Genomic DNA, 248,635 nt, shown 5'->3' on the forward strand with positions numbered 1-248,635 from the left:
CAAAAGGCCTGGCAGTTGCGTGGGAAGGATGGGCGGCTGGAGGCTGCTGGAACAGAGGCCGCGAGTCGGGAAAAACCGGACACGCACCGTGCTCTCCTGGGAGGGCCAGAGGGTGGGTGCGGATTGGCTCAGATGTTCCTGCTTGAACGTGCCTCAGTGCACCCAGCCTGTCTCCTATGAGCCACTGGCCTGTGAACGCAGCTGGGGATGCTCAGCCCACGACCGCCAGCCCGACACCCTGATGTGGGGAGACTCAGATCAATATCGGGGCCTGTGCGTGGGACCAGCTGGGCTCCCGGAAAGTCGTCTCAGCTCTCATTCTGAGCAGCCTGAGGGCCCCAGCAAGCCTAAGGATGGGGACTCACGGGGCCAGGAACAAAGGGACTTTTCTCACTTCCAAAAAAAAAGCACCCGAATCTTCTGAAGAAAGAGCAGCATTGGCCCCCCCCCAAAAAAAGAAAGAAACAAAAAACACCCAAAAAACTAGTGGTAAATTATGCAGCTTAGAACAAAATTTTATTTAGGTAAGTCTAATAAAAAATACCACAAAGTAAAACACATTAAAAACTTTATTATAAGTATTACACTTGTCCAAATTTGCATCAATTTGATACATTTCTGCTTCTTTCACAGAACACGAGAGTCATAATTGCCTTTGATCTCAACGGTCCCCCTGCTGTAGTCTCCTGCGTGCTCGCCGTGGCCCACCCCTGCCTCACTCCTTCCTGCGGCTCCTTCCCGCGCCTCCCACTGCCAGCGGAGCGCGGGGCCCTGCCCTGCTCCAGGGAACCCCCCTGCGCTCTCCGTCCTGTTACCACCCCCAGCCTGAGAGGCTAACTGTACATATTCTGAGGGTGAGGAACCCCAGTTAAGTTTCACAGAGTATTCTAGAACCTTACATTGGGACCTGATCATCATTACTTTCTGTAAGAGCAGTGAGGAGGAGGAGTTAGAAAGATTCCCTGGACTGAAATGGGCTGGAACGGTGTGGGACAGGGTTTGCTTCTCTTGCTTCTCCCTCCTCACTCAGGCCTGACCCAGACCGAGTGCAGCAGATCCGTACTGCTCACCCCCCAGGGAAAGGGGGACACCAAATGGCCACTGGGGTTGGAAAGCAAATTTGAGGAAAAAGAAACAGTGATGAGAAAAGTCTGTAGGGAGTATTTTGCCATCTTCTTCCTGAATAACATTCTCCTTCCCCTTTATGATCAGCTCTAATGTAGGCCGACACAGTACAGTGAAAATAATAATATGGCAATAGCAAGGACTTCCCACTGGGGTGCTATTCAGTTGCTTACAGAAATCTGCAGTTCTAATGCAGCTTAAACACATCAGGAATGGGTGACGGTTGGCCAAACTCAGGAAAATGCCCCATAAAAAAATAAAGATAGAAAATACATGCTGACTTAATGGCAAACTTATTTTTGAGACTTTTTAAAAACGGTAATGGCCTTGGAATTACGGGAGGAGCGACAGGGACCACCGCAGGCCCACGGGAGCACGGGAGGTCAGCCAGGGAGGGCGCGGGGGGCCCGGGCTGCCTTGGTGGCGGGGCTGAGCCCGCTGGGGGTGGGCAGCCGCTCGGCCAGTGTCTGTGCAGCTGTCCAGGACCCTCAGTGCTGCAGCAGGAAGTTGGTGGCCACATTCAGGTCATTGTTCGAAGCTCTCAGGGCTTCTAGAGCATCGCCCCGGGAAAATCCCATCTCCATGAGCCGGGCAACCTGGAAACAGAAACACAACCGGAAACCCAATGAGGCCGGTGACTCGACTACTAACCCACCAGCCCCTGAAATGTTCCTTACGAGGGTTTTGTTTTCAAAACAAAACAAGAACCCTAATTTTCATTGTAGTGTGAAATCTGATTTTTAAAAAAAAATGTTAAACAGGCATGACATTTCAAAGTGCTTACCATATAGCTAACAGGTACAATTATCTCATTTAATCCTTATCTTAGAGATGAGGAAGGAGCACCCCAGGGTCCGGTGACCTGCCAGGATGAGCAGTGGGTAGATGAGTCTCCGGGATGCCGCCGGGAAAGCCGGTCTGTTCCTGCAGCCCAATGCTCACACGGCTTTGCACTCTCCTTCGGTATCAAATCTGATTCCTGTGAACTCCTCAAGTCATGTTTCCTTGCATACGAGCACAGTCGCTTAACAGAAGATTATCCCTGATGCTGGGAGACACCGGTGACAAAAGTGCGTGCAGGTTCCTGGAACCACCGGGCCAGAGAGGGTCCCCTGGGTGCCCACACCTCGTTTGTTAACCTTCCACGTGAGTTGCGGCATTTGCTAAGTTTCTGGCTGGGGGGCAGGGCGGGGGGCTCCCTGGGCAGCAGCAGAGAACCACGCACAAAGGGGGTGAGGCCTGGGGCAGAAGCCGGGGGAAGGAGGTGGCTAGGGTCATCGAGCGCAGGGAGGATGAAGCTTGCGTTTTCTGGACCACAAATCCCGCATCTGTGACTAGAGGTTTCCTGTGCTCGCGCATACGGTTTTCAGTGAAGCGGGCAGTGCCACTCGAGTTTGCTGGTAACCTACTTTCCCATTTAAAAATGTGCCATAAAGATATTTATGACCCCAGACGAGCCAAAGGAAGCTCTTCTTTGTACTTTTGTTGAGATATACATTTGCAATAATATGTAATGAAAAGTGACACAAACTGTTGAGATTTTCACCACATGTGGGTGAAAGAGGCCTCTGTGGACTGAGAACTTGGTCACCGTTTCTAACCTCTCCTGTGGAAAACAACGCGCTTGGTACAAAGCGGAAAGAAAGTACCTGATACTCGGGGAGTCGGGTGTGCGTGAGCAGGGCAGGGGAGAGCAGGGCGTTGAGGGGCCAAAGTGAGGGGGAGGGGGGGAGAGGGCAGGGGAGGAGGCTGGGGTCACTTCTCCGCACTGCCTGAATGGCCCGAGCCCTCGTCCCTCGCGGAGCCTTGGGAAAGAGGTTCATCCTGGGGAGACGGAGCGCACAGGCAGGGGCACTTCTCAAAGATGCTGTCTTTCAAACCCAGGCTGTGATCTCTCATTGGTGCGTCATGAACGCTTAGTGGGTTAAAGTTAGCATTAAAAAATGCACGTAGTGAGGGTCTTTCTTCCATAGAACTCATTTCAGTTCTCCATAGGCACACACATGTGTGCCGTGTGCCGTGTTTCCTACTGTGGGCTGTGGTCAGAGACATTTGACAGCTGTTCTCTACGGGAACAGCCGGGGCCTGGGAAAAGGACCGTCCTCGAGCGCAGCCCTCACACGCGGGAGACCCAAGGTCCCACAGGCGATGACCAGCTCCACGTCCCAGGCTGATGGACAGTGCGGACAGACTGGGAGGAATCTTCTGCTTTCATTTCCTGCCCAAGGAAAGAACCACCTTCCCCAGAATGTCACACACACTACCCACTAACCGGCTGGGATGGAAAGTTCTTCCAAGAAGACTCTGCCTCTCACTAGTTGCCCTCCGTGGGACATCAAAGGTCCTAATCTTGCCCTTTGAAATAACAGATGACAACCCTATTATTCCCTTTTCTGCGTGAAGCACTTCGAGTGTCTGAAGGCTGCCCCCCCAGTCTCCCCTATTTCTCTAGGCCAGGACCCCAACTCCTGGTCTGGCCCAGGCCCTGTGGAGCCCGGCCCTGCCTTCACTGCTGGTGCTTCCTCCTCTGGCCTGGCTCGCTCCTCTTCACCCGCAGGCTCCGGAGGCGCCCGGCCCTTTCCCATTCTCCCAGACTGGAAGGAACCCCAGAGAATTCTGTGGCTCCACTGACCTCTGTCCTGTGTTCACCACGGTTGTGACTTTTTCCTGTAACTGCAGGGAGGGCCGCTCGCTGCCACTGTGCTGTAAGCCTTCTAGAACAAGGGAATAAAGGCCGCGGCTGCTTTACTCATTCCTGCATCTCTGGACCTGACATGTCCAAGTGCAGTGCTCCCGTCGAGGCCCGCCGCCGGCCTGGCATTGTGGCCCTCAGTGCAGCGGGGAGCGCGTTTGCAGCGGGCCCGTGTGCGCGTGCGCGTGTGCCTGTGCTCCCGTGTGCGTGTGCCCGTGCTCCCGTGTGCGTGTGCCCGTGCTACCGCGCGTGCAGCCACATCATACGGGTGTAGCCAGTTACGCTGACGCCTGCTAAAAACACTCAGGTATTTTCACCTGAAAGGCTCTCAAGCCAGGCTTCACTCCTACCCCGGAAGCTGTACTTGCTCTCCTGGAGTCAGGACCGCAGGCATCTCCGTTAAATGGCCTCTGGTCATTTTCTAGATAACCAAAATGGATTTCAGTTTAAATTGTTGTTTCCTAGGTTACTCAGCTCCTTCAACACTGTGTCATCCCCGAGTCGGATTAGCGAACTTCTACAAGGTCCCTCAAGTTATTATTGATGAAAATGCTAAGCAGGCAAAGTCGGAGACGGGCCCAGAACGCATTTGAGACCTCCCTTTGTCCTCGAGTCGTTAGCTGACAATTTTTTTAGAGATTTTTAACCATTTAAAAACCCACTTCATATTGTCTCTGTCCATTCCACATGTCACCACTGTATCCCTCAGTGGCAAGATGTAGTCAGATGTCTTGATGACATCCTGTGTTAGCAGGAGCAGAGGCCGGGCCTACAGACCACAACACTCTTAACACTCAAGGCATCTGCCTGATCATCTGTTTCAGGCTCTGCAGGCATGAAGCATCAGTTTTGCCATTTGATCGCCAGAATCCACACTTGCCTCTTTCCCTGGGGACTTCAGACTGAGCGTGGCTCGCCTTGCTTGCTCCAGCCCCGGCCAGCACGCTCAGGGACACGCGCTCTAGGACTTGGGCTGGACGCACGTCCAATCCAGGCAATCCTTCCCACGTTGTTCCCTGGACTGAAATAAGCTTTAACCATGTTTATTCCCGTGACTTCCAGTTAAGAACCACCCTCTTTAGTGGCGTTAACGCTGCCCGGAGAGCAGGTGGGCAGGTCCTCTGCTTTCTCTCTGTTACCCACGAGCTCACGGCCGCCCAGCCCCGTGGCCGTTCTCGCCCATGTCCGCACGCCGCTCCCGACGTACCAGCACTCCAGCACCTTCCGCACGCCACGCAGCGCTGAAGAGGCGGCTTCGTCGCACCTGCCAGCGGGAATTGTCTGACGGATCCCGAGTCACCATCTGGAGCTGACAGCGTGTGAGCCAGACGTACGCTGGGAGCAGGGGGAGCTGCTGGCCGCAACTTCCCGCTGGTCCTGGAGTCTTCCGTGCATCGACTCGGAATGTGGTTTGGAGTCTGGAGGGCGCTGATGACAGGTGGCCACCTGGGCCACCAAGACGGAGCAGCAGCGACCACCCTGCAGGCTGGTCCAGCGCTGGCCACCCCAGAGGGCACCGCTCAGGTCTGCGCTGGCCCAGCTGTGTCCTCGGGTATGCGAGCAACGTCGGTGTGAAGGAAAAGCTTTCTCTGCCTGTGAGGCTTCCTGGGGAGCCCGTCTGTGTTCTCAGAAATGAACGACCCCACCAACACACCGGCGCTGGTTTTGACAACTGGCCGTTCACTGAAGAGCCTGCTGGCTCTGACGGCGGGCAACAGGGCCCCTTTCACCAAGGCTGGCTGAGAGCTTCCTGCGTCTTCTCGGGGTGAGAAGACAAGTGTGACTGGAGGATTTCCCCCGCTGAATGACCTTGAACTCTAACCAGGTGAAGAAACTTACGAAGTAGAAATAATGTTAACAGTTCTTCTTTTTGAAAACGGAACCATTCATTACACTAAAAAAGTGTATCTGTAAGCTTCTCCTAGTGTCCCGAACAGTAAACACCCCAAATCAAACTGCATGCCTGGGCTTAGGAACGTGGTTAATAACCAGGCAAAAAGGACGCGAAGCAGCGAGACAGGGAACGAAGACGGCAGGCTCGCGCTGTTGCCCGACCTGGGGACGGGACACTCGTGGGAAGGGCCGAGCCTGCTACCTGGTGCCCGACAGGTGCCCAGGAAGCGCTGCCTGCTGTGACGAGTCTCTTCCCACCCAAGAGGGGCTGGGCCGGGGCGCGGCTGCTCCCCGCTGACCTTCTGGGCCTCAGTGCAGAGGTTCCCACCACCTGACAAAACCACCCTCGGGTTTTGTTTTCAGCGCTCACTGCAACTGCTTTCACTGTACTCGTTTTATATCCTCTGCTGGCCAAAGAACTGATGTGTCTGTCACAACAATCAAACACATGCTTGTTTGCTGGGAGCCCCGGCTGGCAGCGAGCAGCTGGGGGAGAGTGTCGGGGCCGCAGTCAGCCCCTCTGGTCACTGCCATCAAGGGAGAAGGCTGTGCTATTGCCCCGAGGCCAGGGACCCGGTTAAACGCTGGCTTGGGGCGAAGTTCACCCTCACATACATCTCCTGTCATAGACAAATACAGCCACGTTTTAAACACAGGCCAAGAATGATTTCTGTTACATATTTCTAGTGGTTAAACATCCCACAGAAGAACTGGCCTATGAAACTAATGTGGTGAGCCCAAGCTAAGTAAAAAAAGATAGAAAAAAATCTTTTTAAAAAGGTAAGCATAAAATTCTAACAAAAGCCCTTATTATTTGTGATGCTAAGAAAAACTTACATTTGTATAAATTCTAGGAAATGCTAAATTCTGATGATTATAAAATCACAGTATTTACACACACTCAGTCTACCTCCTTCCCTATCCCCAGCATATGTATTAGCCACAAAACACATTAAATCTCACTGAAAACCCACTTTGTTTCCTCTACGGGCTGCTTCCTGTCTTTTTAGTTCAGCTATTAGAACATCCAAGGGAAGAGAAAATGTCAGTGTAACATTTGTAGGTCTTGATTAGATAAAAATCCGAAAATACACCCTGATCAGTTTAAATCAAGTTGCACCCGCACGGAAGTGTCATTAATTCAGCAATGATCCCCAGACTCTCTCAGCGGCTGCGAGGCTCTATGCAAGGTGCCTGCAGTGGGCTGGGCTGGGTGACTCGGGTGTTGCCCATCTTTCCTGGCAGACGGCAAGCTCTGGGGGGGGCCGGGACCAGGCCTGCTGTGTGTCCCCTCCCCCACAACACAGAACCACAGAGCCTGGCACAAGGAAGTGCCCAGTAGTGGTAACAGAAGGGGTCAGTTTAGTGAAATGAGTTCTTTAATGAACCAACAACGAACAGGGCCCGAAACGCTAAAGTAGATAAAGCACTGGGGCCACGGCGGGGAGAGCATGGGGCCACACAGGCCAGCACACACCCTGCGTCTCGGTCAGCCTGGGCCCGGCTGGGTTCGCGGCAGTCAGTCTGCTCGGGAAACTTAGAAAATGCCCCACAGAATTTTCTGGAAAGCATTTCTTTCAACATTCCTTCTCCATTTTGGAGCACAGTAAGTACCGTCCTTCTGCTTGTGCATGGCCGGGAAGCTTCTGCTTAAAACTTCTCACCACAGAACATCAGAACACAGTTCTCCTGGGTTTCTAGCCCAAACAACTAAATAATCCTTTTCTCTAATTTCTTTTAAAAAAAGAAACAGGTGTAGCTGGGTTAACATCTCGAGAATGTGTTATGCTTTCCTGTCTTCCACAGCGCTCATTTGTAAAACCTAACAGTACCGGCACGGAACGCCACCAGTGTGGTTTTCTGTAGCTGAAGGCCTGGCTTTCTAGAGGCAAGGTTCAGAGGTGGTTTTACACAGGGGGCAGCAAGGAGAAGCTGGCACTGGAATTCTAGCCTCACTGCATGGAAGGTGCCCCCAGTGCCCTTGGACTCTGTCAGTGGCTTCCGGTCAAGTTCTGAGGCCCTCAGTGAGCCAGCGGGTTGCAGGTTGTGGGAACGTGCCCACGGGTAGGCAGAGCAGGAGAGCACTCACCAGGCAAAGAGGCCAAATGTGTTTTTCCTGCAATATGTTTTCTAAAAAGAGACCCTGCTAAACCAGAAAAGAAACCTACAGAGTTGGAGATAAACCCATATTGGTTTTCCTTTCCTTTAAAAAAAAAAAAAAAAAAAGGTCCTAGGGGCGCCTGGGTGGCTCAGTGGGTTAAAGCCTCTGCCTTCGGCTCAGGTCATGATCCCAGGGTCCTGGGATCGAGTCCTACATCAGGTTCTCTGCTCAGTGGGGAGCCTGCTTCCCCCTCTCTCTCTTCCTGCCTCTCTGCCTACTTGTGATCTCTGTCTGTCAAATAAATAAGTGAAATCTTAAAAAAAAAAAACAAAAAAAGATGACTCTTACTCAAGGTTTAATAAATGAAACCCTACCTTGGCCTTCTACCTGCAATTCAGACTAGTGAAATAGGACATTCATTCCAATGAAATGCATGGCAATTCTTCCCAGTGAACTGCTCCTCTGCTGTTTTGTTCAAGTAGGACTGTGGTTTTCTTTAACTTCCCTTTAACTAAGGGTGTCAAAAACAAATGGTTTTGGGGGTTTTTAGTTCCCAAATCCTGACACTTGCAGGAAGTGATGCCCACCCGGAGGAGTCCGACCCAATCCCACGCTGGCTGGCTCGTCCGTGTGGGCCACTGCCCAGGGCCCCATGCACACCCCGACGGAGCAAGTCCTGGGAGACTCGGCTCGCCTTCGCCTCCCCGGTGCTGTGAGGATCATGTGACCTCTGGGGCATGGTTAGATCCCTTGGGAATCAGTGCACCCCTTTCCCACGGTCACCTGACCACGCCCCTCCTCCTCAGAAGGGCCGAATCCCTCTGATCACAGCCGCTGGCTGACTGAACGGTCACTGGTTATCGTAGGCTCCCGCAGGCTACAGACCCGCTCAGAGGCCCCTTATTTTTGCATTTCTGCTTAGCTCCGACTTTGGTACCGAGGAGGCCCTCGTGACAGACTGGATGAGCTCCACTGTTTGTACCTTTTAGGATACCCAGCAGAATGAGGCCCCCCCCAAAAGCTGGTTAACTATTCGAGTGCCAAGCAATATTTCATCCCAACACCTTTAGCTTTGGTATTCCCTTAGAAAACCTAGGCATTCAGATGGAAAAGTCTGACATCCTACCACTCTCTAATGCACCTGTGAGGGGAAAACAAATGTTTTTTGACCACACCTTCCCATTCGGCCCCGCTCTAACCACTGCTGCGAACCCTCTGTGTGTCGGGCGCTGTGCCGCGGGGGAAATGGGGAGAAATGGTGCTCGCCCTCACGGGGCTCACCTCCCCCAGGGAACACAGACAAGACTTGAGTCACGCTGGGCCAATTCCCAACTCACTGTAATTGTAAGTGCACGGAGCAGACATGCAAAGGGTACCCCAAATAAATGTCAGCGAGGGGGTGGTCTGCGTAAGTCTGAGTACGTGGAGTTGAGGTGGGTTTTTCCGGGGACTCCGGCGAAGACTCCGGAGATGGGGAGAGAGGAGAGAACCTCACTAAGACTAAGATGCTCTCAGACTCAATGTGCTTTGCTGTTTCCAGCTGAGACTGAAGGGTTTCGGTGCCGAAAGCCATTCTCTCTCTGCTTGGGTCAATGAACATTTCAGAGGACGGGAACGGGATTCCCAAGACAGGCCTCGGGTGTTACAAACATACTAGCGGTTACAGACCTCATCGAGGCAGGAGTCTCACGAGCACCTGAAAGCACAGTTCCTGGGCAGCAGGGGAAGAAGTCACACACGTCACTACAGTTCTAACAGGCTCCTCCCTCCACTGCAGTCTACCCTCCAGGGAAACCCAGTGACGTTAACGCCCTGTGTAAGATCCTCCCACGGTTCCTGATGTCCGAAAGGCAGAAGTGGGAGTTCCCACGGCACGGCGGACGCTGGGGAGCCTGCCCGGCCGCTCAGGTTATCCTCCGCTCCAACCTCACACCCCTGTGCTTCCCCAAATGTAAGGCACTTTCCACCCCAGGCTGACACATGCCGCTGGCAGTCCTTGCTTTAGTTTCCGTGGCCCCAGGACACTTGGGCAGAGCCGACTAGCCCTGTCTCCAGGCCGGGCTCCCCACCCTGGGCTCTGCAGCACAGGAGGGCAGCTCTGACAGGGGCAGACAGGTGGGGATTCTTGGCTGATGAGGAGGAAAAGAGGCGTGACTGGAAAGGGGGACATGGAGATCCGCAGCAGTTTCTCTGCCCTCTGTTGAGTCCTAGCTCTGGTTTAGTCCCGTTTAACTTCCTGGTCCAATTTTACCCATGTATCCCGCTAAGAAAACACTGACGGACCGTTTTCTAAGATGGGGAGGGTTTGAGAAAGACAAACTTAGTGAGTTTTTTCCTCCTTTGATTTAAAAAAAATAAGATGCTAATAGGACAAAAATTTCCTTGTTATGTGAGGTGTAAAATGAGAATCTCTGGCTAAAAAGAAAAAAAGAGGGGCGCCTGGGTGGCTTGGTAGATTGAGCCACTGTCTTTGGCTCGGGTCATGATCTCGGGGTCCTGGGATCGAGCCCCGCATGGGGCTCTCTGCTTGGTGGGGAGCCTGCTTCCCCCGACTCTCTGCCTACTTGTGATCTCTCTCTCTGTCAGATAAATAAGTAAAATCTTAAGAAAAAAAAAAAAGAAAAAAAAAGAAAGAAAGAGAAATGGAATAATGTCTACACTCATTTTTAAGATAGTAGACATTTGAGCGCATTGTACTATTAAAAAGAGTTGTGAAAGGGTGGCGCTTGGTTTTGACACATTCCTAAGAGGGGCTGGGATGGCATCTTCAAAGGACGATGAACTGGCAAATGTGTGGGTCCACTTGTTGAAAAACAGTAAAAGTAGGTTGGGAAGAACTAAGAAGCCAGAAACTTAACAACAGCAAAAGCAGAAAAAGTGGCAAAATTTTTCTATGGCTGTATGTCTGACTATTACTAGATTTGATAAGAGATGCACATTCTTTCTTACCATAGTCCTTGCTTTCCTATCTTAAAGGACTCATTAAAGTTCCGGAATATATATATTTTTTACATCAGAAAAACCTCAATCATTTTTATTGTTCTTGGTTTAAAAAATTATTGTTTTTTATTTTTTTAAAGATTTTACTTATTTATTTGACAGAGAAATCACAAGTAGGCAGAGAGGCAGGCAGAGAGAGAGAGAAAGAGAGAGAGAGGAGGCAGCAGGCTCCCTGCTGAGCAGAGAACCCAATGTAGGACTCGATCCCAGGACCCCGAGATCATGACCTGAGCCGAAGGCAGAGGCCTAACCCACTGAACCACCCAGGCGTCCCCAAAATTATTCTTAATGCAATAAACAGCATGACTCTGATATTTAAATAAAGAAGATACAGCACATTTAACTGAAGGAGTATAAAGAAGTCTTGTTCATTCAAGCTATTTGATTACATTACTAACAAATATTATTTTAGATAGTGTCTAGCCTCAACAAACTAACCAAGAGATTATATATATTAAATACACATTTCTAAATGTTACTGTAAACATCCTGAAGGCAAGAACATTTTTTTTTTTTTTCTCTTTTACAGTTTGGCTAACACCTATCACAAGAACTGCCAGGAGTCTACCTAACAAACAACTCCCGGAGAAGAAACTGTTCTAACGAAATGACAGACTGTAACGGCCATGTTCAGGATAACCGAGAAACACAAGAAACAAGGTTTAGAAAATTACTGAATAAGGAAGCATATGTAACAACAGCCTCTGATGTATTTACATCTCCTCACACCAGAGCAAGGAAGTAAATGCTGCTGAAACGGATCCTGACAACGTGTTAACCTGCTGTCCTTCTGGAAGGATCAAGGAGAATGATTCATCAGAACACCCTGAAGACTTCGGTCACACACATTCTCCTGATTGCCGCGTTTTGACATTTTTGTTTCAAAGTACAACACGAAGAACGGTCTCACCTTTAAATACCTCATACCCTCAACGGCTGCTCTGTGAGGAATGTGACTTGTGGTTCTGGCAAGTAAACAGTAAGAGAACAGAATTCTACTTTTTACCTGAACTGAAGAGTAGCAGCTTATTTTTTAATCTGTTACCATCAATATCTTATAAAAGGCTGAATTATTGGGTTGTTTTCCTATCCATGGGAATACCATTTTTCTAGAAATTCTCTAATGGAGGCGGAAGAGAATGGACTCCTTCCTCCACCTCTCAGGCCCGAGGAGCTACTAAAATGATCAGCCTGAGTGAGAAGCTGTGAGGTTTTGGAAAAGCTGGATCGATTCATCAGGCACAGTCAGCTCGTTTCTTTCCAAGGCGTTTATGGGGGCCTAATCCAGGGTGGCAGTGGAAGCCCCGCCCTGAGCAGGTGCCCTGGGTCCAAGGGACCTTGGCATAGTCTGGGGACAGAGGAGGTGACAGCCTGGACGTTGTGACCAGCTACAAAATGCTGCCCTTTATTTGTCTGATAAGAAAGCAACCTGCGGGGGTGCCTGGGTGGCTCAGTGGGTTAAAGCCTCTGCCTTCGGCTCAGGTCATGATTCCAGGGTCCTGGGATTGAGCCCCACATCGGGCTCTCTGCTCAGCAGGGAGCCTGCTTCCTCCTCCTCTCTCTCTCTCTCTCTCTGCCTGCCTCTCTGCTACTTGTGATCTCTGTCAAATAAATAAATAAAATCTTTAAAAAAAAAAAAAAAGCAACATGTGCAGAAGGAAATTTAGAAGTGTTGTTCCTGCAATACCCTGAACTACTTTCACAGATGTTTTTAACTTTCTAGTTTGAAATAATTCAAACTTACAGAGAAATTTCAAGAACAATAGAAAGAGCCCAATTACTCTTCATGCAGATCACCATTACTCTGCCGCAGCCGCGTTCCATCTCTACACGCGCTCTCCTACTCCTCCCGCAACAGGTGGGAGGAAGCCGCACACACCATGCCCCTTTACCTCTTGGTACCCGTAGGTGTACTTTCCAGTAAGAATATTCTCTTTCCCAACCTCAGTCCGCAGAGATGTCATGTCCCGACACTTAACGTTGATACACGTGTATGAGCTAATCCATGGTGCGGCTGCACGGACGGTCTCTCACATGTCCATTCACCAAGAACATTTCCCGGTACAGAGCTCAGCTCGGAATCATGCCTGACGTGTCGTTAATGGGCCCCTTAGGCTCTAATCTGGAACAGCTATGACCTTAGTACTGTTGAAGAACACGGGTCAGGTATTTTACATAATAGCCTTCAAATCAGGTTTATCTGCTCTTTCTTTATGATCGAAGTTTTGGGATTTTCTCTTGTAACACATAACTGATGTGTCCCTTCAGGGCATGCCCACAATGTGTCTTGGGTCCATTACTGGTCTCTTGATTCTGATAACTTCGCTAAGCTGGTGTCTGATTTCTCCACTGTACAGTTAACTGTTCTCCTCTGGTAAGTAATAAGCAACTTGTGGGGAGATACTCTGAGATTATATAAACAGCCTGCTCTTCTTCGTGTACTGATGATTCGTACTGATTTTTTGCTTTGATAGTTGCAAAACTATGATTTTCTACTACTGTCCATCATCCCTTATTACATTCCTTTTCCTGTGTGTGTGTGTATGTGTGTGTGTATGCATATATTTCCTCATATCAGGATGAACTCATAGATTTCCCCCATCCAGTAGATTATATTAAGTACCATCTTTATTTATTTTTAAAGGATTTATTTATTTTTTAGAGAGAGAGAAAGACAGCGTGTGGGGGGGAAGTGGACAGGCAGAGGGAGAGGGAGAGACAGTCTCTCTTCTTTTTTTAAGATTGTATTTATTTATTTGACAGAGAGAGACAGCAAGAGAGGGAACAGAAGCAGGGGGAGTGGGAGAGAGAGAAAAAGGCTTCCTGCTGAGCAGGGAGCCCAATGCAGGGTATAATCCCAGGACCCTCGGATCATGACCTGAGACAGAGGCAGACACTTAATGACTGAGCCACCCAGGCACCATAGGGAGAGACAGTCTTAAACAGACTCTGTGCTTAGCGGAAAGCCTGATGTGGGGCTCGATCTCACAACCCTAGGATCATGACCTGAGCCAAAACCAAAAGTTGCTTAACCGACTGTACCAGCTAGGCTCCCCTGTCCTTATGTATTTTGATACCCAAATCTTATGTGCCCAATTTGGCCAGTGGGACCCCCTCAAGCTGGCCCTGGTGTCCTGGGGGCCTGTTCCCTTGGTTCTGGAGCACGTCCTTAATTCCTTGCACGGTGGTCCAGGTCCTCTATTTCCTTCACAACCCTGGGCCTGCAACCCACCATTTCATTTCTCTAGAGGCTCACTTCTGTCCGTGGGCCAACATATTTAGAAACTAGATCTGGGCACTAGGTGTGGTCAGTGCTAATGGGATGGCATTGCTTCTGATCGCTTTAGGTTGACAGACTAAGACACATGTATGCCCACACACACATACACACACACAGACTTAGTAAATCACGAGTTTATGCTGGTACCTCTAATTCCAACCCAACCTCATGGTTCTTCCTTGCTCTCTGCTGTTCTGAATTTGTATTTTCCTTCTACAGTAAGATCAACCTATTTCCTCACTTGCTCAAATCTACAATAAATACAACATAATTTCAGAATTGCTGTACTCACACTACTGTGAACATAACCCTAGAAAGAGCTTTAGATGTCTCTGCAATTCTTTTTTTACTTTAGACTGAGGGTATCATATGTTCAAAAGTCACTAAAATTAATTTTTCCCTCTCTCCTATGATTATGTTATTTATTTAAAATACAGTTGGGTTATTTATTTGTTTCTTTTTAGTTTATGGTTGTCCCTATTGTTGATTTGCTTTTTGAATATGTATAACATTAACCTGATTCCTAAGTCAAAATCATATAAAATCCATACCCAGAGAAGCACCACTCCTTCCCTGTCCTGTCTTGTTCTCTCCTAGCCCTTAGAGAGAACAAACGTTGGTAGTTTCCGGTATGTATAAAGTATTATAGATTTCAAAATAAGTGATCACAATTTTTTTTTTTTTTCAAATCACACCTTCCTCAAACTTGTAATTCCCACAGTAGCCAATAAAGGCCCAAGTGTCTATCATTGTTAGCAGCTTAACTGTCATCTTTATATGCTCATATTTATATGTATTTATATGCTTGATTTCTTTCAAGTCTCGTTCAGCAAAATGGCTTCAAGTGGGAAACAGAGGTTTCGGGGAAGGACCAGTGTTACTGATTACCTGTTCCTCAGAAACCTCGAGAGGAGGAGATGCTTGCTGCTCAGACCGCCGACCATCCTGATAGTTTATATTCCGTCGCTGACGTAAAGGAGGGAAGAGACGATTCCAGTTGATTATTCCTCCCTAAAAACAGACCAGTACATGGTGATGAGACACAGAAGGAGAAACGGCTGAATGCCTGGCAGGGCTTTCTCTTGCAATGAAGTCATACCCATAGATTGGGACAATATCATACTGCTCTGCTGACCACAAGCGATCCAAAGGCTGAAGCGTCACGCGGCCCTCCGGCCGACAGGGGGACACTGGCAGCCTGCGGGAGGAGCCCGCAGAGAGAGAAGGTAATGGCACTGCCAGAGGTATCTGTGCAACTTGGCTCTGGAAGACAACGGAGGACACACACAGATGTTCTAACCTCAGCCCCACGGACCCCGTCCCACCTCCTCTGGCCCCTAGGAGCTCGGGGCTCTGCCCGATGGGACAGGGAAGACGACACAGAGAGAAGGCGGAGTCCCTGCCGGCCACCAGGAACCAGGCGCGTCCACAGCGGCTCTTGAAACGCTCCTCCTCTTCTCCTCCTCCTCCCACCCCTCCCTCTCCCTTTCTTCCTTCTTCTTACAGTTAAGTAAGTTCTGAGCATGCTTACAAAGCCACACACAGGGACAAAAGGTTTGGGAGCAGGGAGGGATCAGAACCAGCCTCCTGAGTAGCCCTAGGGGTGACTCAGATGGATGCCAAAGTCATTTCTTGTTTATTCTATGTCATCAATGAAGAAAAAAGCCACTATGTGAAGAAAAGTGCACACTGCACAAAGCTTTTAGAAAATTCATGTTTCTAGCTATCTGCCAGTATTTTAGTTTATCATTTTAAATCTCTATTTCTAGATTTAGGAAAATTACAGACCAAGACAACATGAAATTTTTCCTATTAGGAATATCTAAAAATAGTAAACAAAATAAGAAAAATATTTCACTTGCATAGCTGAGCACAAAAGGAAGAAAGGGAGAACCCAAGGCGCCAGAAACAAGCTCTGGAAAACCAGAACAGTGAGCAAGGGTTGGGGTAAAGGGTGAGCACACCCTGCTAACATACGGCCATCTGTTCGGGTTCATGAAAGAGGTCTGACTCTCAGCTCACTACCTACATAAAGGCATAAGCCTCAAATGGCAACACCCTCAGTGAGAGCGAAGATGAGAAAAAAATCCAAAAGGCGCGCTGAGGGAGCATGGCCTGCCCGAGAATTCAGAAATGAGAAATCTGAGGTTGGAGTTACATAAATACGTGTTGCCAGTTTACGAAGTTACCAGTTATGAATTACCAGTTATGAAATTACCAGTTCATTACCAGTTATGAATTGATGAAGTTACATAAATATGTGTTTTCAGAGCCCATCAAAAGTTACGTAAGAACTGGTTCTGGGCTAGGGCTGCGCACCCCCGAGGAGCCAAGCAGGAGCAGATGTAAGACTACACTTGAGGCCCACTCTCTCACCGTGGGTTTACACGGGATTTACAGATAAAACTCCGACTGGGAGTCACTTAGAATCCAAAATTCAAAACCTACGAGGAAAAAACCCATCACAACTGAGATTCCGTATGTGCAATAAATAGGAGGATTAGATCCCCAAGAACCCACTTACTTATTTGAGAGAGAGCACTCGCGCAAGTGCAAGCATGAATGGGGGAGAACAGAGGGAGAAGCGGGCTCTCTGCCGCTCGCAGAGCCCGACATGGGGCTCTGTCCCAGGGCCCTGCGACTGGGACCTCAGCCGAGGCAGATGTTTAATTGACTGAGTCACCCAGGCATCCCCCGAACCTAAATTTATAACAATCTGAAAACAACTATAATTTCAGAAGTTTTAAAATGACTAAGATAGGGGCGCCTGGGTGGCTCAGTGGGTTAAGCTGCTGCCTTCGGCTCAGGTCCTGGGATCGAGTCCTGCATTGGGCTCTCTGCTCAGCAGGGAGCCTGCTTCCTCCTCTCTCTCTGCCTGCCTCTCTGCCTACTTGTGATCTCTCTCTGTCAAATAAATAAATAAAATCTTTAAAAAAAAATTAATAAAATGACTAAGATATAGAAGAAAGACATTAAAAAAAAGTAAGATATTACTAAAAAAAGATTTGAAAAAAATTAGGGAAATTAAAAAGAGAGACATTATACAAAGTTGTTTTACACACTGGTACAAAGAAATTCAAATACGCTAGTGATAATAATACACATACATGGACAACTTCTCTATTTTGAAATGTCTCCTACCCACCCCCAACAAGACTAAAACATCAGTAAAAACACAGACAACTTGATGGAAAAAGATGAAAAAAGAAGTATCAGAGAAGTACTAACAGAAGAAAGCTGACGTCATGTCACTATATCCCTGTCAAATAAATTAGGCCTCAAGGGCAAAACAGGCATTCCTGGAGATAAAGTCACCGTGATGTGTCAGTATTATTATTACTTTTTAAAAATATTTAATGTATAGGGGTGCGTGGGTGGTTCAGTGGGTTAAAGCCTCTGCCTTCAGCTCGGGTCATGATCTCCTCAGGGTCCTGGGATCGAGCCCCGCGTCGGGCTCTCTGCTCGGCGGGAAGCCTGCTTCCTCCTCTCTCTCTGCCTGCCTCTCTGCCTGCTTGTGATCTCTGTCTGTCAAATGAATAAATAAAATCTTTAAAAAATATATTTTATTTATTGATTTGAGAGAGAGAGAGAGGCAAAGAGAGCAAGTGAGCGGGGTGGGGAGGAGCAGAGGGAGAGGGACAACAGACTCCATGCTGACCATGCAGAGCCCAGCTTGGGGCTCAATCCCACCGCCCCGAGACCACAACTGAGCCAAAACCAAGAGCCAGATGCCTAACCAACTGAGCCGCTTGAGCACCCCATGTAAGTATTATGTTTATAAACACAGTGGTGCCAAACTACACAACACAAAAATTAAAAGAACTAATAGAGGAGAGAAACCACCCAGACATGTATTTAATTTTTAGCATCTACTGATAGATCCAGGAGACAAAAATTAATAATACAGAACATAAAAAGTTATATAAGTGGGTGTATACGGGTGGTACTCAGTATTTAGAGAACACTTTATTATATATAAAATATTTATAAAAGTGACTGCATACTTATTATATATAAAATATTTATTAAAAGTGACTGCATACTAAGTGCTATATGAAATGTCCACAAACAGCAAAATATAAATACTTCACAGACTGTATTTTCTGACCGCAATGGAATTAAATTTGAAATAATTAAAAGTAATGTAAAACAAACAAAAAATTCACATACTGGAAATCAAAAATGGAAAATACCATAATGAATGTTAGAATATAGCTAAAAGTGGATAAAAATGAGGGGCTCCTGGGTGGCGCAGTTGGTTAAGCATCCGACCATCCTCCTCAGGTCATAGTTTTGGGGCTGTGAGAGGGAGCCCACATCAGGCTCCCCACTTAGCACGGACTCTGCCTGAGATTCTCTGTCTCCCTTTCTCCCTCTGCCCCACTCTCCACTCGTGTTTTCATGTACGCGCACGTGCTCTCTCTCCCTCTCTAATAAATAAATAAAATCTTTTTAAAAAAGTGAATAAAATTGAGACTACTACTTATCAAAGGTGGTGAGATATAACTAAACAGTTGATATAATTTTAAAATATTGAGCTTAAAAAAAGACTGAAAAAGAGTTAAATATATTCAATTAAGTTAAAGAAAGTAATAATAATCTAAAGAAATTAGAAAGAATGAGAGCAGATGCTAACCTAGAAAGCCGGGAGCAGATGTTAGTAAAGTGGAAAATAAAGACACAACAGAAGGAATCAATAAAATCCAATGTTGTTTTTCTTTAAAAAGATTTTTAGTTTAGAGAAAGAGAGAGAGAGCACGAGTGATGGGGCGGAGCAGAGGGAGAGGGAGAGACTGTGCTGAGCACAGAGGCCAACGTGGGGCTCGATCCCACGACCCCAAGATTGTGACCTTAGTGGACATCAAGAGTCAGACCCTCAACCAACTGAGCCATCCAGGTGCCCCCAAAGTTGGTTGTTTGAAAAGTCAAGTAAAATGGAAAGCCTGGCAACTGTGATGAGAAGACGAAGAAAGGAACATAAATAGTATTAGGAATAATACAAGACGTATCATGGCGGACAGTAAAAAAACACAATACTTTATTCATACTAATAGCTTTGATGAAACAGATTATTTTCTGGGAAAATATATTTACTACAACTGATTCAAGAAGAAACAAAAATTGGTAATCATTTTTGAAAACTGTTCAGGAGCGTCTACTAAAGCTGCACATGTGTGTCTACCTCTGCCACTCTGCTCCCAGACAACAGAATGCAAATGCACGTCCACCGAAAGGCATGACTAGAATGTTCTCAGTGGCACCATTTGTAATAGGCAAAAACCGTACTCCCCAAAGGTGCATGAAGTGAGATGGATAAATTATGGTGGAATCACATAATAAAATATTAAAAAATAAAATTAAAATTTTAATTTAAAATTTAAAAAATAAAATTAAAATTTTAATTTTAATTTAAAAATTAAAAATAAAATAAAAAAATAAAAAAAGCAGTTAAAATGAACAAACTACAATTGTATGTAGCAAAATAAATGAACCTCTCAAATATAATGTTAAATAAAACACAAGAAAGTACATTCATATAATTACTTTTATAAATGTTTACTTCTATGTATACTTCCAAAAAAAGCTACTTCCAAAAAAAAGCTTCTAAAAAAAGAAATAGAAAACTGGACTAATTTTACCCATTAATGTAACTGAAATAATAGTGAAGAAAATCTACCCACCAAAAGTCTATAGGAGAAGTCTACATAACTTTTAAGGACATACTATCTTACAGACATTGTTCTCAAGAAGAGAAAAAAGAGGAATAGCTCCCACCTCACTTTCTGAGGCTATATAACACTGCTTCCCAAACCACACAAGGCCATTACCAGAAAGAAAAATTATGAGACAATTTGTTTTTCCTTTACGGACAGATAAAATAATCCTAAATAAAATATTAAACTCAACCCAACAATGTTTAAAAAATAATCATCTAATCTGAAATAATGTACTACATTAGGACTTATCTCCGAAATCTCAGAAAATATAGTACTGTAATTCAAACACATTAATGGACTGAATGCCTGTTCCACCTCTAACATTCAATACACGTCACAGGAGAAGGAGGCTCACACTAACCAACTATGAAAGAAAATGCAGAAGGATGAGAAGAAAAACAAAACTGCCATTATTTACACGTAACTCTCTTCTTAGAAAAAGAGAATAAGAGAGTAAAAGACACAGAAGTATCAGTTAACAATCTTCCACTTGTGATCACTTAGAAAATTCAAGTGTAAAAAATAACTATTTAAAATAGAAATAAAAACTACTAAGTACTTGGGAATTAAATCTAACAAAAGATCTGCGATTACTCTATGGAGAAAAGAGTAAATGATGTGGGGAGCAAAGGTAAAAGATATTTTAATTAAACTTCCTCACTACTTATGGACCACGGACAGGTGCCTGCGACAGGCCAAACGACCTTCCTGCAGGAACTCAAATGCCTCAATGTCAGTACTTTGCTAAGCAAAAGCCAACCTTAGCTTGACCTTAGCATCCTGTTAGTCTTCTTAGGCAAATAAAAGTCCCTTTGGAAATTTCCTTTATCTCTACCTGACCCCCAAGATAGGCATTAGCAACCATCCTCCAAACAGAAGGCACACTGATATCCACTGGAACGGGTCTCACCGCAAGGCTTTGCAAGACAATAGAAAATGACCCTCAGGGTTCTGGCAACCTTGTTTCCACATTCCTCAGACACTTCCCCATCCCTAAGCCCCTCCCAACTTGTAAGCATATAACCAAGTCCCTCCTCACAACCCTAGTGCTGTTCTTTCTTCCCAGGGATCCTATCCCCCAGGACCCAACATTTCACATCAATAAACTTGAATGAAGGGGGCTCCTGGGTGGCTCAGTTGGTTGGGGGCCTGCCTTTGGCTCAGGTCATGATCCTGGAGTCCCGGGACGGAGTCCTGTATTGGGCTCCTTGCTCGGCGGGGAGTCTGCTGCTCCCACTGTCTCTCTCTCCTCTCATGCTGTCTCTCTCTCATTCTCTCTCTCTCAAATAAATAAAGTCTTTAAAAAAAAAAAACCAAAAACACTCGACTGAAGAATACTGGAAGACCTAAGTGAAAAGACTCCGCACGGTCCTGTCTGCAAAGACTCAACACCGTGGTCTGCTCATATGCTGTCGACTTCAGTCTGCAGCAAAGACCACTGGTTGGGTCTGAATATCCATATTCCCTTTTCTCTAAAAGTAGGGTTTTGTGTGTGTGTGTGACAGGTGGTTCCTACAGTTTGTAGCCCAGCCGTGTGGACTCGGTTCTGCCAACAGTACTATGTAAAGAGAGGGGCAAACGGGACTTCTGGAAGAAGATGTCAGTGGCGCCCTTCCTCTCGGGTCCTACTTCATGGGGTCCTACTTCTTCCTGGAGCTCAAGCAGCCTTCAGGCGCTGGGCAGCGGAAGCCCTGTACCCAGGACAGAACAGCAGCCAGAGAGGAGTGTGGCCCCGCCACGTCACGCCCCTGCCTCACCAGGCCAGGCCTGTCCACGTCAGCACTTCTTCCACATGAGAAAAAAACTTCTGCCTTTACAAACTTTGTTATTTTGTGTTTTCCATCATATGGAGCTAAATCTAATCCTAACTGCTATAGACTCAAAATTCAAAAGTGTGTGGTTGTCTTTTTGGTGGAACTAGACAACATGAAGTTGAATTAAGGGCCCAACTAGACATGGATATTTTGAAGAAGAACAATAAGGGAGGATTTCCTACTCCCAGCACCAGTCCTAATGGACTATTAGATGGTAGTAATTAGAGTGGCATTAGTATGTGACACACTATGCAAAGAAACAGGAGAGAGTGTCTGGGAATCAGAAGTGGACATTAGCGCTTGGTCTATGATAAAGCAGACATTACAGGTCAGCAGGAAGAGGACATACCATTTAATGAACAGCAGTGGGATAACTGGCTTATGGAAAAAGAAATTAAAACCTTTACTTCATACTATATGCAAAAAATATGTATTTATTTTAAAAATAAACTTAAAGATTTAGATGACACAAAGAAATGGAAAGATATTCCATGCCCATGGACTGGAAGAACAGATATTGTTAACATGTCTATAATACCCAAAGCAGTCTACAGATTTAATGCAATCTCCATCAAGCGACCAACAGCATTTTTCACAGCCAACCCTAAAATTTGTATGGAACCACAAAAGGCCCTGAATAGCCAAAACAATCTTGAAACAAACAAACAAACAAACAGTGTGGTATCATAATTCCAGACTTTAAGGTATACTACAATGTTGTAGTAAGCAAAGCAGTATGGTACTGGCACAAAGACAGAAACATAGATCAATGGAACAGAATAGAAAGCCCAGAAATGAATCAAAAATTACATGGTCAATTAATCTTCACAAAGGAAGAAAGAACATACAATGGAAAAAAGACAATCTCTTCAACAATGCCGACAACTACATGCAAAAGAATGAAACTGGGCCACTTGCATATGCCAAACACAGAAATAAACTCAAAATGGATTAAAGACCCAAATGTGTGACCTGAAACAATAAAAATCCCAGAAGAGAGCATAGGTAGTAAGTTCCCTGACATTGGCTGTAGCAAGTTTTTTTCTAGATATGTCTCCTGAGGCAACGGAAATAAAATAAAAAAATTAACTACTGGGACTACTAAAAAAAAAAATCTTCTGCGTGTAAGGAAAATAATCAAAACTAAAAGATAACCTTCTGAACGGGAGAAAATATTTGCAAATGACATTTCTGATAAAGGGTTAGTATACAAAATATATAAAGAACTTACACAACTCAACACCAAAAAACAATCCAATTAAAAAAAAGGGTCAAAGACATGAACAGACATTTCTCCAAAGAAGACATACACATGACCAACAGACACATGAAGAGATGTTCAACATCACTGATCATCAGGGAGATGCAAATCAAAACGATAATGAGGTATCACCTCATACCTGTCAGAATGGCTAGAATCAAAAACACAAGAAACAAGTGTTGGCAAGAATGTGTAGAGAAAGGAAGCTTTGTGTACCGCTGGTAGGAAAGCAAATTGGTGCAGCCGTTGTGGAAAATAGTACGGAGGTTCCTCAAAAAGTTAAGAATAGAATTACCCTATGATCCAGTAATCATACAACTGGGTATTTACCCCAAAATACAAAAACCACTAATTCAAAGGGATAGATGAACCCCTATGTTTATAGCAGCATTATTTATAACAGCCAAATTTGCAGTCAGCCCGTGTCCACTCACAGATGAATGGACAGAGATGTGGGGTGGGTGTTTGAATAAAGGGACTATCTGTATCTCTCTCTCTATAAATGGAGCATCAGTCAGCCGTAAAACAGAATGAAATCTTGCCATTTGCAACAAGGATGGAGCTAGAGTATGTTCTTTTTAAAAAGATTTTATTAATTTTATTTATTTGACAGAGAGAGTGAGAGCGAGTGTGTGAGCACAAGCAGGGGAAGTGGCAGGCGGAGGAAGAGGGAGACGCAGGCTCCCCACAGAGAAGGGGCCCAACAAGGGGCTCTGGGATCATGACCTGAGCCGAAGGCAGACGCTTAACATGGCCTTGAACTGCGCAGATCCACTTATACACAACATTCAGATGAACACAGTACAGTTTAGGGTACTGGTGGGCTTCCAGTCAGCAACAGCCTATTAGTAATTAAGCTTTGGGGGAGTCAAAAGCGATACATGGGTTTTTCACTCTGCTGGCGGTCAGCGCCCCTAATCCCCACGTGTTCCCGGTCAAGTGCATAGGAACAGGTAATTCACACAAGAGGGAAGCCTGAGTCAATACAGGTAAGGAAAGATGTTCTACTCACTGGGATTAGGAAATGCAAATTAAAACAGCAGCGGGTTATTTCTCACCCACAAGACTGGCAGAAATAAAATGCCTAACAACACCAAGTAAGGGGAAGCCGTGAAGGAAACGGAGACTCGGATTGTCAGTGAGAGTGTAGCTTGGCACAGTGTGGACAGCAACGAGTCCGGACTGAGTAAAACTGAGGCTGGTCTATGACCCAGCAATTTCACTTCCAGGCAGCTACCGGTGCCTAAGGCGGCAGTTAGGAGGGTGTTCTATGAAGCACTGATTAGGATATCAAGCAAGAAAATGTAAAAAAAAGTAACTGCCCAGAAGTAGGGACATAAATTAATAAATGGTTCTGTCCTATAAAGGACTATTATATGAGCATGTGGAATAAAGGAACTAGATCTACTGAATAAATCTTCAAAATACAAAGCTGAACGAACACAGAAAGTCACAGGAGAATATGAATGTATAACGTCATTTACATAAATTTTAAAAATACTCAGAACAACAGGATACTATTGAAACGATTTTATGGCTGTATACTGGTGGTGGTTTTGCCCCCTGGGGGGTATTCAAAAATGTCTAGAGGCACTTTGGGCAGGGTGTGGGGGGCGGGATGGTGGAGCTGCTGTGTGGAGTGGGCAGGGAAGCCGCTAGGCACCCAGCAAGGTGCAGGACAGAACCGGTCCGGCCCAAAATAACCACAGCATCTAGGCTGAGAAATTCTAACACAAAAACAGGTGCTAAACATACAAACAGGCATAGGGTTAGGCCCCCACCCACCAGCTGCAGGCCAGTGGGAAAGGCAATGAACCTTTGGTAGAAACTGTAACATTTTATTTCTTTAAAGGGAGTGAGAGGGGGAAGAGCAGGCAAAGCAAAACCAAACCCCTATCCCTCTGCTCCTGTGATGGCAAAAAAGTGCTTAAAAAGCAGAAAGTTACAGGAGCTCTAGACTCTAGGATGTTTTGACACTAACTTGCTCTGATGCAGGTTAACTACGAGCCTCTACAAACAGGAAACGCTTCCTTTACTTTGTCTTCTTCAAAAGCAATAACCACATATTTAAAAGAGGAAAAAGGAAACAGCTTGCATTTTGATCAACCGTTTTTATAAAATATCTGTCATTAGTGGTAAAGAGATTCTTCAAATGAAATAAAATTTATTATGAAAATTTAAAAAATAACTGATTTTCTAGTTCAGAACTGTAAACATTCGCAACACTTTATCAAGCGGAGGCCCCATGGACTAAACCCTACCTCTAAAGGCTTTGATGGGTTTCAGGGCAGGCTGATGAGGCAGCGTGTACGCTGAGAAGTGTCTACACGGGGAAGCTGGGTCACAGCAGCGCCCTAGTGGCTCTCTGTGGGCCACTCCCAAGGGAGGGTAGAAGCAATGTTCACGTGGAGCCCACTGTCTCCGGGGAAGGCAAGACATCTGAAATGGAAAAAATCAGGAGGCAAGGTGGACTAGAATTCAGATGGGCGCCGAGCAGCATCAGCTAAAGGGCCCGGCAGGTGCAGAGTGGGCACCGAGCAGCCGAAGCACAGGGGAAAGCTTCAGAGAGGACGGGGGCTTCACTGAATTTCAAAGGACGAGGAGATGGAGAGGAGAACCAGACACTTGTCAACCTGTTCAAAGAGTAGGTTTATACCTGCTTCAAGGGACAAGGCAGGGAGCACTAAGAAGTCCGGAGACAGGAGCAGTCAGGCGGAGGCAGCTGAGGGACCAAGAATAGTCTCTAGAGCCAGGTGACCTGGGTTCCCAGCCCAGCCCTGCCACTTCCGGTGCGACCTCAGACCTTAGTCTGAGAGAAATTTCTCTGAGCCTGTTTTCTCTTCTATGAGAGTAACACCACACTTAGCTCATAAAGACATTATGGGAAATAAATGAGTTAATACAGGGAAAGCATTTAAAAAATAACCTGAAAAAAAATTTTTTTTAAAGACTTTTTATTTATTTATTTGACAGACAGAGATCACAAGCAGGCAGAGAGGCAGGCAGAGGGAGAGGGGGAAGCAGGCTCCCCAATGAGCAGAGAGCCCGATGTGGGGCTCGATCCCAGGACCCTGAGATCATGACCTGAGCTGAAGGCAGAGGCTTTAACCCACTGAGCCACCACAGGTGCCCCAGAGCCTGAAAACTTGTAAAAGCTTATTATATATATTAGCTATTGTCCCCACCTAATGTCTGCATTATGCCTTCCAGCGTTATTTCTTGTCTTGCGAACTCAACTGTGGGGCCCGTAGGGCTGTGACGGGGCGAGAACGGCGCTCTCCGCAGCCTCCCAGGGAGGCCAGCAAGGCTCGAGGCTCAGGGCAGCCCGCACTCGTTCCCCAGTCACAGAGCGAGATGCAGGACAATTACGGAGTGCACACGGTGAAGGTGATGGTTGAGAACACGTAGAAGTCTCTGGAAGCACTGCCCTCATCTGAGAAGGGCCGGTCGCTGGAGGTGAGGCACGCTGGATCCCCAGCTGCGGCGGCTGCAAGGCCTCATCCATGCGCGAGGCCGGAGCGTCACGCAGGCAGCTGGGTCCTCCGCTCTCCGCGGTCTGTGGCTGCCCCTGCCCGGGGACCCCGGCCGGGAGAGTCCAAGGGAGGCTGTGGGTTCAGTAGGGAGATGGTAAGACCGCATGATGTCTGCCTGAGGAGCAGAGGAAATGAGGCGGCACCCATGCTAGGAATTACTAACCCTCCACAGACCAGGACTTTCCAGTATTCTCCACGTCACGGCACATACAGGAGAAGACGTATCTGCATGGCACTCTCGGAACAGACCACCAAAGCTGCCTGCAGCCGGCGGCCCCGTGGGCTGAGGGGACCCGTATCGCAGCCCATCTGTGACCATGACACGGTGGCTGGGATGTTCTACCACAGAAAAGACCGCCCTGTTTTGGTAGCACTAGTTAAGGTTAAAGCAGCATAATTATCTGGTGTCTACTAATGTAGCTGTTAGGACCTCAGGCAGTGAAGCTAGAAAGAGAAGTTAGGTGGCGGCCTGCCTTCTAGAAGCTCAATTTGGTCTTCGAACCATTCGTTTTTCCCTTTTGCTTCTAGGGTACCAATAATACCCTTTACTTGATCCAGAGGAACGACCTCAGCTCTCTGCTCGGAACCCCGGGGGCTCTGGGCCTACGAACCCTCCCGGCTCTGCTCTCAGGGCCCCCGCAGCTGTCTTCTCCTACTCCTATCCTTGAAATGCCAGGGCCCCTTAGGTTCTGTGTGGGGTTATTCCTCTACTTTTCCATGTCCCGTCCCCAGGTGCTCCGGCTTTCCTAGGGCTTTAGTCACCATGCATGTGATGGAAACTCCGAAACCCCTACCTCCCAGGGCTGCACCCCAGAGCTACACACCTGCCTCCTGGACACTCCCACTTGGATGTTCCAGAGACATCTAAGATGGAACACGTCTCAAACAACGTTCATCTTCAGTCCCATGTCTCTGTGTCCCCAATCCTGGGGACTGATGTCAATACCCACCCACTCACATAAGCCAGACCACTAGGCTCTGCCGACAGTAACTCCTCCATGTCTGGGAATCGCTACCCACCTCTCTCCACCGCACTCTCACTGCGCTGTTTCAGGCCTGCGTCAGAGTGTGCGGGCTCCACAGTGAGTTTCCCAAGATACAAATCTCACCAGGTCGCTCTTCTACTTCCCACCCTTCAGTGCCTCCCCACTGTCTTCCTATTAATCTTAAAAGATTTATTCATTAATAATAATCACAAACTCATCACTTGCTAAGATAATATATTTTTACAAGAAAATAACAATGCTTTCAAAATATATTTTCTGTGAGGGCTGATACATTCCGTAAGGACACGAAAAGAATCTGTTCATGAGAAGAATCCGTTCAGGTGAAGATCTGCTGCAAATCTGTTAACAGTCTGACTTAACAGAAGACGGCTGGATTCTCGTATTGGCTTTTGTATTCAATTCTGTTGTATGTTACTTTGGCCTCTAAAGTATATTAAAAAAAAAATCTGGCCTCAAATAGAATACAGTTAGGAAGAAAAAAGGCGAGTACATGAAGAGTCTTCTCAAATAACTGTAGACACACTTCTCTGATACCACTCAGCAAGTCCCCACAGCTCTTGGGGCAAGGTTGGCATTTCTTGCCATGGTTGGCCAGCGTCTGTTCACCAGTCCAATGGTCTTTCTTCACCTTCACATTCTAGAGTCTTGCCCAGGAGCCTGCCCTAATCCCCCAAACGCTCCTCTCCTACACTCGCTCTCACGTCCTCTCCGAGGACGGCATTGCACTGCGGGTCTGTGCTGACTGGCGGGACTCCCACGGTGGCCGCAAGCCCCACGAGGGCTGAGACCAGCCTCATCTGTGTTTGTGCATCGGTCTCACATCTGCGCACTTAACGAATACTGGCGGAATGAATCAACGAACGGAGCATGTTGCGGAGTTCAGTTCTACAGGATTTTCATGAGCAAAGGCCTTATGGTTAGCTTTGACAGGGGAGCCCAGCAGGCTAGTAAGGGAGGTTTGGATGGAAGGGATGGGAGGGGCTAAAGCAAGGCACCTCAGAGAGCACAGCTCGCACGGATCCACTCTTAAAGGACAAGAGGCACGCTCTCGCCCGGACACAGGGGCCAGGAGGTACAGAGAACCACTTCTGGGAGACTGGGGCGTGCCGGGGAAGCCACACGTCAGCAGGTACCTGCAATTCCCCACATGGCTTCCAAGTGTGGAAGCTGCAGCTCGCGGTGTAAGTAGGAACGAGCTTTGTTCCTTCGTCTATCTTCTGTGGGCCACACACGACACGGGGCCAGGCAAGGGGGGCCGCGACACACACGGGAGCGACTCCTTCCCATACCCCCGAAAGGGCTTGGCGGGGATGACAAGCCAAAGCATCATGTGAAACCAAGCGAGAGGCCGTGAAGACAAAGTCTGTGACTTCGGCTCAGGGAGGCCACCTTGGCAGACTCACAGCTGGTGCCACGCGCTACTCGTGCAGAAGGAGGTGGACCACAGGCCACAGCCGTCGGGGAAAGCTTCCTGGCAAAACTCGGAAAGAAGAAAAACCACCTCCCACCCCCCAACGCAGGCAAACTAGCAGTCCACTCATCCCCTGGAGGAAAGAGGGGCGGGTCAACAGCGAGAGTCAAGGAGCAGGGAAGCGGCCGGAGCCCACAGGTGCTACACCCCTGCACCCGTCGCCTGCTACCATGTCCTTCTGGGCCCCAGGCAGCAAGCGCCTTAGCAGGTGTTGGGAGAAAATCATCAGTTAGAGGGAGACTCGGTGAGCCCTTGAACAAACTCCCAGGCTACTTTCGCAGCTCTCGGTTTCACTTTTTCTTTGTGGTTTACGCTACTGGCCAGTTTTAGGGACTCAGACACTTCATTTCATACCCTTCTTCTCGGCAAAACTGAGAACACTTTCCACAGCAGTAAGATCAGGAACAAAACACATGGTTTTGCTCAGTTTGGAGAGTCTCTGGCTTGGAAGGCCGGAGTTCCCGCCAGTCCCGCAGCTCTCGGCCATGTCTCTTCTTCCCTTGTTGCTCTGGCGAGCAGAGCTCCGGAGGCCACAGCCTCACTCCATTCCAGTCTCGGGCTGGCAGGGCCAGGTCCAGGGGTGCTGCCTACGGACTGAGCTGGGGTGTCAGTGAGGGGAGGGGCACAGAGGGACCCGAAGAGGCTACCGTCAGGAGGCTTTGTGACAGCCTAGGACACAGCCCAGCGGCTGGGCTACTGTGGCAAGGAGCACCGTGACTGGGGTGCGAGCCAACGGGCATGCTCCCTGAGTCTCATGTGTTCCATGTGATGACATTTCTCTCAGGAGGCCCCAGGCTCCTACCATACCTCTCTTACTTCTCCTGAGACATGGGTACAATTCTAACAAGTTAGTTTCTGCTTTAGCTGCAAATGTAAGAGATGGATTCTTCTTTTGAGGCAACAAAGCACGGTCCCTGGTAAATTCTGGCTGGGGAGCCACAGCGCGGCAGGGGAAACTCTGGAGGAGCAGCAGGGCTCAGCCTCAGCTTCGCCGTTTGCCCTGGTGACAGGCTCTGCTGCCTGCCCTTCGGGGCACGAGGACGAAGTGTGGTACTGGGAGTGCGTGCTGAGCCACACAGAGCATTTGTGTCTGTCACTGTTTTGCAAAGGCCGGCTGACCGACCCCTCTCTCTGAATGGGGAAGTCAGCATCAAAGATGTCCTCAGCTTTCTGGGGTGGGGTGGTTTGGCTTCTGGTAGAGCAGGGGAACCCTCCGTCTCTTCTGTGAGGAGGAGCTGGTGGTGAGGGGTGGTGTGAGGGAGACAACACGTGTCCCCAGACCCAGCCTCGGGCTGGGGACATTTGGTGGAGGAAGAGGACACCTATCTCTTGTTGGAAAGCTTTCTTCCTTAGTTTTATTTACTCGTGACCACGTATCCAAGTTATGGTAGGGACGGCACAGGCTAAGGACCTCAGCGCACCTTCCTTGAAAACAGGAATAAAAGCACTTTCGGTATGGAAATGACTGACTTCTGCATCCCAGCTTTCGTTTTCCCCCTTCTTGGCCTGCTGAAGTTCTGGCCATTTTTTGCCTCCTTAACTTGAGCTCTCCACAAAAATTATTAAAAGCCAACATTAAAATTAGTTCTGGTGCTTGTTACCATAAGCATTTTGATAGAAGAAGAGAAACTCATCATTAAAAATGAGATTGGGGGGGCCTGCTGGCTTAGTTTAGCATCGGACCCTTGATTTGGGCTCAGGTCATGATCTTGGGGTTGTAAGATCGAGCTCCGCGTCAGGGTTCGTGGTGGGTGTGGAGCCTGCTTAGGATTCTGTCTCCCTCTCCCTCCTCCCTCTCTAAACATAAAAATAAAAAATGAGATTGGGTATTACTCAAGATTTCCCCTCTCCCCCCACAGGGAGGCCAACATTTTCAGGTCTTCAGTGATCACATCTCGCTCCCTTACTGTCCTTCAAGCAGCTGAGTGTGCTTGGGTGGGCGCGCCCTTCCCTTCGGATGTCTGGTTGGCATCCAGAGAGCCTGGTGACTCCCGGACTCAGTCTCTCCTTTGTACGTCAAACCCAGCCAAGTCTCAAGTACACTGAGCTTCCCTCCAAAGGGGGTGTGCCACTTTCTAAATCCTTGTTGTTCTACTCTGAGATTAAGCCAACAGCCTCTTGGATGACATCAGTGCCACCAACACCATCCCTATCCAATACGTGCAGCCTTGCAGGTGAGTGACATCACTGCCACCAATGCCGTCCCTGTCCAAAAGGCGAAGCCCTGCGGGCAACTGAGGATTGGTGCCACCAATGCCGCCCCTGTCCAATATGCGCAGCCCTGTGGGTGTGACATCACTGCCACCGATGCCGTCCCTGTCCAATACGTGAAGCCCTGCGAGTGACTTTGGTGCCACCAACATCATCCCTGTTCAATATGCACACCTATGCAAGCGAGGGACATCAGTGCCACCAATATTGTCCCTGTCCAATATGCACAGCCCAGCAGGCAAGTGACATTGCTGCCACCAACACCATCCCCATTCAATACGCACAGCCCTGCAGGTGAGTGACATCAGTGCCACCAATGCCGTCCCTGTCCAGTATGCGGAGCCTTGTGGGTAAGTGACATCGGTGCCACCAACGCCGTCCCTGTCCAATATGTGCAGCCCTGTGGGCGAGTGACATCACTGCCACCAACACTGCCCCTCTCCGATCCATATATCAGGTGAAACTTCCTCATAAGTCCTTTCACGACGCCCCTGCCCCCACGGAGAATTTATTGTCCCGTTACCAGACCCATTCTGTTATTTCTTCCTCTCCCGTGCATGTTCCATCCACTCACTGTGTCCGCCCGAAGTGTGCCTGTCCCTAAAATGCCTTCCCCTGTTCCCTCCGACTGTCCTCACTGTCTGCACGGGACCCAGCTCTTGTTTTGGACCTGTAATTGGTTTCCTTTTGACAATCCATCCTTACTGTGCTCTCTCTCTCTCTGCTGAACTTCTGGAGACCCGGTCAAGCTGCTGACATCAGAGCACATGGACCGCGAGCCCAGGCTTCCCAGGTGTCAGCGCGAAGCTGGGCTAGATGACCCCGAAACACCGGCTGTCAGCTGCCTCGTCCTAGTTGATACACTGAAGAGTATCTTGACCCAAGCAGTTCTCTCTCAAAATGAGCCCAGCAGCCACCTGCCAGAGTCGCCGCGGGAGGCACGCTAGGGGATCTCCACTTCATCCTGTCCTGACTGCTCCTCGGCGCCGCTGCACTGGGCAGGGAGCTCTGTGAGCGTCTCGGGCAAGCAGGCCTCCTGGAACTGCAGAGTGGATGGTCTCCCAGTGGGGAAGGCAGATGCAGACAAGGGAAGGGCCGTGCAGTGGCCACTCTCAGCCCCAAGCCCAAGCTCAGAGCCACGAACTGTGCCTGCCTCTCGCACTGCCTCCCCAACCCCCACCCTGGAATCCAGGCTCAGCTGCATGCATCGGTCTCTATCACTTTAAAAAGTACGGTCTTTTAAAAAATCACAGTATCACTAATCTGTATTATCATCTCGGACAAGAGTCATTACTCACCGCTCTGGAAATTCCAGGGCTCCCTCTGCGTTATTCACAAAACCACATCTGTCAACCACAGCACCAGGCTGCAGGGTCTGAGCCCGGAGTGGGTTCCATGAAATTCAAGCCTTCACAAGATGATCAGAAGGATTTTTCCTGAGAAACTCCTGAGTACTCCAATGATCCTTCCTGAGCTAGAATCATTTTCTGGTTTTGAAAACCCACAGGAATGGCTTTTTAGGGGGGCAGGAAAAATTTGTAAAATGATTATCAGGATGATTTTTCTAAAATACCCCTGTTTAGCATTACGTCTATTTTGGGGGCACATCTCTAAATTCACTTGTGGTTTTAAAAAGTGATTAGTAGTGGCGCCTGGGTGGCTCAGTGGGTTAAGCCTTTGCCTTCGGCTCAGGTCATGGTCCCAGGATCCTGGGATCGAGCCCCACATAGGGCTCTCTGCTCGGCGTGGAGCCTGGTTCCTCCTCTCTCTGTCTGCCTCTCTCTTACTTGTGATCTCTGTCTGTCAAATAAATAAATAAAATCTTTTTAAAAAAAAAGTGATTAGTAAGTGATAAGTTATGAAAAGGACTAAGACTGCTTATAACTTCTATCTCTCCAAAATGCTGACTGTGCCCTCATGAGACTGTCCCACACTCTTCTTTCTCAGAAGGCACCGAAGCAGAATGGAAAACAGAAATGATTTTCTCGAGGTCACTTAATGAGTCAGTCTTGGAGATGGATTAGAATTTAGATTGATCCTATCTTTCTCTTCTGAATTTTTGTCAAAAAGGTCAGTATGATCAACTAGCAAAGCACCAAAACCGTAAGAGCTTCTGCAAGGAGGTACAGATCGAGATAAACAGCTTGGCTTTAATTTCACTTGAAAATAGAGCTCTTGCACCTAATTTTCATTTAATTTGCAGATTTTTATCAACTAAGCACTAGTAACTTATTCCGTACCTGAGACTATACTCTTCACACTCATAAAAGAAAAAAGTCATAAAAGAACCAGCGCTAACTGGTTAGAGATTGCTTTGTTGACAAGGCAGCACAGCAACTTGGCGAGAATGATTTTTAAATCAAATTGCGCCAAAAAGTGAAAGAGCAAAACTAAAAAGGAAAAGTGCTGAGACGCGTGCCACGTGCCACGTGCCACCAAGGCTGCCCGGGCTCGTCCAGGCTGAGCACCTGCCCCTCTGCATTCAAGGTGGACCACTTTGCTACACACACGCACGTGCACACAACGTGAAGGTACAGGGACACCGCTTGCAGGGCCCCCCTCGGAATGCACTTCCTGCACGAAGTACTCCTTAGCCCCCAGTGGACAGGCCGGGCGCCTCTCCTGGAAGAGCGCGCCTGACGTTCTGCTCTAATTGTCCTGTTCTCCTCTCAGCTCGGGGAGAGCACGGCTCCTGCTGTGCTGTCTTGTTCACTGTGCTGCTCCCCAGAGCCTGGCGGGACCCGAAATCCACCTTGTGGGAAGTAACTGTTAGTGGAAGTTGTAGTGCTGGTGAGGCCAAGAGGTGACTAAGAAGCCCATCAGAGGCCTAGCCAGGGGAAGGGGCAATGCCAGAAAGTCACTCGGTGGGACAGCACCGAGCAGGCAGAGCAAGCAAATCGAGAAAGAACACATTAGTGACTGCCTAGGGCTAGAGGTCTGGGGAGACTGAGCAGTGAGTGCCACTGGGCACGGTTTCTTTTTGGGGTAATAAATTGAGCGTGCTGATGGTTACACAACTCTGTCCATATATTAAAAAAATCACTGAGTTGTACACTTACCACACACATTGAAACCTGTGAGCATTTTTTCTTTTTTAAAGATTTTATCTATTTATTTGACAGAGATCACAAGTAGGCAGAGAGGCAGGCAGAGAGAGAGAAGAGGAAGCAGGCTCCCTGCTGAGCAGAAAGCCCGGTGTGGGACTTGATCCGAGGATCCTGAGATCATGACCTGAGCCGAAGGCAGAGGCTTAACCGACTGAGCCACCCAGGCGCCCCCCTGTGAGCATTTTTAATACACGAAAAGTATTTTATTGAATTTTTAGAATACTTGATTAATGATAGAACACTCATGATTTGCAGGGCAGATATGACTCATAATAATGTATATGTTAGGTGTTACCTAACAACGGTCGCCGGGGTGGATAAGAGAAACAATTTTCACAGCCACAAAATGTAACTAAGAGAGCGTGAGAGGATCCAGCCCAGCTCGGTTCAACTGAACACTGCAAAAATAACTGAACTGCATCTGTAAGTAACAGTGAGCGGACGTAGGCAGCAACATCTTCTTTCCTTGTGGGTCGAACAGACCGCTTACTACTGAACACAGAGCTGACTGTCATCTAGGAAACACTGGGAAGCCCAAAGAAGTGAAGAGGCAATGAAGAAATCAGCACCAACAGACTCCATCGCTTTCGAGACAAAACCCCCACTTGGCTCACACCACGCATGGTGCACCCACAGAGGGCTTCACCGGACCTCTGCTTCCAAGGGAAATGGAGAAGCACCTTCTAGAAAGTTCAAACACCAAGTTTTCATTGTGGTGTTGAAGATGAAACAACAGAGAAAATGGTGGGCACACAACTAACAGATGATCAGAACCCAGAGAGAATTAAGACTTCTTGGTAAAACTTCGCTTTGAAAGTTGCTGGCTACAGAATCTTCTAGAGCAACAGGCCGGCAAAGTTCTTTTTTACCAAAGATCAGGTAGTGAGTGTTTTAGGCTTTGGAGACCAAGAGGCAAAACTGAAGATCCTCTGCAGGTACTCAGAGAACCACGGACAACGCACAACCCAGTCTTAGCTTTGCGGCCACAGCCTACTGACCCTTGTTCTAGGGGTTACAAGTTTTTAAGAGGAGTGACTATCAGGTTAGCTCCTAAATCAGAACTCTTCTCAAACACCCTGAGGGCCAGAAACAGACATCCAGTGAGATTATAACAATATTTATAGATCTTTCTGGAATATAAAGTAATTACATGTAAATTCTTTTATCCTCATGACAATGCTTAGGTAGACTGTGTACCGATCTCACGGTCAAGACAGGGTTGATCCCTTCACTGCAAATTCCTTGCTCCTTCACTTCCATTCTGCTGCTTTTCTACAGTGAAGCGCCGGGGCAAGGTCTTCCCTCACGACCGGCAGAGAGGGCCCCACGAGCCGAGAAGCCGTGGAGACGTGCAGCAAGTCAACGTTCAAATGCTCACGCCTGTGGGGGTTTCAGGGCTGCCCCGGGTGTGCGACCACGCAGACGCCCTGCGAGGCCTGACTGTGGCCCTTAGCTCTCACTCCGTCAGATGCCCCGCCTCGCCACACACCCTGAGAACACGCAGCCCTCGTCACCTCCCCACTGGCCTTCTTACCCCGGGTCACCTTTTCCACTCATCACTCAGTGATGGCTAAAATAATCCTTCTGAAAAACAAACCTAACCTGCTCCCCTCCTCGTAAGACCTCAGTGACTCATGACTTCTTGCAGAACAAAAGGAAAAACAACTCTTCCTGCAGCCTAAGAGCTGCTCTGTCTGGGCCTCTGCGCTCTCCCCGGCCTCTTCCTTCGGGAAACCTGCACCCCGGCGAAGGCAGTTACTGGTCACTCCCACAGCTGTGTCGAGGCCCTCTGCTTCTTCTCCCTGGGTTCCCTGGGCCTGAAACACCTACCTGAATGCTGGCGTATCCAAGGTTGCTCTTAGGCCCGGAGGGGGACCGGGACTCTGGTTCTGCTGCACATAAGCTCCAGCCGGGCCCGGCGCCTGCCCTGCCCGTGTATCCTCCTCGAGCAGGTGCTGATCTCTCGAGGGCCCGAGCAGTGTCCTTCATGCGCCCAGCGCTACACACTCCAGCAGGACCAAGAGAGACAAAAACAAGCAAAATGCATAGCTCCTGGCTTGCAAGAGCTCACCTGCCCCTCGAAGAGCAGCACAGACCTGTGAGAGGTTACGTAACAGCCAAAGTGGAAAAATGACCCGCAGCTGCCAAGTACCACAGTGACTCCGAGCCGGGCCCAGCCGCGCAGCCAGCGGCTGCCAGGGAGAGGACAGCAGCCACGGCCCGACACTCTGCCCCAGGATGCACAGAGGAGTGGGAGGACCTCGGGTGTGGATGGCGAGGAGAACCAGAAGGAAGGACTGGGGCCCTACCCGTGGCCCTACGCAGTGACCATCACTACGAGTCCTCGAGACAACTGTTCAGGGGCCTGTCGGCAGTACGTACCACGAGCAGGTCCAGAAAGATCACATCACTGGGCCTCATGAACTTAATTAAGGACACTACACTCCGACCCTACTGGTGCTCTGGCCTCAAGCTCTAGGGGAAGCATGGGGACAGAGTCATCCCGGCGCTCCCCATCCTTTAAGCCGTGGAAGGTGTACACACCGGGGAGCGTTCTAAGAACGTCTGCGGTCGTACAACATCACAACTAACTTGAAAGACCACAGGTGGCCCCGGAATGAGGCCCAATGGCCTCACTGGAAGCGACGAACGTCCCTAAGCTTCCAGTCCGCGGGCGGCCTCTCCGAGCGGCACTCCCCCAACGCGAACCGGTTCTTGCTGAGCGCAGCAATCTTCTCCTCCCTACCATCTCCGCTTCACTCTCACTTGGGGGCGCCGGCACCGGAGTCCGAACACGCACCCTCCTACTCCCCCTCAAACATTCTGTTCTCGCCGGCTGTGGAGCTGCGCGGGTTTCTGCTTCCCTCCCTGGCACCGCCTCCTTCCTCCTCTGGGCTCTGGAAACGTGGGCTCCAGGGGGTCTTTAATGGTCTGTTCCCACGTGTCCTCTCACAGAGGGTATCTGGACACTTCCCAGGCCCCACTATTCCCCTGGACTCAGCTGGCCTCTATCCACTGAGTCGTTCTGTAAATATTGCACACGTATTTGTCATGAATTTCCCCAACACATGAGTTTCTGGCATGTGCCGAGCATCATCACACACTGGCGTTCCGGAGGAAAAAGTCTCCACGCACCGCAAGACACACTACGGGCAGATAGAGGGAAGTCAGTCAGAGTAAGGCGCCTGATCATGGGGAGGGCCATGAACGAGACCCCAGGGGCTGGTGGGCTAGAGAGAGGATCAGAGCCGACCGGGAGGCTGCAGCAGGCTTCCCAGAGGAGGTGATGTTTGAATGGAGCCCTGAATGAGCAGGAGTTGGGCAAGCAGACCCTGTGCATGTGCTGGGCGAGGGGGGAGTAGATTGTCTCAGGCAGAGCACAGGGCAGAAGCAAGGGCACGTGGCGAGAGACACCAGGGCTCTGACCCACCCCTGAGCTGAGCGGGGTTAGCCGAAGGCTGCGCGGGGGGGCCGGGCGAGCACCCGTGGCTAAAACGCAGGAAGGGCTCTGGGTAATGAGTGTTAACTACCTTGAAAGCCACGAAGGGCTTCTGAAGGAGTTTGGTGGAGTGGAACAGTCAGATTTGTGCGTCAGAGATCACCCTAGGGGATGACTCGTGGGGCCGAGACAGGAGAGGGAGCTCTGGCCAGACTCAGAGGCAAGCTAAGTGCTGACGAGCTACGGCAGTGGGAGGGAGACGGGAGACGGGGGGTGGGTGGTGATGAAAGCTTTCTACCGCAGGCGAAACCAGGACCTTCTGGCTTGGGTCTCCGCGCAGGTGATGGTGGTTTTCATTCGGGGAGGGAGTGAGGAGAAGCCATTTTAGCCAAGAAATGGAAGACTTCACGTGCCCATGGAGTGCGAGGGTGGAGATGTCCAGTGGGCGGGGGATGTTTGGGGCTGGAGCCCAGGAGAGAGGGAGTCCGGTCCGTAACCCAGATCTGGTTGCTGGAGCTGACAGCGGGGGAACGGGAGGGACTGGGGGTCACCTGCTGGGATGACAGAGCCTTGAGAAACGACAGGGAGCGAGCCGAGAGGTGCTCCATGAGGAGAATGCCCTGATTTTGGCCACGGCACTCACACAGCTGGATTTAAAGATCGTCTTCTGTCTCCTCCTCCTTGCTCTCTTTCTCCCGTCCACAGCACACACTGCAATAAGACAGATTTTTCTAGAACACTGTCTTGCCTTTACTACCAGCTAAACCACATTTCATAGCCTCCTGTGTCGAAACCCAAATCTGTCGTCAGGTTAAAGCACCCTCTATTACAGGTGCACAATGATTTCTGGTCTCTCACTTGTACCTGGCCCTGCTTCGGCCGGGGGGCCTCCTTTGGGTCCTCCTTTCCAGGACCTCTAATCACCTCCATGCCTGCCCCGCTCCTGCTGGTCCTTGGCTTAGTATCAGCTGCCTCATCTCAGCCCACCCAATCCTGTCTGTCCTCCCACTGAAACCACATGGCAGCGGGCAGCAGGGACGGCGCTCTTCTCGGCTACCTTACGCTCTGGGTGCTCAGGCCAATGATTCCTTGTTCCCGGATGTTCTCTAATTCAAGTATATCTGCCGAGGCTCCCTGAGCTTGATCACAGAGTCGCTGGGGAAACGACATGTTTTGCACTTCTCTCCTGCCCACGGAGTACCCACCAGCCTTGCTCAGAGAGTCGAAGTAATGACCGACCGACCGTGACCCCGGAGCCCAGTGAGGGGCACAGGTGGGTGATGGAGGGCACGGAGCAACCGCCAGGTGGAGAGATGAACTACGCCAGCACAAGGCGAACGATCTGTGAAGGCACACACTGAGACAACGCTTGAGCATGATACCAGCATGCTTATCTACCAGAAACATCTCCTGCCGAAGAGACAGAATGACTCAGCCCCTGTCACCAGCCGCCCCGTGCTGGCACAGGAGGAGTGGACAGGACGGCAGGGATGGCCCCACTCTCGGGCTGGACTGGCTAGCAACAGCAACAGAGACCAGTGCTGAGCCCTCGCATACCACCCCTGCTCAAGGAGAAGCAGCAGCCAGTGCAAGACAGGCTATGCTGGGCCCTTTTCATTCTGGAAGGGACAGTGTTATGAACCGAAAGCTGCCCACCCCCAAATTCCCAGGTTGAAGTTCCTAACCCTCCTTGTGACCAGAGCTGGGGACAGGGCCTTTCAGGAGGTAATTAAGGTTAAATGAGATCATAGGGTGGGACCTGAATCCAAGAGGACTGCTGTCCTCCCAAGAAGAGACACAAGACATGCGCATTCTGGGAAGGGGCCATGTGAGGCCGGAGCGGGGAAGGCGGTCATCGGCAGGCCCAGGAGAGTCCTCTCCAAAACCGACCCTGCCCGCACGCTGATCTTGGACTTCTGGCCCCCACAACAGGAAGGAAAGAATGTTCTGCTGGTCGGACCTGCTGCTGTGGTCTTCTGCTGTGGCAGCCTGAGAGACGCTAACAAGGGCAGCGATGTGGCGTCACCGGAGCGGACACGCGCTCTGGCTCTAGGTCCGCTGCCTCTTCTGTCAGCCAGAGCCCCCACCTGGGGGTTACAGAAGCTCACTCCACCCACCAGACTTCCAGCTAACGTCGTGTCACATCGCAAGGTCACTTACAAGGGGCGCACAGGTGGCACGGACCCCCTCACCCATCACACGGCTCCCCAGTCTGGAGAGGGAGCTCTGCAAGGCTCTGGGGTTCCGCACGCGGCACAAACCCTACATCAGCAACCAGCATCCAGGCGCTGCGTGCCCAGCAGGGAGAACACGTGGGTTCTGCGAAGAAGACGGAGGAGGGGCAGTGGCCCTAAGTACCCTCTCAACCAGTGACCTGGCCCTAAGTACCCTCTCAACCAGTGACCTGGCCCTAAGTACCCTCTCAACCAGTGACCTGCTTGGGAATCTGGGCTTCCTGTCCCTGAAACTAGATTCCATGGGCTCAGAGAGCTCGCCGCCCAGGAGGGTAACGCTTCCACTGGGGACAAGATAAGGCCATTACATGTGAAGTGACAGCTGCTGCCCAGTCATTTTGGGCTCTTGTGCCGACAGCAGCAGGCCAGGAAAGAAGTCATTTTCATGGCAGGATTAAGTAACTGTAATCCTCCAGAAAAGGCACAACTAGGGGGACAAAAGTAGGAGGGAAAAACATGTGTGGCATGAGGGTGTCTCCTGGGATGCCCATGCCCTGGTTTTTACGGTAAAAGGACAAGGGCAGCAGATGCAGCCTGAGAGAGGCAAGGTGACCCGGGACTGAGACCTCATAGGGATGACGTTCTGTGTCACCTCACCAGACTGTCTTCCTGCCAATGGTCAAATGGAAAGTAGAAGAGGGACGGGGTGGCCAGGGTGGCCTGAAGAGCAACTTCCCCAGAAGGGGATGAAGTGTGTCCTAATCTTCCTCTTGAAGGTTTCTCCAGGGGCAAGAGCATCACTGGAGTCCTGCAGGAGCTGCTCCAAGAACTTCTGTCAACCAGGAAGATGCCAGCAGCACAAGGGGTGGGTGCTTTGGCCCACCGCCCGGATCCCCTGCCTCCCTAGGACAGAAGTGCTCCACTTTCCTGCCGAGGGGGACTGTTGGCAGCGGAAAGCTCTCCAGGGACACCCCCTGCGGACAGCATGCAACACAGGACAGCCAGTCAGCCCCAGACCTGCAGTTTGTACCCAGTGACTGGCTGGTGGAGGTTTCAAGTGTCAGCTCTTTGGCCAAATCCAGTGCAGTCTGGAAGGGCTCTCCATGGCTCTCTGTGAGGCTGGCTCAGACCCTCTTCGTAATTCTTGGTTCAGTCTCCCCGTGTCCTTCACCACCACTCCCCCCAAAAGATGCGGATTCCGACAGTGTTCCCTAAGAAACTTGAAGCATGAAGATGTCCCTGGGGATGCCAAGCTAAGCAATACGACCTCTCTGGTTTGCTCACAAGCATGGGCTCCACGAGCTATCTAATGGGGAGTCCTAGGCATCCCGAAGGTACCTCAGTCAATGTATTTCCCCCAGATCTGCTTTTGGCATTGGAGAAATGGTGCTGTCATCAATCCATCCCACTATCTAAGCCAGAAACCTCAGAATCATACCCTGTCTTTCTCTCCCTCACAGCTCTGCCCATTCTACCTGGAAAATATTTATATTCACCATGACTTCAGTTTTTGGACCTGGTCTTTCTGAGTTCTCATACTTTTCATTCTTCCTTCTCTTTCCTTGTAGGATCCAGCTCCCCCTCTTGCTACACACAAGGCTCCTTCCATGGCTTATGTTCATCTTGGATATAATTCTCTCAAAGGACTCACTTAGCACCTAGTCAACCCTCTGAAGCTAACTCCATGATCTACACCTCCAGCTCTGAGGGGAGAGATCTGTCCTCCACATTTAAATACATCATAGGTGTCTTTGTTGTATGTTCCAGAGTCATCTCAAGGTCAAATACCTCTGTAGGGAACAACCTCGGTTTTCTTTTTCACCTATAGGCTCAGCCCATTAATAAGGTATATAAACTCTAGGACACCCATCTCCAATGGGACACCTGGGATGCCACACTTGATCTCAGTTTTCCAGACCACCGTGAGGCCTGCAGACCTAGTTCTCACACCCGGTGAAGGCAGGAAGGAAACAGGGAGATGGCGTGAGAGAACAGTATCCTCTCTCATACCCCAGAGGGTAAAGGAGACGGACACAGAGATAAAGAGCTCGGTGTGCTGGATGGCAAAGTGCCAGAGCAAGATCAGTAGGAGGGTCAGTAACCCTTGAAAGACAGGGGTGCCATTAGAGTGTTTGCATACAGCAGTTTTTGTAGATACATGTGCAGTATTTCCTGATACTGATGACGAGGCTAAGAAAACACAGCCTTTGATTCACTGGTTATTCCCTTGAAACTTTCTCATCTTCATAGTCTCTCCCTTTCAACCAAGGAAAATAGAGAAGCTTCACATCTGCCCTTCACTGCAGCGCACATGATAACCAGCATTTTTAACAGGAACACACTGTGGCTTTTACAAGATTATAAGGACAGATAAATATCATGTCTTGTTAACTAGGTTGGTGTTTCTCTAAGAAATTATGTTTATCTAATAGGAGTGGAGTAAGAATGCCCAGTTTGACCAGTCTTTTCAGCTGCAAATTTTTTTTTACTTAAAAAACCAAAAAACCCAAAGTGCTAAGAAAACCACTAACAGAGACCTACATCCTATGTGGAAACGTCAAGTTCTCCAGGCTGCCATGCGCAGGAGTGACGCGTCCTCTCGGCCGCACGGTAAGCCGCAGAGGTGAAGTGTGCCGAGCACTTGGGCCTTTCCAGTCTGTCTGTCACTGCTTACCTGCTGTCTCTGTCGTCTCACTTGTGCAAACTGAGAGAGCGTCAGCTGCCGGTCAAGCCGCTCCATCCTCTGCTGTCTCTGGATGTCGACGGTGGCCCCCATCCCAATCCGGGCTTCGGTGGCGGGTTCTGGAGATGAGAAGATGGGCTCCAGCGTCCAAGAAAAGAACTTTGCCATCCATATGGGAATGCAGAGCGCCTGGTGGAGCCGGAATACTTTGCTGTGGTAGCAGAGGCCCGATGCCTGAAAGAAGGAGGTCCAATGGGATGGTTTCACCGTAACCGCGTTCGAGAACATACTAACACAGAGATCAGGAAGACCACAAAATACTTCCCAGGCTATGCTTCCTTCATTCTAGCAGTGCTGGGTGGTAAACACCACTCCTATCAGGTGCACAGCAGTAAGCAGGACAAGTAAACAAGAACTTAATTTACTCACTAAACAAATTTGTTTTTATAAAGCTGGAAGAGACAGCAAAATCCTAACTACTTCGCACTCAAAGAACTGGCCAAGTATTTAAAAAACAATGTTTTCTTTAACAAAAAAAGCCATACAAGATCTGATTACTGAAACACTTTCACACTGTACTACCTCTGTGGTTACTCTTACTGGCAGATGGCCATCAGAGAGATACTGGCAGAAAACAACTTTAGGGATGCCTGAGTGGCTCAGAGGGTTGAGCGTCTGCCTGTGGCTCAGGTCATGATCCCAGGGTCCTGGGATCGAGTCCTACATTGGGCTCCCTGCTTCTCCCTCTGCCTGTCAATCCCCCTGCTTGTGCTCTCTCTTTTTCTTGCTGACAAATAAATAAAATCTTAAAAAAAAAAAAAAAACTTTAATGGCCAATGATGCAATCCAGACAAATAATAAATTTATCAGAAAATAAAGACAGTTTACAACATAGTGTTCTGATACATTTTTCAAGTAATGATTTTTCTAGTTTTAAAATCCTTGCCAATAGTAATTCATAATTCTATTTACAAACAAGCCTATTTTTTTTTTCATCTTTAAGGTAATTTATATGGTATGAGACATCTAAAGACTGGTTTTCTATGTTAAAGGGAGTTTGGCTATTCTTTTGTAAAAAAAATCTTTACTTTTGTGAATCTGATTCTTAGGATAAATTATTCATAGCAAATTAGAACATATTTGACAATGTGCTAATAGGAGGAAAGTACACTTTAATGTTTTAATAAAATTTAAATCAATTAAGGAGGCAAGACTTTGTTGAGCACTGTTCCGGGCACTCGGCGGACAGTGGAGGACTAGACCGACAAGGCCCTGTTCTTGTACGGGGAACAGCGGTCAGTATGGCGAATACAGAGTGAGACAGCAAACATGTAAAACAATTCCAGATAAGTTCTGTGAAGGAAACAAAATAAAGTGGCCTGGAGCAGGGACTGTCTGTAGGTCAGTGCCAGGGAAGCTTTGGAGGAAGTGACATCTGAGCAAAGCTCTTCAGGATAATGGGGTGCCAGCGACCTGAAGACGTGGGAAGAACATCTCGGGCAGCGCAAACAGAAATGCGACGCAGCAGTGGGCCCGGGAGCATCTAGGAGAGATCCGGGCGGGGACCTGGACCTCCGGGGAAAGCTCAGCAGAGGTAAGGATCTGGGGGTCTGGGGCGCTGACAGCAGTTCAAGCAATGGGAATAGGTAAGAGCTAGGGTGCGGACAAACAACAGAAGGGAGAACTTCGGATTCAACCCAGCAATTTTCTGTGTGTGGACAGGGTTGGAGAAGCCAGTGGAGCCATCTGGCAGCCCACCAGGGGACAGGCAGAAAAGGCTTAGAGTCAGCAAGCACAGAGAACATCTCAGACTGGGGACAGCCACTATGAACCACACAGCTCCATGGTCAACCAGGTCAGGGAGTAAAATGACCCCCGGATCTGGGAAAAACGGAACCTTTGATGACCTGATAAGTACAGTTTTGGTGCTGTGGTAGGAGTGAGACACAGACTAGTGCAGAGGGAAGAGTGAGGCAGAGGAGTTTTGGTTTCAAATAATTTCTATGTCACTTCTCTCAAAACCGGTACAGAAGAACAAAGAAAATGAAAACAGAAACAAATTCCACATTCAACGAAACTAGAAAGCATCTGTAATCCTGAACCACACTAACAAAATGGGGAAATACTGAGTATTTAGAAACCACTTGGCACAGGGTAAGAAAGGTAAATCCAAGTGCTGGCAAGGTCCCTGAGAGCTTAGACAGGCTCAGGGATTAGAGGCACCAAAAACGCAGAAGGAGAGCGATGTGAGGGCCTGTCTCCAGAGGAAGCAACCCCAATTCCTGCCCAACCCAGCATCGCCCATACCCACCCTCTCTCCTCCAGGGAGAAGGTAAAAGTTCTGCAGGGCATGAACCAACGAGGTTCCTGAAGTGGGCAGAGCCGGCTCCGAAGGGAGGCCTGGGGCTCTGCCCCCAAGATTCCGCCCAGACCAAGGTCTCACAGAATGAGGTCTCATACAGCTTCCAGAAGAAGACAGCGGAGGGAGCACGGACAGAGCGGGACTGTGCTTCAAGAGATAACAGTTAAGATTTCTTCACAATTAATAAAGAATATAAATCCCAGATCAATAATGCAAGAGTCCCAAGAAGGATAACAAAACGGAATTTATATCTAGATGCACTGTTGTGAAACAAAGAAGCCCTTAAAAGTTACCAGAGATAAAACAGACAGCCTAGAAAGGAAAAAGCATTAACTATCTGCAGAATAGCAAACTGTTAAAAAGAAAGTTTTGAAACTATAAAAAAAAGGGCACACTAAAGAAAATCCTAGTAATAAATAAAGGCATCACATCCATGAATGGGAAGATGTAAAACTATCAATATACAAATTTCCACCAAATCAAGATACAAAGTCAATGTAATTCAAAATAAAATCTTAACAGCTTTTTGTTGTTGGAACTTAAATGCCAACTCTAAAATGCACTGCATTTGGAATATTTAAAGTTTAAGTTTTAAAAACATAATGTTGGGAGAAAGCCACCAGACAGAAAATATATTATATGATTCCATTTTTATAAGTGGATCGATCTGAATGATCTATCTCCAGTGGGAAAACCATGGAGCGAAGCATGAGGGTGACCGACCGTCCATCCTGCGAGACCCGGGAGGTAGGGGCGCTCCGAAGCTGGCAGCACTCTGCCCTGTGTGGCGTTTTATGGGTGTGTCCACTTTCCAGTGTTTGGTTTCATGACATTTCTAGTTTACAAACACCTGGGTGTGTTATATATACACAATAAGAAGACTTAAAAAAAAAAATAAAGGAGGGCACCTGAGCGGCTCAGTGGGTTAAAGCCTCTGCCTTCAGCTCGGGTCCTGATCCCACGGTCCTGGGATCGAGCCTCACATCGGGCTCTCTGCTCAGCAGGGAGCCTGCTTCCTCCTCTCTCTCCCTGCCTCTCTGCCTACTTGCGATCTCTGTCTGTCAAATGAATAAAATCTAAAAAAAAAAAAAAAAAAAAAAAAGGATCCATAATGGCCAATGTAATGATAATAAGGCTTATCAGGTTTCAGGATATGATATAAAGTTTGAGTAAAACAGTGTGGTTTCTATGTAGAGCTACTCGAAGTGACCTAAAGACCAAGCGTGTAGAAAGAGGCTGCGGGGGACAAGGGCACGTGGTAAGTCAGAGGGAAATCTACAGAAGGCTGCAGAACAGACCCTCCTTCCCATCATGTGTAAACTCCCAACGGATTAAGGAAATAACTCACCGAACTTTAATTCTTTCTGCACAAAATACAGAAGGCACATCTTTTTGACACTGGGATGGGAAGGATTTTTTTTTTTAAGATTTTATTTATTTGATAGAGAGAGAGATCATAAGCAGGCAGAGAGGCAGACAGAGAAAGAGGCGGCAGCAGGCTCCACACCGAACAGAGAGCCCCATGCGGGGCTCGATCCCAGGACCCTGAGATCATGACCTGAGCTGAAGGCAGCGGCCTAATCCACTGAGCCACCCAGATGCTCCAGGATTTTTAAACCAGACCAGAAAGTACAAACTATAAAAGAAAATATACATTTACTTACTTTACAATTTAAAATCTACAAGTATGCCACAAATTACCCTAAGTGAAGTCAAAGGACAAGTAAGAGCCTAGAGAAGGTCCTTAGAATCCTTGCAGGCAACAAGGGCAATGTTCAAGATACATAAGGAAACTATACATTTATCAGAGCGAGACAATCAAGCCAACCTAAAAAGCAGGTGAAAAGGCCATTTCAGAAGAGGAAATTCAAAAGGCCAACAAACACATGAAAAGATTTTTATTCTCATTTGTTTTTAGGGAAATGCAATGTTAAATATAGGAATAGAAAAAAATGGGAAAATCTGCGATCCAGTTTGGGTGAGGACGAGAACAGAGAACCCTCCCAGTCCTGAGGGAAAAGTCCAAGTGTAAAGTGGTCGGAGCTCCACGGAGAGCCATCCAACCATCCGACAACGCCGGTGCAGGGCTAAAGCCCCGCTTTTGGGTATCTTCAACTGCACAGAGCTGACTGTAACAGCTAGGAAACGGAAACAAAGTGTCCCCAGACAGGAATGGCTGACGGCTGGCTCATTCATCCAAGGGAACACTAAGCCGCATTTCAAATAAATTCAGTGTACATGTGTTAAGGTATTTTAAAATTTATCATATACCATGTCCATCTTTTTACAAGATTAACAAACACAAGATAATAGTATATACTATTTATGGGCACAAACTTATGTAGTAAGTACAGAACCATGGAGGTTTTTTTTCCCCCTACAGCAGGATGAAGGAAACAAGAGGTGCCGGGGGTAGCAATATCCGAGTGTTTGTGCGTGTGTGTGTATAATCTTCTTTAAACAAAGAAAGAGGGAATAATTATGGCAAAAACATATAACAGATTGGAAGCAAGGAATTGGAAATTCCTTTTCTGAAGATCTGAGTAGGAAGGAAAACAGAAAATTGTACTGGTTTTGCTTAAGACAGCAGAATGTTATCAACTGATGAAAACAACTGATCAAAACAGAACTGCGAGATCTGAATTAAGTATAAAAATTAAAATTTTTGGTCTTTAATTTCAAAGCCTCAACCATGATTGTGAATTTGTCCACTTCTCCCTTTAGTTCCCTTTTAACTTCTTGTACTTGGTCAAAAACTATTAGTAGGCATGCATATACTTATAACTGACCCTTTTATCATAACAAAGTATCCCTCTTTGTTTTAGGATTACTCATATAGAAATCTGTTTTGTCTGATATTCAGCTTTCTGTTTCCATGGTGTATTTCTTTATCTTTTGACTTTCAACTTTGTGTGTCTGCGTTTAAAGTGTGTCTTATAGATTGCATACAGCAGTTTCTGGCTTTTAATTCCAGACTGATGATCTCCACCTTTTGTTTGTTTAGCTCTTCAGACTTAATGGGCTTACTTTGGTATAGATGGATTTGGCTCTTTGGTTTCTATTGGTCTCATCTGGGTTTTTTGTTCTTTGTTCCTCCTTTCCTATTTTCTTTTGCGTTAAGCCAATAGTTTTAGTACTTCAATTTGTTTATTGGGTTTTGTTTTGTTTTTAGCAATACCTCACAGAATATTTTTCTTGTGTTTGCTCTAGGGATTACAATATCTATCTTTAACTCACCACATATGCTTAGAGTTAATACTGAATCATTTCAAGTAAAATATAGGAAACTTGCAAGAATACAGTCCCATTTAACCACCACTGCAAACCAATGCTACTTTATATATTATACCTATATACTTATAAACCTAACACTTTGGTGCTATTTTTGTTTTACATAATCATATGCCTTTTAAAGAAATGAGGAAAATATAATGAAAATGCATAGCTGTTGCCTCTACTTAGCGAGTTCATAGGTTCTTTCAAGAATTGACGAAAGCTAAAGATTTTCGGTCTCCTGCCACGTTTACTCCTGTCCCCCACCATCATGTATACACTCAGCAAAATCATGCATTCAGTGAACAATTAGGATAATTTATAACTCTGGCAATAAACAAATATAATACTGCAATTTCTGGCAGGGGTAAAATAGGGCTTTTATGCTCATCTGCTTGAATGTCATCCCAGGGGTTTGCCTCCTATTTGAATGTGTGCTTTGGACAAGGAAGAACTGTGGTTGGTTTGATCTGGTTTGGCTTCTGCATCTACAACAGCGTCTGGCACACAGTAAACAGAGCTCAGTAAGTGTTTCCTGCGAAAATGGAAAATCAATAAATGTTCTAAAAAATACATTATTTTAGATTCTTTCAAGGGAAACTGGGAAGTTACCAACAGACACATTTTTGGTGCTAAGTTTATACTTTCCCATATGACACAAAGGTAGAGTTCATCTGTGTATGCCTCCAGTGCACCAGCATGACCTCAAGTTGTCAACTAATTAAAGTGCTCTTCATAAATGTTAGGTACTCATAATGGATTGAAATATGAAGAGCTTAGACAGTTTAGTTTCCTATAAATATTTGATAATCATCACCGTATCCTATGACAAGAGGGGATAACAATGACTGCATTAAATTCTCCCTGAATTATACACCTCATTACCACCAAGAGTTTTGAGAAAGTATTACTTATTATTATGCTACCTTAATTTACACATTACTTTTAACTTTAATTTTCATAATCTCAGAAATGTACTGGGACTTCTGAATGAGCGTTTTCTTGAAATCTCCAGTTTGTGAAAAAACAGGCATTAAAAATAAATCATATGTTCAGATTTGCCTGTCAAGAGGCTGGGGGAAACACTAGGGGAGGGGTTCCTGTGGCCTTCAGAGTGGGAAGCCCAAGGTCAAGCTGATAGGCCCAATGACAGGGGACAAAGCAGCAGCAGTGGTCTTGGGAAGACCAGACATGAGATCCAGGATGACCAGATACACATGCCACTGTGTGTGGGAAGGCCAGCTAGAGCCAGAATGAGAGCATTCAAGCAGCAGGAATCAGGAACCCTGGCCCAGGAAAGGAAACCCAAAGATCAAGAGAGCAGAGAGCACTCTAGGCCACCTGCAGTGGCAAGCCCACCCCAAAGAGCCGGGCCACAGCCCTGGGTAAGTGCTAGGAGCTCCCCCTAAGCCAAAGAAGCTGTTACCTCATAAATGTGAGAATGTAAAACAACAGGAAATTGTTTCTTTAGGCCATTAACAAACATGGATGTCAATTACACACTTATTATGATTTTTCAGATTATTAGTCCTTTTAGAAAGGGAATCAAGAAGTAACACTCAGAGGGCAAATAAAGAATTTAACTGGCTACTTATAAAAGAGGCGAAACCCTCTTGCTTACAGAGAGTAAACCTCAAGCGGCCTCTGGTCCTGCTTAGTATAAGCATGTAACCACAGCAAGGTTCACATCTTCAGGAAGATGAGAAACCATGACCGGGCAATGACACCCAGGTGTTTGACGATCTCTTTCTGCAGGCAAGTGTGGCTGAACAAAAACCCCCACAGCACACTGCACTGCCAGGGTCCTGGAAACCACGGTCTCTGACATCCCGAAACCTATTACCTGACAGGACAGCAGGGTAAACAAAAAGGAGTTGCTCTCTTGGGAAGAAAGTGCGGCCTCTGCAAAATGGGAATGAGCCGAGGGAGCAAACATCCGTTCGCACCCAGACCCCATTAGACAGACTCTGTATGTACTTAAGTCCTGACGAAACCAGACTGAGGCTTTTCATCCAACCTTTATTCTTCCAATACATACTGCTTAACATTTATTATGTGCCAGACTGTGTTGTAAATGCTGGGATACAGCAGGGAGCAAAACAAAACTGTTGCTCTAAACGGACCTTACATTTATATATTCCTTTTCTTCACTAAAGTTGCTAAAGAAAGAAAGAAGAAACTTTGGAATTATTTTTCTTTTTTCACCCAGAGAATATGTATGCAAATTAGAGATGCCTAAAGTTATTTCTGCCATTGGTGATTAATTACAAAATGATTATTCTTCCCATAACAGACAGAATCATGTGGCTTTAGCACTCATCAAAAGAGTCTTACAATCTTGTTCTTTGTCAAGTACAAAAATGATTCAGATGAACTTCCTATAGCTCTCATCTTTTACTATCATTTTGAAGTATCTAATTAAAGCACTGGATATCTAGATTCTTGGGAGGTTACACTGGAATAAGGACAGAATTAATTAGACTGATCACAGACTATTTGTTAGGAGGATGCTCTAAATTCTTCCTTTTGGAAAATCATGTATCAGGATTATCAGGTTAAATGTTCAAAGCAGAAAACCACAAATAACAATGGCTTAAGTACAACAGAAGTTTATTCTCCCTCATGTTATAAAAGCTCTAACCATCTTAGCTGCATTCCAGGCAGCAAAGGGAAGAAAATGCGAAAGGACAGAAGGACAAAAAGGCTACTTTAAGGAGGCTTCCCAGAAGTCCCACCAATATGTGGGTTTACAGCTCACTGGACAGGATGCCAGGATTTAGTGTGATGGCTATACCCAGATGCAAAGGAAGTGTGATCTTCCAGCTGGAGGTACTCCTGCCCCAAATAAGATGAAAGTTCTGCTACTAAGGAAAAGATACATGAGGAGACAGCTAGAGTCTTTAGCACATGGAAAAAACCTCAATCAGGTCTGTAAATCTAAATACTTTTTAGTGTTCCTTTTAACGAGGAGACCATCCTCCTTTAAAATGATACTCATTTTCATAAACTGATTCAAGAAACCAAAATTAAAGAGAAAACAGGCTTATGTTGAAACTAGTTTCTTACATTGATATAAAAATAATAAACTACAAATGAATATGAAAATGTAGAATGATTAATGCATTTATAGACTCAAAGGTGAAAAACTCTGCTTTCTAAGGTGAGAACAAGACAAGGATATCCAGTTGTATTTAACACTGTAGTTAGAGGTCTTAGCTAGTGCCATAAGGAAAAAAAATAGGCACAGAATAAAAGAATACAACATATAAACAAAACATATTCCCTGAGAACATGATCATGCATGTAGAAAATCCTAAGAAATCCACAAAAGAAGCTACCAAGAATTATAAACAAAGATAGCAAGACTTCAGGACACAGAAACAATATACATAAAATTAACTGCGTTTCTATACACCAGCAACAAGCAACTGGAATAAAAATTATAAAAACAACTCCATTTAAAATACTATCAAAACCCACAAATATTGAGGAATATATTTAATAAAAGAAATGCAAGGCCTATACACTGAAAACTTAAAACCTATAAAGGGGAATTAAAGATTTGCTAAATAAATGTGAAAATATACCATGTTCATGGATTGGAAGACTCAATATTATTAAAATGCTTATATTAGTTATCTATTACTGAATAACAAACTACTCAAAACTCAGTGGCTTAAAACAATAAGCACTAGTTATACACACAGTTTATAAAAAAGGTCAGAAATTTGAGGGCAGCTTCACTGGGTGGCTGTGGTTCAAGGTCTTCCATCAGGCTATAGTCAAGATGTCAGCCTACTTTCACTCATCTGAAGTTTGGAGTCACACACCATCATTTCTGCCATAGCAAAATGCTATGTATAGCCTACACTCCAGGAAGGGAAATTAAACTCCCATTTCCTAAATTATAAAAGGATTTGTGGGCATATTTTAAAGTCATCACAATGGCAATTCTTCCCAATTGGTCTATAGTTTCAATGCAATCCCAAATAAAATCTTAACTGCTTTTTTTTTTTTTTTGTAAAAGAAATTATAAGCTGATTTAAAAATGCAAATGGAAAGTCAATGTGCAAAAAATAGTTAAGCCTGTTTTGGGGGAAAAAAAACCAAAACTGTAAAACTTACATTACCTGATTTCAACTTAACATAAAGCAAAAGTACTCAAGATAGTGATATTTGCGTAAGGACAGACATATAAATCACTGGGATATAATCTTTTTTTTTTTTTTTTAAGATTTTTATTTATTTATTTGATAGAGATCACAATTAGGCAGAGAGGCAGGCACAGAGAGAGAGAGGAGGAAGCAGGCTCCCCGCTGAGCAGAGAGCCCGATACAGGGCTCGATCCCAGGACCCTGGGATCATGACCTTAGCTGAAGGCAGAGGCTTTAACTCACTGAGCCACCCAGGCGCCCAAATCACTGGGATATAAAAGAAAGTCATAAAACAGACTCATACCTAGTCAGCTGATTTTCAACAAAGGTGCTAAGGTAATGAAAGGAGCAATGAATCTCTTCAACAAATAAATGATGACAGAATGATGTTAGGTATCTACCTGTATGAACGAAAATAAATCTCAACCCTTACCTCCTAAGAATTATTCAGATGGGATCTAAGACTTAAATGTAATAGCATAAGCTATTACATTCTAGAAGAAAATACGGAATATAATCTTTGTGGCACTGGATTAGCAAAGATTTCTTAAATAAGACATCAAAAGCAGAAACTATTTTAAATACTGAAAACTGAATTGGGGTGCCTGGGTGGCTCAGTGGGTTAAAGCCTCTGCTTTCAGCTCAGGTCATGATCCCAGGGTCCTGGGATCGAGCCCTGCATAGGGCTCTCTGCTCAGCAGGGAGCCTGCTTTCCTTCCTCTCTCTCTGCCTGCCTCTGCCTACTTGTGATCTCTGTCTGTCAAATAAATTAAAAAAAAAAAAAAAAAGAAAGAAAACTGAATTAATCAAGATTAAAAACTTTTGTTCACTGAAAGACATAGTTAAGGAAAGAAGGAGGCAAGCCACAGACTGAGCTAAAATTTTTAAAAAATACATCCAACAAAGGGCTTATGTCCAGAATATAAAAAGAATTCTTTTACTTCAATTATAAGACAATGAAAATGTAAAATATCTGAACAAATACCTCACAAAGGAAGCTATACAAATGGCCAGCTGGTAAAAGAAAAGATGTTCGAACCACTAGGCATTAGAAAAATGCAAATTAAAGCCACAAGGTATCATTACGTGCCAACTAGAATGACTAAGGTTAAAACAACTGACAAGGCCAAGTGTAAGAAGGATGTGGACCAAGGGGAACTCATGTATTGGTGGTGGGAATGGAAAATGATACAGCCACTTGGTAGAATCATACTGTACTACTTTATAATGTTAAACATACATATCACCCAGCAATTCTCCTCCTAGGTATTCACTAGAGAAAAATAGAAACATATGGCCACTATGTTCACTGTTGAATTTTATTGTCTATAAATAACACTGTACTAAATAAAAGGAAAAAAAATTTTCCTAAGAAAGTGAACATGAAGATCTAGAAAGATCTAGACATCTCTAGACACAGAAATCTTTTCTATTTTATAAAAGTGGTGGGATAACAATCTTCAGCAACAAAAACTTCTAATATCTTGAAAATGTTCCCGGCTAACATGAGAGCTTTTTGATAATAAGCTGTGCCATTGTTTATAATTAATAACTTCAAAATCACAGGCATTGATTTACCATAGTCCTTTCCCAAAAGGTTATCATCGAGATAGAAGAGAGATATCAACACCATCAGTCCCAAAGAAGAAGGAACACTGGATGCTTCTATTTAAAAAAAAAAAACACCAAAAAACCCCAAAAAACAGTTTACAGAGATAACCAAACTGATTGAAGACCCCGTGGGAAAATGCTCTGTGCTGCAACGGTCATGATAATCTTTCAGTGATCATCTAAAATTTGAAACTATGTGTGTTTTCTTGGTAACCCTTGTCCTTATCTTTCTTTCTTTGACCAGCAGCACTACTGAACCAGATTAATAGATTTTAAATTATCCTTTGAACTTTTTCAAGGCCATTTTATATTTCATTTTTTGGTAGATGGATAATGCCAGAAACACAAGGCAGTGAACTGTTTGGTTGAAAGGTGGGGACTGAGCTGCATTTTTAATCCCTTCATGGAGGACCAGTGAAATATCTTGTTCCTAGAAGAGCAAGCGTAGCCATCTGCTGGATTCTTCACGTCAGGAGGGCCGGAGAGGCTGTCAATGGGTTAACGGCTTCTTGGATATTAGCCCACACAATTCATAAGAAAGGCTACAGAAAGTTGAGACGTGTTTTTCGGCACCCCTGGGTACTTTAAAAATTTCTTCACGTCCACAATCTCCCTCCAGAATCCTGCCTACACTGATGATGAACAGGGCCTCATCTAAGTGTGGCAGCTGAAGGAAGATCTAAGAAGAGCTTTTTATGTGTCTTGTGGTTGAAATAGACATGGGTGAGCACCTTGAAAGGTCCCATGGAAGGCACCGGACCCATGGGCTGGGACGAGAACTTGTTCTCAATTGAAAGGCAGGGCTGACTCAGAGAAAGCTTCAGAGTTAGAACTTAAGTAAGTGTAAGATTTCGCTAGGAAAACAAGAGAACTAACGATGAAAGAAGGGATATAGTTGGAAGACACTGCATGTGGTTACTCAAATCCACCTCTTAAGAACATAAACACTATGTGTTTATGCTAGAAGACCTGCATTTGAATGGTCTTCACTACTTATTAGCTTGTTCTTAGCAAATTACTTAATTCTCTGTGCCTTAGTTTCATCTGTAAAATGGGGATATTAGTCCCTACTTCATCAGGCTTTTGTAAGTGCTACTTAAGATCGTATGTATAAAGGGCTTAGAAAAGAGCTACGTGTCTTCCTCCAGGCTATTCTGCGGTAACAAATGATCCCAACTATCAGCAGCTTACAGCAAACGCTGACTTCTCACTCATCTTACGTGGTGGCCGCAGCCACGCTCCATGTGCCTCCTTCATTCTGAGGTCTGGGCTGAAGGAGCAGCTTCTATCTGGCATGTGCTTTTCTCAGAGCAAGGGTAACAGAGCAAAGGTGGGATGGGGCAGCAGCTCCTAGAACTTCTGCCTGAGAAGCATTCATCGCTTCTGCTCATGTTTTAGTGGCTACTGTAAGTCATAGAGTAAAGCCTGATGACAACAGATCACATAGAAGCCCTTACAGGGTGGTCCCCAATAGAGAGAGGCAGCAAATACTCTGAACAAACAAAAATATCTGAACAGGTAACAGCATCTACCGCAAGTGCCACGTGTTTGTTGAAGAAAGATTAGTGATGGGACAATGGCACAGAGTCCTGAGACAGGACAAGATGTTCAGGAAGAGTCAAACTCAGTCGATGTCTCTGAAGTATATGGTACAAAGGGGTTAGATCGGTACATGAGGAGGCCAAATTTTGAAAGGCTCTGAAAAGAGGCTGGGTGGGGAGGCACCTGGGTGGCTCAGTCTGTTAAGCGTCTGCCTTCGGCATTCAGGGATCAAGCCCATGTCAGGCTCCCTGTTCAGTAGGAGTCTGCTTCTCCCTCTGCCTCGGCCCTTCCCCCTGCTTGTTTCTCTCTCTCTCTCACTCTCACAAATAAATAAATAAAATCTTGGGAAAAAGGCAAAAAGGCTAGGTTTTTATTTATAGGTAAAAGATGAAGAGCAGCAATAAAAATTTTACATCTGCATCTTTAAGGCACGTCTCTGACAGCTTTATCAAGACACTGGCAGGGCGCCTGGGTGGCTCAGTGGGTTAAAGCCTCTGCCTTCAGCTCAGGTCATGATCCCAGGGTCCTGGGATGGAGTCCCACACTGGCTCTCTGCTCAGCGGGGAGCCTGCTTGCTCCCTCTCTCTCTCTGCCTGCCTCTCTGCCTACTTGTGATCTCTGCCTGTCAAATAAATAAATAAAATATTTTTAAAAAAGGACACTGGCAATAATGACTTCATTTTTTCTGCATGGAACATGTAAAAATCAGTCTACTGGTCACTTCTTCCCTGTGGATACCTGTCGAACAGAACATTCGTACTGTCAGCCCTGGACTGAGTTACAGCTGTCGTGCCACGGCAGAGAACAGGTTTCCTTCCGTAGGTACTGGCTACCTGTGGTCGAGATGGGGGCAGAGAGAGGGCGAGAAGGAAAGGGGGCTGAGAGAGAAGGAGCAAATGGGTCCATACGAGAGAGAAAGTGTGTGTGTGTGTGTGTGTGTGTGTGTGTGTGATGTGTGATGGGCCAATCAGCACTCCGTTGGGTGTCAGAATGATCGATGCCAAGTTGACTTTCACCAAGAAGGTGAAAGCATCCTCCACACGAGGTTTCCTGGGAGTCCCTGTTGTCTTCTCACCACTGCAAGTGGCCTTCCACAAGCCCAGCCAACCTCACAGCTCCAACCAGCCTGGACTTCCTTCTATGACATCTGTCATTTCCATCAACTAATCTTAGTTCCTCAAGTTCAGTTGAAAACTTCAGGCATCAGATGAGTTGTCTGACCCACTCTACTGCACCGTTCTTTGGTCAATCCAGAGAAGAAATATAAGGGAAGAAAGAGAAAGGAAGAGGAAGCATAGAGAGAAGAAAAAGACAAGAAAACAGAGGAAGGACAAGGACCCAACCCACCATTCTCACGCACCACGGAGCAGTCTGCGCTCTAGCACCTGCTCACAGAAGCCCGGATTTCCACAGATTATGCCAGTTCCACAGGCTTTCCGCTTAATGTTACATCATGACTTGGAAAGCCAACCAGCATAAGGTTCTGTCTGATGCTTCTTCTTTTACAGATACCATAAGATGGTTACAGTAAGTTTTTTTTCCTTAAAACTACTGTGGATGGGACGCCTGGGTGGCTCAGTTGGTTAAGCAGCTGCCTTCGGCTCAGATCATGATCCCAGCGTCCTGGGATCGAGTTCCCCATCAGGCTCCTTGCTCAGCAGGGAGCCTGCTTCTCCCTCTGCCTCTGCCTGCCACTCTGTCTGCCTGCTCACTCTCTCTGACAAATTAAAAACAAAAAACAAAAAACCTACTGTGGATGGAAGAGGAAAAAGCAATTACAGCCCACAAATGAGGCATCTGGACGCCTACAAGACTGCTCACTCTTCCCTTCCTCTTTTTTCATGATTTACAAACCCTAATAAAACTTCTATAATCTCCCACCGTCGGGAAGTTTTTTGTTTGAAAAGCTTTAAAGATCCCCACTGCCTACAGAAAAAAATATAAACTCAAACCACAGTCAGAGTGCAAAATAATCTGGTGTCAATCTATGTTTCTGATCTTGTTATTAGATAGGACAGATTTTTTTTTTTCATATTAAGGTTGCTTGATCATGAGATAATCAAAGTCTGATACACTGTACAGAACAGGGAATGAATGCAGGAAACAGGTAGGCTGTGAAGGGGAGTTCAAAGGGAGAAAGCATTCTGGAGTTTGACAAGTGCAGGCCTGTTAACTTGCCCCCAAGCAGCTTGAAAGAAGGCCGACTGATGATAAATATGTGAATTGTAAAGAGAAAACTGGCAAAAGCAGGCTTTTTCTGTTTTAATCATTCCACAATCAACTCAGGCTCGAGACTTCAACTTTCGAGAATTAGGGTACATCCCAGCGGTAATGATTCACTACTGTGATTCATAAAATGGCAGAAAATGAAGAAGTGCAGGGATATGCCCAGCCCGAGGGCTCTCTGCGGAACCACAACAAGAACTTAAATGAAGTTCAGTAAGCAAGCAACATATTCTTAACAGAAAAGAAGTATTAATGCGTAACAAGACGAGAGAACTTGTGACTATGCGAAGAGTGCCCCCAATTTTCGCAGGTCTCTTACCAAAGACACTGAGAAGAACGGTCAACAATCGTGAGAGGACAGCAGAAGCAGGTAGACAGGAACGTTTCCCAAGTTCATGCTTAAATTGAGACATTTCCCTCGGCTGCTGTTGCCAAGCTTTCCAATTACAAGTTTGCGATCTTTCCCGGAACCAGTGGTATTTTAAATATTAAATGGTGGTATTAAAAACCAGAATTGCCAAAGGAGGAATGACACAAAACACATATTGGTGATACATGGGAATAATCTCAAAGGAATGTTTAAGTGAACTTGAACGCCCTTTACCTTTACTGGAATCTCTCGCGATCACAAAACGGAACTGAAGAGGGACAGCGGGCCTAGGCAGCTAACGCAGCATCGCCCCTGCTAAGCTAAACACCTTCCCCCTCTCAATCCAGGAAAAAAGTTTAGTCCTCCTTCTTCCCGACATCACTAAACACAGAAAGTGGGCTCCTATCTAGTAAGTGCTGTCCTGACTATAATCTCTCAACCTCTCTCCTTTCAGTCGGTGAGGTATGTTATTATTTTTAAAAGAATTTGTTTATTTGAGAGAGTGAGAGAGTGTAAGTGGGGGGAGGGGCGCGGGGAGCAGAGGGACAAGCAGGATCCTGGCTGAGCAGGGAACCAGATGCAGGGCTCCATCCCCGGACCCTGAGATCATGACCAGAGCTGAAGGCAGACGCTTCACCAAGACTGAGCCACGGCGGTTCCCTAATCAGTGAGGTATTTTGAAGTTATATATTCAGAAATATTTATAATCATGAAAGAACAAGGAACAGGTGACACAAGGAGAGATTAAAAACTAGCTTAACCAAAATAAATGCACCAATAACTAAATGAAATAAACCCAAAGTTGGCAGCTTTTCAGAAAAGCATGAGTCAAGTTTGTGGTTTCTATGACAGCAGATACACATGATTTATGTTTTACACAAATGTCTTTTTTTTTTTTTTTTAAAAAAAAGCTCTTTCTCTTAAAAAAAATGTAATTGCCAGATTGAAATAAAATCACTTCCTTAACACACACAGTATGTCAGGAGAACTACTGGTTTCAATGCTGGAAGGTGAACTTTCCTTAGCACGTTTCCTAACATTCTCCAAGAACTCTGCATACCATCTGTGCACTTCTTTTTGATAATAAGAATTCTTATTTCTTTTTAGTATTTTATTTAGCATTGGAAAAAAAAAAGGGAAGTCACTTGATATATATAGGGAGAGGAGAAGTCACGTTGAGCAACAGACATCTGGGACAAGTTGTGGCTTTGTGAATCTCAGACTCTGATTCCATATGTGTAAACTGAACATTCACAAATAATTTTAATATCTTCCTTTATAATTATCCTCATCTAAAGTGTACTATATTAAATATTTCATTTAAAAAAACATGGTTTTCTGGAAAAAGTCAGAAAGAAAATATTCATTAAATTCAAAATAAGCACCACCATTATTGTATAACCTAAAGGAAAACTGGCCATGAGTATCACGGATACTAATCATCGTAAGCAAATATACTATCATCTAATTATGGTAGAATAATAAGGAATAACCAAATTGATAAGAAGATTTATCAGATTTGTGTCCATGATAGGTCAACACTGGCTGAATTACTCACTGTAAAAATGAAATTTCAATTGGCTCAGAGGAATTCATTAATGGGATTATTTAAATGCTAAACTCTGGGAATTATATTCCAAATACTGTGCAGTTCTACTTACTCTTCTCAAACAAGAGATTTTTAGGTTAAAAATTTGTGATTGGGGGGGCGCCTGAGTGGCTTAGTCGTTAAGCGTCTGCCTCCGGCTCAGGTCATGATCCCAGAGTCCTGGGATTGAGCCCCGCGTCGGGCTCCCTGCTCAGCGGGGAGCCTGCTTCTCCCTCTCCCTCTCCCCTTGCTTGTGTTCTCTCTCTTCCTGTGTCTCTCTCTGTCAAATAAATAAATAAAATCTTTTTTAAAAAAAAATTTGTGATTGGGGTCCTTGGGTGGCTCAGTCAGTTGAGCATCTGACTCTTGATTTCTTCTTAGGTTATGATCTCAGGGTTGTGAGATTAGGTCCTCTGTGGGCTCCATGCTGGGCATGGAGCCTGCTTAAGATCTCTTTCCCTCCCTCTCCCCTACCTCCACTCCATCTAAAAAAAAAAAAAAATTGTTACACTTCTAATTCTTAAAAAAAAAAAGTGCTCATCACAAGACACCTGAAACTAATATAACACTGTATGTTAACTATATTGTAATTAAAATAAAAGCTTAATTAAAAAAAAAAGGAAAAATAACCCCAAGCACCTACCTGTTAAGCATGTGTACTGGACAATAACTGGGACCATGACACACATATTTTAGATTTTAAAAAGACTACAGAGAGATGAAAAAAATGCAACTTCCAACTCTACACCACTGAATGCCACAAAATGAAACTTTCTAAGGTGATAGCAATTACTTTATTTACAACCAGGAGTCCGAAAACAATAGAGAAATAAAATGAAATCTCTTTTTTTAAGATTTTATTTATTTGTCAGAGAGAGAGAACGAGCACAAGCAGGATAACCGTAAGGCAGAGCAAGCAGAGGGAGAAGCAGACTTCCCACTGAGCAGGAAAACCTGATGCAGGACTCGATCCCAGGACCCTGGGGTCATGACCTGAGCCGAAGGCGGCGGCTTAACCCACTGAGCCACGCAGGCGTTCCTAAAATGAAACGACTTAAAACAGATGTCACATAATGAATTATTAAAGATAGGTTTGCTCAAATTTTTAAAAAATTTTTATTTATTTGACAGAGAGTGAGAGAGCACAAGCAGGGGGAGCAGCAGAAGGGGAGGGAGAAAGAGACTCCCCGCTGAGCAGGGAGACCGAAGTGGGGCTTGATCCCAGGACCGTGAGATCATGACCTGGGCCCAAGGCAGACGCCCAATTGTCGGAGTCTCTCAGATGTCCCACTTCTCAAATGCTTTAGGAAAATGCTTTAGGAAATTGAATGCTTTAGGAATGAATGCTTTAGGAACATACCCAAAACTTGAATGCTTTAGGAAAATACCCAAAAAGGGGCTTAAGACCATTCATTGCTAAGGGAAACAAAATGCATCACAAAAGAAATAGTAGACTGTCACGCTGATCTCACTATGAAAGCAATGGGCTATCTATTTATTATCTGCAGGCTGGGGAAGTAGCCGTTTATCAAGGTGGTGCCCAAGTGGAAGAAGATTAGGCGGGGAGAGCCTGGACAGTGCCCCACAGCCTCGGTCTGACCCCCCACTGTCACCAAGTCACTGTGAGTCTTAGGAACACCAAGTGGCTTGGATGGTTTGAAGAGCACATAACGGGGGACACCTCTGTGGTCCTGAAGGCCAATCAGATATCTGGTCAGAATGGGGGCTGGCAGCTTGGGGAATGGACTAAGTTGTACTTGAAAGAATGAACACAGAAAAGAAATTATACAGAGAACGTAAAGGAAGGAGAGAAGTGAGCAGGCCCGAACTACCGACACGGGGCCCCAGTCCCTCTCACCAGGAAACAAGAGTAAGTTGTGGTTACTCACTCAATGTCTGCAGGGGAGGGCAGGGTTATTTCCAAATCCTTCCCCTGCGACGTTATACACACCACCATGAATCCCTTCTGCAGTTTTCTTAGTCTTTCCCAAGGAAGAAATTAAAACGATATTCCATACACACGAATTATAAACTTATTTTTATATAAGTTTGGGAGTGCAAATTTAAGTCATAAATGCAAAATAATGCTCAACTTCATGTCTTAGATTTCTTTTTAAATATCTCATACACTCATCAGAGCTTAACACAAATGCTTAATAAAATACTATAGTGTAATTTAAAAGAGCGGCGTGGGGGATGGGTGGAAGACATTCTAGCGCACGGGTGAGGCTGCCGCCCAGCCCGTCTGCTCAGCCCCTGCGTCCCTGGCCACACACCCGACAATTCTGCCATTTCCAGGCCATCTGACTTTCCATTTCGTCTTATTTTCCCCCTTGCATGACAGTGTCTCTTTACAAAACAAGGAGAATATCTCCCGTTATTTTTAGTAAGTCCAACTTCATTTTTTTGGTCGTTTTTTTCCTACTATCAGTTCGACTATTAAGGTGATTTTTTAAAATGCTAACAAGAAACTCAGCTACAACTTTCACCAAAATTACCTTGAAAACGGAGACAAACTGGCCCCTTTGAATTAATAAGGGAGCAGCACGAGACAGAACTGACATAGTTAAATGAAATTTGGAGACAACTGAATGTGATCCAAATCCAAACATGACCTTTTTCCTAAAAAGTTGTTTCAGAAAAGTGAGAGCAGTAGGGGGAGGGGAAATAACACTTACAAGTCCACTTATGGCTACAATCCAGATGTAGGAACCAGAGGTGAAAAGCTATAAAAGAAAAAAAAAAGGCAACTAAAAATGAAATTCAACCGCCAGTCACAGCATATTTTTGTTTTATAGAACTACAGTGATAACCATTGACATATGAATCATGTATCTCTTAATATAAACAAGAAAATTAATAAATATCAATTTTTTTCACCCAAAATAAAAATAATACATTATTTTTTTCTTCTTTTAACCAAGCTCTCAGCCTTCCCATAGCCAAAAATAGACTGGCTGAATCTGGTCCACTCCCATGCAAAGAAAAATAAGTGAAATTCAAGCAAATTCTTCTTTACAAATGGACATTAATTGACTTAGAGTAAAACAGCACATACAAAGAAATTATTACAATCAACAACGTACAAAATATGCAGTCAAGCGTCCCATGCTTGGTGTTGAGTCATGACAAGTAATTGTAGTTTACATCATTCTCTCATGTTAATTTCTCATCCCTGTGACCCTAAAGTGAGCCGAGCAGACTTCTGCACGGAGGCAGGGCCATGCCCAGTGGTGCTCTGCTGACGCTCTCACTCTAGCTCACTCAGAGAGGTTCACCAACTGTTACTTAGCAAACTAAATAATGGTATCAAAGTTAACTAATGCAGAAGTAATTAGAATTGGGTTTCATAAAATCTATCGCTTTGTTTTCTAAATCATTTACACATGAGAGTTGTGCTTGGGGTAAAGAAAAAAAAAATCATAAGACATTCAAAGTGTTCCTGAAAGAAAAAGATCTGGAGCCTACTGCTTGCTCATATTTAGATCTTTAGTCGGGAGTATAAGGACTTCTGCTCCTAGAGAAAGAAGCAGGCCCAGAAGTTAACTGCAGATACTGCACTAGACAAAAACCTCGAAGTTCTGCACATTTATCAAGGATATGTATAAAAAGAACCATAAAAAGAAGGCAGATACAAAGGTAAGAGATGACAAAGCACGAGAAGAAAGAAGCTAACAGATTTTGTTCTTAGTGCTACCTCATGTAGAAAGGAGCACTGGCTGCAAATACAAATTTAATCCTTGATCTAAAATTTAATCATTTTTAAAGAACAGGTGGTGTATAGATACACAATGGAATATTACTCAGCTGTCAAAAATGAAATCTTTTATTATTATCATTAACATATAATATATTATTTGTTTCTGGGGAACAGGTCTGTGATTCACCAGTCTTACACAATTCACAGTGCTCCCAGCAGCACATGCCCTCCCAGGGTCCACCACCCAGCCACACCGTCCCTCCCATCTCCCTCCCCTCCAGCAATCCTCAGCTTGTTTCCTGAAATTAAGAGTCTCTTATAGCTTGTCTCCATCTCTGGTTTCCACTTGTTTCATTTTTTCCTTTCTTCCCCTGTGATCCTCTGCCTTGTTTCTCAAATTCTACATATCAGTAAGACCATAACTGTCCCTCTCATTGACTTATTTCACTCAGCATAATACCCTCTAGTTCCATCCACGTTGTTGCAAATAACAAGATTTCATTTTGATGATGGCTGTGTAATAGTCCATTGTATAGTATATACCTCACCTTCCTTATCCATTCATCTGTTGATGCACATCTGGGCTCTTTCCATAGTTTGACTATTGCGGACATTGCTATTATAAACATTCGGGTGCACGTGCCCCTTCGGATCACTACATTTGTATCTTTCCAGCAGTGTAATTGCTGGGTCGTAGGGTAGCTCTATTTTCAGCTTTCTGAGGAAAGTTAACTTCCAGAGTGGCTGTACCAGCTTGCATTCCCACCAACAGTGTAGGAGGGTTCCCCTTTCTCTGCATCTTCGCCAGCATCTGTCATTTCCTGACTTGTTAATTTTAGCCATTCTGACTGGTGTGAGGTGATATCTCATTGTGGTTTTGATCTGTATTTCCCTGATGCTAAGTGATGTGGAGCACTTTTTCATGTGTCTGTTGGTCATGTGGATGTCTTCTTTGCAGAAATATCTGTTCATGTCTTCTGTCCATTTCTTGACTGGATTATTTGTTTCTTGGGTGTTGAGTTTGATAAATTATCTCTCTATTTTTAGATACTAGCCCTTTCTTTATCTGATATGTCATTTGCAGAAAAAATGAAATCTTGCTATCTGCAATGACGTGAATGCAACTAGAGGATATTATACTAAGCAAAATAAATCAAATCGTGGAAAGAAAATTATATGATTTCATTCATATGTGGAATTTAAGAAACAAAACAGAGGAACATAAAGGAAAGGAGGGGAAAAAAAACCAAGACATAATTGGAGAAGACAAACTATAAAAGACTATTAACCACAGGAAACAAACTGAGGGTTGCTGGAGGGGAGGGGGCTGGTAACTGGGTGACGGGCATTAAGGGGGCACATGATGTAATGAGCATGGGGTGTTATATACAACTGATGAGCCAGTGAACTCTACCTTTAAAACTAATAATACACTCTATGTTAATTTAATTTAAATTTTAAAAAATCAACCCTTTTACCTAACATGGATGCTTGCTGAGTATATACGACTCTGAAAATAACAAGGATGAGAATAATGTGGACAGTTTTCTGTAGTCTTATTCGAAAAGTACAAGGAATAATAAAATAGCTAACACTTTCTTTTTGCTGTTTTGTTTCATTTTTGTTTGTTTTCAGCTAACACTTCCATGACACCTATTATGTGCCAAGCAGTGATCTTAACGCTTTTCATATATTGAACTTTACAGAATCCTCCTAAACCCCTTACAAAGTAAGCTCTATTATGAACTCTATTTTAATCACGCAAACTGAAAGGTTAAGCGATTTGCTCCAGATCAGATCGCTGGTGGCTGATGGCACTGGGACTGTACCCACGCGGTCGGCCTCGGCAGCCCAGCGCTCGTGACCTCCATGTTTCCTACACAAGCAGGAAGAGCGCATCATTAATTTCATCCATAAGAAGTTATTTCCATTGGACTCTTAAGTTACTCATCTTATTGCATGTTTGGCCCCAGTTGTGTCTGCTCGTGTTTTTAACAGTGTGTATGTCTTTTTCTCGTTGCCAGGTTCCTTGAGGTCAGGTGCTACAACTCATTTCATGCTCCACAGCCCCTGGTTTCTCAAGCCATTAGATACCTTCCCAAACATTTCTGTTCTTCTGGTAATAATTAAAATCACTCAATCATTCCCTCATTCCCTCCTGCATTCATCCAATGTCCCTGGCATCAAAAAGTTGTTATGCAGGAGACGGAAAGGCATAGGAACATGTGTGAAGATCCAGGGAGGACAGAGGTAGGGAAAGAATAGAGACTTTGAGAATATGGGGTTCACATTCATTTCAAGGTGGGGAGGGGGTGCGAGTAGGTACTAGACAGGCAGAAAGAACCCTGGAGACCACTCATGCTAAGGACGTCAGATGTTATCAAGACGCCAAAGAGGCATCTCCACCCCTACTTTCTGATACCAGCTTATACCTCACCAATAAATAAATAAATAAATAAATAAAATTCACCATCTCAGAAAAACCAACAGTGGCAGCTAGAGAGACATGAATTAGTTAATTACAGGAACCGACTGACTTAGTTCTTACTATCTGTTTGGATTACCCTAACTATCTCTAATCCTTCCAGTGTAAGACACACAGGGTTATTAGCCCTTTACAGATGGGCACATAGGAGCGCAGAAAAGGAATCAAGCAAACCACTACCAGAGCGAGCAATCAGACCAAAATGCACTTGGCACCAAAGACTTTCCACAGTACCACTCAATTCCTACGTCATAACAAATAAAACAACATTTTTCATTCTCTAAAGCTCTGTAACTTCAGAGTTGGCGGGAACTAGAGGATCAACATGAGGCTCAACTTGACCTAAGGCCCAGGCTAGTGGGTGCCATGCTAGAACTAGAACTTCGGTGTCCTGCCCCTCGTCCAGAGGACTCTGCTACTGCTGCCTTCTGCCTTCTGCTGTAACATCTTCTCAGAAAGTAACCAAGCCACAGCAAATCCTAGTAAGAAGAATGAACTGCAGAAAGAGGCTATTAGGTGCTATGAGCACTCGCAAGGATAAGGGAGAGTTGACGGCATGCAGGTTGAGAGATAAAGAATAAACATTTCAGGAGAAACAGTTGTAAAAGTGGCGAGGAAACACCCACCCCAGATGAGCCATTGATAACACCTGACAGCGCACTACACGAGTTGGAGGAAATACCAAAGGTTAAAAGGGGAGGGAGGAGGGCATTTGACAGAGACATTAGTATCCGGTCTGATACGTGTGGGATAAGGAATGTTATGAGTATTCACAGTGGATCAAAAGGCCAAGCTACACATGGTACCACAGGAAACAGCAGAATAAAAGTTCACATCAAAAGCTCTGAGAGTGAAAGGAAAGTGACAAGTATCACAGGTAGAAAATGAAAATCACGTATCTTCTGTCACTTGGCCTGGAACCCGGCAGGGATAGGTCGATGGCACTGGCTATTGGTGAACAGAACCTTTTTCCATTTAAATCAAACAGTAAGAACTCTTCATGGTCTTCGTATCAAACCACCTAGCGGACGGGCAGAGCGCCATCGTATCCGTGCGGCGCGGGAGCCATAAAGCGGGGGGGGGGGGGCACACCTGGCTGCTTCTTCAGAGCTTTCTTTGTGACGCTGTACTCAATAAAGTAATTTTGACAGTGATTTTCCACTTTCTACCTTTCAACTGTTCTCATTTGTTTCCACTTCATACTGTGATTTTGAAAAGTACTTACACGGAATTACACAATGCCATTAAAATATTTTCCACTGATACAAATTACAGTGAAAGCTCTTATCAGATTTCTAAAGACTGTGAAAGTATTCTAGTACTTTATATACCTTGATGTTCTTGTTCTGTAACACTTCCTTTGAACATCTGATATAGATCATAAAGACAAACTTATGGGAAAAAAAAAACCACTGTTTTTAAGGACATCAAATGAGAAACAGATCTGGTTAAAGAGATGTGAACATAAAAATGCATACTGTACCTGTAGTCCCAATATGTAAATCAATGTCTTGTTTGTGATGGACAACGGGCCCAAAATTTGTGCCACTTGGATTCTTGGTATGGAGCAATAAAACGGTACAAACAGAGCAAAGACAGGTGCCAGGCTACGCAAAAAAAAAAAAAATCACTTTAGTCATATTCAATTTAAAATACCAAGAGCAAATAGATACTTGAAGTAATACTGGTTTTAATTTTATTTCTGTCTGAAAGCATGGTCTCAGATATAGAAGGTTTCACCATGTGCATCACATTGAAAATAATTTGTACTTAAAGATAACATTTTTATGAAAACTCTAATTATCTAATACTTATTGATTCTCCCAAAACTACTGCAAATTGGTTCAGCATCTACTAATTAACTGTCAGGCATTGTGAGAAAATTTAAAGTTGCTGCTATGTTTTCTTTCCACGAATGACTTAAATCTAACGAAAGAGTCTGTAACAAAAGCAACAAACATCATTCACCACAGTCACATCCCAAGGCTCATCCCACGCTGTCCACCTTGATCACCGCAGCATCCGACACGCTTACCACCCTTGCCTTCCCTTCCTCAAACCCCTTCTTCCCCCTGCCTTAAAACCTGTTCCTGGGCGCCTGGGCGGCTCAGTTGGTTAAGCGACTGCCTTCAGCTCAGGTCGTAATCCCGGAGTCCTGGGAGAGTCCTGAATCGGGCTCCCAGCTCCGCAGTGAGTCTGCTTCTCCCTGACCCCCACGCCCCATTCATGCTCTCTCTTACTCGCTCTCTCTCAAACAAATAAAATCTTTAGAAAGAAAGAAAAAAAAAAAAAAAAATATATATATATATATATATTTTCTTGCTGGTCCCCTAGACTTCTCCTGCCACTCTTCTTCTACCTTCTCCAGGGCCCCACTAGGGCTCTCCTTGCTCCAGTGTCTCCCTGCCTCGCCCCAAGCCCTTCTCGGCATGGACTGTGAGATGGAAGTGAGTTCCCAAACTGTCTGCCTGTCTCTCCCCTCATTATGAAACTCAATTTGATACCTTCAACTTGACAGAGCCAAAAGTCACAAGTGTCTAATTAGAGTCTCATTTCTTTTTAATCCATCTCTAAACCCCGCAGACACACAAAACACTACTCTGATCATGTCACATGCCTGTTTAAAACCCATCCTTCCACAGGCTCCCAGGATCCAAAGAGGAAATGTAAATATAAGCATGAAATAGCAAAGCCCTCCAGTCCTTTCTTATTAGTGTAGTCTCCCACACCTGTCCTCTGCTCCCGTCTCCCCCCCCATTTGGCCCCTCCCCCCACATTTACTGCCTAAGCCTCTCCCTGGGCACATTAGGCTCTTTTAACTATTCACGGACACAAGTTATTCTTCCAACCTAAATGTCCTTCCCACTTTTCTGCCTAGGAAATACCTATGGTGTATGACAGCTCAATTCTGTCCCACAGGCATCACACCAACTCCTCTGGGTGGCCAGATGCTCCCTTCTTTGCCCTAAAGCCACCACAGTGTCACTGTCAGAGCAAATCACTGAGTCCCTGGTCACTGTGTGCAAGATGGCAGCCCAAGTTCAGGAGTTCATCTACGTCCATGCATCAGGAGCAGTCTCTGATCTCAAGAAACCAGCTCCAGGACCACACACTCACGCTCCTGCCACGACCAGGCAGGCAGCAGGAATGAGACCGGTCTGGACACACACTTGCACCAACTCTTCATTCGACACTCGGCTTCATGACTCAATCTATCTTTCGTTTTCCCTTGTTTGTTTATTTATTTATTTATTGGGGGGGGTGGTAAGGAGCACCAGTACATCTTCACCATAAGAAAAATGCAAGAAAGGTTATTACTCCCATTTTTGTGGAAACACAAGACCCTCTTGTGCAGAGTGTTCCCTCCTTTGGTAACGAACGTGTTATTAAAAAATCACTCCCTGTCCTCTCAATTCTGCTTCTAAAAACAAAACGAGAGCAAACATACGCGACAAAGGTGAAAAATGGCAGCAGTGTCAGTAGCATCTGTAAGAATGCAGCAAATACCAGAATAGGGAAAACCCCAACCGGCAAACACCCAAGTGCCAGACACTGGGTAAGGACTGGAGACCCAGAGGTGTGAGATGCAATCTTTCTCAGTTTTGCAAGAGAGATGACAGGGACAGGGCAGCCAAGGTATGTACCCAGCACGCCAGTTCGGCCTCACATGCCTCACTCGGCTGGCCCTCCTCTGACGCCGAGTACCGAGCAGAGCAGGGAAGGAAATGCATTCTCTTGGGCCCTCCAGCAAGGGGGTGCTCATTTAATGTGGGGCAATATAATAATCCTTATTCTTGAAGAGGTGAATGGTCAGATTATTCCCCCCCAAAAATGGGATAGTACTTATGAGCAGAGCCTAGTGGCTTAAGTCTAATCTTTTTGGTTATTTATTTTTAATTGAAGCAAAATTAACATACAGTATTATGTTAGTTTTAGGTGTACAATATAGGGACTCAACGCTCCTGTACATTACTCTGTGCTTGTCACAATAAATGTACTATTGTTCTTCCTAGGGTTAGGGTTAGAGTTAGTCTTAGGGGTAGGGTTAGGGACAGGGGTTAGGGGTTAGGGTATGCGCCTTGTGTCCTGCAGTTCAGAGACCTCTCCACAGAATAAAGTCCCAGACTTCTGCTGAGGTGAGAGCAGTCTGTGGCATCCATCCACCCAGCTGAGAAAAGGAGGGTTAAATAGATACTCAATTGGTCCTTCTGTTTTCATGTCTACCTTCACACCCATTTTTCAGATATACTACCAATTCTTAACTGTTTCAGTGCTTCTCCAGGATAACTAGGTTGCTTCTCAGTTTTTCTTATGGTTTGTTCCAGAAGTCACTTTCTCAGCTCTTAGAGGAGGGGCGGGGGGTGGTTTGGGGTTAGGGTTAGTGGTTAGGGTGTGTGCCTGGTATCCTGCATTTTGGAGACCTCTCCAGAGGCTTATGGATAGTTCAGTATTATTAGCCCTAGGGTCAGGTGTTAGACGTCAAGATTGTGCCTAGTATCCTACAGTTCAGAGACCTCTCCAGAGATTAAAACCCCAGACTTTTACTGGGGTAGGAACAGACATGGCAACCATCTACTGATCTGAGGCAAGGAGGCAATTTGGTACTCTAAATACTCTTTGAATGGCTATTTGATTGGTCCTTCCGTTTTTATCTCTACCTTCACACCCAATAAAGGTACTCTTAATCTGTTTCACCCAACCCCATACCCACCGTCCCTACAGCAACCACCTGCCTGTTCTCTGAATTTAAGAGGCTCTTTTTCCAACATCTGTCCATCAGTCATCTGAAAATCATTTTTCCCACTTAAAATATCTTTATTTAATCTTCATTTTTGAATGATGATTTTGGTAATTTAATTTTTAAGTTTTTTATTATGTTCAGTTAGATGTTGGAAAATATCATGTACAGGTTGCAAGCATTATCTATGTCATAATAGTAGTTGATTAATTTTGCTTTTAGAAGTAAAAAAAATTAAGAATCTCTTTTTTCATTAGTCTTTGTTTTCTTTGTTCATTTTGTTTAATTCTACATATGAGTAAAATCATATGGTATTTGTCTTCCTCTAACTTATTTCACTTAGCATTTTACTCTATAGGTCTATCCATGACATTGCAAAGGGTAAGAGCTCGTTCTTTTTTCATGGCTAATATTCCTGTGTGTGTGTGTGTGTGTGTACGTGTGCACATGCACGCATGCAACATCTTTATCCATTCATCTATCAATGGACGCTTATGTTACTTCCATATCTTGGCTATTACAAATACTGTTGCAATAAACATATGGGGTGCATTTATCTTTTTGAATTAGTGTTTTCATTTTCTCTGGGTAAGTACCCAGCAGTGGAATTAATGGATCACAGTAATTCTATTTTTAGTTTTTTAGGGAACCTCCATACTGTTTTCCACAGTAGCTGCACCAATTTGCATTCCCGCCAACAGTGCACAGGGATTCTTTTTTTTTCCACCCACTTGCCAACTCTTGTTATTTCTTATCTTTTCGATTGTAGTTATTCTGACAGATGTAAGATGATATCTCACTGAGGTTTTGATTTGCATGTTCCTAACGACTGAGCCCTTTTTCATGTGTCTATTGGCTGTCTGTATGTCTTCTTTGGAAAAATGTCTGTTCAGATTCTCTGTCCATTTTTTAATCAAATTATTTGTGGGTATTTTGGTGTTGTGATATAGATGTTCTTTGTATTTTCTGGATGTTAACCCCTTATCAGATAAGTCATTTGCAATATCTTTTCCCATTCAGTAGGGTGCCTTGTTGCTTTGTTGATGGTTTCCTTCACTGTGCAAAAACTCTTCATTTTGATGTAGTCCCAATAGTTTATTTTTGCTTTTGTTTCCCTTGCCTGCGGAGACATCTAAAAAAATCTTTCTATAGCCGATGTCAAAGAGATTACTGCTTATGTCTTCTTCGAGGAGGCTGATAGTTTCAGGTCTTACATATAGGTCTAATCCATTTTGAGCTTATTTTTATGATCACATTTTAACCAACTATAAGGTTTTAAAAAGTCTCTCATGAGAGGGGCATCTGTGTGGCTTAGTAAGTTTACCCTCCAACTTGTGATTTTGGCTTGGTTGTGATCTCATGGGTCATGCTCTCACGGGTTGTGAGATTGAGGAGCCCTACACAAGGCTCCATGCTCAGCGGGGAGTCTGCCTGAGATTCTTTCCCTGTGCCCCTCCCCCCACCTCTTTTTCAAATAAATAAATCTTTATTTTTTTAAGGTTTTATTTATTTATTTGATAGACACAGAGAGAGAGAGAGAACATAAGCAGGGGGAGCAGCAGAGGGAGAGGGAGCAGCAGAGGGAGAGGGAGAAGCAGGCTCTCTGCTGAGCAGGGAGCCTGATGTGGGGCTGGATCCCAGGACTCTGGGATCATGACCTTGAGCCAAAGATATAGATACTTAAATCAACTGAGCCACCCAGGTGCCCCATAAATAAATCTTTTAAAAATAAGGTCTCCCAACAGATTACTCTATCAGAAAGCACAATATTTTACTCAGCATTGCATCCTCTGATAGCTCTATAAATCCTTACACATAATTTACTTTCAATATTTGATTGTGAAAACTAACAAAGCAATTTTCATAAACAGAGTTATTTAAACTGCCATTCTATGGATAGAGAAGATGTGGTATGCATACACACACACACACAAACACACACACACGAGTATTACTCAGCCATCAAAAGTGAAATCTTGCCATTTGCAACAACGTGGATGGTACTAGAGGGTATTATGCTAAACAAAATGTCAATCACAGAAAGATTCATGTGATTTAATTCATAGGTAGGATTTGAGAAACAAAACAGAGGAGCATAGGGGAAGGGAGGGAAAAATAAAACAAGATGAAATCAGAGGGAGACAAAGCTAAGACTCTTAATCACCGGAAACAAACTGAGGGTTGCTGGAGGGGAGGGGGGGGGGCGGGGTAACTGGGTGACGGGCATTAAGGAGGGCACGGGAGGTTAATGAGCACGGGGGTGTTACATACAACTGATGAGCCACTGAACTCTACCTCTGAAACTAATAATACACTCTGCGTTAATTAATTGAATTTAAATTAAAAAATAAACTGCCATTCTAAATACTACAAAAAGAACTGTTTAGTTCCATTTCAACTTGTCAAAACTCTTAAGTTAATCAACTTAAGTTGATTAAGCAGCTGTGTATTCTTTCCATTAAAAAATACAAGTTGGTCACTCCTCGGCTTAAAATCCTCCATTGAGTCCCCACACTAGAGTAAAACCCAGTCTATTTTTTTTTTTTTAAGGTTTTATTTCTTTATTTGACAGAGAAAGACTCTGTGAGAGAGGGAACACAAGCAGGGGGAGTGGGAGAGGGAGCAGCAGGCTCCCCAGAGCAGGGAGCCTGACAAGGGACACAATCCAAGGACCCTGGGCTCATGACCTGAGCCGAAGGCAGATGCTTAACGACTGAGCCACCCAGGCTCTCCAAAAGCCAAACTCTTTACAAAGACCTAAAAGGCCCTGCATCCGGGACCTTGAACTTGGTATTCTACTACGTGGCCTCCCTGCCGCTCCCTCTGGCTGCTCCCTCCACCCTGGCCCAGCCTGAGTCTCATTCACTGACAGGTATGCCCTAGGGCACGTGCATCTCCCAACGGTGTCTTCTCAGAGGCACCATGCACTCCCTCACACCCTTCTGGTCTTTACCCACACAGCTCCTTCTCAGACAAGACAGTTCTCTAGGTCCTCTCCCCAGCACCTAGAACCTCCTAATCTCCTACGTGACTGACTTATCATCTGTTTGTCTGACTGGAGGGAAACTCCATGGTGCCCGGGATTTCTCCCGGTTTTGTCTGCTGCTCTATCGCTGCTCTCTAAAACTGTACCTGGCACGAAGAGTTGCTCAAAAAATATTTGCTGAATAAATGAATCTCTCTGTAAAATGGCAAACTACACAGAGTTTGTCTTTTGTTTTACAAATGCATCTTGCTTTATTATCTTTAATGGGATGAAAACATATAGTTTCATATACATACTCAAAATATGGCCTGCTGAGCTCTTGGTAATAATAAGAAAGCTCTATTTTAGTTGCATTTGAGGGATCTGACCACAGAACATGTTCTTTGAGGTACTTAATTTATAGAAGTTCTTCTGTTTACACAGTGTGAAGGGTGACATTACAATGGAGAATCTGAGGCCACCATCCCGTCCGAGGCTCTGCTTCAATGTAAACTAACCAAGAAAATACTGATAGGAATTTTAATGACCACAGTTCATGTCTTATACACCAATAAGAGAAGTTTAAAAATTCCTTAGAAGTTATTAATCACTATATAGTTTTCAACGATGACTAAGTACTAGACCACATGTACCCCTAACACAAAAGCACACATTTCAGACCGTGAACATACAGGTTGTTTTGTAGAAATTTCCACTGCTATTTCTATACACACAGACTTCATAAAACATCATGTTATTAGTCACTGACCAGTTTTTCTCTTTTCCTTATTTTGTGATACAACATCTGTTCTGTACACTGTCAACAGTAATTCATACCGCGACTAGCTAACCCTTGGACGCCCTATCTGGCTTAAGCATATGAAGGTGAAGTACAGAAAAGAGGAGAACAGGTTGTAATTCACTCTTTCCTTCCTTCCTTCAACTAACGTCACTAGTATTTCTGGAGTTTCTCCTACATACTCACAACTTGATAGGATAAAATACTAGAAAACACTCAGTTCAGGTCACCAATGCCCATCTTGTGTTGTCTACAGCAAAGGACGCAGACTGCACTTCCACAGTCCAACAACAGAAACCCCAGTAACTTTCAAAGACAAGACAAACAAGGTTTGTGGGCTCAGGCCATGCTCGCACACTATGTCCCACGGCATCTCACAGGACAACCACCCCACGGCCTTTCCTTTACACACTTGACCACTCTGATAACGCAGCGAAGGGTGGATCCAGTTTGCTACAACATGTAACTAGGTGAGTTCTTCATTACACAACAACGTTTAACTTAATAAAATCTATTTCAAAAATTAAAAACCAAAACACCCCACGAGGATGTCATTTCCACAAACTGAGAAGCTTCTCAACAATGTCTTCTTCATGTTTTCTTCAATCTAAGTTTTAAATAAACTAGTTCTAGAATATTTTATCATATTCATCCAGCAAATCATAAAATCTCTTTATTTCCCCCTCAGAAGTTTTGCACTAGGAAGTAGCTTGGCGATCATTTACTTCAATGCCTTTATTTTACAGACAGTGAGATGGAGGCCCAAAGAATTGGACGTCGCTGCTCTTCTGACAGTGCTCCCTTATAGATCTTCAGCCTTTTAGAGCTTAGAAGAACCGAGTCCACTTCTAGATGGACTGACACCACTGATGGGCTGAAGCCCCTCGGCCATTCTGACAGATCCTGAAGTGGAAGGTCTGAAGTCAGAGTTACAAATTCCTACCAATGATTTAATTCTCTCTCTATCATCCCTCAAAATAGTCAACCAGTTTATGTAAGTACTTAAATAAGAAACAGCCTATTCCTTTTTTTTATGCTTCTAATTTTTGGGAACTACCTTCATATTTTGATTTGAAAGCTGTCTCTGGTTAACTTCCTCATCCTGGTCTTCCTTCTGTTCTCTGGAAGGTCTACATTTGCAACCTAATGCCTTTTCTGTGAGACAGCTTTCAAAAGCATGAGGGTGATGATCACCTACCTCCCTGCCAAGCCCAAACATTCTCAGTTTATTCAACCATTTGTCCTAAGGCCCGGGGTCCAGACCCCTTACCAGCCTGGTCACACGGGTCCTCTATCTCCTTCGTGAAAGGCAGCCCCCAGAGCTGACTGGGAACGGCCACATGAGTCCTAGGCAAGTGTCAATATCCCCCCTCTCGCTCTGACTGGTATATTTCTACTCACTCGGCCTGCATGTGCATTTTGATAGCCGTGTTACACAGCTGGTCTAAACTGAGCCAACCAAAACTGTAAGGTGAAGAGCCCCGGTCTCCATCCTATGCACAGACTCTGGGGTTTCGGCAGTGAGATGTCCCCTCCAACTCTTCCCCCGTCATTAGCGTCCCTGCAGTCACAGAGCCTGTCAGCTGGCCTCCTGCCTACGTCGACTAGTCCCCATACAATGTGAAAGAACATCATTCTCCCACTCACCCCAGAAACCTCTGCTTCTTGCTCATAAGTTGGTAAGACACAGAATGAGTAAACTACTCTCTTCATCAAGTTTCCAGGTAGACAGAATCACCACAGTTGACTTTTTTTTCTTTAAAACATTTAGAAACTCATATTCTTACATAGAATATGGATACTAAATCATTAGTAATTGTCATTCTTTTTTTTTTTTTTCTGGGTAAGGTTTATTGCTTTAGTCTTCCTCTCAAAGAATTTTTTAAATACTTAAAGCTTTATTAAAAAACTCATGAAGTTCCAGAGATATTACCAAGGGGTTTTTGGATAATTATTTAAAAAAAAATCACTAACAGAAAAATTTCACTTCCCACTTAAAAAAAAAAAAAAGTGCACACGCATACAGGAGGTTAACCGATGACTACTAGGCTCAGTCACAGGGTGACAGAAAAAAAAAAAAAAAGCCAGCCCATAAAAGGACGGTGCACAAACTCTCAACACGCCAAAGTAATCTACTTCAGTTGGGCAAATACTGACTGCTACTGCCCGGAGGCCCCAGCAAGTCCCTGGGAGGTAAGCACCACATGTTTTATTCTTCTAACAAAGTCTTTTGTAAAACTTTAGAAGCCTAATTAAGGTATAAGGTAAAGGAACAGAACTTATTCAACAGCAACTATAAATATTTGTAACAAGAATTGTATCATTAACATAGTTTAGATTCTGATGACTGGCAGTTCTAATTAGCTAATGTTGAAGTAGGTGAAAACAATGGATTGTGCCAGAAATCTATGCCAAAAAGTAGGGTTTACTTTGTACTTCTGTGTGAACTCACTATTGCAAAAAAGAGCATCCAGTAAAAATCAGTAAACAATGCCAATATTTCAGGATACTTTGGAACGAAGGGAAAGGAACAAAGTTATTTTAAAATGGAGTATTCCTACACTTAAATGCATGGATATACAAATTATTCAGCACAATTTAAAATAAAAGGGTCATTACAGTCTACTATTTGACTACGTGTCTATGTAACATAAAGGTCTTTTCTGTACTGCCATTACTTCTATACTTTCTGGTATTTCTCCAGATAGAATCCTAGTACTAGAATTCCTTGGACAAAGGGTATAAATGTTTTTAAAGCTTTATATATATGTTGATGTTTTTTGGTCTACTAAAACATTTTAGCAATTAGCCCTCCTACTGATGATACTCTGGGCTTCACTGCTTCTCAGCCAATCTGAGTATTTTAATTGTCAATATAAACTGTTAATTTGATAAGTGAAAAATGAATCTGTTTCTTCCTTTATATTTATTTAATGGTCACTAAAGCTAAACATATCTGTTTTTTCTAGAATTTCCACATGCCTAAAAAAATGTCACAAAACAATGAAGTACATAGTACATATAGTGATTTGCATTGCAATATTTATGTCGAGGTTGGAAATGGAAGTAATAGAAATTCTTGGTAAGACATAAGCTGTGAGCTGACTTCCTCTGAAGGAAGGTGTGTCTGGGGGTTCTGGGGCTACCGCTCCAAGTACAGTACAGTGCAACGGTTCAGAGTCAGGCTTGAACCCTGGCTCTATTATTTCTAAGCTGTATGGCCTTGGGCAGTCTCTGACTTGAGCTGCTTCATTTGTAAAAGGGGGAGTAATAATCCAGCCAAGTCCTGCCATGTTGGCCGTCATGTAGTAAGTGCTAGAAATTCTCCCCTCTCTCTACCCATTAAACTACCAAAGGAAGAGTCCAGTAGGCAAAGTTTCCTTGCCCTATCATCTTGTGAGAATTACTTTTCTTAAACTTATTTGCAGATCCTTACCAAATATTTTATACAAAGACTGAGTCTATGGAGGGCAAACATCTCATGGGCTTATCGTCTGGGCTCTGCATCTGCTAATACTTCAGGGCATGCTTTCTCTCTGGGACACGACACTGTGAAAGTCTGTTCTGCACAAAGCCTCCTTACCCCTGGCTCACCAGCTACCATGTGGGGGGTTGGGGGTAGCAGTGGTAGTAATGCCTCTCATAAATTACTTTCAACTGGCTTCGAAGTGCTTGTTGGTAAGATGGCCAGTCATTTACTGGAATAAATACTACCTCGGATAACTCTATGACTTCCCTTTGCTTCAGTGATCCATACGCATTTCTTAGACATCTCCTGTAGGACGGCTGGGAAACACTCCATGGGATAAGAGAAGGCCAGCACCCTTAGAAAGTGTGCATTTAAAAGAAAGAGCTTTTACAAATGTTACTTCTCCCCAGCCATGGGTGACGGCCTGCTGCAGTACCCAAGGCCACAGAGTATGGAGTGTGCTGAGGGGCCGGAAGTCCCTCCAGCCTACAGAACTCCTCAGCTTTCCAAGAACTCTGTAAAGCCCAGGGCTTCAATGTCAGAGGAGATAATGCAAGTGAAAACCATCTGAAAATGGTAGAGTTAACAAAGATCCTTGTGGTGTTTTGAAAGTTCAAAAGGAAAAATAAAAATATTTTGTTAAATGTCTACAAATACAGGCACTTGGGTGGCTCAGTTCGCTAAGCATCTGCCTTCGGCTCAGGTCATGATCCCGGCTTCCTGGGATGGAGCCGAGCCTTATGTTGTCAAACCCTTATGTTGTCAAACCTTGCTGGGCTCCGGGCTCAGCGGGGAGCCTGTTCCTCCCTCTGTCTTGTGTGCACTTACAGTCTTTCTCGGTCTCTCTCTTTCTCAAATAATAAAATCTTTAAAAAAAAAAAAAGTCCACAAATACCTAAAAAGCAGTATAGAAATAAATTAGTAGCATAAAAGCTATCCTAGGGGGCGCCTGGGTGGCTCAGTCAGTTAAGAGTCTGCCTTCGGCTCGGTCGTCCTCCTGGGTCCTGGGATTGGGCTGCATCAGGCTCTCCGCTCAGAGGGGGAGTTTGCTTCTTCCTCTGCCCTTCCCCCGGCTCATGCTTGCTCTCTCTCTTTAAATAAAGAATTCAAACATTTTTTAAAAAGATAAAAAAATTAAAGCTATTCTAGGTATTCACCATTTTCTTTCAGTCCAAATTGTGTCATGGAAATATTGTTAAAAGTAGTAAAATCTAAATTCACTTGTAAAATCTTTATTTGCCTTAAAAATGTCACAAGTAAATTAATGAATGCCTTCATTTAACCCAACGTATTTCCCTCCCCGCCGGCCTTCCTTCCGTCTCCCCGGCTCTCTTCTCTCTAGTTCAAACAGGGTGAATTGGTACATGTTAAAGTCTTCCTACGGTTACTGTTTTCTACCAGCAACATCAGATCATGTTGGAAACAGGAGCTAGGGATAAAACACATGGCACTGGTTGTGATTTCTGGAGCCAGACCGCCAGGGCTTGAATCCTGACACTTAACAGCTGCGGCTCCAGGCACATCGTGTAAGCGCTCTGGGCAGTTTACCGCTGGCTACGGGTTTGTGAAAGTTCTGTGATGACTCAGGGAGTGAATATAGGTAGAGTGCCCTGAACGGTGTCTGGAAGACAGTCTGTGCTTAATGAGACCGGCTACTATTACTAATCAAGAACTCTGATAAAGAAACTCTGACTAAGGGTCAAGGAAGCTGGGACTCTGCTGTCCCTTAAGGGGTAGCTATGGTGCCTCAGTCATGGGTCAGCTGGAGAGATACAAGTTAACACAGTTTCCACTCACGGGACTTCACCAGTAGCAGGAAACAGAAAAAGAAACTCAATAGTACGACGCTAGTACCGAGCACAGGGCCCTCACCACTCCACGTTGTCTTAGAGGTGGTGGCAAAAGCAGGAGAGGATAAAATCAGGGAAGCTTCCAGAACAGCGGAGTCTAAATGAAGTCCTGAAGGAAGGTAGGAGCTGAGGACCTAGCACAGAGAAGGAAGAGTGCCAGAAAGGCACAGAGCTGTGGAAGAACACAGGGCATCGAAAACCTGCAAATAATTCAGGAAGGCTAGAGCCAGGGCATCAGGGAGAAAATGCAAGGGAGCCAGCCGAAGAGGGAGGCACAGGCCAGTCCAAAGGAGATCCTGGGTCCTGATGGAGAGCTCTCCCTGGGTTCAACAGGCCGCACTTGAAAGGCACCGTGAAAGCTGAAAGTGTGGCTCCAGGGGGCAGCAAGTGTGGCCTGAAGGCTGGCAGGGCTAGCGGGGGGTGGTAGGACGGGCAGATGGACAGACAGACACACGGTGCAGAGGGGATATCAAGTGCAGGAGAGTCAGGAGGCAGAAGGCACAGGATCCGCTGATGGGAGGTGGCGGGTGAGGGAGGCCACAGAGTTCCGGACATCTCTGCGACTCCTAACTTAGTGGCCAGACCGACGGAGGACCCTGAGCAAATGACCTAATGTTTGGAATTCTGCTTATCCATGAAATAACGATATTTAATGTTTCTGACTAATTTCCATGAGATAAGAGACAAACAACAAAACCTCAAACTCCCTTGAACTTTAAGGAGAAAAGGCACATATGACTTCTAGAAACATTTTGAACTCAGAGGATGAAGGTTCTAGAGACTCAGATCTTCACTATAAAATCTTTTTGTATCACCCACCCATCCTGCTTAGAGGTCAAGTGAAGTCACACAGAAGCACCGTATTTGTCTTCCTCAACACCGAAATGAGTATCACAGTGGGATTCTTTTTTCTTACAGTTTCCAAACATTACGTCCTGTAACCCTAGTCCTTTGTATGACCCACCCCCCCGCCCGTCTTCCCTTTTGAGAACCTTCACACCATCCTAGTCAGTACTGAAGCTGCCGAAAGCCACACAAAGAAAATCAGTGAAAGCTGAAAGAAAAAAGCTGGGATGAGTGAAACCCCAAACGGGCCAGTGGGTGTTGAATCCAGTAATTTCAAACATCAGGCCCCTTTCCCATCGATGCCAACAGACACACTGCCGGCCGGTGAAGCGGTCTTCTTCAGTGCCCATCAGGTCCGACACTGGACATGCACAAAAAAGCCAACTCCAGACTGGCAAACACTGTTGCTATTTCCTGTCTTCAAGAAGCTCTCTGTGCCCTGTCCTGTACATGACCCTATGCAGACCTCCTGAGACGTGGTCAGAACCAACCCAGGCTGTGGGGTCAGCAGCAGGGTCACACTTCCACAAGCCAGAACAAGCGAGCTCCCCAAGAGGCAGGCCAGAGAGGTCTCCTCATACAGACTGACCACGGACAACTCGACTATGAACACAGACACTCAGGATGGGTGAGGCTTTATCCTGAGAAAGGGCCAGTGGCTGCTGGTGCGTCACCTTCTGCGAAAATGTTCCCTAGAGCCTTCTGAAAACAGATGCTGCCCATAGTCACAGCTATCAAAATAGGACTCGAAGTGGGCTGGAAAAAAAGCATCACCTGATAGCACAGAAAGACTTATTTCACTAAGCTAACTGGGGCGCGGACCGACTGTAAGAGGAGTCAAGCAGCAGCTCACTGGAACACACCGTCTGACCTTGCCAGTGAAGGGAAAAGAGGCTGATTGCAGCTTGTCTGTGCCTTGCGTTTCTGCCCCACAAGCGGGAATTAATGTTTCCCACCTGCCTACCTGACAGGCAGATGGCCCACACAACCGCTCAGGTGATGGTTGTTTAGTCAACAAAATAAGAAAGTGGGAAAAAAAAAAATCACTGGTTGACTGCGAGGCCACGAGGTGTGTGACACGGGACCAAACTCAGATGTCCCCGTTTGCTCAGTCAAGAGCAAGGAGGCTTTTGCAAGTAACTGACAAGTGCTCATCAAACTTTTGGTAACCAGAGGAAGAAGCAAAGATTTCTTTCTTCTGTGGAGTCTGTTTATTCTCAAGCGAACTGCTAAACAGCTCGACCTGCGACCCTGGTCCATCTGTGCTTGTCCGGTTGCTTGGCGGACCGAGTCCTTGCTGTTCCACGGAACCCGAGCTTTCCCCTGTATTCTCCTTTCTCAAAGATTTCATTTCTCCCTGCTCCCAAAACCTTCCCTTAACCTTACCGCTCCTCAACAAAATAGCCCAAGGATGGTGTATCCAGAGAAATCAGAAATCAGATCAATCAACACTCATCATTTAACAATATACAAATAAAATTCCTATCTATGGGTCCACATCATTGAGCCTTTCCTGGTCCTTTTGAAAGCACGGGCCGGGAACCTCCTCTCGGGTGCAGGCCACTGTGGGCACCGAGTCCCATCATCTCGATGTGTCGACATGGTCTTGAGCAGACTCGGCCTTACAGGGAGGTCACCTCCTGTTGCTTATCATTTCACATGACCTGAGCCAATTCATGGCTGAGGTCTGAATTTAAACAAAAATTACTAAAAAATCAGCTCTTTTTCATTTAAGACTATTGATGGGTCATTAAGTGAACATTATTAGGGGTAAAGGTGACATTTCAGGAATCTTAAAGCAAAAACTAAAAGCTGGTACTCTAGTTCATAGTAAATCTCTGAAAACAGTGGTTTGATTCTGTTCCTGCCACAAAAAAAAAGCTAAGAAAATAATTATCCAGGCAAGTTGGTACCAGGGTAAATATTTCGAGAGGACAAATTGCATTAGAGCTCAGACAATTTTCTTAAATACCAGTAGATGAATATTTGGGGGAGCCTGTTATTTTCTTCCTTTCTGCAGCTGGAGAGATCTTGTCAGTTCATGTCAACATGTCCGGTTATGCAAAAATGAGATGATAATGTCTTTAAAAAACGTTAGCTACTCTAGCAGCAGTGAAATCAACTCTAGACACACACAGACCCACTTCCGAAAACAAGTACAAATCCAGGGGAGGCGATGTTGCTGCGGGAGAGCTGGCTGTTTTACATATGCGAGAACAGCAGCAGAGTCATCAAAACGGCGTGACAGAGACAGAAGTGGGACAGACCCCGCTGCTTCACCATGAGCACCGCCCCAGAACGGGCACAGATGGCTCTCAGGGGGGGCTGCGGTGACATCCCTTTCAGGAGGGAAGGGGGTTCCTCACTGGGAACCTGATCACAGCCCCAGACTTCACGAAGCCCAGTGTGAACCTGTGTCCTTGGGGCAAAGGTTTCAATCCTCATTTACACCCAAGTGTGGGGCATTAAGGACCGTTTAGCCGCCACACATACCTTTCCACTAGAGAGGGTTATGAGGAAATTATAATTATTACAGATACAAGTATTTGAAGGAAAAAGATTCACAACCAACACTCCTTTGTGCTTTTCTCTAGGCAGTAAACTGACGAGACATAGTACTTCCAGGTACGGCGCAGTGTATCTACACCAGTAACATGTAAGAAGCTGTGGTCTAATGACAATGACAATAAAAATGTAAGGCACTTCAGGGGACACCTGGCTGGCTCAGGCAGTGGAGCACGTGACTCTTGATTTCAGGGTCATGAGTTTAGGCTCCACCATGGGTGTAGAGTTTACTTAAAAAAAGATGAACTCATTTTTTTTTTTTAAATAAACTACTTGAAATGTATTCAAAAGTAAATAGATAAAGGAAGAAAAGGAGGAAGGGAAGGTGGAAGGAAGTTAGTTATACCTGAAAAAAAATGATTAAAAGAGGAATTTGCAGTCCAAAGGTTGAAAAGGAGTACTATAATCCAAAAAGCATAACCAGAAGCCTGGCATGTGTGAGAAGGAGCCCTCTGAAGAGCCGTGAGATGATGCCTCATCACACGACAGCGGATTCCCAACATCACAGGCATCCTTCAGCTTCAGGCCCTCCCAAACAGAAAGATACCATCTCGGTATTTCCAGGACCCAGCACATAAAAACACTAAAAACAATTTCTGCTGAATAAAAGAATGGAGTATAAGTCAAGGTTCAGGAATCTTGAAACATCAAATGATTAAAGAAAGGTATAAAATAATATCTCCAAGGGAAGATATTATTTTAAATATTACTTAGATATTTAGATAATAAGAAACAGGGACTGATTCATATACGAATGGGATAAGAATGGTCAAGTACATGAAAGGGTTTTTCTCTCAATTTAGAAGAGATAAGACTAAAACTATGGCACTGATAGCATAGGATGTCAACTTTAGTGACATCAACTTTCAAGATCCCAATGACCAGACGTCAGGACAGCTTTGATTTGCCTTTATCAAAGATCATTTCTGAGCCATCCCATTTACATGTCCACATCCCGCAGGTGCCTTTTCTCTGACTGATGCAGGACCCTCAAAAGTCCTCTCCTTGGGGCTCGATGCTGTCCCGGAAGTGGGAACTCCACTGTCTTTAGGAAGAAGCATTCCGCTGCTCCGGCGTGCTGGGCCACACTGTTCCGGGCTGTTTACCGGTAAGGATGGTTCTTAAAGCTTAGACCACTTCAAAACCTCAAACTCTCAGTACTTCAAGGGCAGTATGAGCTGTCCCTGCCAAGGACTGGACAGAGTAGGAGACCTGAACCCAGACCATAAGAGAAGCCTCCAGACTGACCTTTTAACCTCTATGACACTCAGTTTCCTCACATGGCAAGTAGGTAGGTGACAGCAGTACTTAGCCTTAGTACGCAGTACTTAGCCTCACAGGGTGGCTGTGAGTGTTCTTCCAGAAAGGACTTAAAGGTAGGCACCTAATAAACATGAACGCCTCAATCTGAGTAAAGAGCACTGAAGGACTACTTTTGAAATGTGTAGAAGATAGGTTTTTGCAAGACAAACTTAACTGAAGAATATTTTTCTCAGATAAATTTATTAACCAGCTTCCTCATTTCATAGTTAATTCACATTCAGTATGAAAAATTTTAAAGTATATGGAAAAAACTAAAAAATGATTTGTACAAAACTATGCTTTGGCACACACATCCTTTCAAAATGTGTGGATGTATAATCGCTTCTCCTACCCCCGAAAGTGGCATGTTGCATAATCTGCTTTCCTTATTTAAGATTATTCCCTGTCAAGAAACAGGCTTCCACGCTGCCATTTCCACGGACTGCAGAGAATTCCCCTGTATGGCTATATCGGGAGATACGTAACCAATCCCCTGATGAGGGACATTTGGTTTGTTTGCAAATTTTCACCTTCATAATTAACACTATGACAGATTTTTTTTTGAAGATTTTATTTATTTATTTGACAGACAGAGATCACAAGTAGGCAGAGAGGCAGGCGGACAAAGGGGGGGAAGCACGTTCCTCGCTGAGCAGGGAGCCCGATGTGCGGCTCGATCCCAGGACCCTGGGATCATGACCTGAGCAGAAGGCAGAGGCTTTAACCACTGAGTCACCCAGGTGTCCCCACGTGCCAAATATTCTTAAACACCAAACGTTCTGCAACCCCTGCCATGTCTGGCTCTCCTGGAATGCGTACTGCATTCAGGAAGAAGCTGGACGCGTGTTTACAACAGGACAAGCAATGGCACATTCTCTCTGAGTCCTACATTAATGTAACTTTCTCTGATCTCTACAACAATATTTACTTATATGGAAAATTTCTACCCCAGTATGTATTTTAAAAGCATTTCCCAAATCTGTGGAGAAACGCTCCTCTAAATAAAATAAACTTGCTGAGATTTTCAGGAAAAAAAAGAAAAGAAAAGAAAAAAATATTTCCACAGAAAGTACAAAAATAAAAGTTCTTGCTACCTGTTCCTAAGTTATAACCCCTGTCTGGGATTTTCACCTCTCCGTGTCTAGTCTCAGTTCTTGAAAAGTTACTTCTCACATGGAGCCTTACTCAACTAAGAGGATAAAGGTTTTTCTACTTTCATTCCACAACCGCAATTCCCATGATTTCAAGAATCGCTCTGGTTTGGTTTTTTTTCCTGCACAAAGAGAAAGTCAGTATTTGTTGCTTTGATTTCAATCTTACTAATTTCTGTGATTATCTTTATCATTTTCTTCTACTTTCCTTGGGTAAACAATTCTCTTCTAGCTTCCTGAACTGTATTTTTATCGATTTTCGATCTTTAAAAAAAATAAATGCTTTCACAAGCATATAGAGTTGTTGAGTCACTATGCTGGGCACTTGAAACTTGTAACATGTGCTAACTATCCTCAAACAAAAATGTGAGAAGACAATAAACATATTCAAGGCTCTGCTTCTGAGATTAATACTTCAGCTGCATCCCATCGCTTGGCATAGAGTGGTTTGTTTGTTTTTTTTTTAAAGATTTTATTTATTTATTTGAGAGAGAGAGAGATCACAAGTAGGCAGAGAGAGAGGAGGAAGCAGGCTCCCTGCTGAGCAGAGAGCCTGAATCGGGGCTCGATCCCAGGACCATGAGATCATGACCTGAGCTGAAGGCAGCGGCTTAACCCACTGAGCCACCCAGGCGCCCCAAAGCATAGAGTTTTTTTGTCATTTGGTTCTAAATACTTCAAAATTCCCACTGTGGATTTCTTAAATGAGTCTCTTAGAAGCATATTTTTTAAGATTCCCAAATGTATCTGTTATCTATTTATTGCTGATTTCTAAGTTAGTTGCCCTATAGGCACTGGCATGTTGGCTGATAGGTTAACAGTTTTCTGAAAGTTCTGGGGCCCTCTGATGACCTCGCACACAGTTAAATTCGCAAAAATGATTGTGGGCCTTCAGCACAAATTCTGCAAAGTCACACTGCGTAATCTTCTAAGTCTCTAATCTCTTTTTTATCCAGCTTATTCTAATAAAGATGTGCTAAAATCTCCCATTATGGCGGTGATTTGCCAATTTTTCCTTTAAATATGCATAATTCAAGATTTTTATGTTCTTTGATTGCTACTCTGGCTTTCCACTGGTTGGGATTTGATTGCTATTTGTTCTCCCATGCCTTTATTTTCAACCTTTCTGAGTCACTTTTTTAAGCTGTCTTCTAAGCCCTGTGCAGCTGGACATTTTTTTTTTTTTTAAACAAATCCAAACTGATGTCTCCTTTAATAGGTGAGTTCAATCCATTTAAATTTCTTTCTCATAATCTTCTTTCCTATCTTTTCTTATTTAACAGAAAGTACCACTTCCATTTTTGTTCCCTTTTGCTTTAGGTCATATTTCCGCACATTAACAACTAGCCTAACAACACTGGAAGTACTGTACACCTAGAACATTACAACATCACCCCCTGATCACCCCCACTGTCTGCTGGGTTCACCGTTTTAAGACTGTCAGAACTAAGTTAGCAGTCAGAGGAGTAGTCGGTGCTTTGAGATGGCTAGGGATAGAGTCTTTTCCTTTTAATGTAAACCATCATCACTAGATACATTGAAATCTTCCCTTAATTTTGGTGACTTTCAGATGAGATGGTCCTATTGGAGTATCATTTTTCTTCTAAAAATAATTTCGCAGAAGTTACTGTTCTGCTCTTGCTAAGTTTTATCAAAGCTCAGCCCCACATAAGGCATTTCATTGTAGTTTTCCACTTTTCAACAGGACCTGAAATTTCTTTCATCTTAACATTATTTACCCCAAGAAAAGAACTGGAAATAATCCAAAGAGTCGTCAGGGGAGTAGCTTAGCAAATCATGCATGAACACCCTGGGGTGCTACAGAAGTGTCCAGTGTCTACAAGGTCCACGTGTGACAAACACAGATGACCCCCATCCATGAGCAGGTTCAGTGGACAGAGCAGAGCACAAGACACTACATGTGTTATGCTTGCTGGCACGTGGGGTGCAGGAACGTACACTGCACCTATCAGCAGAGTATCTGGGGAATGATCTAGTTCAGAATTAATCTTAACCTTCCCCCCTGCACCCCGAAACACCTTAAGTTTTTTTTCTTTTTTGTCGTTTTTGCCGTGGTTGTCGTGGTTACCATCTTCTTCTTTTTTAAAAAGAAAACCTAACTTTCAGTTCCTAACAAGGCCTTAGCTTGTTTCTCATACTTTTTAGGTTAACACAAATCAGATCACTGTGGTAAATTCGTATTTCACTAAATAAATGTGTGACTGATTTCATTTCCTGGCAGTGATACGCATTTGGCAAAAAAAAAAAAAAAAAAAAAAAAGTCCAAATGAAATGCAATTTAAAAGCAAAGCTTTACTCCTGTCTGAAATGTGGGGTGCTGCACATGATTCTGTCCTTACCCAGACAATGATTCAGAAAAAAAGGGGGGAAATTTCTTCAAAAAATGATGGCATCCCCTCTTGTCACAAAAATACATTTGCTCTACTTAGATGGTTTCGTTTCTTTTGCCAGGGCTTTGCCAAAATCACCAACTTGAGAGTAAAAACATAAATCTGATTCTTTGTTCTTGTTACTATAAATGTAAACATATCACACATCGCAGACTTTTCTTCTCTTTTGGACGGGTACTTCTTAATAATCCTCCCCATGTACTTCTTCTCTGGTAGCTACCAGTTTGTTCTCTGTATTTATGGTTCTGTTCCTGATTTTTTTGTTTCTCTTGCTTCTCATACTCCACATATAAGAGAAAGCATATGGTATTTCTCTTTCTCCAACTTCCTTCACTTAGCATAATGCCCTCTAGATCCACCAATGTTATTGCGAATGGCGAGATCTCCTTCTCTTTTATGGCTAATATTCGTGTGTGTGTGTGTGTGTGTGTGTGTGTGTGTGTGTGTACCTAAAGTACACTTGGGCTGCTTCCATATCTTGGCTGTTGTAAATAATGCTAAAACAAACACAGGGGGACTCATATCTTTCCGAATTCACGTTGTCATTTTCTCTGGGTAGATACCCATTAGCGGAATTACTGGATCATATGGTAATTCTATTTTTGACTTTTTGAGGAACCGCCGTACTATTTTCCACAGCGGCCGCACCAGTCTGCATTCCTACCAACAGTGCGCAAGGGCTCCCTTTCCTCTGCATCCTCATATCAACACTTGTTATTTCTTGTCCTTCTGACACCAGCCCTTCCAACCAGTGCGAGCTGACACCTCACGGTGGTCTTGATTTGCATTTCCCCGATGATTAGTGAGGCTGAGCATCTCTTCATGTGTATGAAGAGATTTGTATGTCTTTTCTATGTCTTTTCCATTTGTATGTCTTCTTTGGAAAAAATGGTTTGTTTTTTTTTTTCAGGTCCTCTGCTCATTTTTAATCAGATTATTTTTGTTTTGAGTCATGTAAGTTCCTTATATATTTGGGATACTAATTCCTTATCGGATATGTCATGTGCAAATATCTCCTCCCATTCACTAGGGAGCCTTTCTGAGGCTTTGTGGATGGTTTCCTTTACTGTGCAACACATCATAGATTCTTAAAAATTATACAAATCTTTAAAACTTAGATCTATAAAAGGCAGTTACTATTGCTTTTAGTTGAATATGCTTCTAATTGAAAGAACTTTCCTTGGTTCTTCCTAGAGACTGTGAACACCACTGACGGATACAAAAATGGACAATTTCACAACAGCCTCCGCAGCTCCGCAGGGCAACGACTGTGACCTCTACGCACACCACCGCACCGCCGCGATACTCATGCCACTGCATTATGGCTCTGTCTTTGTCATAGGGCTGGTGGGAAACGTGCTAGCCTTGGTTGTCATCATTCAAAATAGGAAAAAAATCAACTCTACCACCCTGTATTCAACAAATTTGGTGATTTCTGATATACTTTTTACCACTGCTCTGCCTACACGGATAGCCTACTACGCACTGGGCTTTGACTGGAGGGTCGGTGAGGCCTTGTGCAGGATAACTGCCCTGGTGTTTTACATCAACACCTACGCAGGTGTGAACTTCATGACATGCTTGAGCGTGGACCGGTTCTTTGCCGTGGTGCATCCTCTGAGGTACAACAAGATGAAGAGAATTGAGCACGCGAAATGCGTCTGCATTTGTGTCTGGATTCTAGTATTTGCTCAAACGCTCCCACTACTCATAAAACCTATGTCAAAGCAGGAGGAGGAAAGGACTACGTGCATGGAATATCCAAACTTTGAAGAAACACAGTCTCTTCCCTGGATTCTGCTTGGCGCGTGTTTCATAGGATATGTGCTTCCTCTCCTGATCATTCTCTTCTGCTACTCTCAAATTTGTTGCAAACTCTTTAAAACTGCCAAACAAAACCCACTAACCGAGAAATCTGGCGTCAACAAAAAGGCTCTCAACACAATTATCTTAATAATTGTTGTGTTTGTTCTTTGTTTCACACCTTACCATGTTGCGATTATTCAACACATGATTAAGAAGCTTCGTGTCCCTGATCTCCTGGAATGCAGCCAAAGACATTCATTCCAGATCTCGCTGCACTTTACAGTATGTCTGATGAACTTTAATTGCTGCATGGACCCTTTTATATACTTCTTTGCGTGTAAAGGGTATAAGAGGAAGGTCATGAAGATGCTGAAGCGTCAGGTCAGTGTATCAATTTCCAGCGCCGTGAGGTCAGCCCCGGAAGAGAACTCACGGGAGATGACAGAAACGCAAACCATGATACATTCCAAGTCTTTGAACGGAAAGTAAAAAGGAATTAAATCTTGGGTTTACAGCAAAGGAGACTGCATGACAAACTTTGCTGGACTTTTCTTATAAAGCAAAATGATTGTTCAACTTCCAACTAGGATGTCTGTAAATTCCTTTCATTGGGCACGAGCTCCCACCTCCAACTTGGAAGAATATTATTTTTATATTATTATTTTTTGCACTGAAGAAAATAACATGATGCAAAGTTCTAGTCTGTAAATGAAATACTAAACCAAAAGGGAGGCTATTTTAATAACTCTCAGTGTAAAAAGTTTTATAAAAAACTTTTAAAATTTTTTATAAAAAATTAAAAATTACAGCATCAGTATTTCCTGCCAATAATTTGGCAAAAGAAAAGGCTCTAAGATTGTACATTGCCCGTGTAAAAATGTCGATATGGTAACATGTTATTTTTCTTTTTGGTAACATATTTCTTTAATCCCTACCTCTTTCAATCTTAGACTTTTATCTTCTCGATACCATCAAGCGTTTTGTTTTGTTCTGTTCCGAGTCACAATATTTTGTTTCAAGGAAGTCTTTTGGAATAAAAAGCAGGATGCTACAATATTAAGAGTATGTCTTTCAGTGTCTACTTACAGGGAGAAGAGAATTAGCAATAGCTAGATTTGGATGATAAGGTTATAAGCAATGATGGTGACCGAGGCAATGAAAACACAGCTCTTTCCCAAGCAGCCAGCAGAGCAGTGCAGGGCCCATCAGCCCGGCATAGGAAAAGGACTTTATGTGGGGGTAACCACTGGGAGGAGGGTCCACTTGCTGAATTCTGCTTGGGAATAAAAAAAAAACTTTGCAAACATGCTTGGCTTTTCTTGGGTGTCTGGGGGATTTCTTTTTTATTCATAGGTTGGTAGTACCCTGATCTGCACTTCAGTGGTCTAGGTTACCAGAAAGAGCAAAGAGGATAAGCGGCAGGAGGCACGGTTGCTGCTTGCCTAAATAAGATAGTGGGAAAAATGTTAAATTATAAACTTAAAGGAGTTCCCAAGATTCCCTGCAACATTATAACTTTGCTCACATAAATACCTTAGCATGAATAGTATGATCTTTGCAAATACAGTCACGCTGTCAGCTCAAATTTGTTTTACTAAATCCCCAAACTATCTCAATACAGTATCTACGTTAGCAATAATACCAATTTTTATAATGGAACAGAAAGAGATGAAACACTATATCATGAGGCATACTTTAAATTTTTATTAGGTTTTATAACCTGGAAATCTTTTCTTTCAAATTCCTACCCTACTCATTTCCAACTAGTACCCTGTAAGAAAATTAATCTTTATGGTTGAGTCAGCACCATTTACTGAGAACTTTCAGGTTTGTCTTATGTGAATTTCACAAAGAGCTACCTGACCTTGAAGCCAATGACCAAAAAAAGGCACCGATCTCTTTAACAGATCTTTGCTGAGACAGGTGAGACCACCTGGATGGAAGTCAGGATCTTAGGGCCTTTCCATTCACTCCACACACAAACCCTCCACGTGAAGGAGAAGAAAGGGCAAAAGACTACATGTCATGGCGGGTGCCACTTACAGAGTCATTTGAATTAGATCCCAAAAGAAAAACTGTGATGAAAGCTACTGAAGGAAAATCAGAAACAGAGGCCACTGTAATGTCAGAGCACGTCTATGGTGCCTGAGTTTGCCGACGACACTGGAGCACAGACCAGCTTATGTATGAGCCAACGGGCTGCTGCACAGCAGGTGAGAAAGTCCTCTCTGTGCTAAGGAACTTAAGATCATTCAAACAAGAGAGTATCTGTGTCACTTGGCAAAGGAATAACACATTCTTTTATCTGTTTAGTTTCCTGCCTCCTCCCTCCACTGTACCACATAATTTATCTACATAATTTGCCCCAATCAGTAGTTGTATTGCCAAAAAGGTAAACATCAATCCTATCTCCAATGAATCCAGAAAGAAAGAAAGAAAAGTCAGTCTGTACTCCCATCGAACTCAGCCATTCACTCTCCTTCAAAAGGCCCTTACTACCTACTTCATTCATGAAACCAGGTTTTACGTGTGGCCTTCATGCCCACTTACAGTGTCTTGGACTATTAGTTGGCTTTATGTTTCTCTCTCTCACCGAATAGGTAAACTTGGAGCACAGGGACAGTGTCGTATCATCTTTGTATTCTGTTACGGAACAAAGGAGTGGCCTTATATACAACACCCTGTTTGAAAATCACAACCCTCTAAGTATTTTCCATATGAACAAGGTGACACATTATTAACAATTTTAAATAATAATCATGAGCTAGATACTACACTTGATCTTAGCCATGAGCTAGAAAAACTTATCTAGGAAAGCTGACGGTTATATAACAGCGAAATGTATCCAGCTCTCAATAATTTTATTTTTTTCTAAAAGGATATTTGGTTAATTTAAAAAAAAAACCTCAAAGCTATTTAGTCTGAATCAGTATAAATGCACCAATTCTTCAATGATCGTACAGAACAGCCCAGAGAGTATAGAACAGTAAATGTCAGATGTCAGAAACGATGTTAGTGTACGTGACAAACTGAATTTACGCAACAGTCCATACTTTAGGTAATGTCTTCCTCTTTTGTCCTGTGAAACAGGATGAGCACACAGCATCGCCCACGTTTTATCAAGACACTGGAGTTCCAAGGCACCTGGGTGGCTCAGTGGGTTAAAGCCTCTGCCTTCAGATCAGGTCATGATCTCAGGGTCCTGGGATGGAGACCCTCATGGGGTTCTCTGCTCAGCAAGGAGCCTGCTTTCTCCTTTTCTCTCTGCCTGCCTCTCTGCCTACTTGTGATCTCTAATAAATAAATCAAATCTTAAAAAAAAAAAAAAAAAGACACCAGAGTTCTGAAGAGAGCCCTGGTAAGTCAGAGGCAACATCAGGAATGTAAACCTCACTCTGTCCTGGCCGTAAGCAGACAGAACTGCATCACACAGGCCCTGAAAAGGTATTAGAAGGTTTAGCCTGGTCCATTATATGCTGGCAGACCATCTAATCCTTAAACAGGACCAAAAGCCAGCAGCAGACAGACTATAAACTTGGCCAGACTGTGAGTTCCGTGAAGACACTGTTGTCATCTGCTCTGCGCAGCCGCTGGTACAGAGCCCGGCACACAAGACCTTCTCAAGTATCCACCTAATACCTGTTCTGGACTATAACTAACAAAATTCCAAAAGCCGTGTTGAAGTATTTCCCAGTGGAAAGAGACACCTTAAACGCTTTGTTACCTAAACTAAAGCATATATGTTAGAGCATGTGTGCAACTGAAGACCATGACCCTCTGGGATCCTGCAATTCAGGTGCATTAAAAACAGAGCTCATTACCCAACAGGTCAGTTTAAATCTAGATACAGAGTTCTGCTTCAAAATAACTTGATATTTCAAGAGGCAAGGGCAGGGACTCCTACCAATCAGTAAAAAAATACCGGGCAATTTTAAAAGGGGAAGCATTGACCTTAAATTAGCCCTCGAAATAGTCTATTTTGGTATCTCCTTAGCCCATTGTAATTTGCTATTCTTTGCAAAGCTAAAAACATGCTCTTATTCACTACTCGGGTCAGAATGAAAAATGAAAAGCTGACTGCTGACAACATGGCTTATTCTTCTGAATCCAGGACAGACTAAAGGCACTCATGAGAACTGCTGCCAAGGCAAGTCTGTTTCACATCAAACTCTGAAAAGCAATAATCACTTAAAAGATAATCCTTGAATTTCTTTTAAAATAAAAGGTCAATTAGCTCAGAAGAACATTCACTGATTGCTTCCTACATGCTGTTCCCAAGCACTTGGCAGGCATTATTTCACTTATTCCTCCTTCCCTTAAGAGACGGGGACAATCATTATGTCAGTTTTGCTGATGAGGGACCTCGAGTACCGGGTCACATGCAAAGGTAGAAGTAGGCACGAAATCCACACCCTCGGACCCCAGTGCCTGGAAACTGACCCGGAGTGCAAGGATGTCTTTCCCCCAGTCCCTCAACTACTGTCAGAAACATCCTTCCAGATGTTACACTGGAAGCCAAAAGAGTAACAACAATGACAATGACACAAACAAATACTTGCTAACAGTAACATGGCATGGTGCTTGGAGCAATATACACGCCCACATAGACACAACATCTCCACAGAAGCTGCGTGTGTATAAAATCTCATTCAAGCCTCATAATACTTCTGTGAGGCTCAACCTACTAGTATCCCTGTTTTACAGACAAGGAAATGATATCCCAGACAAACTGAGTAAACTGCCCAAGGTCACACAGCTCTAAGTGGGAGAGCCATGCCCTAAATACTGACAGTCCAATTCCAGGGTCTGCACACTAATCTTAATCACTATTCTACTTGTCTTAAACAAGCAGAATTATGGTCCAGGTCCTCAACTGTTCACCAAATCCCCTCCAATCCCTTAGGGGCATATATGACTGCTTCTGGCCAATGGGTTGGAGCCAAAAGTCACATGTCCCTTGTGGGCTGAAGTGTTAGCAGTGAGAGATACTCCATCCCCCTCTTGTCTCCTGTCACAGAGGCCAGAGATGTTCTAGATGGTGGGAACTTTTGTCAGCCTGGATCCTCGAATGAGTAAGTGGAGAACTCCCCACCTCTCACCCCAACCATGCATGCTGGTCAAATAGCACCAACATGAAATACAATTTTATACTTAGCCACTGAGATTTCAGGGTTAAATTGTGGCTACAACATAGGCCAGCCTTCTGACTAATACAGTAATCAATCTAGTTAGAAGGAAACAGACCAGTAAACAGAACATAAGAAAAGAAAAATGCACATACTATCCAGTTCTCCTGGCAAACAAACATAATCTTCCTTAATCCCACTTGCACTGTGTCATTTCATACTCCAGGACTGAGAACAGTTCCCCATGATCTACCACACAAAGTCCAAGTTCCTCTCCCACACTTTCAAGCCCCTGCAACCTAATTTCCCTCTATTGCCCAACATGTACCTTTCAAGTTGGTCTAGATGGTTTTGTTTCTGCACCACGAATATAACCAATATTTGGTTCCCAATAATTGGATCATTCTGCTTCCTCATTTGTTCTTTACACACACATCCCAATCATACCTCCTCCTTAAAGTCTTCTTTGACTACTCACAGCCACCCATCCTCCTTTCCTCAACTTATTTGAATCTTATATACTCAATGCCACATAGTTTTAACTTTAGATGTATATTAGAATTAAAGAAAAGAGAAAACACACTGGCCTGGGAGCCTGTGGCCCTGTTCTGGTCCGCCTACTAATCAGCTACGCCACCTCTGCCCAGTCTTTTAGCCCTTCTAGATTTGTTCTCTTGTCAAGGAAACAAGAGCATGAAATAACGTGCAAACTCTCTGCCAACATCGCACAGCCCATGGTCAATTACTTCACGTGCATTCGCTCTTCCATCCCTCATCCGAAACACAAGCTCCTCTGGGGAGGAGCCTGACTTTTACTTCTTTCTATTCTGAGTAACTCCAAGCACAGCACCTTGTACATCAGAAACATTCGTAAGATATATCCCGACCACAGGGCATCAAATACTAGCTGTGGTTACTGTAGGATTTGCACTATTAAAGCACAATGGGGAAGGAGTTTTATCATTGCCGGTCCTAACTTGTTAGGCAGCAACAGATAATCTGTGCTTTGTACTGGAATATTAATCATGAAAAATATACTAAATTGGAACCTGGAATGACAATGAAATCAAGTCAAGATTTCTTAAAAACAAAACAAAAACAGCTTTCTGCTGTGAGTATAAGGAGTGCCCCAGCTTTTCCTCTTCCTTCTGCATACAACGAAGAAACACAAGGTAGATACAGTCATTTAATGTCTCCCTGATAATGCACACCCAGACCGCTCTGCCTTACAGAAACCTTCGCCATTGTGCAGCCGTTAGAAGGAAGGGACCTACGGGAGGGGGGCACACGTGGGAAAATACATGACCTTATTTTTCAAAAGTTTATCTTCCTCCAAAGTTTTAAAGAACTTTTCTCTCTTTATTTGCATACCTACTATGTGGCTTCTCAGTCCCAACAATGTTTTTTAGATGTCTTGCCTACTCAACTGAACAGCAAGCAACTCTGGGCCCATGACTCTTTGGTCCCACACGGTACCTACCACAAGTGATCCAAACCAAGAATTCAAATAGCATTTGACTGGCTTTTATCAGTGTTCTCAGAGTGTGAGAACATTTATTTCTGATTTCTATACTTGTAAGAATGACTTTTCTCATGCAGGTTTTGAGAAGAAAAGTGTGTGTCAGAATGAAACTACAAGGAGGCTACAAAAGGCTTTAATAGTGCTCTAAAAATGGTAACATCGCCATGTGCTCTTCCTGCCAGAGGGTGGCAGCTCTACAAGTTTCCCCACATGTCCTTTATCGAAACATGGGCTTTTCATTTTAATATATACAGTGAAAATATATGGGGTTGTTGCTCATATACTGCCTGCAGTTAGGTTTAAAAAATAAATGCCAAGGGCACCTGGGTGGCTCAGTGGGTTAAAGCCTCTACCTTCGGCTCCGGTCATGATCCCAGGGTCCTGGGATCGAGCCCCACATTGGGCTCTCTGCTCAGCAGAGAGCCTGCTTCCTCCTCTCTCTCTCTCTGCCTGCCTCTCAGCCTACTTGTGATTTCTATCTGTCAAATAAATAAATAAAATCTTTTTTAAAATAAATAAATAAATAAATGCCAAGGGGCGCCTGGGTGGTTCAGTGGGTTAAAGCCTCTGCCTTTCGCTCAAGTCGTGGTCCCAGGAGCCCCACATCAGGCTCTCTGCTCAGCAGGGAGCCTCCTTCCTCCTCTTTCTCTCTCTGCCTGCCTCTCGGCCTATGTGATCTCTCTCTCTGTCAAATAAATAAATAAAATCTTTAAAAAATAAATAAATGCCAACTGGATTACGCACTGGTTTACCACATACATACTGCAGTTCAGGAGAGTAATGAAAGGACCATAAGTGCCATCCTGTGTAGTACTGACTCTGCCCTATTAAGGGATCAAGAGCAAGGAAAGGTCATGAACTTGAGTGTTGTTAGCTTTACCTGAAGAATAGCCATTAAGAAGAAGGCATCACCAAAAAGGACCCTTAGACACACCACTCCCACAACAAGAAATCACAGCATGACAGTTTTTAGTCCCATGACCTGCTAAGTGCTCAACCTGGGACACGGCCTGACTGTGCCTGTCCCTACACACTCGGGTGTCTGGAGAGACCAAGGGAGAAACCAGTCAATTGGAGGCAGGGGCAGGGTTGAAAGATGCTGTAGGTCTTGGCCATGCAGGACTGAGGAAGCCAATAGAAAAGTGGTGGATGGAAAGTAAAAAAAGTATCCCATTAGGGATCCAGTTGTCAAATTATTTGAGTTTGTGCGTCAGATAAAATGCTGATAAGGTGATGAGTACATGGTAGTCATTGTAGTATTCTCCCTGCATTTGTGTTATGCTTGAAATATTTCTGTAACACATTTTAAAAATGGTTAAGTGTACTCTCCAACACATTCCCGTACTTCTGTTACATGAGGAGTGGAAGCAGAAATTCAGGGCCAGACTCACAGAGGACTGAGAGAGACGGCAGTGGCTATCACATGGCTCCAAGTCCGCCTCTCATTAGTTCGCTGCACGACCCAGACCACATGAGGACAGGAATGAGACACGTGGCCACACCCATATTTCAAGATCACATCGGAGAAAGGTCTCCACCGACCTTCAAGAAGTCCTAGTAAAAGACGGCTTTTGGTGACAAAGTCACCAGCAAAGAACAGGTTATACAGAAATCCACATGAAAAGATCGTCAGGGTTTCATAAACACACACACATGCACAAACGTGATGCTCCACTGATCTCCCAACACAAAGAGCTACTTTCTTTTCCTTCCACCACGTTCCAGTTCAAACGTAAGTATTTCAGATTCAGGTATACTGCTCTGTATAAACACACTCGAAGTCCGATGTGAAGAAGTCAAATTCTCTGGATTACCAGTCCTGTCAGCAAAGATTCACTTATAGATAACAGAATAGCTCTCAAGCTATCTTGGGCAGAAAAAGACTTAATACACAGAATTAGGTACTTACAAAACAGCTGAAAAGGCTACAAGGGCAGATTCAGGCTATGCCTCCAGGAGCAACACAGAACTGGTCTCCCTGCAAGACTGCTTTCTCTGCCATTTTCAGGATGCTGGGAAATCAGGAAGTCCTCACATCAATATAATCTGGGAATCAGGAAGTTATGTGAACTATCACCTCCAGAACCCTGTTGGGTCTGTGGAACTAGACCACAAAGCTGCTATTTCATATGCGACTACTGCCTTGGCTCACACTGAACTCGGCACCGTGCAAGTTCTTCTGACCGGAGGAGCCTACATCCTATCCGGAACGCCTGGATAGGATGGGGCTTCAGAAATAAAGTATTCAGCTTTCCACCCTCTGCTTTATGAGAGGCACACTGAGAGGACCATGGGAAAGTCAGTGAGCAAGCCAATCGAAGCGTATCTATCCATCATGCCACAGAAAACACCAAAATACTCTACCAAAAGGGAGGAAGGAGCATTTAACTTAAAAAAGAAAAAACAAGAGGGGCACCTGAGTGGCTCAGCTGACTAAGCAGCAGACTCTTGATTTTTGGCTCAGGCCATAATCTCAGGGTCATGATCTCAGGGTCCTGAGATTGAGTCCCGTAGCAGACTCCACACTCAGGGGGAGTCTGCTTGAGATTCTCTCCCTCTTATTCTGCCCTTCCTCCCACTCATGCATGCCCACACGGGCATGCTCTCTCTTTCTCTAAAATAAATCATCCTCTGGGTCACCTGGGTGGCTCAGTCAGTTAAGCGTCTGCCTTCGGCTCAGGTCATGATCCCAGGGCTTGGGATCGAGTCCCACATTGGGTCCCTGCTCAGAGGGGAGCCTGCTTCTTTCTCTGCCCCTCACCCCACTTCTGCTCTCTTACTCTCTCTCAAATAAAAAAAAAAAAAAGAAGAATATTAAAAAAAAATGTCAAGTTCATAAAAGATAAGGACAGAATGAGAACTATTCCAGATTAAAGAGTTAAGGGACATAACAACCAAATGCATGATATAATAATGGATTGGACCACAGACCAAACTTTTTTCCCCTTTTTGCTATAAAACAGGACATTATTGGGATAATTGCCAAATATATATAAACTAATATGTTCTGATGTATTTAGGGGTAAAGGGGCATTATACCTACACTTGCTCTCAAATTATTTGGAAAAAATACTGTACGTATATAGAGAGGAAACGACAAGGCAAATGTGAAAAATTTTTGCACTTGGGTTTAGAATCTATGGAAGTTTCTTTGTCCTTTTCCTATAACTTTTCTGTAAGCCTGAATTACTTCATAAAAAATTCTTAATGTCTAAAACATAGTGGAAGCATTTGGGAGCTCTGAAGAGGAAAAGCACAGTTTTTTCCATTAAGTTAAAATAAAAATGAATAGCCAAGTAACTAGAGTGGCATATGGTTGGTGCTTTTTCAGAGACTGCCTCATGGGGCATTTTTCTTCCTGCAGCCTATGCTTATTTGTACTTCTCATTTTAGCAGCAAAATTTGAATACAATCGAAAAGTCATCTTTAGACACTAACATCTACTTTTATAAACATCTGCAACACTGCCGTAGAAAATGTAAATAGGAAGCCCCAGTTCGATGAGTTTATACACTCATATTACTTTTTGTACAATAAACAGAGGACCATTCACTACATTTTTTGCCTTAAAAAAAAAAAGCAGCATTAAGTCTGTGTTACACAGAAGGAATGATCTGAGCTAAGACTCAGAGAGGCATGAATGTCAATCTACGCTCTGACTGTTAAATACGCAGACATGACCCTAGTGACTCGATCAGTTCTAAGATCCTCCGCTTTCACGGTCGGAGTAAGGCTGACCGCTGTGGATATTCATCTAAACCAGGAACATACCTAAAACAGGGCTCTTTGGTATAAAACAGTTACTCAGTATGTGTTTACAAAGATTCCTTAGCAGAAAGAGTAAATTCAGTTATGGAAAAAATCTCCAAATAGAATGTGTAACACTAATAATACATTTTACGATGTTACTCTGTATTTTTTCTCCATGTTGTTGCTAATATTAACAAACATATCCTCAATGTAGTAATTTAATTACACAACAAATATTTATTAAGGGCTTACTATGAAGGAAGCACTGTTCCAGGCACCAGAACAAGGGTTGAAAATAATAGAGACCAAGCTGTTCTCACCAGCCCGAGGTTCTATGAGCCAACAACACACGTTAAGGAAACAAACAGTATCAGTTTAGGGGAGGGATAACTTTGTTATTCTGACTTCATTGCATCCTTGAGTGGTTTTCTGCCACTCAAATAGTCTAGCAACTGCTTTAGTAAACTCCCTCTCCGCTTTTGGTTCTATTGCTTCAGCGAACAGGCATGCCTGTGTTCTTATTACTGAGAAAGGCTTAGCCCTCTGCCTCAGGTAACAAAAGCACATTAGATACTTCAGAACTCAACATAGATCATACCTCCAAAAATCCAACCCTAAGATAGGTATGAGATTATTTTTGTGTGCTATATATTTTGCTATGGTTACCAAGACGTGGTTAGCATTTTGAACTTTTTTTCTTAGAATAATGCAATGATCTGAATCTCAAATCTTTCATAAGGTGCAACTTTCCAATGACAAACAAGAACAGGAAGTGAATCGTGAATATACTAGACTTCTAGTTCCCGTCACTATTATCCCCACTGCTCTCCTCTCAGCCTCGCTGAACATCAGTAAACTTTCCACTGTCCTATCTTGAGTTAAAGTTATTAATGGTTTTATTTCTGCTCAAATAAAACATAGATCCCATTAAACTAAAAATTTCAACACATACTCAAATGTTTTAAGCTCTAAGAGGAAACATCTAAAATAAAGGAATTGAGTAGCATAGCAACTTACAAAAGCAGAAATGAAAACAGATGTTAAACTTCTTTGAAACAAATTTTTACTAATAGCCTCGACCAAAGCTATTTCAGTCCACTACTAGAAACATTGCACCTAGCGAAATATCTCAACAAACTTCATAGGCCAACAGCAACTCAAGGGCGTGGGCTCCTTTCAAGGTGCTACTTAACAACCGAGCACCATGCACATTATGGGATCTCAAAATAGAGGTGATCAGTACTATAAAAGCTCGGTTTAGGTTAGTGGCCCTCTATCGGGGGCAATTTTGCCCCCTCCCCCCATGTGTCATCAGGCAACAGCTGTTGTGACTGGGGGTGGGGTCACCACTGTCATCTTGTGGGTGGAGATCAGGGATGTTGCCTAACACCTTGCAGTGCACGCCAGAGCACCCCTCCCCCACCCGCAGCAAAGAAGTGTGCTGCTGAAAGTGCTGACCAAGGCTGAGGAAAGTGGGTTAGGTTAACTATACCACTGTCCTCATGTTCACACAGAAAATCACTGATCACTAAGGTTTCCATAACCCTCTGATGATAGTCCACAGACCCTTTCAAACAGGATCCATTCAATGCTTCCCCTGGAAAGATGCTCTGCCCACTGAAACGGCCAGTGTTATCCCTGCAGTGTGAAAAGCTGAGTCTTCCTTTCACACTAACCTGCAGCCTCCAAGGTAAGAAACTCTGCATCCCATTTTATTTGATTCCAAACACACTGAGCTTCAAACATTACTAATGTCTTCATTACGGTGAGTAGTGTTTTCATTTCCTAATCGCTCCTGGGACAGTATCAAACACATAAGTGAGGAAAGAGAAGCCACTTCCTCTTCGCACTTATCTTCTAACATCAAGATTTTTCTTTCATCACGTTACAGAAAATGGTGCTCAAGGTTTCTGAGCCTGTGTCCTCCACGGAGAGGACAGTTCCCACTGTACAGGATTCTTCTGAGGATTAAGGGGAGATCGAGGCGGCATGCCGTGCCTGGGATGCGAACGGTGTGTGCTCACGGACTCCTAGCAGATGCTGTTGCACACATGGCCTTACACGCCCAACACTGGACTGATGGGAGGACTGAGACCTTGGCTGGGAAAAGAGATATTCTGAGAAAGTAAGAATGAATGAATTATACATTTCTCTCTAGGAAAGATGTTGGAAATGATTTTATAAGTCCACATTTCAATCCTTTAAAACTACTACTGAAACCAAATTTGAAATTCGACGTTTATATTTTTCTGAGTAACAGACTTGAGGTGACTTACTGAGAGAGAGAGAAAGAAGGAAAAGAAAGAGCAGAAGTACAAAAGAATAATTAAAGTAACTCAGCATGTGGTAGGCCAAAATTTCAATCACAGCCAGATCTCTCTGGAATTAAGGAACACCCTTTTCACGACTCCATGCTGTCTCCTAGATGCTGCATACTGAAGGGGCCATAAAAGAGAAGACCCTACTCTTAAGTTGAGCGAGTAGCCAATCAGGTAGTTACAAAACCAAGTAGTAAGTGTTCTGTGTAACTTGTAAGCATAAACTCGTCCATGAACACAAAGGAAGGAGGGATCCGTTCGGGCTGGGGTGGGTTTCACAGACTCGATATCCCAGGCGAGTCCTGAGGCTAAGCAGAAGTCTGCCAGGCGCGGGAGAAAGGATGCTGCAAGGAGAAGCCTCTGCCCACGTAAATTCAGAGACATGTGAGATGACCCCGGAGCAACAAGTACTGGTGAATAATGCACTGTAGCTGGTGTGTGCAGTACAAGGGGGAATGAGAGAAAATGAGCCTAGAAAGGTGGGCTGAACTCAACTCTGAGGCGCCTCACTAACAAACAGCAGTGGGAAGCCACAGGTTTCTGAAGGTGTAAAGGAGTAAGATCAGATCTCCTTTGGAGATAAACTTGGGGGGGGGGGGGGGAGGACAGTGCAGACGACAGCTTTGAGACGGTGACAGGGAGGAGGCTCCTGCAATGTCCAAACAGAAGCAGAAGAAAAGCAGTCAAAAGATGAGTGCCCTTTTCAATCATTTGTTCACGCTGTCCGCCCTCCGTTCACCCATCCATCCGACACCGGTGCCCACTAGGTGGAACCATGAAGCTCACCAAGGCTCCCTCAGAGGGCCAGACCGACGATCGGTTAGGTGGAGGAGACCCATACTAAATCACTCCTCATACAATGGATTATTCAGTTTTTATGGTGATGAGCGCTATGAGAAATGTCCTCGGGGCGCCTGGCGGGCTCAGTGGCTTACACGACTGCCTTCCGCTCAGGTCATGATCTCAGGGTCCTGGGATCGAGCCCTGCATCAGGCGGGGAGCCTGCTTCCCCCTACCCCCGGCCTGCCTCTCTGCCTACTTGTGATCTCTGTCTCTCTGTCAAATAAATAAATAAAATCTTTTAAAAGAAAGAAAGAAAGAAATGTCCTCAGAAAGCATCTCTCAAAAGACTGACCTCGTCCGAGGACAAGGATATTCAAAGAAAGCTGCAAGAAGTCACCTTTAAGCTTTTCCCGCAGCCCATGAGCTGAGGCTCCTTATTATCTCATATCTCTCACTTTAAATAAGCTTTGAGAAGCTTCTCTTTCATTTAGTCAACTTTGCTTGGTGCAATCACATTTAAGTACCCGCTTACTCTGCTAAGTCTAGCCAGCCAAACTAGTAGGTACTGCTGCAAGCGGGGAGGAGGAAGAGGGCTGAGCGGAAGGGCGGGAAGAAGTTAAAGGGGAGGGAAGGGGAACAGAAGGGCATGAGAGAATGGAGAGAAACAGGACTGAATTCCAAAGGCTTTAGCTACACAACAGTAGAGTTTATAAAGAGAAACTCATTAGGAGAGAACGCCTAAGTATTTCTTGTCATCTATACTCAGAAACATGATCCTCTGCAAACGGATACATGGGATGAACCACCAACCTGTCAACTTCTCCTAATTTATCTTCACCAGGAGGCACTCTGTGTTTTAGATCTAGGAGAGATGTAGGTCAGAATTCCAGCTCTGTCACTGAGTTACATACTCCTGGACAGATTTCTTAGTCTGAGAATCTGTTTTCCTACCAGTAAAATAAATAAAACCATACCAATTTCACAAGGCATTTTTGAACAGGAATCAAAGGAGAGAAGGGATTTAAAGTACCTACTCATCCAATTCAGTTAAGCTAGCATTCATTCTAAACAGATTAATGCAATGACTTCAAATTTGGAGGCCCCAGTAGCTCTATCTTTATCTTGAGAAATATCTTTCTTCTAAAATAAAGGCACTGTTCATCATTCAAGCTGTGGTGATTATTTATATGTTAAATATTTAGCCGAAGTTCACGCCAGAGGGACAAATAATTCAGAAAGCTAACTGTCACTTGTTAACTCTGCCCACAATACCCACTTCCCTTAAAATATCCCAACGGCTGATATTCAAGATGACCACAGATGATTATAGGTGCGCTGCTAACTCTCCAATTGGTTCTTGGCTATAGAGAACCCAATCCCTTAGCACTTTCAAGATTTAAAGTTAACACTACCTCTTGGTGCCAACTCTTTAACCACAGTAACACCATGGCTCAACTGAAAGTCTAACATAAGACTACAAAATGAAGAATCACATTTAAACATCTATGACTGATCATTTTAAACAGGTCCAAATAACCAAATTAGTCTATCAAATAATACATTGGCCTGATAAGATTTATTTCTTAGCCTTCTGAATCATCTGGGCCCATTCCTGGAAAGTTTTATCCTTTGAAATGCCAAGAAGCATAATTAGAAAATCTGGATAAAACAAGATCTATGACAAACATATAATCTAAACATCAAAGACAGGAAAGGTCCTTCTGCGATGAGATTTGTAGGAAATTTATCCTGCTAGAAATACGGCATATACAGAAATTAGCAGAACGTCAAACTCCTGTAGACAGACCCCGAGACGAAGCATGTTCCCCTTGCTTCCTTCACCACCACCGCTTCAGTGAGTCACAGTACGGCGAGTCGGTGACTGAAACATAATTTGTGAGGAAACAAAGAATGAGCCTCGAAGACATACTAGTGGTTGCTACGACTGGGTGAGAATTGGGATGAGACAAAACTGACCAAAATACGCAATAGGACAAAGGCTCATGGAACAATACAGCAGTTGGTTACAAGTCTATTTTGTTTTTAGTAGAAGAATACTGTTTGAGGATAACATAAGGTAAAATGACTTTAAGTAAAATTTCTGAATGCTTGTAGAGGTAACCTGATATAATCAATGGAGAAAAAATTTGAATCCACAATTTTAAGTGTTCTTAAAACGCACACACTTTTAAACAGTATTGCCAGTCAAGGATGGTAGCTGGAGCACGTGTACTTAGCTTCTCTGTTCTCACCTTGTAAAACCTTCTAAGAATGGCATTAAGTAACTTTTTCAAAGGCATAAACCCACAACAATAAGGAAGACCTGATGACTGTAAAAGTCTCTGAGGTGGAAAACAGGAATCAAGTGCTAACTAAACTTGGCATATCGGAGAAAACAAAAGACGAAACCAGCAATGATGAAAGCTGAGAAGCAAACCCATGACCATTCCACTCGCCAAGGGTCTATAGGATTAGCAGTGCCAGACCTTTCTGGAGCTGCTAAGAGACAGTCTGAACACTGATCGTCTCCCAATAGTCTGCCCACGCACTGACTACTCCTACCCGTCCCAGTGGTGGACTGGGCTGTATTATCTAGAAATGGTAACAAGGAGTGTCTTGTGACTTATGGCAGGGGGGCTCCCATTCAAACATATTTGAGAGTGCAGATATAATACTAAAAATCAAAGTTTATATACTAAATGCTGAGACTCCTAGACTTATACCCTATAGGCAGAAGACAAGAGAGTATGCTCTGGGCAATGTGATAATTCATGAGGGGGAAAAACAGACATAAATGTACAGATCCTGATACTGAGAGTTCATAGGGAAACATCCCAACCAGGAGGCCCTACAATGAAGTGTATGGTCATTCAGCACCTTGCACACAAGCTCATTTCTTCAATCAGCCCCTTTTTAGAAGCTGGCTCTTAAATATGAACAGATAGCCCAAGGCTCAGAGAAATCTAAGGAAAACCCCTAACATCAAAAGCAGACAACAAGGAGAAAAAGAAGGAACTTAGAAGAAACAGAAACTGTGCAGGGAAATGAAAAACCCTGGCAGTGGGGGAGGGATTATGCTTAATACCATTAGAGATGTAAGAAAAAAAATATTACGTCCATGGGGGATGGGGGAAACCAGGATGCCAAAAGAAATGAGTATTCTGAAAATAAAAAGGGAATACCGGAAATTAAAACTAGGCGAGCAAAAATATTTAAAAGCTACTCAATATATGAAAAGGTACTTCATCTCATCAGTCTCTAAGGAAATGCAAACTAAAACCACAATAATAATATCATTATATATCCACCAGAATGACTAAAATAAAAACAACTGCTAATTCTCCTGGATCACTTGCTCTGGGGGGGCCATGTCTGCCATGTGATGTAGCTCTCTAGGCAGGTTCATGATGAGGAACTGAGGCTTCCTGCCAACAGCCATGTGAGGGAGTCATCTTGGAAGAGGGCCTTCGGATGACTGTGCTCCCTGATGGCATTCTTACCACTACCCAGGATCACTCAGCAGAGCTGCTCCCAAAGTCCTGACCCGCCGGAGAACTGGCAACCCATTCTAAAGGTAAACAGAGGCATGCCCTGATTCGGCTTCCAACTCCCAGAAATATACCCAACAGAGGTGTGTACACGCACATCTCCGATGACACGTTCAAGGATGTTCACAGCAAAAGAATTCATGATGGTCCCCAATCAGAGCCAACCCCCAAGTCCCTCAACAGCAGAACGGATATACAGCAGGGACTCGCGTGCCAGAACACTAGATGGTAATGGTAAAGCGGGAACTACTAGAGGTGCGGCAGCGTGGATGAAACCGAACAGGGTACTAAGAGAAAGACACCAGACATGGAGTCTACACTTCCATTTACACCAAGTTCAAAAACAGACAAAATTAAATGAGGTGCTAAAAGTCAGTACAGACTCTGGGGAGGAAGCCGTGATTGTGAAGCAGCAAAGGTGCAGACAATGCTCTACTTCTCCATCTGGATGGTGTTTAAAGGGACGTCACTGGGGCGCTCAAGTGGCTCAGTCTGTTCCATGTATGTCTTCGGCTGAGGTCATGATCTCAGGATCTTGGGATGGAGTCCATGTCAGGCTCCCTGCTCAGTGGGGAGCCTGCTTCTCCCTCTGCCCCTTCTACTCCCCCGCTCATGCTTGTTTGTGTTCTCTCTCTCTCTCTCTCTCTCTCTCTGAAGTAAATAAATAACATTTGTAATAAATAAATAAATAAATAAATAAAGGAATGTCACTTTGTAAAAATTCAGCAGGCTCTGAAATACATATACTTTCCATGCACATGCTGTCCTTTAATAAAAGTTTTTTTTAAGATTTTATTTATTTATTTGACACAAAGAGAGAGATCACAAGCAGGCAGGCAGAGAGAGAGGGGGAAGCAGGCTCCCCAATGAGCAGAGAGCCCGATGTAGGGCTCAATCCCAGGACCCTGAGATCATGATCTAAGCCAAAGGCAGAGGCTTAACCCACTGAGCCACCCAGGCACCCAATAAAAGTTTATTTTTAAATATTAATTAGAAAAGTTAGAAGACAAAACTCAAGTAGTTTCCCAGCAAGGGCAGCAAAAATACAAAAAGGAAGAGGAAAAAAAAAAAAAGGATTAAAATTAGACCTGTTCAACCAGATAACAGGATCTCTGTTAAGAGAGAATCAAGAAAATGGAAGAGGAGATGATCAAAATAACTTGGGAAAAAATTCAAGAGAAAGGCACGAGTTCCCTGGTTGACAGCACCCACCAAGTGTACAATCAAAAGAGATGAAAACCAGAACGAGCCCAAAGCACCTCAACAGTAAGAACTCCAGTACATCTGTCAACAACCACACTGAAAGGCTGGTATTAGGCACAGCATTCCCTGACCAACTTCTTCCTCTATGCCCTGCCTCCCCACCCCCACCCCAGGAAAATCACCATATGAAGAAAAATGTTTCTTCTCAATATTGTTTACTTCCAAGAGTCTGAAGGTGAATCACATGCAGCCCACATGCCCGAGAGAGTATCAGCCAATGAGAGTGGGCAACAGACGGGGTGCTGTGGTGACTACGGGGTCTCTACCCTGGGAGGCTCATTCCCCCCTCATCTGATCTGACATCGCCGAAATAGCTTAATATGCCTCGAGGGAACATAAGCTGTAAGGCGCAAATAGCTACACGTTCTTAGAATATAATCACAACAGAAGAGAAATAACAAACTGCATGGTATTACCAATGAAACAGAATTTTTGGAAGAACCCCAAGTTATCATCTGTATTAATATCTATACCAATATAAGAAAAAAAAGAACATATTAAAAATATGGAATCAAATTATGTGGACACATTAAGTATGAAAAACATAACAGATAAGACAGACACACAACTGATGAATGAATTACTATACCCGGAAAAAAAAAATTAAGGAACTCTCCAAGAAGTCAGCATAAAAGGCCGAGAGGAAGGGGTGGGGTTGGAGAAAATATATTTAAAGAACACAAAAATATTTCAATTACAGGTTAGCCATACAATTTAAGAATAATCTGTACATATACAGATTACCAATTAAGTGATATTTAAGAAAGCCAAGGGTAAATTCAATAACTTTCAAAGGCAAAGACAAAACAAATGACAAAAGAACAAGATCAACCTCAGCTTTCTCAAGACACAAGAGATTCAATAAGACTGAGGAGAAATATCATGAAAATAATGAAAAAAAGAACATCAAACTAAAATTTTCATCCATACAAATCATCATTATTTAAAAGTGACAGCAAATGAAAAAATATCTTCATTTATACAAGGACTCAACAGCTTTGCCATGCACAAAGACTAACTTTGAAAATACTTGGGAAGGAAGTACCCCATTAAGAACTAAGGAGGTACAGAAAGCTGAAATTAAGGGTGATTAAAAAGGAGAAGTAGATAAATCCACAATTGGACTTCAAATATTCAAGAGTCTTTGCTCTGTAACTAAGAGAACAAGTGGACAGAAAACGAATAGGGATGCAGAAGACATAAACCCACATCAACCAACTTGACCCAACTGACATTCGTGGGACACACCACCCAGCCATGTAAGAATACATACCATCCTTAAGTGGATATGGAGTAGTTACCAAGAGAGACCAAAAAACAAATGTTAAAAAACTGAAATGGGGCGCCTGGGTGGCTCAGTGGGTTAAGCCGCTGCCTTTGGCTCAGGTCATGATCTCAGGGTCCTGGGATGGAGTCCCGCATCGCGCTCTCTGCTCACCAGGGAGCCTGCTTCCCTTCCTCTCTCTCTGCCTGCCTCTCTGCCTACTTGTGATCTCTGTCAAATAAATAAATAAAATCTTAAAAAAAAAAACAACAGGGCGCCTGGGTGGCTCAGTGGGTTAAGCCGCTGCCTTCGGCTCAGGTCATGATCTCAGGGTCCTGGGATCGAGTCCCGCATCGGGCTCTCTGCTCAGCAGGGAGCCTGCTTCCTCCTCTCTCTCTGCCTGCCTCTCTGCCTACTTGTGTTCTCTGTCAAATAAATAAATAAAAAATCTTTAAAAAAAAAAAAAAACTGAAATGAACTGGAATCATACAAATCAGTTTCTCTGAACACACAGAATTAGCAACCAGTAACAGAAATGTATTTCGGAAACCCTGGAAATTAAATAATCCACTTTCAACTAATTCATGAATCAAAGAGAACATCACAAGGGATGCCAGAAAAATATTTTTAACTGAATGAAAATAAAACACACCACAAAACTCATGGGCTGCAGCTAAAGCAGTGCTTGACGAAAAATGGAGAGCAATGAATACTGCTTTTAGAATAGAAAGGTTTCAAGTCGATGGTCTAGGCTTCTATCCTAAGGAAGAAAAATAAAGATGATCAAATTAATGCCAAAGTAACCAGAAGGAAAGAAATAACAATGGATGGCAGGGGCAAAAATCAACGACACTGAGCGTAGAGAACAGAAAAAAATCATTTAGACTTTGTTCATTTAAAGACTTTATTCTTTCTAGAGCAATTTAGGTTCATAGCAAAACGAAAAGAAAAGTACAGAGATGTCACCCACACAGGCATTGTCTCCGCCACTACCAAATCCCCCACTTGCCACATTTGTTACAACTGATGGACTTACACTGACATATTATCATCCAGTCTGTAGTTCACAGCATGGGTCACTCCTGTTGTACTGTCAATGAACTTGGACCAACATATGATGACAGATACCCACCATTATGGCACCATAATCGTTTCACCAACTCAAAAACACTCAGCGGTCTACCTATTCCTCACAGCCTCCCCCTTGGTGACCACTGATCTCTTCACTGTTTCCAGTTTCCAGAATGTTATATAGTTGGAAATCATACAGTAGGAAGCCTTTTCAAATTGCCCTCCTTTACTTTGGAATATGCTTGTAAGGTTCCTCCATGTCTTTTCATGGCTTGATAATCTCATTTTTAAATTACTTTTTTAAAGTAGGCTCCACATCCTGCATTGAGCCCTATCCAGGGCTCAAACTCATGACCCTGAAATAGAACTGAGCTGAGATCAAAAGTCAGATGTTTAATTGACTGAGCTAGCCAGGCATCCCTATAATCTTATTTCTTTTTAGCACTGAGTAATATTTCATGGTCTGGATGTGCAAGTTTGTTTATCCATTCACCTACAGAAGGACATCTCGGATGCTTCCAAACTGGGGCAATTATAAGCAAATATCCATGTGTGTATAAACATTCACAGGCATATAACCATCTGAGTAATTTCTTATAGTTGTTACTATGTAAAAGAAACTAAGTCATGGAGGAAAAAAATAAAAACACCTACCCAAAAAAAGAAAGCTCTAGGTCCAGATAGTTTGACCGGCCAAAACTGCCAAATAGTTAAGGAAGAAATGATACTAATTCTACAGAAATACTCTAAAAAGTAGAAGAGAAGGTAACGTGTCCCAGCTAATTTTATCAGACCACCATTACCTTAATACCTAAAGCACACAAAAATATTACAAGAAAACTATGGACCAATATCACATATAAATACAGACATAAAAATTCTCAACAAAATATCACCAAATCAAATCTAGAAATACATAGAAGGGAGAATACATCGAGTAGAGTTTATCACAGGAATGACAGGGATGTTTGTCACTCAGTTATCAACGTAATGCACCATATAAAAGCAGTCTAAGTAGATCACACCGGTAGAGGAAAAACTGACAGAATTCAGTTTATTCATGATAAAAATTCTAGGCAAACTATAAATTAAGAGATTCCTCGATCTGACAAAGGGAATCTAATAAATACGAATGCTAACATACTTAATGAAGAAAGAGTGAATGTCTCCCCCCAAAGATCTGGAATAATGTTATGTCAACTCTCTCCACCTATGTGGCGTCACACCGGCTGTCCTTGCCAGTGCAACCAACAAGAAAATGAATAAAACGCACAATAACTGGCAAGGCACAAAATGTCTCTCTTCTCAGACAACATGAATATATAAACAGAAAATCTAAAAGAACCAATAACAGCAACCAAAAGCTAGTAGAGCAGCTCTGTGAGAAAGTAGAATAGTGGGTACAAAGCGCTAGGAAGAATGGGAAATGGGGAGTTACTGTTGTGGTTTTTTGTTTTTTGTTTTTAAGCAGGCTCCATGCTCAATGTGGGGCTTGAACTCACAACCTTGAGATCGAGTCACATGCTCTACTAACTGAGCCAGCCAGGTGCTCCTGGGAATTACTGTTTAATGTACAGTGTCAGTTTTGCAAGATGAAAAAGTTCTGGAGAGCTGCTGCACAACAGTGTGAATATAGTTAACATTACTTAACTGCACCCCTGAAAACGGTTAAGATGATAATATTACGTGGGATTTTTTTTTTTACCACACTTAAAAAAAAAAATACAACTAAAAAGCAATAGAAAGCGAGGCACCTGGGTGGCCCAGTCAGCGAAATGTCTGCCTTCAGCTCAGGTCACAGTCCTGGGGTCCCTGGGATAGAGTGTCCCAGGTTGGGCTCCCTGCTCAGCGGGGAGCCTGTTTGTCCCTCTCCTTCTGCACGGTACCCCACCCCATTCATGCTTTCTAAATCAATTAATTAATTAATTATTATTATTTTTTTTTAAAGTAATCGAAAGCTTTGGTTTTAAGTATGGCCATGACTTGATTATATCTGAACTGTCAAATGACCACTTTTGCTGCCTTTGGCCTACTAAATACATGATACATGCTAATAGTTCTCTTTATATTAAATTATATCAGCATTCCTGGAATAAACCCCACTGGGAAAAAATCAACTGTATTTCTATATACTAGCAAATCGCTAAAATTTTTTCAAAATGCAAATGCCTGTTGCCATAATGCCAAACAACATGAAAGACTCAGATATGGATCTAGCAAAATATGTGCAAAATTTTAAACTGAAAACTATAATTCCTGAAGAGAAATTTTTAAAAAAAGACCTAAATATATGGAGATATACCACGTGCATGGATTAGATGACTCAATATTGTTTAAATGCCAATCGTCCTCAAACTGATGTATAAAGTCAGTGTAATCCCAGTGAAATTCCAAAGTTCATAATAAAAAGCAAAAGAATTAGAATAGCGGAAGCAATTTTGGGGAAAAAAAGTTCGAAGGTTCATAATATCTGACCTCAAAATTTAGAAAGCTGTAATAATCAAGACAGTGCATTACTGAGAGAAGGAGAAACATTTGTATCAGTGAGACTGACTACAGAGTCTAGAAATACACCCATTAGTAATTGGTCAAGTAATTGTTTTTTAAAGATTTTATTTATTTATTTGACAGAGAGATCACAAGTAGGCAGAAAGAGGCAGGGAGAGAGAAGGGAAAGCAGGCTCCCCGCCGAGCAGAGAGCCCAACACAGGGCCCGATCCCAGGACCCTGGGATCATGACCTGAGCCGAAGACAGAGGCTTTAACCCACTGAGCCATCCAGGCGCCCCTGGTCAATTTTTAACAAAAGTTCTAAGGTAATTCTATTTAAAAAGATATTCTCTTCAATAACAGAGGCTATAACAATTGGACATTCGTATATAAACAAATGACCTTCAACCTATAATTCATATCATATATAAAAATTAATGCAAAATGGGTCATACACCTAAATGAAAAACCTAAAACTATAAAATCTCTGTAACCATGAATTAGGAATGATCTTCTTAGAGTGAATACAAGGAACATGAACTGTTAAAAAACACCTGACAGACAAGACTTAATCAAAATGTAGACCTATGGTCTTTCAAAGATCAGGATTCAGAAAATGAAAAGACAAGGCAAACTGGAAGTATTCGCAGAATACATATTTGATAAAGAACTTGTGTCCAAAATTTAAAGAACTCTCAGAGTTCAGTAAGAAAAAACAAAAAACAAAACCAATTTAAACAGGAAGGAGGAAGAGATGGCAAAGATATACAAATAGGAAAGAAGCATTCGGAAAAATGCTAATTTAGTCATTTGGGAAACGCAAAATAAAATAATAGTAAGCAGTAGATACCACTGTATATCCATTGGATTGGTTATTTTTTTTAATTGATACTGCCAAATGACCTAAGGATGTAGAATAAATGAGATCCTCAGACACTGCTGATCAGAGTGCAAAATGTTACTGACGCTGGAAAACGGTTTGTCAGTTTCTTATAAAGTAAAACATTACTATCATGGCACATAGAAAAATGAACAGAATCAATAACAGGAAATTTCAATATGGCTGTCAAATGCAAGATCGTTTGAAATTGATCACTGCAATTGATCAACTGATCATTGAAATCAGTAATGTTTCTCCAATAATAAAACAACTACACTTAGGAAACAAAATAAATAAATATAAGAGCATTTACCATAACAAAAACTACATGGTAGCTAAGAATACAAATGATCTGTACAAAAAAAAAAAGCTTAAATCTAATAAACACAGATGTTATAAACAGAGATATTTCATGTTCTTGAATGAGAACACTTAACAAGCATATCAGTTCTCTCCCAAATGAAACTATAAATTAAATGTCACCTCAAATTCCAGCAAAAAATTTTTTTCCAGCTAAAATTTTAAGATAACTGATTACTCACTCTAAAACTTACAAGGAAGAATAAAAGTACATCAATAGTTAGGTTATTTTTTTTTAAAAGATGAACAAAAAGTGGTTTGTTCTACTAGACATTAACATACACTAAAATGCAAAATAACTTAAAAATATTAGAGTATGGGGCACATGAACAGATAAACAGACCAATGGCACAAAATAGGGACCAAACAAGCAGACATATGCATACCCACATACACACCCGCACACACACACCCTCTGACCCTTCGTTTCTGCTCCTGGCTTTATTTATCAAAGACAGTCAACCACAGGTCTGTCAGAATCATGTAAGTGTACATGAGGATACAGATAAAACAAGATGGTTGTTGAGTCGTTCACTGCTGAAGGTGGGGGAAGTTGAAGTGTGGATTCATTATAGTCTTCTCTCCACTTCTGTATCTGTTGAAAAATTTCTGTAATAAACCCAAATACCAAAGCAAAGACCAAAACCAAAGCATATGCTGCTTCAGTGACCCCCTAAGGTACTTAGATACAAGGCCCTTGCGTTGGGGGCTAGATTCCCAGAACTGGAAGACATGGCCTCTAGCTGCTTAAGGAGCAAAACCTGGGACTGAGCCCAGGTGCCCGAAGACCTGTACACTGTACCAAAAAGGCTAAAAGTACTCCACTCAGCCCGCTTAAGCAGTGAAGACATTAAGCTCACATCAAGGGCCTTGAAAAAGAAAAGAATAAACCGCTCCAACAAATAGTTAAAATCCATGGCCTACATACCTAAATTTGTGGTCCTAGATTTAATGGTGTGGAATGGTATGAAAACTCGAAAGTAAGAAAACAATATAAAAGCCTGTCCAGGACAACAAAGACCCCTAGGGACTCAGCAGCAAGAAAAACAAAGTTCCTCTGCAGGGATAGTTCATGAGGGCTCCAATGGCTAATAAAAGGCTCTGGAAATGAGCTGACAATCAAAAATCACAAACCACAGGAGGCAGAAGCCTGCCTTGAAGGAGAATTTGACCACTGGAGAACGAGAAGTAACAGAACAATGTATAAAAGTGTAAAATGATTACACATGATCTTAAGGGAACGGGAACAAAAATGTAAACAACAGAACAGACCAGTATGCCTTCATCTCCAGAAAAATCAGAAATGGATCTGCACTGTCCTCTGAGCCAACACCCAGTCTGCCAGCTGTCTGTCAGGACCGTTGAGCTCTCTTACCTCCCTGACTCCATCTCCTACTAACTCTCCCCCGCCCCCAACTCTGCTCCAGCCATATGGTTGCCAGTCATCCACTGGAGGGCCTCTCTGCTGGCCTCCCTTCCTTGTGCCTGAAACATACTTCCCCCAGACTGCCACATGGCTCACTCCCTGACCCCTCCAGGGCTGTTCAAACGTCCCACGCTCCCTGAGGCCATTCCTGACCAACCCCACTCACATCCTGGCATTCTCTGTCCTGGCTGACTGGTTAGTTGGTTTTTTTATTTTTCACCCAGCATAGATCACTACCAGACCTACTATGTATTCTCCTGTTTACTGCCTTCTACCCCCAATTAAAATGCAAATTCAATGAGAAATAGTCTCTGTTTTGATCAGTTCAGGATGCTTAGAGCCCAGAACAGTGTCTACCATAAACTTGGTGCTCAATACATACTTGTGGAATGCAGAAACGGGGAAATTAGAGAAAGATGATCATTCTTGTAAACTACGTGGTAGAATTCTCTCATTCACTCATGCATGGATATGTGCACACTCAAACATTTACTAAGTAGTTACTTTATACAAGGAGTATCAAGGTATTCCTTTCCTTACTGTGGAAATTCTTCCTTCTCCCCTCTGCCAAAAAGATGAAAACTGACTTTTCACCAAAAAAATTTACCACAAAATGCCAGTATATTTTGTAAGTTATTAAAAGTACACAGACAGTATAACAAAAATCACCTTTCACGGTTCAGCTTCCTGTTCCTTATTTTAATCTTTCCTTAGAATGAATTCATGTGTGTGTCCATATCAACAACACCAATTTCTATATGACTATCGCTAAGGACAACTTCTTGTCTCCTACTTACTCAGTTTAGGGGCTTTGAGAATATTCTACTTATTGTTGATACCTATTATCTATACACGGTTTTTGATACAGAAATGCTAGAAGGTATTAAAATCTACTACCCTATCTGTGCCTAAGAATTAACTAAGGTACATAATTTAGGAGGACAAAAGCTGCTGACTGTACCATGGGATTATAATATCCACCTCTGCTAATTTGCGATTGTTTTCTCAGAAATAGCTACAGGCACGTGCATTCTGGTAAAAATGCAGCCTGTGCCTCATTCAAGTCTTCAGAGACACAAAACACTAAACAATATTACTATATCCCTTTGAAGAAAATCTCTGCTCATAATTCTCTTTGATTAGCCCAATAATTTTCAGATGACACGGAGTATTTTTTTCCTTAAGGTTACTGTTGGGACCAAGCAGGACATTGCCTCACCTTGCTTAGTTACAAGTTTGGAGTTGTGCTGTATTAAGTCCACTCATAATAAGAACCTAAACTTATTAGATTTGTATCATAGGAGTTTCACAATTGCTATACCTATGGTATCTGAAATACTATGTCATGTAGTTTAGGAAAAGATAAACACACATACACAATACCGGTTTTAAATTCTATGGTATATCCTCTCCAAAAAATACTCACTGGGTATCCAAGCTGTGCTATTTGTACAATTACAATATGTCTCTTTCATTTATCTGATTTCACTGTATGGTCCACATTTAATAACTTTCAGAACGGGCTTACAGCTTCTATGACCAAGCGCTGCCTCACGCTGCCATCTAGTGGTTTACAGTGTAACTGCAGGCAAAGCCTATTAAACTGTAGGTGTGGGGCCGGCCCCTGGGTGCTCAGAGTGTAAAGTGTCTGCCTTTGGCTCAGGTCATGATCTCCAGGGCCTGGGATCTAGCACCAGGTTGGGCTTCCAGCTCAGTGGGGAGTCTGCTTCTCCCTCTCCCTTTGTCACTCCCCCTGCTTGTGCTCTGTCTCTCTCTCTCTCTCTCAAATGAATAAATTAAAAATCTTAATTTTTAAAGAAAAAACTGTGGACTGTGCTCTTTCTGAAAAATAGCTTTAACAAAGAAGCTTCAATAATCCATATCAAAGTTCTGTAAGAACTGTATTATATAAAATATATATATATATTGTACATTTTAGTTTACAAATGCTTCAAAGAGGTCATCCTACCAGCTTTTTATCTAGGTCTAGTCATTTTACCCTTATTTTAATGGTGTCAAGATTTATTTCCTTCTGTCCCTCTTTAACTATCTATAAAGTATTTTCTGGAAGAATATTCTTGAAAAATTTTGAAGTACTCTGCTCATAAGAAAGCAAAGTCAATCATTTAGATTATACAGAAAAATAACAGAACCTCTTCATTTTACAAATAGTGTTACCTCAATAGTGTAATAACTCCATACTGCATTGAATAACGTCCTCGTTATTTTTTTTTTAAGATTTTTATTTATTTATTTATTTGACAGAGAGAAATTACAAGTACACTGAGAGGCAGACAGAGAGAGAGAGAAGGAAGCAGGCTCCCTGCTGAGCAGAGAGCCCGATGTGGGACTCGATCCCAGGACCCTGAGATCATGACCTGAGCCGAAGGCAGCGGCTTAACCCACTGAGCCACCCAGGCACCCACGTCCTCGTTATTTTTTATTGAGGTAGAATTGATATAAAAATTATAGTAGTTTCAGGTGTACAACATAATGATTTGATATTCATATGTATTACAAAATGACCACCTTGGTTAAGTCTAGTTATTATCCATCACCATATTTAGTCACAAAATTTTCTTTCCCTCCTTTTTAAGGAGTTATTTATATATTTTTGGAAAGAGAGAGAGAGGGAGAGCAGGATTGGCAGAGGGAGTGGAAGAGAATCTTAAGCAGATTCCCAAAGAGTGTGGAGTCAGATGTGGCGCTGGGTCTCACAACCCTGAGATCATGACTACAGCTAAAATTAAGAGTCAGATGCTCAACTGACTGAGCCACCCAGGCGCCCCCAAAATTTTCTTTCATATGAGAATTTTATTATGAGAATTTTAATATCTACTTTCTTAGCAATTTTCAAATATGAGATACAGTATTTTTTAAATGCTTCATGAATTTGCATGTTGTCCTTGAAAAGTCATGCTAATCTCTGTATCCTTCCAGTTTTTACACATGTGCTGCCAAAGTGAGTACTACAATGTTATTATTAGCTGTTCACTACAGTGTAGCTTACATAACCAGGAGTTTAAGTAATTGAAAGTTTGTACTTTTTTTTTTTATATTATTCATTTATTTGACAGAGATCACAAGTAGGCAGAGAGGCAGGCAGAGAGAGAAGGGGGTTAGCAGGCTCCCCACCAAGCAGAGAGCCCGATGCAGGGCTCGATCCCAGGACACTGAGATCATAACCTGAGCCGAGGGCAGAGGCTTAACCACTGATCCACCCAGGCACCCCTGAACTTTGTACCTTTTGACCCCCTTCACCTATTTCTCCCACCCCATCAACCCCTGCTTCTGGCAATCACCAATCTATTTACTGTATCTTATATAAGCTCAGTTTGGTTTGTTTAAAATTTCCTATTACTGGGGTGCCTGGGTGGCTCTGACGTTTAAGCATCTGCTTTTGACTCGGGTCATGATCCCGGGGTCCTGGGTTCCCTGCTCAGTGCGGAGCCTGCTTCTCCCTCTCCCTCTGCTTGCCATTCCCTCTTCTTGTGCGCTCTCTCTCAAATAAATAAAATCTTTTTTAAAAAATAGAGTAAAATAAAACCAGGCTACTGAGTAAGATCATAGTATCTGTCTCTCTGACTGATCTCACTCAGCATCATGCCCTCAGTGTCCATCCATATGGTCACAAAAGGCAGATTTCTTTCTTTTTAACTGACTACTCCAGTGTGTGGCGTGAGTCTCACGGTACAGAAGAACCCAGAATCAGAGACGCTCCGGGTGTGAAGGGCTTTCACGGGGGCCGGCTCCTGCTCCCTGCTCCGCCCGGACTTCTGGACGACAGCCCGCCCCCCGCTCCCCCAGGCACAGCGCGGGCGTCTTCAGTGTCCCCACTTCAGCATCTCCCAAGGGGATCACTTTGCCCTGAGACCCCGAGTGCCAAAGAGTGACTCCTGACCCAGTCCAGTAACTTCTGTAGCATCTCCCTGGTCTTAAGTCGCCCTCGGCCCCGCTCCACCCCGTTTTCAACTCCACATTCCTGCGGCCTCCTCCAGCGACCGAAGACTGCTCTCCCGCCCCACCTGCCCCGTCGGGGATACACCGGCCGCTCTCACCTGCTCCTCACGTGCAGGTCCACGGCCCCGCCCTGCCCCGATGCCGCCCGGGACCACCCCATCGGCGCCCGCTGCCCCGGAAGGCGGCGTGCAGCGTCCCCGAGCACGTCAGCCATAACCGGCAGGCGCGCCGTGACGTCGTGAGGTCATGACGTCGTGAGGCCATGACGTCACGACGCCACCCCGCAGGCTTCCTCCGGCTCCTCCACACGAAGGAGCCCCAGCTCGGCCACCCAGGGCCCCACAGCTGCTGTCTGCAGGCTGAAGCGAAGGACCTGACGCTCCCTCTCTGGCGTGTCACATGCCGACTGCAGTCCTGCGCCTCGGGCCGCCTCAACCAGCTCACGTGGCAGAGCTGCTGCTCTTTGACGACATGACTAGCAGTTGCCCCCAAGTCGATGTCTCCCTTCTCTCTAGGGATTTGGCTGTCTTGCTAAGGATTGTTTCCCAGCCCGCCCCCCATGATTAGGTGAGGTCACATAACCAAGAGCTTGCCAAAAGCGTGCGAGCAGCATGACATCTACAATCTCCAAAGCACCCGGCGGAAGAGCGATCCCTCATCCTGGCCCTCCCTCCTATCTCCTCCATGCGCGCTGGCAACGGAAACGACGGATCCTACCAGCTCTGCCCCTTCCCGATTTTCCTGAACAGAGCTCGCCTACCCAGCACGGGAATTATGAAGAGGGACAGGCCTCTGTGTCTCCAGCCACTGCACTCAGGACTTCGCTGTCCCAAGACAGCTCAGGGACACCTGGTGGCTCAGTCCGCTGAGACGGACACCTGGCTTCAGTTCAGGTCCTGCATGACCTCACGCTCAGGTCAGGATCTCAGGGTTGTGGGATTGAGCCCCCTGTAAGGACCCACACTCAATAGGGGGTGTGCCTTAGAGTCTCTCTCCCTCGGCCCCTCCCCCCATTCGTGGAAGCGTGCCCTACCGCTCAAATAAATAAATCTTTAAACATACACACACACACAGACACGAGCTTAGCTTCTACCAAGACTAAAAGATCTTCCCAGCTTTTGTAATTTGAAATTTTGATGAGCAGACATGCTACATTTTTATAGAAATCATTGATAAATATCAATCAGGATGGGCAGAGAACAAAAATACTATAGGAATGGGGCGCCTGGGTGGCTCAGTGGGTTAAAGTCTTTGCCTTTGGCTCAGGCCATGATCCTGGGGTCTTGGGATCAAGCCCCGCATGGGGCTCCCTGCTCAGCGGGGAGCCTGTTTCCTCCTCTCTCTCTCTGCCTACTTGTGATCTCTGTCAAATAAATAAATAAAATCTTAAAAAAAAAAAACTATAGGAAGGTAAATGCCATTCTTCACTTTCATATTACTGTAATAATAGAGACAAATGATTTCCAGAGCATAAGAAAAAAGCACCTACAAGTGGAAGGCTCTGAAGTCAGCCAATTCTACAACAGAGCTTGCTTCTGCCTACCCTATTTTACACCCTCCTGGATGGAAGAAAGCTGCTGGGCACTACAGGTACTCTTCAGATTAAATCACTGGGAAAGGTCCTTTAAAAACACGTGGATTTTACTTAGGAAACTCTACCTTAACATTAAAACATTTAAAGCTTTTCAATTCATCCTTATCATGAGAACATGATACAGGATAAAACGAAGCCAAAAAAAATTTCTGTACACTACAGGGCACACTCAGTAAAAAGCAACCTATTGAATAAGAGGAAATATTTGCAAATCATACACCTATCTGATAAGGGATTATTATTTAGAAAATATAAAGAACTCCTAAAACTCAACAAAGAAAAACCTGATTTAAAAATGGACAAAGGGGGGCGCCTCGGTGGCTCAGTGGGTTAAGGCCTCTGCCTTCGGCTCGGGTCGTGGTCTCAGGGTCCTGGGATCAAGCCCCGAGTCGGGCTCTCTGCTCAGCGGGGAGCCTGCTTCCTTCTCTCTCTCTGCCTGCCTCTCTGCCTGCTTGTGATCTCTCTCTGTCAAATAAATAAATAAATAAAATTAAAAAAAAAAAATGGACAAAGGGATGCCTGGGTGGCTCAATGGTTAAAGCCTCCACCTTCGGCTGGGGTCATGATCCCAGGGTCCTGGGATCAAGCCCCGCATTGGGCTCTCTGCTCAGCAGGGAGCCTGCTTCCCCCTCTCTCTGCCTGCCTCTCTGCCTACTTGTGATCTCTATCAAATAAATTTTTTTTTAAATCTCTAAAAATGGACAAAGGACATGAATAGACATTTCTCCAAAGATATACGAATGGCCAATAAGCACATGAAAAGATGTTCAACATTGCTCATCATCAGGGAAACGGAAATCAAAAAAGCACAATGAGATACCACCTCACACCCATGAGAACTGCTACTATCAAAACAAAACAAAGTAACAAGTGTTGGCAAATGTGGAGAAATTTGTACCCATGGGGGCGCCTTGGTGGCTCAGTGGGTTAAGCCTCTGCCTTCGGCTCAGGTCATGATCTCAGGGTCCTGGGACTGAGCGCCACATCGGGCTATCTGCTCAGCAGGGAGCCTGCTTCCCCCTCTCTCTCTCTGCCTGCCTCTCTGTCTACTTGTGATCTCTGTCTGTGAAATAAATAAATAAATAAAATCTTTAAAAAAAAAGAAAGAAAGAAAGAAAGAAACTTGTACCCTTGTACATTACTGGTGGAAATGTCAAGTGGTGCAGGCGTTAGAGAAAACAGTGTGGCAGTTCCACAAAAACTAAAAACAGAATTACATGATCCAGCAATTCGACTTCTGGATATACACCCAAATGTTCTCGAATACTCATGTTAATAGCATTAGTCCTAAGGGCTAAAAGCTGGAAGCAACCCAAGTGTCCATCAACAGGAGAACGGATGAACAAAATGCGGCAGATTCACACAACTGGATGGTCAGCCCTAAAGAGGAAGGAAACTCAAACACCTGCTACAGCAGGGATGACAGTGAGGACATTGTGCTCAGTGAAGTAAGCCAGTCACAAAGGACAAAAACTGTATGACTCCACTTAAGTAAGGAGGAATCTAGAAGGTAGAAAAGGTGGCTGCCAGGGGTGAAGGGAGAGATGGGAGTTGGCTGTTTAATGAGGAGAGAGTTTCAGTTCCAGAAGAGGATAGAAGCTCTGGAGACTGGTTGTTCAACGGTGTGAATGTACTTAACACTACTGAACTATACACTTCAAAGTGGTTAAGACAGGGCGCCTGGGTGGCTCAGTGGGTTACACGTCTGCCTCCGGCTCAGGCCATGATCCTGGGGTCCTGGGATGGAGCCCCGAGTTGAGCTTGCTTCACCCTCTCCTCCCCACTCATGCTCTCTCTCTTGCTATCTCTCTCTCTCTCTCTCTCATAAATAAAAAAGATCTATTTTTTAAAAAATGGTTAAGACAGTAAATTTCATGTTGTTTTATTTTCTCATAATTAAAACATTTTATTTTATTTTATTTACATTATTTATTTGACAGACAGAGCAAGCAGGAGGAGCAGGAGAGGAAGAAGCAGGCTTCCTGTGATCCCAGGAGCCCAGGACCAAAGGCAGACACTCAACTACTGAGCCACCCACATGCTCCAAAACATTTTAAAAACCATATCAAATTTGTTCCAAGGCCACCTTTACATTTAACTCTTAACAGAATATCAGGCAGAAATAACATTTAAAATGGAATCTTCTCACGGCCCTAGCCCAGGGATACAGGTCCTACAGAGGAAAATGGTTCCTAAAAAAGACAACATGCATTGCGGGAAGATACAGTCTATAAGCCAAAATATTTTGTTAGAGGAATGAGGACATGTCAGTTACCGAATACTACTGAATATAGAAATACTTAGAAATTAACATTAAAATATTTTTATTACCTTCCACCAATTAATAGCTTTCTAAATTTTTTATTTCAAAAATAAATAATAATTTTATTTCAGTCTCAGTAAGACTTCAGATCAGGTAAATGTGAAGCTCAAGGGCTCCAAAAACATGTGATCACCTGTAGGTGGCAATAAAAGCACAGCGTTCCCGTCACTGCAGCGATGAGATAACACAGGAGCCATCTACACTACTTCTCCCACGGAAATAAATGGTCTGACCTTCTCCCACACAACAAATGTTTCTCCTGGCCCAAACACGTCCCCCCCGCCCCCCAGGGCTGGTACTCTCCACCAACCCCAATCTCTGTTTTTGGCTCTTTCTTTGTGATCCTATCTACCTAGAAACGTGCGGTATTTGATTCTGGGGACATGGTATCGTTTTCTTTCTTACAGAAGAAGAAACACACAAACACTAGTCAAATCCATGGCCTATTTCCCAAGGGCCTACTAACTGGGGAGGCTTCTGTTGGGAGCTCTGAAGCCCCGGCGGACGGGGGTGCCGGGGGCTCGTTAACAAGACAGACGCACAACATGGAGACCGCCACAAGACGAGGGCGTGCTGTCGAGGGAGGGACAGACACTCCAGGCACCTCTAGCCCCAGTTCTAAAACCTCTGATTACTGTTAGGAGAGTGAAGCCCACACTGAAGCCCACACTAGAGGCAGGATGAAGCCGCCCAAAGGTCTGCATCCCTCGGTCCAAACACCCAGCCCCGCAGGCGGCTGATGGCCGAGGACGGCACTACCCGCCGGCTCCCTTCCCCTGCCTGTTAACATTCTTTTAGACTGTGTAGCTTGCAGGTGGCAAGAGGCCGTATGAACCGAAGGTCATACACTTCTCATCAAGAATACCCACACAAGGGGTGCCAGGCTGGCTCACCTGGCAGAGCATGTGACTCCTGATCTTGGGGTTGTGAGTTTGAGCCCCACACTGTGTGTGGAGCCTATTAAAAATTAAATATATATATATATCCACAAAAGAAGTATAAGCATTAAGACGACAGCAACGCTGCAAAAACTCAACTGACTCATCACTGGGACCACATTAATTCTTCAAGCATAAGAGGGAGAGTGCTGGCAAAAAGCTCTTCTGAGTAACTGAGAAATCAGCAGAGCTTTATTACCAAGGAAACAAACAGCCCGCACATCTCTGTGTCCTCCTCTGCAGGTTGATTATAAGGTCTCCATGAGCTCCTCCACCACCAAGAACGACAGATCTCCGGGGAGAGGGTGGGGACCAAGTGACCGACAGAGGGCAGCCTGAACCTGGCTTGTTCTCACAGCCGCACCTGCTGCCTGCCCTGTGGAAAAGGACGGGTTACAGGACAAAGGTCAAAGCAGACAGGCAAATTAGCTGCGATGGCCCAACAAGCTTCTAGAAACGGATTACTATGCTTCCCTTCCCCTCTCTCTGCCTGCCTCTCTGCCTACTTGCGATCTCTCTCTCTGTGTCAAATAAATAAAATCTTAAAAAAAAAAAAAAAAGATTTAGAAACGATTACCATATAAAGAATGAATAAAATCGGGGCGCCTGGGTGGCTCAGTTGGTTGGGCAACTGTCTTTTCGGCTCAGGTCAGGATCCCGGAGTCCTGGGATCGAGTCCCGCATTGGGCTCCCAGCTGCATGGGGAGTCTGCTTCTCCCTCTGACTTTCTCACCTCTTATGCTCTCTCTCTCAAATGAATAAATAAAATCTTAAAAAAAAAAAAAAAAGAATGAATAAAATCAAATCTGTTAAGAGGAGTCAAGTTGACTTAAAGATAAATGGAAAATGAGGTAAAAAACCACACACACTAAAGACCACCACCACAACAGGAAATGGGGACGGAGGGCAAAGGCCAGAACCACGCACAACCCCTCAGGGCTTTGGGCGCTTTGCTTTGGAGGTGACCCCAGACACCTACACATACGCTGAGGCTTCCCCAAATGCATCCCAGACACAGTGAGGTTTATGTGCAGCAACATGAGGGCACAGAGCCCCAGGTTCTGGCCCATGTCTCTCCCCTGGTGCCCTACAAAAATTCAGAGGGAGACAAAGAGAAAATATCACAATGGTAAGAACACCTTAGAGTTGTGTGGTGCCAAAGGTGGAGGCCTTTCCAGAAAGACTTACCCAACTTCCCCTTTCTTCCACTTGTGAAGAGTGATGATCAGAGAAATGAACTTTTTTTTTAAGCTAACTGGGCCAATTAATTAGTAGCAGAGGTAAAGCTCCCACACTAACCATTCCCAGTCTGAAAATTCCCAGGAAAAATTACAATGTGCCACAAAGGAAAAAAGGGACATTTCAGGCAGGAGAAAGACAAAGAGAACTAGTATTTTGGTGTCTAAAACATGCACTTTACTTACATAAGCTCTAAGGAATGAGATGATTCACAGGTAAGAACCAAGACAAGGTGCTTAAAAAAAATTACTCGTAGAAACAGTTTCCAAGAGTCAGAAACACCCAACCCAGTCTCTGCCAACTCAAAGCACAAGTTGAAAAAAACAACAAAACCCTTCTTGAATACGAAATGTAACACGCACACTAAAAAGTGCAGCGTGCTGGGAAGTCCGTTTGCTCCTTTTCCCTTCTCCACCCTGCTCTGTCCAAGAAGGGCACAGATGGCAACGGAAGGCTCCGGGTCTCCAGCTCCACTGTGTTCTGCTGGTGGCGGCCTCCGAGCAGACTTGAGCGGAGAGAAGCCCAAGCTGAGCGACTTATTCCTGTGGTTCCCTCTTGCAAGCTTCCCTCAACAGAAAGTCACCACTCTTCTCCAAGCAGGTTTCCCTCCCTCCACCTTCTAGTAACCTCTCATGCCCTGGATCTCTTCATCCCATAGGGGCGGGGGTCACCACAACGCCACCGTCCTGCCGGTTTCCTCTTTCCTGACGAGGCGCCAGTCCTGTGTCACGAGGCCCTTACAAATGAGCCCTCCTTGACTCATCTTAAAACACCCTTACAGATACAAAGACGGAATGAAAATAAAGTTAAATGAATGATCACAAAATAAACACTAAAGTTATGAGCACTTAGGTCAATAACTAGAATTGCCAGCACCCCAGAAGCTCTCCGGTATGCCCTCCTTTTCACGGTATGCACCCACAACCCTCCAAGGAGTTTCAGCACCTAAGCATGAGACCTGCGAAATCTGATTTCAGTTTCTCTACTTTTTGGAATTCACATAAATGAAATCATACAATATAAATTCCTTCACATCTGGCTTTTTTCACTGAACTCTATATACCCAAGATTCACTCATGTTGTGGCATGGGCCTGCTATGGGATTCATTTCCATTGTGAAAAGCAATGACCTGTCTATCTACACAACCATCTGTTCATCCATTCTACAGCTGAACATGTGGTTGTTCCAGAGCTACTAGAAACAATGTCACTGTGAACATTCTTATCTATGTTTCCTGAGGCCCAGAAGCTCCCCATTCTACCTAGGAATGCAATCTGAGTCAGCAGGTAGCTGTACTTTCATTTCACTACTTAGTAACCAACTATTCTCCGAACTGAGACTCCCACCAGCAATGCACAAGAATTTCCAGTTGCATTCTGGAATATACTATTTCCTTTAACTGTGAGACCTGAGTCTGTAGAAGGCCACTACGTACCTCACAGGAACCAGAGAGTTCCGTCCTCAGGACTCTGGGTCTCTAGTCGGCTAGTGCGATGTCACACTGATAACTCCTGGCATGGGGTCCTGCAGGATTTCAGTGGGTCCAGGATTCATTTCACTGTTAGGTGGCAGCCTTCTGCTAAAATCCTCTAAGGGAGAGAATCTTTACTATCTTTAAGGAACTCTACTTTCATTGCTGATTTAGGTCTATTTTAACTAGAATTATAGATCGCTTTGGTTAATGTAGGCTCAATTTGTTTATTGTGAGTGAAGTAACTGCTTGATTCTCTATATGCTTGTGAAGTTTTTCAACTGTACAAAAATTGCCAAAGAAAAGGAATTTGGGAATTGCTAAATTTGTAACACAATTAAGGAAAGCAAGTAAAAAGGAGGTTTGTATCAACTTGGCCAAAGGACTGTATCTATAAGGTGCTGACACTTTTGTAAAAACAGATTTAGACAAATAGTACCTCCATCTTCTTTATCCAGAAAACACCACTCAATATAGCTCCCTCATTAAAAGTAAACAAAACACAAACACACACATGCATACACACAAAACAGAACAGTCTGTGGAGATAGAAGTTTGACAGAGAAAGGGGCAGGGCAACAAAGATTCTATAACCTCAAAGTGGGAAACCGTTTGGGTCACCAAACAGTAACCACCCTGGTTCATGGCACTCCTCACTTCCCGCACAACCCTCTTCTTGGGGACAGGCGGGCTGTCTACCAACGACTCCAGCCTTCTGGGTAGATGGCCACCCTCACTGGAAGAAGCAAACATTAAGAACAGTGATCCCTTCCCCAAAACGCTTGGGTAAAGAATCAGCAAGACCCCTGCCCCTTGCACGTGCGATGATAAAGAGTACATGTGAACGACAGGAAATAGAATCTATCTGTGGTTTGGACAAATATAACTGGGACTCACTGTATAAATCTATGAACTACATCCTTCCAAAGAATTATGAAATTGGCCTAACTAAACTATATTCATTCAGAAACTGGGCTCAAGTGCTAAAATAGAAATTCACTGACCTCTAAACCAGGATTTAAGAATGGAACGAAAGCAAATCATTTCACAAAGCGAAGGGAAGTGAAGCCCTTGGGATATGTGAAGTCCTTCCTCGGCAAGGTAACAAACGTCTCTTTCCCCTGTATGCCAAAGTAAGCGAGGAAATACAGCGGCATGAACAGTACCAGAATGAGAGAAGTTCTACTCTAATAAAAAACGTCATTAAGCTCAAGTATTAAAAAAGCAAACTGGAGGGTCACCTGGGTGGGTTAAAGCCTTTGCCTTCAGCTCAGGTCATGATCCCAGGGTTCTGGGATCGAGCCCCACATCTGGCTCTCTGCTCAGCAGAGAGCCTGCTTCCACCTCTCTCTCCATCTGCCTGCCTCTCTGCCTACTTGTGATCTTTGCCGGTCAAACAAATAAATAAAATCTTAAAAAAAAAAAAAAAAAGCAAACTAGACACTGTAAGAGCTTTTACTTCTTGATCCATTGTTTACTCACTGCCAAATGGTTTGGGGGAATTCTTCTCACTGTCATTCTTTTTTACAACCAACATAAAGGTGTTGTGGAGGACCAGGGACACAGGGAACAGTGAAAAGCACCACAGGGCTCATGGAGAGGAGAGGAGGGTCACTGCCCTGAGCCTGAGTGTCTACACTGGCCTGATGATTGGCAGGCCCCCTCCCTTAGGAGGGTCAGGGCATCCCTGATGCTGTCACCCGGCTCAACAATCTAGCCGCGACTCCCTCGACCCTCCACTTCTTCGCCTGCATTTTCAGTCACGCATCCCACCAATATTTATTAAATGCTTGCTACACACACACACACACACACACACACACACAAAACACAGGCCAATCTGTGAAGGAGAACAGGGTAGGACATAGTCCACAATAATACTCAGGCCGCCACGGGGACAAGAACCAAGTGCCAAGGAACCTTACAGGGAGAATAACCAACCCAGCTCCAGAGGCCAGGGAAGGTTTCCTGGAAAGGGCAGCATGGGAACTAAGACCCCAGGACACACAGCCACTGGCCAAGCCAAGAGATGCTACCGTTGGTGGGACAGCACACAGAAGGCAGGGAAGAGCCAATGCAGAAGGTCCCACGGGGGTAAAACAGAAAGGACGTTGAGAAACAAGAGCTGATCTACCCTCAAGCTGCGCATCTGCGTCTCTCTGCAAGACTGGCAAGTCCGAAGAAACCAATTTCCCTGTTTTCCATAAAGGACTCCGACCTTAATGAGCTACACGCCATCACTGCACCAGCTGATTTTAGCAGCAAAGAGAGCGTTAATCAACACTTAATGAAAAAAACCCAACTTGTGACAGGGTATATGAAATTAAGGCAATGGAAAGACTGGATCTGCAGGTATGAGGGTCCTACTCCAGCTGAAACAGCAAACTCCTGAGCTGCACACGAAGCAGAAACCCATGCGTAAAACCCGACGAACGTAACGGAGCGAGGAACGAGTCCTGTCTGGTGAATCTGCCAACACCGTCACCTCGTAACGAGCTGATTCCAGCAGCCTGGGGTGAGGGGGAGACCTGGGGGAGGCGTGGCTGTGGGTCTGAGTTCCTCAGCGAGGGACTGGCCCTCCTGGGCTTTGCATCCCTGTCCACACAAGGAGTTGCTTAGGTTGCTGTCAATGCTTCTAAAACCCATTACTACAATGATGACAGGTTATCATAGTCAAAAGTACTTAATCCCCAGGGTGCCTAGGTGGCCCGGTGGGTTAAAGCCTCTGCCTTCAGCTCAGGTCATGGTCTCAGGGTCCTGGGATGGAGCCCCGCATTGGGCTCCCTGCTCAGCGGGAAGCCTGCTTCCCCCTCTCTTTCTGCCTGCCTCTCTGCCTATGAAAAAAAAAAAAAAAGTACTTGAGCACCTGGGTGGCTCAGTGGGTTAAACCCTCTGCCTTCAGCTCAGGTCATGATCCCAGGGTCCTGGGATCGAGCCTCTCTGCTCAGCAGGGAGCCTGCTTCCCCCTCTCTCTCTGCCTGCCTCTCTGCCTACTTGTGATCTCTGTCAAATAAATAAATAAAATCTTTAAAAAAAAAAAAAAAGTACTTACTCCCCAAAGGCAAGAATTTAAATAACTTTATAAGTCACAGGCTTACTATGGTTTTATCCATAAAAAAAGAACATGGACAAAAAGAACATGAGCCCTCAAGCTGTCTTAAATTCAAAAAGCAAATAGTGAAGTTCATGTACCCTTAAAAAGTTGACAAATCATGCATCACCAAAAATAAAGATAAGTAAAATTTTAATACAAGCAAATGAGATAATTTTTTTTAAAGAAAACAGAAAGTAAAAAGTTTAATGTAATGAGGCAGGCGAAGACGGGGTGCTCACTTCCCTTCCCATTGGTTTCACTTCCCTTTCGAGGTTAAAATACTCCCAACATGCAAACTATTCCACTGAAGAATTCCAGTCCTTTCATAGCAATCTGCAGAGATGTTTACACAAAAGGGATTATTTTAGACTTTCATGTGACAGAAAAGGATAGAATGCATTGGGGGATTAAAAAACAAAGTAGGGGGTACCTGGGTGGCTCAAGGCGGTTAAGAATCTGACTCTTGATTTCCACTTGGGTCATGATCTCAGGTCGCGAGATCAAGCCCTGTGCTTAGGGGGGAATCTGCTAGAGATTCTTTCTCCTTCTCCTTCTGCCCCTCCTGCCCACCCACCTCCCACTCACTACTCTTGGGGGAGAAAAAAAAAAGCAAACCAAAGTGCATAAATGCATATGCAAGACAGAAGCAAATAACCGAGAACCCCAATTTTAAACACTCAGAAATATCTTAACAATAAAAGTGGGTATTTTAGGATTTTAGGAACTTTGTGGTGAAGGGTTAACTCTGTTTCAGAGTTAACAAAGTTAACAAAGTTCCAGGCACTATGTTAAGAACATGGGATTTTTCTGATTTAGGGTCACAATCCTACCAGATGAGTATTAGTTCTACTTCAACTGTATAGAGACTAAGTAGGTACAGAGACTCAGTGGGGTTAAGTAACTAGACAAAGTCACACAACTTAAAAAGTGAAGAAGCTATACTATGAATCCCATCCTAATCAACATCAAATCTCATTCTCCCTTTCAGCATCAAAGTAAACGACCTGAATACATTTTCCTATTTTTGTCTGATTCTCTTAACTATATGCCCTCATTTCAGGAGGGGTTTATGCTAATCATGACTTCATAAACAAATCATTTGTGAGAGAAACCACATCCAGGGTAAAGTCATAAGTTGAAAAAGCCTTACTTGAGAGAGTACTTCCTGAAAGAGACAAACCGACAATTACAGCCGAGTGAATACCAACTCCTCTGCCAAGTGTTATATTTGAAACAACTGTGTAAATGAAAAGAAGACCTCAGACAAAAGAAATACTACATTTCTTAAATATACCATTTTTAGAAAGAGCTATTTTAACGCAAGATACTTTTTTTATCTACCTGGATATGAAGAAATATGTTCCTCTCTAACATAGCCATTTGATGGACAGGAGGTAAGTAGCATTTAGTTAATTTCATCACAGATTATCACCAAGTAATGCTATACTTAAGAGGTACAAACTTCCAGTTGTAAGTAAGGATGGGGATGAAAAGCACAGAATGGGAAAAGTGGTTAATAATATTGTGATAACTTTGTATGTAACAGAAAAAAAAGTAGTGCTATACTTACTAAGTTTCAAAATAATGTTTTAATAATATATTACTGACACTATGCTAGCAAAGGACCTTGAAATGGGTTATGCTGTCATCTTCCTGCACTATTAATGTGATTTTAAATTTATTTACAACATTGTTTTACATTAACAGTAACTATAATTTTTTTCAACTTAAGGAAAATGCTATGATAAATCATAAGCATATTTAGGAGTCTCTGTCACTTGGTTTCAATTACACTGTTTCACAAGATGTACTTAAATGCTTTCCCCCGGCCCCCCGCCAAAAAAAAAAAAAAGACTATGGGGAGCCTGGTTGGCTCAGTCAGTTAAGCATCTGACTCTTGATTTCAGCTCAGGTCATGATCTCAGGGTCTTGAGATCAAGTCCCGTATCATGCATAATCTGCTGGAGATTCTCTCTCTTTTTCCCTCTGCCCTTCCCCACTCCCCCCAATAAATAAATCTTAAAAAAAAAAAAAAAAAAAAAAGGACTATAGTTACTGAATCTAAAGTTTTTAAAACTCTGACTTGAAAGCCAATCACTCTTTAATAATTATCCAAAAAAGTATTTGTGTGTACAACAGTACAACCTGTCTGGAAATGCCTTTAAAACATGCATCACATATATTCTGTCAACTTTTAGCAAATGAATACAAGTGTTGATGACATAAAAGCAGCTTGAGCCCAATGGAGGTTAAAAGATTTACTCAGAAAGTGTTTGTGGGGCACCTGGGTGGCTCAGTGGGTTAAAGCCTCTGCCTTCGGCTCAGGTCATGATCTTTGGGTCCTGGGATCTAGCCCTGCATCGGGACCTCTGCTCAACAGGGAACCTGGCTCCCCCTCTCTCTGCCTGCCTCTCTGCCTACTTGTGATCTCTGTCAAATAAATAAAATCTTTAAAAAAAAAAAAAAAGTGTTTGTAACTATGAAATTTACAGGCCAAATTCAGGGATAAGTTTGGGGGAAGGGAGTCCAGAAACAATATCAAGAGAAAAAAACATACAAAATTTCATTTTTATTAGAACTGCTACTAATTAAAAATTCAATGAAAATTTGAGTCAAGTCTCCAAAACGATTTTATGTGTAACACAGGTGATTTAATTTTTCTATGTAGTACTTTACTCATTTGATAGGAATTAAAATTCTAGTCACACCAATATTTGGAAATTTTAATTAATACAGGTTATTAATATATAGAATTCTAATCCAAAATCATATCTAACCTAGATACTTGGCAAACCAGCTGTAGTCAAGAAGGAAGGAAAAAAGGGAGAAGGGGAGGGAATGGAAAAATGAACTTTCACCTTGTGTTTGTTCACAGCAATTGCTCAGATTCATTTTATTTATTTATTTTTGCTCAAATTAATTTTAAATTATCAATAGCCCATGATGCCACTAACCAGACTGCTGCTAATCACCCCCACAGTTCTCACTAAAGAGAGACTCAGGGCTGAATTAGAGACAGCCCACTCTGCCAAGTGACATTTCTGAAGGAAACTTTTCTTACACCTCCATGTTTCAAGGGGATACCACAAGATTCCATCTCTTTGAAAGCAAGGTTATTTTTAAAATCACTGTTGTTAACATTGCATCACGGGTGATGGAATCACTCTGAGGGTCGATGATGTTTATAATCACAGCTAAACTCCTTTCCATTAGAAATGGACACTGTCTTTTTGGTGATAGGAATTAGTTTCTGCATACACCTAAAGTTACTGAATTATTTCTAATTATTAACTACTTATCTTTGATATTCCTCCTTGAAATTTAATTTGACGAGTAATACTTAAGTTTCTCTATCTAGGTAGAGTGAGGGCATGAGAGTTACTATACTAGCAATGTCCTCTTCTCAGGGTGTTGCTTTCTGTGCACACTACTGACATCCATTTCTAGGACACTGGTAAACACCATCAGAAAGAGAGCGTTAGGCACTTCAACTGTGCATTAAAAACTCATCTATTGTTGTAAGAGTCAAGTTCTTAATCTGTGGACCATGGCACAACACACTGCTGTTTCTAGATCTATGGTAATTGAGAAAGAACATAATACTATGAGAAAGTGTTTCCACTTAAAAATAAATAGGTTTAATAACTAACCAAGCAAATATTCATTGACAAACCAGAAAGTAGCTGCTGTGGGTCCCTCCTTCACTCATCCATCAACCTGGCAAACATTTACTTAATGAGAATTCCAATGGATACAAGAAGCAGTGGGGATACAGTAGGCAAAAGGGAAAGTTCTTATTTTCAAACGAGGATTACTGTGAATTAACCAGTTATGTGGTTCCTTTATTAGTTTTCTAATATACATTTTATATACTAAAACTATATTTAATGAGTAAAAATTCATTTTTCAGATATTACTAACAGGTTATAAAACATTTAAACAGAATAAAGATGAAAAAAAGTAGCAAACTATTTTGTAAGATTCAAAATTCAGAATGGCCTTCTCCCAATAAGTCCCAATAAAAAGATGTTTACTGTAAGAATAATTGCTACCCAATTCCGCACTACAAGAAAAATCATTTAAAAAATGTTATTCTTTAGGGGGAAAGGGAGTGAGCAAAGAGAAAAAAAAAAAAGAATAAATATGCCAGTGCTTTATAACTCACCAGACCATTTTAATAGGTTAGTGCATGTTAGTAACAATACCTAGGAAATGTATTTCTTAATAAATAGTAAGACACATATGTTGACTCCACAACATAAAACACTCTTACATTTAAAATCCACTGACATGCCAAGTCAACTATGAGAGAGTTCAGCATTTATTTTTCAACAAAGGGTTTTATTCCTATTTTTGTTTACTATTTTGCAGTTTCTACGTGCCGTTCCCCTAACAAACTATAAGATGACCACTCCTCACAATCCAGCTCAACCTAGCCCTCCGAACGACTCACACCCAGAAGAATACAAGATCGCAGCCCTTGTCTTCTACAGCTGTATCTTCACAATCGGATTATTTGTTAATGCCACTGCCTTATGGGTTTTTAGCTGTACCACCAAGAAGAGAACCACTGTGACCATCTATATGATGAACGTAGCACTGTTGGATTTAATATTTATAATAAGCTTACCCTTTCGGATGTTTTATTATGCAAAAGGTGAATGGCCATTTGGAGAGTACTTCTGCCAGATTCTTGGGGCTCTCACGGTGTTTTACCCAAGCATTGCTCTATGGCTTCTTGCTTTAATTAGTGCCGACAGATACATGGCCATTGTGCAGCCAAAATATGCCAAAGAACTTAAAAACACAGGCAAAGCGTTGCTAGCATGCGTGGGAGTCTGGATAATGACCCTCACAACCACTGTCCCACTTCTGCTGCTCTACGAAGACCCAGACAAAGCCTCTGCACCCCCGACCTGCCTGAAGATTTCTGACATCATCCACTTAAAAGCTATTAACATGTTAAACTTCACTCGACTGATATTTTTTTTCTTGATTCCCCTGTTCATCATGATTGGGTGCTACTCAGTCATCATTCATAGTCTCCTCCACGGGAAGACATCTAAGCTGAAACCAAAAGTCAAGGAGAAGTCTATAAGAATCATCATCACACTCATGGTACAAGTGATCGTCTGCTTCATGCCTTTCCACATCTGTTTTGCTTTCCTGATGCTGGAAGGGGAGGAGAACAGTTACAGTCCCTGGGGAGCCTTCACCACCTTCCTCATGAACCTCAGCACCTGTCTGGATGTGATTCTCTACTACATTGTTTCCAAACAATTTCAGGCTCGTGTCATCAGCGTCATGCTCTACCGCAACTACCTTCGGAGCGTGCGCAGAAAAAGCTTCCGCTCAGGTAGTTTACGGTCACTAAGCAACATAAACAGTGAAATGCTTTGAACGATAAGCAGGGTTTTAGTTTCTTTATATTCACTTTACTAACTACCCTAAGGTCAGTGGATATTCTGTATATTACCAAGTCCCTTCTCGCCTGAAAAAAACAAACCTAAAAACACTTTTGTGGGATCTATTGTGTGACAACATAATTAAATATTCTTAAGTACTCTAACGAATTCATTATTTTTTAAAAATATTTTTATTTATTTATTTGACAGACAGAAATCACAAGCAGGCAGAGAGGCAGGCAGAGAGAGGAGGAAGCAGGTTCCCCGCTGAGCAGAGCCCGATGCAGGGCTGGATCCCAGGACCCTGAGATCATGACCCAAGCCAAAGGCAGAGGCTTTAACCCACTGAGCCACCCAGGTGCCCCTGAATTCATTATTTTTATTTTCAAAACTTGTATGAAACATATTTGTGAGTTACTGAGAGAAAAATATGCAACTTGTATTTCACAATCAAGCCTTATCTAAATACATAGTTGACAACTTTTTGGATTTAATTCTATGTGCAAGTAAGTCGATGTCAATCAAGTCAGTAGGCCAAAAAAAAAAAAAAAAATCCACTTACTGTTCGAAATAGTTTAAATTATTAAATTATAATTTGATTAAGCCAAAACCAAAGCTCCCTTTGGTTTAATTTACACTCAGGACTGACAATCTAAATCTTATAATAGTTTGTCTTCTAAACACCAAACTTCCAAGATTCCTACACAAACAACTATATTCAACCCATCACTGTAACTTGCCACCAACCAAAATTAGCAGGAGCCATCACCTCAAGGGGCCTGCAAAGGCAATCTCCATTAGCCCTCCCCTACTCTGAATTCATTTATTTATTTATTTATTTATTTATTTATTTGGAAACAGACTATAGTCATTCAATAAACACTGAGAGCCTACTGTGCACCAGACTCTACTTACAACCAATGCAAGAGATCTAATCCCAGACCCTATTTCTGCCCAATAACCCAAGTTCATTTCTCTGACACAAAGTTTCTGCTGTTAGGTAAAATATATTTCTCCAGTATAAACAGATTGCTCTTTGTATTGACTAAACATCACATTACAAGAAGACGATTTTTTTCCCAGGCCATACATCACAGTGTAAAAGCTCTAGCCAGGGACCTTGGCTTCTTCCCCCAGCCTTGCCATTTAATTTCCCCTAATGAAGTAACAAACCAAGTAACTTCCCTATTTAAAAAGAAAAGAAAGTAAACTGTAATCTGTAAAGCACATAGTATTCTAAATATTATGGAAATTAGTCTACCTTAACTTCCTCTCTGCTAAATCACTTTCATTACTCTTAACATGATCACCTCCTAATGGGACTAAGAATCAAATAAATGCATTAGTTAGAAATGGATTTCTATAATTAACATGGGTAAATTCATATTCTTAGGGGAAAAAAAAGGAAGGAGCCTAATCATAAAATAGTGTTTTAATACTAGAAGATCCCTTAGATGACCTTCTAGTCTAACTTGTCTGTTTTATATATAAAGGAACTAAAATCCCATAAGGTTACGTAACTTGCTCAGTTGAAGAACCAGGAGTAGAAACCAAGTTCCTGTTATGTCAACCACCAATTCTCAATAATAAAAAGCAAACAAGTTCACAGAACATAAACATTCTCAGACCTACAGAAGGTAAAGGCGTCAAGGTGGTACTAAGACGCAGTTTCTCCACAAAAAGAAAACTACTTGAAGTTTTTAGCTTGAATAGTCAAGTGAGCAAGATACTTTAGCAAATATCTTTTAAACAAATAATTATTTCTGAAACATGGGAAATAACTCTTATATTTGATACGGTTTAGTCTACTCTTATGTACTTTATTATTTCATTATTTTTATTTTTAAAAGAATTTATTTTTAAATTCAGCCAGTATGGGGCTCGAACTCACAACCCTGAGATCCAGAGCTGCATGCACCACTGACTAAGCCAGCCAGGAGCCCCTTGGGTAATCTATTAAATGGCAAGTTCTCTGTAATGGCTTTTCTTGGTGAGAAGAACTTAATTTGGGAGCACAAAATCCAAAAAAAAACTTTACTGACACAAGTGAAAATATATGTTATGGTTCTCACAGTAAAACTATAGATAATCTAAAGCACAATTTAAAAATAATTTTATTAAGCTATAATCAGATGCATTTTAATATGATGTGTGAAAATTCAAAATTCCACTTATTCTGGAGAGTTCTGATTCTGAAAAACAATATAACAACCATATGTAAATACTAACAACTAAAAAATAATAGGTATTTAAGGACAGTTGTGTGATTGGAATGGGTGTCTAGAAGCACCTAATATACCTTGCTTTTAATGGTGTTATCTTTACTTTCAAAATATAATGATCACATTTTCTGAATTTCAAACAACAGTCTTGAGGATCTATTAGATGCTACATATAATTTCTATGCAGAACACTATAAACGAAATGAACAGGCCTATGGTTCAAAGACCTTACCTTACAGTCTTATGTGGCTACACTTGCAATCAAGGCTATCCAGTCAACATTACAGATTGTAAGGCAATGAGCACATAAAGTGAAACTAGTTCTCCCTCAAACAGCCAGGAAGATGGCATGGAAAGCCCAGGTAATAATTACAGTGACAATGTAATAAATGCTAGGGATCTTAATAAATTTGCTGGAATGCACATAAAAGAGCAATTACTCCTCCCAAGGGCGACAGGGTGCAGAAAGAAAACCAAGGAGGCATGAGAATACAAATACATAGCATGCATGCTAAGAGAGCTGAAAGACCGATGGAGTGACTTGAAACACTGGACTGGGGCCAGATTATGAGGGCTCTGATGGGAAAGAAGAAAACCAGTATGAGGGGTCGGGGTTGTCACCACTAGGATGTTTGCACGAAAGAGCTCACTTAATTCTTTCCACTGCCTGGGAAGGAGAGAGTACTGACTCTCAATTCACATTTCAGATAAACTGAGCTCAGCCAGGGAACTTGAGAGAAGTAACTTGCTCAAGATTTGACACAAGGAGTTAAGCGGGAGAGCTGTGATGTGCGATCTGGCACATCTGACGGCGAAGCCTCTGCGGTCCCGCTATTCCAGACGTCTCTGCTGCCACCTTGAATGAGGCTGATTTTACTTTGAAGGAAGTGAGGATTTAAAAGATTTTAAAAGGAAGACTGGCACGGTTGAACTTGCGTTTTGGAAGAGTAACTTCTAACCACATTGCATGGGATGCTTTGAAGTGGACAGGAAGACTAGTTAGGGAAATACTGGAACAACCTTGGCAGGGAAAGATCGGAGTTTAGGGGCGCCTGGGGGGCTCAGTCGGGCAAGCGTCTGCCTTCGGCTCAAGCATGATATCGGGGTCCCGGGATTGAGCCTGCTGTCAGGCTCCCTGCTCAGCGGTGAGTCTGCTTTTCCCTCTCCCTTTGCCCTTCCCCCCATTTGTGCTCTAGCGTGCGCGCGCTCTCTCTCCCAAATAAATAAATAAGTAAACAAATAAATCAATAACATCTTAGAGTTTAGACTGACCTGACAGCCGGAGTAGAGAAGATGGGGTGAGTGAACGATTCACACAGGACTTCGAACTAACAGGACCTGGTGTGGAGGATGAAGAAAGGCTGAGCTAAGAGGAAGGATGAAAAGAGGAAGACTGGATGACCAGGCGGATGGAAATGCCACTAATGGAGATGGGAGCCCAGCAAAGGAGGAGACCAGAAGAGATGAGAGCTCAGAACACGATCCATTTTCTCTGAGTCTTAGGAGTCACTAGGAGACGTGGCTCTAGCAAGATCAGGAGAGTAATATGGGCAGCAACTAGAGAGCTGGGAAGCAAAAGATGTTATCTGTCGCTGAAGCCATGGGAGGACAAGGAAGCCCAGAGGGAGCCTGAGGAAAGCTGAGCTGCGCACAGTGAACAAGATTAAAAAGCACGAGGGGAGAGCAGTGTGCTGGGGCTCCAGGGAGAGGGTCAGTTCGTGAAATAATGGGAGCCCAAAGCATTATGAGCCACTGAAAGGTCAAATAAAACAACTGAAAATAAGCCACTGGCTTTAAAAATTAGTTGGCTGCTGGTGACATTTGTAAGACAAGTTTTAACAATAGTGAGGTAAAAAAAGAAAAGAAAGAACTAAACAGAAATGAAGAATTGTAGAGAGTGCAAATAAATTTGGCATTGGTGGCAAAAGAAAAAGGGTAACAAAATATTGCAATTTATAAAGCACAATGACTAAAAGAGTCGTTTCCTCTCTTGAATTTCTGAAGCTCTGCTACCGGTCTAATGAAAGACATATTTACAAAATGTGGAGTTTACTGAAATAAAGATTGATGTTCCAAGAAGTCTATGTTTGAGAAAGCTTCAGGACTCTAAAAAGCCATTGGTAATACTTTATGACTTGAAAAGGAAAGAGAAATATGTTCTCATTCAGGTGATGGCTGAATTAACAGTCATACTGTCTTTCAATACACTTCCATATCTCAGGAGGCCATATCGAAAACCAAAAAGAATGAGCCTGGATGAGAAATGTTTGGGGAAAACTAATCATTCGGTAATGCTACTTCTCCTCTAAATTAACATGAGTCATTCCGGATGACTACACTATTTTCCACAACGGCAGAAGGGTCAACTTAAACTCCTCCATCTAATTAAAATCATAACCAGTGGAACTCAACAAAAACAGCGTTAACAATTATGACACAGAAATTTATCTGTCTCCATTCAGATATCATTCAGAATCACACATTTTTTAAAAAGCTAATGGTCAACCCTCAATTAATGAGTGCAACTATAATTAAGTAAATCCCACAAAGGCTACACCGTAAATATGAACAACATAAGGGTGAAGGCTATTAGATCACTAACTATATAAGTGACTCTGAATTAAGATACTTTCAGTCCCAAACAGTTCTCTAAAAACACATTGCTAAATTAAAATAAGGCAGAAGTTATTATACACAGAATTTTAAATATCTGATAACTGTATTTCATAGTATCTTATTTCTCAGAACTTAATTTGAAGACGCTTTAAGGTCATTTATATGTGCTAACTACTTTCAGATACTAGTTATTTCATAAGCTAATATATGTTTTGTTTTGTTTTTAAAGATCAACACAAAACGAAATCATACACACATACACACACACACACACACACACACAGGCTGGCTATTGCAAGCTGACTATAAAATACCAATTTTAAAAACATCATTCTTCAGAGGCTTAACTTCAGACAAATTGTTTCCAAATCTAATCTAAATTTTGTTAATTCATAAAACTAGAGACAAAATTTCATCATAAAAATACAAAACTAATTCTACCTTCTGGACCAAAAGAGGACATTCACTAAAAATTCTCTAAAATATTTCAAAGCTGAAAAAAGGAATGAGTATAATATGGATTCTGTTTCAAGAACATAATGAAAATGTGATTAAGTATACATTGGATTTTTTTTACCCCCAAAGTCAATTTTACTACATTTAGAGTTTAAAATATTCTTTAACTGACTTTCATGTACAAAAACTTAAATCAGATTTAACTCATTATTAAGCTAATCTTTGAGAGCTACTTACAATCCAGAAGGCAGATTCCCGGCTGCAGCAATACCAAAGAAATACCACACGGCCTCAACGAGAATGAAGTCAACCAAAACCGACAAAACCCAGGAACCCAGCAAAAAGGACTAAAAATAAAACAGGAAGAACATTACTGAAAGGAGTCTTCAAAAAATAAACTAACATTTATTTAATTAAAAGGAACTCAGGTACATTTCTTAAATTTGTTTTTATTAGTAGCACAGGGTTTTCAAAATAGGGGAGTAAAGCCATATTGGTCAAATGCATTAATATTTTCATAATTTCTAAGTATGGTAAAAACAAAAGACATTTATAGCATGATTTATTTTTAACAAGTAACACACAAATCATTAAGCACAATAAGCAATTAAAATTTTATTGAAGTAAAAATCCTAATAAAAATTTTTATTAGCCACTCACACCTGATATTTTCTATTATCATTATCATTTTATCATGCAAGTGGCTCAAACTGAAAATTTTTCTTTGGCTAATAAGCACGATTCAAATCAGTCAGAGGATCATGTAATTAGAAGATAGCTGTTAATAATAACACTAAGCTTAGCAAAATAAAACTATTTAAAAATAAGAAAACAAAATACTTTTTTCCATAACCTAAACAGCAAAAGGAAAATACATAAAAACTTACTGCAAATTTTCTGCTTCCATATCTTCTTTCAAATATCCTAAAATTATAAATAAGCAGACTACTGCAGAAAGTATCTTTCAAATCAAGGCAAATTATTCTTCCACATATCAACCTCCAAATCTAAATGGGGATTTAAAAAAGAATAATGAGTAGGATTTGTTCAGGTCTGTGCCTTAGCAAATTTATTACATTTACGTCATACTGCTTAATTTTAATACCCTAATTTGATAAATTAACGACATGCACATGAAAGGAAAACTCCCCCATGTAGGCAGGTCCCACCTCACAGCACAGGTGCCCGTAAAGCAGCACATTAGAAGGGGACCCCGCCTATGTGGCCAGCTAAACCAAATCAATCCCCCAAATCAGACAGGCACCAACTTGAGGCCAAAGGACCTTCTGTTCCCTCACAGCAGTGGTTCTCAGGGCTGGCTGCAGACTAGAATCCCCTGCGGTTTTTTTTGTTTTTAAGTACACCAGTGTTTAGGCCTACTACGAGATTTTTCAACTTGACTGTCTAGGGTGAGGTCTTGGCATCAGCGTGTGTGTGTGTGTGTATGTGTGTGTGTGTGTGTGTGTTTGTGTGTGTTTAGTTTATTAAGGTGATTCTAATGTGTGTGTGTGTGTTTAGTTTATTAAGGTGATTCTAATTGTGTGTGTGTGTGTGTGTGTGTGTGTGTGTTTAGTTTATTAAGGTGATTCTAATTGTGTGTGTGTGTGTGTGTGTGTGTGTGTGTGTGTGTGTTTAGTTTATTAAGGTGATTCTAATTGTGTGTGTGTGTGTGTGTGTGTGTGTGTGTTTAGTTTATTAAGGTGATTCTAATTGTGTGTGTGTGTGTGTGTGTGTGTGTGTGTGTTTAGTTTATTAAGGTGACTCTAATGTGCAGCCAGGGTCCAGAAGTGCATCATAGCAACGGAAACGAGAGGGAAGCAATATTCTACTCTGACAGAAAGCAGTAATTTGGATAAATAACTGAAAGCCTTTCAGAGGAACTTGATAAAGCCAATATGAGCAAAGGCATTAATTACATCACCATGAAGAAAAGACGTCAGTGTTCCAGAAGTAGAATATTTTGCTTAAAAAGGCTAATCGAATATTTAGCAAAGGAAAGGTAGCAGGTTATATACCACAGTTTGCACTAACACCCTGTGATATTGTACCTTATAATAAGAAATCAGATTTGGTTTTCACTCATTTCTGATACAGAGCTCTTAAAATCCTTTGAATTCCCTAACTGATGAAAGCGAGGAAGGTGTCTTTTGTGTGTGTCAATGTGTGACTTTTAGATGCACCAAAGAGCGGGGGCTGGTTGCCAGGGGAACCAACCTTGGGATTAGAGGGTTGGAACTTTCAGCCCCACCCTCTGACCTACCTACGAGGGAACAGGGAGGGGCTCGAGGTAGGATCAGCTGCCAATGGCCAATGATTTCATGAAGCCTCCATTAACATCCAGAAGGCCAGGGTTCAGGGAGCTCCCAGACTGGTGAGCCCAAGGCACCTCAGAGAGACCATGGAAGCTCTGTGTCCTCCTCTTCCATCTGGACATTCATCTGTGTTCTTTATCCCACCCTTTGACGATAAACAGGTAATCCAGCAGTAAAATGTTTCTCTGGGTTCTGAAAGTCACCCTAACAAATTCATCAAACCTAAGGAGGGAGTCATGGGAAGCTCTGATTTAAAGCCAATCAGTCCTAAGTACCAGGAACAACCTGGACCTGCAACTGGCATCTCATATCCGAGGGGGAGAGCATGGTAAAATCTAATCTGCTGCTAGCAGGTCAGAGGCACAGGTAGTGACCTTGGCTTTGCAACTAGCATGGGGGCAGGGCGGGCAGCCTTGTGGGACTGAAGCCTTCACCTGGGGGATCTGATGCTGCCGCCAGGTGGACGGAGTCAGGACTTAGTTGAACTGTAGAGCACCCAGCTGGTCCCCAGGAATTGCCTGGTGGTGTGGGGACTGCCCCATGCTAGAGCTGGTGCCAAACATCCCTTTAAGCTCCACTCACAGCCAAGACCCAGCACCTTCAAAGAGATTAGCCCATAATCTCAAAAGCCACAGAGTTCTGCTCTTCCCAGAAATAAAAACCCAAGGGAAATTTCCTACTTGATATAACCGCCACTACAAAGTAACTCATGGAGTCACAGTCTGTTAGCGCTGGAAGAGCTTAGATCATCTAATTAATACTCAAGATTGGGAATATAAAGTTTAGAAATGCAAAGCACAAAATTGCTTTTAAAAACGTTAAGAATGCACACTAATCATAATTAAAACAGATTTAACACTGCTTTTCTTTTGAAGCTGTAAACTGCATTTCTGTGAGTAAGAAGTGAATGTGAGATGTGCCTACCAGTAAAAGGAAACACTGCAACTGCTTCATTACAATTGGCATTCCTGCAAATATTAATAAATACAACTAGAAAATTCACTTACTGATGGAGTATTAAAAAATAAATAGTATTTCTTAAAAATTTAGAGGCTTTGAGGGACGAAGAGCAGGAAAGAAAGAAGAACAGCAGAAAAGAAAAATTAGCCCACCAAGAAAAGATTCTGCCTTTCTCCTCACAAAGGCCCATTAGCAGAGCTCACCTGGAAGTCGTCCTTGACAGCTTGGAGGTCATACACGAAGAACCTCTGGCAGTGCGGCAGGAGGAGGGCTAGCAAAAGGGACAGGGCACTGGGCACCAGCAGAAGACCCTTAGACAGAGGTGCCTTATCTAGAGGGAAAAAGAAAACATCTTTCAGAACGACTGATTCTAAGATTTAAAAAACCACTTGGGTGAAAAGCAAGAGAATTCACTTCCTTTGGATTAGAATGAAGACAACGTTCACAAACTCCAGAATTTAATTCGTTTTCTTTTTTTTTTTTTTTTTAAGATTTTATTTATTTATTCGACAGAATTTAATTCGTATTAGTGTCTATCTCCAAAACCTCCACCTGCAGAGGGAAGTGATCAAAGAGCACTGGAAAACAAGTGGAACTTGCTGGCAGGGGTTCACGGTCATTTGGCTCTCATGAGACCAAACCAAGTTTACAGCCAGGAACTTTCACAGAATACTTTTCAGAAATGGTCACCAAAGTTGAAGAAATAGAGGACTAGGTTTCCTACCAAAATGATTTCATTCCTGAGCACGCATGAGATGCGCACACATTAACATTTTTTCCAAAAAATTAAAAAAGCAGTTAGAAGTGCCAACTATGCTGCCTGCAGTGGCATGCCGAGATTTTGTGCGAGGGCCACCGCTGGGGCCCTAGTCGGCTTTCCACTGGAGAACCTTGTCTAAGTCTCACGCAGCCTCCAAGCTCCAGCTCAGTTTCCACTTCCCTCCATCAGTCTCAGTGAAGCATTTTAGCCCCATGGGCTTTGCCCCCACTCTGCACCCTTGTTTCCAGGTACCATTTGAATAGTCAGGGTTTCACACTTCTTTTGTCTTCCTGATCACGCTGAAAATGCCCGAGAGATCACCTCCCTTCTCTTCTCTACAGTGGCCACAGAGCCAGGGCAGATCCCCACACCTATGAAATGTTCAGATCATCAACAGGTAAGACCACAGGAAAGAATCACCAATGGCACCATTCTCAGATCGTGTGAAGTACACTTTAACTGTATTCACAAGAAATTCCCTGGGAGTGAATTCACTAGTTACAGTTGGTAATGTGGTTATTGCACCCGTTTTAAGTATATAAAAATAGACCAACTGTTTCCTCTCTGGTGAGGTCTTGCAAACATCTACATGGAACCACTAGTAAGGTAGCTGCATACCGTCTTCCTGACTCAGATGCAACCAAGGCTCCAGGGAATCTAAAAATTAACAGGGCTCCTCGTGGCCTAGCCCCTCAGAAGTACAGGAGAGCACCGGGGCTGTGAGCTTGACCAACCTAAATTCTATCCTGACGCTTCTGTTCTGCTCACCTGTAAAACGAAGGGAAGAGAGGCTACCTCAAAAGTGTAGGAGAAGCAAAAGAAGGAAAGAATGCCAACAGGGGAGTTGGTTCCTGCCACCGCTCCCACCAGCCAGGAGGAAGGGCTTCCTCGGGACAGGCAAGCTCCGGGATCTTTCCAACAGGGTGGAAGCTGGAGCAGCGGTGACACAGCTGCGCCCTGAAGGGGCAGCGAGGACCCCATTTCCTTCTTCAACCTGGGCTTCCACCTCATCTTGTGAAATGGGCCCCGACGTTCATTCCTGCCTCTGCCCTGCCAGCCTGGGGCAAATGGATGTTCCTGGAAGAAGTCACAGAGCTGAGCTGCTAGATCTCCTGCAGGTTCATGGTCTCAAATCTCAGCGGATGCTCCCCACCGACCAGTAATTCTACTGCTTTTCTCCCACTTCTCATTTCACACCATCTCCCCCTCCCCCCTCCCCCCTCCCTGCTCCACACTCCCAGCCTGGCTTACGCGTCGCCAAGGGAAGAAGCGAATGCTTGGCTGGCGTCATTCCCCATCATTCCTGAAAATGAATAAGCACTTCTGATAGACCACACATTATCCCATGCCCCTGGGGTACAGCATTAATGATGGACAAAGCCCCCCTCCTTTGTGGTCTAGAAAGGAGAGAAAAGAAAATACACAAGACTAGGTTAAATATGTACTACGTCAGAGGGAAATAAATGCTAGAGAAAAATTAAGCAGGATTGGGGCGCCTGGGTGGCTCAGTGGGTTAAAGCCTCTGCCTTTGGCTCAGGTCATGATCTCAGGGTCCTGGGATCGAGCCCCACATGGGGCTCTCTGCTCGACAGGGAAGTCTGCTTCCTCCTATCTCTCTCTGCCTGTCTCTGCCTACTTGTGATCTCTGTCAAATAAATAAATAAAATCTTTAAAAAAAAAAAATTAAGCAGGATAAAAAGCGTGGCTGTACTAGCTGTACCAGGGAGTCCCTGTTCTCTTTCCAGACCCGCGATAAGATCGCTGAGCCACTCATACCGCCCCTAGCTGACGTTCGGTATGACAACATGACTTGCTTTGGCCAAGTCAGTGTGACAGATGTCACTTCCAGGGAGATAGCTGAAAAGCAGTGGATAGCGTTTCCCTCTGTGGATGCTCACGGAGGGAGCTGGGCGAGCGGATCCCAGAGGTGAAGAAGATGTGGAGTAGACCGCCTAGGGGACTGGCAACAGAGGGCTCCCCTCAGTGAGAAACAGATCTTGTGGTTTTAGGCCCGCAATGCTTTGCAGCTGTTTGCTACTGCAGCATAACCTAACCCACCCTGACTTACGGGAAAACCCAGTGCTGGTGGGAAAGAGGGGTACTATTTTATACAGGGTGACTGGAAGGCCCTTCTGATATGTAAGACTTGCGAAGGGACCTGAGAAATGGGCCCTGCAGACCACTGGGAACTGTCCTTCCAGCAGAAGAAGGAGCGAGCACAAATGCTCTGAGACAAGAAGGTGCTCGATATGATCAGGAAGCAGCCAGACTGCCAGAGGCAGGGAGGAGCAAAAGCAGAAGGAGGCGGAGAGGTGGGACAGAAGGTCAGAGAAGCGGGGGTGCGGACAGAGCAGAGCCCTGTAGGCAAACACGGACATTACCCTTCCCTATAAAAGTGACAGGATGCTCTGGGGGGATCTAAGGACAGGAATAACACGATCAGACATGTTTTCAAGAACCACCTCACCTGCTACATGGAGACGAGATTACGGGAAGGCACATATAGAAGAAAGGGGACCCATTAGGAGGCTATCATGATAACCCAGGCAAGGGATGAAGATGGCCTGGCCCGCAGCGGTTTAGGTGGGGCTAGTCAGCGTGGTCAGAATTGGGATGCGCTCTGGAGGCACTGCAGGCAGGATCTGCTGGCTGACAGGGTGTAAAGTATGGGCAAAGGGAAAAGTCAAAAATGACTCCAAAGTTTTTGTTCTGAGCAAAACTAGAAACACTGCTGCCAGTTCCTAAGATGGAAAATCCATCACCCTTGCCCTTCCCATGCATACAAGATCCGGGCCCATCTTGCAAAATACTCCCAACCCCCATCCCTATCCCCACTGTTAGGGCTCTACCCTCTCGCAGACTGCTACCAGCCCACACTGAGGTACAGAGTTTGCACCAGAACGTGAACCAGCACACTGCATCTTTCAGGGAGGAAGTCCTGCTCTGAAAAAGAAAAAAAGAATCAACCAAACTGAACATGTGCTTTGCTCAAATGTCACCTTATTTGTGACCACCCCATGTAACTAACTTTGGATTACCTTTTTTCATAGCACTAGCAACTGACTTATTAAATTAAACTCATCAAATCTATGATTCGAAATGACTATAAGACACACCATTATTTTAGGTGTCACTAAAAAAGAAACACTGCCTTATAAAATCCTAAGATGTTATTAATTATAAGGGACACACAATTTTAGAAACACTAAAACGTGAAAAATGCAATTCAGAATCAAGAAATGTGTTTCTTCGTGGATCGCTTCTTGAAGGCAGCAACTCTGTCTGGGACACTCACAGCCACAGAGTCTCCCATGCTGAGAATAGAATCCAGCCCATTATGGCACTCAGTAATTGTGTAATGGAAGGCAACTGAGGTATGAACACTAGTGGAAGCCACCCCAGTGTCCATCCATGGATGGCCCAATAAACAAAATGTGGAATACACACATAGTGGAATAGTATTCTGTCTTAAAAAGGAAGGAAACTCTGGCACATGCTACACTATGGATTGTATTTCAGATACACTTTTCAGACATTATCCTGAGTGAAACAAGCCAGACACAAAAAGATAAATACCATATGACTCCACTACATGAAGTACCTAAATAGTCACACTCATAGAGCAGGAAGTAGAATGGTTGTGGCCAGGGGATGGGGGGGGAAGGAAGAGGGAGCTGTTCAGTGGGTACAGGGTTTCAGTTTTGCAAGATGAAAAGAGTTCTAGAGATGCACGACAGTATGAATGTACTTAATGCCACAGACCTGTATACTAAAGAATGGTTGAAATGTCGATTTTAGGTTATGTATATTTTACCACAATTAAAAATCAAGACTAAAAAGAAATAAGATAATTACTGAATGAATAACTGATCCTATTCACACAACCATTTTAATTCCATCCAGGCCTAAACAAACCCCTAAAAATACAGATCTGGTAACTTAAATCGGATAACTATACCATGAAGTCCTCTTTTTTTTTTTTTAAGTCCTCTTCCTAAGATGAGCAAAAATCAGACCTCCAAAGTCTATGCAGAAAGTGACAAAATACAAATGTCCAAGAAGTACCACACCACAGGCTAAGTACAGAGCATTACTATGGACAGCAAGACTTTCTGATCAACTCATGATCTCTAAATGTCACTAAATGAAAATTTTACCAAAAAAAAACAAAGGAACCTAAACAATTACAATTATTAAATTCTCATTAATAATATATATACTTACGTGTTTAGAGATAAAGTAGCTACAAATTTTTTGAAATGCACCAAAAAGTAAGATATATTGGGACCCTTGGCTGGCTCAGTGGGTTGAACGTCTAACTCTTGATCTCAGCTCAGGTCTTGATATCAGGGTCATGAGTTAATAAGGCCCTGTGTCGGCCTCCACACTGGGCGTGGAGCCGACTTAAAAAAACAGAAAAAAGAATTGATGAAATAAATAGAGGGATGGCTATGTGATTCAGAAAATATAAGAAAATGTTAACTGTAGAATCTCAGTGGTAGGTGTATGATATTCACTGTACCATTCTTTCAACTTTAAGCATGTTTGAAAATGTTCATAATAAAACAGGGGGAGGGGGCACACAGTGAATCACAGTATTTGAAAGCTGAGAAAGAACTTCAAAATACACGAAGCAAAAACTGACAGAACTAAAAAGAGAAACCAATAAATCCACAAATACAGTTGGATACTTCAGCACTCCTGTCAGTTATCAATAATGTAAGTAGACAGAAAATCAGTGTTATGGACTGAACTATGTTCCCCCCAAATTCATGCACCCAACCCTCAGTGTGACTATATGTGGAAATGGAGGCTTTAAACAGGTAAAGCTAAGTGAAGTCATAAAGGTAGGGACCTAACCCAACCTGTCTATATAAGAAGAAGAGACACCAGTGATACACATAGAAAAGACCACATGAACACATGGAGACAGCCACCCACATGCCAAGGAAGGAGGCCTCAGGAAAAACTTGCCAACACCTTGATTTTGGACTTCTAGTCTTCTGACCTGTGAGAATATAAATCTCTGTTGTTTAAGCCAGGCAGTCTGTGATATGTTGTTATGGAAATCAATGAAAATACGTAAGACTTAAAAAACACATCCATCACTTTGACGTGATGGACTTTCATAGAACATTCCATCCAAAATCAGCAAATTTCTTTTTTTTTCAAGTGTACATAGAACATTCCCCAAGAAAGATCATATTTTGGGGCATAAAATGCATCTCAATAAATATAAAGAAATTAAAATCATACAAAATATGTTCCCTGACTATACAAGAATTAAACTAGAAAACAGAAAGATGGATGAAAAATCCCCCCAAATTTTGAAAATTAAACAACACACTTTTTTCTTAAGATTGTATTTATTTATTTGAGAGACAGAGAAAAAGAGAGAGAGGAAAAAAATGTGTGCGGGGAGGGGCAGAGGGAGAAGTAGACTCCCTGCTGAGCACAGGGCCCAACACAGGGTTGGATTCCAGGGCCCTTAGATCATGAGACCTGGGCGGAAGTCAGATGCTTAACCAACTGAACCACCCAGGCGTCCCTAAATAACACAGTTCTAAAGTAATATTTAGGTCAAACAGGGAGTGACAAGGGAAATTACGATATGTGTTAAAGACAATGAAAAGTGAAAGTACAACTAAGTAAAATTTGTGGCCTAAAAATAAAGCAGTGCTTAGAGGAAAATTTATAGTATTAAATGCTTTATAGGAAAGGAAGGGTCTCAAATGATGATGTAGGCGACAAGCTCTTTTAAAAAATAGAAAAGGAATTAAACCCTAAGCAAGCAGATCAAAAGAAATAACATATGGGCAAAAAACAATGAAAAAGAAAAATCAAAATATAATAGAGAAAAACCAATAAAACCGAAAGCTGATTCTTTGAGAAGATCAATGAAATTGATACACCTCTAGGAGGACTGATCAGAAAAGAAAACATAAGTACCAATATCAGGAATAAAGGAGGGGACATCAGAATAGATCCCACAGACATCATAGGATAAGAAGGGGTTGCACAACATTGTACAATGTACTTCATGCCAGAGGACTGTACGCTTAAAAGTGGTTAAAATGGTAAATTTTATGTATGCACTTTTTAATCACAAATAATTTTTGAAAGGATAAGGGAATATTAAAAATAACATTTAATCCCTTAATTTGACAACTTAGGCAAAACAAATTCCTTGAAAGATACAATCTACCAAAGCTCACTCAAAAGGAAATGGTATCTTGAATAGTCCTACAGAAATGAAGAAACTGAATTTCTCAGTTAAAAGTCTTCCAACAAAGAAAACTCTACGTTTGGGGATTCAGTGAAGCCTAATGGCTTCACTGAAGAATTCTACCAAGTATTTAAAGGGTAAAGAGTACCAATCCCACAAAAATGCTTCCAACACAAAGAAGAGAACACTTCTAATTCATTTTATGAAGCCAACGTTACACTGATACCAAAACCAGACAAAGGCATTAAAATAACAGACCAATATTTCTTAGGAACAGGAATGCAAAATTCTTAAAAAAAAAAAAAAAAAAAGTTAGCAAACCGAATCCAGCTACACAGAGAAAGGATAAAACATCACAACCAAGTGAAGTTTATACCAGGAATGCAAAGCAAATCAATGTACTTCATCATATCAATAAAGAAAAATATACCACATAACTCTACTCACACTTTGTACAATTATCTGCTTATTCTACAAAGCAATTTTTGTTAACTTATAAGGCAAAATTGGCCACTTACTGCTGTGCAGTTAATGACAGGCTACCTCCTCGATCAAATCTTACTACTAATCCTATCTAACACGTACTGAGCACTTACCAAGTGCAAGGTATTATATATAGTATTTTATGCATACTACCTTGCCCCAGACACTCACACCTCAGGACCTTAACACCTATTATTCCCTCTACCCCAAATGTTCTTCCCAAGTCCAGCTGATCCTCATCATTCAGTCCCCATTTCAAACAGCATCTCCTCAGACTAGCTTTCTCTCATGACATTAGTGCTCTGGCACACATCATGCTGTTTTATTTACTTTATAGCATTTTTTCACTATTTGAAATTCTTGTTTGCTTATTTGTCTGTCTCCTTTACCAGAATATGAACTCTATGAAGGCAGGGTTCTTGTTCATCTTGCTCAATCCCCAAACCCAGAATAGCACCTGGCACATCGTAGTGTTTCAGCGTATTTGGTGAACGAATGATGTGAGGTAGAACCTACCCTCTCCAAACTCAAACACGAGAAAACTGTGACTCAAAGAGAAGCTACCCGTCTGTGTTTACAAAATGTCTTAGCCTGGGTTCCAGGGAAAGAGAAGGGAGAGACAAAGGTTTATAGGCAGACAGTTCACTTGGAATGTGATCGCAGGGAGCAGGAATGAAGGACACGGGTAGTCAAACAGGGAGGGAGAGTGAGTGTAAGGACGCATCATTGAGCTGGCCACCACTACGAGTGACAGATGTTCCTGACAAGTGCCTGCTCCCTCAGGATTTTCCAAGAAGCCTTATGAATGCATCTCAGTACCATCACCCAGAGAAGAAAGAGAAAAGCATTTTTATCCATCATCCCTCAATAGTCTAGCACGGCCCAAGAAAACAAGCTCCATGGGAGGACCAGGCAAACAAGCAAACCAAACCAGTCTGGCTAACCCAGCAAGACTGTAGAAACACAGGGGCTCAGGGGGGAGGCTGCGTGCCCTGAAATGCTGTGCAAGGTAAGACGTCTGCTGTACTGGCGAGGGAGAGGCAGAGCCAGGTCCACACCTGGACAAAACTGCTTCACACTGCACCCCGCAGAGCTCCAGGGCTACAGGGGATTTTCACCTGGATGGGAGGTTTTAAGGGAAAGACATATAGAGTCACACACATCAGTAATAGAAATTAAAGTGGTGCCCTGTGTAACTAAAGCAAATGCCACTGAGAATGGAGATAAAAAGACAGCAGGTGGGGGAGGGTACGACACAGAGCAATGGGTACTTACTCATGCTGAACTGAATGCTGAACTGATCAAAAGTCTTAAAATATATATAAACCCTCTGATCTAAAAAAAGTTTATGTTTACTTAAGAATTCAGCCCAAACTTTATCATGGATGTGTACAAAGGTTTTGCTACAAAGATGCTCATCACAGCAATGTTTATAACAGTAAAAAGACCAGAAACAACATGATTGTCCACTAGGAAAATGGGTAAATTATGTTCTATCCATAAAATGTAATAATATTTAATGTTAAGTAGCAGAAAACTATTTCACGCCTTGGAAAACTGTTCCTAAATAGCAAGTGCGAAATATCTCTAGCAATATTATCATACAATATTTTTTAAAAATAGTACGTAAATAGCACATGGGTTTTTAAAAGCATCTATCAAAATATTACCAGTGGTAATCTCTGAATGAGCTCTTCATACGAGATTCAAATTTTTTAAAATAAAAATCTATTTTAAGACTTAGAAAAAATGATTTTTGTTTAGCTACTAATTGAGTAAAAAGTTTCATTAAATCCCTACACGCTGAGATAAGGCAAGTCATTAGCAATCTTCTGACTTCTCTGTGAGTAGAGCCAGGAAGTGGTTCATGTATGAAGCACCCAGTGATCAAATGAAAGTTTAAAAAAAAAAAAAAAAAAAGTCATTTCTCTGGAACAGATCCTATTACGTCTGAAAACAGAGATGCTACAAATTTTGAGAATAACAGACAATATATTAATCTAAAAGTAAAGAAGCAAAACACCTGTGGCCAAGGTAAAACAACAAAGTTTAAGGTATTTCTTTTTAGGTCATTCACCTCTGGTATGACCAAAGTACACAGGTATCTCCTTGTGGCAATGAACAGCATTCAGGCTTTGGTGACCATGTATTATCCTAAAATAATTATTACAGTATATATGGATTACTTAGGCCAGGTGCTGTGTTTTAAAAAGCACTTTCTGCGTTAATACCACCTCAGTGCCTGCTTACTGTAACCATGAGGCAGCAATTACTTCTCTTTATACTCTAGGTGAAAAATGGGCTAAGAAAGGTTAAATAACTTGCTCACGGTTACAGCAAGTTAGTTGAGGGGGTGAGATTTAAACCTCTTCTACGTGGACTCGAAAGGGGGGGGAAGGGTTTTTTAATATAGAATAAGGAAATATGGTATCTTGACATCATGGTCCATGGTCCAAAGAGATTTTCATTATTACTATTTTTAGTACTTTACATATTATCTTTTTGGTTCCTCAAAAAGTTAAACACAGAATTACCATATAACCCAGCAAATCTACTCCTCGTTATATACCCAAGAGAACTGAAAACAGATGTTCAAGCAAAAATCTAAGTATGGAGGCACCTGGGTGGTTCAGTAGGTTAAAGCCTCTGCCTTCGGCTTGGGTCATGATCCCAGGGTCCTGGGATTGAGACCCGCATGGGGCTCTCTGCTCAGTGGGGAGCCTGCTTCCCCCACCACTTTCTCTCTGCCTGCCTCTCTGCCTACTTGTGATCTCTGTCTGTCAAATAAATAATTAAAATCTTCAAAAATAAAATCTAAATATGCACAGAGCACGGTCGTAATAGCCAAAGACTGGAAACAACCCCCAAATGTTCATCAACAGATGAATGGATAAACAAAATCTTGGTCTATCCTTCCAGGAGAATATTAGTCAGCAAAGGCATGAAGCACTGATATGTGCTATAGTACGGATGGACCCTGAGGACATCATGCTAAGCGAAAGAAGGCAGCCATGAAAGCAACATGAGGCACGATTCCATTTACAAATAATGCTCAGCACTGAAACATCCATAGAGACAGAAAGCCCATTAGCAGTTGTCAGAGGAAGGGAGAAGGGAATGGAGAGTGATCGCTTAAAGTGGGCACTGGGTTTCTTTTGGGTCAGAACAATAAAAATTGTTCTGTAATTAGACAGTGAATGGTAATGACTGCACAGCAACGTGAAGGCACCGGACGTCAGTAACTGAACACTATGAAATGGTGAATTTTGTGTCATGTGAACCTGACCTGAATAAAAAAAAGCATCTTTTCCGCACTGAAGACATTAACCACAGGTCTTGCAAAGCTTAGCCATGTGGGCTGTTACAGAAGCATCGCAGCTGAAGAGAGCAGGGGTGGGACTGGAGGGAGAGAAAGGCAGCAGCCCGGCCACTGTGCCGTCCCACAAGTCAGTCACGTAAAAATACACGCGTCAAAAACCCCACTGTGGTTCACACCGCAGAGCGGAGTGGCCACCATAGCCTATCATACCAGTTTTCCTACTTCTGACCACTTGACTATTTGGTAAACTTCTCAGGGTTCCACAAGAATGGTGTCTCATGAAGTGACTTATAAGTTTTTCATCAAAAAGAGGCTAGAGCAAAAGTAAGCACGGAAGTCCAGGAAAAGCACAATAACCCGTGCACGGCAACGGCCGCCTTCTGCTTCCATCATCGTTGATCCTTTGGACCTACGAGCCTCCTGGAAGAAAACTCAGCAAAATTTACGCTCAGTGTCCAAGTTAGGGAGGAACAAGTGCCTTCAGGTGACATCTCAACAAAGACTTCCATAAAACTGCCTGGGAATCAAAAGATTCCAACTTTATTTCTGTCACATTCATTTCCTTATAATGTTCAAAAGTGAAACGCTGTAAGCCATCCGCATTCACCCTCCTGTACAGAGGAGAATTCAAGGAACTGGGCACGCGTCGCACTGACTGCTCCTCACAGAGGTCACCCAACAGCCGGGCAGACTGCCTGGCTCACGAGGACAACCCAGAAGCACTCATTACTGGACCAGGTCTCGTAAAATTCACCGGGAAATGAAAAGGAGAAAAGATGAAGAATTTCCAGAAAATGACGACAAAAACACAAGTAGGAGAACTTCCCCTCTAGATACAAAAACGTATTCTATATCTAAAATATTTAGACAGCAAGAGTTGGGGGCGGGGGGGGGAGAGCAATAAAATTTAAAAAACAAGTTCTAAAACACAGCCTAACACAAAGGCCTACGTGCTAGGGGAAAGCGTGCCAAATCTGCAGGTCACCAACGATGGCATCAGTCACCTAAGCTTTTACTTCGGCCCAGCCCCTATGCTCGACACTCCTCAGGTTTATCCTTCTTAGGAAGACTTTATACAAACATTAAGCTTTTCAAAAACAACAACAATAACAACATTAAGCCTTTCAATAAGCATAAAATGTGGTAATTGTTAAAAGTGCTAATTAGAGAATACTGGGGCGCCTGGGTGGCTCAGTGGGTTAAAGCCTCTGCCTTCAGCTCAGGTCATGATCCCAGGATCGTGGGATCGAGCCCCGCATCCGGCTCTCTGCTCAGCGGGGAGCCTGCTCCTCTTCCTCTCTCTGCCTGCTTCTCTACCTACTTGTGGTCTCTGTCAAATAAATAAAATAAAATAAAATAAAATTTTTAAAAAGTGCTAATTAGAGAATACAATTACAATGAAATAATTTTAAAGATTTTATTTATTTATTTGATAGACAGAGATCACAAGTAGGCAGAGAGAGAGAGAGAGAGGGAAGCAGGCTCCCTGCTGAGCAGAGAGCCCGATGTGGGACTCGATCCCAGGACCCTGAGATCATGACCTGAGCCGAAGGCAGCGGCTTAACCCACTGAGCCACCCAGGCGCCCCACAATGAAATAATTTTAAAAGCCAAAAGAAGAAAACTATGACTGTTATGCACAGGGGATAATTATTCAACAGTATGAACGACTCTGAAAAGGTGAATCTGTGGATAGTTCTGAACCCTGCAATAAACCATAAGGGGAAAAAAATAATTTTAAAAAGGGGAAAATGTGTGGTTATTGGCAAGGAAATCTGTTCAAGTGCCTAAAGAGGCAGGGCAGAGATCAGGGAAGCGGGGGAGGTAGACGGCAGAAAGTGCATGACCAGTAGATTTCTGTCATGTGACAATTGAGTCTCCATGTTGCCTGATACAAGCAAAATCTGGATTTCTGTCTTTAATACTCCAGCTTTAAAATGGTGGGAAAGAAACTCTCCTCCCTGCCCCGGTACCCTGACCACCAACACACGAATCCAGCAAGACACAGCCGTGGCGCCTGCCAGCTCTCAAAGCCTGGCCGAGACAATCACCGGAGAGGTGACGTCTGTCTGAGAGATGCTAATTTGATAGAGGCCTGAGCTGTAAAGGCCAAGCACGAGGCAAGTGTGGTCAGTAACAGCTTCCTGACAAGCCACAGACGGTTCTACCTGTTCAAAGACCCAATGAGCCAAAGTAGGGTGACAAGGAAGGCTAACACAGCTACAAAGATACACACTAGAACATCTGAGAAAACAAATGGAAAAGGGAGTGATCAACTCAGCAGATGTTTAACACAGGCTAAATGGGTCTATTTTGGGAAAAGATGCAAACAGAACATACATTCACAAGGTGGAGAAATCCAAGTCTGACTTTAAATCTCCAATGAACCTCTTCCACTCATGTCTGGTGGAAAAGCACAAGAGAACCAAATTTAAAATCCATTCATCTGGACTTGTACATGGCCTTTGGGCACCTACTCTGTGCGTGAGCAGGCATGAGACCAACATCTCTAACCCCCTTGCCGAGGTTGCCTCGCTGATGGGGACAGAAAGCCTCACCTAAACTCTAGGCACTAAAACTGGTTCTAAACAGACTAAAAAAAAAAAAAAGAAAAGAAAAAGAAAATAAAAGCAATGAAACCAAAAAGACAGCTAGATAAAATTTCAGTTCAAGATGACAGATTCATATACCTGTCCACCTTTCCTTCCTTCTAAAGTTATACTGAAATAAAACAACCTTCAAAACACCAGAAAAAATGTCTCCTTCCAAATGAGTCCAGGGAACTAATCAATAAATACCAAGACCTAGGGAGAAGCACGAGCACCAAGAATCAGAATAATATAAAATACTCACTAGAATAGAGGGTTTCTCAAACTTCAATCATTCCCATTACAGTACCACGATTTTTGCTAAATCCCAGTATCGCCTATCCTATTATTCACTATTTTCTTTAAATCACCTTACTATGATTTAGTTAAAGATATTTTAACTGAAAATTAGTATTATCACAGAAAGTGGCAAATGGGTGTTACTTTGTCATCAGCAGGTGGTAACGACAAAAATAAACACACTTTTAAAAAATTCTAGCTGATTTTATTGCTGACAGAAAGACCTGGGCCTGCCTCCTGCTCTCTGCTATGGTAGGAAACTAAGAAGATCAGAGAGGTACTTCAGACTAGCAACGGAGACTTGTTCTTTGATACAATCAAGACAAAAAAGAACTTTCTGAAAGGGAGTCCTTCCCCTACCTTTGTTTCAGTGACACCTCATGCTGGACCCACATCCTGTTTCAACCACGCCCCGCAGTATAAATCCCACATGTGCACGGGGCCAGCGGGGCCAGCAGGCCCTTCCACCAAAGCTCACCCCCAGACACGCTCTCTCACATTTCTTCCCACACATCGCCATTCATTCGGCCACCCCAGCTGGAAGAAAGGCTTTACCCCCAAAATAAAATCTAAGAAATGCTTTCCAGAGAAAGCGAGCTAACTACTTCAGGAGGACCCCGAAAAGTAGAGAAAAAGTAGAGAAGAGCTTGGGGCAATGTCAAACTCCCAAAGCAGATGGCAGCAGACGGGTGACAGGCAGTTGGGACAGCAGGTGGCAGGAGGGTTTACTCAGGAGTAAAATTCATGGAAAGTGCCAAGCCCACCTAATTCCGCTGACTGCGCCAGCTTCTCACCATGCCTTGCCCCAATGCCTCCTGTACAGAAACCAGCTGATCCACATGCCTCACATGCTTGAACAGAGCCTACAGTGAGCCCTGACATTTAAGGTACGGGCCTCATGGGGACAAAGACCTACCCACATATAGAGAGGAAACCCACGCCAGCTACTTACGAATTCTCTTTCACTACATACAAGGATGGCCAAGCAAGTATGCAAAAAGTTCACTACCTGTGTCCTCTGCATGAAAGTTAACTCCAGGAGAGTGTCCCCAGCATCAGGGAATAAAACAGAGGAAGCCAAGAAGAAAATGATGCAAGATTCAAGAAACAGCAGTAGTTGAGATGAACTTAAAGTAGTGAAGAACTACCAGAAGGAATTAAGAGACTCCTTGAAACAGCACAGGTTTTCTGACCTGGGCTCTTTTTCCTTCTGACTCCAATCACACATCTCGGTTCTACCACAAATATACAACCATAATAACATAAATAGGGCTACTGGTTTTGGTTTTCTACATAAAAATCAACTAACTGACAATGCATGGAAGGCTACATTACCATTAAAGAACAGACTGTAGACACACCAGCATATCCAGAACACAAACCAGGAACCAGAGGAGAGAAGAGGCGCACATGCCCGTGGTCTAGTTTCTCATCATCATGGCAGAGTCTACTGATCGTGCCAAAAATTGATAAATCACAGAAAGGGGTTTCCTCCATTATTTAAAATCATAAAGGTAATCACCTTAATGGGTAACCACCTCAAGGAGTAACCAAAAGAAAACTAAAAGATGAAGGAGATGTTGGAGGTATGGAAAACCCTCATCTTTCTTTATGGGGAATCTGTAAACAGAACCAGTAGTTAACAAATTAGTAGAAGCATAAATATATCATTTAAAGCTGTAACAGTAGTTATAAATAGAAGTAGCAAAGAAAAAGGAACTTAAAAGTGGTTACTCCTAGTAAGGAGAATTCAAATTATACCCTTAATTTTTTTGTTACCCATGCTTACGTTATTCATATTAAATACAAACACACATAATTCATGGGGGAAATAATCTATAAGAATATATTCCATACCATTGCTGGCACTGAGAGAGAATTTCACATTTCATTTTTTCCTCTCCTAGGCTATTCAAATTTGTAGCAGTAGTGTATAGTACCTTCATAATTAGGTAAAAAGATACAAAAAATGTTAGATGAATATTCAACAGATCTCAGAGGCCTAGAACCTGATAAAGAATTTGGCCTAATAAAATTTATGAGCTAAATTCCTTTATTTTAATGACTTATTTACGAAAGAAAAAGTTTATATGAAAAAAATTGAAAAGCAACTGACAAGTGGTTAAAATATTTGTAATATACACCAAGACAAATAATAATGCCCTTAAAGGCTTTTATAAATCAACTTAATAAAATACTAATATTCCAGTAGGAAAAAAAAATGGGCAAAGTACATAAACAGTCAAATATGTTCCAAAAAATATTATTAAAATGACCAGTAAAAATGAAAGAGGAAAAAAGTTCACTTTCCCAGACATTCAAAGAAATGCAGATTAGGGCAATAATAAAATGCCATTTTTTCATCTCTCAAGTGGCAAAAATTATTTTAACTTATCATGTTCCACTGTTACTAGTTTGGTGAGAAAGATATGCTCCTGAAAAGTGTTAAGTGATACATCCTTTCTGGAAGGATCAGCAATACAGATCAGCTTTAAAATGTTTCTTTCCTCTAATCCTGTAATTCCACATTTATGATCATTTTTTTAAAAAGTTATTAATTTTAGAGAGAGAATGCATAGGGATGGAAGGAGAGGGTGAGGGAGAGAATCTCAAGCAGACTCCCCACTGAGCAAGCAGCCTGATGTGGAGGGTTGATCCCAGGACCCTGAGATCATGACCTGAGCCAAAATCAAGAGTTGGACCCTGAAGTGAGTGAGCCACCCAGGTGTCTCTGTGATGATCTCTTCAGGATGAAGTCAAAGATATGATCAATAACTGTAAAGATGTTCACCACAACATTGTTTAAATGGGAAAATGCTTTAATATAACATGTTATAATCTTTCAAAGTCATGATTCTGTAGCTAATTTGGGGGGACCCAACAAAATGCATATTTGAATGCCATGTCTGTGTAAAATCACACATACACATACACATGTGTACATGTGTGAAAGAGAAAAGAATATACAGGGAGACACTTGCCTGGAAAAAGTCTAAAAGTTTGAGCACTGAACTATAATGATGGTTATTTAAGTGGAAGTATAATTATATGGGACTCTACCTTTCTACACTGATTTATATAGTTTTTAAATTTTTTGGCAGCAAGGATGTTTCAGTTTTGTAATAAGACAAAACAAAACAGTATTAGAAGTCAGCTTTGAACATGTTAATGATATGAGGCAAATTCATTTAAAGAGATTAAATGAAGAAAGCAAAATATGAAACTGCATACAGGTCCAATTTTGCTTTCAAAAATTAACAAGTCAGGAAATGACAGATGTTGGTGAGGATGTGGAGAAAGGGGAACCTTCCTACACTGTTGGTGGGAATGCAAGCTGGTGCAGCCACTCTGGAAAACAGTATGAAAGTTCCTTAAAAAGATGCAAATAGAGCTCCCTATGACCCAGCAATCACACTACTGGGTATTTACCACAAAGATACAAATGTAGTGATCTGAAGGGGCAGGTGCACCCCAATGTTTATAGCAGCAATGCCCACAACAGCCAGACTATGGAAAGAGCCTAGATGTCCATCAACTGATGAATGGATAAAGAAGATGTGATGCGTGCAGGCGTGCACGCAGGCATGCGCGTGCACGCGCGCGCGCACACACACACACACACACACACAGGAGTATCATGCAGCCATCAAAAATGAAATCTTATCATTTTCTATGACGTGGATGGAACTAGAGTGTAATATGCTAAGTGAAATAAGTCAATCAGAGAAAGACAATTATCATATGATCTCACTTATATGAGGAAGCTGAGAAACAAGAGACAGGGTCATAGTGGAAGGGAGGGAAAAGTGAAATAAGACAAAACCAGAGAGGGAGACAAACCATAAGGGACTCTTAATCTCAAGGAACAAACTGAGGACTGCTAGAGTGCAGGCAGATGGGAGGGAGGGGGTGGCTGGGTGATGGATATTGGGGAGGGTATGTGCTATGGTGAGTGCTAAGTATTGTGTAAGACTGATGGATCACAGACCTGTACCCCTGAAACAAATAGTATGTTATATGTTAATTAAAAAAATGTTTGTACATGTACATACAGGTGAAAATATTTACTAGTACCAATATGTAAACAGGGATGAAGTCTGGGCAGTACAATGACATGAAATTTTATGTTTCTTCCTCACAGTTTCCAAATGTTAGAACAATGAAAGCCATTCCCAGTAAGTCTTAGAATCAAAGAGTTAGTAAAGTTAAATCTCTTTGTTGCAGGACCACTAAGGGTCTCAGAAGTGCTCATTGGCCTCCTCAGTCCTTAAGAAACAGTATGGCTGACAACATTAGGAACACACATAGCTTCGGAACACACATAGCTTCAGAACACTTTCCGAAGAGTACGGTGCTTTTTCCACTCTGTGTTACATGCAAGGGACTAAGATACCCTAACACTGGGAAATGTCTGAGAACAATGGCACTGTAACTTAAAAATCTTAAGAAAAGTATCTGGGAAAGAGAGTAATGATTTAAATGAAGGTTAAATTACAATTCTCATTTATAATCATAATTTAAATGAGGGTTAAATCTTAGTCATTGTACAGAACGATGACTATAGGTGATTAACATTGTATTGTATACCTAAAATTTGTGGATCTTAAATGTTTTCACCAAACACACATATAAACACAAAGATAACTATGTGAGGTGATGGATAGGTTAATTCACTTGATTTCAGTAATCATTTCACAACATGTACATGTAACAAAACATCACATACAACATAAATATATAAAGCTTTTGTCAATTATATCTTAATAAAGCTAGTAAAAATAAACTAAATAAGGGGTGTCTGGCTGGTTCAGTCAGAAGAGTATGCAAACTCTTGATCTCAGGGTTATAAGACTTAAACTCAGGGTCGTGAGTTTAAGTTTAAACTTAAACTTAAACTTAAACTTAAACTCACGACCCTGAGTTTAAGCCCCACATCAGATGTAGGGATTACTAAAAAAAGTAAACTTTAAAAAAATAAAAAAAAACCCTATAATAGTCAACTTAAAAATAAATTTAAAGCAATTTTTTAATGAAAAAAAAAAAACCCACAACAAAAACAAAAAACAAAAACTCAAGCAGCCCCTCACTTTACCAGAGTTCCAAAAAGCACACTTCAGAAATGCTGGAAGAGTCTCAATCGGGCTCCATGCCCAGTGCAAATCCCAACATGGGGCTTGACCTTACGGTCCTGAGATCATGACCTGACCCAAAATCAAGAGTCTGACACTTACTTGACTGAGGTGCCCAGGCACCCCAACACGATATACTGTATCAGGTTGTACTTATTAAAATTCTACAGAAATGCATTTTTAACATAGCTTGATTTAAGGTAGGTTTCACCTTCATTAATATAACTGACACTGAGACAACTTGAGAATGGAAGAAGATAGTAATTTGACTTCTGAGGGAAGAAAAGGGAAAAAGAAGAAAATGCAAATAACTATAGTGACAAAAATACCCCAATTAGGACATAAAATACCCCTACTGAAAGCAAAACTGGATCTTGTTTCGGACTTAGATCACAGAGGGAGACTCGGGTTGCAAAGAACATGGGGGGACACGGGACTAAGCGCCTGAAGCAGTTGCAAGGGGAGGAAGAAAAGCAACAGGAATGCAGTTTCCAAAGACCAGGATACCAGCGCCACTGCTAAGCTGAGCTATTACATTCATCACCAGACTGTGACCATCTCAGTGGTCAGGAGAGATACATGGAAATAAACTTCCTGAAGTCTGAGAAGCAGTAGTGTGCATTCATCCATTCAGAACCCAATGGACCCAAATTGTCTCGGTTCAAATTGTAATTGTACTTTTTACCAGCTATATGATCTTGCTGAAGCTACTACTTAAATTGTCTGTGCCTAAACTTTCTCACCTGCAAACTGGGGAGCATAATCCTAATACCTCCTTGTTTTGAGAATTAAATGAGTTAATATGTAGAAACTGCTTAGAAGAGAGCCTAGTAGTAACTGTTACATAAGCAATGTGTTACATAAGTAAAACTTAGAGTTACAGTGTGACCGAAGTAAAACTAACAATAATTCACACTTATTGATTAAAATTTTTAAGAAATCATATAGATACATAAAATCCTCATTAGATTATGATTCTTTCGGGGCGCCTGGGTGGCTCAGTGGATTAAGGCACTGCCTTCGGCTCAGGTCATGCATGATCTCAGGGTCCTGGGATTGAGTCCTGCATTGGGCTCTCTGCTCAGCAAGGAGCCTGCTTCCCTCTCTCTCTCTGCCTGCCTCTCTGTCTACTTGTGATCTCTCTCTATCATATAAATAAATAAAATCTTAGATTATGATTCTTTCTTCCAGACATTTTTCTTAAGGCTTAGAAGTTACATCGCCATTGATCCTAGCCATTTTCCTTAAAGGGAGAGGGGAATAAATTTACATTAACTTTGGACGGAGGCAAACCTGGACTCAAATCCTAGTTCTTCCACATTGTAGCTACAGGATTTTGGACAAGTTATCATCTGTGCTTCAAAATATTCATTTGTGGCAGGAATAGAATAACAATACCTAGCATTACCCTGAAAATTAAACATAGTAACTTAAGTAAAACAATCTTTTCTCCCTTAAAGTTCACATACCATCCTTTGGGACTGGAATTTTGCAGTATTATCAAAAGTTATAAGATAATACTCTTTATTTACTCTTCTTTCACTTCTAAAAACATCTGAAAATTAAGATCTACTAAGCATCACTATAATGGGGGAAAAAAGGAGAAAACATAAATGTAATTCTGTAAGAATAGCATACTTGGGAAATTCTTATGACAAAGGGGAGAAAAGCAGGATAGACTCATAGTCATTGTGACTGCTTTTTAAAAGCCTTTTGTGTGAAATAAAAGCAAATTACAAAATAGTATTTGAGTCTGATAAATCTATTATTTGTATTTTCACTTTCAGCTTTCTTCCTGGAAAACAGTATGAAGGTTCCTTAAAAAGTTAAAAATAGAACTATCCTACAACCCAGCAACTACACTATTAGGTGTCTAGCCAAAGGATACAAAAATGCTGATTCAAAGGGGCACGTGCACCCCAATGTTTATGGCAGCATTTTGAACAATAGCCAAGTTATGGAAAGAGCCCAAATGTCCACCGACTGATGAGTGGATAAAGAAGATGTGGTATATATATAAAGTGGAATATTACTCAGCCATCAAAAAGAGTGAAAACTAGCCATGTGCAACTATGTGGATGGAACTAGAGGCTATTATGCTAAGTGAAATAAGTCAGAGAAAGACAAATATGATTTCACTCATATGTGGAATTTAAGAAACAGAACAGATGAATACGGGGAAGGGAAAGAAAAATAAAATAAGATAAATCAGAAAGGAAGGCAAACCACAGAGACTCAAATACAGAGGACAAAGTGAGGGCTGCTGAAGGGGAGGTGGGTGGGAGATGGGCTAAATGGGTGACTTGCAGTAAGGTGGGCACTTGTCGGGATGAGCACTGGGTGTTACATGTAAGAGATAAATGACTGAATTCTACTTTGAAACTAAAGCTACACTATATGTTAACTAACTTGAATTTAAATTAAATAAATAAGTAAATAAAAATAAAAGCATTCTCCCTTGGGATGCCTGGCTGGCTCAGTTGGTGGGGCACACAACTCTTGATCTCGGGGTCCCAAGTTCGAGCCCCATACTGGGTGTTGAAATTACTTAATAAATATTTTTTAAAAATAAAAAATAATAGCATCCCCCCCTCAAGCTTGTTCTTCCCTAATTAATACCTATCTTTCCTCCTCAGCTAAAATTCTTTTTTTAAAGGGTTGGGTTTTTTTGTTTTTTTTTTTCTGAGAGAGCGAGAGAGAAAGAGAACAAAGGATGGGGGGAGGCGGTGCAGAGCAAGAGGGACAAGCAGACTCCCAAGTGGAGGCAGCTGGGCAGGGAGCCCAACGTAAGGCTTGATTCCCAGAACCCTGAGATCATGATCCCAGAACCCTGAGCCACCCACCAGCTAAAATTTTTAAATAAATAGTCTATTTCTTGAGAATTTCAAGGATATACTCCTCTGAAAGTTAAGAAATGTAGGAAATAGCTTATCCCCGAGAGTCAGGCATTAAAGGCAACTGTGCAGGGTTTGGGCAACACAGGCTTGATGAGTTAATCCTTTACTACAACAAACAATGAAATAGAGCAGAAATATATAAATTCTCAAATCACCTTTAAAGAGGCCAGTCAGATGAATCTTGCCCCCTAAAACAGAAACTCAACCAAAACAAGATAACAAAATTGGAATTCCCACTAACGTACCAAATACAAAGGCTGCTCCAAAGGGAGGTTTCACACCAAAATGCAGAATTTACAAAGACAACTAATCTAGTTGCAGTCCCACAACTCTTAGCCTTTCAGCCTGATTATGAATCCAAGAAGAGTGAGCAGAACAGCAAGAGTTCTCTACCCAACAGAGAAAAGCAGGAAAAGGATCCGTGGAGGGGGCATCCGCGTGCTCTGAGTACAGCTACACCCTCACGTCGAGCTGCATCAGGGGCTCAACGGACCTCATTCAGTGAGCCAAATACGTGACTCCTGGAGTGGGGGTACAGCGAATTTCCACCTTGGGAAACTTAAAGAGTGGGAGAAAGAGAAGCCATGTGATGCCAGAGCTCAAAACGCACCACCGAGGCAAAGAATCCGCAATTCCAGCAGAGCAGAGCAGAGGTGGGCCGCAGGGAAGAGCCAGCAGCGGGGTCATCCTGGGCTCAGTCTGATGGCGCCCTTAAGCAAGCCAAAAGGACTCCAGAAGGAGGAAACCATAGGGGCACCTAAGTTCCTAGGAACTAAGGAAGAGTCACTAACTACGGCCCACCAACATGAAGATGCATTTCCCCAAGACCGGGGAGTCGCAGGCAAGGGAGTCACACACGAATCTAAAGAACACACAGGAGAGGCAACTTGAACCATGGACCAGGCTAAGAGCCACATAAGAACGATCCTAGTTCACCATTCCTGCCTCCTCCCACTCCACCTAATCTAGAACCTAAGAAGGTCAGAAACAAAATGGGAGAGACACAGCGGAACGCAAAGAGAGCAGAAGGCAATCACGCCCCCTTCTCTCACAGCAAGTGGTTATCAAGTTCGAGTCTTAACTGGGAGGAAAAGAAGAAAAAGTCTTACCCTTGAATGAAGACTGAAGTGTTGACTCAAACACTCAACAACGTATTTTTATTTTTTAAAGTAGGCTCCATGTGCAACAGGGGCCTTGAACTCATGACCCTCAGATCAAGAGTGGCATGCTCTACCAACTGAACCAGACAGGTGCCCCTAAATACATATTTTGATTTTTAAATTGAGCCCCTATTTTGTGACTTCTCTAAGGTTATTGCCACTTGAATGTACTTTTCATCTTTTATTTACCACTGAATTCCGAGCACTTAGAAGAGGGGCTGGCTCACCGGAATGCTCATTAAACAGCTGATGAATCAATAACTTGAAGAGTGAATAAAAAGTCGTAAGTCTGATTCCTTTTCACAAAGGCAAAAAGCTTTCCAAGCTGAGTACATTTCAAAGAGATGGTGAGAGACAATAAGTTTTGTATTTGACATACTGAATACACAACTAAAGAAAAGAATACGTTAGTGACAACATAGCCTGGTACTTCTTTTTTTTTTAAAGATTTTATTTATTTGACAGAGAGAGATCACAAGTAGGCACAGAGAGAGACAGAGAGTAGAGAGAGAGAGAGAGAGAAGGAAGCAGGCTCCCTGCCAAGCAGAGAGCCCGATGCGGGACTCGATCCCAGAACTCTGAGATCATGACCTGAGCCCGAAGGCAGAGGCTTAACCCACTGAGCCACCAAGGCACCCTAGCCTGGTACTTCTTAAGAGCACAGAAACAGCTGGAGAGGTCAATTTTCGAGGTGTCCACTTAAGCATCACGCAGGGGCCGGAGTACACAGACCGTGAATGGCCCCACCGGCCCTTACAGCTTGCCCACCTCTGGAGCGAGGTGAATGTCCTCACTGTGGCCTGACACCACTCACTGGCCCTTGGATGCACCTAACCTCCCTAACTACATCTGACTCCAGGCTCCCTAACCAAAACCAGTTTCGCTGGTTCCAGTTCAGCTCAAAACTTGATTTCTCACGCTAATAAATTTGCACCGGTTTCCATCTCAGTGCTGGGTGACTTTCAGTTAGCAAAACACCCAAGCACCTGAGTCTGCAAAGGGCCTAACTCAGCTCTGTCTTCCCCTGATTCCCTCCCCACTGCGTGTCCCTATGGTCCACTCTCATTACTTGTACTGCCTATCTCTGGTTCATTCTGTACCTCGACAAAGCAGGTTTGGGCCTTAGTGCACCACTGCAACTGCTCTCCTAACCGTGACCATAGCCTACTAATGCCAAATCCAGTAAACTCGAAGAAACTAAATAAATGTGGTCAGGAGGTATGAAGAGAAGCAGGTGAGCATGAAATTTAAAAATAAAAGTCAAGTAATGAATTTCAGAAGGAAATGTTCATCAAGGCGATTGCAAGAGAACTTTCCACTAAGACAAGGACTGAGAAGCATCCGGTAGATTTGCTGGTGTGGAAGTCCCAGGTCACTTGGTCCGGAGCAGTTTTGGTGGTTTCGTGGCTGGTGGGGAAGATTGAGGCTGCGGCGGGTAGAGTACAGAGCCATGCCAGCGAGCAGACGAGCTGCTGAGGGCTAGAGTGCGGGGAGCGGGGAGAGGGAGGACCGTAAAGCTCGTCTTCTAAGGACTGAGGCCAGGAAGAAGAAAGTCAGCAGCTGGGAAGGTGCAGGCTAGGGTCAGCAGCGGGGCTATGCTTTTGTATTCTCGAGAACACAGAAGAAGGACCCAGCTGAAAACAGCTAACCCCAGTCTAGGAGCTCTACACACGCTAAATTTTAATCTTCACAAGAACTCAGCAAAATACATCATATTCTCTCCTTTCCACAGGTGAGGGATCTGAAGTACTCTGGGAGTCTCTGAAAGGCCCACTACGGCATCACCCAGAGAAAGCTCCAGACTCAACCACGTGCCAGGCTCGCCCTCTCGGAGAGGACGAAGAAGAGAGTGGTGCTACAAAAGGCAGCGGAGAGTGAGTCAAGAAGAGAGGGAGGCTGGGCTTCAGCTAGACGAGTGCTTCACTCTTTTCGCTTGGGGAAAGAGAAGGGAACCGAGTTTGTATGCCCGACCAACTCTTACTCATCCCTCAAAACTCAGCTCAACTATCACCTACAATGGGAAGTCACTGACAACGGTAAAAATGTGGCTATAAACAAGTGACAGCCCTTACTGGGGGCATGCATGGAGAGTGAGATGGGCAGAGGCCAGGACCAGTCTCGAGGATGGGGATGGCAGGCGAGGAGCTCAGGGAGATGACGGAATCCAAGGACTCAGATCAGGTGTCACACGTGAACACCAGCTTGGGGCTTCGTCAGATGACTGTAGCAGGACAGCAGAACCAGGTTCTGAGAGTCTCGATGAGACTGTAACTCCAGTAATTAGCTAGGGGCTCCCGACTTGACATGGAAGATGCCAGAAATGGGGTATAAACTGGAGACAGCGGGAATGGACACTGTGGCGATCAGAGCCACCGTGGTGAGAAGCTCAAAAGTTGATGTACAACAAAAGAGGGCAAATCTAATTGAACTGAGAGAATAAGACAGGTTTCTCCCAAGGAAATACCCATGTCTGCCTACTCTGCAGTCTCCTCCTTCCCTACCACCCCTCAGTCGCTAGACTTGCCTGAGCTCCTGTCCTCAGCCTCCTAACTCCACTCACTGCTTCCAGCACCCTGGCTCATATCCAGGGCAGAGCTCCCACCTAACCACCCACATCTGGTCAGCGCCCTCTCGCCAAATGCCCCCCTGGTATCTCTAACTGGACACATTAAATGTGGCAACTGCTGAACTTGTCTTCCCCCACAACGAGCTCCCCCTTTTCTGCATTCCCCGACCCTAACGAATGGTAACACCATCTGTCCATCCAGAGCCACCTTCAGCCCTTCTTCATCCCTCAAATCCAACAAGTTTTATTTATGGTTATTTTTCTAAGTTTTTATTTATTTTTTTATTTGGCAGAGAGAGAGTATAAGCAGGGGGAACAGCAGAGGGAGGGGGAGAAGCAGGTCCCCTGCTGAGGGACTCGATCCCAAGAGCCTGGGATCATGAAGGCAGACGCTCTACCGCCTGAGCCACCCAGGCGTCCCTCAACAAGTTTTATGGACACGACCTACCTACTCACACATCTTTGGACTCTTTCTTCTCTATCCTGTTCATTCTCACTGCTACTACCTTAGCTGGAGCCTTAAGCATCTCCTGCTGGACTCTATTCACTCTGCCCCTTCTGCCAGCCACCCTCTTGTTTTGATGTAAATTTCTCTGTCCCTTAGAATCTCCTGGGGATGCTTTAAAAATTCAGATTTCTGATGCCCACATTAGCCCTTCTCAATCAGTCTGTCTGGGGATGGGACCTGGGAATATGGACATTCAGAAAGCTCCATGGTTGATTTTTTTTTCTAGCTAGGACTCGGGCAGCATTTGGAAACACTGCTGTCACCACCACCAATAACAACCCCCGCCCAGTCTTCCTTCCCCCAGCAACGTAAAGCATTCCTTAGTGCTCTAGATCATTACCTCCTCCTGCTTCTCTGGACTTTGGTCTATCATTCATTCCTATCTGTGTTCCTGAAGAGGAGGAACCTCAGCCATTCCTCTACCTTCTCCCCTAGCTCCTCCTCTTCTCCCTCTTCAGGTGGATGATTTCACCACACACTTCTTAAACTGCTCAGTCCAGCCATTACTAACAATACTCTAATTCACCATCTCCTGCCTCTTTTCCAGGCCTGCCCAGGCTCTGTTGCTCTTTGAGGGCCTCTCCCCACTTGCATGCCTGACAAACTCTTACTTATCCCTCAAAAATCAGCTCAGATATCACCTGCACCAACAACTGTGCCTCTCCCTTAACCAGCCCACACCCCATCAATAAACCCACAGCACCAGGCAGACAAGTAGTTTCATTTCTTTTTTAAAATATTTCCCCACTAGACAATGAACTTGAGGGTGGGAACTAAACCTGGAATACATTAGACATACAATTAATGTTGGTTAAGTCTATTGTTACAGAGTGAATATACTGTGAAGTGACTAAGTAATGGGAAAAACTTAGAGTAAGTATAATAAATGATACATCTATTACTTAACACATAATTAAATGATGCACTGGTCTATATGCAATCTAAAATAAGTCCTGAATATGTTTCCCATACACTTTTATCAAGCCATAATTACATGACTAGATAGACAGCAATACAGTTTCAAAGACATAGTCACAAACACCCTATCCGTGATTTAATGCCCTGGCAGCCCCAGCTTTCTTCAGTGCTTTGAAAATGCACTGCTTTGCCTGTTTCAGCCTTTGTGCTTGCCTTGCTGTTCCCTTTCTGCAAAATGTACATTTTTCAACAAACTCTGATGTGGCTGGGTCCTTCCCACCACCTGGGTCTCAGCTCAAGTGTCATGTTCCCAGATATCTTCCTGACCACACTTGCTGAAGCAGGCACCCCCATAACCTCAATCTCCAAACCATTATGCTCGTACTGTCTTCAGGACTCTCATCACTATGGGAAATCACTCTGTTAATTACTTGACGCTGGTTTCCTTTACCTGGTTTACCTCCTCATCCTCTGTACACAAACAGTGTGGGGCCTACATGGGTACCCAATAGACACCTGTTGAATAAATAACTGAGAGGAAGGCAAATGTAACACTAAAACACCATTATCTACCAGTCACATAACGAGGGACATATGCAGGAGGTAGGAAATGGCAGGGACTCTTTCCCTTGAAAAGACAATGTTCGCTCATCATCCGCAGGGTCATGGGCAGGCAGATTATCCTTCCAGGGATACTCACTCAAAATCAGAACTTTGACTTACCAAAGAGCCACACAACTTGCTAAATAAAATCACTCCCTCTCACTGGACAGCCTTGCCAGGAAAAATTTTAAAGCAGATGATTGCTCACACCCAGTGTGGCCAAAGACCAGTCCTGGAAAAACTGCCCAACATCCCCTAAAGGAACACAAGGGACCGAGACTTGTTCAACACTGAAATCCCAGCAACTAGCAGTTTCTAGCCCATAACAGATGCTCAAAATGTTTGTTAAATGAGTGCATGAGACATGGCCTTCTGAGGAATGGCCATCCCATCAAGTCTTTCCCTGAGGATACACTTATTTCAGGAACAGGTCAAGACAGCTGAGGAGAAGCCTTGGCCTACGCCTCTCCCTGGGCAGGAGTTCAGTTCCTAGAACTCAGTACTCATCAACCCTGTGCCTTAGGTGATCAAGTCTGACCTTCCCCAGCGTCACCATGTATCAAAGCAGAATAAACTTTGCCAACACAATGACTACTACAGTAACCAGTAACCTAGTAATGCAGTAGAGTAACCTTTTAAATTTTTTCATGTATTTTGGTCAGAGGGAAGGATAGTTCAAAAGGCTGAAATAACTAAAATGGAAGATTCAACCATTAGTTTTATATCCACCAGTGTAGGGGTCACTGCATGATCCCAAGAAAATCACACCACCTTCTTGACCAGCAGTGCCAACAGTCCTATGTTCTTTATGCAAAGGGTAGTCTGGGGAAGATTAACTAGCCAGTAACTATAACCTACTCTAAGGCCAATGAGTGAATCGAATTAATTATGAAACAAGGGAAATCATAAATATTCAACCCACTCCAAAACCTGAGAGTGAGGAAGATTTAAAATTATGCCTGTGTCTCTGATACTCACCCTCAGTCTAAGACCTGTATTCTCGGGAAAGGCTTCTAACAATAACGGTAGATCTTTAGTATTTGGAAATGTCAACTGCTTCCATACCTGGGCATGATTAAGTTCTCATGTGGAGAGACAGGAAGTACTAACAGGGACAAGCAACTGTAAATTATGCCTGTTCAAAACAGTTCACTGTTGCTGTCCCAGTGCCGAACCTCACTGCTGTTTACTTAACACACAGGCCACCTTACCAAGAGTCAACTGAAAAATTTCAGGGAAAAAAATAAAATTGTCCTCAAGGCTAGATATATTTCCTTTCCCTCTACCTGCTGACCACCACTGACATTCGAGTGCAAGATGACGGCAACATCCAGCAGCAATGTCCGCACTTTCCTGCCAAACGACTTAACTTCCTTCCACTTTAATGTACTTTCATCAGTTTGTGTTTGTCTAAAAACTCTTAAAGGCGATGGAGGAGGAAAGAAATCTAAGCAAACCTGAGGGGTCAGTTCCCGAGACAGAGGTTGGAAATCTGCATCTGGGGGAGAGCCAGTTCGGTCCCTCTGTAGCCTAAATGGAGCAAGGTGACTGGGAAGGGGGCAGGCTTCCAGCATCTGCTCCTCCAGGACAGCCCCTTCTTTCAGCATGGCACACGCGCCGCTGAGCACAAGGGGTCGAGCCCGGAGAACACCGGGACACCCAGCCCGACCCTAACTGTCCAGCCTGCCTGCAGCTGCCGCTGGAACACGTGAGCATCGCACCTGGGGTTCATAGGTGGGGGCCGGGGCTGACGGCGGGACTCAGTCCGCACTTGCCCCTCCAGGCTGAGGTGGGGGAGTGTCCGCTGCCCCTCACGGGAAGGAACCCCTAAGATATGGGCGCGGGCATGGAGGGTCGGCCCCCAAACCTCCTGCAACCCCGAGGGTCCCCTTTGCCCCCAGGCTTCTCAAAGAGGTGCCCAGGGACGCGCGTAGGGAACAGCCAGGATGGCGGCAGCCGGTACTCACAAAGCCCACTGGAGCCGGTGCTGGTGAACATGGTCCCGCCGGACCCGGAGCCCCCGCGGGGGCACAGGGGGAGGGGAAGTGGAGGTGGAGGGACCCGGCGACCGCGCAGGCGCACTCCCGGCGTGGCGGCGAATCCGGCAACTGGATTCTACTCCAGGGGCTGCTTGCGAGCGGCGCATGCGCAGCCCTTGGGCCGCGCCGCTCCGCCCGCCCGCCTCCTCCCTTCCTGCCTGGGAAGGGAAGTCGGTCCTCAGTCGGAGGGATCCGTCTGTCCGGGTTTTCCAGACTGCTGCGGGTCCCCTTTAGAAAAGCAACAGGGGGACTTCGTGGGAGGAGCGGGAGTATAACTCCTGTCGAGTCGGCGTGGCAGCTGATTCCTCGGGAGTGCCGGCGTGGGGGGCATTCCTCGTGACCTCTAACCTCTCCCCGGACGGGACGCCCGGCGCGTTCCACGCATGCTCAGTCTTTCTGGGCAGCCCCCGCGAAGCTCGCTCCCCCGAGGACTGTTGACAGTAACTATCTGGGGTTCTGGTGTCCCCCAGGTGCGAGAGGCCGCTCAGTCGCCGAGAGCTGCGCTGTCCAGCCCTTTCCCGCGTCGATCCCGCGCGGAATCCCCTCAGGCGCCGTGAATGGTGCTCACGGGACCCCACCCTTCCGCACCGCGCCGGCAGGTGGTCAGATCCCAGGGGTGGCGAGTCTATGGCTGAGCGACCTTGCTCCCCAAACATCTGCCTTAGCGGCCTTGCAGACCTAGGCATTTCATTTTTTTTTTCTCCTCGCAAAATGAGATTAATCTTTACTAAGGCAAAGTCATGTTTTTTAAAATGAGTTTGAGCCTGAAAACTTTAATTTTATATTATGTAGTTATTAAAGAATACGTATTGTGGGGAAACTGACCAACTACAATGCTAAATGAAAAGGACAGGCTACACAGCTGTATGGCATACTTTGAAAAGAAAATAGTTTTGGAGTGTTTGTAAGGGCCAGGCACTGAGTGAGCTAAATCTGGAATTTGTGGATCAATAAAACACAGTTCCTGCCTTGAAGGAGAGGTGAGAGTGACCCAAAATTTTATCACTGATTTATTGCTAGAGGGCAAAAGCAGAAGTGACTTATTTTCCTTAGGCTTTTATTTGTTTTACAGAAGCTATTGGTTGGCAACAAAACCCTTAGCCGACATAGGTCACTGGTTCTCAAAGTAGATGTGGCTACCCCACCCCACCCCACTTTATCCCTAAAGTGGGATTCCAGAAGGCCAGAACTATTTTCATAATTGTGGTAAGATATTTTTCTCTTTTTTAAAAAATATTTTCTTAATTTATTTGACACAGATCACAAGCAGGCAGAAAGGCAGGCAGAGAGCAAGGGGAAAGCAGGCTCCCTGCTGAGCAGAGAGCCTGATGAGGGGACTCTATCCCAGGACCCTGAGATCATGACCTGAGCCTAAGGCGGAGGCTTAACCCACTGAGCCACCCAGGCGCCCCTAAGACATTTTTCTTTACTCTTATTCACTCAGGAAAATATAATGGAATTTCCCTCTGTGCATTTGGAAAGGCTGTATAACTTAGTGAACCAACATTATCCACTTGATCAATGCATCATGTTACAAAATCATGCGTGGGTAAGATCAATGCAAACTGCAAGATAAACCGATACGTTTTAGTGTAACAGTACAAAAAGCTCATTGATAGGGCTTCAAATTTCTCATTCCAACTAATCTTTAAGAAACTACTGCTTGTTAAGTTATGATGTAGTATCAGAAAAAAGTCCATATTATCGAAAATGACTATTAAAATGCTTCCTTTTCCAACAACAAAATCCTGTGAGGCCAGATTTTCTTCATGTATTTCAATCAAAACAATGTATCACAACAGACTGAAAGGAGAAGCCAATAGGAGGATCCAGCTGTCTTCTATAAAGCCAGATCTTAGACATTTGCAAAAAAATGTGCAATAATTTTATTTTCCTCCATAATTTTTTGCTTGAGAATGTGCCACAATTTTTCACAAAAATATATTAGTTCTATTAATGTGCAATGGGTCTGTTATTTTTAAATGAATTCCAAACAGTTTTAAAATTTTTCCGTCTCTTAATTAATTTCTAATGTTTCTAATATAACTCATGTTAGCAAAAGCTGTCATAGTTCTCGACTATCTTTAAGAATGCTAAAGAAATCCCAAGATAAAATGTTGGAGAACTGCTGAAATAGGAGATAAAGCACTTTGAAGTTTAGAAAAACAAAGACCAAAAAAAAAAAAAAACCCATTCACTTATTTATATTCAGTTCTGCAACATTCTTAACTAAATGCAGAGTAACTTAATACGGTATGCAGACCTTGCTCGAGAGTATTTTCAGGGATCTGTACCTTGAGTGTACTCTGCACTTGGAACCTGGACATATCAACTGGTAGAAAGCTGTAGGTTTGTCTTCTAAGAAGCAAGTATTGTCCTTGCATGGGCAGCATTGGCTTCATCTGGGATCTTGTTTGAGCTAGAAAGTGCCAGGCCCTATTCCCAGACTTACTAAAGCAGCATTTAGCAAGACCCTCAGGTGATTTGTACGCAAAAGTCTGAGAAGCACTAGTGCAGTGATTCTCAACAGGGGCAGTTTGGGGACTCCAGAGGACACTTGCCAATATTTGGAGACATTTTTGGTGTTACAGTTATGAGAGGGGCCCACTAATGGCATCTAATGGGCAGACGGGATGCTGGTAAACATCCTACAATACACAGGGCCGCCTCCCATAGTGAAGACTTCTCCTGTGCATCTGAGTGGCCCAGTGGGTTACATATCTGACGCTTGATCTCAGCTCAGGTCTTGATCTCAGGGTTGTGAGTTCAAGCCCAGTATAGAGCCTACTTTAAAAAAAAATTTTTAAATTAAAAAAAAAAACTGCCCAAAATATCAATAGCATAAGGTTGAGAACTCCTATACTTGTGTGATTTAGCCAACGGTTATCACACAATCCCAGAATGCTCAGTGTTTATCATTTCTAAAGTCCTTCCCTGTATTTCTACCTTGTCTCTTCTCTAGATTGTATTTTGGAGAGCTAATTCTGTCAGTTACTAGGAATCATCATTTGCCTTGCCATGTCTTGCTGAATCTGCTTTCTACGTTGGGGTAGTAGTGGTAAGTTTGAAAGAGTAAGCCCGTAGAGGGCAGGGAATGTGTCTTACCAGATGTTGAGTCTATTGGTGTGAAGTCATTATCTTCCTTTCCTAAAATAAAACATAGCACCTCTAAGGTTTTAGCATTAGAAAGCAGATCTCCAGAGGAGTCCTGGGGGCAGGTTGCTGACCAAGCATCCCTGACACAGCTTTTCCTGTAGATTTCAGCTTGCCTTTAGCACCATGTTTCTTTCGTAGAGCAGAGCTAGAAAGAATTTTTCCTAAAGATTACTAACAGTAGAAGGGGCCAACCACAACCAAATTAAGAACCACAGACTTCCAAAGTACCAAGTTCTGATCATATGACAGCTATTGTACCTTTACCTTGTAAACCACATCCTGTTTCCATATTCTGGCTGAGGACCCTCTTTCCAAATTAGCAGGGATTGTAGTCAGCCACCTTTTGGAGGAATCAGTAGATAATGACTAGGGTTGATGGTCAGTCCTTGGGTAAAGCAGCCTTTACACTGCATCAAATGCATTTTTAGCATATAATATCTACGAAACTAATAGTTATGAAGAAATAGGTCTGGAGGGTTTTTTTTAGAGTACTTGCATCTTTTTTACTGATTCAGTAATACTCATTATAGATGTTTTACTGAGCACGGAGCATTTTGGAAACCTGTTAAGTGTATTTTCGGTTGTCACAATGAATTGGAAGAGCCTGCGTGGTGTCCAGTAAATGCCAGATGCAATCCTTTTACCAAAAAAATTTAATTGTTCTCTTTTCCAACTTGTGTTTTACTCCCCAACCTCATATTTCTTACGTAGGTAAAAGTCTATTTGTATCTTTCTGAATCTAGAACCAATCTCATTTTACATGTAAACATGTGCCTGGCAGAGTTTTAATTCATGCTGAATTTGCCAGGAATGCAACTAGTTACTGTTTCAGTTGTTATTTGGAACTTAATCAAGAGTTTTTCACCAATCCAAAACACCATTCCACATGCAACAACTCTGCTTGTCTCTTCGAAGTCACCAGTCCCAATTTACACGTGGGAACGATGCACTTAGTAATTCTGTATCTTTAAAAAAGATGTATAAACCTAGCCCTTATTATAAAAAATACTATATATAATGTGAATATTAAGAAAAGGTGTTGAGACCCTGCCTCTGGCTCTCTGCTCAGTGGCGAGACTGCGTCCCTCTCTCTCTGCCTGCCTCTCTTGCCTACTTGTGATCTCTCTGTGTCAAATAAATAAATAAAATCTAAAAAAAAAAAAAAAGAAAGAAAAGAAAAAAGAAAAGGTCTTGAGAATATTCCGTTGAATATTTGAAAGTGTCCATATGCACAGCATAGTTTTTTTTCCAATTCATTTACATGAATGAACAAGGACCAATCCAATCCAATCCAATCCAACAAGATTAAGTGAATATTATATAGAGACCCAGAGTTGGCAAAGGTAGAAACTTCGGAGAGAAAATTGCTTTAAAGTACCTTGTTCTTTGATACTAACATGCAATTTTTGTTTCAATCAATGAGAAATACTGATACTGGAATATTACAAAGTGATTTGACATAGATATCATATGTACCAGAAATGTTTAAATGAAGCCTTTAAACTACAAGTCAATAAGATTAAGATTACTAAAGAAGAAGGAAGTATCATTTTTCAACAAATGTAGGTCATTTTAAGAGATGCTTTCTTGCCCAGAATTTTCACAGTTCCTGTATCCGTAGCGGATAAGACCAGGTAGGTCTAAAAGACTGGTCTGGGACTGTATTGCTAATGTTCATGCTATTTAAAAACATATAATGGTTAAGTCTAGAGATCAGTGTGGATTTTTAATATCAATTTAGGTGATTTATCCACTTGAAAATGATGCTGCATATTAGCCAATTTGCAGGAAATGTTAATTGAACTAAAACGTGATTTAGGGGGAACATCCTTCTTTAACATTATTATATCAGAGAGTTCCCAACTGCATATTTAGATGGAAAGGGTTTCAGTGCAGTAGAACAATTCCTGCAGAAGCAACAAAATGTAACAACATTTGAGATTTCTTTTAATAGAATTAGAACCTCAGTAAGTTTCATCAATTAATTAAAAAAATATTTCAGATGATCCCCATCTGTTTTAGCTTGGGTCTCACCCAAGGCAGACTTTGGGACAAAGTTTCAAGTTATCTGGAAGCTGTCCTAGGAAAGACCAGTGAGAGAATGGGGAATGAGACAGGGAAAGGAGGGGCGGAAGCCAACGGAGGTGAGTTATCAAACAGATTAGCACTGTGAGCACATGGAGCCTGTGCCCGCAAGTCATCCTACTGGAGGGGCGGGCGGGCAGGGGTCGGTGTCTTTCTCCACGACTCCCATTGGTCCCAGAGGGCCACCCGTGAGCAATTTGTCCATACTTGTAGCCCACCCCTGTGAGTGAGCAGAGCAAGACTGCATGCTAAGAGCTGCATCTGGAGGGCAGGGGAGTGCCTGGGTGGTTCAGTGGGTGGAGCATCTGCCTTTGGCTCAGGTCAAGATCCCAGGGTGCTGGGATGGAGCCCGCATCTGGCTCCTTGCTCAGTGGGGAGCCTACTTCTCCCTCTCCCTCTCCCCTCTACCCCTCCCCCTTATTCATGCTCCCAATCTCTCAAATAAATAATTAAAATCTTTTTTTTTTTTAAAGCTGCATTTGGGAACTAAGACTCCACGGGAGTAGTTGGGGAGTAAGTCTTGGGCCATAGGGCTGATACCTTTCTGCCCGTAGGCTTCATATTTTCGTGGCACACTCCTAAGAAAGCTGGGCTGAGAAATTTCTGTATGGAAATTATGGTGGGGGAGGTTAGGAAGTGATAGGGTTGGTTTGCCTTTTTCTTCTCGTCTTCCTCCAGTATCCACTCTAATCTACTACCTTATTTCTCTAGAGCTCTTTCTTTTTCTGATTCAGCTCTGTTTCCCATCACACATCAAAGCATGGGGCCCTCTGGATCTGAGTTCTAGAGATGGAGTGAGGCCCTAACGCGTGGCGGGATTTCAGAATAGGAGACCAGTTTTCTGTTGCTTCATCACTACCCATCAGGAAGTGTTTTTAAATCATTCATATAGAACCTGTCACATTTGTGAGACTGTCACACTTCCTCATCTTCTCCACCCAGACCATCTGCTCTTTCTCGGAGGCTAAGTTAAGGTTACTTCTCTTGTGTCCATACAACATGTCCCATCTGTTCATACCAGACAGGCACTTGCTCGTCCTGCTCTAGTTTTCACTCTGCTCTGCGGCGGCCTTCTGCCCTCTCATTCTTCCCTGCACCCTGCCTGGCATCACTTCTGACCTCCTTACTTCCACATACCACACAAACTAACATATCTATAGGTGGATGCAATCACTGTGCCTCTGAATGGACAGAGAGGATATATTTGGGACACCAGCAGCATCTGCTAAAAGTGGGGAAAAGGAAGTGAGACCAAATCGCCAGTTCCCTTTACCCTATATCACCTCTGGTCTCAGCATGGGCCATTTTCATAGGGCCAACATTTTCTTCCTCTTAATGGATATGGCTACTGATTGGTACTATATAAGTGACTCCTCTCGGTGTAGCTGCCCTAGATCCTTGCCAAAGTGCAAGCTGGATTGTAGGACATCATCAAAACAGGAAAGATACGCAAAACATCATAATTCCATCCCCTGACCAGGCTGTGTCCTCTTCCTAAACTGCCCAGACGTCTCCTCCCCATCAAAGCAATGCGAAAACCCACAGATCTCCTTCCCCAGGGTTGTTTCAACAAAAGTGGGAGCCTATCTCTCACCTGCTCACTTTTAAGCCCTACTCAGAGATGTGAGAGATTATCACCTTCAATGTTTCATCTTGCTTGCTTGTCCATCTTTATGGCCGGTTTATGCTGAACAGTAGCACCTTGATTCAAACTGATTCAAACTCATGTATTCAACATAATGTTCCAAAGCAAAAGGCACCCATTTGATCTTTTATTTCTCCTTTTTCCAAGGTGAGATAATCACGAGAATTATGTAGGAAATTTTTTGTCATTCTTATTTCCATTATTGGCAGTATTTTTTATTGTAAATCTGTAGAAATGCAATTGAACTGTGCATACGCAGGAAGAGTGTCACTACCACAGCAGCCAGTGAAAAAAGAACACATGAAAATATTTCAGAATTTCAGAATATAAGCTAGAAATACAAAGTGAAGTACTGAAAACTGATGTGACAATTCTATGTCACTTAATTTTGCTTATTGATGATAGAGACAGCATGAGCAGAGAGAGGGAGAAGCAGATTCCCCGCTGAGCAGGGAGCCCCCAAATGGGGTTCAGTCCCAAGGCTCCAAGATCATGACCTGAGCCAAAGGCAGACACACAACCAACTGAGCCACCCAGGCACCCCTGATTTTAGCTTTTCTATTTTTTATGGAGAAAGAAGCCTGGGGCTCTCTTTTATCCTCCTCAGTGTTATTAGCTGGATTGTGTAACCAAAAAAATATATATTGAGGTTGTACCCCTGTGCCTCTGAATGTGGCCTTCATTGCAAATAGGGTCATTGCAGATGTAACTGGTTATGATGAGGTCATTATGGAGTAGGGTAGGAGCTAATTCCATATAACTGCTCTCTTAGACTCTTACAGATCCAGGGACATCACGCTGTGACAACGGAAGCGGAAATCACAGTGCTGTCCCCACCAGCCAAGGAACACCAGGGATGGCCAGCAAATACCAGAAGCTGGAAAAGGCAAGAAACAGTCCTGCCCTCCAGGTTTCCATGGAAGCACGGCCCTGCTGACCCCTGGATTTGGGACTGACAGCTTCTGGGACTGTGAGGCAGGGAAGTTCTATTGTTTTAAGCCCCCCAGGTTGTGTACTTTTTATGGCAGTCCTAGGTGACCCTTGGCTTTCCTCTTTAATTCATATTTTAAAAGTTCCTCTTCTGTCTGCCATTCACCTGTTTCCCTTTGCATTTTCTTAATTTCTACCTAGGTCAAATCTATGTTGAGATTTTACTTCTGCCCAGCAACCATAGGGACTTGATTAATGGTGTTGTTTATAGGAACCCCACTGTCCCAAAGGTGACAATTTCTTTGATCTCCTATGTCATGTACATGATAAGATAGGAACCAAAAACTGCACCGGTAAAATCTTCCCACCCATTGTGTCCATCAAATCTAAAACTGCTCTGTTAAGGCAGTGGGTTTTGGTCTACCCAGCATCAAGGAGAAACTATCACTCGCTCACTCACCTGGATCCAACCTCCTACTTCTCCTATACCAATCTCTTTCACGGTCATGACTCACTTCGTACTTCCTCTGTAGATGAATCTGTGGTCCAGTCACTCAAACCAATTCTGAAAGAAACCTGAGAAGTTCAGGTCTATTGCTCTGTGATGGCAGCTGAACTCCACACCCCTGGGCTCATTTTGCACGTTGTACATTGCATTCCTTTATCAACGTGAGTCCACTCTACTTTTAGGTTATTGTCTAATTGCCTGTCTCCTCCACACAACTGCAAGCAGGACCTGTCTTTCATCTTTGTTTCCCCGAGGCTTAGCACAGTGATTGGCACACAGTAGGCCTCTAGATATATATATTCAATTGAATGAGAGGAATGAGGGAAAGGCAGCATCAGGCCATCCTTGCTGCTTCCCTCTCTTTCTGACAACTGGATGGGCTTCAGATTGTTCAGCTATCCAGCACCTACATGTGAGTATAGACAAAGGATTTCCGAAACCACTACAAGATAAATTATGTTCTAGGGCACCTGGCTGGCTCAGTCGGAAAAGCATGCTATGCTTGAACTTGGGGTCGTGAGTTCAAGCCCCACACTGGGTGTAGACATGACTAAAAACAATCAATAAACTTAAAAAAAAAAAAAAAAGATAAGTTAAGTTCTAGGGAAGTTTCAGAAACTCTGCTGGTAGAACCACATAAACAAGGGGATTTAACATTCCTCTTTATGTTGTTTCAGTGCAATTACGTATGTATAGGAACTGGGGTTGGTTCAAAGGTTAAAGTGAGGTGATTGTTTTGATTTGGCAATTATTTATGTCCTTCTGGACATAACTATGGGATTGGAATATTTATTTATAAGGGATTCATCACAAGTGAGCACCCCACCAGGGGCCAAAAAGATATGAAAGAATAACAACCTGAGTTTTCTGAGCCAGCAGATAGTAGTCTGTCCTCATGTGCAGGCCAAGGAGGTTCTACCTCTGCAAACATGCTGACCAGCTTGGACTCAGATGGACCCTGAGTGAGCAAGCCTGACTCCGAGGAGGAAGGAACACTCGTAGAAGTGGTGGGATCCTGATACTAATTTTGGATAGTCCCTAGAACCCCATGTTCGTCTCACTGAGTGTCCTTTAATAGACCCTGACTTGGTGCTCTTCTGTTCTTCCCCTGAAAACATGCCTATTGTAGGTTACAATCCTGATCTCTGGTGCTGATACCTCTCCTTTACTCCATTACAGTTGATCTGCGTAGTATCCGCAACCAAACCTGCTCCACCAGCCACCAGATGACTCGAACATCTGTTCAGGATCTTTCTGATGTGTTATTCATCCCAGAAGTGAGTTTCTCAAACACCTTGAGCCTTCTTTTCTCCAGACTAAATATTTCCAGTAACTTTTCAACCCTTTGATTGTTTTTTTTTTAATTCTCTCCAATTTTCCATGTGTTCTTACACCATGAAGTTTAAAGTTTTTTTTTTAAGATTTTATTTATTTATTTGACAGAGAGAGATCACAAGTAGGCAGAGAGGCAGGCAGAGAGAGAGAGGAGGAAGTAGGCTCCCTGCTGAGCAGAGAGCCCAATGCGGGACTCGATCCCAGGACCCTGAGATTATGACCTGAGCTGAAGGCAGCGGCTTAACCCACTGAGCCACCCAGGCGCCCAACCACCATGAAGTTTAAATGGTATATGAGAATCCACATACAAAATAGAGGCATCAAATAATGATCGTGACATATTTGTGATGATAACTGACGAGGCCTAATCTCTTATCGCAGACTTCCTAAAGGAAAGGAAAAGAGCTTCTAACACAATCGGCTGATAAACCACTGAGCTGCATGGATAAGGAAAACAATCCACCTGATTTCTTAAGATAAAGTGTTATCATTTAAAAAATTATTCCTTTAAAAAAAAAATTCCATGCTCATTAAGAACAGAATAACTTTTATTCCTGGTAGTTCATATAAATGCCAGCCAGCAGTCCATCATACCAAATATGAAAAGATTGGGGCCTCTTAGCAACAATTGTATTTAAAAGAAATGATCTGTATACTTTTACCAGACGTCACATGTTCCTGTTGTGAAATGTGAACACAAGTATGTACATAAAATAGAGGTAGTTATGTTTCTTATGTTTTTTATGGCACCTTGCCATACTTCAAGTAAGACTCTTGGGAGAACCGGAATTACGTGAGAGCCTGAGCCTGGATTCAAATCCTAGTTCCATTCTCAACTACCTGTAGATGCCCGGGGAAGGCCCCTTTCGCTCCCCTTCCTCGTCTGCGAAGAGGGAAAGATGGTAATAATAACACCTGCCTCTAGGGGGCCTCTGGGCATTGAATAACTTAATACATTACAAAGAAAATTCGCTTAGAACAGGTCTTGCCCATAGTAAGTTCCTGCAGTGATTATCATTATAATTTCCATAATTACACTCTGAACACGGGCAAGGAGGCTAAAACAGTTGTCCAAATCGAGCCCGTCTGTTTGTGCCAGAACTCTGGGGAGACAGTTCGTTCCTCAAGTAGTAATTAGAAATGGAGGATGAGAACAGTGTGTTCACGCCATTTGACGAAGGCCCCAGGAATTCAGGTTCTGGCTTCGCTTAGCTGCCCAGGGTGTGCGAATAGCACACAGAGGGAGAGGAGACCATTCCCCGCTTCCTCCTTCCTCCAGGACCCACCTTTGGCCCATTTATCACTGTGGCATCTCTCGCTGGCCTGAGATGAGGCCTCAGATGTCCACAGGGGCCCTCACGGAGAGAAGCAGACTGGGCAATCAACAGACACACTTTGCAGGTGCATTAATCACATGAGGACCATTCTCCCACTGACAGAAACAAGACCATTCTGCCTGTTTCTAAAGACATAGGCTCACTCGATTTATCTTTCATGTTCCCTCTTTTGATAGTGACCCAGATACAGAGAGCTGTTTTGGGGGGTTTGTCTTGTTTTGTTTTCATAAAGAAGTTGACAATCTGAGCATGTTAATAACAGCCTCTGAAGAGTTCGGAACAATAGGGAGTGATAGAGTCACATAGAGCTGACCAACATGTGTCCCATCTAAGAAGTTGAGCCACTCCTAAGCTCTGCTTGGGATGCCGTGAGGGACTGGGGGAAACAGAAATGCAGCCCAGAGCTTTGGACTTTCATAAAGAATTTCCCAGCTGTTAAACACTGGCTCACAGTAGCACACGTAGACGGATCAAAGCAATGGTGCGGAGAGGCGACGGGTGTGGGGTGTCTGCTCCACAGTGCCTTGGGGTGCCACTAACATTATGAATTGGACACGATATCAAGGGTGGCCCTGGAGCTGAGCAACACGGTGGCATGGATCCAAACCACAGTTACCAAGGGACCTCTCTGTCTCTGAGCAGAGTCTCTAAGACCCTGGTGTCTAGACTTGAGTGTGCATGAAACCAGTGAGATGCATGTTTCCAATGCGGAGCCCCGAGGCTCATTCCCTGAGCTTTTGAGGGGAGGCCCAGGAATTTGAATTAAGAAAAATTTTTTTAGTCATCTTCACTTTTTAGAAAAGCTTTGGCTTTACAGGAAAATTGGGAAGATATCACAAAGGAGTCCCATAAACCCTACATCTGCCTTCCTGTTATAACATCCTACATTGCTGTGGTCTCTTGGTCACAATTAGGAAACCAGTATTGATACATCATGATGAACTAAAGTCTGTACTTTATTTAGACAGCTTTAGTTTTTACCTACTGTCCCATTTCTGTTCCAGGATCCCATCCAGGATGCCCCATTACATTGAGCATCATGTCTCCTTAGGCTCTTTTTGGCTGTGACAGTTTTATGACTTTACTTGTTTTCCATGACCTTGACAGTTTTGAGGAGTACTGGTCAGGAAATGTGAGGGGTATCCCTTCATTGGAACTTGCCTGATGTTCTTCTCATGAGAAGACTGAGGCTATATTGGCTATATATTGAGGCTATATTATTGGGGAAAATACCCACAAAGGTAAAATGCTATTTTCATCACACGATGTCACGCATACGTACTATGAATCTGACTCATCAGTGCCTATGTTGACCCTGACCACCTGGTTGAGGCTGTTGTCAGTCAGGTTTCTCCACTGGAAAATTACCTGCTACCCCTTTCCTACCGTCCTGTCTGGAAGGAAGTCACTACGGGCAGCCCACCCTTGGGCAGGCAGTTATGTTCCACTTCTTTGAGGATGTGGTATGTATATAAATTATTTGGAATTCTTCTGTACAGGAGATTTGTCTCTCCTCCCCCATTATTTATTCAACCATTTATTTCTTTCAGTATAGACTCATGGAAATTTATTTTATAAATTATACATTTTATAATTTGGGTTATCCCTTCATTCATTTTGTTGCTCAAGTTATTTCAAGTTTGGCCTCTGAGAGCTCTTTCAGTTAGCTCCTGTTTCGCACTGACAAACCCCAATCAATGTGGGTTTTAAGTCAGCATTTTCTTTTTTTTTCCTCTTTTTAAAAAAAAGATTTTATCTATTCATTTATTTGAGAGACAGCATGAAAGAGAGAGAGATCACAAGTAGAGGGGAAGTTAGAGGGAGAAGCAGACTGCCTGCTGAGCAGGAAGCCCAAAGTAGGACTTGATCCCAGGACCCCCAGGATCATGAGCTGAAAGCAGATGCTTAACCAACTGAGCCACCCACTCACGCTTGAGTCAGCATTTTCAAAAAGGTCCCAAGTGATTCTGGTGCTGGTGGTCCAAGGACTGCACACCGAGAAACCTGACTTGAGGGTGTGCTGTGAGCTCTGCTAACCACAGAATCCCACCCATTCGTTGATCCCTTCAGCAACTGTCTACTGACCCATTCAGCAAACACAGGCTATTGTCCCCTGCCTCCTCCCTGCCAGGCACTGTGCTGGATTCTGGGAATGCAGAGCTTGTCTGTGAACTCAGACTTGGGTGGACATTCTATGGTGGAAATAAGCTGTGGTTAACAAAAGAGGAAAAGGGTTCCTGCCAACCCTTTGACTCATCCTTAGCTTCCCAGACGGCTTTTCTAGAGAAAAGAATGTATTAAGAATTGAGAGAAAAACTGAGAGAAAGTACAAGAGATAGAGCAGAACAGGGGACGTTGGAGGGGTTGGGCTCAAAAACACCCATGGAAGAACAGAAAGAAATGCTTTATCCTCTGAGACTGAGAAAAGGCAGTAGGCTCTAGAAATTTTTATAGATTGGCTGGTGTTGGGGGAGACTTGTTTGAGGTCACCTAAATGACTTTAATTTTCTTTCTTCTTAAAGAATGATTTGTTTGTTTTAGAGAGACAGAGAGAGTGCACAAGCAGAGGGAGAGGGAGAAGCAGACTCCCTGCTGAGCAAGGAGCCAGATGGGGGACTAGATCCCAGGACCCCGAGGTCATGACCTGAGCCAAAGTCAGACTCTTAACTGAATGAGCCACCCAGGCATAGCTTTAATTTTCTGAGTGAAACAGGAGGCCAGGTCATCCTTACTACGGGGAGGGGCCTGGAAGCACAGAGGCTGGAAGGCATTAAAGTTTTGAAATAGCGGTTGGGGCTGCATCAATTAGAATCAAGCCAGAAGACTAAAACTACAGTAATAACTATTACTACAGTAATAACTTGAAAAGAGAGAATTAAACATAAAGAATTGTTAATCTACTCCAGGACAACCCCAAGACACCACAGAGGAGACAGCTACCAGCTCTTGGGATAGGCAAACAAAGGGAAATGTCTGGAATAGTTAAAATATTACAACTTAGAAGAGTGTTCCCCTGGGACTGGAACCCAGTCATCAGGGGAGCGGGTGCTGGCCGGTTGGTGAAGGTCAAGAGCGAGATGTTGCCGATCTGCAAGTGCGGGACCACCTAGACACGGGGTTCGGCTCCTACTGCAGGAAGGCCCTGCCTCTCCTGGGGGGAGAGGCATTACTGGGGTGTTGCTCAGAGGAATCACAAGCAGAAGGGAGGTCCCAGGGCCCTTGTTCTTCCTCCAGACTTGTAGCCTTCCTGCAGCACCCAAACTGGTAGAGCCCAATGCGTGGTTTGCCAGGTCTCAGCCTAGCACCATGAAGCTAAATAGAGAAGCATAGGTTTGATGGAGAGACGATGAAAGTCATGGGCCACCTCTCAACCGTGTGAGTGACATTTAGGGACTAAATACACTTGCAGGTCTTTATACTGGCTGATTTTTTTTCCTCCCTCATTGGCAAATCATTTCTTGTTCTCCTACTCCTCCGCCATATTGGAGATTTCTTCTCATTTCCAGGGTCAACTGCTGATTCCCTTGCTTAATCCCTTCCAGAAAGTCTTGATGGACCATCTGGTTGAAAAGGAACCAAAGGGTTCCCCCCAACGACCCAACAAATGGAAAAACAAAATGTGGTGTATACATGTGAGGGGTTATTATAATTCAGCCATAAAAATGAAGCAAATTCTGACACGTGCTACAACGTGAATGAACCACGAGGAGGGCATTACAGAAGCCAGTCTTAAAAAGAGAAAGACTGTATGCTTCTGCTTCTATGGAGGCACCTAGAGTAGTCACTTTAAAGACAGAGAATAGAATGTGGTTGGCAGGGCACGGTGGGGAGGGGAAATGGGGAGTTCATGTTGAATGGGTACCGAGTTTCAGTTTTGCAAGATGAAGAGCATCTTTAGGTGGTGGTGGGGGAGGCTTGCTCAACAGTATGAAAGTACCTGATGCCATGACTGTACACTGAGAAATGATTAAGATGGTGAATTTTGTATTATATGCATTTTACCACAATGAAAAAAAATATTTTTAAAACAGGACCAAAAACAAGGTTACAGCTAGAGGGAATGGGTGGGTAGCCCCTGGCCTGGTGGGTCACATGTCTCTAGTTGGTGATTCATTCCTCAACTCAGCTTCGTGAGCGGCTTTTTCCAGGCCTTGCTTCATAAGTTCCAATGAGCGTGTGTCCTGCTTTGCTCTGCTGCACACATACCCCCTGATGTGTAAGCACAGAGGCGGGCCTCTCCCCTTGTCCCAGTGGCTGATACTACAAGCTAATACATATATTTTTAACCCAAATTGTCTTTTTTTTTTCTTAGAATTTTTTTCTAAGATTTTGTTTTGCAGGAATCTCTGCACCCAACTGGGGCTCGAACTCACAACCCCAAGATCAGGAGCTGCACACTCCACCAACAGAGGCAGGCAGGCGGCCCCTAGTAGCTAATACTAACTGAGTATTTACAGTATGCCAGTCATGTGTACTAACCAGAACAAACTTCCGTTGTAGACAGTGTTCTCATCTCCATATTATGGATGGTTGAGGAAACCAAAGCTCTGAGAGGTTGTGACTCGCCTCAGGTCACCAACTGTTAAGTGGAGAAGCCAGGACTGATCCTGCTGCCCAGGCAGAGCCTGCACCACAACCACTGTACTCTACCGCCCCCTAGTGGGCCCTGGTCTAACGGTGTTTCCCCAACACAGCACTCAGGTAGGAGCACCCCGGTGTCCCTCCCCACTGGGCAAGAAGGCATTTTGCAGTCCCTCCTCTCAGCCCTGGCACCACACTGGCTGTGTATGGCCAGGGATAGCCCGGTAGCCCTGGCCTCAGGCACTCACCCCCAAAAAGCAGCCTTGGGTGGGGTGGTTGTCATGTGTTGGTTACAATGTTTCATCCCTTCCTGTAGGAGCCTCTCTGATGTTAGGGTTTCCCTACGTCTCTTTGGTTGTGTTGATCTTTGCAACCATGAAGAAACTCCTGGATTTCTAGATCCCAGCTACACAAAGTGTTTTCCAAAGTCGACAACTCTCCCAGTGTCTCTCCTGATCTGAGTGGCATGTGTGGGGTTGTGAGTGGGGGATCTACCCTTGGAGAAGCGCCTTTTCCACTGCACACAAGCCCTTGGGGTTGTCTTCGGGATTTCGGGCCAGGAAGTCCTGGTCCAGTGGGCGACACCGATACCATTTGTTGTTTGATGCAGGATTCACACATTGCATTTGGTGGCTCTGTATGTTTAGTCTCTTTTGACCTAGAATAATCCTTCCTCCCACCTGATAGATGATTGTTTTGTCTCACGGAACTTTTTGGGAGAGTCCTGGTGAGTTGTTGTAGATGGTCTCCTCTTTTGTCTAATAGTTTCTCCATGGTTGGATTCAGGTTAAATATTTCTGGCAAGAATACTTTGTCGATGACATTTTATACTTACTGTCTTTTATACTTATTGTCTTATATTACAAGGCACAAAAAAAATCCTCATTTGGAATGACACACTCGACAAATATATATTGATGGCATGTCGCATGGGGGTCGAGAACTCTGCTGGGCAACGAGGATGCCTGGGTGCCGCTGATAGGATTATGAGGGAAGAGATAACTAAACCAAACAAAACCAAACCCCACAGGGGCAGGCTTACCGATTGGGAATCAGCTTGGCTACACAGAACAGAAAACTCAACTCACAGTAGGTAAGCCAAACAGAGGTTTGGGTTTTGGTTTTGGTTTTAATTTTGTATTTTGTATCCTAGCAACCATAGGTCCGGCACTGATACAATAGCTTCACCGTATTCTCTTTCTCTCTTTCTGATCTGCCGTCATTAGGGGATTTTTTTAGTTCCCACGGATCCATGGCTTCTGACCCACCACCCGGGACATTTGATCTTCCAGGGAGGAAGGAGAAAAGGGGCATGCCTACTGCCTGCTCAGCTTTGAAGTAGTTTTCCCAAAACCAGGACCCGGTAATTCTGCCCACATCTCATTGGTTAGGACTGTGTCACATGGTGAACAGGGAACAGGGCTACCCTTCACAAAAACAGTACTCCTGCCCCTGGTAGCTCAGCGGTTAAGAGTCTGCCTTGGGCTCAGATCAGGATCCCAGGGTCCACAGATCAAGTCTGGGATGGGGCTCCCTGCTCAGTGGGGGGAATCTGCTTCTCCCTCTGCCCTTGCCTCATGTGTGCATGCTCTCTCTCTCTCTCTTTCCCTAAGTAAACAAATAAATAAAATGTTTTTAAAAAACCAAAAAACAGGGCGCCTGGGTGGCTCAGTGGGTTAAGCCGCTGCCTTCGGCTCAGGTCATGATCTCAGGGTCCTGGGATCGAGTCCCGCATCGGGCTCTCTGCTCAGCAAGGGGCCTGCTTCCCTTCCTCTCTCTCTGCCTGCCTCTCTGCCTACTTGTGATCTCTCTCTGTCAAATAAATAAATAAAAATCTTAAAAAAAGACAAAAAACAAAAACAGGGCTCTATTAGTAAGGAAGAGAGAATAGATATTAGGTAGGCAATTGGCAGTCTTTGTCATGGAGGATAACAAAGAGTTTTAATGGCTGGAGAGATAGCTACACAGATTAAACATGAAAATCGAAAAGTTCCCACCAATTTAGGGAAAACCTGATGGTTCTGTAGCCATGATAACAAGTAACCACTAGAACCTGTTTTATATCCATTCAATTGATCAATGACATCTTGTCCCAGTGAACCTGCTTTTACAAGTTAACCAATTAGTTCAACCCCTATCTTATGAAAACAAGCCAATGAGAAATTGGCTCACTTTAATAAACATACCTGATTCCCAACCGATCGATAAAAACTCAGCCAGCAACCACACTTCTCCAGATGATGGCAACCCACTCTTGCCTTGGAAAGGCTCTGAACCCAGAGTTCACGTTCCCAAGAACCCTATGTAAGTCAACATGTGCTCCGCACGGAGAGAATGAGTCTAGCCAGCATAGCACTTCGTCGTTCTATAAGCAATGTGCTCGGCTTTGTTTTCTTATTTCACGTTTCAAGTGTGGTCCTGTTATAATAAAACCAGAATCGTATTTTTAAATTTGTCTGTGTCCTCCATGGAGGATGCATTCCCCAAGCAAAGCCTTTAAACATCTCCATCCATAGCCTCAATGGACAAGACTCCAAAGCCAACAAACACGTCTGCAAACATCCAGCTGCACAGGATGACGGAGAAACGCAAAACAAAGACCCAGAGCACCTGGTGTAGGGGAACCATCCAGAGCATTGACAGTTACAGGTGATCTGTTTACAGCGCACCTCTCGCTCACTGTTAGGAAAGAGAGGATGGAGGCAGGACACTAACTCAGAAGTTTAGGGCAGGAGTAGGAACGCTAGGGTCTATGCGCCAGTCCATCTCCCCTCCTCCCCACCCGTGCCCCAGCTCCAGCCGTGTATTTAATATTTTTAAATGGGTTACATTTGGGGCAGGGGAATAGCCTTTTTGTTGTGGTGGTTGTGGTAGCAAATGACACCTAACATGAAATTTACCATTTTGACAGTGTTCGTGTGTGCAGTTCAGTGGCATTAAGTCCGTTAGCAGTGCCGTGTGACAGTCCTAAAATATTATTTCAAGATTTATCCATGTTGTAGCACGTGTCAGACTTTCCATCCTCTTAAGGCTGCATAATATTCCGTTGTATCGATATACCACACTTTGTTTATCCGTTTGTCTTATTGGGAAACACGGGTTGTTTTCACCTTTTGGCTGCTGTGAATAATGCCGCTAGGAACACTGGTCCACAGGCAGAGGTGTTATGTTTTAAATTTATATTAGCAACTACATAATACTCTCTCTTGCTTGCCTCTTGGCACTTCAGGTCTAACATAGTTACTATCTGGCACTCAGCAGGAGAAGCTTGCCCACCCCCAGTTTAAGGGAGGGCTTCAGGACAGAGAGTGATCCTGGCAGAAGTCCATTCATAGTGGCTTGTTGAATGAGGAGGAAGGAAGAGTTGGTATCTACTGAGAATGAATGTGTGGGGCTTGCATTTTTTTTTGTTAGGACTGCCCTAACAAAGTACTGGGTGGCGTGAAACAACAAAAATTTATGTCTTCACAGTTCTGGAGGCTGGATGTCCTAGATCAAGGGGTCAGCAGGAGTGGTTTCCTCAGGGACCTCTCCCTCCTTGCTTTGTGGATGACTGTTTGCTCCCTGTATCTTCACATGGTCTTCCCGGTGAGTTCCCGTGTCTTAATCTCCTGTTCTTACGAGGACACCAGTCATCCCATTAAGGTGGGATTAGGGCCCACCAGAATGACCTTATTCAGCCTTAATTACATCTTTGAGAGCCCTATTTCCAAATATAGTAACATTCTGAGCTGCTGGATGGAGGTTACAGCTTCAACACGAAAATTTCGAGGGAACACAATTCAGCCCGTAACAGAGCCCACACTCCACCCGGGAGGTACCAGGCCTTTCAAAGGCCAACAAATTCTTAACGCAACCTGGTAGTAATGGTGTTGGAAGTGAGGAAAGAGACTGATATGCTCTTGCCTTCATAAATATTGGCTCAGAAACTGGGTAGGTCTGAGTCTGCTGACAGAAACCTCACCACCATAGGGCTTGCTGAGGACAAGCGCAAAGGACTTCCTTTTTTGACAGAATGTATTTTTGTAGCATTTCCTAGGTTTTTTTCTTGTGACAATAAAGAGTACCCAAAGAGAGAGAGAGAGAGAGAGAAAGAAAACCCATTATAATTTTAGCAGCAATTAACCTGAATTCACGTAAGAGTGCTTCTGCTCCTCTGAAAGCCGCCTCTGCTGCAAAGGTGTCCAGCCCAGGTTTTCTGTTGGGAATCCTGCCCCCACACACTTCTCTGCCCTGAGAACATTGTTACCACCATCACCCCTACCCACAGTTATCTCCTGTCTATCTCAAAGAAAAAAAAAAAGTCATGACTAGAGGACATTTTAAAGGAACATGACCAGATAGACTTTGGCTTAACCCACTGAGCCACCCTGGTGCCCCTCCAGATAGACTTTGGGACCCAGAAGTGACCTGCCACTCATTGGACAGGTGGGGCCAAAGTCATGTCACATTTTTCTTTCTTCTCTTTGGCTCAGAGGCAAAAAATACTACAGTTTCTGACCTATGACAGGAAAAAGGAAAAAAAAAAAAAAGAAAAGAAATGAAACCCAGCCCACAGGTCCCCACACTTCAATCTCCCCACGGACAGAGCAAGAATAGACCCTTTGAAACGTTTAGAACAAAAATTTTCACACGGACTGACCTTGTTTCATTGGAGGACACCGGAGCAGATTCCAGTCAGATGAATTGAAAGCAGCAGCAGTGATAAAAGATACAGTTGCAAGAATTAGCTTCATAAAACAATCCTTTTGAAATACCATGAAGCCAGCAAATAGTTCTAGTGCCCCCAAAAGTGGTTTGGAAAATGTAGAATGGTTTCTTTAAGGTAGTGGTTCTTGACATAAGGGAAGGAGCTACTTACTTCGGATCTAGATTTAAGCACAGTGGGTTAGATATTAAAAATAAAAGACTCAGGGGCGCCTGGCTGGCTCGGTTGGGAGAGCACATGACTCTTGGTCTCTGGGTCCTGAATTCGAGCCCCATGTTGGGTGTAGAGATTACCTAAATAAATCAATACAAATAAACTTTAAAAAAAAAAAATGAAAGATTGAGGCAACCAGTATATACTTTCAGACACTCAATGCCACTAGCAGACTGTGTGTTCTCCTTGGATGTGCAACACCCTCCTTTCCAGAATATCCTCTATTCTTTGTCCCTGTAACTGCTGTTTTCAGCAGCATTTCTTTTGACTACATTTCCTTGGACTCTTCTGCTGCCACCAGCTTCTCCTTGTCCAGACCTCATTTGCTTCTTTCAACTTCCAGATTCTATATCATCTCCTATTCGAACCTCACATCCCCTGTGGAAGGAAGTACCAGTGCCCCCAAAACTGAGTCCTAGACTTAGAGGCTGGTACATTGCCTCTAGACCTAGATGAGGTGGCACGTCTAGGTCCGACCCACAGAGAGGTCACTCCCTTTATCAGGTGACTTTATGCAGTGTCCGTTGTGTAGTTTGGATCTGTGCTGAGTACAGTTAGATTCCATTATTGCAGAGACAGATTAGACCTAGCAAGACTTTAGAGGGTGGCAGTGAAGACGAATGGGTATGTGCATCTGCAAGTCTATTAGGAAACACCCAGTTGCCCCTAAATTGCCCCACAGCAGTTTACCAATTTATACCCCGAGCAGTAAGTGATATTGCCCGTGATATACTCGTCAGTAGTTGGCATTGTCAGATTTTTAGATTTATGCCAGTCTGGTGGGTATAAAATGGGATCTTTTGCAGATTAAAATTTACATTTGTCTAAATTACTGATGAAGTTGAACATCTTTTCATATGTTTATTGCTCATTCAGGCTTCCTCTAATGAGAAATGTCTATTTATTTCACCTGGTCATTTTTCTACTGGTTATATGTCTTTCTCTTACTAATCTATAGGAGCATGTGTGTATACACACACACACACACACACACACACACACACACACACAGGAGTGTCCTTCTTCTCTTATCTATCTAGTTTTCTCTCAACATTCCCTTTCTAGATAATCTCATCCAAGTCCGTGGCTATAAATAACATCTGGAGGTCGAACACCACCAACTTCTTATCTTTACCCTCTTCATATCTCCACATGGCTCACTCCTTCTCATCTCTCAGGGTCCCCGTCAATGTCACCTCCATAGAGACCATCTGATGCAAAATATCAGTACCTGTAATTCTCTGTACATTTACCTTGCTTTATTTTCTATCAAAGCATCATCAGTCACCAGTCATCTCCTGACCTTATATTAGAAATCTATTCTATATTGTTTGTCCAACACTCAAACATATATGGCATAGACTTTGAATTGTTTGCTGATGCATCTAAATGACTAAGTACCGTGGCCAATGTATCCTAGATGCACAATAAGCATTTGTAGTAAAAGAAGCAATGATCACCATCATTTAATGTAACACTTGATAGCCTCTAAAGATCCTTTATATGCATTATGTTTCTCCTAGCATCAATCTAATCCTCAGAGACATGATTTTTTAAAAGATTTTATTTATTTGAGAGAAAGAGAGAGAAAGTACATGCGCGTACATTTGCGTGTGCACGTGCACGCAAGCATGAGGTGGGGGTGGAGAGAGAGAGGGAGAAGCAGGCTCCCCACTGAGCAGGGAGCGCGATGCAGGGCTCGATCCCAGGACCCTGGGATCATGACCTGAGCAGAAAGCAGACCCTTAACCAGCTGAACCACCCAGGTAATCCCTCAGAGGCATGATTTTGCCTATATTTGTGAATATCCACAATAATATCTCTTCCTTTGGAGGTCTCTTAAAATGTTTTACTCAGAACACATGTTATTCCCAGTTCTATGCAGTATTAAGCATGTGACTGTCCCTTGAGGAGATTAAACTGTAACATCTCTTAGATGACTTCAGGCCCTGACCTCTGTCATTCAGTTGTCCATATAAAAGGGATATAGTTGTGAGAATGCAACAAGCAATTCAGATGAGTTTACCTTCGAAGGTATTTGAATGTTAAATCTCAAAAATTCCAGGGCTAGTAGATGAGTGGGTCTCACACATTTCTTCTCAGCCAGAATACAAACCCATGGGCTACTCTTTTATACAACCATAAACATTTTTTGTTAGAAGCAAAAGACTAGAGTATTGGGATAATATTAGAACACGTTTTTATTCACCGTAACTGCCGGAGTCCCATTCCCCATTGACATAGGGTTATCTAACAGACATGGTCTTTGCTTCAGAACCCCTCCAGGAGATGTACAGACATTATCCAGACCTCCACGCACCTTATGTTACTGCTAAGCCGGTGAATCTACATAGCTGAACCATAAAAATACACATTTGGTGAGTCTGAGCAACCGGAGAAATGTACTCACTTACTATCCCTACTGAGAGTTTTTGAACCTAATACACATGAATTTGGCCACTTCACTTTGGTCAAATTACTAGCACTCTGGCTCATTCCACAACACAAACAGAATGAATTTGTGCATATCTCTCCCTGAGGACATAAACAGGGAACTTGAGGCTGACATTAAAATAGATTTCTCGTTCTCTGAGAACTCAGTGGCTGTTTGTGTTATCGAAAGTTCTAGCCCCGTGGGTCAGGCTCTCCTGGGTGCTGACAGCTGACAATCTTCAAAGCACACATTCAAGACAATGTGGGAAAGATTCTGGCACTTTGCAGAGAGGCAGTGAGGCTCTAAGGCGTGTTGACAGAGCTGTTGAAGGCGGGTGGCAAACTAAAGCAGGGAGCACAGAACAGTCAAAGCTTCTTATCAGCGACACAGCTAACTGTCCTCACAGAAATCTCCTGCAGAGGTGGTTAGACTTAATGACACTGATAATGAAACAGAAACTGGATCAAGAGGAGTGCTTAGCCCTGGGGGCTACAAAAGCACAACACTAATCTTAAATAAATTCGAAAACAGTAGCTGTATCTAGTGCTCTGGATATTCAGGGTTTAGACACGAGATACCTGTCACCTAGAAAGTCCCAGGAACTTTACCAGATTCTCAGAGGTATGATGTACATTAGTCAGGAGAGGCTCACGGCCATAACATGCAATAGGCAAATCTAACTGGCTTACCAAGGACAAGTCACAATCCAAGATGGCGGGTGTGGGGCAAAGAGCTCTGCTCCACATGGTCATTCAGCGACTCAGGCTTCACTTACGTGGGTCCTTCCATCTTCTGGAGCCCTAGACTACTCAGAAGATTCTCTGCATCCAACCAACAGACAAGGGAGAAGGGCTCTTAGAGAATCCAAGGAGAGATTAGGGACCACATTCTACTGGCCAAGACTAGTTACATGACCACCTCTACACAGTGGGGACTCGGGAGGTGCAGGCTAGCTGTGTAGCTGGATACCAGTAAGCACCAGCAGCCTCGTTACAAGCGTTTGACGAATGAAAAGAATAAAACTCAGTTTTCCTTTTATTTTTTTAAAAGATTTTATTTATTTATTTGACAGACAGAGATCAGGAGTAGGCAGAGAGGCAGGCAGAGAGAGAGAGAGAGGAGGAAGCAGGCTTCTTGCTGAGCCCAGAGCCCGATGGGGGGCTCGATCCCAGGACCCTGAAATCATGACCTGAGTTGAAGGCAGAGGCTTTAACCCACTGAGTCATCCAGGTGCCCCTGAAACTCAGTTTTGAAAACAAACTTGTTAGCGGTGCCTTGGTGGCTCAGACAAGTAAGTGTCTGACTCTTGATTTCAGCTCAGGTCATGATTTCAGAGTCGTGAGATGGAGCCCCACATCAGGCTCTGCACTCAGCACAGAGTCTGCTTGTCCCTCTCCCTCTGCTCTTTCCCCCCATTCTCTCTCAAATAAATAAATAAAATCAAAAAGAGAAAGAAAGAGGAAGGAAGGAAGAAGGAAGGAAAGAAGGAAGGAAGGAAAAGAGAAAAGAAAAGAAAACAGACTTGTTAAATGGCTTCCTGGTCACATAGCTAGACTGTACCTCCCAAGTCTTTTTTGAGAAAAGCCAAAAAGGACTGAACTTCAAAGCAGATTCTTTACAAGGTCATGTATTTAATTCAAGTAGTGCTGTCTCTTTTCAAAAATGTTCTTTGGGCCCCCACTTTTGGAATTTCCTCTAGAAACAGCACAGAAGCTCAGTTCCACATTGAAATCCTGGTTTAGGCCAATCCTCAAAAGACTGAATTTATGCATCCTATGAATGATACCCCTCATTGATATCCATCAATTTAATATTTGCGTCCAATGAAAATGCCTTCAATTGCTTAGATTTTACATAGAAAGTATAAATAAAATAATTCTCTGCAAGGTACGAATGAATAAAGATAGATTAATCTTCCCAGAATTAATCTGTATTCTTTGCAGCGATGTCAACAACATGGTGAAGTAGTCTTCTGCTGTCTTCTTTGGGAGGAACTCTGATTTTGACAGTTGCCCACGGATGAGAATGCTTTGGGGAAGTCTAGGAGTTCAGCAGAGAAGCTCCAGCACATCACTGAAGAAAAAAAATCAGGACTGGACACATGAAAATGGTAAGAGGAACAATTTTCTTTTACCCACATTGCTCCTCTTCCAAAGTGGCACAGCTCAGTGACAAGAGAGACCGTGCCAGCTGGCTGGCAACTTCTCCCGGGGTGGGGGGGAGTGAAGAACTATCTGAGTGAACGCCTGGCTTCCGGAGCTGTGTGGAGAGACCCGCTTCTGTCTCCCTCCACCCAGAACGCTGAGGTGAGCTGCGCGACTGGGAGAGGCTGGGAGAACAGAGGTCTGGGCTCTCGGAGGGGGGCAGCAGAGGGACAGGGATCCTACTAAGCCTACTAACTGCTTCTAGAAGTCCATCGGGGAGCCCACCCAGGAGCCACTGGGGACACCTCCCCTGCAGATCCGTACAGATATGGCAGCAAGGCCAAGATTGCTCCAAGTACTGCCGGTGCACAAGAAGTACCGGACTGCAAGTCCGAAAACCAAGGGTTAGCTCAGTCTGAAGGGACGCCAAGGCCCACCCCTGTGAAATGAGAGCTGACCATTTCCTTTATTGCAACACAGCACAGGCAGAATGCTTATAGATCAGTCATCCCCAAACTTCTTCAAGCCATGTTCTTTCACGGACGGGCTCCTTCAAGGGGTCCCTTTCCCTCAGAGAGCTCTAGGCTCTGTTCCTGATCAGCCCTTCCACGCTGAGCTCCAGGAACTCTCCTGCCACCTCCTGTGTTCAAATATACCTGATAACGCTCTCTCTGTGCTCACTCCTCACCGTCTGCCTCTGTGCTCTCCCTCCTCCCTCCTTCGAGAATGAACCTCACCACCCTCTCTCACATTCACCAGGGGAAATCCTATCTATCGCTCAAGGTCCAAGAAAAAGGCCTCTTCCTCTGTGGAAATTCTCCTGATCTGTCTGAATCTCCCTAACTCTTGGGGACCCTCCCTTCTGCCACGTGCTTTGTTACTTACCTTCTTTGTTTTTTCTGTAACCCTAGAAGAAGTGATGTTTCTCTTAATGCTCTATGTATCTCCTTCAACTTTCTGTTCCCCATACAGCCTAGGAAGATGACTTTTACCTAGGGAAAATACAGTAAGGATTTACATGGACTTAAAATGAAGCAAGTTAATGATATCAATATTTGTCAGCAGAAAACAACTTTCACAGGGCGCCTGGGTGGCTCAGTGGGTTAAAGCCTCTGCCTTTGGCTCGGGTCGTGATCCCAGAGTCCTGGGATCAAGCCCCACATCTGGTTCTCTGCTCAGTGGGGAGCCTGCTTCCTCCTCTCTCTCTCTCTGCCTGCCTCTCTGCCTACTTGTGATCTCTGTCTGTCAAATAAATAAATAAAAATCTTTAAAAAAAAACTTTCACTTATAACACTATGTTTTAGACTCTGTGTTAATAACTTTTCATGTATTATGTCATGTAATTGTCATATAGATATTTCTATATAAATAACATTTATTTTCAGTTTGCTTAGCTATTTTATAACTTTTATATTTGGCTACTGTAGGTATAAATTAATAACTCATTAACTTGTCATATAGGAGTTGCCAAATTAAAATAAATTATCAGGGGCACCTGGGTGGCTCAGACAGTTAAGCATCTGGCTTCGGCTCAGGTCATGATCCTGGATCCTGGGTTCAAGCCCCATGCTTCTCCCTCTCCATTTGCCCCTCCGCACTGCTCATGCTTGCTCAATCTCTCTCTTTTTCTCAAATAAATAAATAAAATACTTTTTAAAAAATAAAATAAAATCAATTATCAGAGCAAGTTAAATATAAACTTTCCCATTTAGGTAGGCCCACGTTTAGGAATTTCATATTTTTTTTGGTTAAAAAAGGCTTTTAAAATATATATATATTTTATTTATTTTGAGAGAGAGAGAGTGAGAGCAGGCAAGCAGGGAGAGAGAGAATCCCAAGCAGATTTTACGCTGAGTGCAGGGCCAACGTGGGGCCGATCCTACAATCCTGAGATTATGACTTGAGGTGAAATCAAGAGTTGGATCCCTAACTAACTAGGCCACCCAGGGGCCCCTGATTTAAGAAGGCTCTCATTAAAAAGTACATTGCTAGTGGGGCGCCTGGCTGGCTCAGTGGGTAGACACAAGACACTTGATCTCAGGGTCAGGGTATGAGCCCCACATTGGGTGTAGAGTTTACTTGAAGAAGAAACACAATACATTGGTAGTTAAAAGAATCAGTGTATATTAATCAAATGATAACACATAGGGGAGGGGTGACAATTAATAAAATCAAGGAATGTATTTTTTGTGGATTGTACCTATAACAACAACAACAAAACCCAGTATTTTTTTTCATTAGATCATGACTATCCACTATTTTTTTTAAAGTGGCTTTTAAAGAAAAATTGTAGTGAATTCCTGCTCGTGAGAAGAATTCTTTTCCTGCCCTATGCTTCCCATTGCTAACATAGGGCACAGGCCAAATTTTTGACCTCTTGCCCTTGAAAGCATTCTCTTAATCACATTCTTAGTTGTTCTGTCTGCAAGTCAGAAAATGGATTTCTATTTTATCATGCAAGCCACGGCAATACTCCTTGAAACTGTTGATTTTTATAGTCAGGCCTAATCACCAAGTTCACTGTCTGGTCATCGCCAAGGAGGTGGTTTAACCCCCTTGCTCACTCATTATGGCTAAGTTTCTGCAGTAAATATTTCTTTTATTGTGGGAAAATATAGATGACATAAAATTTACATATTAATCATTTCTAGGTTTACAATTTAGTGGCAGTAAGTACATTGGTGGATGGTTCTTCAACCATCACCACCATCCACCCCCACGACATTTTCATCAGCCCAGACCCTGTATGCCCATTAACCAGTAACTCTGCATTTCTCCCTCCCACTAGGGAGCAACCTGGCACCCACCATTCAACTGTGTGTCTCTGTGAATTTGACTATTCTAGGTACCTCATGTAAGTAGAATCAAGCACTGAATATTTTTAAATGATCTCGTTCCTTAAAGACAAAACAAAAAACCCTCCCAAAAAATGAAAAACATCATGTGTTACATAAATCTTAAGCATCTTTGATTTTACAGATTGGCTGAGTTTATTGAAAAGCCTAAATAAATCCCCTCTGTCCTGGGGCTCGTGGTTGGCTCAGTCCTTTGAGCATCCAACCCTTGGTTTCAGCTCAGGTCCAGTGGGTCCCGGAATCAAGCCCCATGTTGGGCTCCGTGCTCAGCAGGAGTCTGCTTGGACATTCTCTCCCTCTGCCCCCTCTCCCTCACGTGCGCTCTCTCTCTCTCTCAAATAAATAAAATCTTTTAGAAAAAAAAATCCTCTCCATCCCTCAAAATAGGATTTCGGATGAGGGATTAGTGAACCTGTATCTATACCAAAGCTTCATCAGCATAGGCTAGAGCCACTTGGAGTTTCTAGAGAGGGTTCGCTTCCCCGTCCTAGGGGAGATAATCCCAAGAATTCTGGAATTTCCTCTATCTCTAGGAAAGAAGTTGATGCCTTTTAATTGTAAGAGTAAGAAGTTTTGGTTTTGTTTTTTCCCATCCATCCAATTTGGGAGAATATTTGCTGAGGGAAACATATTTTCTTTCCTCACATCACATCAAATGAGTAAAGCTAACTGGTTAAAATTTCAGTGTTTTTTTTTTTGTTTGTTTGTTTTGTTTTTTAAGGGGTAACCCAGTTTTACTAAAAATAACTGATTGGTTTTTCTCAAAAATGTCATTAGAAAATGCGCAGTTATTTCCCTTATTTTATGGAACAACTGTTGGTATACAGGCTACCTTTTAGTTTCTAAATGTAAAGTTAGACAAAGGGAGCTATTTATTTCAGTTTGAACACCTTTTTTTATCCTTCAGTGTTGAAAAAGAAAGCATCCTGTGCGGTTATCCGGGAGGCCTCATGAACTTGGCCCGACATCGCAGCTGTCCTTGACCTCCGCAGCCATTGCCCCAGAAACCAGCTGGCTTCCCGCAGCTGAGAACTGGCAGCCCCTGCCTCAGCTCCCCCCAGCGCTTCTGTTTTCTGCTCTGAATATGTCTCTTAGCACTCAGGTATGTGCAACCTGAAAGCGTGGGCCGTGCCAGGGGTCATTTTCTATGTCAGTTTGGTGCGACACCATAGTCCCTGATACTTGATCAAACGTTATTCTGAATGTTTCCATGAAGGTGTTGTCTGATGCAACGAACATGGGAAGCAGTGGACTTTGAGGAAAGCACATTGTTCTCCCTAATGGGGTTGACGCTCCTCCAGTCCGCTGAAAGCTTCAGGGGAAAAAGGCGGACTCTGCTCCATGTAAGAGGGAGTTCTGCCAGCTGGTGGTCCTGTAGGGGCCCCCTTCCCAAGTCTCCACGCCAGCCTACCTCGCCAGCTTTCAGATCCGCTAAGTCTCTACAGTGCCGTGAGCTGGCTCCTTAAAACAAATCTGTCCATCTGTTGACCAGCCAGCTAGCTAGCTCCTGCTTCTGCTTCTCCAGAGTCCAAAGAAAGGTGGGGAAGAGAAGTTAGCCCCTCATGGGCCATCCCTTGATCCAGCGGGAAACTGGAGCCTGGATAAATGCTCCCACCTTATAAATGACTCTGAGGTGGTCAGTGTGGCTGCTTAGAAGCTCACAGTGGGATCTAGCCTCAGTTGGTCACGAATGTGACCAGTAGAACAGCTTCCAGTTGGTTCTGCCTTCTCCCTGATTTCAGTCTTCTTAGTTGCTTGCTCTTGCCTGGGGGTTACTTCCTAGGACAAACTACCCTCACACAAACCCTTGCAGAGGGGCCATCCGTGTCTCTCGGTGTGTCTCTCTGTACTTCTTCATGTCTCTGTCTCTCCCTCCCTGTCTCCCCCTCACACACAAACACACCTCTCCACTCCTCTTTCCTCTCTGCTGGTTTTACTCTTCGGTAGGTTAAGCTTACCTCTGCTGGAGTCAAGACACCCACAATTTTAGGCTTGTGTCTTCCTAACTTAGCAAGCCCCAAGTCAAGGAGAGCGTATCGCCCACAGTAGTGTGAGCACATTTCTGGCTTGAGGCTTCCTGATTCTGATTTGCCGAGCATAGGTAGTGGCCCCGCTCTGAACCAGTCTTTGGCTTCGATCAGGAGCCCTGTGACGAGGTCAGCCCCTCCCAACCCATGGACACCGAGAGCAGGAGAGGTATGCCCACCCAAGGGGGTCCATACTGGAAAGCAAATCCACAGACTGTGGACATTTTGTTCCCTTCAGCCTCCTCTCTACCTAAATTCATTCCCTCTTCCCATCAAGATAGCCAGGAAACTTCCTCTTTCTCTCCTGATCACCTCCTGGCTTAGCACCAGCGGCCAGTGGACACTGGATGTGGGCAGCTCTCTTACTTAAGTAGTAAGTGTAGGACTTCATCAAAATGACTTCTTCCCCTCCATTGCATTACAAGCATAGAATTTCAAAACGATGGTGCCCCACTCGGTTCCCCCTCCGTCGTCATCTACATCACCTCGCTCTTCCTCTGGCCCTTTGTGTTTCCCAACACCAGCTGAGTGTCCTACAAGTCATTTCTGACACCTAGAGTTAGCACAGACCCCACACATTAAGAAGGGCTCGGTCCTACAAGACTGCTCCCACTTCAGACACCAGCTTGAGGTCTTGGGGGGCCCACTTGAATTTATGTCCAACTCAGCTACAAATTCAGAGGTTCTCATAATCCCCCCTCATGTTTGCTAATGTACTAGAACAACTCACAGAGCTCAGGGAACTACTAGACTTGTAATTACCATTTTAGTATAAAGGATTCCAGTAAGCAACCAGGTGAATGGGGTACACGGGGTGAAGTCTAGAGGGGTCCAGAGTGCAGGAGCTTCTGTCCCTGTAGAGTTGGGAGATGCCTCCCAGCTGTTATGTAAATTGCTCACCATCCAGGAAGATCCTCTACACCTTTGTGTTCAGAGTTTTTAAAATCAAGGTTTTCCTCTGTAGGCACAATCGATTACGTCATTGACTATTGGTGATCGTCAGTGAGCCCTTCTCCCCTCCCCAGCTCAAAGTTCTAACTGTCTAATCCTCTGCTTGCGTTTTCCAGTGGCAGCCCCCATTCTGGAGCTGTCTAGCTCCCACACCTACCCCAGTCACGTCATGAGCATAGCAAGGGTACACCGAGCTCTCAGGAAATTCCAAAGGTTTCTGAAGCTCTGTGCCAGAAACCAGAGACAAAGACCAAATCTTATTTTCATTATACCAAACTCTTCTGTCAGGACTGCCTGCCTAGGGGCCCACCACTTACCATCTGGAGGAAGATTCTGGCTGCAGAGGGATGGGGCTGGTGGATGCTGACTCTTGTATTGGGACCTCCATTTTCGACCAGTGATCAATGCAATGATTTCCTTTCTTAAGGTGAATAAGCAGACACACTCATCAAAGTAAGCATTAGTCTTAGAAGCAGAAAGATGTTCACCTTTAGCCCAAAAGGCTGACCTATAACCCGTGTAATTTTCCATAAGGGTGAAGTAGGTGCTGGTTGCTACATTCTTAAAGGATCTCATGACATCCTGTATGTCTTCTCCATAGTTAATGTCAAACTGAATGATAAGTCCCAGAGAAGTCTCGCAGCAGTGGTTTTTGAGTAGAAATTGGAAGAAACATTTATGATCTAATACTCCGTGCATGTCCCCTCGCCCTTGATCACCAAGCAGATGTCCACCAGCTTCGTACAGGGGAAGTACCACTCTTTCAGCCCCCTGGTTCCTCTTTCCGTGCTACTTAAACTTACTAAGTTGCACCGTGGAACGGCTCAAGGATTCTTTCTTGACTGTTGCACTCAACGATCCCGGGCATTACTGACTTTATTATATGCACAAAAGAGAAGTATATTCTCATTAATGTGAGTTTGAGCTTGGTCATCCCTTTGTGCTAAACAGGGAGAGTCAAAGCCTCCTTCTACCACTTCAAGGAAGGACTTGATGCCCAGATGTGGGAAGCAGAGTCAGCAAGCAGCTTCTGTTAGAGTCTGTCCCCAGCACAGAAGGTCACCTTACCTCACTTGGTGTCACACCCTTCCTGGGCAGCTCCCAGCCAGTGATGAGTAATGTGACAATAAAGTCCCTGTCATTCTGGCTCAATGTAAGACAACTCTAATGGGCGGCATTCACTCCAGAACCACCTGTCAGGGTGGCCAACGCCAAGGTTTTGATGGGTCTACACTGCATTTCAACTTCTCCCTTCCCTTCCACCTGACCCGATTTTTTTCTCCTTGGAACAGGTGTCAGACATAGCTTGTCCCCCAGACTCCATCTCGGAATCTCCTTCTGGAGGACCAACCCATGACACCTTTGTAGACCCTAAACTTGGTGTACTAGTTCATCCTTCCTGACACTGGTTTCAAAGTGATTGAAATAACTGGAATGGCTCTGTCCTCACCATCTGGAGTTGGTGACCTCAGGTCCAATTACATTACTGTTGATCCCCGATGTTCTCCTTGGTTATGATGAAACCACTCAAGATCATTGCCATTCTCCATAACCAGGATAATCTTGAGTGGGTTTCCTTCCTTTGAATGGCTCTCCTTTCTTTTCCTACCCAATGTGGAGTTGCTTTTGAGGAAACTGGGTTCTTTTTTTTTTTTTGTCTGTTTTTACATGATCAATTTAAAGGATTATAGTCTCTCCCCAAACAAAAGTTTTTGGGGAGCTGTTTTCCTTGGAGACCTTCTCTTCCTTGGTTTCCCCTCTCACCTAAACACAGAAGCTCTTCATTCTAAAACTCTTGCCCTGGGTTACCTGGGTAGCTTAGTTGGTTAAGCATCTGACTCTTGATTTTGGCTCAGGTCATGGTCTCAGGGATGTGAGATGGAACCCCATGTCGGGCACTGGACTCAGCTAGGAGTCGCTTGAAATTCTCTCTCTCCTTCTGCCCTTCCCCCATCCCGTAAATAAATAAATAAATAAATAAATAAATAAATAAATCTCTTGCCCTAAACTTTGAAGCTCTTCAATCTAAAACTCTTGCTCTAATCTTTCTCGATAGGCAGTTGGCCTGTTAATCAAGGTCCATCTCCAACCTCATCACCTGTGGCACATGCACATGCATTCTGTATTCCAGCCAAGCCCGTCTCTTTGATCTTTGAGCATCAGGCACATTTCTAAAACCTTACCTATATCCTGCGCCTCCCCACGCTGCTTCTCTGCCTGGCTGCACTCGCTTGTCTTTTCCTCCCTATGTCTAGTCCCCTGCCCTCCATGAAGGTTCCCGGTTTCACTTCTTCCTTTGGGCCCTGAACACCTATACTTAAGAGTCGTGCAACCTTGAACTCTCTGTTACTCTTTCATGTAAATGAACTTGAATCCGGTTCTTAGTTGGTGGCTGCTCTTTCTTGTGTCTAATAATGCCATGCACTAATTTTACTGTCAGAGTGATACATGAAAAAGACAAATTAAAAGACTCTCAGAGATTTCCTTGAGATTGGCTTAAATTCCCAGAGGAGATTGTTCTGTTTTCTTCCTTTCAATGACATTTTCTTCCCATTGTATGCCGACACCCATCATGTGGCATAGAAGTGTTAATCATCCATGTGGAATTTTTATGTTTTCAAAGTCTCTGAAAAAAACCAACCCTCTACCCTGCCCCCATCAACTGAGCTCACAGGCCATGGCCCTCTGGACATGCCCAAACCAGTCTGATTTTGATTTTTGTTTTGTTTTGTTTTGTTTTGCTATTGGGTTACCGGCCAAGTTGCTAAACTGACTCGACTTGTTGGTTAAATGCCTGTGAATTCAGGGAAAACCAGTCAAACACATTTAAATCAACCCGAGACACAGAGTATGTCTATGTATGTGTGTATGTTTGTATGTACGTATTGCACAGTGTGTGCTGAGGTCCCCAGCGGAAAGGACAAGCAGACACTGGGTGAGGCGATGACATCGCAGGTATTATGTTAGTGCTCTGGGTCTCTAAGTAAGTAGAAAATATGCAGCACGGTGATGACTGTTTCAGACTCGCCAAGTATATAGTTTGACTCAGCATTTCACTTTGACGGGAAGAACCTCAGAGGACGATGAACGGACAAGACTTGAATGTGTATCATGTTACGAAACGAGGCATGTGAAAGCATGTTTCCAAAACTGGTTAGAGACCGGCTCCCCATACAATCTTGTCCGTCTCAGTATGCAGCATCACTGTCCATCCAGTTACTCAGGCCAAAGCCTCAGAGTCAACATCTCTTCCCCTCACCATACCCACCCCACCCCAGCCCCGCCGCCATATTTGCTGTATCTGCCAAGCTCTATCTTCACAATTCTTGTACTCGCAAACCTACCACTCATCACCACATCCACTAACATCGTCACTCCAGCCCAAGCCAGCAGGCCCTCCTACTTGAACAACTGCAATAGGTTTCTACCTTATTCATAGATTCAACCAAAAAATACTTCTTAAATTTCTGCAAGACAAAAAAAAAAATACCATATCAAAATCAATCACAAATGACTAACAAGGAAAAACCCCTCTCCCCCACCAAAACCAACTTTAGATTCCTTAACATATAAAGAGTTAATACAGTTTATCATTATTATTTTAAAACATAGTTCATTACTTAAAAGTAATTATTTAAATAGAAAAATGGGCAAATTATTTGAGCACTTTGTAATAAAGGAAATATAAATAATTCATAAATAAATGATAAGATGCTCAGTCATATCCTAACAAGTAAAATGAAATTCAAAGTTTAATGAGATCCTGTTGACACTTACAAGATCAGAAAAATTCAAAAAATCTATTAATGCCGTGATGCTGACGGAGGAACTGACGGTGGTAGGAGAGTAAATTGGTCCATTCTCTTTGGAGGACAATCTAAAAATGATACAAATTTTCACATGCATTTACTTTTTTTTGACCTGGCAATGCTACACCTAGAAATATAAGACAGTGGTAACAGTGGCTGGAAGGATATATAAGACAGTGGTAACAGTGGCTGCCTCTGGAAATATAACCAGAGAATTAGGGGTAAGGGAGAGGAGACTTGCTTTTTACTCCTATTTCCTTTATGACATTTGAATTTTTACTACATTAGATTACCTATTTTTCAAAAAACCATAATATATCATTTAAAACTTTTCCCATAGAAGTTTAAATAATAGTTTTATTTTGGTAATATAAAATTACATTCTGAAAGATAAAGAGAAAAGAACAGGTTTTAGTCTGTAATTTTAAAAACATTAGCATTATTTTCTGGAAAAGTGTAAGATTTTTACCTAGAGAAATAATATGAAATTTCACTTCTATTATGTCTTTGTGTTCTCAGAATTACTATATATAAACTAATACTTCAGACAAAATAATAGCTAATATTAATACTGTTTACTGTGAGCAAATGCTGTGGGAAGTGCTTCAAAGTTGCAGTACTGGTTTCATCTCCCTGTTACAGATGGAGGACTGAAAACTCAGAGAAATGAGGCCTAAGGTCACAGAGCTAGGAAGTTACAGAGCTGATGCAAGCCTACACAGTCTGACACCAGAGCCCACATTCTTAATCACGGTACAGTTTATTTATTGTGTTATTAATGACTCATTTGCTTCACACAAAACAACACTTAAGGGTACATAATTTCCAATTCAAAATAAATACTTATCTGAAAAAAGAATCTAGGGGCTCTTGGGTGGCTCAGTCGGTTAGGCGTCTGCCTTCAGCTCATGTCATGATCCCAGGATCCTGGGATCGAGCCCTATACTGGGCTCCCTGCTCAGTGGGGAGCCTGCTTCTCCCTCTCCCTCTGCCTGCCGCTCTGCCTACTTATGCTCTCTCTCTCTCTGTCAAGTAAACAAACACAACCAAAAAAAAAAAAAAAAAAAAAAAGCATCTAAACTTGACCATAGGAACTAAAAACACAAGTGTTGTAAATTCAGAAGTCCCATAAGTAAAGCCATAATATTGTTTCTGATTTTATGGTCAATGATTCAGAAAAATAAAAATATCATATTTTAGGATGCTTGAATAACAAGGGGGAAATATGACAACTGGGTTATACATATAGTACACATGATTTTTTGAGTTTCTATTCTTTTTTTGTTTTTAAGATTTTATTTATTTATTTGAGACAGAGAAAGCAAGAGACAGAGCATGAACAGAGGGAGAGCATGGATCCCAGGACCCAGGGATCACGACCTGAGCAGAAGGCAGATGCTTAACTGACTGAGCCACCCAGATGTCCCTATGTTTATATTCTTGACCTTCCTGAAACCTTTTGTTTTTATTTTAGTTTGAGTTACTATTAATTTGTATCAATGTACTATTAGTTTCAGGTGTGCAGTATAGTGATTCAGCAATTCTTGCATCATCCAGTGCTCATCCCAAGCTCACTCCATCCCCGCCATCTGTCTCACCCACCCCCCACACCCCCGCCCTCCGGGAACCATCAGCTTGTTCTCTACAGTTAAGAGTCTGTTTCTTGGTTTCTCTCTCTTTCTCTTTTCCCCCCCCCCCGCCTTTGCTTATTTGTTTTGTTTCTCATGAAATCTGAAAGTAACAAAGAAAATGTTTTCGGTCAGTGTTAAGGATTGACTTGTGCTCCCCCCACCCCCCATGCAAGATATGTTGAAGTCCTAACGTCCTATTATAGGTTGAATTATGTTCCTCAAAATTCTTATATTGAAGTCCTAATTCCTATTACTTCAGAATGTGACAGCATATAGGGAAAGGGTCTTTATAAAAGTGATCAACTTAGGGTGGGTGTTAATCCAATATGACTAATACCCTTATAAAAAGAGGAAATAGGACACAGAGACAGATATGCACAGTGGGAGGATGCTATGAAAAGACACAAGGAGAAGACGGCCATCTACAAGCCCAGGAAAGCCTGAAACTGATTCTTCTTTCACGGCCCTAAGCAGACACTAGCCTCTCCGACCCATGAATGGGACCAAATTTGCAAACAGGACCTTTGCAGATACAGTCAAGTTAAAATAAGACCATGTTAATTAGGCTCTCGATCCAATGACTGGTGTCCTCTTAGGAACAAGAGATGACACAGACACAGGAGAACCCCTCGTGAAGTCAGAGGTGGAAACTGGAGCCATGTGTTTGCGAACCAAAGACTGATAAGGATTGCTGGCAAGCCCAGAAGCAACAAGAAAGGTGTGGAGCAGTTGGTCTCCTAGACCAGGGAGCCTCCCCCTGCCCTGCTCCTTGGTGCAGACCTCTGGGCTCCAAAACTGTGAGAGAATTCATTTCCATCGTATGATGTCCCCCTGCCCCTGGGGGACTCTGGGTTGTAACCAGTGCCTTGGAGTGAGCACACCCTAGACGGGGGTCTCGAGTTCCTGTCCAGCACCCTACCAGGCACAGGTTTCAGACCACCCCCAAGGGACTTCACATGCAAGCACTTGGGATCCAGGAACAACGAGAGAATTCTCCATAAAAGCATGGCACGTGTTGCTGGTTGAGATCAGAAGCACCCCCAGAAAGGGGAAGAAAAAATGCAGGAAACAGGAATTCCAGGGGATCCAGGAAGAGCAACATCATCCAACCTGTTGAATGATCTGCCCATGTTCTCTGGAGTCCAGAAGGGTGGCTGCTGACATCCAGTCCTGCTAGTCACTTGGGTAACTTTGACGCATACATCGGCATCTTGGATCTTAGTTGACTTTACATTTATTTTTTCATAAAATGTTTGCTCTTCGGGGCTGATATTCAGATGGTGTAGCTACATTTTGGTTACTAAAAGATGAATGGTTCCGTATTGGGGGATAGCCACTCTCCTTACTACTTTGGTCTCCGCCCTGGAACCTCTTGGATTTCCCTACAACCCAGCAATGAAAATGCAGGGTGCAGCTGGCCATCTCCCCAACATTATGGTTGGTGTTCTTTCTAATTAGTTGACTGTTAAAGATTTTGACTCTTATCCCCAGATCAAACACTTGCTGTGTATCTAATCCAGTGAACACAGCTGTGGGGGACAGAAAAGAATTAGACCATCTCTGCCTTCAAAAAGTTTAAACTTGGGGTGCTTGGCTGGCTCAGTTGGAGGAGCATGCGACTGTTGATCTTAGAGAGTATTTAAAAATAAAACCTTAAGGGGCACCTGGAAGGCTCAGTGGGTTAAAGCCTCTGCCTTCATCTAGGGTCATGATCCCAGGGTCCTGGGATCGAGCCCCACATCAGGCTCTCTGCTCAGCGGGGATCCTGCTTTCCCCATTCTCTCTGCCTGCCTCTCTGCCTACTGGTGATCCCTCTCTCTGTCAAATAGATAAATAAATAAAATCTTTAAAATAAATAAATAAAAATAAAAATAAAACCTTAAAAAATGTTTACACCTAATTGAATTGGGGACAAACACAGTTTAAATAATTAGGAATAAGTACATGCCAAGCTCTGTGTTTTCATCCATGTGGGCTCCTATAATGAAAACACAATTGACTAGGTGGCTTAAACAATTATTTCTCATAATTCTAGAGACTGGGAAGTTCAAGGTCAAGACCTCAGCAGATTCAGAGACTGGTGAGAACCTGCTTCCAGGTTAATAGAAGGCTATCTTCTCGCCATGTCCCCGCACAGTGGAAGGGATGGGGTTGCCCTGGGTAGGTTAGGGGGGTCCCTTTTATAGGGGCACTAATCCTGGTCATGAGGGCAGAGGCTTCACCTCCCCAGGGCCTCACATCTTAATGCCATCACACTGGGCATCTGAACATCAACAGGTGAATTTTGGAGAGATGTATCCAGTCTACGGTGTTCTGCAATTCTGACATTTAAAAAGTGAACATTTTTTGGAAGAAAAAAATTGTCAAAACATAATACAAGGGCACAGTATTCCTCTCCAACTTTCCCGATTGGTTGAGTCTAGCCATGACCCTCAGCTTTCAGTAAGGCTCCAGGATACTCAGATTAAAAATTCATCAGTCAGTGGTTTTGTTAATGCAGTTTCCATCACTTTATTACATTTTTCACAAACTAATGAGCTCTTCTCACCATGCATATATTGACACAGCCAGACTGAATACACAAGGAACCTGTAAAATTCTGTAACCAATATTTTCTGTAACAGGATCTGTGGCATGTTGCTTTCCAGCAGAAAGAAGCTTTCTCAGAGGGAATCTAAAATAGGCAGTGCAAAGACACCTGTGATTTCTCTCAGCATACTCCGAGCCACATGGGTGCCAAAGGGGAAAGAAGATGACAGAAGATCCACCATCTTCCCAGGGCACGGCTTTGAAATGCAAATTCGTTTCCACTTGACCACAGACCAAGAAGGTGAGTCTCTGATGACACCACAGTGACTGACCATCTGGGCTGTGTTTGGTCCAAGTCCTCAACTCAGTTTCAGTTTTCTGAGATACAAAATATGACCTGAACCTACCCATGAACACTGCCTGACTGGTAGAGTTCTCAAGGCCTAGTGAGAACCAAAGTTGGCAATTAGAGCCAGAGAGTGATGAGTTAGAGTCCAGGACCCTTTTCTGTTCTCCTTCCTGGTAATTTGAATAGGATTTGGAAAATCATTTGAGAAAACTATGAGCCTCTTCACATAATTTCATGTTGACATCTAATTGTTTTCATCGTAACTCTGACATTTCTGGAATATTATAAATACTGAATATTAAAGTTTTTTAAATATTAAAATATTCTTAAATCATCACATCACTCACTTGAATAAACACAATGGAATCTAAATGCCATAGCAATCTCATAATCACATCATTCATTTAAAAACACAGATTGTCTTTACAGCTGAACAATTCTCATTACTTCTGGTTGCCCTTCAAACTTCTTTCTCTTCTACCTCTTCCTTAGTAGTTTATCTTAATGTAATTTTTAAAAAGATTTCATTCATTCATTCATTCATTCATTCATTCATATATTTTAGAGAGAAAGCATGACGTGGGGAATTGGGGGAGAGGCAGAGGGGGACGGAGAACATGAGGGAGAAGGAGATGGAGAGAGAATCTGAAGCAGATTCTGCACTGAGTGTGGAGCCTGATGTGGGGCTTGATCTCAGGACCCAAGGAGATCACAACCTAAGTCAATAGTCAGATGCTTAACTGACTAAGCCACCCAGGCACCCCTTAATGTAATTTTTTACACTTGAAAGTTTTTCTGTTGCTCACTCTTTCATGGTGCTTTGCAATAAAAATATGTATGTAAATTTATTTATTTATGTATTTATTTTGAGAGAGAGAGAGAGATTGAACTGCACAGGGGTGGGGAGGGGAGGGCGGGGGCAGAGAAAGAGGGAGAGAGAAAATCTTAAGCAGGCGCCACACTCAGTGCAGAGCCCACTGCAGGGCTCAGCTTCATGACCCTGAGATCATGACCTAAGCCTAAATCAAGAGTCAGCTTAACCAGCTGAGCCATAAAATTGAAAGTGATAAAAATTTCTTCTGTATTGAGTTGATATTATAATTACTTAGTCCACAATTGATTAATAGAACAAAAATATATCATAAACTTGACAAATGATAATTAAAGTATAGTTTTATTGAAAATGTTGCTCAAAATTAGAAATAGCCTAGACGACCATCGATAGAAGAACAGATCGACCGACCAACTGTAGTATATTTGTGCAATGGAATCTTACTTGGGAATAGAAAAGGACAAACTACTTATTCATGAAACAACATAGATGAATCTTGAAAGCCTTCTTTTAAGAGAATCTAGACACACCAGAGGACGGGTTATATGATTGGCATTTATAGGAAGTTCTGAAACGGGCAAAACTAATCTACGATCGAAGAGCATCAGAACAGTGGTTGGGGCGCCTGGGTGGCTCAGTGGGTTAAAGCCTCTGCCTTCGGCTCAGGTCATGATCCCAGGGTCCTGGGATCGAGTCCCACGTCGGGCTCTCTGCTCAGCAGGGAGTCTGCTTCCTCCCCTCCCTGACTGCCTCTCTGCATACTTGTAATCTCTGTCTGTCAAATAAATAAATAAAACCTTAAAAAAAAAAACCCAAAAAACAAAAACAGTGGTTGCTTCTGGGCAGATTTGGGGCAGGGACCGGCAAGGAGATGATGCCAGGGAACTTTCCGGGTGAAAAATATGTAAGTAGATGGGAAAATGGAGGCGGGTGGAGAGAAGACATCCAGTTGAGAACAAAGAGGGTCTGACCAATGCTTGTGGCATGAAAGGGGAACCCTGATATTAGAGACACTGCAGAGGTACAATCAAATGGACTTAGGGTCGACAGAATGATCCAGAATCAGCGACCAAGTGCCTGTTTAGGGAGAGAAGGCCAAGCTGTTTTAGAATTTTCTGACCCCAGGGACAGTAAACTTGAAGATCCCAGCAGTGAAAATAGAAAACACATTCTGGGAGTAGAGAGAAGTCATCTCTGAACTTTTGTATCTTCAGGCACCAGAGGGATCCCCAGAGGGAGAGTCTGAGCAGGAATTCAGAAGTGTGTGTATGAACTTCAGAAGCAAGTTCAGGGACAAAGAAGTCGAGTTGCACGATGGTTGTGTAGCTGATGTCACTGCTCCGGGGACCCAGCTCGCGCTCACGAGGCACGGGGAGCAGACGGGGACGGTTGGCGTCACAGCATCACCTGCGGGCCCAGGAGGGAGGAGCTTAGGGGCAGCAGGCTCGGAGTCAGAGGAGATCAGCACCAAACCGAGAGAGTCTAGGACTCTACCTACCTGAGGGATGATTGACGAAGGGTAGACAGTGGAGAGGGAGGAGAGTCAGAATAAAGCCTCAGTGAAGCTGAGAGAAGGAAGAGTTTACAAAAGGGAGGGGTGGTCAGATGATGACGTTAGATGCTGTACAGGTTAAGTAGCAAGAGCCCTGAGACGGGGCCGCCACATGTTACCAAGACAGCAGCGTCTGTCCCTCACACCTGGGAGGATGGTGGTCCCGGCATTTTTGGGGAGGGCACCCAGGGTTGCTTCTGAACATCCTGCGATGCATGGGACAGCCCTTCCTGCAACAAACACATGCTTTACCCCAAATATCAACAGTGCAGAGGGGGAAATCCCTGCAGATACCGCAGCCCTGGTGTCCGGATTTTCTGGGGTTAATCCATTTTCAGACATTCGTATCACAGCATTGTCTCAAATACAGGCTTTGAAGACGTGTTCCCCAGTGTCGGGAACCTTGAGGGGAGCCATCCCTTGAATTTTAGCCGGAGGGGTGAGACCTGTGTTCTACTTTATTTTGGAGCCTATATCCCGTCGGCTGGCTTCTTCTCCACTCTCATTTTTTAAACTCTTAGCCTGATGCTCGAGAATGATGATTAATCGTCCATGATCTCCAGGGAACCACGCTACAACCTGTTTTCTACCTTTGCACGAAAACTCTCATGTACATACTTCTCCACACACACACACACACACACACACACACACACACACACGCACACACAGGTGTGCACCATTTTGCACACATCCTTATCCTCCCTGATGTATCTAATTTCTCCTACTCATTGGGCTGGTCTAGTTGTGGCCACTTCCTTGTTCCTCCCCACCCCCCGCTCCACACTCAGGAGCCACTGGTGTCCCACACATTCCAAGGTTTGAAAATTATGTGCCAGTCCCAACTCCTTGATGAGAATCGGAGTTGACAGTTTTCTGGAAAACAAAAAAAATTCATTCCTTCTCACCTGGTCCTCTGTATCTCCTCCCTATAGGACCTTTCCAATGAATTTCTAAATTCGTTAAAATCTACCTGACTCAATTCCATATTCTTCACAGTGCTGACCTTTCTCTTTCACAGAATTCCACTTTCCTGCTTTGGCTATGAGACCAGAGGGTCACACAACAATTTTAAAAATGAAAGACTGACATTAAATATCTCTCCCTTCTTATTACACTCCATGGCACGTCTTCACTTCCCCCCCTGCCTCCACCCACCGGCTTATATTGGCCAGAAGAGCTCCCCTGCTTTTTGGCTCCAGGGCTTTGACTCTGCAGCTTTATTCAGAGTTGCTCTCATTCCGAGTTTCCTAGGGAATTAGGGGAAATTAGGTGCTGGTGGCCGCAGGTCAATTCTCCCCTGACCAATGTATCACACATACACTCTGAGTCTCCTTTGGTTTGAGAGCTAGGGGAACTGAACGTTTTATAATCATATGTTTATATATGATTTATATACTTATATAAATTATATTGTATTATTATATATTATATATTTTATAATTGTATATACATATATGTAAATATAATTATATATACATATATGTGTGTATATATACACACACACACACATATGTACATATACATATAATTATAAACCTGGCAAAAAGTACAGCAACAGTTTCTTGGGGACTTCTTATAAGTTACAGTTTACCGAAAATAAAACAACAGTAACAGCTGATTTTTTTCCAAACTGCTTTTGGAGACATCAATCTGTTACTTGTAAGTTCACTTCCTACTCTTCTTGTTACTACTTGAATGAGTTTGTGTTGATCAGATCAGTAAGGGCTACATTTTTAATGATGGATATTTTATCGCCGGTCTCCTAGTGTGGTCAGCTTTAATTTTTAATCTACTGGTTTATTTATTTAGACATTGGCGGCTGGATCGTTTGTGTATTTGGTCTGTGACTCATTTCTCTGAGGCTGGTTTCTCGTAAAATGCTGAAGCACAAAGAAGGATAGTTATGTAATCAAGTGATGCTTTGATAACAGGCACGATGGGCATCGGCAATGAAGGAGGCGTTCAGAGATCCGGCGGCAAGAAAGGGGAAAAGTGGACTGAAAATAAAAGTGTGCAGAGCTTCCGGGACCCGTGGGACAATGACCATCTAACATTCGTGTCCCTGGAGTCCCCAGCCTTTGGCCAGGGAGAGACAGGACACCAAGGGGAACTGGAGAGGAAATTCCACTCCTTCCAGAAGCCTTTCCGAAATGCAATCGTTTATATCCTGCCTGAACACATTCTGCAAGGCCAGTCTTTGCACTTCTGCTGTTCATGAAGCTGAGCCTGCTCTGCATCCGCCCCTTTGTGACCGCTCTCCCTCCGGCCTGCCTCGCTCCTGCTTCCCTCCCGGTGCCTTCCCTGAGCACGCATCCCATCAGCACGCTAGCACAGGTTTGATTCTATTTTCTAGCAAACCCCAACTTTTTATCCTTCTGGAATCCTGTTATTTCCATGTTTTTCTCCTAGCTATATCTTCCAAGTTTTTAATTTCTCTCTCACGCACTTTCTATTTCTTTGTAGATTTACTCTGTCTTTTAATCTTTTTCCTTTCTTTTTTTTAGAAAGAAAGAGAGAGTGAGTGTCCATGTTGGGGGAGGGTAGGGAGGAGGGAAGAGAATCTTAAGTGGGCTCCGCGCCCAGCCCAGAACCCAACCCGGGGCTCAGTCTCAGATCGTGAGATGAGATGGTGACCTGAGCCTAAACCAAGAGTCAGATACTTAACCGACTGAGCCACCCAGGTGGCCCTAAGCTTTTTTTTTTTTTTTAAGATTTTATTTATTTATTTGACAGACAGACATCACAAGTAGGCAGAGAGGTAGGCAGAGAGACAGGGAGGAAGCAGGCCCCCTGCTGAGCAGAGAGCCTGATGTGGGTCTTGATCCCAGGACCTTGAGACCATGACCTGAGTCAAATACAGAGGCTTTAACCCACTGAGCCTCTGTAAGAGGCTTTCTTTCTTTCTTTTTTTTTTTTTTTTGCCTTCCCTATCACCAAGTTGGGTCTTAACAGTGACTATTTTATCATTTATTTATTTATTAAAGATTTATTTATTTACTTGAGAGAGAGAGAGCATGAGTGGAAGGCACAGAGGGAGAGACAGACAGACAGAATCTCAGGCAGACTCCCCGCTGAACACAGAGCCTGACACGGGGCTCCATCCCATGACCCCAAGATCACAACCCAACCTGAAACCAAGGGTCAGCACTCAAGCTGCTCTGCCACCCAGGGGCCCAACAGTGACTATTTTATCTTTTAATATTTTCACTAAAAATGTTTTTAGTTCCAAAAAGTTTATGTTCGTGTGCGCATGTGCTGTGATGCCTGGAATTTTCTTATTTTAATTCAGCTTTTGTCTGACTCCTCCAACAATTTTTTCTCTATTACTAGTATTCTTTTTTTGTTTTAAGAGTTGCTTATTTATTTGCAAGAATGCAAGTGCATGAGCAGGGGGAGGAGCAGAAGGAAAGGGAGAGAAAGAATCTTAAACAGACTTGTGGCTGAGTGTGGAGCTTGACACAGGACTCGATCTCACAATCCTATGATCATGACCTGAGCTGAAATCCAGAGTCAGACACTTCACTGACTGCACCATCCAGGTGCCCCCCTATCGTGAGTGTTCTGATAATTGTTTCTCTGTGGCCACCTGGTCCCTTTAAGGTACTGTATTAGCGTCTTACTGCTGCTGTAGCAAATTAGCCCATTACCATGTGGCCTGACATGACCCAGATATATTCTCTTACAGCTCTGGAGGTCAGAGGTCTGAAATCAAGATGTCAGTGAACTTCATGCCTTCTGGAGGCTCTAGGGAAAAATTCATTTCCATGTTTCCTGCTTCTAGAGCTGCCTAGCATTCCCTGACTTGTGGCCCCATCCTCCGTCTTCTGTGATCATGTTACCTTCTCTGGCTCTGGCCCCCTGCCTCCCTCTTATAAGGGTTTTTCTGATTATATTGGGCCCAGTGGATAATCCAAGATCATCCCTCTCTCAAGATCCTTAATCACGTCTGCAAAGTCCCTTTTGCCATGTAAGATCATATATATCCCCAGGTTCCAGGGACTAGGACGTACATGTCTTTGAAGGGGTATTATTCTGTCTACCACCTTACTTAAATGGAAGCCACTCTGTGAATGAGGAAAACAAAATGGCGCCTGCCCCCATGGGCCTGCAAGGGTGGCAGCGGACATGTCATCAGTTCTCTGTTATAACATTGGGAGGAAGGCTTCCTGACCCCTCCTCTTCTCAGCTACTAGGACTTATATGTTCTGGCCTTTGCATACAAGACACATTTACCTCCCTTCCTCCTCCACAGCTTCTTGGAACTCAGGAAGACTAGTAGGTTCCTACCAAAGTACCATAAGGAACCAGAATAACCCTCCCCCTGGGGTTCTATGATAGTTAATCTTATGTACCAACCTGGTGAGGCCACGGAACCCTCACATTTGATTAAACTCCAGACTACACGTTGATCTGAAGGTATTTTCCAGGTGAAATTACATTTAAAACCGTAGACTTTGAGTGAAGCAAAGTACCTTCTATAGTGTGGGTGGGTCTCTTCTAATCCATTGAAGGCCTTAAGAGCAAAATACTGAGGTCTCTCAAGAAAGAGGAAATTCTGCCTCTAGGCTGCCTTCAGACTCAAGCTGCAGCATCAGGTCTTTCCAGGGTCTTCAGCTTGCTGGCCTGCCCCGCAGATTTTGGATATACCCCACGATGGTGTGAGTCAATTCCTTAAAATCAGTCAGTCAATTAATCTCTTTCTGTATATTCATACACACACACACACACACACCTTATCAGTTCCTTTTCTCTGAAGATCTCTGACTACTCCAGGTCCACAGATCTCCACAGGCCAAGCCCTCTCCAAGAAGGCTTCTCCAATCTTATTGTAGGATTGGTTGTGGGTCCCACAGCCCCTCTCTTATCCGATGTGGGAGGCTCGCGTGGGCCGACTCTCTCTAAGAGAGAGTCCAGAGGTCTCCTTCTACCTTCCAGGATCCCCCGGCATTGTTTGGAGTTGGGAGAGGAGTAGACCATGGGGCCATTTAAGACAACATTTTCCCAAAATTTTGTCAGGATTCCTTTTTAGCCTCATTTTATATCGAGACTTCTGTTAGCTTCCCAGAATTTTATCATTCTCTTATTGGATAACTATGTATCTTATGTCTTGGTCTAAGACACTGATAAAAACATAAAACAGAGGAGAACCAAAGATACCCATCCCAGAAACTCTCTCTTTAGGATCCAATTATTTTTTCATTTAATCCCTCATTTTCCTCAGGCTCTGTTTTTAGAAATTAAGTTTACTTTTGTTCTCATTTTTGTGTGGGGAACTTGGTAGCCTTGTATCAGAGGTCCCAAGTTTAATTGTTGTTAAAGTCCCAAGTTGATTCCCTCTTGGGAATCAGTGTTTTCCTCCCTGGGGATTATTTGCAGTGTGGTCTCCCAGATCCCCTGCCTTGGCTCCCGCCCCCCCAACCCTGCCTCCTAATGGACTAACGTCCCTTGCTAAGCTCAGTAAACAACTTCAAACTCTCCACTCTCAGCTCTGGAGCCAACCCTGCCTCTAGCTGTGGGGCATTTCAAAAGTGAAAGTCAATAGATCAAGTGAGTCCCGATAAAGTCTACTACGTTGCTGGGTGTTCTTGAACTGGCCCTGGTTCTAGAAGCCAAGTTCATTGCTGCCACCTAGAACTCAGTTCCAGTGTCTCTGTCTCACTGTCTTTTTAAAAAGATTTATTATTAATTTTGGAGAGAACTAGAGCGAGTGTGGGGACGGGGAGGCGCAGAGGGAGAGGGAGAGAGAGCCAGAAATTTATGCAGACTCCATACAGAGCAGTGAGCCTGGGAGGCTCGATCCTAGGACCCTGAGATCACCAGGCGAAATCGAGTCCCACATGAACCCACGGCACCACCCAGGCGTCCCTCCAGTGGCTCTTCACCTCTTAGTTTGTAGCCTGACAACCAGCAATCCCTTCAGTGGGTCCTGCAGCTGCCAGACCTGTGGGACGTTACTGCTTGTCTCTTTGGATCATCAGGTGCTACCCTCTCCCCACCGCCTGGTCTCAGGGGTCTGCACAGCACCCGAATCTGCCTTCTTCTCTGAACTGCTGCGGTGCTAATCCCCACCCAGGCCGTTGCCAGCCGCAGTCCTTTTGGCAGGCGATGCCCTGCCTACTGGTGGATCCTCTTCCTCACAGCATCTGTCTTTGCCTCATGAGGGAGCCTAGACTTCCGACACAGACCCCTCCTGAGCCTTCCCACACACCCACCCCAACCCCAAGCTCCCATTCTGGTAGAAAAGATATGGAATTTGGAGACTCCCCAGCAGGGCAGCTGCTCCTTGGAGATGGGAGCAGGTGTGGCTGGGGTGGGGCGGGGTGGGGGACCTCATTTTGTCCGTGCTCAATTATATTAAACTCTGAGTTGTTATGAAAAAAAAAAATGGATTTTTCTCAATCCTATTAGACTCTTGGTTGTTAAGGACAAAATGTGATTTTCACATTCTCATTGTACCTCCCCAAATACGTAATATAATATATTAAATTGCCCTTCACCAATGGCTCTCCTATAGTTCACCAACTACAAGGTTTGGTTCTCTTATAAAACTGGATCAGGAAGATCTGAGAAGTGTGCGGCCGCGTTGAAAACCCCGTGTTAGCCTGAGCACAGGAAGAGAATGGTCAGGAACATTTTCTTCCAGCTCTTCTCAGACAGCAGCCGAGGAGCCTTCAGCACGTTCTTTTTTACACTTTGGTGACTCATTTCCTCACTTGTAACACAGAAATCCTGAGGCAGTGCCAACCAGCCATAAAATGCTGTTATGAAAATTCCAGTCGTGGAGTAATTAAAACGTCGTTTCATATATGATTTTGACGTTATGGCTTTATAATACAATACTCCAGGGTTTGAATATCTGACATTATTTCTGGCTCCGTTTGTTGTGACTAGAAACTGTGAACTGTAGAGACCGGGATGGAAAATCACTCTCTGCCTAGCACCCCGGACCGCGGTGTCCATAAAAGGCAATGTGCTGGCTCGAGAAATCGCATGATTTCATAACTAACCTGTGATCCCCGCTGCCCCCTTCACATCCGAAAGCACACTGGCAGAGAATGGAGATAAGTCTTGTTTTTTCACATGCTTCCAGCTCCTAGCTCCTTGCCCGAGTCTTGTAGTTATAAAGACATTTCCCTGTAGACGTATTATCGCTCCTGCGGGAAGAATAGTCCATAGTCCTGTGCGGTAGCCTCTCTCCTAATGCAGAAATCCCATTTACAAGATTCACAGATGACCTGCCAAGGTCAATTCATTCATTCATTCATGCCTCGAGTGCTTCCTGCATTGCTAGACATGGAGCTAGGACCCCCACCCCCAGCATCGGCAAAGATGGAGATGAACATTTATTCACGTGCGAGTAGTTTATTTGAGAGAGGATCCTAGGAGATACAGGACGTGGTGACTGTGTGACAAGGAAGGGGAGGAAGGTGACAGAGCATCCATTACTGAGTAAGTTAACCACTGTGGGCAAATAGAGCGCAGTCCTACCAAGGAACCTGAAAACTGTGGCTCAGAATTCACCCATCCGAGGGGCAAGGGAGCTGGGCTGTTTATTCACCAGGTATCTGTTTGTCATTGTGTTTCAGGGGAATTAATTGTCCAACACATCTGACTTCCCTGGGTGCATGTCCCAAGGCCAGAAAAAACCTTCAAGTGGATATTTTCAGGAGTCAGTGGTAAGCAGCCTTTGACTTCAGAAGTGAACACTGAGGGGGTTGGCGTGGGGGGACCCCCATAGCTTCTGCTACGTACGGGCAGACAGAATTCAGATCCCCTCTTTACCTCCCTCCTTTTTACCTGAAGGAGGGAACACGACATGGGCTCCTTGAACCCAGTAGCCCAGGATAAGGAGGGCTAGAAGGGAATAGGGGGAACACCAGAGTAATGAGCATAATAAGTCTGAGGGAATGTATGCCCAACCCAAGTCAAATTGTGGTGAAGATGGGCAGGGAGAGGAGCCACAGCTTGAGATGACATCAGTCCATGACTGGTCGCCAGTTGTGCAAAGGATGAGACCGTCTGGAATGACATGGAAATACTAGCTTTCCCACAAGCGTCAGGTGGTGCCCCGGGGGGAGAAAAACCTGATCCAGAGGGAGATCTTTGGCAGAAGGGTTGGAAGGAAGCAGGCGAGCTGGACAAGGCCTCTAGCTCTAGCGGGCAGGGCAGGCCCACCAGGGGCATGGAAGGTGCAAAACTGGATGTCCGTGTTCTCACTGGACCTGCACCATTCCCTGCCAGTCACCTGGGCAATGCAGGGAATGCCAAGACTGGCCCAAGCCCACCGGCTTGCTGGGAGGACTAACGAAAATCCAGCAGGGCTATAAGCTGTTTTGGCTGCGTGATATGGGAGGGGAGCTCCTGGCTGCTGGGCCAAGTGGGGTTGATTTTCCAAGGTAAGGCAGCTTGGAGTGAAGCACGCTAATTTTTAGGATGTTTTCCTCTGGGTTGGACTGAAATTTGCCTTCCTTGAGCTTTTCCCTGGTCCTCATGCCCCCTTTTGGAATTCCTTGATCAGTCCCAGGGAAGTTTGTGTCAACACCGTTCCGGGCCCATGGCAGCCAATAATAAGCCCCCTTTGGGCAGGTGCTTATGCTTTGTGAGATATCAGGATGGTCATGGCAAAAACGTGCCTAATAGCGCTTCCCCTGGTTTCAGCTAGCCTGTTCTGTATCAGATATTTCCAGGGAAAGCAACCCTGCCGGGGATGCAGGTAGGGTCTGTAGTGCTTTACCACCAAGCTCCTCATCCCCAACCTTCTATGTCCCTTCTCGAGCTCACAATTCAAGGCACTATCTCAAACAGCAATGTCCTTCTCCTTTCCTTTGGTCTGGCCTTATAAACCCAATGCTGGGATTTCTCTCCATTGTGGTGTTCATCCTCTTGCAGAATTTTAAACATACTGAACATGTGTTTGGGTTGTCTCTCATTGAAAGAAATGTATCTTGCTTCTCTATGAACCTGCCATGTGGATCAGAAGGGCATTAATGTATTTTATGTGAGCAGAAACTTAAAGCACAAGGAACTTGGAGATGGAAATGTTTTCTGTGCTAGGTGCCAGAGCAGGGTGACAATAAATAAGGGAGCCATCTCATTCAACCCAAACCGAAAGAAAAACAAAAAATAATTATCATTGTTCTGGGCAGAGCAGCATCTTTAAGAATGAATAACAATGAAGCATACATTTTGGCAAGTCTGCCGGTGGTCACTTTGGCGAATTTGTATAAATGATACTCTTAAGTCCTAACTGGGATTTGAAACATGGCTCCTTTTAAGATGGACACAAGCCTTTTATTGTTCATTCTGCTTTATAGTAACGCTCAGCTACAGACAGCAAACAGTTGGAATCGTCTAGAAGTTATAGAAGGAAATTGGAAAGTTTGGCTAAAAGGGCTTGTGTCTTTTTTTTTTTTTTATTATTATATGACAGATAGAGATCACAAGTAGGCAGAGAGGCAGGCAGAGAGAGAGAGATGGGGAAGCAGGCTCCGTGATGAGCAGAAAGCCCGATGCGGGACTCGATCCTAGCACCCTGGGATCATGACCTGAGCTGAAGGCAGAGGCTTTAACCCACTGAGCCACCCAGGCGCCCCAGGCTTGTGTCTTTTGAGCCAAACATTTCCTATGTCATTGTAGTTGCCTGTTTATGGATTTCTGAGAAATTAAAAATAATGTGCCATTATTACAGCAGGCACGGACACCAAAGAGAAAGGACAGGCCACACCAAAGAGAAAAAGAACAAGCATGAAAATTGCACAAAAAGGAACTCAGAAGGAGGGGTAGGATGGCTTTTTCTTCCCAACTAAAAATGATCAGAAGAAATTGGGAAATGGGGTTTTCTCAATCTAGAGAATAATCTTTTTTTTCTTTTCTTTTCTTTTTTTTTTTTTTTGGTTCACAGCTGGTTATCCCCAATTCTCTTCATTTTTCTAGAATTTCTAATCACATTAAATATCTCAGCAGTGGGGCCCCTGGGTGGCTCAGCTGGTTAAGCATCTGCCTTCAGCTCAGGTCATGATCCTAAGGTCCTGGGATGGAGCCCTGCTTTGGGTTCCCTGCTCATCGGGGAGCCTGCTTCTCTCTTTCCCTCTGCCGCCCACCCCCACCCGCACCACCCTCCTGCCCCCGTGATGCTCTTTCTCAAATAAATATATAAAATCTTAAAACAAAAATCTCAGCAGTGGATTATCATTAACAGTATAGTTTAAAAATTCCTACCTGGAGAATTTCTATATATTTCTATATATACACTTACTCCAAGTTTAAGTATATATATTATATAATATTTTTATATTATATATTGTAAATATATTAACAGAAATATATATATATATTTGACAAATACTTTTCTCTTTGATGTTATTGATGCTCTGACTATATGTTCATTTTATGTGAATGTATTTCTTTTACAAACCACCTTTCTTCCTTTAACATTTGAACTGGGAACTCCATTTCCATTAATTCCCATCCTACCAAAAAAGAAACCCTTTTTAAAGTCAGGCTAAACATACTTTTTCTTTACTTTTGATCCTCTTAATAACTGACATTCAAGTAGGTTACGTCCTACTTCCAGAAAACAGCCTGTGCACGCTGAGAAATACAGAGAACGGAGTTGATTTTTTAAAAAGTCCTTCGTCATTCTCTATTTTTGAAAGTATTGAAAATATTAAAAATTGTTGCCCACACACGATTTTGCTTCTTCCAGAGTAAAAAAATATGGATTTATGGTGAAACCTAACTCCTGGAGGAAAGATAATGACGATTTAAAAGGAAAAACATTTTTTCAAAGCACAAGTAGAGTGAACTATGGTAGATTTGTAAATGAGGTCAAAAGAGAGACACCTGTTGCTAATATTCCTTTAATGCACCTAGTAAATATTTCCAAATTAAGGAAGTCTAAATTTTAAAAACTTGCTTTCTGAACTTTCATTGATAGAAGGGAACGAGATCAGAAATCCCAGCAAACCATTCCTGCCTCATATTTTTCCTCATTCTTTTTGGGTAAGGTAAGATTTTTCATTGACTTTCACAACACTGTCAAATAAATATTACCTAGATTTTTTTTTTTAAGATTTTATTTATTTACTTGACAGATAGAGATCACAAGTAGGCAGACTGCAGGCAGAGAGAGAGGAGGAAGCAGGCTCCCTGCTGAGCAGAGAGCCCGATGCGGGGCTCGATTCCAGAACCCTGAGATCATGACCCAAGCCAAAGGCAGAGGCTTAAGAGCCACCCAGGTGCCCCACCTAGATTTTCTAAAGTAGGAGTTTAGCAAGGACCAAGGCCCAGAATGTAAGCATCCTGGAGCTTGTAGGAATGTTAATTGCATTAATTAACTCTAAATGCCTCCCAGATAATTCTTTCTTAATTCTTCTGAACAATCCTATGAAGCGTGTATTATTTTTCTCCCCATTTTACAGAGAAGGAGAAGTGAGCCTTCAAGAGATTCAGCAACCTGCTGAAAGCGGAACCGGTGTTCAAACAGAGGTTCCCATGTGACTAAAGCTAAGTACCAAATGACTCCCATGTGGGGTTGAACAAGCTGCTAGAAAGGTGAAGAACCTGTCTTCTCTTCAGGTTCTTAAAAATGGTGGCTTCAGAGTGAAATCTGCATTTGGCACCGGCAAGGGATTGGAACTTGGCGTTGTTACTTAAACTTCCTTGATGATGAGACTCACCTGGGCAATTGTTGGAAATACCTGGTCCTTCTCAGGTCTGCTGAATCCCTGTCTCCTCGCAGAGGAACCCAGAGGAGTCTGATGACCAGAGAAACAGAAATGCTGGACGATGGTCACAATTCTGGCTTCCCATTAGGACTACACGGAGAGAGGCACCTGGCTGGCTTGGTGGGTAGAGCATGCAACAACTCTTGATCTCCAGGTGGTGAGTTCAGGCTCCATGTTGGGAGTAGAGATTACTTAAAAATAAAATCTTTTAAAAAAATCATATTTAAAAAAAAAAAAAGAAAGAAAATCCTATGAAGAGCTCTTTGTAAATACTAAGCCTGGGCCCCACTCCTCAATTAAATTATGATCTGGGGTAAGAGTAGGGTATAGGAGAGTGGATTATTATGCTTAAAAAGTCCCCCTAGGTGATTTCCATGGGAAGTCAGCATGAGGGTTCCTGGCTGGCTCAGTCGGAATAGTATGGAACTCTTGATCTTGGGGTGGTATGTTCAAGCCTCATGTTGGGTGTAGAAATTACTTAAATAGATAAAAGTTAAAAAAAAAGAGGAAGTCAGGGTTGCAATCACAGATACATGGTTAGAGATGAAAATAGATACTTCCCTTTCCTGGATTCATAAAGCTCATCAACGAACCTCTTTTACAGCAGTTTTTGCATGCTACTTGATTTGTAAATATTTGCATATCTGTTTTGACAATGACATTGCATTGTAGCCTTGAAGGGCAGACACTTATTAACTTTATCACCCACATACTTGGGACTGTGATATTGAATAAACATGTATTTGCTCTGCGCATGTAGATATTCAAAGGATATCCTTGGCAATTCTGTTCAAGGACAAGATATATGTATATATATCACGGACACTACAAATTCACCTGAAGGGGACTCACTTCTCTTTTTGTTTTACGAATCAACAAGAGTCAATGCTGAGCAGTTTGTCCTCTGCCTGCTGTCCAGGGAGCTTTGGCCCTCCAGGTCATTGTCTTGGCCAGTGCCAGGAATGGCTTGTGGGTCTTTTCGAACAGCGTCCGCCTTGGCCTCCCCTGAGTCCAGGCTGGCCCTTAGTGGTTGCTCTGTCAGTGGAATGTGGCATCTGGGGCCTTCTAGTGCTAGGTCTTGAGAATTCTTGCAGCTGGCTTCTGGAGCTCTGGGACTATTCATGGAGCCTGACCACTGTGAGACCACCATGCTCAAGAGAACACAGGGAGAGTTCCTGAAATAGCAAGAAGAGACATCCAGCCAGCCCCCAGTGCATCTCTAGACAAGAAGAAGGTCGAAAGATTCAAAGCCCTCTTTAATTTGCCAAAGCGCATTTCAGAAATGTCACTATGACGCCTTATCTATAATATAAAGAAAAATAAAACTTCTTTACAATAAAATAATATGTATTTCAGTGTTGAATGCCTCCGGTAAAGCACAAAACCATAGGCAGAAGGAAGAGTGCATGTGGGTATAAAATCACAGAAGAATACAAAGCTGCAAATTCAGGCTCTCACAGGTGTGTGGCGTTGGCAACCAAAATGCCACAGGTAAGATCGATCGCCTTCAGTGGCTTTTGGGAAGAATAAATACAGTTGTGTACAGTTCTAAACAAAGTCAAATGCAGTATTTTTTGATTTTTACATGTTAGGTGAATCCCTGGAAAATTCGGTATGTATTTAAAACAGTATTAAACTTGCCTTGGGTTTAGGAGTTCCGGTTTCTGGTAAATGGGATTGCGAAAGGCCAGAATTGGAACCACCACCAAACTGCCAGGGAGTTTCCTATTTTTGTCCCTTCCAGTCCCCCGACCCGGACTCAAGGTAGCCTGAAATGTGGACATGGGCCTCAGTCAGAAAGAGCTCCAGGAAAACCTCTCTATCTCTGGCTGAAGCAACTGGAAGGGGGATTCCGAACAGTCAGAATTTTAGGGGGAAACACCCTGTTTTCCTTCTTTTTCCGTTCTCTTGAGCCCCAGGCCTCAGGCAAGCCCAGTCACACAGCGGCGGCGTGAGCCTCCCGTCAAGTATCTAACATCTAGTTGGGGGGAGTCTTCCTCTGTAATCAGAGAAATTGTGATCCCAAGAGGGGGAGCAAACTTCCAGTGCTTTTTCTCCCTTTTTCCTCCCATCTCTTGGTCCTGGAATTAGGCACCATTCTGAGAAGCGTGCGGTACGGGGGTTACATTTGCCTCAGCTTTCAAAATGGTGGACGGCAAACGGGAACTGCAGGGAACTAGGAAGTACCAGCATCATGGTGGGAAGGGAACATCTCGGGGGGGAAGTGTGTGAACTGCTGGGCTCCCCTCTGAGCTACACAGGCATGGATCTGACCCTAAACATTGTACTAAAAACTTTGAGAACTGAACTATGGGTTAGAAACCACCTAGGTTGCAGGTCAGCCTGCAACTAGGTGATGTATACATAGGACAGATCCAAATAGCACAGCAAAGATTTTGAAAACGGAAACTGACCTTGGAAAAACAATGGAAACAGAAAAAACAATGGAGCAAAAAAGAGAGCTAATGTGTAGACTTCCGTAAGTATGGTCATTTTCTGCAAAGAAGCAAAGGCAAGTCAATGGAGAAAAGATAGTAAGTGGTATTGGGACAGCTGGTCAGCTGTATGCACCCAAAGATAGAAGTAAATAGAAATAACCTAACCTTCACAACTCAGACAAAAAGTAGCTCAAAATGGATTATAAATCTAAACGTAAAACACAAACCTATGAAAATCTTAGAAGTCAACATAACCTTTGTGATCTGGAGTTAGGCAGAATTCTTTTACATGATGTCAAAACCATAATCCTTTAAAAAATTAGTAGATTAGACTTCATCAAAATTCTACAAAAGGCCCTATTAGGAGAAGGAAAACATGAGCTGTAGGCTTGGAGCAAAGATTTTCAAATTGCACATCTAATAATGGATCTGTATCCAGAATATATAAAGAAAATGAACAGCTCAACTTACACATGTGCCAAAGACTCGATTACTTCACTAAAGAGAATATATGCAGGGGCGCCTGGGTGGCTCAGTGGGTTAAAGCCTCTGCCTTCGGCTCAGGTCATGATCCCAGGGTCCTAGAATCAAGCCCTGCATCGGGCTCTCTGCTCAGTGCAGAGCCTGCCTCTCTGCCTACTTGTGATCTCTGTCTGTCAAATAAATAAAATCTTAAAAAAAAAAAGAGAGAGAGAATATATGCAGATGGCAAATGAGTAGATGAAAACCTATATATGTGTTAAAATTATGTATCTCCCAAATCAAGTTAATGTTAATTTAAAAAATACTTTGGTGTTTCTATGGAAAACAGAGTTAGAGTCTGGGCTTAGATAATTACAAACTTTACCTAGTGCCTTTGTGCAGTACAAAAATTAACACCTACACGGGACAGCTTTGACTCTAGCATCCCTGGCTCCTAACTTCAAAATGCAGCCCCATTCCTCATGCCAAACAGACAAACAAATTCAATACTCCATAATTTCCCAAAAAGGTCTTCAGGAGCTGCAGTGGCTCCCCTTAAGAACAACTATTCTAGGGGCACCTGGGTGGTTCAGTGGGTTAGGCCTCCGCCTTTGGCTCAGGTCATGATCTCAGGGTCCTGGGATCGAACCCCGCGTCGGACTCTCTGCTCAGTGGGGATCCTGCTTTCCCCTCTCTCTTTCTACCTGTGACTGTCAAATAAATAGATAAATCTTAAAAAAACAAAACAAAACCAGAACAACTATCCTAGTTCCCTGGGACCTTATGCATAAATAATTACTGGGTCAGAAATCTATTGCTTGAACTGAATCATGATAAGCCTTTCTTTGGGTTACTTGCACTTTACCTGTAAAATACCCAGCCCAGGGCCTGGTACCCAGTGCACTTTCAATAAATAGAGGTTGTAACTATAGCACTAGAACACTGAGATGTCCTACAGGCAAATGGCATTGCCTGAAGAAGTAAAGAGCGTTTCAGGCCAGTAGGAGCTAATTTTAAAGAGGCGAGGAGGAGCCGGGGAAGGACTGTCCCCCCTCTCTGCAAATTCTTTCACCACTTCCTGTAGGGCTGGTTGTACTTCTTTTCCTCTCCTCAATTTCAGAAGTGGCTAGAATCTATTACACAGCAGCTTCAAAGGTCAACTCATCTTTGACAAACTGCAGATAATTGAATATTGGATGTACTGGGCCCCAGGGTTGATTTTAATCAAGTGCGTTTCAAGAGATAACATTAAAATATTTCTCTCTTCATAAGTTCACTCTAATAGCAACCCCAAATGAAGAAATCTCAGCCCTGTAAATGAATAATGATAATGTATGTGTAAAATACACAGTTATTGATAATTATGTTTGTGACATGCAATTATTCATAATTGTATCTTGGACCTAGCAACATTTTTATTAGTTAAGCTGTAAGCGTTTTATGAAAGACTACATACCTTCTCTCTTTACAAGAGGGAATGCTTTCTGAATGGCTGCGTGTGAGTGTGCGAGAAGGTCCTGCTCCAGGATGCCTTAAAGGATGTCCAATTCATCCACATCGTTCATGGTGCCCGATAAAAAGGCACACTAGACCCAAATAGCCGTAGAAACTACTGAACTGCACATTCCCCCACCTCAACATTTTCACAAATCTGAAATGCAAACCTGTCTTAAAACTATTGGCCAAGTGTTCGCAGTGATGGTCGTTGTCTTCAAATACGTGACCTTGGTTATTTCTAGTTAAATAACTGGACATCTGCAATCCATGAGATTGAGTCAGTAAGCCATTTAAGGTTCGTCTGCACAGGGAACATGAGTCCTGGTGTGACCAGAAAACTTTCCATTGATACCGTATCTTATCAAGAAAGCATCAGCAATGTCTGCATGGAGTGCAGGTTATGAAATTTTCCTTTTATGTATCATGCTTTTGATGTCAAGTATAAAAACTCTGTGCCTAGTCCTAGATCCCAAAGATTTTCTCTCATGTGGTTTCTAAACTTTTGATGGTGTTATGTTTTACATGTAAATCTTTGGTTCATATTGAGTTCGTTTTATACGAGGTATGAGACTGAAGATAAAGTTCGTTTTTGACGATGTCCAGTTGCTTGTTCTAACCCTATTTGTTGAAAATACCATCTTTCTGCTGAAGTGCTTTTGCTCTTCTGTTAAAAGTCAATTGGGCGTGTTTGCCTGGGTCTATTTCTGGGTTGACTGTATTTCATTGATCTTTTTGTTTATCTTCCCCTAATTCCACAAAGCCTTCATTACTCTAGCTATATAATAAGTCTAAAAATTGGGTAGACTGATTTCTCCCATTTTATTCCTCTTTTTAAAAATTTGTTTTAGTTATTCTGGTTCCCTTGCATTTCTATCTAAAATAGGAGCCCCTGAGAGGCTCAGTTGGGTAAGCACATCTGCCTTCTGCTCAAGTCATGGTCCTGGGGTCCTGGAGTCGAGTCCTGCATTGGGTTCCCTGCTCAGCCGGGAGTCTGCTTCTCCCTCTCCCTTGGCCCCTCCCCCCACTCATGCATGTACACTGTGTCTCTCTCTCAAATAAATAAATAAAATCTTAAAAAGAAATCCTAAAATGATCTCATCTACATGTACAAAAACTTTTGTTGTTTTTTTTTTTGAAATAGGAATTTTATTAACTGTGTGTATTGATTTGAGAAGAATTGATATCTTCACTATATTTGGTCTTCTAGTCCCTGAACACATTTATTTAGATAGTTCATTTCTTTCTCTGGCAGTGTGCAGTTTTCAGCTTGAGGCCCTGCACATGTCTTGTTAGACTTAGACCTAAGTGTTATACCTTTTTTTGAGCAATTATAAATAGTTTTATATTTTAATTTTGGTATCTACATTTTCATTGCACATGGGAAGCAATACAAATGATTTGGTATATTTATTTTGTATTCTGAGACCTTACCAGAATCATTTATTCTAAGGATATATTTGTAAATTCCTTGTAATTTTCTAAGAAGAAAATTATGAACTATGAAGCAGGGAGAGTTTTGTTTCTTTCTTTCTTATCTGTATGGCTTTTATTTCCTTTTCTTGCTTTATTGTCCCGGCTAGAGCAACCAGCACCATGCCAAATGAGAGTGCTAAAAGTAGGCATCTTTGCTTGGTTCCCAGTTTTGTAAGGAAAACATTCAGTCTTCTGTCACAAAGTATAATGCTAGCTGTAGCTTTTTTGCCAATCTTCTTTACCAAGTTGAGGAAGCTCCCTTAAATTCCTACTCTTCTGAGGGTTTTTTATCATGAAGGAGTGTTGACTTATGTCACTTTTTTTGCATCAAATGGTATTATCCTGCGATTTTTTTTCTTTTGCATTCTGTTAATGTGACGGATTATATTGAACTGTCCCTGGAATAGCCCTCATTTGGTCATGATGTCTCTGGATCCTTTTGCTAATATTTTTTTCCCTAAAGATTTTATTTATTTATTTGACAGAGAGAGACATAGCGAGAGAGGGAACACAAGCAGGGGGAGTGGGAAAGAGAGAAGCAGGCTTCCCGCTGAGCAGGGAGCCTGATGTGTTACTCGATCCCAGGACCCTGAGATCATGATCTTGATGCCTAAGGCAGAGGCCTAATGACTGAGCCACCCAGGCTAATATTTTTTAAATATTTTGCTAATATTTTTAAAGGTTTCTTATATCTGTATCAATGAGAGATAGTGTTCTGTAAAATTTTGTTGTAGTGTGTTTATCCGTCCTTATGCCAATACCACGCAGTCTTGTTTACTCTAGCTTTGTTATTTTCAATATTATTTTGGTTATTCTGGAGCCCCTGAATTTCCACAAGAGTTTAGGATTAGCTCGTCAATTTCTGCAACAGCAGTAGCTCTAATTTAGATAAGTATTGTGTTGAAATCTGTACTGCTGCCTGTTTTTATATGGCCCATAAACTTGGAGTGGATTTTACATTTTGAAAATTTTTTAAAAATGTTATTTATTTATTTGAGAGAGAGAGAGGTAGCAGGAGCAGGGAGGAGAGGGAGAAGCAGGCTCCCCACTGAGCAGGGAGCTGAATGCGGGGCTTGATCCTGGGACCATGAGATCATGACCTGAGCTGAAGGCAGATGCTTAACTGACTGAGCTACCCAGGCAGCTCTCTTTTGAAATTTTTTAAAAAAAGATTTTATTTATTTATTTGACAGAGATCACAAGTAGGCAGAGAGGCAGGCAGAGAGAGAGAGGGGGAAGCAGGCTCCGTGCTGAGCAGAGAGCCTGATGTGGGGCTTGATCCCAGGACCCTGGGATCGTGACCTGAGCCGAAGGCAGAGGCTTTAACCCACTGAACCACCCAGGCACCCCTGTTTTGAAATTTTTAAAAAGAAGAATAGTACTTCATGTCAAGTGAAAATTATATAAAATTCAAGTATCCAGGTATATAAAGTTTTATTGGAACACAGCCATGCTCATTAATGTACATATTGTCGATGGACACTTTGGCAATATAATGGCAGTTACAACAGAGTCCCTGTGACCTACAAAACCTAAAACACTTACTGCATAGTCCTTCACAAAAAAATAACTGGGGGACTCCTGCTTATTTCTTTATTTATTTTGAGATAGACAACGCAGGAGGGGCAGACGAAGAGAAAGAATCCCAAGCAGGCTCCCCGTTCAGCATGGAGCCTTCCATGGGGATCGATCCCACAACCCTGTGATCATGACCCGACCAGAAATCAAGAGTCAGAAGCTCAACCCACTGATTTAGACTACAGCAAAGACTAAATAATAAATAATGCCTGAAAGTTCCCCAAAAATTGAGGTCTAGGACTATGGCCAGGGGCTGGGATTTCCCAGTTCCAAGGGTTTTTGTTGAAACATGTCTACACCTGATAGAACTGGGTCTTCAACTCTTTTTTTCCTAATGTGCTATGTCAATATGGAAAGTGAAAGGCCAAGCCCATAGGCAGGAAGAAAGAAAGAAAGGAAGAAAGAAAGAAAGAAAGGAAGGAAGGAAGGAAGGAAGGAAGAAGAGGAAAGGAGAAGAGAGGACAGGGAAGGGAAGGGAAAGGAAGGAAAAAGCAAAAGATGAAAGACGAACATTCTGGGCGTTGATAGAGCTGTATAGAATTCAGATTTGGAGCTGGAGGGACCCTAGTGATTCTCTCATTTTTACCGGTGAGGACAGGGTGATTCAGGAAGGCTTCCCCCAAATTACACAGCGTCTGATTCCTGCAAAAGACACCGTGCTCACTTTTCCCCAGAAAATGTTCTGAGCGGCCCCGGGGGACACGGGGAAGCTTAAGGAGAGAATAACGACCTTCGGGAGCGGACTGCCTTTTGAAACTCTCATTCCTGGCATTGCGGGTGCAGGGCTATTTTGCACGCGCTGGAAACTGTAATTATGAGGCACTGACAAGGCACCTGACAGTTGGGCTGTCGCCTCATTTTAAAGCCCGCGCGCTGCCCAATCTCCCGGTTTACTCTCCGGGTTGCTCCGGGCAGCAGCCACGAGAGGTCAGAGAACAGAGTTTCGGTCTGGGGCGTTTGAGGTTGGATTGTTACTTTCATGGGTCAAAATATATTCTTTCTTTGTGCGAACCCAAAGGCGGTCCCCCGTTGGCTTTCCGCTGGCTGCTCCCCGCTGCCCAGCATCCCACAGACGTCCCCGCGGCCGCTCGGGGTCCCTGTGGTCCTGAGCGAAGACTCAGCACCCCCGAGAGGATGACAGAGATTCGGCAGCTGCCAAAGGAGGGCCCGAGCATGAGAAACCTTTCCATCAGGCTAATGAAACCTGTCAGCGACAGCAGGGACCCAGATCGTGCTCTCCCAGCATGCACGAGGCGTGCGAGAGCCGCCAGCTGGAGGAGGGAGGGGGAGGCCGGGGAAGGAGCCGAGAATTCATCGCACCCGACTCTAGCAGGAGGGGCGGGAGTCTGGGCTGGCTGTCAGGAAACCGGAGAAGATCGAGCTATGGTACAGCCATTGGCCAGCTGCCAACTTTGTTGTCTGGTCCTTGCTTCTAGGGTGCCCCGTCTACCCAGAGGGGTGGCAGAAGTGGGTTTGCCTATGTTTCAGGACCCCTCTGTGCCCTGCCCTTTCCCATGCCTTGGGAAGACCCTAGCAAGGTGTTCATGAGGCCTGAAGGTTTTTGAAACTCGCGGAAGGAGGATCCTTGAACGGCAGTCCATTAAGCCCACTGGGTCTCTCCACCTCGGCTTCCTTCATGGACAGTTTTGGGATTTGCTAAGGGAAGGTTGAGTTAGGAATACACCATATTAACTGCAATTTAGAGAGTTGTTTTGGAACATTTCAAAAAACAAAAAAAAACATACACAAGAAACTATAAACTCTTATTTAGATGTCTATAAAGGGTAGTTTATCCTACATTCTTTAAATTCATTTATTTAAAAAAGGAGAGGGTGCCTGGGTGGCTCAGTTGGTTGAGTGTGGGCCTTGGGCTCAACTCATGATCCCAGGGTCCTGGGATCCAGCCCTGCTCAGCGGGGAATCTGCTTCTCCCTCTCCCTCTGTCCTTCCCCTCCCCCCTCATGCTCTCTCTTGCACCGTCTCTCTCAAATAAATAAATAAAATATTTTAAAAAGTAAAAATAAAATAGGAGAGAAAATTCAGGTAAACATTAATGAGATATGAAACCAAATAATTAAAAGGAGTGATTAAGTCAATAGAAGTTATTCTGACATCAAAAAGGAAAGCATGACACAAAACTTTCAGATCATACTGAATCCAGTCACTTGCTATGAGGAAGGGATATTCTACTGAGAGAAATAAATGGCATTTGGATTGAGAATCTGATTAATGAAGAGCTGTGAATTATATGAACTCATTGGAAAATAATTTTAAATTCTTACGTATTAAACATGAAATATTGAGATTGATAAGGAGAACATTAAACTCTTAACACTCCAATACCATGAGGGCACTGATGACAGACTGACTATTGAAGACAATCAGTTCAAAGACCTTGACACAAAGAAACCTTAAAATCCTCTGAAATCTTACAGGGCATGTATGAAAGAAACTCAGTGCTTCCTCCAAATCTGATGAAATCCCAGAGAGTTCTCGGGCGTGACTAGCAACTAACTGCAAAGTTCAGAAAGACTTCTCTAAATTATCAATTATAAAAGAATTTCAAGGAAGGATAGTTAAGAAAATACTGAATTTTCTTTCCATTCTTGCTATAAAATATATCACAAAATCATTGCCTTTTAAAGAGACTGAGTGTATGAAGACAAAAACTATAGGGGAAAAAAAGTATTTTAGAGATGCAGGAGGAATTTCATTAAGTGACAACATTGCTATTTTTCTGAAATTTGTGATGTTTCTGTTGCATTTGGTAGCTTTTAAAAATAGTCCTTTGTGTGATCTTTCCTTATACTAAATATTCACTCTTTGGCTGACATGATATAAATATAAATACAATATTTATATTTAATTGTATAATACAAGGTATATAAATATAATATTTATGTTTATATATTATATTATATATATATATTTTTTACATTGTATTCTTTATTCTTTAGCAGAGTTTTTTTGGTAATTAACATATGATGTATTAATTGTTTCAGGTGTACAAGTCTGTAATTCATCAGTCTTACACAACACACAGTTCTCACCACAATGCATAACCTCCCCAATTTTTTCAAGATTTATTTACCTGTTTAGAGAAAGGGAGAGAGAGAGAGAGCATGCATAAGCTGGGAAGGGAGGAGTGGAGGGAGAGAGACAGAAAATCATCAAGCAGACTCCCCACTGAGCACAGAGCCCGACAGGGGGCTCGATCCTAGGACCTCAAGATCACAACCCAAGCTGAAACCAAGAGTCAGCCGCTTAACCCACTGAGCCACCCAGGTGCCCCCCCACCCCACTGTTATGAAATTTATAATTTTGTATTCTTTTTCTAAAAAAGTACCTCTATAAGCTTCCTATATATATATATATATATATATATATATATATATATATATATATATATATATTTAAATTGTGTTAAGATATATGTAACATAAAATGTACCATCTTCAGCATTCTTTTTTTTTTTTTTAAAGATTTTATTTATTTATTTGACAGACAGAGATCACAAGTAGGCAGAGGCAGGCAGAGAGAGAGGAGGAAGCAGGCTCCCTGCTGAGCAGAGAACCCGATGCGGGACTCGATCCCAGGACCCTGAGATCATGACCTGAGCCAAAGGCAGTGGCTTAACCCACTGAGCCACCCAGGCGCCCCATCTTCAGCATTCTTAAACACATGATTCAGCGGCATTAAGTGCGTTCACACTGTTGTATAACCATCACCATCCATCTCCAAAAGCCTTTTCATCCCTGTGAACTGAAACTCTGTACCATTAAACACTAACTCCTTATTCCTCCCTTCACCCAGCCCTTGGCCACTACCCTTCTACTTTCTCTGTCTGTGTGGATTTGACTACACATCTTACAAGTGGAATTATACAATATTGGCCTTTTTGGGGACTGGTTTATTTCACTTAACATGATGTCCTCAAGGCTCGTCCCGTTGTTACCTATATCAGAATGTCTTCCCTTTTTAAGGCTGAACTGTGTGAATACAACACATTCTATTAACCCATTCATCTATCATTGGACACTTGAGTTGTTTCCCCTATTGGCTATCGTGGATAATACTGCTTTGTACCCACGGCAGAACAAATACCTGCTTGAAATCCTGTTTTCCATGTTTTTGGTTATATATGCAGATGTGGAATCGCTGGATCCTGGGGTAGTTCTTTTATTAATTTTTCGAGGAACCACTGTACTGTTTTCCACACAGCTGTCCTACTCCCACCAACAGTACAATGAGGGTTCCGGTTTCCCACACCCTTGCCAACACCTGTTATTTTCTCTAATTTGGACAGTAGCCATCCTAATAGGTGTGAAGCCCTCAATATATTTTTAAGTTCTGGCTGGGATTTGGTTTTGCTGGGCCAACATTTCTATAGCATTATTGTTTCAGTTCTTTTCATGGCCACTGCCACGGTCATGGGTGGAACACGGTTTGGCCAAGCCTCTCAGGATGACTGCTTGGTGCTTCTGAATAGTCTTGGTTTCTCCTTTTCTCCTTCTTGAAGTCCTCGTCATCCGTTTATTCAAACTTGTTTTTGGGTGATGTCATAGATCCCAGCGTTGTAGGTTTATTGTTTATTTCTGCTTTTAGAATTTACTATATACACATGCATTTATCTATCCCATGAGTCAAGAGGATCTATTCTTTTCTTTTTTATTAACATGTAATGTATTATTTGTTTCAGGGGTGCAGGTCGGTGATTCATCAGTTTTGCACAATACTCAGCGTTCACCACAACATATACCCTGCCCAGTGCCCATCACCCCGCCACCCCCTCCCTGCCGCCCTCCTCCCCTCCAGCAACCCTCAGTTTGTTTCCTGAGATTAAGAATCTCCTTTGGTTTGTCTCCCTCTCTGGTTTCATCTTGTTTCATTTTTTCCTCTCTTCCCCTGTGATCCTCTGCCTTGTTTCTCAAATTCCTCATATCAGAGAGATCATATGATAATTGTCTTTCTCTGATTGACTTATTTTGCTCAGCCTAATACCCTCTAGTTCCATCCATGTCACTGCAAGATTTTGATTTTTTTAAAAAGATTTTTATTTATTCATTTGACAGAGAGATCACAAGTAGGCAGAGAGGCAGGCAGAGAGAGAGGAGGAAGTGAGCTCTCCACTGAGCAGAGAGCCCTATGTGGAGCTCGATCCCAGGACCCTGAGATCATCACCTGAGCCGAAGGCAGAGGCTTAACCCACTGAGCCACCCCGGTGCCCCAAGATTTTGATTTTTTGATGGCTGTGTAATAGTTCGTTGTATATATATAAAACCCCTTCTTTACCCATTCATCTGTCAATGGACATCTGAGCTCCTTCCATAGTTTGGCCATTGTGGACATTGCTGCTATAAACATTGGGGTGCACATGCCCGTTCAAATCACTACACTTGTATCTTTGGGGTAAGTACCCAGTAGTGCAATTGCTGGGTCATAGGGTACCTCTATTTTCAACTTTTCGAGGAACCTCCATACTGTTTTCCAGAGTGACTGCACCAGCTGGCATTCCCACCAACAGTGTAGGAGTGTTCCCCTTTCTCCGAGTCAAGAGGATCTATTCTGCATACTTATTCATTCTACCATGTGCCAGAAGACTTTAAAGTCAGTCTGTCTAGTGTCTCGCTGACATGAAAGCTGGTATAGCTGGTATTGAAGGACCTGGTGCTAAAACATGGAACTTCGCCTTTGCTGGCTAATGAACAGCCGCCACCCGCTAACTCTGAGCCTATGGCTTGGGTCTTCTTAAGGGAAAGGGGCCCTCCAGGACTGTGCTTGGACGGACCCCTGGGCTCTTGAAATTCTTTTGGAACAAGAGACTCCCTATTTTTATTTTCCACCGGACTCTGCAGACCGGAGCCAGTCCTGAACAGAGTGCATAGATGATGGCAAATTAGGCAGTTAGTCCTTAACAGAATCATTGCCCTTTTAGACACTGAGGTTTTATTCCCAAGTGAAAAAGGAATTTTGCGTTAAGATTTCCTCTGGGTCTGGGACGCCTGGGTGGCTCAGTTGGTTGGACAACTGCCTACGGCTCGGATCATGAACCTGGAGTCCTGGGATCGAGTCCCGCATCGGGCTCCCAGCTCCACGGGGAGTCTGCTTCTCTCTCTGCCCTTCTCCTCACTCATGCTCTCTCTCACTGTCTCTCTCTCAAATAAATAAATAAAATCTTTAAAAAAAAGAAAAAAATATTTCCTCTGGGTCTAATTCAGGGATGCCACACCAGATTCCCTTTGGCTCTGCTCTTCCACTATTTACCCTGGCCAGCATTCGTCCAGAGCCCAAGCCTGAAAAAGGCATTTAGAGATCAACATTTTTCTGCTGTGAGAAGAGGTGTATTTTTAAGAGACATAGTCCTTTCCTAACCCCAATTTTCCTCCGATTCTCACTTATTTTGTTGTTGAAGATGCCCTCCCATCTGTTTAAACTCTGTATTTTTATTCTTACTTTTTTAAAGAATTGTGCAAATTGTGCTAAATTAATCTTTTTTGAGGGAAACTGGCTTTTAGATCCTATCTCCATTTATCAATTCAGGTAGACATTTAAAGATTAAGCAGAATTCCTTCCTTGATTTCTTCTGTTTTAGCTCATTCAAGAGCCTTCTCTATAATGGAAATCCTTGAGGACAAAGCTCTAGTTACCTCCTCAGATATGGCCTAGAGACACCAGTCCCATCTTACCTGTTTGCAGAGATAATAAGTCACCTCGGAACACATCCTTATTTGTGTTTATACACTTCATCTGAGACATGAACTTTAACTTACTTATCTTGCAGGAATATTTTGGGAATTCATCTGATAAGGTCATACTGGGCTTCAGCAACAGCCTTTTTAAACCAAACTAATGGGTATGCATTCACCCTTATTATATATGATCATTACGTGATTCTATCTACTATACCACTAATAGGTTGTTCATAGTCAATGATAGTAAAGACAATTTTCATTCAACGTCAGCCACTCACTCTCTTTCATTAAGTGATGACACGATGAGCTTAGGCGCAGGACGAGCCCTACAGAGTGTTAATGGTATCCTGGATGACACGTTCCAGACCAAGGATGAAATAAACAACGTGTTCCTTTGGCGTCGCTCAGTCTTTGAAGATTATCAACAATGTTCACAAATAAAAGCAAAACTGCTGGTGATGAGCAGTTAAGAGAGGATGAAAATCTGAGGCTAATTCAAAGAAAAAACGAGGGACAAGTTCCTGATGGAGTATCTCCTGAGCCTTGGGTGGGTAGTTTCACTGCACAGTCTAGACCCTCTCTGTGTGTATAGCAGATAGCTCTGGTGACAATTTCTTTGAACACTTCCTAAATATTTAACAGCTAATAACTGTTGATCATTTAGCCTCTCCCGTGCTTTTTTTTTTTTTTTTAATTACCTCAATACGCCTTTGCCAAATAGTCTTCCTTTTTGACTTACTGGACTTCCATATTGACTGTCTCCTGCACTAGAATAAAGGCTCCACAAGGACAGAAATTTTGATCTTTCAAAAATCATGCTATCGGGGCGCCTGGGTGACTCAGTGGGGTAAGCCTCTGCCTTTGGCTCAGGTCACGATCTCAGCTCTCTGCTCAGCAGGGAGCCTGTTTCCCCTCTGTCTCAGCCAGCTGCTCTGCCTACTTGTGATCTCTCTCTTTGTGTCAAATAAATAAATAAAATCTTTAAAAAAAAAATCATGCTATCTATCCCGTGCTTAGTATTACACATAGCACATAGTAGATGCGTAATAAATGTTGACTGAATACATTTGTGTCAGTTAAAAACAGATGAGGGTAAAGGTAACATTCTACAGAAATAGTTTCTTCCTAATGCTATCCCTAATTATCATTTTTAAGATTTCATACACATGACAATGAAAAGAGTAAACAATTTGTATTTTGATTTAGAAAACGACAGATCATTCTACTGAACTAGGCAATATTTCAGTAACTCAGAAAAGAGTAAAAAATCAAAATAGGATGAAAGCAAAAAATCTGAAGGAAGAAATCCTACAGGTTGCCCCTTTACCATTTGTAGAAGTTGCTAGAAGAATCATTTTACTAAAAATTCCTTACATCTTGTTTTTGTGTGATAGCTCGCCTATCCTTCACCTTTCATGATAAATTCTTGTTTGTTCAAAAGGAATATTGATGGAGATGGAATTTTTTTCTCTGTTGGGTGGCAGAAATTGGGATTGGGGTGTCAAGATAAGTGAAGAGAAGGTGTTGGTTAACACTTCCAGAAACCTGTAGTTTTGTGGAGAGAATAGGCAAAAACAAGAAGTTTGGTTATGACCCTGATATCTCGGTTAAGTGTTTTACTTCCTCCATACCCTCACAATGCAACGTAGTGGGGACAAATTTGTGGGTTTAAAATTTTATGAAGAGAGAAACTACAGGAGGTGCCAGATGTGTCACTGGGTCTACCATTGGGTAAACCGCTGTGTTGAATGCAAGTACTTCATAATAAATGTGTTTTAAACATTACAAAATAGAACTGGTGGAGCGCCTGGCTGGCTCCGTCCGTAGAGCATGTGACTCTTGATCTTGGGGTTGTAAGTTTAAGCCCCATGTTGGGTGTAGCAATGACTTAAATATAAATCTTAGGGGCACTGAGGTGGTGCAGTCAGTTAAACATCAGCCTCTTGGTTTTGGCTCAGGTCATGATCTCAGGGTCATCAGATGGAGCCTTGCATTGGGCTCCAAGCTCAGTGTGGAGTCTGCTTCAGACTCTCTCTCCTTCTCCCTGTGCCCCTCCCGCTTGTGCTCACTCTCTCCCTAAAATAAATAAATATTTTAAAATAAACTAAAATAAATCTTAGAAAAATACAAGCAGTAAAATAAAAATATTTGGTCATATTTTCTTTCAAGGTAACACCCCTGTACTTCGCATGGTTACTGAGGTCACTCTATGCAACCAGCTCTATACAAATATTTGGTTGCAAATGGACACAGTCTGGGCAGTTTGACAAATACAACTCTAGCAGTCAGACTGATCTCTGCAATGTTCTTTTCCCCATCCTTTATGTAAAATATTTTTATTTTCTCATTTGATATATGGAAATTTCTTTCCAGGCTTTCTTTCTTCCATCATCCGTAGTGTTTTCACAGTTTGCACTCATGGACAAAACTAACCCAAGCCCACACTCCTGATTGTCTTTGAAGAGCTAGGAAGCCCCATGTTTCGATGAACTCCGGCAAAAAGCTGAAGCTTTGATATGTGGTTGTGCTTGTAGTCTGTGAAGGGGTCCCACCCTGGAATAATGAACACAGACCAGGGCCCACATCCAGATCCCCCAGCACGGCAAGGCTTCCTTGCCAGTCAGACCAGCCCCAGAGTTTCAGAAATCAGATCAGTTCACTCCAGTGGAATTCTTCACTATCTACCACCTCCAGAAACACGAGGTACAGTAAATTTGGAGGAGCTGATAATGAACTCTGACTTCTTCTGAGTTCATTTGCCTACCCAAGGCCAGAACCATTTTTGCATCAGGAAAGAAGAGGAAACTCTAAGCACTCCAGAGCAAGGTCTCCGCTTCCCTGGGGTTACCAGGATAACCCCCAAGAGCCCTGGACTCGGACTGGATTCATTTTTGATTGTTTATTATGAAGGTGGAGGGCAGGATGTGGGACTTTTCTCACAATCTCAGGGTAATAGATGGGTAAACTTAGGAAAACACATAGTTTGATACACTATTCTGTAAAGAGTGCTATAGAGTATTTTAGGGATTTAGAAGGAAGTCAGGCAACATCTCTTGAAACAATTCCTGCAGACTTTTTAAAAAAAAAATGCAATATGGATTCCTTGTCCTAGAAAAATAGAAGGAAACTATTGATGCTGTCTTTCATTTTATTTTTAAAGATTTATTTGTTTTAGAGAGAGAACACACACACACACACACACACACGCACACACACGCACACACACGCACACACACATGCATGAGTGAGGGGAGAGGGAGGAGGTGAATCTCAGACTCTCAGTTGTGTGTGAAGCCTCAGATGAGGCCCGAGGAAGGGGCTGGTGCAGGGTTCCGCCCGGAGCTCCATCTCACCACCCATGAGATCATGCCCATGAGATCATGACCCAGGAGATCGTAATCCATGAGATCAGGACCTGAGTGGAAGTCACAAGACAGATGCTTAACTGACTGAGCCACCCAGGCGCCCCTTGATGCTGTCCTTTAAAGAAAGGTAAATAGAATGAATCTGGCTGGTGACAAATTCCATCTTTTCCTTTTTTCTAGCTAATTTAATAGCCCCCTCTTACTTTATTATTAGTTTTGTAGCAAAGCAACTATTTACTATAAAAAGAGTAGTTCAAACATGAAACAATGTTCCATGCTATAGTCTAAAACAGTTGAATTATAAACACTAATGATTATGAGAAATATAGGAGACAACTGGATATGGTCATAATAACTTCATATGTGAAAGGATGTTGAATGATATTCTTCTAAGGGTACATTATGTACATTCTGCCACAATAAAAAACTCAGTCTATTCTCCATCAGATTGTAAGAAGCTTCAGAATTGTGTTATCATAAATATTGATCTCAAGTAGTGCCTTATATACAACAGAGGCCAACATATTTTTTGTAAAATAAAGGACTTGACTTTTGTATGGAAAAAAGTACAACAATAATAGGTACTTATTTTAAAAAACTCAATCGATGCAAGGATAAAATAAAAAATGACTCTCTAGATGCTACAATCCACAGGACTGCCTAGTCTTTACAGTTGCTTTTTATCTATACCCAAAACAGACATGCTTCTTCAAGATATAAGCAGGAAAAGAGTTTGGACTAATTATGTATCATTAAGGTACCTAGAAATCCTAAAAGCAAACCTAACAAGGAAATGATGCAGTAAGAGGTTATGATCAAAACACGGAAAATGCTTGAATTATGAGGATTTGGGTGGGGTAGTTATTCAGATGCAAATTTTCCGAACCAACTGCGATTACATTTCATGCCTACTACCTCCTAGTATCATCCTCAACAGAAAGGAAACCTTTCTTCTTATGACTTCAGAACAACAAAGATCGGTTACTTCCTGAAGCTAAAATAGATGGATGTCTCTTCCACGAAACCAATACCAGGCGCCTCCATTCCACGCAGTGCCCTGGCCTGGAGGAGGTACTCACCCTTCTATAAAGGGGTGACTCCTCTCTCATGAGAGTTAATGGAGTAGTAAAAACTTAGACAATTCTAGGTCTGCTCTGGTGGGGATTTAAAAAAAAGGAGCCTTTGGTAAGTGTATTTATTTATTTATTTTTTTGGTCAGTGTATTTATATCCAAGGACGGCCGTAATAAAGAACCACAAACTGGGTAACTTAGAACAACAAAATGTATTCTCTAGACCTGGAGGCTAGAACTCTAAAATCAAGGTGTCAGCAGGGTCGTGCTCTGTCCAAAGGCTCAAGAGAAGAATCCTTCTTTGTCCCATCCAGCTTCTGGCGGTTGCCAACAATCCTTGGCATTCCTTGGCTTGCAGATGCATCATTCTAATCTCTGCCTCTGTTGTCACAGAGCTTTTTCCTTGTGTGTCTGTGTCTCTCCTCAGAAGGACATCAGGCACTTTAGTCCAGTATGACTTCATTTTAGTTATTTATTCAAATACTTTTTTTTTTTTTTTTTAGTAATCTCTATACTCAGCGTGGGGCTTAAACTCACAACCCTGAGGTCAGGAATCATGTGTTCCACAGACCAAGCCAGCTAGGTGGCCCCAGTATGACCTCATTTTAACTTGATGACATTTAACTTGATTTGCAAATAGGGTGCAAAGAACCTATTTGCAAATTAAGACCACATCACAGGTATCAGGGCTAGGATTCCATATGTCTTTTTCGGAGATGCAATTCAACCCAGAACAGTAAGGAACAGGTTTCTGCTCAAACTTAAACATGAGAAATGTCCCATTTATTAACAACACACTTCACCGGGGGAAAATAAAAGGCTCACCTTTGGGTTGCTGGGAAAATCCGCATTCCTGGGCTTAGTTCACATATTCCATGCCTCCTTCTTTGACTGCAAGAACTTGCATTTGAGGGGCACCTGGCTGGCTCTGTCAGTGGAACATGTGACTGCTTGCTTTTTTTTTTTTTTTTTTTTTTTTAAGATTTTACTTATTCATTTGAGAGAGAATGTGCAAGTGAGCAAGCAAGAGATCACAAGTGGCAGAAGGAGAGGGACAGTGAGAGGGAGAAGCACGCTCCCTGCTGAGCAGAGAGCCCCAGGCAGGGCTGATCCCAGGTGACCTGAACAGAAGGCAGACACTTAACTGACTGAGCCATTCAGGCACCCTGAGCATGTGACTCTCAATCTCAGGGTTGTAGTTTCAAGCCCCATGTTGGGTATACAGATTACTTAAAAATTTAAAAAAATAAATAAATAAATAAATAAAAAAAAAGAACTTGTACTTGATTAGACATTGGGGCGCCTGGGTGGCTTTCAGTCAGTTAAGCATCTGCCTTCAGCTCAGGTCATGATCCCAGGGATCAAGCTCCATGTCCAGCTCCCTGCTCAGTGCGGATCCTGCTTCTCCTTCTCCCTCTGCTGCTCCCCTCATGTTTGTGCTCGCTCTCTCTCTCAAATAAAATTAAAAAAAAAAAAAAAAAAGGCATTGTCAGTAACTACTGCCAGCACCTTACACTTTGTTTCCTAAACGAAAATCTGCCCATTCTAGAAGCTAACCAGTTAGTAAGCAAGCATGGAATTTAGAATTGGTAGAGACATGGATGAAATTAGGAGAAGGTTTGGGGGAAACCCTTCACTTTCCGGACATACGTGCTCTCTCTTTTCTTTAACTTACATGTTTCTTAGAACAAAAAGGGAAAGGAAGAAAAAAAGAAAACCCCACAACCGGTATGCTTTTGCTATTGTTTTTAATTTAAAAAAAATTCATCATCGGTTTGCCTTCTATGTTAGTATATACGGTTTAGAGAGCCAAGGTAACACAGTGGGGTAAAGGTTTGTGCTGCCTGGGACTACTTCAAGGAGTTGAAGCCCGAAGGGAAATATTAATTTAGGGTTCTCAGACCAGGATCTAACAGTTTAGCTAAGAAGGGAGCTGACTGACGTACCCCTGGGCGGCCCAGAGGTGTGAATGCGGAACGTGCCTGGTCACACAAAACAGCGCAAAAGCCCCCCCCGAAGGGCAGGGAGAGAGGGGCCTGCACCCGCCGCACCGTGTGGGGGTAATCCGGTTCCACGCTAGGAACAGGAGAGGGCTGGGAAATGTCTAGGCTATTCCCTTAAATCGCTGAGGAGGAAATGAGTTATTGTGAATTGTTTTTATTATCATTCATGACTTGTTTCGTGTATCTTCTAGCCTGTCAGGCTCACTCAGAGCCATATCCTGCATTCCAACCTACTAGGAAAATAATCCAATCCAGCGAGCTTCTATTGAGCGCTAACTGCATGCCTAACCTCCAGTCGTATTATGCGCCAGACCAGCCCGTGAAGTCCTGAACCGCGATGTTCTGCTTCCTGCATGAGACTGGGTTTCCCCTACCCCTTTAAGATTCCGAGCTAGGCCAGTGTTTGGCTTTTTGGTGGGGTGGCCAGAAATGGACGGCCTCCTTCCCTGCGGGGAAGAAGGCTTCGACGCCTCAGGGATCTTGGGCTGGAGCGGTGGCGGCGACTCCCCCGAACGCCTGCTTCAAGATACCACCGCGCGCGGCGGAATCCGACCTGGCAGGTGAGGAGCTGTCCATCAGCAGAGAGTAGGCGTGGCCTGCACAGATCGGCCAATCAACGGAGCCGCCTATCCCCGCCCCGGGAACCCGCCCAAACCCAGACGACTGAGCATGCGCTCGAGGTCCAGCTCAAATTCCTCCCCCGCCCCCCCGTACGCCCTCTCCCCGCCCGGGTCGGACTTAGGCTGCTTAGGGTTTCCTCAGAAAAGAGGGGAACAGGGGACAAGGTGGTGGGACCCCGTAGGGATGGGAAAGCGGTAAAGCCTGTGTGAGGAAGTTCCCGAGATGGGTGGCTGTCGCTAGCAGCCGCCAACTCCCGGGTTGCGTTGGGCTCGCAGGCCGGCGCTTCTGGGTTTCCCGGGCTCCGAGCCTTGCGGTCCCGCCCGGCCGCGGAGGGGCGGCAGGAAGGCATGAGGTGTCGCTTCAGCCTCGCGCAGGTTATTATTTTTCCTCAGTTTATAGGAGAAATAGGCGAGGCTCAGAAGTTTCGATCCCGCCCAAGGTGACGCAGCAGGTCGCCGTTGCGGGCCGGGGTCTGCGTGACTCGCAG

The 248,635-nt window shown here is 43.6% G+C and overlaps 3 protein-coding genes and 2 long non-coding RNA genes across 20 annotated transcripts; 3 read left to right on the top strand and 2 right to left on the bottom strand.

Annotated features, from left to right (window-relative positions):
• Positions 1 to 551: 551 nt before the first annotated feature.
• Positions 552 to 173,624, bottom strand: UBAC2 (UBA domain containing 2). Its single transcript, XM_032315189.1, has 9 exons — positions 173,536 to 173,624; positions 144,316 to 144,443; positions 141,728 to 141,847; positions 141,078 to 141,187; positions 67,303 to 67,426; positions 62,313 to 62,360; positions 42,500 to 42,742; positions 14,980 to 15,102; positions 552 to 1,721 (listed from the first exon to the last, which is right to left on the bottom strand). Exons 1-9 carry the CDS (start codon positions 173,564 to 173,566, stop codon positions 1,614 to 1,616), a joined length of 1,035 nt encoding a protein of 344 aa, XP_032171080.1. The 5' UTR covers positions 173,567 to 173,624; the 3' UTR covers positions 552 to 1,613.
• Positions 76,409 to 91,816, top strand: GPR183 (G protein-coupled receptor 183). Of its 2 annotated transcripts, XM_032315187.1 has the most exons (3): positions 76,409 to 76,514; positions 84,013 to 84,159; positions 89,110 to 91,816. In XM_032315187.1, exon 3 carries the CDS (start codon positions 89,140 to 89,142, stop codon positions 90,208 to 90,210), a length of 1,071 nt encoding a protein of 356 aa, XP_032171078.1. In that variant the 5' UTR covers positions 76,409 to 76,514; positions 84,013 to 84,159; positions 89,110 to 89,139; the 3' UTR covers positions 90,211 to 91,816. The 2 variants fall into 2 exon arrangements, with proteins under 2 accessions (XP_032171078.1, XP_032171079.1); XM_032315188.1 differs by lacking the exon at positions 84,013 to 84,159 and having other exon boundaries at positions 76,416 to 76,514; positions 89,112 to 91,816.
• LOC116574436 lies at positions 113,128 to 131,202 on the bottom strand. Its single transcript, XR_004279311.1, has 3 exons — positions 130,797 to 131,202; positions 126,723 to 126,725; positions 113,128 to 113,153 (listed from the first exon to the last, which is right to left on the bottom strand). It is a non-coding gene; the product is annotated as an uncharacterized LOC116574436 (long non-coding RNA).
• On the top strand, positions 131,287 to 135,642 carry GPR18 (G protein-coupled receptor 18). The gene is made up of 2 exons (XM_032315190.1): positions 131,287 to 131,535; positions 134,513 to 135,642. Exon 2 carries the CDS (start codon positions 134,546 to 134,548, stop codon positions 135,539 to 135,541), a length of 996 nt encoding a protein of 331 aa, XP_032171081.1. The 5' UTR covers positions 131,287 to 131,535; positions 134,513 to 134,545; the 3' UTR covers positions 135,542 to 135,642.
• On the top strand, positions 172,855 to 227,123 carry LOC116574435. Of its 15 annotated transcripts, none has more exons than XR_004279301.1 (16): positions 172,855 to 173,276; positions 174,078 to 174,587; positions 174,680 to 174,813; positions 175,052 to 175,156; positions 176,570 to 176,665; positions 181,266 to 183,208; positions 189,104 to 190,277; positions 190,411 to 190,547; positions 192,656 to 192,772; positions 198,483 to 198,649; positions 202,446 to 202,640; positions 210,553 to 211,141; positions 212,581 to 212,786; positions 217,153 to 217,555; positions 222,808 to 222,897; positions 226,642 to 227,123. It is a non-coding gene; the product is annotated as an uncharacterized LOC116574435 (long non-coding RNA). The 15 variants fall into 15 exon arrangements; XR_004279302.1 differs by lacking the exon at positions 172,855 to 173,276 and adding an exon at positions 196,381 to 196,483 and having other exon boundaries at positions 173,803 to 174,587; XR_004279298.1 differs by lacking the exon at positions 172,855 to 173,276 and having other exon boundaries at positions 173,803 to 174,587; positions 189,104 to 189,304; positions 190,052 to 190,277.
• The last annotated feature ends 21,512 nt before the right edge of the window (positions 227,124 to 248,635 follow it).

Source organism: Mustela erminea, chromosome 15, assembly GCF_009829155.1.
Source record: "Mustela erminea isolate mMusErm1 chromosome 15, mMusErm1.Pri, whole genome shotgun sequence".
NCBI classification, from domain to species: domain Eukaryota; kingdom Metazoa; phylum Chordata; class Mammalia; order Carnivora; family Mustelidae; genus Mustela; species Mustela erminea.

Coding starts and splice junctions, on each gene's coding strand:
- UBAC2 (XM_032315189.1), bottom strand. CDS start 173,566: ATGTTCACCAGCACCGGCTCCAGTGGGCTTT. Junction 144,444..173,535: donor CACCGGCTCCAGTGGGCTTT/GTGAGTACCGGC, acceptor TTTTCCCTCTAG/ATAAGGCACCTCTGTCTAAG. Junction 141,188..141,727: donor ATGGAAGCAGAAAATTTGCA/GTAAGTTTTTAT, acceptor TTTTATTTTTAG/TCCTTTTTGCTGGGTTCCTG.
- GPR18 (XM_032315190.1), top strand. CDS start 134,546: ATGACCACTCCTCACAATCCAGCTCAACCTAGCCCTCCGAACGACTCA.
- GPR183 (XM_032315187.1), top strand. CDS start 89,140: ATGGACAATTTCACAACAGCCTCCGCAGCTCCGCAGGGCAACGACTGT.